This window comes from Centruroides vittatus, unplaced genomic scaffold (genome assembly GCF_030686945.1).
Source record: "Centruroides vittatus isolate TY-2023 unplaced genomic scaffold, ASM3068694v2 contig_377, whole genome shotgun sequence".
NCBI classification, from domain to species: domain Eukaryota; kingdom Metazoa; phylum Arthropoda; class Arachnida; order Scorpiones; family Buthidae; genus Centruroides; species Centruroides vittatus.
The window spans coordinates 2,424,476-2,657,834 of record NW_027122198.1 but is presented as its reverse complement, the minus strand read 5'-3'; the positions used below and the strand labels follow the sequence as shown (position 1 = coordinate 2,657,834).

General features: G+C 37.8%; 8 protein-coding genes across 16 annotated transcripts; 7 read left to right on the top strand and 1 right to left on the bottom strand.

Moving 5' to 3' along the window:
• Positions 1 to 6,492: 6,492 nt before the first annotated feature.
• LOC136975642 (uncharacterized) lies at positions 6,493 to 74,510 on the top strand. 5 transcript variants are annotated; one of them, XM_067270724.1, is made up of 8 exons: positions 6,493 to 6,934; positions 10,560 to 10,753; positions 20,836 to 20,946; positions 44,018 to 46,150; positions 61,462 to 61,614; positions 70,424 to 70,552; positions 73,770 to 74,033; positions 74,098 to 74,510. In XM_067270724.1, exons 1-8 carry the CDS (start codon positions 6,739 to 6,741, stop codon positions 74,269 to 74,271), a joined length of 3,354 nt encoding a protein of 1,117 aa, XP_067126825.1. In that variant the 5' UTR covers positions 6,493 to 6,738; the 3' UTR covers positions 74,272 to 74,510. The 5 variants fall into 5 exon arrangements, with proteins under 5 accessions (XP_067126825.1, XP_067126827.1, XP_067126829.1 ...); XM_067270725.1 differs by lacking the exon at positions 6,493 to 6,934 and adding an exon at positions 8,586 to 9,104; XM_067270726.1 differs by lacking the exon at positions 10,560 to 10,753 and having other exon boundaries at positions 6,819 to 6,934.
• Positions 16,764 to 19,067, top strand: LOC136975680 (uncharacterized). The gene has a single exon (XM_067270784.1). It carries the CDS (start codon positions 16,764 to 16,766, stop codon positions 19,065 to 19,067), a length of 2,304 nt encoding a protein of 767 aa, XP_067126885.1.
• Positions 74,511 to 75,952: 1,442 nt separating the features above from the next.
• On the top strand, positions 75,953 to 87,979 carry LOC136975637 (1-acylglycerol-3-phosphate O-acyltransferase Pnpla3-like). Its single transcript, XM_067270709.1, has 9 exons — positions 75,953 to 76,381; positions 76,461 to 76,693; positions 86,323 to 86,388; positions 86,449 to 86,598; positions 86,666 to 86,783; positions 86,849 to 86,977; positions 87,043 to 87,172; positions 87,232 to 87,345; positions 87,403 to 87,979. The coding sequence occupies exons 1-9, from the start codon at positions 76,174 to 76,176 to the stop codon at positions 87,782 to 87,784; spliced, it is 1,530 nt and encodes a 509-aa protein (XP_067126810.1). The 5' UTR covers positions 75,953 to 76,173; the 3' UTR covers positions 87,785 to 87,979.
• Positions 87,980 to 103,704: 15,725 nt separating this feature from the next.
• LOC136975634 (uncharacterized) lies at positions 103,705 to 105,893 on the top strand. The gene is made up of 2 exons (XM_067270707.1): positions 103,705 to 104,055; positions 104,570 to 105,893. Exons 1-2 carry the CDS (start codon positions 103,836 to 103,838, stop codon positions 105,844 to 105,846), a joined length of 1,497 nt encoding a protein of 498 aa, XP_067126808.1. The 5' UTR covers positions 103,705 to 103,835; the 3' UTR covers positions 105,847 to 105,893.
• LOC136975635 (uncharacterized) lies at positions 105,870 to 107,070 on the bottom strand. Its single transcript, XM_067270708.1, has one exon. It carries the CDS (start codon positions 107,054 to 107,056, stop codon positions 105,902 to 105,904), a length of 1,155 nt encoding a protein of 384 aa, XP_067126809.1. The 5' UTR covers positions 107,057 to 107,070; the 3' UTR covers positions 105,870 to 105,901.
• A 14,633-nt stretch (positions 107,071 to 121,703) lies between these two features.
• Positions 121,704 to 136,110, top strand: LOC136975633 (zinc finger protein 776-like). Of its 3 annotated transcripts, none has more exons than XM_067270704.1 (3): positions 121,704 to 121,831; positions 128,873 to 128,918; positions 130,227 to 136,110. In XM_067270704.1, the coding sequence occupies exon 3, from the start codon at positions 130,248 to 130,250 to the stop codon at positions 131,625 to 131,627; it is 1,380 nt and encodes a 459-aa protein (XP_067126805.1). In that variant the 5' UTR covers positions 121,704 to 121,831; positions 128,873 to 128,918; positions 130,227 to 130,247; the 3' UTR covers positions 131,628 to 136,110. The 3 variants fall into 3 exon arrangements, with proteins under 3 accessions (XP_067126805.1, XP_067126806.1, XP_067126807.1); XM_067270705.1 differs by lacking the exon at positions 121,704 to 121,831 and adding an exon at positions 125,536 to 125,694; XM_067270706.1 differs by lacking the exons at positions 121,704 to 121,831; positions 128,873 to 128,918 and adding an exon at positions 129,402 to 130,094.
• A 14,910-nt stretch (positions 136,111 to 151,020) lies between these two features.
• Positions 151,021 to 220,126, top strand: LOC136975650 (centrosomal protein of 83 kDa-like). Of its 3 annotated transcripts, none has more exons than XM_067270745.1 (12): positions 151,022 to 151,212; positions 160,510 to 160,606; positions 173,201 to 173,351; positions 181,667 to 181,888; positions 189,643 to 189,891; positions 189,962 to 190,208; positions 197,351 to 197,495; positions 200,391 to 200,540; positions 211,268 to 211,457; positions 212,870 to 213,043; positions 214,717 to 214,817; positions 217,555 to 220,126. In XM_067270745.1, exons 3-12 carry the CDS (start codon positions 173,235 to 173,237, stop codon positions 217,691 to 217,693), a joined length of 1,734 nt encoding a protein of 577 aa, XP_067126846.1. In that variant the 5' UTR covers positions 151,022 to 151,212; positions 160,510 to 160,606; positions 173,201 to 173,234; the 3' UTR covers positions 217,694 to 220,126. The 3 variants fall into 3 exon arrangements, with proteins under 3 accessions (XP_067126843.1, XP_067126846.1, XP_067126845.1); XM_067270744.1 differs by having other exon boundaries at positions 160,439 to 160,606; XM_067270742.1 differs by lacking the exon at positions 160,510 to 160,606 and having other exon boundaries at positions 151,021 to 151,212.
• Positions 220,127 to 228,458: 8,332 nt separating this feature from the next.
• LOC136975632 (small ribosomal subunit protein mS27) lies at positions 228,459 to 230,059 on the top strand. Its single transcript, XM_067270703.1, has one exon. The coding sequence runs from the start codon at positions 228,541 to 228,543 to the stop codon at positions 229,849 to 229,851; it is 1,311 nt and encodes a 436-aa protein (XP_067126804.1). The 5' UTR covers positions 228,459 to 228,540; the 3' UTR covers positions 229,852 to 230,059.
• Positions 230,060 to 233,359: the final 3,300 nt, after the last annotated feature.

The following is a 233,359-nucleotide window of genomic DNA, read 5'->3' as shown; positions in this document are numbered from 1 at the left end:
AGAATAAGTAATGAAAAATTCCGTGCTCATTTCAATTGGTCCGAATCGTAGGTGAGACAAAAATATGAAATGAAATGGTTCAAATTTTTACAAGATATTATTATTTATTGTGAAAAAATGCCGCCCCCACTACGCTACGCCACTGGCCATTCCGCCATGTCACTCTGTTTATGCTGACGTGTGACGCACAGCGCAGCCTGCCTGTCGACCTTTTTTTTTCGCTTGTAGGTGTCTTCGCATTGTAAAATGACATTGTGCATGCGTGAGAAATTTCTGTTCGAATAAACCTGACCTGCAGCCCGGGTCAGCGTATTTGTATTTAACATGATTTAATTTTAGTATTTCGTTCGGCCCGTGAAAAAATTTTTCTTTCCAATTCGGCCCGGGGGCAAAAACTGTTGGCCACCCCTGAGCTAAGGTAAGTTCCTTGACTGAGCTCTTATAGACTAAATGACATACCTATGTCATTATGTCCGTTGCCTATGTATGTCGTTTTGTCCATATAACGTTATAAAAATACAAAATTATAAAATAAATACAAAGATGATATTTTTAACGGAAAAAGTTATTTAAGTGCAATAACAAATTCTTGAGGGTTGAAATAAATGCTACACAAATAGATAAAATAGTGAAAAACTTACCTTCTATACAAAAAACATGTTGCGAGGAAAAAAAACTCGTAACGTATCAACGCTTGTCGGCCATGACACCCTGGCGAATGAGAGGCGTGCGTTCACGTTTTGACAGGTTAGTAAAAGCCGCTCGGATAACGTGGTGTCGTGGTCAGTTGCGCGCTTGTGACCACCAAATTCGAATTATGTTACCTATGTCATTTTGTACGTATTTCCCCTACTTACATATAGGGTTTGTGAAGGCACATTTGTACATTTGTGGAAATTCCACAAATGTACAAATGTGCCTTCACAAACTCCGAAGAACACAAATGTTTTGTGACAATTTATTAATTAAAATTTCACCTAATTTACTACTTGAAAAATAATTACAAGTCCAAACAATTATAATTAAATATTTCTTGGTAATGATTGATTTTACTTTTAGTTAAGTATGGATATTCCAAAAGTGACACTCTCTCGTGTCATTATTCCACGATTTTATAGTACTAATTGATGAAAAAACATCGTCCATGTGAAAATAAATGAGGAAATACAAGTTGGTATAAGAAACTATGCAAAAATCCGAAAATTTTCACTCGACTTAACCCTATGATATTCTGTGAATATTTTGGACTACTTTATGAATTAAATAACGATAGAAATATTTCCCGATAGACAATAACAATGGAATATTAATAAAATTACAGATTATAATTATCTTTTATAAAAGCCAGTTTTGCCAATCATCTAAAAAAAAAATTTCAGTTTCTTTAATTTTACTGTAAACGTTTGTCACTTTTATAAAATATTTTCCCACCATGCATGCGGCACGTTTTTCCTCTTTACCTTAGAGAAAATTTAAACTTGTGTAAAAACGATAGAAAAGACTTTCTTTAGGATTTATAGCATTATAATAACAAATAAGGAGGAGTCGACAGACTTTTTTATGGAGACTTTAAAACGTAATGTCTTTAACTCGGAATATTTTTGTCACACGTCGCTCGTTTTTGTCGTTTTAACCGAGTTAAAATTTTTGACGTTACCGCCGATCTTCCAAGCGTCATAGAGCAATACGAAACGTTTGCCTTCAAAGTTCGGTTTAATTCTTATTGGAACACTTATAAAATAAAATAGCTTATTTTACAAAGGGGGACCAAAAATAAAATCTTGCGCCGGCAAGCGAAAAGTAAATTACGATTCTGGCAAATTCGTTTCAAAAGAGGACTCTAGTTGTGAATTTTAGTGGTCAAATCCGAATTATATTATTGCTGGTTAAAATTCTCACTTTTATGTTTAATGTTCGATAAGTTAAGAGCAGAAGACGGGTTAAGAGTCGGATTTTTTTAAGTATCGAAACTTAACTTCCGAGAGAGCATTTTTGGCAGGTGTTACAAGAAAACTTACTTTTTCGCAAGAAAAAAAGCTGCAGATAGTCACCAGAAGCTCGTCGAAACCTACGGAGAGTCTTCTCCCTCAATAAGAACTTGCCAGTGCCGATTTAGTGGTGATTTTGACGTTAATAACAAAAAAAAAAAAAAAAAAAAAAAAACCGCCGGGGACAGCCAAAGGTGATGTAATTTCAGAACTTTCCAAAGCATCGAATGTTGATGGAAGGGTAGTCACCAAACATTTACGTGCCACGGGAAAATTCCGAGGGAAGAAAAATGGATGCCACACGAATAGTCCGAAATTGCTATTGCTCACCCATCGAACATTTGCTTGTCTAGCCGGCCGGACAAAAATGAGTTTTTCTGCATCGGATTCTGACCGGTGACGAAAAATGGAATTATTTAGATAATCCCAAACACAAAAGATCGTGTCACGGTGCGACCCGGTCGACCGTCGACATCGATACCAAAGCGGAATATTCACGGTGGCACTATTTGGTGGAATCGAGGAGTATACTGCAAAGTGTTAAAATCAAATAAAACTGTTAGAGGGACAACGGTTTAAAGCACGCGCCGATGGCGAATAAACGACGCAAAGTCATCATTTTGCACCACCGTGTTGGGCCACGCGTTGCTTCTGCCTCCAAGCAAATATTGTTGGAGTTCGAACGAGAAGTTCTCTCACACACCGCGTATTCCCCGGGCTCGGCTCCATCGGATTGTGGCCTTTTCCGTTGGACGCAACGCGCGCTTGAGGATAAGCGATTTGCCAAATTTGTCCGAGTGCCAAAATTCGCGGACGAACTATTGCTTCTAAAGACTAATCATTTTGTCGTCTTTGCCAGATATTTTGCCAGAAAAATGAAAAAAACATTGCAGAAAGTAAAGGAAAATATTTTGACTAATGTAATTTCTTTTATTTTTTGTAATAAATTCAATTTTTTGCTAAAAAAGTTCCCTGAAAATTAATTCTCACAACTAAATATTTAGTGTATCCGATCGGCTAAGCTGAGTTTTGGCGGATAAATTGTAAACTCGGAGAAAGACATTCATTGACATAAATTATTCGTCACATTTCTGTAGAAAATTCACCGACCACCATTCTAGCTATTTTGGTAAATTTATAATAATTTTAATAGACTATATTTTTTTTTACACCGTTTTTTATTTAAAGGTTGGCATCTATTTTATGCCAATTCACTTCGACACATCGCTCTGTAGACTGCGCGTAACAACGTTTTTAAGAATCGTGTGGTAATGAACGCGGCACCCGAGGGTGACGATTAAACGCCAAATTCGTAGCGGGAAACGGGCTTTAAACGCGTGCAGAAGACCAACGTCCCGCGGCCTAGTAAAAACACTACCCCGGGTCCGAAAATGTCTGGTTTTTTATTACGTAATAGTTAAAGGTCGGCGACGGTTAGAGTCGGTATCGGCCGCCAGGTGCCACGGCTCCGACAAATTACACAATTTAGTCGGATCCTATGCGCCTGGTACAGCGGGTAGGATTAAATCGTATTTCCGGTCACATCTTCGTCCATCGAGTTCGGTCGGAATGTTTAACGTCACCAATATCGGCCTAATCGGGGTTGCGTAATGGCACGAGACAGAAAACGAGAAAATCAAATTTCGTTGCCAAAGCCGGGCAGCGTGTTAGCACCCGGAAACCGCGGGTTGCCGACTACTACACTAAACCATTCCGGTCGTTCTAGAACTTTACGGTTCCCGCGGCGAAAAACTTTTAATGTTATTCGTATTTCCTTTAAAACCTATGTTTGTGCGCGTACACGTACAACAGTTGTTACGTGTTCGATTAGATAAACGAATATCGACACATATAGATAAATTCCACGGCAAAAGTCATTTGGAAAGCGAATATACGCGGTGACAGTTGAGGCGTATGTCGAAAGTTACGCGTTTTTCGGTAAGTATCCAATATTTTACGAGTATTTTCGAGGAAATGTTCCGTTTTCGGGCACGTACAGTACTTTAGTCTAAGAAGACGAGAAGGATTCTCGACGCTGGAAATTTGCCGCCGAGCGAAATTGTTTGGAAAAATACCGGCTTAAAAATTAATGCCGATTCGAAATATAAATCGATTTGGGCGGATCGTCAATTAACGAAATATTTTCGCGGAATTCGAGAAGCGTCCTCACCTACCACACGCGCCGCCATACTTAAATTGCGTTAAGAAGACCGACGATAATTTCTAGAGTTTTGCAAACTTCCTTCCTACGGGCCGTATTCGGAGGATTACTTACGGTGCCGCGGCCGCTCCTTAATACTAAAGCGGTGGGTTTATTACTCTAAAATAAAAAGAAATAAAATAACGCGCGTGGCCGGACTTGGATTAAGTAAAATTAGGCTACTAAGATAATTCTAAGGTAACCGAGTAACGTTCTGCGAACAAACCGCGGAGAACCCAGGTTCCCCATCCGCCTCCGGTAGCATCCCCACTCTCGAAATCCCGGATAGATCACTGTTATATTAGTTTTAAGCATTACGTTCGTATTATAATAAAGCGTGGCCAATGACGATATTAAGATAGAATAGACGAATAAAAGGACGGGCCTGGAGGACGAATCCAATACTTTTCGTTTCGTCCGATAGAGGTCGAAGGCGAGTTAGCAGAAAGATATAACACAACAACTAGGAGGAATAATCACAAAATACTATGATAGCGCTCAACGATAAAGACGGGAAACCCCTATCCTCACCAAAGTAAGTATCGTGAACATGCGACAGAATATGTCAATGGGAACGACAGAATAGTACGATGAGAAAGGATAGAATACAACGAGAGACAGAAAAACACAGATAGAATACAACGGAGGACAGAAAAACAGCGATAAAACACAACGGGGAGGATGAAGAAATACACATTAATACCACAGAACAACACAATAAGACATAAGAATCCTCTTAATACCGATGTGAGTATTGTACACAAAGTGTTAGGGGAGTTCATAGGAGTTTAGACAAGGAAAAGACAAACTGTCACTACTCAAAAAACCTAACGAACATTCTAACATGAGTGAACTTTCGAACTCATCAACATTATCCAGATACAAATAAATTATAAATTAGATAACAATGTCGGAATAATAATATAGCGGCTACGTCCGCATGTATGTATTTAAACCGTTGCAAAGCAAGATGCGAAGCAAGGTCATGAATAAAGTTGGAGTACCAACCTCCTGACGAACTGCCAGGAAGGATGGACTGCTCCATTTAAGTAAGAGGTCGAAGGCGGCTTAAGATCACCCACCATGGTAGACGGAGCAAATACCTTTTCTCCATTCGAAACTTTTTCTCCGGAAGAGAATCTACTCCCGATTACGAAATTCATTCCGTAGTTACGTGACATTATTATAAAATTAGTAGGCGATTCAATCGCATCGCTTCAGTACTACAGATAATCTAATTATTTTCCCATCTACTCTACTTATGATTTTGCAATTATCTGTATTTCTACTTTAATCGATCGGGTCGTATATAGAAAGCATTCTTTCATCGGTCGAGTTAAGGCGCGATTTCGACGCGTTATTCAGGATATGTCGAAAATTAGGCCTACTTTTACTCCAGACAAACCCACGCTCTTCCCTACTGCATAAAGAAAAATATAATTAAAATAGTCCACGTTTACTCACAATATTCCGGCATAGGCACTAATAACTTAAAGCGAAATATTAATTAGAACCAAGTTATTATAGCAGACATATTTTATAAACGCCTACGACGACGTTTCTTTCTCCGACTTAGGACGCCGGGTCAAAGGTAACGTGATAAATCCACCGGTCACTTTGGTTTCAACGTTTGACCGACTCTCCACGACGGTAGGCAAAAACCATTCTCTTTTTGTATCCGAAAGCCGTGGCCGTCCGAAAAGACCGGCGGTCGGTCGTCTTTTTCTTCGTTAAATTTCGCCATTTACCAATTTTTATCGGAACGAGAGTAACGTTTGTTGGGGGATATATAATACGCAGCAATTTCCGTTTTCGACGGAAAATCCCCTTCTCGGCAGGTGTTCGATGTTTCGTTTACTCAAAGTGGCGAAAACGACTCTTCCGTTTAACTACTCCGCCCAGCCTGCCGAATTATTCCACACAGACATTAATCCGTTTAATGTAAATCTAATCATTTTAAAAGTGTTTTTCTGGTAAAACTCAAATAAATTTAAAATAATATAAGCTAGAAATTAACGCTTAGGGTATCGTCGCCGTTTCGAAAAAATAGATTGGCCAGAAACCGCCAAAGGGAAAGACGACCCGGGTTGCGCCTTAAAGCCCAGAAGAAAATTCCACGAAAAGTTTCGTTGGTGGCCAAAAGAAAATTGTAAAGAGACAGACGATATTCCGGATATTTTTTACCGTTCTTTTCGGAATTGGCGCAAGGCGGCCGGCGGACGAAGAACAAAAAGCGCCACCCCACGGAGGGAAGGAGAAGGAAAGGCCGATTTCCGGAAAGAAGGGATTTTCCCAGAGGCGAAAGGCAGGTCGGGAAGGCATCGATCGCGACAAAAGGACGACGGCACCCGAGCGGACGGAACCACGTCGGCCTCCACCTCCGAGCAAGAAGTCAGCTTCTCCGTCCGACGCCCGAGCGGGCGGGAAAGACGACATCCATGGCTGCGGGGCGGAGGGGCCTCCGCTAGGACCGGCGGGCGGGGAGGGCCCGGGCCCCACAGCCATTCCCCTAGGCCCCGGCATGTCCGGCCCGCGGCGGCCGTGCTGAAGATGGCGCCGCCGGTGGGGGGGCTGCGATCCAGCCTCTGCACCTTGGAATTGGCCGTCTACTACGGAAGCCCGCCCTGTCCCCTGTGCGCTCGCTGGGCGGGACCCGAACCCGGAATACCCTTGGTCTGGAGCCGGGGTAACCTGACGGCGGCTCGGCGACTCCTGTCCGACGGCTGTCCCGTCCCGGCCGAAACCGGTGAGTCCTTCCTCCCTCTTTCTCGGCTCCTCCCGCCCCGGGAGGAGTCTCCGTCCGCGCGCGACGTAAACAAACCGGGCGTCGGGCGTTCGATCGACCGTTCGTTCGGTAAAACGTCATCTTCTGACCGGGTCGAAGGTGGAAATTCCCCGCGAAGATTACCGACGTAAGTAAACCCCCAGGTCGTTTACGTCCCTCAAGTCAGCGGGACCCGGGCACGTCCCTCTGCGCGGAGATTTTCCAGACCGGGAGAAAAGCGAGCTTTTCTTTACTCGGACACTCGGGGAAAATCCAGTAAAAAAGGGAAATTGCTCTGGGACCAGCCGGGTTGTCTTAATAGTGGTTACGCCGTGCCGTCGATGGGGAAACGAAAGAAATTGTTGTCGACGGCCGGATCCGAAAGTAAACGGAGAAGACGGTGGAAAATGGAAATGCGGTCTTTTGGCCTCCGGTGCTAAAAGGACGAAAGATTCGAGACGGCCCGTTTCCCTCGGCCTGGACGGAGTAGTCTTTCCGTCGGAAACCGCGGAGAGAAGAGTTCCACCGGCGCCCGGCGCGGCGATCAATACTCGGACGGAGGAAGTCCCGCGGCGCGAGAAAGCGGGGGCGGTCGCCGCGGAGAAATCCGCTTCCTTTTTTGCCCATCGCGGCTTCCCTCGGCCCCGGACGGCGTTCTCCTACCGAAAAAGAGTTCCGCGCTGGGAAGGAGTCACCTTCCCAGCGCGGTCTGCTTCCGAGAAGGACGGGATGGATGCCGTTCGTCCCTTGCCGCTCCGCGCGATAAAACGCTGCGGGCGACGGCGCGGCGCGGGATCTATAGCCCGAAGTCGGGTGGAAAAACCTTTCCGGAAAGAGAGGACATTCCCCTCTCCCTTTCGTGACTGCCGACGATAGAGGCGTTCCGAGAAGGCGGCCGGCTCGGGTCCGAACGGCCGACGGGGAAAGAGCGGCTCTTTTCTATTCGTCCGTTTACATTTGGGCACGGACGGGCCGAAAAGCGTCGGAACGCTGCGGCAGGCGTTACTAACGTAAGCACAAAGCGGAGGCGGGCTTAATTTCCGCGGCTGGAAGCCGATTTTGTCCGCCGTCCGTAAGTAAGGCCGAAGCCCAGAAAAGAGCCCCTTAAAACGGGTGGGAAGACCTTTTCCCGCCGGCGTCCGAGTTTCGGAACCCGCACTTTGCTTAATAAGGAAACGTTAATTACATCTGGACGGGAGGTTTTCTCCCGGGGTCAAACAAACGCAATTAGAAGGCCGTCCGTCGTCCACTCCGGCCCTAGATCCAGTCGCATCCGTAAGACGAACTCCAAGAAAAAATAACATTCGTTGCCCGTACTGGACGCGTGTTTAGCCTCCCTCCGAAACAATAACAGCGCGATAGAAAAGAAAACAACCGGTTTTTTTCGTTACGTTTGGTAGGGCCGATAAACCCGTTAAACCGGCTAATTAATTAATAGGCCAGATTTAACGATAAACACGGCTTTTAGTTTCTTTTAGAAGAACGACACCTTCGTCTATTATCTACAATTCCGCACATAACGGATTTCCTCACTTTACGCATCCGAAAAGTACCACTTTTAGCCCGCGGATAATTTCCGCTTCGCCACTCTTTCCGCGCCGTCGAAACCGGACTATTTTTACACCACGGTACACCCGAAAAGACCACCGGGAGTACGGAGGGAAGGGAACGGACCGGAAGGTCTGAGGTGGATAACCAACGGAAACGTTTATCGACGATTTTTGACGTAGGACTACGTAAGAACACCGAGAGTAAAGAGCCAGGTCCGAAGACGAAAGCGGAACTCCGTCCCGGCCGCCACCAAAACAAAGGAAGAGTTTCCGCGTCGGTCGATAGATGGCGCCGGCGGCGGCCAGCAGATAGGTCCGACCCGGCCCGTCCGGTGGAAAGAGAAAGGCAGGGCGCGGGAAAAGGGGATTTCGCCTTGTTCTACCTTCCTGAATCTTAACCGGGTAGCGGGTGGATGGGTCCCGCACCCTCTCGACGGACGAAAAGACCGGGCGGATGAGGGACGGCCACCGGCCGCGTCACGTGCCGACGGAGGCCGAGGGAAAAATCGGGGTGGAAGTCGAAGGCCGGCCGAAGTGCTCGCGTCTGTTGTCCCTGCTGCCGGCGGCGGTCCCCCTGCTGACCGACGGAAGATCGGGCAAAGGTGAGTCGGACCTTCCTTCTCTCCGCTTCCGGTTTATCCCCCTTATAAACCGGGGTGGGGGACGAAAGTCGAGACGGGCGCTAAGTTTTTACGGCGGAAGACGGCGGTGAACGGGAGAAGACTGAGGTGGAGAAGGGGCAGGGAGTAACCGGCCACTTTCTCCGCCGCCGTAATCCGAAGGCGAAGGTGAAACTTGGGCCGGCCTCGCTCCGACTCTCGGCCCTGGCGTAATAAAGAAGTGTCCGGAGACGGCCGTTAATCGGATGGGGCCAGTCTAGGCCCGGTGTCATCCGACGAAACTTAACCACCGACCGTCCAGTTTACCGGTTAACATTTTACGCTGGGAAGTAATTCGGCCTTTCCCGTTACAACCCGGGCCCCTTTGGGTAGAATCCACCGGATTCTTTAACCCGACCGGCGGAGGGAAAGCGGGTGCCGGACGTTCCCCTCTTCTCCTTTTGCCTTCTTTACCCACGGGGAACTCGGCGTGCCTACTTTTCCGGAGGTTGCGGCCGATTTTTCGTTCCGCTGTCCCGTTAGGAAAAAGTCGAAGGGCGGAAAGGCCGCCTTTCGGCCTATTACGTAGCAAGCGAAAAGTAAACGACTGCCGAGAAGTCGCCCTAAATCCGGTCTGGCCATTAATTACCGAATTTATTATTAATAATAATTCCGGTGCCTGCGGTTTCGGAATCGCTGCCTCCCCGCCTGAGGCGGGACCGGAAAAAAATCTACGCTCGAGTCTGTCTTCCGGATTTTATCCTCGTCCCGAGAATACTTCGTTTCTCGGCTGTTATCGTTTTTTACCGGTAGAAATGAATTTCCAATATTTGCCGCCTTTCTTCCCGGCATTTATAATGGTGCGTGGTCGTTCCGGCCCAGAGTAGACGCGGGTGGGCTTCGGCGGAAGTGGACGGGGAAAGGCGTTAATAAAATTTAAAGAAAAAATTAAAACGATAAAATCGGTTTCGACAGACCGTGCGGAAACGTAAACGAAACGGCGTCGTATCCGGGGCGGATCTACGTAGGGACTAATAGGACTTAAGCCCCGGTCCCCCAGTGTCGTGGGCCCACAAAAATTGAATTATTATAAATTTTTAATAATTTTTCGTTAACAGTGAGCACTTATCGTAAAGTAAAAAATATTTATTTTAATTTATTAAAAATTTTGTTTGTTTATATGTTTTGTTAATGTATTTTCTTTATTTCTTATGTCTTTTTATTTAAGATATAGTTTGTGGTTTGACACCATTTCGTAAACAAATATATTTCGACTCTGATTTTGAAGTTATTAAAATCGAATTTTAAACCCCAATTTAAAGATTCTTAATGTAACAAAAACTGGGGCCCCAGAAAATCTAGACCCGCCTCTTGTCGGATCCCTTCCTCCCATGTGGGCCCTAACTAGTCCGGCTGGAGAGGATAGAATTTTGACTATTTTTTATTACCTATTTGCAGTTCGTGCGGCGGGTATTCTCCTGCTCCTGGGAATCGGCTCCTTCGTCTGCTACAAGTTGTTTCGCCGTCTGAGGCTCGACCTCCGGAAGAAGTGTGACTGCGATTCGGAACTCTTCGAGGCCTTCGGCTCTTCACAGTGGGTGTCCGAAGAACTGCTATCCCGAGACGCTCCCTCTGACGACGAATGCGTGGAGGTGAGTTCTGCCCCGACTGCCGTTCGGAAGCAGCTGGGAGTCCGTTTTTGCCAATGCCGGTTTATGCATGACCTCTCGATGGATGTTTTTGTCGTTCCTCTGCTTGTACATGACAAAAATAATTGTTCCATTTCATTTTCTATTCTACGGTTTTTTTACACAACGAAAGTTATCCTCGGGCGTGGAAAGTTAAGTCTGAAACATTAAGGTGATGGAGAGAAAAAGAATTGACTGCGTATCGTTCTGGCAACTGACAATAGTAATTTCGAACAAGCATTCATATCTGTTTGTTCATAATTCTATTTATCTTCCGGTCGGCAACATAATTCGTTTGGCAAATTTGTGCTGGTCGACCTTCCACTCTCTGGCCATTGTCTTCTATCTGCGACCGAACGGATCGGGAGGCAATCTGTCGTTCCAGACCGCCCGAGATCGAATCTGGGTGGGTTGAAAGAGTAGCCGTCCAGATGCCTCGATGCCCGGCCAAATCTGCGACCGGCCAGATAAAAGAGGTCCACTCAGTGCCTGCGGGGCGGAAATAGTTAAAAAAAATCGGCCTTTTGTATTGCTGTGAGCAACGAACGACTTCCTTCTTACTAGTTTCGCTGGATGGTCAAACAATGCTTAGAACTGCTGATACTTTGTTTGTGATTTTGAAGAACCCTAGAGAAAGACAGAAACGAAAGACACGCGTGGCGGATGTCAGTCGGGACTTTCCTCTGTTTAGCATCCACGGTGCCGAGGAGAGCCCTGCCGGCGGTCCTGGGCATTCCGGTCTCCTAGTTTCTGTTTTTGTAGAATGAAAGCATCTGGTCTATGAAATAAAAATGTTTGAGAATCACCAGTCCGGAGGAATCGGCAGTTCTCGAACTTTTAAGGATGCATTTGATTACTTAAGTTTGCCCGCAGTACTGAAGGAGTTAAAGATATGTAATTGTTCTAAAGATCTATATTATATAATTCTTGATTATTTTGAGAATAGAAAGGATGTATTATTGACTTGTTAAACACTAACTTTATAGTATATTTTGAAGACACGTGGCAAATTTTCATTGGTTATCTTTATTTAGTTGATACCGTACATCATTTTTCTGTACGCGTTTCAGGCTGTCTTTCCCCTCCTCAGCCAACTACAATATTGGGTATACTGGAAAGTTATGTCCATTCCAGTTACAATAAGTTTTAACAAGTATGTGCATATTCATTTGATGCACATTTGGCTCTCTCTTTTTATCACTGAATGTATACATACTGACCTAGCAAATGAACTAAAACGAAGATAATTTATGTTAGTATTAAGTGAAGTGCGATTGTGTACCCACGGGTACTGATAAAGTTCATTTACACCACTGTATTTTGTACGAATTCCAACAAGGAAGAAATGCTACAGAAGCATGTAGAAATTTATTGAAAGTGTTTGGTGAAGGTACACTTTCTGATAGAACATGCAGAAGATGGTTCAAAAAATTTTAAATGGGTGATTTCAACCTTTCTGATAAGCCACGCTCTGGGTGACTGTCTTTGATTGACGACGATACTATCAAGATCATGTTAGAGTAAAATCCGTTTTTGACAACATTGGAGATTGCAGAAAGGCTTGATTCAGCTCAACAAACCATTTCGGACCATATTCGGAAACTAGGATTGGTGTAGAAATATTCGAGATGGGTGCCACATGAGTTAAGTGAGAAGAATTTGAATGATTGAGTCATCATAAACACATCTATCTCTGCTTGCATGGAACAAAATCGAACCCTTCTTGGACCAGATGATAACTGGGGATGAAAAGCAGATTACCTATGAAAACATCGTAAGGAAAAGAGCATATTGTGAATCCGGAAAACCTGCCCTTCCACCTGTAAACTGAAGTTGAACCTGAGTAAGAGAATGTTGTGTATATGATGGGGCATTCGAGGACCAACACATTTTGAGCTGTTGAAACTGAACAAAAAGCTAAATTCAGAGAGGTACTGTCAGCAATTGGATAATTTAAAAACAGCCCTCCAAGAAAAGAGGCCGGCGATGTTCAATAGGAAGGACGTCATACTGCTTCATGGTAATGCCAGGCCATGTACTGCTTTGGGGACTCATCATAAACTCACAGAGCTAGGCTGGGAAATTCTGTCACATCCACCATACTCTCCAGACCTAACACCCTCCAATTATCACTTGTTTCTGTCCTTACAAAATTTTTTCCAGGGCAAAAAATTCAAAAACGAAGATGATATCAGACAAGCACTGGTTCAATTTTTCACCTCTAGGGATAAGGCATTTTTTAAAAATGGGATATACAGTCATCATGCTGGCAAGAAGTCATAAACAATGATGGAAGTTATATTATTCAATAAAGTTTATTCAAGGTATGAAAAATTTATTATTTTGTTTTATTCTAAAAACAGACAGAACTTTCTGGTAGACTTAATATAATGCATACTAAATAAAGTTAACCGATGAAAATTTGCCATGTGTCTTCAAAATACACTATAAAGTTAGTGTTTAAAAAGTCAACAATATGAAAAGGACATGGTTTCACAAAATACAAAGGATGTATTAGTCAAAGGCATTGATAAAGTATATAAGAAAATAACGAGGTGTGCTTTCGGAGTTTGGTCCCAGGATCTTTATTGTGGATTTTGTTTTTCGACAGATGTTTGAGGATATCGAGAAACTTTGGAATCGTTCGTACCGTGTGTGTGGATGAATCGGTACTGTTGACACCTGCTGACAACTGCGGAAAATTGGAGGAAAAGTTGCAATTTGCTATAAAGATTCTTAATGAGCAGTTAGACTGATAAGATGGTTTTGTCTGTGGAGAAAACTAAGTGTACGTTATTGAAAGGGTGTCTTGCAAAATGGCAACTGCCTGTTATCAAATTGGATAATAATAAGATTGGCTATGTTACATTTATAAAATATTTGGGTATATATTATGGAGAATGCCTAAATATTACTCCACATGTTGAATACGTGTGTAATATTTAAAGCTCTTTATTGTTTTTATAAATTGAGAATTATTGCAGGAAAAAAAATGAGGAATGAGTTATAAGATTATTGAAATTATTTATAGAGGATTAATGATATCAATATTGGTATATGGCAGGCCTGGGCAAATGCGGCTCCGAGAGCCTCATGCGGTTCTTTTTGAGTTATGTGCGGCTCTTTGCTGAAAGTGTTAATTTCTGTTTTTTATTAATATTTTTACAGTTTTATTTTTATAATTTTGTGAAAATATGTTTATTAAAAAAATTCAATATTTGTTTTATATTATATTTATATTATATAATAAAATTGCACACCTTACCATACTATCCACCACGACAGTACAGAACTGCGGCTCCCATGCATTTTGCAAAACCTACATTGTGGCTTTCACTGAACTCTTGCTTGCCCACCCCTGGTATCTGGTATAAATGTATGGTGGAACTCTATTAAAAAATATCATATAGATAAGTTTGTGAAGACTCAAAGAGTTGCAATAATAATGATGTCAAAAGGATATAGAAGAATTTCTACTGCTGCTCTCTGAATATTGACTAATTGCTTACCAATTGATGTATAAATGATGAAATGATATTATTTTAGTAAAATAAGGAAAAAACAAAGTTTTGCATTTAAAGGTCTTGAATACAATTTTAGTATTGATGTTGGTATTACAAAGATTAAAACTATTAAATATAATCAGGATTCCTACGCACCTGGAAAGTCAGGGAAAGTCAGGGATTTTCATTAGTTTCGGAAAAAGTCATGGAATGTTAGGGAATTTGTCAAAAATTGTCAAAAAGTCAGGGAATTTATCGAAAATTGTCAAAAAGTCAGGGAATCTGTCTCCTTAGCTGCTTCGTTGATTTCGTTTGCTGAATATGGCTGACCAAGCGTAGACATCTGCAGGTGGCAAGAAGTAATGCTGCAATCTTTAAGAAGAAAATATACCAGAATCTGAAATGGCTTTTTCACCGTTCTGAAGCCATATAATTTTACAGTTGTGGATTAACAACAGGATAAACTACTATTATGTAATAGTTTTTAATTTTAATAATTCAGCGATTATAAAAAGATAAATTTGTTAATTAGAATAAAAATAACTAATTAAAATTAGTTTATAAACTTTTAAAACTTGAAATCGTAATTTATTAGAATATTCACTTCAAAATAGCTAAATAGATCAGTAAAAATCGGTAATTTAATTGTTTTTCGCATTTAAAACATTAGTGTACAACATAAAAAAATTATAAATAGCTACCCGACATTTACAGTAAAACGCTGGCGCTGATTAGTAGTTTTTTACATTTGTTGTTACAATTTTCCTTGAAAGTACTGTACTGCAAGCATATTTTCCCCCCTCTCCCATTAATTTCTGCAACTTCGATACATAGTTTAATAATTAGTTTAACAGAAATGATGTTGGGTAACATAGCCACTGATTTTGGCAAATTTAGGGATCATACCTGTAATAGATATACTGTAGTTATAGTTTTGAAAATCAACTGGATCAGCGTTTCTCAACCTTTTTTTGGCCCGCGGACCGATAAAATTTGTGAAAAAAATTTTGCGGACCGGTGGTGTTTTAACAAAAAACTTTACTATATATTAAAGAATTACTACAGAAGTAAATTGTAAAATTATTATTATCATTTATACATTATAAAATTTTTATTTATTAAATTATCACTATTTTTTTCAATAAGAAAATTTTTAATGCAGAGCGGTAAAAATTCTCTGCGGACCGATCAAGAATCTCCACGGACCGGTGGTTGAGAAACAGTGAACTAGATAATCCAATAGTTTAACCAATGTTAACTTGCTTATAATTAATTATAAATTTAAAAAGCTGGTAAATTTTAAAAAAAATTAATCAAATGTATTTTAATTTTTTAGTATCTTAGTGCGAAACAACACCAAAACTATTTTTATAGTTATGTTGCAAAAGAATGAGATTTTATAGTTACGATTCTATGCACTGAACTTCTATATTTTATTAATGTATAATTGTAATTTCGTTTGATGTTTATTTCTGTATTTATTTTATTTTATTTAAATTCTATAATATTAGTTCATTTAATTAAAATTTGCTATAAAAGTGAGAAAGATGGTTTGTGATATGATTTGCAATAATTATAAGAATTGTAATTAAGGGTTAAAATAAATAAATTTTGTCTGAATTATTAAAAAAATTTTATGAAAAGATGAAATTTAATGCAAAATTAAATAAATAATAAATAAAAATTATTAAAAATAATTATTAAAACTCTGGCTTTACATCGAAACCGAAATCAAAATGGCGGCAATGGAACATTTTTTTTTCTTTTAATGAGTTGCCAATTCAGCTAATTTAGTGGATTTATGAACAATCTAGCTAAAAAAACCAAACAGTTCTAATGGAAACAGTATGATTTGAGTATTTTTATTAAAAAATGTCTAGCTGTAAATTTGAATTTTGAGTTGGTTGGCAACACTACTTTTAATTAATAGAATGTTGTACTTGTTCTTGTTCTTGTTCGTGGGTTTATGTTGGAAGGTGTGGCCGTTGTCGGCTTTTCTTCCGATGCGCCGCCTGGTGGCTAGGCGAAGTGGCCGGTCTTATATATGTACCGCTCAAGGGCTGAGATGTGGTGGCGCAGGTCTAAGCCCGCGTGTGGCCAGTAAAGTTGGCTGAGGTGACGAGTCTGGTGCAGGTCCAAAGAGAGGGCTTGGCCCAACTCCCGACGGGCCTCGTTGTACGCCGGACACACCAGCCAAAAGTGATCGGGGGATTCCTCCTGCCCGCAGTGCTGGCAGTCCGGTGAGCGGCTAAGGTGACGAGAAAAAAGGAAAGATTGAAGAGGCGCCGTATTTGTACATAGCCTCACCAAAAGCGATTCCGCACGGCGCGAGGAGGCCAGATGGTAGGGCCAAGGGATGTTGTACTTAGTATTGTGACAAAACAAGTCTTACACATTGCTATCTGATCTGGTTCATCTGTCTTTTAATAATATTGTTCGAGGTTTGTGTTTTTCTACATTCTTAAATTATAATGGCACGGAAACAAACGAGGTTTAATCTCCAATGGCTAGATCCAGCTATTCATCCAGAATTCAATTCCTGGTTAGGAACTGTAAAAGATGATGATACAAAAGCATTTTGCTGCATTTGTTGTAAAGTTTTCTCGTTAAGTAATATGGGAAAGCGTGCATTAATATCCCATGCAAATAGTTCTAGTCATGTTGAAATAAAAAGATTGAAGTCGGAACAAACTTCGCTGGTAAGGTTTTTAACCCCAACAAATTCAAACTCTTCTAATAGTCAACAAAATGTGTGTGAAACGGCTTCTGTTGTGGAAGAAAAATCTAAGATCATTAATGAACAGTCTCTCATCAAATCAACATTTCTTAGCAGCACATTGACACCTTTTGTGATAAAAGATGATGTAATAAAAGCAGAGATAACTTGGGCATTGGCAGTTGTAAAGAAAAAGATGTCACTCAATTCATGCGCTGATATTAAAAACATTTTCAAAAAAATGTTTCCTGACAGTTCTATAGCCACACAGTTTCAATTGGGTCCAGATAAAGCTTCCTATATAATAAATTATGGCCTAGCCCATTATTTCAGAGAAAAATTGATTGATGGTGTTACAAGTTGTGATAATATTACTATCTCCTTTGACGAATCACTAAACAAAGTTGCTCAAAGAACTCAAATGGATCTTGTGATAAAACACTGGGATGAGAGTAAAGATAAGGTTATGACCAGATATTTAAATAGTGTCTTTCTGGATCATAGTACAGCAGATGATCTTCTCTCTACATTTCTCAATTGCCTTTCAGACACTCATCTTGATCTAGCAAAAATTCTTCATATCTGTATGGATGGACCAAATGTAAACATAAGTTTTCTGAATAAATTAGAAGATCACATGGAGACACAGAATGTTGGTAAATCATTTGTGAGAATGGAAACATGTGGTTTACATGTAGTCCATGGTGCTGTAAAAGCTGGTTTTAAAGTAGTAGATTGGAATTTGTTACCACTGCTACGGAATTTGTACTATTTGCTAAAAGACTCACCCACTCGGCGTGCTGAATACATTGCTATAAGTGGAAGCAGATTGTTTCCCAAAAAGTTTGGTTCAACAAGGTGGTTGGAGAATGGAGAGTGCTTAGAATGTGCAGCAGAAGTTATTGAATCTGTGAAGACATACATAAACAACAGTACAAAGTTGAAAGACAGCAAGGTGGCTACATTCTTGAGACAGGCACTCAATGACCCCTTTATTAAAGTTAAACTTTTATTTTTTCAGTCAATATGTACACAAAGTGAGAGCTTTCTCACCCGATTTCAGAGCAACAAACCTCTTGCACCTTATCTTTATAAAGCAGTTGTTCAATTATTAATGAATCTGATGAGAAAGTTTGTGAAAAATGACAGGGTCACCGACAAGCAGTTTCTAAAAATAGATTTAAATGCTAATGAAAACTTGGTACATCTTAAGAATTTGGATATTGGTTTTGGAGTAAAAAAGGTTTTAAAAGAATTGAAAGTAAGCGATAAAGATATTCTGTGTTTTATAAGAGATTGTCAAAAAGTGCTGAAAGTGATGACACAAAAGATTATTGAGAAGGGACCTGTCAAGTACAAATGTGTGAAGGCTTTGAGCAGCTTAGACCCAGAAATTATTAAAATGCAATCAAATGTTGGAAAATTGTATTTCAATGCTTTACTGGAGATTCTACATGATACAAACAGGATTGATGAAAGATGTGCTGTCAAAGCAAAAGAACAATATAATATACTCTGCAATAAAGTATCCATAAAACCCTATTCTACAAAGTTTGAGGACTTCATATCTGAAAGGAGTGATGATGATGGTCTGGACACATTTTATTGTGAAATTATGAAGGATGATAGGCAACTGCAAGATCTATGGTCTATTATCAAAATTTCTCTTTCTTTCTCACATGGGAATGCAAGTGTTGAGAGTGGTTTTTCAGTTAACAAATCGCTGTTGAGTGAAAATCTTAAGGAAGAAAGTTTAGTTGCTCAATGCTTAGTTTATGATGGGATCCATTTTGCCAGTGGTGTTGATCAAATAAATATAGACCAGAAAATGTTGTTAACAGTCAGAGGATCTAGACAGCTATATATTGCATCTCTGCAACAGAAAAAAGATATTCAGAAGCAGCAGGCATTGAGGGCTGAAGAAAAAAGAAAACTTACACAACAACTTAAGGATTTAAAACAACACAAGAAAATGTTAAGAAAAGATCATGAAAAAAAAGAAAAAGAGATTGAAATGAAAATAAATACACTTGAGGAGAAAAAGTTAAAACTACATTAATAGTTCTTCTATTTTGTGAATTGTAATTAATTTTTTATTTTCTAATTATCTGTATTTTGAAAAAAAGAGAATTAATACTAAGAAGTTTCTCTGTATTTTGATTGTCCATTTTGTAAAAATAAAAAGATTTTACAATAAATTAGATACATTTGTTAGAGAAGCTATACTGTAAACTTATACCTATCCCTCTTTATTTTAAAACTGTGTAAAAATAGATTGTATATAATGTGGTTGACAAAAGAAAACTAATTCTTTTTTTACATGATTAATTTTTTTGAGGGAAAAAATGCTTTATTTGAAAATTTTTAAATTTAACTTTTTGTTAAAATTATGTTGCTGTTTAAAAAAAGTTACTCTTTTTGTTGAAAGATTGGTTTTAAAATTACGTGTTTCTAAGTCAAGAGTTCATTTTAAGCACAGTACAGTACTATTTGTACTGTATATCAAATACCATTTGTTGATTTTATGCTATCTTGTATTTACTAGATTTACATACAAATAATAATGATAAGTAATGATAAAATAAAAAGCTCATGTTTCATTTGTTGCTTATTTTTTCATTACATTAAAGTTTTGGATTCTATCAAACATTTTTCTACAAGATGTACCGGTATGTACTGTATTTTTTTAATGTGGCAGTCTTTGAAACATATCAACTGTGCAAAAAAGAGGGATAGATATACTCAATCAATGTTCATGGTAAATAAAATGCTGTTTCGTTATGTCGATATTCCACACTAAGAAATGTGAGGGTCAGGGAATTTGGACAAAGTTGGTCAGGGAAAATCAGGGAAAGTCAGGGAATTCAAAACAAGAATTTGAGTAGGAACCCTGTATAATATAAATAAAGAATTACTGGCAGAGTAGATGTGATTCTACCCTTTACTTCCATATTCCATCAATGTTTTTTTCCCCTACAGTGGAACAAAGAGTAAGTAAAAATTGGATAGGATTGAATTATTATAATACCCAGTTATAAAGTGGGCATGGAGATTTCTGGCAAAAATTGTATCGGTTTTCATCGATCGAAAGTGACTTATGCAAATGTGGAAAGGTGGATACTTTTTAGTATTTTTTTAATGTGATTATTTAAGAGATAAAACTGATAATATTTTACATATAATGAACATGAATAAAGATGAATTTGGTCTTTTCAAGATAAGTGTTACAAAATGGTGCAAAGTAAAAATAATTTTATTAAAATAACTAAAGTTGTTAATATGTTTGAAATTAGAAATTTGATACATTGTTAATTCTATCTGGTTGATAACTGAATGCTTGTTTGTTTTGATGATGTTTGTTTAGTTCCATTTATAATTTGTTTTACAGGGATTTGTAATCAGCTATTTTAGTATATACAACATTGTTCATATGTTCTTTATTGTTAATTATATATACAGTCCTGCATACAGTCTATTTTATGTTTATTGTGTTTGATGATAATTGATGTTTAAATTGTAAGTTTGTAAAATGCTGTTTTGTAACAATAAGGAGAAGCATCTTGCCTGTAAGCTCGTGGCAGGTATGGTATGGCAAGAGGAGCGTGGTGGGACTTCTGGGAGTCTGGTCCTTCTGGACCGGCTGTTCTCAAACTTTTCCATTTTGGCTCAACGAGTATGCATTCAGTAATAAAATATCTCGTGTTTACAAGACATAAAAGTTATTACTTTTAATTATGTGATCGTATTATTGATAATGTTAAAGTTACGTGCGTGCGTTTCGAAATATTGAGGAATTGACGATTATAAATTTCTGTATTTAATGCTAGGAGAAATACTTTGGACCGGAAAGCTTCGGGGACAGTGACGCACAGTCTCGTATCAGCGATACTTCACAATCTTTGGATACGGATTGCAACAGTGGAAGTTGGGGCGATAGAGTAAGTATGTATGTATGTTACTTTCTAATTAATTTTTCACTTTCTTTTACTTCTCTTGGAATTATGAAAGGTTGCATATTTTATCTGTATCCAATATAAATCCAAAATACTTATGTTAAAATTTTGCATTTTGTTATTTATTATGCTATTCTTTACTTACAACTAGAGTAGAACCAGTTTAATTTTGGATTAGTCTAAGTGGATTAGTTATAATAAATGAAAAAGAATATAACTTTTAATATTAAAAAAACATGTATTATAAGCCATAATGAATTTTATATTCACTTTATCTTTAATAAAATAATTTAAAACATTTACATTAAAATGTATATGGAAGCTGTAATACTTGATTTTTCTTTGGAATTCAATAAATAGCATCATTCTTTCTGCACAAAATAATGACAACGGGTCTCTTATTTTTTTTGTCATAACTTGTATGTAATATTGCATTGAATTAATTTTTATCTTGAAAACAATTACAGTCAAACCTGTTTTTATGCGGTGGATAGGGACCGCATTAAAAAAAACGCATTAAAAAAAATCGCACGAAACTTCACGATTGGCTGTAAAAAATAGTTTTCGCAACACAATTAAAAAAATATTTTTTTATGCGGTCAATAGGGACCGCATAAAAAAAGTCTCACATAGAAAATAACTCAAAACCGTACGAAATAGAATTTATTGACAACAGATGTCAGCACTTGACTGCATCATCTCGTCTATCGTCTGTTTTACATATTTTTGTCCAGGTGGTGTTTTGTTGACTTAAAAAGTAAATTATTTCATTTTTCGCATATTCATGCAATAATATTACTATAATAAGTGCATTTATGCTATAATAAGTTTATTTAGCTATAATAAGTCAACGTGAGACATGACGAATCGCACGAGACTAGTCGCCAACTATACCGCACAAATTAAAAATTTGCATTAAAAAAATCGCACAAATAAAAATCGCACATAAAAAGAGCGCATAAAAACAGGTTTGACTGTATTGTAATAAATGTTAACTTTTGCAATAAAAACAATATATTTTGTGTCAGCTGTCAATTTGTATGATGTACGGTATAATGTCAAATAAAAATGTGTTGCGTGTTATAATTGAAACGTTTCCAAGTGAAATAAAAAAACACCATTAAGTTCTTTTTTTTTTTTTTTTTTTTTTTTTTGTTGTTGTTGTTGTTGTTATATGCAGTTTCCAGCAAACATTAATAAATTTTTTCAATTTGTGAAAATTTCTCCTAATATATATCTTACACAGCATTATTAATATGATTTTGGAGGTTGCAGAACATATTTAAAAAATGAAAAATAATTATATCATTTAATTTCAAGATATTTTGTATATCTTAAAAATAATTAATTCTATCTTGGGAAGCAGTTCACTTTTATCCCGGAATCCTGGGACAAGCAAAAGACTGGGAAATGAGAAATCCTCATAATAACACAGGATTAGTCTTTTGGTATATAATAATTTTATTGTATTAATTTGTTCTTTTTATGAGGTTTTTACTAAAGGTTTTGTTTGTAGTAGCTGTGTGAGGTCATTGTAACACAATCGTTTGGATTTGTGATGTTGCTCAATTTTGTCTTCTTTTTTCTCAACTTTTTTCAGGAAATTCATCTTTTATTTTATTTATATATTTTCCTTTCTCTTACACATGATGAAGTGGTATAATAAGGCAATAGACTATCAGTACTGTACATCCACTTTATTAATTGTCAAGATACATTTTAGGTATAAACCCTCTTCTGTTGGCTAAAAATACAATTGTAAAGACTACAATATTATTAAAATGTTCTTAAAATTTTTTACAACATACCTTAATGTACATTTTTTTTTCTTTTTAGAATCACATTAAAATTAATGTTTACAATCTCTCATATATTTTAATTAATAAGTGAACTATTTTTACAACAGTTTTTACATTTAATATTAGAATTTTGTTGTTTACCTTCATAAGGAGTTTAGTAAATTTTAACAAACACAACTATTACATTTCATTGAATCAACACTTTTACACTACAAATTTTGATCTTTCATTTTTGACATTAGCTTTTATGTTAGCTTTGTATTTTATCATATAATTTACATAATAATTCTTTTATTATTTTACAAATTCTTTAATATGAGTTGTTGTATACATTTGTTATAATTTTATATTTTAAATTACATATTATTTTTACATATATTACATTATTATTTGTTTTATTAATTCATAGTAATTTAATCCAGTTATCATTTATTTTTACACTTAAATTTTTAATAATTTTATTTTTTATTTTTAATATTTCTATACTTTATTTAAATTTCCTATTATTATATGTATTTACTTCTGTATGTAAAACTGTAGTGTTTTCTAATTATATCAACACACCTGAATTTTTTGCTGAGCATAAATTATTTTATTTCTCAAACGTTTTCAACCTACTTAATATAGACCATCTTTAGGTTGTAGTGTTTTCTTCATCTATATTACAATTATTGAATAAATCATGTTCATGAAAAACAGAATTTGCCTTTTATATTTTAAATCTACTGTTTGTTCTTGTAATTTGGATGCAATTTGAAAAAATTGTAGAAGTATAAATTCTCACTGTCATTTGTCTGTCTGTCCATCTATCTGTCTATTTTTTCTTAATCTTAAGAACAGAGAGAGATAGATGAAAGACGAGACCAAATATGGAAAGATTAGGGACAGGAGGTCCCGATTAACTATGTATGAACTTTTTGATGCAAACTGGAAGTCACATTATTTCAATTTAAAACTTCTCCTGAAAGCAGTTAATAGATGACCAACACTATTCTATTGTTAAAGGAAAAATATGATGTAGAGGGCAAGCCACTACTAATAATTGAGGTGGAGAGCATACATTTCAAATTAAATAAATTAAAAATATGATTAAAAATTTCAGCCTGGCACTGTGATGATGTCACAATAAATAATTGCTCATTTCCTTTTAGTTTCACCTATATAGTAATGAGTATTTTCACAAGTGCAATGAATAGAATAAACTATTTTTGCAGCTTCTAACTTGTTATTTTTATTATATCAACTTTATTAGTTGATATTATATTATTATTGATATAATATATAATAATATAGCTGATAGAGTATTCTGTTTTTAATTTTTTTGTAAGTAGGAGCTAGTTTTATATCAAATCTCTTAAACATTGTATTTAATTCTTCAAAAAAGCCCTGTATTTGGAAAGGATATATATGTGGTGCCCATCCCCCATGCTGATATGACTTGGTCGAATCCGATGTGGTGTGCAGGAATCCTGCGCAGGTGGGAAAAAAGACAAACTGTTAGAGTAAGAAAAAGAAGAAGCAACAACATAGCACGAACAATGTGTCTGCTTCAAGACAATATCTGTTTAATAATTAGTATCAAGATGATTTGTTTAGTGTTCTTCATTTTGTAATGTTTTCTGTATCACATTAAAATATATGTCATTATATGTCATAAGAAGCTCTTTATATTCTTTCTTAAACTGTGTTCTGCATATGCTTCTTAACACCCAGCCTAGCCATTTATAGACACCACATATATTTTAACTTTGTAATTTGTGTTCAAGTTTTATTTTGTATTAATTCTTTTTCCCAATTTTCTGTAAGGTTTTTGGGTAACTATTTAACATCATTTTTCTTTTAATATTTTTATATCCCTATTTTTATTTAATAAATTACTTGTTTTAGTGTTTATTTTTTTAATTCCATACTAAATATATTTTCTTTTATATTCAAAGAAATATTTGATCAGAAATCTATTACTTTTCTCTCCTTATTCACTTTTTTATACATTTTAAACTCTAATTTATCTTTTTTCTTTATATTGTAATATCCAAGTAATTGATTTCATTTTTTATTTAATACTGTTAAATTTTTAAATTTTATATTATCATTTATTTGGATTATTTTTATATTTTCATTTCATTAATATCAATAAATTTACTATCACATATTATGGAAACATCTACGTATCTTCTGTAAACTTGTATATCTGTTTATTCTATTCATATTATTATCTTTATCTTCCATTGTAAGTTTCAGCAAATTTTGGCTTTATTATGGACCCCATGCATATTACTGATTCTTGTGTATAAAATTTGTCATCTATATAAAAATAATTACTTTTAAAGTCAAATTCTATTAAATTGATTATATAATCTTTTACTTTTAAATTATTCAATTTATTTTCTATCATTTCTCATTTTATTGAATGGTACACTTCTACAATACCTAAACTAGCCATTCTATAGTGATCATTAATCTGAATTTCTCTTACTTGGTTTAAAAACTCATCAGTATGTTTAATTGAAAAGTCAGATTTATTTTTTTTATAGATTTCTAATGTTTAAAAACTTCTCTAAATTATATTTTTGTACTCATATATACAGGGTGATTCAAAAGTTACAGAAATTTTTAAAAATTAATAACTCAAATTATTTACAGTAAGATGATGTAGTTTTCACAGAAATGCTTAGAAAGAAGTGGGGTTTTTTTATGTGTAATAAAAATTTTAGTACCAAAATAGTTACATTTCTTGCCATAGATGGCACTTGATATGATTACATAATTTCTGTAATTGTTACTACAGCTTACAGTAAGAACATTTTTATTTTTTATTCTTATTTTAACAAATTGCAAATGCCTTCAGTTTCCTACAGTGCCATCTATGGCAAGAAATGTAACTATTTTGGTACTAACATTTTTATTACATATAAAAAAAATCCTGCTTCTTTCTAAGCATTTCTGTGAAAACTGCTGTGGGTGTTAGAAACGATATACAGGCAAATTACCATTTTCACAAATACTCTAAAATACTAATTTATTTTCCTCTTTAACTTACAATGCTCAATATTCTTTAGTTCTTTACTTTACAATATTCTTCTCTTAGATCTCGACAATCAATGACTTGCAAGGCCAGTTTGTGAACAATCCACTTATAGTACTACTTAAAACTAACTTATCATAAATTAACACTATTATTATTCAGAATAGAGAAGGAAAATAAGAAAATTGTGTTAGTAAGGGATCCCCTTTATCCTTTTCGACAAGTTGTGCACTTAAAGTGTCAACCACAGTTAACAAAGAAAAACTTGACCTCAACACGTGGTTCTCCTTAATCGAGATAAGCAATCCGCTCGTAACTTCCTTTTGCTGTCTTTAATCGCAAATTTTGAGCATTTATCTTCTACTTCCCCACCACATAGACTTTCTTCTGCTCCTATTTCCGTGTCGCCACATGACTTAGTCTTCGTTCTTCTCAACCTAGAATGCCGAAAATTGTCCTTCAACATGGTGACGTTTATTGATTCTCCTTTTACTCCAAAACTTGCCAAAAAACAGTTATTTTACAGTCGAAAGGGTTAATTGGGAATGATAGGGTTAATTGGACAGAGAAAGAGAATACGTATAAATTATAAATTCGCCAATTACAACAATAATATATACATTGTGGGACTCACCACACTGCATCATCTTACTGTAAACAGTTTGTGAGTTATTAATTTTTTTAAATTTCTGTGACTTTTGAATCACCCTGTACTTTCCTAGGAAAGTATTTTGTAGACAAATATGCAAAAGCCCAAAAATTTCTTTTAAATGATTATAAAGTTCCTTTTAGCAAATGAATCTGTAACATCACTGCCCAATCTGCCACCAAAAACAACACGAAGCATTTAACTTTATGTTCAGTTACTTCTGTTTCGGAAACAGTGAATTAATAAAACAGTTTAATTATTAAGAATACATGATCTAATAATAATGTACAACTGGCTAAAATTAGCCATGATGATGATACCATTTAATTGATGTCTCTTCACCTAAATACCAGTAATTTAGTTTATCACATCTGACATAAAATCTAATGATTCATGACTATTTTGAAAGTATTTAAAATATGTTATTAATATTATTTCCCATCTATTTTTGATGTTTTTTAAAAAAGTAGTGGTTGCATCATGAAATATATCATTTAAATTGTTTTGTTATAGATTAAAATAAGATCATTGAAGATAAAGGTTAGTGTTTTAATACAGATGTCTCTACTAAGAATTTTCATCATCATTTGAGAGAAATTATTTTAACCTTTGTGAATATATTCACAAAAGTTAAAAAATTTCTGTAAGATATGATGGGGAAAAATATGTGCAAAGATACATAAATAAAACAAAATTTGTTTTATTAAGAGAGGATTAAAAGAAAAACAATGAAATTGATTGATACTGCAATGAAAGTAGCTATTTATTGTATATAGACAATATTCACTGAATTAACAAAAGTGTGTAATTTTCAAACCTGTTCAATCAATGTTTTCTTAAAATAATCTAAGTATCACTGAGTACATCAGCTAAGTTGTAATAATTCTTAAAAAACTATTTAGTAATCTTATTTAAAAAACTTAAAAATTGATGTGCCCCATGTTGTTATAGCATATTATACAAGTAACTTTAATTGCACATGAACTTTATGTAAATTTTTAGTACTGTAATCAAACATTTTTTATCAATCATTTTTTATCAATCAGTCATCCTGTTTTAATCAAACAGTTTTTATTATTATTGGTCGAACCCAAAAAACTAGCAAATTGTTTCTATGAACTGTTAATGTGTACACTCCAATTCAAATTTTAGTCAATGTACAATATCACTTTCTTCAGTACTAGTATTATTTATTTTTATACTATAATTTACTTCTGTTCTTATATACAATGTGTTGTGTTTTAGCCTACTTTATTTTTAATTTATTGAAATTAAATAATTTTGTGGTGTTATTAGTATAAAATTTATAAGCAGTGTCAATTTAGATAAATTGGAGTCTGCCCAAGTAAGAATAATGCCATCAGCTTAAATTGTTGCATTTTTATTTTCTATAAATTGGAAATATCAGGTAAATAAATTTTTAAAAAACACTACACCCAAAACTGATCCCTGAAGTACACCTTTAGAAGTGATAAACAGTTAGGAATAGTTATCACTTACTCTTATTATATAATTTCTCTTAAGTAACTCTCTAATTATGTGTAAGCTTGGCTTTTCATATCAATTTTACTCAATTTTATTAACAATACTAATATATCTAATGTATTAAATGCTTTAGAAAGCAATATAGATACTGATATTTCATACAGTAGAGCATCGATTATCCAAAACAATTCGGGACTGGGGTTGTTTGGATAACCGATTACGTATGAAAAAATATATTAGCCTATCCCATGTTGAAATTCGTTGAAATCCTGGCACATTCTTAAGTATCCTCTCATGGTCATGCCAGTGCTGCCAGCTAAAACACACACACCAACAAAAATAATATTGGAGTAGCCCAAGACAGCCAAATATTGCAGTGCCACAGCACTAGCGGAAATTTAAATTTGCCGACTGGAACACTTTCGGTTAACTGATGTTTTGGTTGATCAATATTTGGATAATCAATGCTCTACTGTAGTTTCATTTATCACAGTCACTGGTCAGACAAGTATGGTAGTGTACTATTGAACCTTAGAACTACAGTAAGACCCTGCTTAACGTGGGGGATGCGTTCCTAGATGACAAAGCGCTAAATAAAACAGTGTTAAGCGAGGTCATTTTAACATAGAGTAAATAGGGATATGGAAACATGCGACCAAAAATAAATAAATTTTACTTTATTTTCAAGTTATTTTTATATTAATTTGTGTAATAATATATGTTAAAGAACACATAAACATATGCACACAGAAATGTAAAGTTCATTTTTTGTGACGAAGGTCCCGACTTTTCTAAAATTCTTGTTTTTTGCAATAAAGTCGTGAAGTTTATTGGAAAAGGAAGAAACATTCTAAATTAAATCATTATGAAACTGCAATCAACTCAAATTAATATGAATCTCTAGAACAATAGTCAGTTTGCTTTATCAAAAATTCATTTTAATGAGTTTGTGTCAAGGTCAAGGTTTTATCATTTAGGGAGTTAAAGCTTAATAAGCAATTGAAATCTCTAAATTATAATATTTTGAAATAATTTACTAAATAAAGTTAAATTAATTCATTTTTGTAAATAAATTTTATGTTCTAATTGATTTTCAAATCAAATGAGGAGGAGACACTATTTGCCATTTAAGTATTTAATCATTCTGATATATTTATTACATTGGTTAAACAAAACAAAGCTAAAAGAAATCCATAATGTTTTTCTGTTGAAGATTATTTGAAAAAATAGAAAATATTTTTGGTGCCAGAAAAATAAAGGAGCAATTTTGGTGCAAAGTAGCCAAACCTGGCATCACTGTATGCACTTTCGAATATGCAAACTTGTAAGTGGCTGTATCCTTTTAAACAGGTGGGCATCCTTAAACATTAATCCCTATTTCCTAAGTATAGCAGAATAGTCCACTATAACCAGATGTTTGAATTACTCATAGCTTAGTAGTGCCCATGTGCAGTATATATAATACAGTATATGCTTTTGTTTTCATTACTATTACTTATTTTTACACTCAAATTATTGCTAATAGGCTTAGTGTTGGCTGAAAAAAATATTCACAATTTTTTCAATTGTAGCCCTTCTGGCTTGGTGATTTATTCCTGGCTACGAGACTGTTTAAAGGTCTGTCAGAAATGATTTATCTGTCAACATTGTGTTTTGTCTGGATTTATATCATTGATTTTGTGAATTTTTATTGTTGTAAAGATATTATTATCACTAAAAGCTAAAATTGTGATTTTCAGTACATAGGTCAAGTAAATCAGTTACGTCATATAACAGATAATGATTAATAGTTTTAAATTAATCATTATCAGTTTGTTATTACTAGTTTATGATAATGTCATGTATCAAATTAGAAATCAGATGTTTATTCAAAGTGATGTCTTGTATAAAAATGCTGTTTTAGGAATTTTAATTGAACGTCAACAGAATCACACGTATTAGTTAATATTTTATAAAAATATTTACTAATATGTGTGCTTCCTAACTTAAATGAACTCATATGCAGGGAAAAGCTGTATAAAAAAACAAATAAATAAAAGTATCAATTGAATAAATTAAAATACTGCAAAAATAAGTAACTTTTTTAAGTGTGACAATAACAGTTCTGGTATATATACTGTATATAATGTACCGACAATGATTGTTTATGCATTATTATTAAATAAATTGAATAAACTGTGGCAGTTTACAAAACTTTGCATTGCTTTGACAACAGGTTAGATCGGGCCATTTTATTAAATTGAATAAATTTTTATTTTTACAGTATTTTTGATTTATCTTATTTGTAGATATTGTAGCAATATTCCATTAAATTAGGGGAATGTTTATTCATATTTAACTAATAAAATTAAGTATAGAACTAACACATTCAGTAAATTTTTTGCTTTTATTGGGCTGCAATTTGAAAAAATTGTAGACCTATAAATTCCCACTGTCATCTGTCCATCTGTCTGTTTTTCCTTAATCTTGAGAACTGAGTTAGAAAGAGGAAATCCAAGATCAGATATGGAAACCTTAGGGGCAGGAGATCCTGATTAACTATATGTGAACTTCCAATGCAAACTGGAAGTCACACTATTTCAATTCAAAAATTTTTTCTCGAAAGGAATTAGATAGATGATTGGCACAATTGTATTGTTAAAGGAAAAGTATGATGTACAGGGCTAGCCACTACTAATTTGAGGTGGAGAGCATATATTTTAAGTTAAATAAATTAAAAATATGATTAAAAATTGCAACCCAGCATTGTGACAATGTCACAATAAATAATTGCACATTTGTACTAAATTTATTTGGCCTTGTATATACCTTTTAGTTCTAATAAAAACAGAAAATTTTCTGAGTTTATTATTTTGTCATTTCAATAGTCATGCAGTGAAATTATGATGTTTTTTGATTTATTGTTTAATTTGATTATATATTCATTTTTGGAGTCTTAACTAGTACTCCATAAAAGCAATTAAATTTAGGCTTCAATTTAGCATTTCTTGATTTTACATTAAACTTTTGATTCTATTTTTATTTATGTATTGTAGTAGACATACATTTGTCCATTACACATTACTGTGTACATTTGTATTAGTATACAGATCACAATATAACAATTTTTAAAATATACACAAATATAATTACATTCTTAAGACATGCAAGAAGAAACAATACAATTTTTGAGGCTCTCCCTCATACACAGAAGTTAGTAATAATATCTTCCCACTGTAGAAATTGAAATATATCATATTCTCTGTAATTATTATATTTGTTATAAAACAAAAAGATATGTTCCCAAGTCTCATTTTGACCTGAATTACAATATGGATCTTTTATTAAGATTAAAACAAATTCTCTTATTAAACAATACTACAGAACTTTGATTAAATCTTAATTGTATTAAACTGCACTTGATAAAATAATTAATATTTGAGTTTAGATACCACTTTATAAAAATAAGTTTTAAAAGAACAATATAATTTACAATGAGCATTCTGTTCTACCTCAGATCAATCTATCTGTATACTTTCCTCACAATATGATTTTATAATTATCGGCAAATGCCTTTTTATCATGTTTGGTTCCTGTAATGTCTAGAGAAAACAAAGAACAGAATTATCCAATATCTTCTTTAATGAGAGTATTCAATTATACTTAATATTAGAACTATTAGATTTTAATTTACACATTCTATTGTAGTGTAACCTGACATAACAATCATCTGAAATTTCCAAAATTCTTACTTAAATCTTAATTTTCAATTTAATAAACAAAACTAAAATTCTGGAAGATCCAATTTCTAATCATAACACATAACTGGAAAGTTTATAAATCTGGCAAAAAATATACAAAAAAACGTACTTCCAACTCTTGGAAGTGTTTCATTTCCCAGAGACAACACAGAATATATTAACAAATGAAATAATTTTTTATAAATATCAACATTGTATACTTTTATTTTTGCACTTCTTGAAAGCTGGAACTTCTCTGTTCTCTGTTCAACCAAGTCAAAGTTCAGTACATAGGTCAAACATAGATATACGATGTATGTACAACTGCTGGAAAAATATGTACGTTGACTTGGTCAAACTTTTAGTTTTGTTAATAAAGGCCATATAGCCCCATTACACTTCTACTTTTTTTTTTAAAAAGTGGTTTTTTGCAAATAAAAACAAACTCAAGGATGAAAGCAGTACTCCTAAATAATATAAAAATCTGGCATGACAAAATAATTATTTTTTTCATACTCCTAAATAAATATTGGGTTGTTTGGAAAGTAATTTCGTTTTTTTATTACTAGAGGAATTAGATGTATTTTTACCAGCCAATTTTATTTTAAACCACATTTTCATTATATATGTCAACAGCTGACAAGGCTTATTTGTAAAAAATTTTGTTTGATTCTGTACAATTGTTTTTTTTCGGTGACCCATCAAATATGGAAAATTGAAAGCATCGTTTTTGGCATATTTTGATTTTTTATAACTAAAAAACCAAAATGCTGTTCAAACAAGAAAAAAATTGTGGTACATGTTTGGAGAAGATGTGTTGAGAGAAAGACAGTGCCAAAACTGGTTTACAAAATTGCATTCTGGCAATTTTAATATCAAAGATACACCACATTCTGGATGGCCATTTGAAGCCAATGAAAACAAAATAAATGTACTGATTGAAGCAACCTGCCATATAACAACACGTGAAATCACTAAGAGATTAAATCTGTTATATTGAACCGTTTATTATTACTTAAAACGAATTGGTTTCGTTTCAAAGCTCGATATATGGGTTCCACATGTTATTAAAGAGAGATGCTCTCTCTTAATAACATGTGGAACCCTGGGATTTTAAAGAAATTTTTTTTTGAGCTTTTACCAGACAATTTAACAATTGATTCAAAAGTGTACTGCCATCGAGTAAACAAATTGAATAATATCATCAAACAGAAAAGGCCAGAATTGATCAACAAACAAAGTGTAGTATTTTACTGTGATAATGCCAAATTTCACACAAGTTTGGCAACTCGTCAGAAACTGTTATAGCTTAGATGGGATGTGTTATCACACCAACCATATTTGCCAGATCGGGCACACTCAGATTATTACTTGTTCCGGTCTATACAAATTTTTTTAACTAAGACATTTACTTGAAATGACGATGTCAAAAATCACTTGGATCAGTTTTTTGTAAACAACAATCAAAATTTTTATGAATGTGAAATCATGCTACTGCCAGAAACAATGACAACAGGTATTTGACCAAAATGGTAAATATATAATTCACTAAAATATTTATTTATTATAAGAATATTGCATTTATTTTTCTATGGAAAAAACAAAATTACCTTCTGAACAACCCAATATATTCTGAAACAATATCTAGTTTATGACCTTTATAATACCATTTATCTTTATGAGACAGACCACTTACCATGTTTTTTGAACACCGTCACTTTTGTTTTAGACAATTTAATTTTTAAATCATAATCCTCACGAAATTCTGCTAAGATAGTTATAATGATCATAAAATTCCCCCCTCTGCTGTCAAAACAGTTCCAGAAGAGTTGCAACAGTGCATATTAGATGCAATACAAAAGAAAAGCTAATAACTGAAGGAGAATAGAAAAGTTGGGTATAAAACAGAAATGTAATTTTTTAAGATATTTATTTTTTCCTGTAGCAAATTTGGAATATCTGCTATAATAACTTTATCATCAGCATACATTAATGTATGTAGCTCTTTATTATCAGAAAGAGATAAATCCAGTAGACCAGACAGTTTGACACAAACCACAAGTTCATTGACATATAAATGAAATAAGATGGTACTTAAAATTGCAATATGCCAGTCTTAATATCAAAAACTTTGTATATTCATTTGTTGGTTTTATCATCGCAGTAACCTTCTTATAAATATCCATTATCAAATTTAAAAAAATCCAGCAATAAATTGCTTAATTTTCCAGGCAACATTTAATATTTTGGTGGTACTATCTGTTATAATATTTTATTTAAAAAAAACTTTTTATATTTTTAATTATAGGTATCCATTGATTATTCCCTCTATGCCACCACATAGATCAAAATCACATTACTCAAACATGGTATCTATGTTAAGTAAAGACAGATGTTAAGTTTTTCTTTTCTCAGGAAATATATTAGCCATAAGTTTCAAAAAGAAAATCACTAAATGCAAAATTTTCAATTTAATTTTTCTTCACCATCGGCCATAGTCAAATAGCATCCCCACTTTTGATTTTAAGAAGTGATACATTTTATTTCTTTGGATCTGTACATGCAAAGGTAATTTTGATTTAATGTTTACAAAATAGAAAATGCAATGATTTTTGAATCTTGAGTTTTTAAATTTTTGCTTCATTTAGGAAAAGAAAATTAGAAAATTTTGCAACCCTCCCTATTTTGTGTGAGTAGAAGCATGCTCACTCTTTCAGGATCTAATTTGCAAACCTCATTTTTTTTTTTTTTTATAATTTCAAGTTAACTGATATTTAAGGTTTCAAAAAAGTGTGCTGATAGAAAAACAAATAGAAATGAGCAATTATTTATTGTGACATTGTCACAATGCCGGGCTGCAATTTTTAATCCTATTTTTAATTTATTTAACTTAAAATATATTCTTTTCACCTCAAATTAGTAGTGGCTTGCCCTGTACATCATACTTTTCCTTTAACAATACAGTTGTGCCAATCGTCTTATCTAATTTCTTTTGAGAGAAAATTTTTGAATTGAAATAGTGTGACTTCCAGTTTGCATTGGAAGTTCACGTATAGTTAATAAGGATTTCCTACCCCTAAAGTTTCCATATCTGATCTTGGATTTCATCTTTCTAACTCTGTTTTTGAGATTAAGGAAAAATGGACAGATGACAGTGGGAATTTATAGGTCTACAATTTTTTCAAATTGCAACCCAATAAAACAAAACAATCAATGTGGACTATATATTTAAAGGAACTAATGATAAAAAAGTTAAATATTGATTGACTGCTTTTTACTATAATATAATGTGAAACTTTTAATTTAATACTGTAATTAATTTTTTCGTATTTGTATTTTTTTAAAAATTGTTTTTACATATTTACTAATTGCAAATGTTACTGAAGAATAAAGGCAGAATTATTAATCTTGTGACTAATGATGATGTAAGATTCAGAAAAAAATATTTATTAAACAAATCAAGGTCATTTTATAATACTGTACAAAATAGTCGTGCACACTGAGAAGCTCTTTTCTTGTTATGGCTGTGAGAAAGAAACTTAAGAAACACAACAGAAGAAAAAGTATTGAATTACAATTTTAAATGTGCAGCATCATGATACATGAAAAATCTGACATATAACTGTAATTAAAATCAATAATTATATAGGTGTACAAATGAGGCATGTCTTGGAAGATTGAAAATGTTTGTCAAGTGAATTATACACTCTTGTGCTGGACTGATTCAAGATTTGGAAGGCATTTATATTTAATTATTTTCCAGTTTTGTAGACAAATTAATTTTGTAGTTGTACAATATTTTAAAGTGTGGGTTTCACCAATCACAAGGCATGCTTCTATATAATAACAAAATCTAACAATTAACAATGACTTAACACAATGCAAGGGGTTAGTAAATAGTAAAAAAGAATTCTAGTTAAGAAAGGTGCAAAAGAGAGCCAATGGGATCTGGTATTCAGATTAGACAAAGGCTTTGCAATTTTATCACAAAGGATGCCTCATTTCACAATCTCTTGCTCATCATGTCTGATCTCTTGGTTTGTTACCTTTCTGGCCAAGTTTAATGACAACAACTGTAATCTTATTCTGAAGCTAGACCAGGAGAGTGATTTTACCCCACACTTTAATTTGAATATCACTCTGAGAGTGGACAGATCACCATGGATATATATTACAAACTAGGTACAATTTATACTTAATTTCTATTTGCTGTTTCTGACAATCGCTATAGATTCAAGTTACCAGTTTTAGGTCTTTAATTAGGACATTTCACCTAATGCACAAATATTGTAGACAGAAAAGGGAGTTAGTGTACTGTTAAGTTTTACAGTAACCTTTGAACTTGCATTAGGGATAGTGACAAAAGAAGCAAACACAAACACCTTTTGATGAACAAAATGATTTTTTAATAAGACAAAACAGTCACTACTAGACTCTGAGGTATCAGCCAATTCAGTAGGTAACAAATTGAACTTGTTTACATCCTGACAGCATAGACTATTATAATTAAATTAACCAAAAATCCTGAAGATCAAATCAAATCAATTACAATAGTATGACTAATAATAACCAAGTTACAATTAGATCTGAAAATTCCTAAACTAACAAGGGAACTGTTGGAGTGTCTTTTAATAAATACAGTAGAACCTTGATTATCTGAATGCCAGTTAACCAAAACGTCAATTAACTGAAAGCGTTCCAGTTGGCAAATTCAAATTTCTACTAGTGCTTTGGCATTGCAATATTTGGCTATGTCTTGGGCTACTCCAATATTATTTTTGTTGGTGTGCATGTTTTAGCTGGCAGCACTGGTGCAACCATGAGAGGGTACTTAAGGAAGAGCCAGCATTTAAATGAGGCTTAATTTTGCGGTGTTGATATCAAAACAAGGCATAATTTTTCCATCAGGAAAATTAAGCCTCGTTTTGATACTAACACCACACAAAACAAGCAAAACTCACCCACGAGGGTGAGTTTTGCTTGTTTTGTGTGGTGTTTGTTATTTGAAAAAATCAGTTATCCAAACAACCCCAGTCCTGAATTGTTTCAGATAATCGATGCTCTACTGTATTAATAAAATTTAGTTAATAATTACATTAAAAGTATGCAAACTCTATATTAAATTTGTAATATTAACTAAAAGTGTTAATCAGGGTTAATAGCAATCAAATGTCATGCTATTTTATATTAGTTTAACACAAATACGCAAATTTTTAGTAGTGTAAGGGTCGCAGAGGAAGACAACAACGATATTAAAAGATACTCTGACAGTTCCCTTGTAAGTATACAAACAATATCTTGCCAGTATGTGCCGAACACTTCAAGTCGCAGCATTGTAGTTCCTTGAGCTTTAGCTGAAGCTCTGTTCATCTTGCAACAATTCCTCTCTCAGCCCAGTGCCATTCTCACTCAAGCTCAAGAACATCTTCCACAGTTTGTCTACCTCAGTTCTCCCAAGTTCTTCTTGCTTTCCATCCTCATCAATGACTTGACCCAAAGTGAGTTCTCTTCTGTTCAAGCTCCTCAGATATTTCCTTCCAGTTGTCCAGACCAGTTCCCCTCAGCAGGGTTCCTAACTTCAACTCCGAACAACAGAGCTAGTTTGACATGATTAAAAAACAATGGTATAATGCCAGACAAAGGGTGGAAAGAGCATATGAAATGGGGTGGGCAGAGAAGATGAGAAAAAAACACAATGAACAACTACAGTATATTGAGGACATATCTTCACAACTTGGGTATCCGTGGAAAGTGATCAAGTTTTGCCATTAGACAAATCTAGGATCACCTAAGGGTGCCATGACAGCCTTACTCACAAACAAAGAAGAGAGAGATTGCTATTCAGTGTCTACAAACATTTAAAAAAATTTTTATTAATTATGATATTAGTTTTGTGTGTGTATGTGTGTGTGTGTGTGTGTGCTTGTGTGAGTATGGTAATATACATGTATATGTATACAGTATAGACAGTGTTTAGGGGCATCAGATACTCTTGCACCAGTCTGAAAGTAAGACAACAGTGAATTCATAGTTTTGCTCACAAAACAAGGGTACATTGTCAATATGTGCTACACATACTTAGGAATACCCCTTTCAGAGTGATCACATACATCAAGACATTCAAATTAATTTACAACAAGATTTCAAGAAGTATGAAGACATGAATTACCTATTGTAGAAACCCCTTTATATACAAACTACTATGTAACAATAAGGATGAAGTTAACAAATCACAGTATAAAATGCTTCTTGTTTGGATGACTGTTAAATTTCTAATTGGCTATTAATATATTTCATAACCAAACTTACCATCATAACCACATAGGCATATTACAGCCAATAGGTTTTGAGGCATATTTATAGCCAATTGAAAATTTAAGAAATTACGTGTTCCAGGAATATATTGCATCCTGGTAGTGATGATGGATTCAAGTTAGATTTGGAATATGTAGGGTCATGAACTGCTCTTTAGCTACCAGATTAAAAGAGCATTCGTGTATGATAGAAAACAATAAACAGTCATGGCTTTAACTGCTATTACTTCTGAACTGAGAGTCAGTCAACATACAAAGTGGCAGAGCTGACATATGCCACTTGCAGATAAGGAGTCTGGAAATACTTGAAATATAAATCGGCAGAGTGACAATTGTATTAATCACAAAGAAGCTACATTCATCTTGTCAAGAACAGGAAGACACTTTACAGCTTCCCATAGCCTCCCTTACATGAGTCCTTCCTTTCCCTCTTGTTAAGTCATGGGCCTTGGCTCATACTATTTGTATGTTTATCTTCATTATTTACTTTTTCATATTTATATTTATATACTTATTCTTTCTTTGACATGTTATTTGATATCATATAATAATATAATTTATTGGCAATAAAAAAGTGTGTAAATACTTGTCAACAAGGATTACATGACTAAGTCTTTTTCAGTAGCAAAAGAAAACAAACAGATTACAAAACATAAAAATAAACAAGAAAGAAAACTGAATCAACATGACTTGATTATGTTTTAATAATTTCTTTTATGTTGTGAATATTTTTAAGTAGCTATTTAATTTCTCTGCCTTTAATTGTTTTAATATTTTCTTAGACCAAGTTCAAAATTTTTATTGAGTTGAATAGCAGAGATTTTCGTCCTATTGTTTGTTATACTTTTGGAGTAGGATGGTTCTGTTTGTCGATTAATTATCTTTTGATGTCTCCTTAATTGCAACAAATATTTATCTAATGGGTAGTCATCTATATTTAGTTGTAGCCTATATTCATATATGGAAATCAGAATTTTTTTACATAAAGCATGTTTATGCTGTTAATTTCTTCTGATTTACTTACAAATAAGGTTTTAAAAAGAGGAGTGAATGAAGGAAGTTGTATTTGTAATTTATGTAATACATATTTTGATGTATTTCTCTACAGTATTATTCCATGTGATATTTTTGGCAGTATTATTATTTTATAAAGTCATTTTGTGATTTATTTGTTTATGTATTTTCGTAGTTCATGTGTTATCCTAGTAAACTTTGCTATTCTAATAGCTAATTTTTCAATTTGAGGAAACCAGTTTAGTTTATCATCAGATTATGTCACCCAGATATTTTATCCTGTTGGTTCTCATTAGCTTTATTTAAACAAGGTAAAGAGAAACATCAAGGTTTTCTTTAGGAGAATTTCTGTTGAGGTATAATATATAATTGCATTTCACTTTATTTATTGATAGTTTGAATTTTTCAATTTATATTAATAAACTGGAAATCTTAAAAAATTATCAACAACACAATGTTTTTTCCAGAAACTATTACTTTTCCAGTTCTGTTATATATAACAGAGAGTAAATATGGCAATCAGTCAAAAAATGACCTTTTGAGAGTTTATAGTTTTGGACTCGGAAGACCTTAAAACTTCGAGAAATGCAAAAAAATTGGGCGTTTTTTCTGTGGGGGTGCACGATTTTGTTCACCCTCTTTGAAACTTAATCCCTGTGCTTTTTGACAAAATTTTCTGAAACTTTGCAGGGAGGTTTGTGTATTGGGGGAATTGATGCTATTAAATTTTGGTGGTTAAAGGTCAATGAGGTGGGGAGATATAAGAGCATAACGTGTCATATCTCAAGTAAGATTGGACTTAATGACAATTTTACTCCTTATTAGCATTTACAATTTTTTATAAAACTCGTCTCTATCCTCAAAATTAAGCATTTTGCCATATTATAATACAGGTATCCTGTGCTTAATGTGGTTTTGCTTAACATGCATTTGGTTCTTGGGATTTGATTAACATGCAACATTAAGTGCAGCAATTTCTTTATATACACAACAGAAGTTTCAATTAATGTGGCTTTAACAACTGTCTTTACTTACCATAGATATGTTTTTTTTAGCAAATAATGTATTGATGAATTTGCTATTTTCATGTTGACATTGATTTCCAATATACACTGCTGGCAATTAAAAATGCTACACCAGGAAGGAAAGCAAATAACAGAATCATATTTATTGTACACATACAATATAATGGGAGGAAGACATGATTAAATTGATAGATAATTTTGAGGTACAGAGCATGCAGAAATCAGTATCCAAAGCAGCCACCCATGGCAACAATAATGGTTGTAATCTGGATGGGCATCGAGTCAAACAGAATTTGGATGGCAGGTACAGGTACAGCAATCCATGTGGCTTCAACTCTATGCAGAGTTCATCTATTGTACTGATTGGTGAGTGGTGGTGTGCCAGTTTCTTGGCAACCAATGACAAGACATTCTCAATTGGTGACAGATCTGGAGAATGTGCTGGCCAAGGCAACAGTCAAACACCCTTTGTATTCAGAAAGATCAGGACAGTATGGGCAACATGTGTTCGTGCATTGTCCTGTTGAAAAGTAGTGACAGATAGGGCACAGCAATGGGCCTTAACTCACCAGAAATGTAATGGCAGCTGTCCAAATTACTGGCTATGCAAACAAGAGGTGATCAGGATGCGTACCCAAAGGCATCTCATACCATCACTCTAGGTACTGGACCCACATGATGATAATGAATGCAAATGAAACTGGCAATGATCATTTCCCTCGGTGCCTCCACACATGGATATAGCGATCATAATACTGTATGCAGGATCAGGCTTTGTCTGAAAAGATGATGTGATGCCACTCTGCATCCATATTTATCATTGAACGTACCATTGTAGGCGTGCCTGTCTCTGCTGCAGCATCAAGGGAAACCACAGCAATGGTTGCAGTGCTGATAATCCAGGTGCTGCGGATGTCATCGCACTGTTTGTGCAGACACTTGTTGTTCTGAAAATGATCCAAGTTCCTGACTCAGGTGTGACATGGCTGCACAATCCCGCAAAGCCATGTGGACAATATGTCTGTCCTCTCAAGTGTTTGTGACCAGGGTTTATTGAGATTCCACATGGTGTTCTGTATGGCCCTCCTGGACCCATCAATTCCACATTCTCAAGACAGTAATAGGATCACAACCAACGCAAGCAGCAATAGCATGGAATGATAAACTGCAGCTTCAGTAGGTTGCAATTCTACTACAATCAAACTCTTACACATGCAGGGAGGTGTTTCTCCTTACATGAAGCATAACAAAACCTTTACACAAGCAACCAACATATGAAAGAGATTTTCATATGAGAAACTTGCTTTACAATCTTTCCTTTTATACAGACTGTAGGTGGTCTTACTTCTATCTGTTTTGTGAGCATGTGTTGAAATGCTAATCATTTGCATATCCCAGCTTATTGTACTTTTCATGAAAATTTTGCATTTGTTGTATGCTACCTTCATGGTGTAGCAATTTTAATGGCCAGCAGTGTAGATATTTAGTTTAATTATAATAGTTGAGAAATTTAAGACATTACCACTAATGTGATATTGTATTCTTTGTTCAGAATTTTACACAAACAAAATGTGAAGTTTTAAAACTTCACATTTTGTTTGGTAAAATCAAATCAAATCAAAATGTCTGCAGAAAAAACATCAGGCATATTAAATAGGCTTTTTAAGTTTTGTAAAGGATATAATGCTATACAAACAGTAACAAATACTCAGTATTTATGGGGAAGAGGCTCCTAAATGTTGGACATGTCAAATGTGGTTTGAAAGTTTTGTTCAGGAAATTTTGAACTAAAGGGTACAAAATGTACAGGATGCCCAAAAGCTGTTTACAAAGAGAAATTTCAAGAAGAAATTGTTAAAAATTGACAAATAACTTGTGAACTTGCAACAAATCATAGTGTGTCACTGATCTGATGATTGTACTCACTATGCATTAAGTGGAGAGGAAAAACTGAATCACATATAATTTTGTCTGGCAAAGGTAGGCAGTTGTAAGGTTTCATCTTATTTTTAAATTAATTACTCATGTTTATCATAGAAAATATTTTATGGATGACAAAATTAAAATATTTGTTAACTGAAATGCGAGTCTAGCAGGTTGTGATTGCTGTTGATTTCAGTTGAGTACCTAGGTACTGTACAGTACATTACCATTGTATTTGATTAAAACAATTTTAATATCCATGGAAACATCAAGGGATTAATTAATTGCATTAATTAAGTGATACCTGTAATTAAAAATATAAGTAGTTTTTAATAAAATATTGTAACGGATGGCACCACCAAAATTTTAAATATTGCTGGAAAAGTTAAGCAACTTCTTGCTGGATTTTATTTAATAGTTATAGACAAACATTTTCAGGCAGATTTACAGCCAAACTTCAGATTAAGCTTTATCACAACATACAAATGCATTCTATTTCAGAACATTATATACTTCTATAATGCACAAACAATATTTAAAATAAAAATAACACTTACATTAAACCTTGTAACCAGAGTGGTTGTGTTATATGATAGCTAACATTTTTGAGCCCCTTTTGGGCTCTTCTTTGGGCTTTTGTATAGGGCTCGTTATGAGGCTCATTTCGTTTTTAAATCAGCTGGAAGGTTTGCACATGTGGTGATTCGAATGGTAAACTCTTCAAAAAAAAAATATTTGATTCTCAATGTGCAGCTTATTATTTATAAAGCCTGAAGAAGAGCCCAGAAGGGGCCTCAAAAACATTAGCTATTATACTATCATATAACACAACCACTCCAATTACAAAGTTTAATGTAAGTGTTATTTTTATCTCATCCTGGTATGTGGAGATGACTAAATATTTAAAATTTTAGAATATAATTCAAATACTGTATATAAAATTAAATAGAATTGTGATATTTGTAAATTAATTATGTCAACAATCAAAAATATCTTATATAAAAATGTGGAGGCCAGTAGTGAAGTAATGTTTGGCCATTACATTGACTTTTTTCTGGGGTTGTTATATGATCTCTCCAAGCAGTTGCTAATTAATCGTAATTTTTGTGGTTGATTCAATTCTCCTATATTGATGTTTTAAAAATAAGAACTTCTAATTATATGATATTCTCTTTGGAAAAGTTCTGTGTATCAATTTTGCTCCCTTTAGTGTAGCTGTAACTCCCAGTTTACTGTTAGTGAAGTGACTTATTTCCTTTTGCAATATAATAATTGTTATTTGACTAATCAAAATTGATCTGTTATTAGGCTCCAATATAGATTAGGTCATGCCCTAAATCTTTTTACTTATTGGGATACAATGTATCCTTGGTGCTCTGGATAAATTTATGCTGCCTTTACCATTTTGTAGCAATTGGTATATTGTGTAATTATGTCTATAAGTGAGTGCAAAATATAGGGGCAAAAATATTTTCTACTTTTGTGAGATTGCATGCTGGAGTAGCTCATCCAATGTAATTGATCCTTTAAGTGATAATTTTAATCTGTAGTTCCAGTTTGTGATTTGGACTCTGCACTCACATTTGCAACTTTTCCTTAAATTGCAGATGTGTTACCAGTTTCACTTCTTATATCTCCATATGATTTTAGCTTCTGGACCATATTTGATAGAGATAGCTATAAATATTACTTCCAACTGGACTCTTGGCTGGCTTAAGATTTTAGAAAACATTTAAAGATTTGACTATTATGAAGTTTGGACATGATTGTTTTTATAAATAAACAAACCATCATAAATGTTTTCTAATACTGTTTTAATAACTTAAATAATTTATTTTTTTATTATTTTTTTGAAACAACAGAAATGCTTTCTAAAAAATTATTCCATAAATTTGATGTTTTCCCATTTCCTTTAATTATGAATTTTTAAATAATAATAAAAATATATTATGTATAGATTATAAATATATAAATATAAATATCTACATTGTAAAAACAAAATATTTATAGTTTTAATAAAGTCATCAGTATAAAGAATAGGCAATTTACTTTCATCTTTTCAGATAATTAAAATTTTTCTAATAGGCTTTTTTCTGTTTTCAGGAATTTACATCAGATAGTCCTCAATTAAGTGACAGTGGAGAAGAAATTATGGGTATCTCTGCCAGTAATCATTGCATTCCTGTGTTCTTTGATAAAACAAATGGTGTATTTTTTAACTATCATCCTAAACCACATCAGTGTGACAGTTCGTTAAAACAAAACTTGGCTAGCCCTCTTTTTGATCCTTGTTCTAGTCTCGAGACTTCATTTCTTCCGAATAAAGTTCAGCGTTCGAAACCAAAGTGTTCCCCAAACAGAAATATTTATTTAGGAAATAAAAATGAAAATGTCTGCAGATATAAATCTAAAATTTCTCAAAATGGAGATAGCTGTAATGATGGAGTATTAGAAGAAAATTTTCAGATGGTGTGCAACAGTGATCTAGAAACTGATACTTCCATGTTATCACATTGGGATCAAGATCAAGATATTCTTTCTACCTGTGATTCTTTCTCATTTGATGAAAGTGTAAAATTTCAAGAAACTAGTTCATTAAGAGCAAATTTTAGTCCGACTTCTCTTCAGGAAAGATATCTAAAAGCAGAGTCTTATTTTTTACACGAAAAAGCTTTAAATAATTTAAAAGTTGGTCAGTTAAGCATTGAAAACAACGAGAAGTCCGGAGTGTTATCGGATTCTCACATTTTGCACATGAAACGAGATGCTTCGTCTGCTGATAGCCTTAGTAATATTTCTGATCAATTATTTATCAATAACAAACAAGTAAAGAGATTGTTTCATCAGGATATTTCTGTAGATAGTGAAACGTCAGATTTTAGTCTTGATATTCAGCCTCAGACGACAGAATTAGGATATCAGACAGTTGGTCAGTTAGAACAGCTTCAGAATCAACTTTGTGAAGTTAAGAAAGCTGTTCAGGAATTAGATAAAGAGTTTGTTGAATTAAAAATTTATGAAATGCCTCCTAAGCATAGTTGGGAACTTTCAGCTATATCGCCTTCAGATGTTGATCAATCTTCCGGGAGTGAGAATGAAAAGAACAGTGCATCTGATGTGACAAGGCAAAATTTCAAAGAAATAGTTTCTAAAATATCAAATAATTCATTATTGCTAGAAAAAACTGATAAACCTATAAAAAATAATAAATCCTTTAATTTGGATTTAAATTCTATGCCTTTAGAACCTGATCAATGTTTAAAAAATGTGCCTGTGCCTTCTTTACATCAACCTAACATTGAATGTCATAGTAGTAATCAAACCAATGTTATCTGCACGTCTTTTGATGGAACTTCAACAATATTAGAATCTGAAGTAAAATCACAGACTAAAAATTTAGATAGTGGAAGCGATTTTGGAAACTCATTAGATTCTGAGTTAGGAGAAACTTATGAAATTAGAAGATCGTGTAGTTTGGAATGGGATCCAATGTGTCTCCCAGAATATGCAAGTACATTAGATTATTGTCAATCATTTCCATCACCTACTGATACACTCGCGTCCTTGTCGGAATTTATTCACGATCAAGAAATAGTTTCTCCATTATCTGAAAGTGAAAGTAAGGATATAAAAGTTTTCCAAGTGGATCATAATAATAGTTTGAAAAAGTGTTGCAGATCACACAGCATTCCTTCTGAAATGTGCACTCAAGAAATTCAAAATTTGGCATTTAAAAAGAATTTACTTAAAAGAAGCATAACTTTACCATATTGTAAGAATATACAAACAGAAAATGATTCTTTTTATCAAAAACAAATAGCTCACTCTAGTATAATGAGTGGAGACTCACTTTCTCTAAAATTTCCATGTGAAAATTCTTTGTACAGTTCAGAAGAGAGTGGTTTTCTAGATACTCAAAGCATAAAAAAGAATGAAACAATTGTAAATGAGACTGATGTTTGTTCTGCTTCGTCGAGTGTTCAATCAGATATTTTTAAAGAAAAGACTAAATATTTGCTGGAAGATGATAATGGTAATACTTGTTTTATTACTGAAAATCAATCTACTAGTACTGTAGATCCAATGAATGCAAGTATAAATAGAGATTCGGCATATTGTGAAGAAAGTTTCGTAGATAATTATTTAATAAAAAATATTGGACATAAGCAAAATTTAGTTGAATATAGTTTTCTTACATGGAAAGGAGAAACTTTGAAAAATAAACAAATTAGAAAGGTTAGAAAATTTAATAATTATTTGACTTAAATGCAACCATTTCTATTTATAGTAAAGTACCTGAAGTTTTACATAGTTTTTATTATTCAGAATTTTTGAATTTGTAGAATAACAGTTTTATCTAAAAACATAGTTTTCAATTGAGAATTAATACAGTCTTAATTTATTTTTATTGTAATCTGTAGTAACATGTTTCTCATGATACAGAACAAAAATTTTCATTCCTATATCAAATTAATGATATGATGTAAAATATTGTATAAATTATAATGTTACAAACTTCAGGCACCTTGCTGTAACTTTAATTATCTTTTACTTTGTCAGAGATATTTTTTTAATATTGGGTCTATTTAAAGATATTATTTTAAAATAATTGTGAAAAGTTTTCAAATTTATATGTTATGTATGTATGTGGAATTAGAGAGTAAAGATGATTATCATCTTATGAAACAAGTATGTGTGCTTTTTTGATTTTTATTGTTAAGGATGGGACAATTATCAAGGTCACCAATTAATGATTATTAATCAGAATTGTACAATAGTTTAATCATTAACTAACAGTGGTCAAGTATTTTTTAAATATCTTATAAAATTTCAATTTTTTTTTTAAATTTTAGTTTTTATACAGTTATTTTTAGTTTTAACTTTTTGTAACAATTGTTTTGCTTAGTGTGTATATAAACATTTATTATTTATTTATGATTTAAACTTGTATGAAAATGTTGAAAAATAAATTACATAAAATTGTCTTAATCAAGTTGTATTAGTATGCCTACTATAAATTTTAGTAGTCAGAGATTCAATTTGCATACAAAGGAGAGAAAAAGTGTTTTGTTGTTTTTTTCCTCTTATTACTATTGATTAGTAAGAAACATCATAATCCCTATTGGTTTATTTTGGTATACTGGCAAGTAAATAACATGATTGCACCTCTGTAATACAAAAGGAATTAGTATGATTTTAGTTTACATAAGAAAAGAAAAGAATTTAATTTACTTAGCATCTTGTCAACATTGTATTGTAATGGAGCTGCTTGATTGGTATCCAAATTAATTTCAATAAGAGTTACTTTGGTCAAGAAAATAGTTCAGATAAAATATTTCTGTGTATGTAAAGTTATTTACAGCAAAGCTGTGTTAATAAAGCCCATAATTAAGCTTTTTTATACAAGTTTTTAGACATTCATTTTGAAAAATGATTATATTACTTTGAATTTTGGCTCAAATTACAGACCAAATCTCTAGTGATTAAGATTTAGATACTTGACATAGTTAGATCATAAAATTATTTAGTGTAATGTCTATCATGAATGAATGGTGGTGTTTCACCAAATATCTACAGATATATTAATGTCTAATGAGATGGGTGTGAATGAATTTTCTAATTTAAAAGGAGAATATTAGTATGTTAATAAAACAGTATATTGTATCAAATAACAGACTGGTATTTATTTTGTACTCATTCATTTCTTCTTAGTCTGTTGTGTTACTCTATACACTTATATTATAAAACTTTAAATTACGTTATGAAGAAATAATGTTAAGAACAGAAGAAAAAAATATGTTATGAACAATGCAAAATTAAGCTAATTTTGTTTTAAAGAAAAAAACTGAAAATTTTTATTTTTGTTGGTGAGTATGCCTGTACAATAAAAGCATCATGGTATCATGGAGCCTAGTATAGTGAACTGCAGACCTACCAAACTGTGAATACTGTATTTTTATATACTACAAGAAATCAAGAATACTCAGGTATTTTCTAAGTAATAAAATAAAAAATATTTAAAAGGTAATAAATTAAATAATAAAATTTATGTATTACACACACACACACACACACACGCTATATTAAAAACTTAATAAAAAATGATAGAGTATTGAATGAATGATTGATTAATGAACACTTAACAATTTACAAATACAATTAGGCTATTAAGAAAACATAGTATAACATTTTTTAACCATTTCATATTAGTGTTTTGCAGTGGCATGTCATTCATGAAGCTGTGGAAACACTGCTTTCCTTGGATTTTCTAAAATATACATATATATTGTGCAATTATTTTCATATTTTAACATACTTTGAATTACTTAAAATTAATATTTTATTATAACTGCATTATGTATGTTATTACAAATTTCTATACACGTGAAAAACAACGATAAGATTACTATTGTATATTTGAATATAAATTCGTATATGCATATTCCCAATGAAAGCACCATATTGTCAAATACAAGATAGCTTCCATGGCAAAAATATTTGAATCGTGTAAAGCAGCCAGATTATACACATTCGCGCATGCGTTTTACAGAGCACCAGCCTCATGCGGTTTAGCTGGTGGATGCTACACACCAAAATATTGTATAACGCTTCCAATAATTCTATCCTGGGCCGGCACAGCTTTCCTATCATCAAATGTCACTGCATGCCACTGGTATTTCGTATGAAGTTTATGAACATTGAACAAACAATCAAGATTGTAGTAGAGAATAGTAGAAAAGTAGTGAAAATGAAATGCATAAAAGGCATTTCTTTTAAATGTTTTAATTATAATAATCACTTTTCACTTGAAGGTTTACATTTAACTTTTACAGTCAAAATTCAAAACAGTATTAACAAAAAATGATAAAATTTAATTTACTAAATAAAAACAAATATATAAAGTTATAATTGGTTTTAAACATCTAGTTTAATATCTTTGCTACTTGCTTAGAGTGCTCAACTATCTGCTTTTTGTCACTTTTTGAGGATACTATCCATATGTCCATTGTCTTTAGCATTTGTTCATTTTTTTGTCGATGATTCAAATTATCAATTTTTTATTTTATACTTTGTTTTAATAATAAAGTTTTTCAAGCAACACTGAGAATGGCTGATGGCTGCCTAAGTTACTTTTCTCAAATTTATGTCTAGCATGGAAGATGATGACACTGGTAATTTTGAAAATTGTTCTCCAAAAGGTGGTAGATTCATAATGGGCAGCAAACGTTTTCCAGATTATGCAAAATAGAAATTGGTATACTAGTTATGCCACTTAGTAATGTTTGAGAGAAGAAAATCCTAAGCATTATAAAGAAAAACAAAACTGATGTCAGAAATTTTTTTCAGAACAATGTGATGACTGATTGTTTGTAAGTTGCAATGGTTTTCAAGCAATACTAAATGCCATGAACTACAGACTGATTCCGATTTTTTCAGGAAAGCAAAGATTGCCACTAGAAGTTACAATGACTACCATTGTAAAAAAAAAATATTTTTTTTAATCCAAAATACACCCGGCATGTTGTATATCTAAACTATACTGTTGTATATATCTATAAATATAATGTACTGTACACACATTGTAACTTTATTCTAGTCAGAATAAAAAGTTGTACAACATTCTATCTAGTGGGTCCCAGACTTTGTTTTTCAACAATCCCTTTTGAACATTAACAAATTTTTATGACTCAACATTAAATCTCTACATAATAAAATTTTTGATAAAAATTTTTTAAATATTTTCCCCTAAAACATAAAAAACAAAAACAACAGCAACTAAAAATATAAAATTAAAAATTTACTTACGAAATTTTATCTTTTTATTTTACTATAAATTCAAAAATTATCATTTTGAATTGTCCTGCATTTTTGAGAACTCTTGCAAAATCCAAAGTCAATTTTTGAGAGGTGCCTCATTTTACTTTAATAAATTTTCTGAGGTGGATGGTTTTCTTTTGACAAATATAATAGCTTTCTCATTTCTCAATGTACAGTATATTTAACAATTTGATTTAAAACCTCAATCTACAAAAAATTTACTACAAATTACACAAAATGATAGATGCTCACTATTAATTGTTTTATACAGAAATTTACATTTTAAAAATTCTGTAACATGTTTCTTTTTTCTTACAATATTGTTTTTGGACAATTTCTTTTTACATACACAAATTCACTAATCTTTTTTTTTTTTGTTGTTTTTATTATTATTTGTCAATATTCTTTGTCATTCGATCCTACTGATCTTTAGAACTAAGCAGACAAACACGAACAGTAACAAAAAACTTTATTAAAAAGGTGAGAACTGTCACCGACATCCTCGGTTAACATCCAGGCAAAAACCCGCGAACTTTCGCGCCTCCTTTTCTTACAAGTTGCCAGCCAACATCTCGTTGGCAAGTGTTGCCAGGCAGTGTTCAAGATCTCTGGCGCTGGCGGCCACAGCTACTCCCCCACCAGTGTCTGCGACACGAAACGAGCGGGAAAGGATACATGTCGGCCAGAGTGTGTGGTAGTTTGTCACGTTGGGGCTGGATTGTCTGTGGTACGTTTAGTTGGCGCTGGTCTTGGCATTGGAGACGTTGGGGGTAACTGGTCCGACTCACTCGCTGCGAGAATAAAAGCCGGTTTCAGTCGATCAATAGAAACGACAGTTTCTTTTCCCTTTATGCATAGAGTGAATGTCTTGCTACCAGGTGACACGACTTCGTAGGGTCCATCGTATGGAGGCTGCAAGGGCTTCCGTACAGCATCATTGCGAAGAAATACGTGGGAACATGACTGCAGTTCTTTGTGGATAAATGGGTTGCGGTAGGACTGGTGCACCACAGGCACTGGTTTTAAGTTTGCCATCATCGTCCTGAGTTTTTCGACGAAAGAACATGGATTGACGTCCTGAGAACCTGGAACGAAAAACTCTCCAGGCAGTCGGAGGCTGGTGCCATAGAGCATCTCAGCCGTGGTAGTATTGGTGTCTTCACGGAGCGCAGTTCGCAATCCTAACAAGACTGTAGGTAGCACTTCCATCCATCTTTCAGTACAGTGACACTTGATGGCAGTTTTAAATCGTTCAACAATGCCATTTGCAATTGGATGGTATGCTGTTGTCCTAACTCTTTGGGTACCAAGAAGTTGAGTGAGGGATTTAAATAAGCCAGATTCGAATTGCTGTCCTTGGTCAGATGTTACTTTGGGCAGGCACTCCAAAGCGAGATATCCAGCCTGAGTACAGGGCTGAAGCTACTGTTTCAGCTTCTATATCTGGCAACGGGATTGCTTCAGGCCAACGAGAAAATCTATTGATGATTGTGAGGCAATATGTTGAGCCGTTGGAAGGTGGCAATGGACCAACAATGTCAATATGAATATTTAAAAATCTAGCGTCTGGAACAGGAAAGGTTCCCAAAGGGCTAGCGACATGTCTCTGGATCTTCGATCGTTGACAAGAAATGCAGGTGCGAGACCATGTCTGGCAGTCTTTACTGATGGATGGCCAAACAAATTTTGCTTTTACCAATCTGGTTGAGCTCCTTACACTTGGATGGGACAGGTTATGGACAGTGTTGAAAGCAGTGCGACGATAACTAGGCGGAATGTATGGACGAATGCGACCTGTCGATACATCACAGTAAATTTCGACATCACTATCAGGAAGTTTAAACTTCTTAAGTACAAGTGATGAGTCACTTGAAGTCAGGAGAGACTGGAGCTCAGGATCTTGCTGTTGGTCTTTTGCAATTTTGCTATAATCTATAGATGGGCTACTAATTGATTCAATACGGGAAAGAGCATCAGCTGGAACATTATCAATGCCTTTTATGTGTATGATGTCTGTTGAGAATTGTCCTATAAAATCAAGATGTCTCAACTGACGGGGTGTACACTTATCGTGTTGTTGCTGGAAGGCAAACGTTAATGGTTTATGGTCTGTGTAAATGGTGAACTGTCGTGCTTCCAGCATAAACCGGAAATGTTTCACAGCCAAATACACATTATTAGACTAAAGATATTAGAGGGCTGTCTGTATCTGTTACAGACTTTGCCTTTTAGAAGTAGGAAAGGAGAGAAAGCATGAGGTGTGAAGTGTGAAAGTAAAGGGAAAAAGGATAGGGTGAAAGAAGGCATGGGGCCCCAGAGCGTCCGCATCGCATTTATTAATTAAATAGAAAGATACAAAAGTACAATAGGTTACAGTATTACAAAAATTGACAAGACATAATTACATATAATTACAAAATGGAAGCGGCGGCTATATAGTGGGCCACGAAAACAGAGTATAAATTTAAAAACAGAACAAATACAATATATTAAGACAGAAAGTAGATATAAAAATATACAATAAAGATGAAGTGCTGGGTTCATCTGGTGAGTTGCGTGTCCGCTGTCTTGAGGCTTTTGGTGTTGCGGCTTGATGGAGGGATGGTAATTGCAGGAAAGGGGGAGGTGCACGAAAACAAAGTTAGGTGAGGCTGGCTGTGTCAATTGCACTAGGAGTGTCCGTGGTAATAGGGTTTTCAACAAGTGCCCCTGTTGTCTTGATAAAGTTGCTTAAGTCGTTCCAGAGATCCTTGTCTTGGAAGATAAGTGTAGGGTTTGGTGGCCAGCTGGGGTGTTTCTTGAGATAGTTTCTCATAAGATGGGTTCGTTGACTGTCATATTTGGTGCAATGGAAGGCAAAGTGCGTTGCATTTCCAATTTCATTGTCATCGCATATGCATTTGTCGTTATCATGTAGGCCAAATCTGTGTAGGTAAGCCGGAAAATTGCCATGATTTAACAGAATTTGTGATGTAGTCTTATTAGGTCTATAGTGTTTAGCCTTTTTCCTGATATTGATGGATGGGATGAAATCATAGCAATGTCTACCGGTGTCTGCAGCATCCCATTCCTGCTGCCAGAGAGTGTGGGTGATGTCAAGTAGATCCTTTTTTAAGACGGTTTGAGGGATGGAGCTGAAAGAGTGTGAGATGGAGGCTTTGCTTCCCAGCTTGGCTAACTTGTCTGCTGTTTCATTGCCTTCGATGTCTTTGTGGGAAGGAACCCACCCAAAGGAAATGTTTCTTCTTTCACTTAGTTTTTCAGCTTTAGCTATTAACTTGGCCGCAAGAATGGTGGGGCGGCTGTTCATGTTTAATGTGTGCAGGGTCGCTCTACTGTCAGTTATAACGAGTATGCTTCCTCTGTACTTTAATATATTAATTTCCACATACTCGAGGGCTTTTAGAATCGCCCACATCTCTGCCTGTGAATTAGTACAATGGTCGGCTAACTTGTAATAAATTTGGTACATTCTATTGTGCTTTGAGTTTTTTATCGTAAAGCCTGCACCAGTACCGTTAGTGTTTCTTGCCCCATCCGTATATATTCTCCATGTTGTCTTCAGGCTGAGTGAGTCCTCTCTTTCCCATAGTATTTTGTAGGCTGGTTCTTTTGTTGGGTGCTGTAAGTACTCGTTTTTACGTAGTCTTCTGTCGATGCCGTAATTATGGATGTCATTGACAATGGTTGGATTATTGCTTAACAAATTTATAGTATTATTGTTACTAATGGTGTTAGGAAGGCTTGGAACAGTACCTTTAGATGTTAGATGCCAATACCAAGTTTGGTAAGTGGCTTGCAGGTGAATGGGAAGGAGGTCAGCCATTATGAGAAGGGCATTTGTTGGGGCAGTGTTATAGGCGCTGCAGATATTGATAGTAAATTTCCTCTGGATCGAGGCAAATTTTCTCTTCATGTGTATGTTGGTGAAAACTTCATGCCAGACTGGAATGGCGTAGAGAATCGCAGGTTCAATGGCAGCTTTATAGAGAATTCTAGTGTTCAGATAACTTAAGCCCCATGTCTTTGCCTTAATCCAGTTTAAAAGGTTTGCTTTTTGATCGATATGCTTACAGATATTATGGGCATGACAGTGCCAGTTAAGCTTGTCGTCGAACCAAATCCCTAAGTATTTGATTTCCTGGTCGATTTTTATTTTCTTGTTGTTAATAAAGATTTTGGGTGGTCTCTGGAGCCGATTTTTTTTGTTTTTTCTGGTGCAGATCATTCCTTTGCACTTGTCTTGATTTACAGGGAGGTTGTTGTCCTGACTCCATTTATGTATTTGCTTTAGGCAGACATTTGTCATTTCTTCAAGTCTGTCAACGTTTTGGTGTGAGACCATTAGCAGTAGGTCGTCTGCAAAGGCTTGTAGTTTTATCATGTTGCTTGGTGGAAATGAGTCAAGAAGTTCGTCGAAAACTAAGTTCCAGAGTCCTGGGCCGCTACGCGAGCCCTGGGGACAGCCTCTGTTGATGTTCTTGTTGATTATAAAAGCCAAATACACAGCCAGAAGTTCTCGGTCATATGCAGAATACTGACGCTGAGAGTTACTCGGTTTGCGGGAAAAGAACGCCAGTGGCTGGAGACCTTGAGCTGTAACTTGAATGAGGGCAGCGCCCACAGCAGAATCGGATGCATCGACGTGAAGTGCAAGGGTAGCACTTGGTGAAGGATGATGTAGTAAGGTGGCATCTGCTAACTGTGACTTACATGACTCAAATGCCTGAATCGAATTGTCAGTCCATTTAATCTCGCGCTGGTCGTTTTTCTTTGCTCCTTTAAGTAGGTCGTGTAAAGGAGCTTGGTGATGGGCCGCATGGGGTAGAAACCTACGATAAAAGTTCAAGATGCCTAAGAACCTTCTCAGTTGTTTGAGGGTCTGTGGTCGCTTCTGTTGAGTTATGGCAGATACACGTTCTGGAAGTGGCATAACGCCGTGGGAAGACACCATATATCCTAAGAATGATACATGTGGGGCAGCAAAAGTACACTTGGATGCATTGATTTGCAGACCGTACTTGTCAAGGCGTTGAAACACTTGCCGCATGTGCATCTTATGTTCCTCCCACGAAGTGCTAGCAATGAGGATGTCATCTAGGTATGAAAAACAAAAGTTTAAGCCTTTCAGAACTTCGTGCATGAATCGTTGGAATGATTGGGCTGCGTTGCAGAGACCAAAAGGAAGGAAAACGAATTCAAATAGCCCAAATGGCGTTGTAATGGCTGTCTTTGGCACATCATCTGGGTTAACTGGTATATGATGGAAGGCTCTAACCAAATCGATCTTGGAAAATATTTGGGCTCCGTGTAGACTTTGACCAAAATCGTGGATGTGTGACACTGGATAGTGATCGGGAACAGTTATCCTATTCAGGGCACGATAGTCTCCAGTAGGTCTCCAATCGTTACGACCCTTCGGCACCATATGGAGGAGAGAAGCCCAGTTGGACTTTGATGGTCTGCATATACCTAACTCCATCATGTGCTGGAATTCTTGCTTTGCTACTTGCAGCTGAGCCGGATGCAATCTACGGGGTTTAGCAAATACGGGTGGACCGTGTGTCTCGATATAATGCATTGTGTTGTGCCTGACTTTATCTGAAAACGGTCGAGGACGAGTGAGATGTGGAAAGTCCTTGAGGATATCCTGCATTGGGGAATTGCTGATTATAGTTTTGACCAAAGTAGGTGGTCCTGTATAATATCTTCCTCGTGTAGTAAGGGAAGTCAGGGGGTCAACCAATAATCTGTTTCTGATGTCGAGAATGAGTTCAAAGTTGGCCAAAAAGTCTGCACCGATTATAGGCTTCTGCACATCAGCTATGGTAAATTCCCATCTGAAAGAACGTCTTAAGTTGAGGTCAAGTTCTAGCACCTTTGTTCCATACGTCGAGATTTTAGAGTCGTTGGCAGCATACAATTCAACCTTTGTAGGCTGATTCTTAGTGCGATTGGGAATGATCGATAAATCTGCTCCAGAATCAATTAAGAAATTTAGGCCAGTTTTGTTGTCATACACAAACAGACGGCTATATTTAGGAGCCAGGCTGGACCCACAGGCCGTTACTGCGGCTGGCTGTGCTCGTTTCCCTGATCAGCAGTTTGGTCGAAGGAACACAGCGAACGACATTTCCTAGCGGCTGATCCAAACTTATCATGGTAGTAACAATATCCCTGACGATTGAGGCTTCTTCCTCGAGGGCGTGAACTAATGCGATACCTCGAATTCGGATCATGTCAGTTTCTCTCTCTACTACGATAACGGGGACGAGCAGTACGCGATACATTAAGTTCTGCAACCTTCGTTGTGAGTTCTAAAATCTGCATTTCGAGATTTTTGATTACGGGATTTCCGGCTTCTAAGTTGATGCTGGCCAGTTGGGTTGGTTCTGTAAGTTCAGCAACCTTGTCAGCAAGGATGGCTAGCTTGTCTAGTTCATCACCGCTAACAGCCAGAACTGTCTGAATATTTTTGGGGAGACATTGGAGCCACAAGTTTCTAAGAAATTCTTCGGTAATCTTGCCCGCTGAAAGCTCCCTCATTTTACGGAGTAAAACGCTGGGTTTCTGATCCCCTAACGCCAGATCTTCAAGCAGAATTTTAGCCTCTTTAGCAGCGGAGTTCTGAAAAATTTCGAGGAGTCGATCTTTGAGTTTAGTAAACGGAGCCTCAACTGGATGGTCAAATACTAAGTCACTGATGTTAGATAGAATATCCGCGTTCAGGGAATTGATTAAATAGTTGTACTTAGTGTTCTCACTTGTAATCCGATTAATGGCAAAAGCTGCGTCTAGCTGCACAAAAAATAATTTGATGTTGGTTTTAGTGAAGATAGGTATTTTTGCCTGTACACGTCCGATTCCCAACTCGTTCTGTTCCGCCATTTCGGGCGCCTAACTATGCGGGTACAAGGAAAGCGGGATAGTCTTTGATTAGGCTTAGCCCGAGTCACGCACTCTTAGTCGTCTTATTGAATTTACGATTCAGAAACTGATCATACCTGCATGTCCTGTTAAAAATGTTCCTTCATAGACACAGAGTTGTTCACTATCCAATTCAGTCGAAAGTCCAGGTAGTTCGTTAATCGCATCACGTTCGGGTCACCACTTTGTCATTCGATCCTACTGATCTTTAGAACTAAGCAGACAAACACGAACAGTAACAAAAAACTTTATTAAAAAGGTGAGAACTGTCACCGACATCCTCGGCCAACATCCAGGCAAAAACCCCGCGAACTTTCGCGCCTCCTTTTCTTACAAGTTGCCAGCCAACATCTCGTTGGCAAGTGTTGCCAGGCAGTGTTCAAGATCTCTGGTGCTGGCGGCCACAATTCATTAACTGAATGTTATCTATATATATATTTTTTTTTGCTGTCAAACAAAGCCAAAGAAGAAATATATACTTTTCAAGATTTTTTAAGCAGAGGAATAATGTTTATGAAAAAATATGCATGCAACTACACAAGAAGAATTGGTGACCAAATATAGAGTTGAGACCCCAAGTGGGTCTCAACCTGTTCTATACTGTACTGTATTAGTAGAGAGGTTGCGGCCGAAGTTCAAATGTTAAACTTTTACGGCAAGCAGAAGTACACATTTGACGTGTTTTATTTGGAGTTTGAACTCCAAATAAAACACGTTGCGCCACACGTTCATGTTGTGCACTGACTCATGGGATATTGTTGAAAAATGGCAGAACACATTTAACAACAAATGTTACTAGCAAAGGTAAATAAACAAATTAAACTATTTTAAAGTATTTATAGGATGTTTAATAACACTAAATAATTATTTTTAATTAGCGTCGTGTCTCCTACCGTATGATAGGATTACCTCATACTTTTGTTGAGGGAAGTAGTGGCTTATGTAAGTCAGAAAGCAGCTTGGGAAATTATTTTTAGAAAATTTACAAATGTATTACACTGTTGATGGTAGAAGATGCTGCAAAAGAACAAACCTACTCCTACAGAATTATGATAAGCTATTATGAAAACAAATATATATAAATTCTTTCACCTAAGTCCTCTGACAGTGGGCTATCCATAAGTACTCCTCTTTTTGGGAGGAACATCTTCCCACCTAATTGTAAGCATGACGTATAACATAGTATATGCGATAGTTCTAGTATTTGTCGTTGGTCTGCTTCGTTTGTCACCTTAGTCATGAGCTAATCTTATAGACCACAGAAACAGGGCTCTAATTTAATTGACGGATATAGTGCTTTAAACTCTAAAATAGTGATCCAGGATTCTTCAGATGGTTTGCAGTTCTGTATGGCTTCAATTACTTGTTTGGAATTAGAAATTGCAAATTGATAGCCTTCTAAGTGTTCAGCTAGGAGCATGTGAATCTTTTGTTCTATTTTTCTGGTGGGCGTGTTGGTTTTGTCCAAGATAGGTCTTAATTCCATCCCTTGTTTGTGTGTTTTGATGTAGGCAAATAGTCTGGGGACTGCTGGTGAGGCTATTGTTGCATTGCTTAGCCCTAACTTCCTTGCCAGTTGAGTGCGTGTAAACTTATGGACTCTTGACTGGAGCTTGTTGATGAAGTCTTGTCTTATCTCCTCGCATTCTGTGTCTTGTATATATTTCTGTAGGATGGTGGTATAGGAGTTGTTCTTCATCAGTACTATAGCTTTGTTCTTATCTGCCCTGAAAAGGGTAATGCTATTTTCTCATAGCCATTTCTCGCTTTTATTCAAAGTTCTCCAATATATTGTTTCTCTGCTGTGTTTGTTACAGTTATATTGTTTCATTTGGAAATATGCTTTCCATCTAAAGTACTCCTTTTGGGTTTCGTTCAGGCTATGTATGAGGTTTTCGATTTCTGGCATGATTGTTTCTGGTGTAAGTTTATAGGCCTTTGGTACAAACATCAGCTCTTTTCGAAGCACCGCTTTAATATATTCCGGAGGGTTAATTCCATCCCAGAAAATTATTGGAGCTTGTTCATTATCTTTACTCTGTGGTTTTTGGAATCTAAAGATCCAACTCAGTTTTTTCTTATATCTAGATTTTAGTTTCTCTGCCAGTCTCTCTTGTATAGTTATAACTTTGCTGTTAGCTTCAATTAAGCTATTATATTCTTTCTGGCAGAGAAACTAAAATCTAGATATAAGAAAAAACTGAGTTGGATCTTTAGATTCCAAAAACCACAGAGTAAAGATAATGAACAAGCTCCAATAATTTTCTGGGATGGAATTAACCCTCCGGAATATATTAAAGTGGTGCTTCGAAAAGAGCTGATGTTTGTACCAAAGGCCTATAAACTTACACCAGAAACAATCATGCCGGAAATCGAAAACCTCATACATAGCCTGAACAAAACCCAAAAGGAGTACTTTAGATGGAAAGCATACTTCCAAATAAAACAACAATACCGTAACAAACACAGCAGAGAAACAAAATATTGGAGAACTTTGAATAAAAGCAAGAAATGGCTATGAGAAAATAACATTATCCTTTTAAGGGCAGATAAGTATGTAAATTCTATAGGCACTTCACTTGCAAAAAAATTGAATAATTAAATAATTTCTGGATTAAAATCATCTGTTTCTTTACAATATTATTCATAAATGCTTAAATAATCATTATTTTTCATAATTTCAACCCCAAACACAAAAAAATGAAGAAGTTTAGGTCAAACTTTTACTTGCCATGCTAGATGTAGCGGATGCCATTATCAACCTTCTAGAATTGCCAGATGTCAGCACTTGACATCCAATGTTCATGTTTTGGGCTGAAAATGTTGGCCGGAACCCCTCTATTATAAGAAATGACGAAATATTCAAAATGGATGTGATAAAATAATTTTATATCATATTTAACCATTTATTTTGCTATTTCTCTATACCTTGCACTAAAGAATTTATCAAAACCACTATATTTCAATTAAAATTTTGACTGTCAGCTTTTTTATCTATGATATCAGCTTTTATCAAAATTACAGGTTGAGAGTTTTGCACTTATTTCTTTAAATATCTAAACACTGCCATTAGCTTGATAGCTTTTTTTGGTTCAAAGTCTATTTCTTTGTTTGAATTAAATGAGCTGAAAGAACAAAAAAAGCCATTCAATTCTGGCTGATGAAAGCTGGGTAACAAGAGTAATGGTTTCTGGATCCAAGCCTTACAACAAAAACCACAGTTCAGCAGTTTGATAGATATAGCAAGGACAAAGAGAGAATTTTTGAAAGACCCTATTTGACAGTTATGCTTGATAGAATATATTGGGCATGGATTAGGAAAAATTACTGGTATATTTTAAGGCCTAATCAATCTGCTTGCTGGATAGTTTTCACCAATAAACTGGATCAAGCAGGTTTGCTACAAAATGAGCATCAGAAATGGCTCATCTTCAACCTTAAAAATTGAGACACATATTTTCACTTTTTTTTCCTTTTCTGACAACTGGGTAGCTTGCAATTGAGAAACTTTTCAAATTTATTTTCCCCAACTTGCTTACACCAGGTTGATGTTATGCTGTTAGCAGTAATCATTATTTAAGTACAGTAGAGATTCGTTTATCCGAATCAATTGGGGACTGGGGTTGTTCGGATAACTGATTTTTCGGATAACCAATTATGTACGAAAGAATGTATTAACCTGTCCGACGTTGAAATTTTTCTCCGTTGCATGTCGCTTTGTGTCGAATTTTCGTCGATTTTAAGTCTAACGAAAATTTTTATAATAATAATCGAGGATATTGTATCGTTAAAAATTATATTTTAGAAGTAAATCTAGTATCAAAAAAGTTTGATTCACACGACACAGTCCGACTGGAAAGTGTTCAGATAACCGGTGTTCGGATAAACGACTCCCTACTGTAATTATTTTTCAGTTTTGTAAAAATCATAAATACAGAATATTAAAAAACAAAAAATCAAAGTTTAAAATGAAAAAGAAACAGTGTCTACTTTTTGTTTTAAACAAAATAAAACATTTTAAAAAATTGAAGACTAAATACAAATAAAAACTTGATGTCTTCACACATCCTCACAACCACAAGAACATAAATAACACAAGAAAAGTCAATCTTTCCTTTGAGGCACTTTCTCTGCTTACAGATATGTAAATTGATTAAAAGTCACTCTGCAGAGAAGAGCCTAAAAGGAAAGGTTGACTCTTGTGTTATTTATGTTCCTGTGATTGTGAAGGATGTGTGAAGACATCAAATTTTTATTTGTTTTTAGTCCAATTTTTCAAAATATATTTCATCCTAAATTTTAAAACTTTTGTAAAAAATAAAACATTATTTTTTTTAAAAGACTGCTTCTTTGTAACCTTGATGCATGGATTAATAATAGCAAGTGTATAGCTCTTAGGCTAAAACTACTGGAGCTGTAAAAAGGTATATGATTCTCAATTCAGGCTGCACTGGCCTTGCTTGTACATTTTCACAGCAAAAAATCAGATTTTCACCTCTTTATCATAATGAGCCTTTCTGGTGACCTTCTACCTCTCTAGTAAATAATGAACCAATACTTTTTCTGCACATCAATGCTGGGTAATGCTTTTCATTCCTCTGATTTTCTTTTCTTGCAACTTTGGTAAGTTTTTGAATTGTATTTTTGCTAGTATGGGGCCCTTTTCTGAATGCAATAGGTTCACCATAACAGTTCAAGCTTCAAGGTATCAAAAATATAGCTTTGCCACTGCATATATGTGATATGATAAGAACAGATTCAAAATAATCAGTATATTGATTAACTTTTTTGCAATATTTTAGGGCTATGAAGAAATAGCGGAAGCTTTTGGTTTCAAATATCTTCGTGTGGTTCGTAAAGATGATTATTGTGCAATTAGAGCGGCCCTCTTTCAAGTTTTATCTCAAGGTCTTCCAGTTTTGAATCATCATAATTCTGCAAAACTAATATATCAGGTATTAATGTTTAGATAAGTAAAACTTTAAAACATTATTTTAATTTTACTGTTACTAATATTTAAAATTTTTAACTCTTACGTTATGGTATAAAAATCAGTTTTTCACTGGTTGATCATACATGCACAAATTATATTTGATATTAGTATATGTATGTAGTGTATATAGCATATGAGAAAATGTTTTTTAAACAAGTGTTTTTAGACATTTTACAAAATTACATAAGTTTTTAAAATTCAATTTAGCAATTAAAAATATTTCAAGACATAATAGAGTTGGCTATTTCTGCCAAAATAATGTATTCATTTTCATAGAGAAAATCAGAAAACAGTGAGACTTTGTAATAAAACAATATGTTAATTAATATAAATAAGTCAAACAAACTGGGTTATTTTTGAGCTGAAAGATTACCAGAAATCTAGAGAATCCTTTTTATCCAGAAAACTTCAGTCTGTCAATGAAAAGAATCGACTTGAGAACAATGTCGTACATGATGTCGCTTCAGTTAAAAGTAAAATGGTCCATCCGCACCAAAACTGAAACCAACACTTTACAAAAAAACAGTGTGTAAGTAGATCATACCTGGGGGGTCTACAATCCTTCACTCAAAAAGACCATCTGTTAACTTTCTCTGTGGACTTGGCATGAACCTGTGAACTATCAAGGCTACCTAGTATTAATTAAAATAAAATATCTTTTTATTTCAAATTAAGTATTCATTTGTTCACAGTGGTGATATTCAAAATATTTAACAAAGGGTTTGCTAGCAAAAAATTTTTCCCCGACAATCACCGACAAACTAAATGGAAGTTTTGGCTAGAAATAAATACAATACCTTTTCTTGTGATATATCTAATAATCAGTGGCGTATTTGGAACGTAATGAGCCCTGGGCGAAGACCAGGTAACAATAGTATATTAGTGCTGTTGACCTTTTTTTTTTTCTTTTTAGGCAGAGAAATTTTTTACCCCGAATCACACTACTCATAGTAGACAGATGTCATCATCTCTCGTAATACAATACCTTTTTATTTCACTGTCCATAGCCCGACACGTCTTCCACAGCCATCTTGTATTATCTCACGCATGTGAGATTGTGGGATCTCTCATATGACTGGATCTAGTTTCAAGAACTCTCTTGAATTGATCACGATTAAACCTCGTTTCGGTTGAGATTGAAACGGTCGAGAGAGATCGCACCAAGACATGATCCCTGACCTTGCTCACAATCTAGATTGAAATGCTTGGTGCGAGCGGGGTATAAGGCTCTAGTTTAGTAGTGTTACAGAGTATAATATGTATATTTTAATATATTTTAAGAAAAAAACAAAACCACTGAGAAATGTTCTGTGTGTTTAACAAAGTTCGGAAAAACTGGAAATTTTAACAACAGGTTCAGGCAAACCTGTGCGAACCCGCTGAATATCACCACTGTTTGTTCATATGTATTGTACAAAAACAGTATCTGTATTTTTCCCAAAACTACACTTTTTATAAATGTTGTAATAAATTTATTTATAAGTTAAAACCATAACATACAAAAGAATTAATTCATGTTTTTAAGTAGATGATATTATATTTACTTATTGTAAATTAAAATATGTATGTTTAAACAGAACCACATAGTGATACACAAACACACATTGACTTTCAGAAGTGGATTTGATACAATAATGAGCAATTACTTATTGTGATATCATCATAGTGCCAGGCTGCAATTTTTTGTCACAACACTTTCAATTTTAGTAGTGTCTTCTCCTGTACATCATACTTTTCTTGTTAACAATGAAGTCATTCTGATCATATATCTAACTCCATTCATTTTTGAATTGAAATAATGTGACTTCTAGTCTAAACTGGAAGTTCGTATATAGTTAATAGTGGCCTCCTGCCCCTCGGCTTTATATCTGGTCTTGACTTTCATCTAACTCTGTTCTTGAGATTAAGGAAGGATAGACAAATAGAGAACAGACAGCAGATGGATGCCAGTTGGAATTTATAGGTCTACAATTTTTGAAAATTGCTGCCCAAAAATGTTTATGACCTTTAAACTTATCTCCATCTACTAGTACATTATGAATTAGTAGGACTTATTATACTGGATTTATGGATGTAGCAATTACTGCATCCATAAATCCAGTATAATAAGTCCTGCTAATTGATAAAGTACTAGTACACAAAGATAAGTTTAAATTAAGTTAAGGACACAAAGGCATATTAATTAAATGTTTATGATCTATTCATGGGTCTTCCTCAGTTAGAATCTACAAAAATGGAACTGATTTAAACGTAATATATCGGAAATATTTAGCCAAATATCAGTCACTGCTAGTTTTAAATTAATTTCCATGTGTCCGTTAGCCAGTTTCTTGTTTTAATTTCTACTAAATTCATTGCGAAAAAACTTTTCACAAATATAAGTTGTAGAAAATAACGTTTGAATTTTTGTCGAATATCTCATTAAGCTGGGAAATTGATATATTTATTCACATTTTATGCCACGTGGGCCGTAAAAAATATTATTGCGGGCCACGGATTGCCCATCCCTGCCCTAGATAGAATGTCCCTATTCCTAAAATCAATGCAAGTTTGTTTTCTATGAGCTTAAATATTTATCATTTCCAATGACTGAAATGGTTAGGATTTCTGTTAGGTCGGAGTATTGCCGCATCCCCATGCAACTCCTTTGTCCTGCTGCCTGGCATAGTTGGCTAAGACTGTGCTATCTGTATTCCTGTCAATCATATATTGATGCAATTGGAATATAAGATGAATTAGATATAATTAAACTCCAACATACAATTAATGCTATTATGAGGCTGCAAATATAAATAACAATTTTAATTTTATTCATGATTTATAATGTTTTACATGAATGTACAAGTATGACAACAAAATTCTAATCCTTAGGAGAATTACAATTTTGTATATTGGTGCTCTTTGAGCCTTGCTTTCAGGTTCTGCATGGTGACTCCCACATACATACACTATCATTGAAAATGGTGATTCTCCAGTGGGATGGATTAGATTCCTGGTGCACTAGAATGATTTTTTTCAGTTCATCATTTCTGAATATACTAAACATTGTAGGATTGTGTTTATAGGCTACTCCTATTATGGTACTCCTGGAAACCACTGTATAAATTTTTTTTTGGGTGTGGGAAAGTAATTTAACATGCACCTCCTTAAAGTATTCTGTTACAAGGATGCATTTGTAGTTTGATTATATGCCAAAATTAGATTATGTATTGTTGTTATTGTATAACTATGCTGTTTTTGCAAGGTTGTTGATGTATTCTAATTTCTTTATGGTGTACATAACACTTGTACAGTTTGTATATGCTCTTCTACTGTATTTGAATATTATTTTTACATTAAAAGTTTATAATGTTTTCATTTAGAACTTTAAAATTTGTAATTTGTATTTTGTTCTCTTAATTTTAAAATGTTAGTTTTGTATTTGATTTGTTAATTTGTTCCATTTCTGCAGATTTTAACTGAGGAAGCCATATAAGTAGGTCAAATGTTTTTATTGTATTAATCTCATTGCTGGAAGTAAATAAAGTGTTTGTGTATCTCAATGTAGAGATAGTATTTTATTTAAACTTATATAATTTATGATATTTTGTAATGATTATTTAAAATTAAAAAAAATAATCTAAAAATTATACATCAGAATAATACTAAAAACTAATGTTTTCTGTCACTAAATTTTTTAAAATTTCCTACCTTATTTGAGACACCACATTTTCCATAACCTAAGTATTTCGACAGGCCTTTCAGCCCATCATCAGAGATAAAAATTATTGAAAAAGTTTGAACTTAAGGGTTTGAAAACCCCTAGAATTCAAATTTATTATCACAAATTTTTTCAATTACTTTTATCAATGATCTGGTCTGTTCAAAGGTCTGTTGAAAGTAACTTGGGTTAAAGAAGATAGTCTGAACATCTCTTCTAATAAACAATAGATAATTAGAATACATCTATATAAATAGAAAACTTATATAATAAATAAAAAAATGCAATATAAAAATGAAAATACTAAAATAATAATTTATTAAATATTAAAACAATACTCCAAGTACTAGTGGATGTAAGTACATCAGTGAAATGCACCGTTTACACACAAATTTGAAATAATATACTTCTGCTTTATTACTTAGTAGTACTGTGAAAGAAGCTTTTGTGTTGTATGACCACAAATGTGATAATGTAATACAGCTGACAATATGGTATTTTAGACAACAATTTATTTTATAATTAATGACAACACAAAAGGTAAAAATACAGATGCCAATTCTAGGGAGTCTACCCAGCTCTGCAAGCAAAAAATAAAACGAAAAGCAAAGGACCCAACAAATAGTCTTATGTGAAAAGACAGCAAAGGGATTTATATACAAATATAAACACGAAACCCGATACACTATAATAAAGCAACAACCACTGCTGTAAACATCGGCTATAATAATTATAAATTACTAGTAAATTTGACCAAAGAGGGAGGAATTAGGCATCATCTCATAATAAATTTAATAATTTTAATTTAATTTAAAAATTTAAACTTTAGATATAACCATCCAATGGTTATCCAAGGCCATATTCAACGCCCACTGGTCTACTCAACATGACGCTCAGATAGCTGACACTTTACTCAGCATGGTATATATATCAACATTTCAATCACCTGATGTATTAACAATCAACCAACTAACAGTTGAAATAATCGGCAGAAATTATCCTACAAATATTATTTTTAGAAATACACAATAAGAACAACTAGAGGTAGATTTAGGAGCCATCTCTTAACTAAAGTAGAAACTATAATTTAATTTTAAATTTAGATTAAACTGGAAGAAAAGAATTGGCCCGGAGCGGGACTTGAACTCACAACTCTCGCTTGCCATGTAGATGCATTGCCAATTACACTACACTAATCTCTGGTCCAATCTCCTCTTCCAGTATATTTAACATTACAGATTTAATTAAAATTATTTAATTAAATTATATTTATTAAATTTATTCATGAGATGGCACCTAATGCCTCCCTTTTTGGTCAAATTCATCAGTAATTTATAATTATTATAGCCGATATTTAGCCCAATGTCATATGGCCGTGGTTGTTGCTTTAACAAACATGGGATTCCCATGTCTTATGATTCTGTTAGCAGGCACAACTAAGAAGTACAAAATCTTTACAACTAACTTAAACTAACTTACAGCTATACAGACAAAATGGAAAATTAAAATAGATGAAGGAAAGGGGGTACCCATATTCTGTTGAATCCTTATTACAGAGATGATTACGTTCAATGATTTTCAATGATTCCTTATTAGTCATTTTTTAAATCTTTTTTCTTTTTTTTTTCTTGGGGAGGTTGATATATCCATTTGGTGGGGATAGAAGGAGTCTCTCTTCACCAATGATTAATTGAAGTCTCAGGATTCTTGTTGTACGAAGCTTTCAAGAACTTCTTCACTCTCTTGCCCACAGCCAGGATCGAACTCCTCTTGCCACTCTCTCCTCCTGTATGCCTGTCTCCCCATTCAAACAAATGTTTCCTATACCCTTTTAGCCCCTCAGGCAATTTTCTTTTCCCTACAGGACAGTTCAGAACAACAATCATCAACCAAATGAAGTGGAAATGAGGATGAGAAGATTCCAGAAGTGGGAAGGACAAAAAGCGAAGACAGAAACTAAAAACTATAATGTTTTATCTTAAAATTATGGTGTACAGCCACAGTTCTCAGAACTATCATTTTCAGAAAATATATTGTTTCACATTCTCTATGTTGCAATACTGTTTTTACTTTCTCAATATGTTAACCATATTACTGAATTTTACCAGATTATTTTATATTGTTTTGTCTACAGGAAAATTTTTATGATTCTATGTAAATACAAATTTGATATTTTCAAATTTATATAATTATAACTTCAAATTAATATCAATGTTAGAAGTATAATATATGAAGAAATCAATAAACACCATGTTTAATGTTAGAAAATTTGAGTGCAATAAAGATTTTTCTTGCATATTTGTGATTTTCTATTATTTTTTATCTTTCTCTTTACTACAGTATTCACTACAATTTTTAATATTTCTATTGTATATTTAAAGAGATCTGTAGATAAATTTAAAAAATAAATTAATCAAATAAAATTTTGTTTGTTGGGTTTTTTTATTTTCACAAAATTAGGCTTTAAATTTTATTTTATTATAAAACAATATTATTATATATGTTTATTGATGAATACCATATGATACTTTAATTTTTATTAAAATTACAAAATGCTATATTACTTTTGAAATCACAGACATATAATAATATATATATATATATGTTACAGTCAAAACCCGTTTTTAGTTAGAACGCGTTTTAACTAGCTGAAACTAGTTTATACTGGATGTTTTTGTTAAAACCTGTTTTGTCTAGTTAAAACTAGTTTTAACTCAAAGTCATTTTTGATTAGCAGTAAATTCTAGTTTTAACTAGACAAAACGGGTTTTAACAAAGACATCCAGTATAAACAAGTTTCAACTAGTTAAAATGCATCCTAACTAAAAACTGATTTTGACTGCAACATATAGAGTGATTCGGGGTAAGATGGTAAGCGGGGGAAGATGCCTACTTTTTGATATTTTCAAATGGTGACGTCAGATATTGTCATGTGTTTGTATGATGAATTGTTGGGCCAATATTGAGTGCGAAAAGCTGTAGTTTGCTACCATTACCTCATTTTCTACATCTGAGAAGAATAAAAGCAAGATAAGAATGAAGTTTTTGATCTGAAATGTTTCTAGAATCATTTTAAAACAAAGTTAAAATAGAATTTATTAAAAATTGCAAAAAACAATTAATGTGTGATGTAGTTAAGGTTTTAAAGTTTCTATTGTGAGCTACCGCTGATCCCAATTAGACATGCTAGAACACGTGACTCCACTAGGCATCTTACCCCGACAAATGGAAAGATGCCTATTTTTTGTTAATTGAATTCCAATATGCCTATTTTTAATAAATTTTTTGTTTTCTCGTTTTATTGCAGGATATGCATAGAAATTATGTAAGGACTTCTCAAGGGTTTTGGACTGAAAAAAAGCTTTCAGCTAGCTATAGAGCATGTTAGAATGTGTGGAAACTTAATAATACTTATACTGTGCTGTTATACTTACTATGAAGTACTTTGTACTACATATGCAATAAATTAAATTTGGTTAAGATCTTCGAAAATTAATTTTATGCAATTATATTTGTTATCTTACCCTAATGGCATTTGACATCTCACCCGGATACTTGGGGTGAGATGCCTAAAATGCCAGACAGTAAAAAAGTCGTCATTGCAAACACAATATACAATTATTTTTCATATACTCCAAAGTTTTATTTGAAAAACATGCTCAAGAATATGATATTTTTGTTAGAGGCCTCCAAAACCCAAATCATCACTATAACTTCCTTCATAAGCAAAATGTTAGGCATCTTCCCCCGAATCACTACACGTAACTTTATTTATTTCCCCCAAACATATTTATGTAGCTAAAATTAGTTTTAACTAATGTTAAAAGTTAAAACTAGTTTTATCTAAAATCAAAACATGTACAGCAGTAAATTAACTAGACAAAACGGGTTTTAACAAAGACATCCAGTATAAACTAGTTTCAACTAGTTAAAACGTGTTCTAACTAAAAATGGGTTTTGACTGTAACATATATAATGTTATGGACAAAGTGATTAATATGGGCATATGAATAATGACCAACAAAATCGGACATTGTAATAAATTTGAATAATTTATCAAATTGACCGGTCATTATGAATACTGCTATCACCTAGTCGGGCAAAGTGATAATACGTTGAGGAGTGATTATCCGACATACACTAGCCAATCAGAACTTACATCTTAGTTGCACATGTGTATTGCATTTAGTACCAAATTTTAAATTTACGTGACCAGTAGTTAATCCTTTTTCTTTGACAAAAGAAACAATCATGGAGGAATCATTAAGTGATATGAATAATCGCTTCAACAACTGATTAAACGAGTTAATAGCAGAAAAAGGTGAGAACAATCAAATTTTTACAAAATCAACATATTTGTTAATGATAGAAAAAGTGAAAGTCAAAAATGAAAGTTACTTCTAAGTTACTGGAAGAATATCAGTTAATAGTACTTTGAAATAATTCACAAAAAATAAATATTTCTAAATGAAATAAGTGAAGTTTTTTTTTAATCAAATTTAAAATTTGGTACTAAACATGATACACACACAACTCAGAGTGCCGATTGGCTAGCATATGTTGGATGATCACTCCTCAACGTATTATTATCACTTTGCCCGACTATGTGATAGCAGTATTCATAATGACCAGTCAGTTTGATAAATTAATCAATATTTATCACACTGCGTGCCCTGTTTGGTCATTATTCATAATGACTGGACATTATTCATAATGTCCAGTCATTATGAATAATGCCTGATTAATCACTTTGTCCATAACATATACACACATAATGGAAATTAATTAATTAATTTCTGTTTTTTGGATTTTGAATGAGTTTGCTGAAAATGGACAGACCACATAATCGAAGGCCATGTCTCAATAGATCACAGTATGGTGGCTGCTATACTAAATACCCAGATGCCCCAATTGGTGCCTGGGTCGTCTGTAGATGATTTGGTGCGTCACAAGGTTTGTTATCAGAAGTGGACTCATTCAAAAAGAAATAAATAAAATAATAATAATTATTAACTATGTTAAAAGTTGATTTTAAATTTATTTCAATAAATGTTTTTTAATTCTTACCCAGAAACTTCAAAGATGGATTGATGGAACTTACCCTTGGTTGACAGAATGGAATTTTGGAGAAAAATTATCATATACTGGAAGTGAATGTATGCAAGGTTTCTATAATTGTCTTCATGTTTTACAAAGTGTGGTAAGGGTAAAATCTTTTGTGTTTTTGTACTTACTACATATACACTACTTATTATTTATGGGTATTTAATGTGAGAATTCGGTACCATGAGCACCAATTAATATTTATAAGAAACTATTCTTATTGAGAATTGAGATTGAAATTTTCATGCATTACATTCAGATAGCTGGTAGATTTTGGCTTGCATTTTCTTAAGGTCTTTTCCAGTGTTTCTGTGATTTTTTGTCTGCATTTTCTTTAAAAAATTACATACTCGTAACCAATATATGGTGTGATAACGTCAAAAAAATTGAATAAACAAACATTTTCAAACCCAGGTTGACACTGGAAATAAAACAATCCAACCCTACCAAAGTTCACTTCCTAGATGTTAATATTAGAGTGGAAAACTCAGGCATCCACACTTTAGTGTATCATAAACAGGATCTATGTCTTCATACATCCCAGTAGGGTCATGTGATCTGGTTTCATATTTAATATTTAATAAATTATTATTTTAAAGTATTATTAAATTGGTAATATTTAGTCCAGGCACCTAGCAGTCACTGAGGTGTCTGGACTTATAAGATCAAACTTGAATTAAATGCTTGGGCTCTGAAATTAAATGCTTGCTAAAACCATCCACTCCTTCCTTGCTCTCGAGTCTAATCCCCTTACATTGCCATACAGTTTTGTGTGCAGCCTGCACTGCACTTAGAGTGCTCTACCATTGAGAGTATTGCTCACACAAAAGTTCACCCGGCGGTCATTAAGTTCACCCTCTCTGGAGATACGACACACGACTCCCCACCTCTTCAACCTTTAACCACAGGTAGAAACTGCACCGTTATGATGTACAAATTGTGTACCATATCTATTGTATTTTTGTTATCCATTGTGTAGGATAACAAAATATGTTAGCACGAATTCGTTACGTCATTTACACAAATGTCTAGAACTACAGTAATTTCATTAAATATCCTACCGGTAAGAATTATTAACGTAGCTTTCTTAAGAAAGAAACTTAAAACTTAGCAGCTTGTGGAAAAAAATCTAGCAACGAGTTGTGTAACTTTTCCGGCTGTTGTGAGATTTTATTTAAAAAATAACCTACATTTTTAATTATTATGGAAAGGCAAAAAACTTAATTTTGAGAGTAGTGATGATTTTATAAACAAATTTTAAATGTTAATAACGAATAAGATGGCGGTCATTAAGTTCACTCTCTCTGGAGATACGACACACGACTCCCCACCTCTTCAACCTTTAACCACAAAAATTTAATAGCATCGATGGTCCTTATACACAAGCTATCGTGCCAAATTTCGTTTGTTACAGACGTCAACACACACATACATGGAATTTTTGTTTTTACTTTTTTGGGTTCGGGAGGTCTGAAAATGTAGAGATTTGCAAAATCTAAAAAAAACTCTGAGGGTCAAATTCGACACGATCCCAATACTTCCGCAATAGTCTACACCACAACCCGGAAAGTAAAATTAAGAATGTTTAGAAATGCGTTTAACTTATGGCCGTAGAATATTTTGTCTGGTTTAGAAGCGTTTAAATAAGGGCTAAAGAAAGAAATGTCTGGTACTTTCGAAATTAAAGACTAAGTAGAGTCATTTTGATTCCCACATCTCAGTCAAGGGTTAAATTAATCGCCTGTCATCCCAGGCTCGGAGAGTAAAGTGCGGAGTGTTTCTGCCGTTGCCACATTTTCCTTTTCGTTTCATTTTTTTCAGTTTTTTCTGCCCTAAATCCAAAGAATCTTAATTTCGAATATGTGGGTGTGACCAAGAGTTTTGAAGGATCCCATCCGAGAGAATTTTAGGGACTTAAGGGAAACTGAATATAGCCGTGTCTGGGGAAATAAAAATAACAAAGAACTGTTTTTATTATTAATGGAGTAACAAATTTAAACTTAAGGCAAGTTACGATTCTTGGGCGCCGACATTTTTGGCCCGTTCCACCTATCAAACTTAGTCACGCAGATTTAAAAAGCTATTTTCTAACCGCGCCCTTTCAGAACGTGCCTAAAAAGTTTCGGGAAATAAAAATCTGGGTTTTACTTTTCGTCTACAATGTCTGCCAGTCCGATTAGTTTTTTATTAAATATTTTCGTGTCTCCGCCAGACTCGGTAGCCGTCTGGAAACTCCCGGGCTATGGCTTTCGAATATTTTTTCCCAGTTTGGATTTCCTCCTCGGCTTTGTTTCCAGTTTACTTGGCTTTTTTATCGCTGGATACGAACGTTTTACTAATTTAATTCCTCGTTTTTCCCAGAATTTGTATTACGGCAAGATGGCAGCGCGAAAAGAACTTTTACCCGGGTTTTCTCTGCGTTGGTAACACGTAAATAGTGGCGGGTTTTCCATAAAAGACCTGCCGGGAGACATCCCCCTCGGGCAGATCGCCCGGGGCGGCTTTGAACGAAACCCGACCCGTCCGGCGGTCCTTACGGAAAAGCAAAGGAATAGAGAAGGGGCGGGGTCCGTCGTCGGATGTTAAACACGCGCAAATCCGAAAAGGAGAAGAGGAAAGAATACTCGGGATAAAGCCGCGGAGACTACCAATTTCTACCGGATTAAACGTAGCCGGACTTTTACTCCGTAAATCGTCGGCCGAAAACAAATCCGCTTTGTTAAAGGAAAACGCAGAGCGGTAAGGAAGTTGGCCGCACGGGGGCGAGTAAATATTTCTACCTGGCGCGGGTGGAGAATCGGGGGTGAAAATAAGAAAGAAGTGACGAGCGATTATAAAACGCAGTTAGCGTCCCGACTCGGGCGGTGGGGCAGAAAAGCCCGACGGAGGCATTTTCTTATCCGATTTGCGAAACATTAAATTTCGTCGACCGGGCGTAAACCTTCGATAAGGAAAACGGCCATTCGGCAATAATTTCGCTGGCGTCGGATCTCGGAACCCGGTCCGTTTACAGGTTCTTTCCACCCTCCCCGACGAAAATTACCCGGGTTTTACGTATTACATTGCGCCCACCCGCCGAGGGCAAAATGGATTCGGACCGCAGACGGAGACCGGATCGGTCATTTTACCTTTCGATAAAGTCGACGGGTGGGTAAAGGGGCGCACGGAAATCCACCTCGACCGCGCTCGTCCGGCACCCGCGCCGGGCGGTTTGATCCATTATCTAACCTTACCGGAAGGTGTATTTATTTTTTAAAATGGCCGTGGTCTGGCGCCACTGTTTCGTGTTAACGAAAACGTTTTATTTTTAACAGGAAGACGAGTTAAAGCGGTGCGCTGGCAGGGAAGATCGCCTGACGGAACTTCTCAACCGCCGTCCCGATGTCGACGCTCACCTGATGCAAGCGGTCAAGATATTGATGACGGTCTCGGCCCTAAAATTTCGCCGCGCTTTCCTCCGGCGCCGGACGGTTCCGGTCTTCGCCGCTCTTCTGTTGGCTCCAGACGATTCCCCCCGTCCGGGGGAATTCCTGGGCCGTCGTCTGAATCGGGCAGGGAACGGAGCCGGAATCGACGAGGTAAGTACGACGCGTAGCCGGCGCCCGTTTCCCCACCTCACACCCACGCTCCGTTTCTTTTCAGGCGGAGATGTGTCTGCTGGGCCACAGTCTGTCCGCCGTCCTCAGAGTGATTCGTCCCCACCGTCGTGGCCGAGAAGACTTCGTGGCCCGCTATCCCGAGGAGGAGTTTTCTTCCGGACCGGAAGTCACCCTGATAGAGGAAAATCCACGGGGCTACCACGTGCCGGTGGGCTGAGTGGCCCCGGCCCGGACTCTACCCCAGAGAGAGAAAAACGGCGAGGGGTGAAGACCCCTCCGGCACCGGTTTTCGGCCACCGACGTATATTTAGAGGGGTCACCTGTTAGAAATGGACGGAGCGGAGGCGTAAAAGGCTTCCCGATTATTATTGTCGGGTGGTGTTCCACGCCGAGAGGAGAGTACTCAGGTGCCATGTAAAAGAATACGAAAATAGTAAAAATAACGTTTTTCGATTTTGTCTGGTTCGTTTTTTCCCATGGCGGAACGACTTATCGCGTCGGCGCTCCAATCTCAGCCTTTTTCTCTTTTATCGTCCGATGCCGAATTTATTTCGATAATTCCCCAGCCAGATTCGGCCTTGGAAATTGCCGGAAGAAAGGGTTTAACGGGCCAAAGACCAAGCCTTCAGGTTTCCGACGCGGCCCTAAAAACGAAACCGACGACATTTTAGCCCGCCGCGGTGATTTTCTATTCGTCCCACGCCGGTCGTGGCGTTTCACGTACAATATCGAGCCGGGCGTAGCGCCGCGCCGCCGTCACGCCCGACGGTTCGGACTAGATTACGGGAAAAATAAAAGCGGTAGAAGTGGAATACCGCGCCGGTCGCGCGCTTACGTCCGTCACCGGGTTGCAGTTTTATCGACAATCGAATGCGTAACCGAACTTCCACTCTCTTACGTTGGGAAAACTCGGCGGCAAACGAAATTAAAATCTTCCGCTTCCCCGCCGGGCCGCGGCCACCGGTAGAATCTGTGGCCCCGGCGCTACGGAGGGCGGTCCGTTACTCGCCCCCGCTCGGTAAGTGAACGGGTAGAGAACTCCGCCGTTTGACTCCGCCTCTCCGATCGAGGACCGCCTCCCGGACACTTCCGGAAGGGTCGAGGTTCGGGCCGTCCTCATCCGTCGGCCTCGGATGGGAAAATCGGAACTGCGGAGGGGCCGTGGTTTCGGCCGGAGGTCGTCTTGGGAGAAAAAGTTGTGGATCCGACAGAGGAAGATTCCTCCCCTTTATTCCACCGAAGAACGGCGGCGACAAGCGCTTTCGCTATCTCAGTCACGCCACTCACTCCCCGGTGGGTAAACAAACCGCTCCGCGGATCGGCCGTCGGGCCGGGCGCCCGAGTCTTCCTGAACGCTTGTAAATTAGGTTCCGGCGGTAGTCGTTAAGGATTAGGGCGGGGACGGCTTAATCTCTCCCCACCCCGGCCCGGGGGCCGTCCCGCGCCGGATCCGCGGGTTTGGAAACGGCAAAAAGACGTACTGTACCGCGACCGCGGCAAAAGGGTAGGGTGGTAATTCGTAAATATTTTGTGGCCGCCGTTACTTTATCGCGCTATAAAAGTCGGTAGGGGGACCCCATATTCCGCCACCGGGGGCCATCGTCCTCCGCGATTTTACCCCTCCTCCGTGACTACTTCCCGGGGACGTCCCGGATTAACGAAGGAAACATTTCTTCTCCCCGTCACCCCGGAAACGAGCGGTCCTTAGTTGGGATGTCGACTCTCTTCTCGGACCGTTTCCTTCCCTTTTATCTGTTTTATCGGCGCGGGTCTTTAACCCCTCCAGTCGTCGACCCGAGTTGGTAAGTTTCCCGCCCCGAAAGAGGGAGGAAAAGCCCGAGAAAATCTATTTTCCTCCCGCTCGCCGTGCTCCGGAGGGAAGGGGAAAGCGAGATCCCGATCGGCCCGCGGACGGAAGAGGAAGGAGGCGGGGGCCGGATTCCGGGAGTCGAGTGGAACCGGCGCGGCGGTCGACGACCCGCCGCCGACGAAAGCGAAAGCGGGGGAGCGACCCTTATCTGGGTCGGTGACGTCATCGCGCGTGACGAGAAGCGATATCGTCGGCGCTATTTAGGTCGACGATCGATTCTCCGGCGCTCAGTCGCTTCCCGAGCCGAGAATGTCGCGCGTCGTTCAGAGGGCCGGGGGTCGTCCGGATCCCTCGCGCGCCCACCCCTGCTTCGCCGGATGCGGATACCTGGGAATGTACCAATTGGGGGCGGCCGCCTGCTTCAGACTCAACGCCCCCTACCTCTTCGGCCGGAAGGCGGCCGGGGCCTCGGTGGGGGCCTTGGTGGCCGCCGCCAACCTGTGCCGAGTCCCCCTGGGTAAGCGCCCTCCGCCCGACGGAGGAAGAGGGGAGGATTTCTCTCCCTTCCCCGGTCATCCAGCAATTTTTCCTTGCAGACGACTGCGCCCGAGGACTGGTGCGTGCGGCCGTCCGGGCCCGAAGAACTCCCCTGGGACCCATCAGCCCCGGATTCAAGATTCTGGACATCATCCGTCGGGGGATGGACGAGGTGCTGCCGCCCGACGCCCACCTGCTGTGCGACGGACGGCTCTTCGTCTCGGTCACCAGAGTGTCGGACGGACGCAACGTTCTTCTCTCTCGCTTCCACACCCGAGACGAGCTGCTTCAGGTGAGTACCGCGTCCACTTCTGTTCGGTCGAGCCACAGTCGTTATTTCCGTCCGCGGAACCGCCGGTCGGGCCCGAGTTAAACGTTTCGTCGGCCGGAGAAGGGGGAGAAAGAGGTTTTTCCTAGTATTTGGCCGTTTAAGTCTGTCTCCGTCGTTCCTTAATATTTACCTTTCCGTCCCGCCGAAGCGCGGGGTCTTGCGGGGCGGGCGTTTTATTTATAAAGGAAACTTTCTTCCGCTCCTGCCGACGGGCCGCGCAAACCTACCGTGACGTAGAAAAACGGTCTTTACGTGATCCGTCGAGGCGCGTTTTCCGTCGTAATCGACCCGTAAAAAACGCCGTTTCCATCGGCTAGAAGGATTGGCGCTGGTCCCAGTAGAACCGAAGATTTTTACTTTCCCGCCTCTGTTGCGTATAACAGAGGGAAACTGTGGCTCTGAGTCAAAAAATTTTACGTTTTGGTCTGGGGGAACCCGGAAACGTCAAGAAATGCAAACAAATTCGGGGATTTTTTTCTATATGTACTGTACAGTACGAATATTAGTGAGGCGCGCGAAATTTTCTTCACCCAATTTCGAGCCGTGCTTTTTGTCGAAAATTTCTAAAATTTAGCCGGGAGGTTGGCGCGTTAGGGGCATCCGTGCCGTTAAATTTTGGCGGTGTCCTATCTGGAGAGGGCACTTGAAGATTCAACTCGTTATTAGCGTTTACTTTTTTATATAACTTTTCTCTACCCTGGCAGTTAAGCGTTTTGCCGTTAACAATTAATAATATAAAATCTTTTTTATGATAAAATCTGGTAACGGATGGCGTCACACACAATCTATTTATTAAGAGTATGAGTAATAAGGTAAAACTTATTTTTAAAATGAAATGTTTCGACGGCAGACAAGTGACGCAATGGTTGCCGATTTTTCTAATTTAAAAAGTATAATACATAGTGGATGTGTCAGTCCGATTTTGAGCGTAACAATGCTCTGTTTCTTAAATAAAATAACTTTACATTTTCTTTTGCAAAGATAGGTCCGGGTGGTCGTGGGTGGCGAGTTGCCGTGCCACAAAATTTGGTATCGGCGAAACTAGTGGTAAAGGAGCGGGGGATAGCCAGTCGAGACGATTCCAGACGGTCGACAGTGCTTAGCTTTCTGCATCGAACAATTATACGGTTGATCGAGAATTTATGGCTTAGGTCGTCCGTCCATCGAAGACGTTTTCTTAACGGAATTAATCCCACTCTATCCAATGCGGAGGGAATCCCGGTTTGGAAGGCCTACCCGTGGCTTATAGCGTAATATTCTCTTCCTGGCCTCGAAGTTATAAACGCAATTGTTATCGATCGTACAGAGATTTCACTGTCCTCGTTTTTTTCAAACGCTTTCGTAATCTCTCGGTTTACGTCGAACTTCGTCTACGCTTCTACCGACGTCACTAACACTACTCGCTTCTTCGCAAATTAATCTCCAACAATTACCTTTTCCGCCAGAAGTAATAGTTGGACCCAGAGCCGTAACTAGGGTATGGCCAACGTAGCCCCCGCCATAGGCGCTGATTTAATAAAGGCGCCAACGAGAAGGTTTCGGAATAATATGTATTCGAAATTAATAACACAAAAAAACTTCTATATTTATATTTATATAGTATTTATGATCTGTAATTTCTATGAACGTATATTTCAAAAATAAATCACCATTTTTATTTTTATTTAATAACAAAAATTAAAAGGGCGCTATTTTTATTCTTGGCTATAGGCGTCCAAAATCCTAGTTACGGCTCTGGTTGGACCTATTCTCCCTTCTATTATTTTCTTTTTTCTACTCCGTCTATCGATGGCCGTATTTCGGAAGAAGTAAGGTACTTTTTCTCTTCCATTTTATCTCCGAAAGCTTCCGTATTATATTCCTATCCGACGAAACGGCATTCAGTTGAAATCAGACGGGTGATATTTTGTGGTAAATGGTAAATCGGGTTACACCGGCTTGGAGAATTGCAGATACCATACGTCGTATTTAACGACGTGGTGAGAATTCTACGTCGTAACTAACGACACTTTCGCCAATCCGGAGCGAAGCGGTCGATCGACGATTTGGCCACATTTTACCCTAACGGACCTTTTTCCAGATTCTTGGGCTATGCTTTTGTTTTCTCGTTTTGTATCGTACGTTCGAACCACCGAAGATTTAAAACGGAAAGTCGTCTGCGGAGTGGCCAACCTTACGGGAGAAAATTGTCGTATCTGCCCTGGAAAATATGGGATTTCGGTTAGAATTATTGTACGGCCGTCTCCATCTATCCGTAGAAATATTAACAAGATTCCTCCGTCGGAAACTTACAATTTTTATGCGCCAGCCCTTGTTACGAGAAAAAATTTATACCCCGTTTTACAATGAAGTTTTCACCACTCCCCTTATACCGCGCAAAACAAATCTGTGAACGGCGCAATCGAAGATTTTCGTTTTTCGTACAATATATGAACGTCTCAAAGCCTAGTATTTAATAATAAGCCAAACCGTTACCGTATCCGATCGGGCTACTTTATACTTTACCGCCGTTATTAATAATTAAATAAGGTGTAATTTGGTACTAGAAGTAGGCCATAGGCGCGGATTACGGTTACTAGATAATACGGTTGGGCGGCTGCTACGGTGGTGGCCCGGGTTTTCCTTCTAGGCAGGGCTTTGGAGTGGAGCTGGAGCGGAAGCATGGAGCGAGTGGAGCAACGGATTTTTACTCGGAGCAGGAGCGAAGCTGAAGCACGGAAATTTGTAGTGCTCCGCCGCTCCGATATATTTAATATTTGAGCCGGTGAGAATGGAAGTGTCATAAATCATAAATTTTAAAAATTGAGTTCAGTCCACGCTTGAAATCCTCCGTCATAGTTCTGTTTTGTTTAGAATGAAAGTGGCTTTAACCATTAGTACAGAAATTCACCACTAGGAGCAGCACTAATATTTATTTCTTACATTTGATTTTTCAATAACAATTTTAACAAACCATTAAATATTTAATTAAATTTCTCCAATTAGCCGTAAAGTGACTTACGCCACTGTCATTCTCACTGGCTCATTTCATAATTTGCATTTCGCATTGCTAAGTTTACAACACTGATGATATTTAACATGTGGCAAACTTGTCAAACGACACATAACTCAATCGCAATTTTTGTGTGCGCTTGGTCGTGAGTGTGACAGTCGGTTTGTTATAATCGTATATGTTTGCAGAGGTAAAATAATTATTATTTGGTTATTTTGTATGCACGAATGTTTATATGTGTTATTTCTCAATTAATAATACTTAAATATTTGATTATTTAAGCCATGGCGTCAAACCAAAATTTAAAACTGTCACCCGTGATAGACAATCGATTTACAGAAGAAGAGCTTAAAGAAATATTCGTATTTGAATACGATAACGGGAAGAAGAAGTGAGTTACGTGCATGATGGAACACATTGTAAATGGCGAATCAATACAATGCAACTTCGAGGCAAGTGGAAGTAGTGTGTCGAAAAAGTTCAATCTTTGGCGGCACGTAAAGCGTGATCATCCCGAAATTTACGAAGGATTAGTTAAAAGGAAGGAGACGTCAAGAAGACGAAGCCGCTGCAAGAAAAAAACGTAATCACGAAAATTTTACCATTGCTCTTTCATGTCATAAGAAATGTAGAACTGATCAACCAAAAATTGATACATATTTTACATCGAAGATTACAATTACTATGGATAGTAATACTTTCCGCGAGGGACTTGTTGAGATGGTTAGTATGAGTACGATACCACTCACTACATTCGCATTAAATAACGAAGGATTCCAAAAGATTGCTGGCAAAATGGCTCAGAAGCTCAGTGTATCGACAGGACACGATGCTGTTCGCCTATTAGTAATAAGCACAGCAGAGTCAGCTCGCATCAAGCTAAGACAAACTTTAAAAGAACATTATGCTTTTTAAGCTAGATGCTGCAACCCGTGGAAATAGAAATTTTCTTGCCATCAATGTACAATTTTGGAATGAAAAAACGAGAAAACTGAAATAAAAATATTGGATATTGTTGATACCGAAGGAAGGCATAACTCTTTTTATGTGAAAAATCAAATTAAAGAAACTTTAAATAAATTTGAAATCAACGAAAAACAAGTACTAAATATTTGTGTAGATAATGCAGCGAACATGACGTGCTGTAAATAAACTTGGCGATTGTGAAAATATTTCCCAGGATAAAAAGATGAAAAAACTGAAGACATCGAAGAAATGAATGTAGACATTTTGCAACAGTGGGTTAAAGATCCTTCCCTAATATTGCCAGCGTGGACTACTGATAATACGAAAATTCAAGTAATGAGGTGTGGAATTCACACTCTTCGACTGGCCATTTGGAATGGATTAAGGAATGAACGAATAATAAAAATATTAGAAAAATTCGACCGATTGTGGTAAAATTACGAATATCAACAATACGTAATGTTTTCAAGGACGACGCCAGCCAATGGGTAAGGGGGGGCAAGATGATGTAAATTGATAGAGAATATGAATTGTATGTAGGTAAAATAGAAACGATTCATGAAGTTTTAATCATTTACTATGTACCGGAAAAGAAATATCTCAAATAAAACATTTTCTTTAACTTACAAGAAGCCTAAGAAGATTATTTTAATTAAAACTTAGCATTTAAATAACTTTTTCGAATTTCTAGGGGAGGGCAACTGTCCCTCTGCCCCTCCTCCTGGCGACGCCCTTGAATGTTTTGCCGAAAATGTATGGTAAAACTCAATCCCTAGATACAGTGACGAGATGGGGTTCTACGTATGCCACGCTCGATCGTCTTCTTTTTTTTTTTTTTGAAAGACTACTGCGACCAAGTAGCTGCTGCCGGAAAAAAGACCTAAAACTTAGCAAAGCAGAATGGGACGAAGTAAAAGATATCAGAGCTGTTTTAGAAAAACCAAAATATTTCGACAATTGCTCTTCAAGCTGCCGATCTTACCCGGGGATGTTTATGAAAGAACAGCGTAAACTAGAAAAATGTATGGAAGAATTTGGACGATATGTTGCATTAGGAATTCTGTCCTCCATGAAAAAGTGGAAAGAAAAGCTTTTTCAAAACACACATTTTCTTGCCGGAGTGTGTATTGATTCTAGATATAGAATCTTATTAAGTGCGGCAGAAAGACTAAACGCGAGAGAGAGTCTTTCGGACGTCCAACGGCGAATCAAAAGGCAAATACGAATTGATTTGGCCGAAGAGCCAGCAATTGGTGAGCCGTCACAGCCAACTTGTAATATAATAAATATAGATTCGGAAGACGATGATTTTGAAAAAGAATTGGATAGAAGAGAGAACAGTCGTCGAATTTCCATTATACATAATAGAGATGACAACGAAATAGACAAACATATTGAGAAAGACCGCAATGCAATAGAGGATGCGGGGAGATTAAAGGCGAATGTATTCGAAGCCATTGACCATTATCAGAAAAGCATGCATAGTCGCTTCGAGCATGCCAAGTGTCGACGGTCTATTTTCCGTATTAAGATTAATTTTAAGCGATAATAGGCAGTCAATGAAGAACGATTTGTTGTCTGCTATTTTATTTATTAAAATCAACGAATAAATTTTAGGTTGTATGTTAATTTTTTTAATAATAAATAAATTAGTTGTAAATAAACAAGTTTTTTTTACGTGTACTTATATATCAAAGAAAAAAATAATGTAATTCCTGTAAGAATATTTTAACCGGAGCCCGGAGCGGAGTTGAAGCAAATACTTTGATGCCGGAGCGGAGCAACTCAAAAAAAATGGTCGTTCCAAAGCCCTGCTTCTAGAGACAACCGCTGCCCATTCCCGTGGTCCGGTAAGCGAAATGGCCAAAGTGGTATTAGCGCGTGTCTATTTTTAAATATATTTTTGAACCGTTTTTAGTTATTTCGGTTTTATTTTTCCAGGTTTTTGTAACGTACGATCGTACTGTTTCTCACTTGGCTGTGTTTTATACGGCGCCAAGTATGTACTATTAATACTACATAGTATGTTATTAATAAAATATCTCAATCTGAATCTGAACGTACGATCGTCGATCGGGCTTTCCACGGTGGGTTTTTAACGAGAGGCGCGCGAATTTAGAATCGGTGGATTTCTAGCAAGTGGAATGTGAAAATGTCGAGAGTCGTACATTTTTATGTGGCTGGCGGACCACACTTTTTTGCAAAGTGGAGAAACGGGATATTTGCTTCGAAACATAACACCAAATAAATCGGAAAGTTGTTCCACTCGTAACTATATAACACTTATTTAACTTTATTTTATTAACTAACATGGAAGCAGTTTGATTTTTAACAAGTCATCTCGCACTTTGATTTCCTATCCGTTTCTAACTTACCAGTTAAAGATATCGTTTTTCTCTTAAAAGATCATTTTCTCCCTTTTGATTTCTTCCTCGTCGATACTGTTTCCCACAACGGACGACTGCTTTATTAAATTTTAGTGTTGTAGAGTAACGCCAAAATTTAATAAGCCAGTGGAATGATGAACGTTTTCCAACGCAATAATATATAGTTGCGTAGGATCTTTTTATTATTGTATTCGACTTCAGTCGTATCGAATATTGAAATGTGGTTAGAAGACACTCGAAATTAAAAAAGACTAATTTTTTAGAAAATGCTGTATGTACTGTACAGTTTACGATATAATTTACAGCTTATGTAAACTGTTTACACGAAAATTTTATTGTTATAAATTATTAACGAATCTATATTATTTTATAATAATTTAAGAAATGTTAATGAGTTTATTGAGAAAATAGATTTTGCAGAAACTTCTTAATTTTTATTTAGAAAATCATTAATGAAATTTTTTTATACTAAAAAACGGGAAAAAATTATTCTCGGAAAGGAGAAAATGCGCGCATTTTTAAAATAATGAAGACTTTGAAAGAGATAAATAATTTTAATGGTTTTAATTAAATTTTCTGTCTAAAAAATAAAAATGAACGGTGCAATTTTAGATCGTATTAAATATAACTTTTTGTCGTTTATCGGGGAACCTGGCTTGGCAATTTTGACGGTTCTTTTTTCTCAATTTAATTATATTCGGAAAGGTCTTAATTTATATTTACTAGTCGAGTTTCGTATTCGGTTTATGTACTGTACGTTTTGTATACAGGGTGCATAGGAAAGTCCCTTTAACCAGAAAATTCTTGCGAACAGAGAGAGCTACAGCTATGCAAGTGAAGTAACGGTATAGTAAAGCTACTATGCCCGACCTAATGCAAACGACAGCAGCGCCCCTAGTGGCGAAATTTGGAAGATAGGCAGTGCAAATCGAAAACGAAAACAGAGGGAGAAAACTTTCCAATTAGAAAGTTTTAGAGCATGAATTAATTAGTACGAAACGGCATGTGGTTCACAAGGATAAGGTAAATTGTCGCCTGTGATACTCAAAAGTGTCCGAAAGCGATGCACGCCATTTTGTGTGACGTTTGAAAGGAATAACCATAGGTATGAAGAAATACGCATAATTTATTGCATAAAATACGTACTTACGTCAATACAGTTTGATAACATCACACAAAAAACAACGGAAAGGCAAACCATCACACAGTGATAACAAGTTAATGTCGTGTATGTTCAAAAACTTATCACTCTGTCTTTAATCTCTTGGAGTTAAGCGCCATCTCTTATTAAATTTAATAATTATAATTAATATTTATTAAATAATTTACAATATTAGTTTCGTTAGGATTTATTAAATGTTCTCGAATTACTCAGAATTTAAATATTAATAGTAGTGGTAAAGTAGCCCGATTCGATACGGCAATGGTTTGGCATATTTTCACCGTATTAAACATTAACAAATACCTAAGGCATTCTTTTCTTTATATACCGTACTGTACTTACTTCACTGGCGTAAACCGTTTTCCAAATTTTTAGTTTGGCCCCGGGGTGGTGACCACCCCTAGTTTAAAGAAACGCCGGTCTGTTTCAAAAAAGCCCGGGTTCTAGAAAAGATGCGCGTTATAATCGATAATATACGGTATTAGCCAATTAAGTACTCTTCCGGAAACGTAACCGACCACTAACGGAGAAAAAAGACACGAAATATCCACGAGAAGGAGATACTATAAAAATGGTCGTGACCGATCGGAGTTTACTTTCCCGGCTGTTACGTATATATAACGAGGGAAAGTATTAGAATTGGAATCGTCACCCTCCGAGTTTCCATACCTTCCGAATTCGACAAAAGTAAAAAGAAAACCCGACAAAAACTTGCGTGGATGCGTGTGTTGGCGTCTATTTCGCTTAATAACTCGCAATGGGATAAAGATTAAGAAACGAAATTTGGCACGGTGACTCGTATGTCGAGGGCATCGGAGCTATTAAATTTTGGTGGGAGATACACCACCACCTCTATCTCGACGGGGCTGGGACTTTTAATGATTTTATTCGTTACCAACATTTGCACTATTTTTTTTATAAAACCCGTTAATTTTTTATAAAATTGTTCTCAAAAATTAAGTTTTTTTCCATATTATAGTAATTAAAAATATAAAAAATTTCATAAGAAAATCTGATAACAGATGGCACAAAACACTTTATTTTTGCTTATTAATATAAAAGATTTTTAAATAAAAACGCGTAAGAGCCAGGAAAGTTATGCGACTGTCGTTGCGGGTCTTTTTCAATAATTAACCGTTATATACAAATATATCGTACAGACGGCAACCTGGATCGTCCGGTAGCGTGGATGGTGGCTTTAGTCAAAGGAAACGCGCCAGGTTCTTTTTAATAAAATATCTAATAATAATAAATATTTTTATTCTATAATTTATATTAACTATTTTTATTTTAGAATTTAAATTTAACCTTATCCGTTTACCGAAATAATTCCCAAGATATTTTTAACGCCTTTTCCGACCCCGTATTATTAATTTTACGTCATTCGAGTGTAGAGAAGTGGCGCGTCGAAAGTTAAGTTTTATTGACGTAACCGTCTTTTCGATTCGTTTTGTCGAACGCAGTAAATGGTAATTAAACCGGGGCCAAGTACTTTCGTTTTCGTTCTCCTAGGCCAGGGTTTTACGGAATCGGCTCTCCTCTTTCCTTTCGACTTAGGTCACTTCCGCTCAAAATACCCTTAACCCCGGGTTCGGCCGGTGTCGGAATTAATTCCGACCGATTTCCGCCACGGTAAAATCTCGGGTTTGGCCGGATGGCCCAGCGGTCGAAGTGGCAGCCTACCGTCTGGTGAACCCGAGATCAAAAAGTCCCCGGGAATTTTTCCGGGGTCGGTTCGTCCGGATACGTCGGGCCTCGTCTCTGGCCACCGGTAGCCCACTGCGGCCCGACCCTACCCCCCACCCGTAACGGGCTGGCTAAAAGAGGCCCTCTTAATGACCGTGGGGCGGAGTTTTAAAAAAATCTTGGGTTTTATGTAAACGCTAAGTAATACGAAAGTTCCGTGGCATTGGCCTAAATTAGAATTTTGTGGATCTCCTCCTTTTTCTGCCTTTCCCCGGCAAATTGTCGTTCCATTTACCAAAAGTCGAACGACTCGGCCGATGGCTGGGTAAAACTTAAGTGTGGAAAACGCGAGGACTTTAATTGCGGCGGTTGGATAAACGAAATGGTGTGTCTGCAGGCGCTGGTGTGCAGCTGCTTCATCCCTCTGTACTGCGGATTCGCCTATCCCCGGTTTCGAGGAGAGGTAAGTAAGACGGCCGCCGGAGACTCCACCTCCGAGCCGCCGCTGACTCCCTAATCGTAGGCCTACTCCGACGGCGGACTCAGCGACAATCAACCCCTGTTGGATGAACACACCTTGACCGTGGCCCCCTTCTACGGAGAGAGCGACGTCTGTCCCACGGACTCTTCTTGCAGCTTGATACAGATCTACCTGGGCGGCACCAGCCTGGCGGTGAGTCTCTTTCTCTTCCTCTTCTACCGCCCTCTCCGACTCTTCTCTCATCTCTTTCTCTCTTCAGATCACTCCCGCCAACCTGCACCGTTTCGGAGGCATTCTCTTCCCCGGGGACGCTCGGACCCTGGGACGATTGTGCCAGCAGGGCTTCGACGACGCCTTTCGTTTTCTGCGCGACAACGGTAAGGATTAGGGCCGAAAGAGAAGAAGAGCGCTGGCCGCTTTCCTCATTCCGCTTCTTTTTCAGATTTCCCTACGGCCTCGGTGGGCCCGGAAAGACCCAAGCACCTGTCTTCTTCCTTTCCTCCCGACTGCTCTTATCTCGCGCCCACTCCGCGCCCAGGAGGTTCCGACATACCGGAAACGGTTCGAAAAGGTAATTCCGCTTCCGCCGGAAGAGATCCGGCGGGACGGAAGGTGACGGGCGCCTCTCTTTCGCAGTTATCGAAGAAGAATCGTCAGAGACCGGCCTCCGGATCTTCTCCCCCTCCTTTCTCTGGCGCGGACCCGGGAAGATGTTGAGACTGCTGCGCTCGGCCTCCCTGCGACTGACCTGCCGCCTCTTGGACGGGTGAGTATTTCGCTCTTCCGCACTCCTCCTCCACCTTTCACCTCCCGCTCCTCTTTCAGGTCCCGTAAATTGTGCCTGGCCGCGGGGTGGCGTCTGATCGACGGGGCGGAGAAGTTGCTGCTGCTACTGATTCGGGCGTTCGAAAAGTTGGAGCCCGACGCCGGTGGCTACGGGTAAGTCGCGTCGCTTCCCTCTTTTGGTCTTTCTCCTCTGACCTTCGACTTTTCCAGGCTCTACTGCCGCTGGGCCGTCCGAGAGTTCCATCCGGGACGTTGTCAGTCCAAAGCGGAGGGTGGAAGCCCCCTTCCCGCGGAGAAACGCCCGGTGGGACGACTGCGCCTGCTGATGGATTCCGACCCGCTACCCGCCCCCACCGCCGACCGAGAGGAGTTGGATCGGGCGGCCCGGGCCTTGGCCGATCGGGCCCTGAGGGCCGCCCGGACGGCTCTAGACGGACTGGAGGGGGGTGGCCGCCCGACGGAACTAGAGGAAGTGCTGAAAATGACGGAAGAGAAAGAGGCGCTGATGTCCTTCTACTACCTGGACGAAAAGCGGAGGGTGAACCGAACTTCCATCTTCTCGGTGGAAGACGAGAAGGGCGCGCTTTCGTAGAGGGGAAGAAGCTTCTTCCCCGGTGGAGCGGAAGCGAAAGGCGACGAATTCCGGTCCCGGTCCCGATCCCGGGAAACGGCGAAAGTGTAATCTCCCGAGAGAGGAGGCCTTCGACGCCGGCCAAAATCCCGGCCCAAGGAGGCGGGGTCCGTGTAAATGACGTTATTTAAGATAAATTTTATATTTTCCCACGTCTTTTTCGCTTACTTTTTGCAGGGAGTGGCTACCGAAGGCGGTGCGCCGCCCAACCCGAAACGGCGAGGTCCGAAATCCGCACGCCCGAAAAAGAGTGGGGTAAGACGGAACGCTCTCTTCCTCCGAAGGAGTCGACTAGGACGAAGGAAAATTCGGTGCCACAAACAAGTTTATTTGTTGTCGGCGATTGTATTTTTCAAACGCGTGGCTTTTTACCCCTCGCCGGGACTCGGACATTACCGAAATGGGAGTTTTACGGTAAACTCTGGCGTAAATATCGTGTCTTTTATGTTTTAATGGACAAATATTGGCGCGACGTAGCGCCCTATTGGAAATGTTTCGGCAATTTTGCATAAATACGAAAGTATACAGTGTTTTGGACGAATAAACGAGTCGCGGCATAAAATATCGACGCTGGCTACGTGCGGACGGCGTTCTTTCTTATTTTCGGTGGTACGAAGAAATTTCCGTCCGGGAGTAATTAGTGCGCCCAACCCAAATCGAAAAAAACCAAGTTTGGCCGCATCGCAAAATACGGGCAGAATATCGGACTCTCTAAACCCCAGATTTTCTTTCTCACGGGTGACGTAAAGGTGCAGATATTCGCCTTCGATTTCTATCAATTCTTCTAGCTCAGTCTTTCTGAAATACTAAAATACTGTATAACGCATCTTCGCCGTTGTCCACGGCAAAACGTTGGCACTGTACTGCATCGGCACGTCTGAGCCATCTCGGATTGTCTTTTTTTTTTTTTTTTCTTTTTTTTTGTGCCGATTCCACCATTAAAACTTAATATAATAATTTGTCGTCCGATAGTGTCAAATCACCTTTCCTCGGGAAAAAATACAAATGGAACGTCGCTCGTATTGGAATACACAAATATTTTTGAAAACATTCTACAATGAATATTTCGAATGTCGCTAGTGGGACCTTCCAAGTTATGAATAAACGAAAATATAAAGATACGCGTGCAAAACTGATAAAAATATGAGAACAAATCATATCCGAGCCTTACCTGCTATGAGTCGGTACGGTGTCGCTCGGCGCGCATTTCTTTAAACACCGCGAGTTACGGCCTGGTCCCGCCGGAGCCGTGTTCGAGTTCCAGGTTTACTTCCAGGAGGAAATTATGAAACCGGAGGGGTGGAAACATTACCGATCTGTAGACCGCTACAATTACCTATTACGGTATCTTCTATTCTTTATAAATTTTAAGTAGTAAGTGATCCGACGGACGGCGGATAGTAATAAATAAAATTGTAGCCCGCTGTGTTACGAAATCTTATTATAAAACTTTTACTTTCCCGCCCGTCGTATGCACGTAACCGGGAAAAGTGTAGGCCGGATGGCCGAGCGATCAAGGTGGCAGCCTACAGCTCTGGGGACCCGGGATCGAATCCGAATGGGTCGAATAATCCCCAGGAATTTTTCGGGGGTGGTCGGTTCGGATATGTCGAGCCCCATCCCTCACCACCCGGTCGCTCCATTGTGGCCTGGCCGAACCCATAATGGGCCTTCTAAAAGAGGCCCTCTTAGTGCTCACAGGGCGGAAAGAGTTAAAAAACCGGGAAAAGTATTGGAATCGTGTCAGATTTGACCCTGCGAGTTTTTGCAGACTCCCCGGAAAAAGTCAAAAAGAAAACGACAAAAAATTCCGTGGACGTTGGCGCCTATTTCGTTATATATGTCCGAATGGGTTAAAAATAAAAACACGAAATTTGGCACGGAGGTTCCGGTCACCGTTGCTAGAATATAAGAGTGGTCACCTCTCCCGAAACCTATTAGAGACGAGCTCTGCCATCTCTAAATGCTATCGGCAACTTACATCTAGACAGCCTGTAATAAGACGGTTAGCTACCGCCGTGTATTTTCCAAACTGCTTATTTAGCCGTAGCCACGTGCTATTGATCGTATTCGTCACGACAGGTGGCAGCACCAGCACCAAAACATCCTGGACCCTTGGTACTTCCGGTTCCTTTTTTTCCTTGCTTGCGCAAGTAAACAACATCTGTTCCGAACTTTTAAACACATTCTGAAAATATTTCAGTTACTATGTAATTGAAATAAAATGATAAGAGTTTTTGCACTGCGTGTTGCCAGAAACCAGGTTAAAATTATTTTTTTTTTGTACAGTACATTATTACCACTGTAACATACAAAAAACACTCCTTGACTTTTGTAATCCCCATCTGTCCTTGTATTTGTGCGTAATATTCATGTTCTTCACGAAGCTGCAAATTTTTGCAAAGTTTTACGTCTAAGAATGCGACCAAGCAGAGACGCATTTAATCTTCCTTTTTGATACTTCCACTACAAATCTTCATTTGCTTGATCTCTAGTTTGAGATTTCACTAACTGAATTTCCTGTTTTTTTCACTTGATTTCGTTGATGAGTTTGTTTTCAAGTTCAGTACGTGATAACGAAACATCCTCGAAACGCACAACTTTATGAATAATTGATGGTTTGGGTGACTGTTCATTTGGTGCCAAGTCAAATTCTGATTCGCTATCTGTTTCTGTTTCATCGCTTTCAGACAAAGTGACTTCTACGATCGATGTTTTTCACCAGTGGCCTGATTCGTGAATGACACATAAATCTATCTTTAGTAACAATCATAACCGATAAAGTAATAAAGACATTAGTTATATTTTGTAAATATGTAATTACCTTCAGAGATTCCAGAAAAAATTTCTGACCAACAGTGTTGAAGTTGGAGAATGTGATAATGTGTCTGTTTTTTGTCTTTTGTTTGGTGGGAATGGATTATTCTGCTTTGATTTTGAAAAACAAATATTTGAGATTTGGCTTGATTCAACCTACATTATGTAAACGAATAATTTGAATAAAAATTACACAATAAAAACAGTTTACATAATGATTCTTAATAATGGTGCCATTATACAACATTATTACCTCTCTGTGAAATTTCTTCCACGAACATGGAAGAAAAGTGCATGGCGTTTCTTCATTAGCTTTCACTGTTGCTTCTATTGTTAAAAGTAATGCACCAAGGTGGCTGCAACTTTTACCAAGACTAAAATTATATATGGGTCAGTAAATACACAGAAATTATCTTTTACCATATTTTTTGTTAAGTAGGCCTAGTTTAATTTAGATCTAGAAGTGATCGCCACTTTAAGTGGAAAGATCTTTACAACGATCTTCGTTGAATATTGCAGAAATATCGTGTTGAAAATTATCTGTAACTCGATGCTTGTTTGACAGAACTTGCATCATCTTTTGAAATTATACAGGCTTTTGAAGGAATTGGGTTTCTTACCGGTGGACCCTTTATATATTTTTTAGGTGGTGCATAACATAATATGGAAGGGATGGCATTACGCTTCAATTTTCTAGTTCCCTCAACACTAGTTTTTTTTCATCGATCATCGGAAAAATGTAGCCGAAAATCAGATTAAATACTTAAAACAACACATTTTGATTTAAACAATTTATGCTATTACTTATTCAATTGCATGGAACTTATTAAATAAGTAGCAGAAGAGCCCGGCGTTATTTAGGGAAAAAATAACAACAGCAAAGGTTAAGATTATTAGATTACTTCAAACTTCTAACCCTTCTACTATATTATATTATAGTATTTGATTTGTATTTATAAAGGTTATCTTACGTAAGAGTTTATCACACCCAGTGACCAAACTAACACATTTAAAAAAAAAATTTAAATTGTATATACTGTATACAATTTAAAGAATTTTTAAAATGTGTTGGATTGGGCACTCGTTGTAATAAACTTTTTTTAAGTTATATAGCCGATCTTACCTGTTTTCATCGGGTGTAAGAATTAGATCCCCCCCCTCTTCCGAGACTAATTAAAGAATTGTTAGATGGGTCTAAAAATTTGTTAGATTTCCCGTAAAATCCGCATCTAAAATAGTACAGTAGAAGCGAGTTTTTCAGCGTAATCAATAATCCTCTCCCTTTCCCGTGCGGGGAGAAATTTCAAAAATCCCTTGTTAGCGTACATTCTTGAGACGTATCCTATGTACCAAATTTCAACTTTCAACGCCTAACCGTTTGGGCTCTGCGCTTATTATAATTATGTTGGGTTTAGTGGGCTTATACTCGGCTGACACCGGTGGCTGTGTGCTATGCCGGACCAGAGTCGAGGCATAGCAACCAAAACAAAACTAAAATTAAATAAGTGTGTCAGTGACAGTGTCTGTAATCAGGAATTTCCTAACAATGTGGCATGTATTCAATATAGTGGCCTTCTGTAGTGTGATGTATGTATTTCTATTCAATTGTAATGTTCTCAGGCTTTTGTGTAGTGTGTGTGGTATCACACCTGTAGAGGAGAGAACAACAGGTACAATAAGCACTTTATCCATCCTCCACAGATGCCTTATTTCCTGCACAAGTTCTGAGTATTTGCTAATTTTTTCAGTGCATGTGTTTTGTATATTATGAGTGTTTGGAATGGATATGTCTATAATGTATGTGATTTTATTGTGTTTGTCAATGAGTGTGATGTCTGGTCTGTTGTGATAAATTGTTTTATCTGTGATTATAGCTCCGTCACAGTACATTTTGTGTGTGTTGTTTTCCAATACTGTCTGTGGAATATACTTGTAGTATGGTTCATGGATGTCTGGTAATTGTGTTTCTTTGCAAGTTCTTGGTGTATTATATTTGCTACTTGATTATGTCTGTGTAAATAATCTGTCTGTGCCAAGAGCTTGCAACCAGAAGTGATGTGTTGTATAGTTTCTGGCATGATGTGACATTTTCTGCATGTGTCATTTGTGAGTGTTGCATCTTTGAGTATGTGTTTTCTGTAGTTTTTAGTATTTATGACCTGATCCTGTATGGCAATCAACCTTCCATCTCCCCAAAGAGGCATCCCCGAGCTAACCAGCTGTTTGACGCAGTTTTGTCAACAAAATCCTGGGCCAGATCATAAGGATGCTTGCCAAGGAGTGCCTGTTAAGCTGATGATTGCTTAACGGTGTCTATGCTTTTTATATGTTGTGTCGTGTCCATATGTTGTGAGTGTAAATTTAATGGTGTGTTCTTCGAGTCTGCCACAGTTACTGCTTTATAAAACTGTGATGTTTTTTGCTTTTTGTAGAAAAACTCTCGCAATGTCTGTGTTTGTAATGAAGGTTAGCTATGTCAATCAGGCCACGTCTGCCATCTTTACGTGGAAGGGTTAATCTTTCTGTGGCAGATTTAGGGTGATGTTGTTTATGCTTAGTAAGTGTTGTTCTTGTTTTCCTTTGGACTTGCTCGAGATCTGTGTGAGTCCAATGTACAGTACAACTCCAAAAGAATATGCGAGTACTGGGATGACATACGTGTTTATATATATCAGGGGTGGGCAAGCAAGAGTTCAGTGGGAGCCGAAAGTTTAGCATGTAGGTTTTGCAACATGCATAGGAACCGCAGTTCTGTACTGTCGTGGCGGATAGTATGGTAAGGCGCGCGATTTTATTATATAATATAAATATAATATAAAACAAATATTGAATTTTTTTAATAAACATATTTTCACAAAATTATAAAAATAAAATTGTAAAAATAATAATAAAAAAACAGAAATTAACACTTTCAGGAAGAGCCGCATGTAACTCAAAAAGAGCCGCATTTGCCCATGCTTGATATATATAGTAGATTTATATAGTAGATTATATATAGTAGATTATAGTAGAGTATATATATATATATATAGTAGATTTATAGAGACATATTTAAAATAAAACAATCATTGATTTACGTGAAATATTTACTCACACGACTACATAATAAAAAACATTAACTTTTTCTGTTATAACAAAAATAAAAACTTTTCTTTGGAAATCATGACGTAATCTAATCATAATCTAAGTATTTTGGCTTCATTTTAATGGCACATAATATAATTATCTGTTAAGGCATAAAAATTAATCTTCTTCAGTTAAAATTTGAAATCGAGAATTCAGGCATTTTTCCCATAAGAATTTTGCATGTTCCATGCAAATAAATCTGGATCATTCTTTACAGACGCCCAGCAGCTGCTTAAACGTTTATCTACTGACACCGTAAACATGTTAAAAATCAAACAAACACAAAAATATTACTTGCAATTTTGCAACGCAGCGAGCCTGGTGGGGTCTGTGACGCCCGGCACTCACGCAAATACGTCTTGTTCGCACGATATCGCGCGATGCATTAATAATTTGGTGGGGATCGCCAGTGCATGAAGAGAACTGAAGCTACTAATAACCTTAAGGCCGCGACTCCACTAGCCGTAAAAGGGCCGTAAAACCCCTCACCGTAAAAGCTTTTAATCACGTGACCATGATATTTTACGCCTGAGCAGGTCGTAAAACCAACGTAAAAGCGAGTTGAACACTGCTCAACTCGCTTTTACGTTGGTTTTACGACCTGCTCAGGCGTAAAAGCTTTTACGGTGAGGGGTTTTACGGCCCTTTTACGGCTAGTGGAGTCGCGGCCTAAGTCGCTAATGCAACTATTAAAATAGTTGTAAACTTTTAAAAATGAGTCGTGTTGCTGAGACCCCACCAGACATACGAGGGTTAACAGTGTGTTTTGCATTGAACTATGTTCTGAGAATAGCATTTAATCTACTTTGATATTTTTTAATTAATCTTTGCTTTATTTGTGTATGTTCTGTTAGTTTGGTCTGATGGAATCCTAAATACTTGTAGAACTCGTCCTCTTCCATGGATTCAATAACATCTCCGTTTCCAAGTGCAAAATCTTCTTTCTTCAGGATTCTTTTTTCTATGTGAAGTGCTTTGCATTTGTCTAGGCCAGTGTTTCTCAAACTTTTTGGACCGCGACCCCCCTTCTGCACTTAAAAATTTCAAAGGACCCCCGAAGAATAAGTATGTGTCGAAAAACATCCCGGAGGGAGGGGGTTAGGCTCGTATTTAAATATTTATATTATTTTTATTATTTATATGTGCAATTTATTTAAGTAAAAATTATTTTATATATTTTTATTTCTATTATTTCTAAACATGAATCCATAGTAAATTTATAAAATATTTGAAAAAATTGATCTGGCATCAACTTTTCAGCGATCCCCAAATATTTTTCACGACCCCCACTTTGAGAATCACTGGTCTAGGCCAAACTCCATTTGTATGTCTTGGTGTATGAATGTGTGATTTGTAGGAGTTGATGAAGTTGTTTTTGTGTGGATGTATACAGTTTTATGTCATCCATGTGCATGAGATACGACAGTGTAAACTGTGTTGTTTTTCATGTCTGATATTGTAGCTATATTGTGTGTTTAACATGTTAGATAATGGGTTCAAGGCTAGGCAGAACCAGAGAGGACTGAAGGACAGAATCTCCTTGAAAAATTCTTCGCCTAATAAATATTTCATTTAACTATAATAGAACACCTTAATTTTGCTGAGAAACATATATTTTAATCACAAACGTTTTCAACCTGATTAACAGGTCATCCTCAGGTCTACAAAACGATAATGGAACATAAACGTTCCATGTATAGAATATAAATATTTAAATCAAAATTTAGAACAAGAATTTAAAAAATATACCATAGAAACGGAATAAAACATAAAATTAAAATATATAAGAGAATAAATAAAAATAAAGATAAAGTAAAAAAATTATAACTAATAGTTTTCCAATAACTAATTCTAGCATGAGTTTTCAGTGAACTTTTTAATCATGTATTTCCACGCCGACGACAGGCTCTCAGCATCCCTCGCATTCAAACATCCTTCCCGTAGTCTACTCTTATATATTTCAATCTTCTCTGCTGTCATTGATAAAGTGGGGGAAGATACTGGTTTTATAATCGTTGCCTCGTCCCATTTTACTACCGAACCTTGGACTTGCGACATTTGTGATAAAACTGTGGTATTGGATCCTTTTTTTACGTTATACCGATGTTCCTTTAGCCTTACCCCTAAGCTCCTGTTGGTGACGCCGATGTAGTCTTTCTTAACATCCAGCTGGATGTTTTCATAAGGAACTTTATAGACACCTGGTTTTTCTTCTGCGTTTATTCTATCTTTATCATTTCTCAATATCTTATATAAACTTGGGGCCCTTTTTAAAATCATTCTTGCTTGTTTCTTACTAGCCACTTCTTTCATAATACTATTCAAATTACTGTTATACGTAAACTTCAAGCGTCTATTGTGAGCTGTATTTAATCCTTGTTTCTCATTCTTCTTTTCATACTTTTTGAGTAATCCAACTATGGTGCTTTTCCTGTAGCCTAGGGCCTGAGCTATTTGCAATATCCTTTCAATTTCTTTATTTCTGTCACCAATTCTATCACAATACAAATAGGCTCTTCTTATCAACGCTTGAAATGCAGCCATTTTATATCGATATGGATCCATGGACTGCGCTGGTATATATAGTGGGGTGTGAGTAGGCTTAATATATACGCTGGTGGACAAATGATCCCCCATGAACTTGATATTAATGTCTAAGAAGTGCACACTCATGGAACTTTTTTGCTCTAACTTTAATCTAAGCCCATCCTTGTTATTATTGATTTTATTCAAAAAATCATGTATCTTGCTATTGTTTCTCCATAATATAAAAATGTCATCCACATATCTGATGAAATGTATGATATCTTCCTTAAAAGTTTGTAGAGCTTCCCTTTCCAATCTTCTAACTACCAATTCGCAAAGAATTCCAGAGAGGGGACTTCCCATCGGAACCCCTCTTTTTTGTCTGTAGATTCGACCACAAAACGTAAAACAAGATTGATAACATACCAGGCTAGCTAGTTCTTCTAGGTCTTGGGTGTGACTACGCAACTGAGGGTTGTTGTTGCACATGAAATCCAACAATGCCTCCACACATGACTCAATTCTTATTGAAGGATACATACTCTCATAATCTAAAATGGTCGCCACTTCTTCTTCCATTAAAGAAATATTTTGTATTTCCTTTACTACGACAAGAGGATCTTTTGCTACCAGTTTATCTTCTTCCATCTGTGTGGATAAGTATTCATGTAGCCTTTTTTCTAAGGTAAAGGTGGGCCCCCTACATTTCTCTACTACTGGTCTTAATTCATTTCCAGCCTTGTGCGTCTTAGCAAACGCAAACAATCTTGGAGCTCCTGTATTTGGGTTGTGACAGTTCTTCAGAAAAGGCAAAACGGCCGCGAGACTTGAGCGTTCTAACTTCTTGACCCTTCTGCCCAGAGATCCAATTATTTTGTCGTCAACCATTTCACATTCTGTCTTCCTGATGTAAGCATGTAATTCCTTGTCATATGTGTGTCTCTTCATGACAACCAAATGTTTAGTTTTGTCCGCTTTGGTCAAAACTAGATCATTCGTTCTTAACCACTCCTTCGTGAGCCATATGTCTCTATTGCTAATGCTAGTTGCTTTTTTCTTTAGGCGGTTACTTATGACAGTCTTCCATCTAAAGAATTCTTTATCTAAAGGATCCATGCCAACAATCCCTCTCTCCATCTCCTGTATGGACGTTTCCCAACTATTCCCCACATCTGGGACAAAGTTAGGGCCTTTTTCAAGTACCTCTTTGATTTTCTTTGGTATTTCTATCTGGTCCCATACTTGGAAGGTGTTAGGGTTCCCTTTATTTAATCTTTTCACTTGTTTACCAATAATCCATTTCAATTTTTTCACATAATGTTTAGTGGAATTCTTCCTGACTGCTTCCGCCAAATCCACGACCCTACTATTGATATGAGTTAGTTCATTCGGATTATCTTTGTACACGGTATCTTCTAAACGAACAAGATCATTTAAGACCCCATACTTCTTGTTCTTTGTTATTCTAATAGATTTTTTGAGGCATGCTAAACGGAAGTTACCTATAAGCGAACGGCATTCCGTAGGGATGTTAATTCGATAGATCGACATGGGATAGACTTTGTTCATTAAACATTCTCTTAAAAATTCTAACTTACAACTTGCTTGAATCAATTTTAACACCAACTTCCTGTATATCCTGTACGTTTTAACCGGTGCCGCCATAACTATATCATTAAAAGAGCTCAGCAATTAAACAACTATAATAGAACACCTTAATTTTGCTGAGAAACATATATTTTAATCACAAACGAATAGTTGGGAAACGTCCATACAGGAGATGGAGAGAGGGATTGTTGGCATGGATCCTTTAGATAAAGAATTCTTTAGATGGAAGACTGTCATAAGTAACCGCCTAAAGAAAAAAGCAACTAGCATTAGCAATAGAGACATATGGCTCACGAAGGAGTGGTTAAGAACGAATGATCTAGTTTTGACCAAAGCGGACAAAACTAAACATTTGGTTGTCATGAAGAGACACACATATGACAAGGAATTACATGCTTACATCAGGAAGACAGAATGTGAAATGGTTGACGACAAAATAATTGGATCTCTGGGCAGAAGGGTCAAGAAGTTAGAACGCTCAAGTCTCGCGGCCGTTTTGCCTTTTCTGAAGAACTGTCACAACCCAAATACAGGAGCTCCAAGATTGTTTGCGTTTGCTAAGACGCACAAGGCTGGAAATGAATTAAGACCAGTAGTAGAGAAATGTAGGGGGCCCACCTTTACCTTAGAAAAAAGGCTACATGAATACTTATCCACACAGATGGAAGAAGATAAACTGGTAGCAAAAGATCCTCTTGTCGTAGTAAAGGAAATACAAAATATTTCTTTAATGGAAGAAGAAGTGGCGACCATTTTAGATTATGAGAGTATGTATCCTTCAATAAGAATTGAGTCATGTGTGGAGGCATTGTTGGATTTCATGTGCAACAACAACCCTCAGTTGCGTAGTCACACCCAAGACCTAGAAGAACTAGCTAGCCTGGTATGTTATCAATCTTGTTTTACGTTTTGTGGTCGAATCTACAGACAAAAAAGAGGGGTTCCGATGGGAAGTCCCCTCTCTGGAATTCTTTGCGAATTGGTAGTTAGAAGATTGGAAAGGGAAGCTCTACAAACTTTTAAGGAAGATATCATACATTTCATCAGATATGTGGATGACATTTTTATATTATGGAGAAACAATAGCAAGATACATGATTTTTTGAATAAAATCAATAATAACAAGGATGGGCTTAGATTAAAGTTAGAGCAAAAAAGTTCCATGAGTGTGCACTTCTTAGACATTAATATCAAGTTCATGGGGGATCATTTGTCCACCAGCGTATATATTAAGCCTACTCACACCCCACTATATATACCAGCGCAGTCCATGGATCCATATCGATATAAAATGGCTGCATTTCAAGCGTTGATAAGAAGAGCCTATTTGTATTGTGATAGAATTGGTGACAGAAATAAAGAAATTGAAAGGATATTGCAAATAGCTCAGGCCCTAGGCTACAGGAAAAGCACCATAGTTGGATTACTCAAAAAGTATGAAAAGAAGAATGAGAAACAAGGATTAAATACAGCTCACAATAGACGCTTGAAGTTTACGTATAACAGTAATTTGAATAGTATTATGAAAGAAGTGGCTAGTAAGAAACAAGCAAGAATGATTTTAAAAAGGGCCCCAAGTTTATATAAGATATTGAGAAATGATAAAGATAGAATAAACGCAGAAGAAAAACCAGGTGTCTATAAAGTTCCTTATGAAAACATCCAGCTGGATGTTAAGAAAGACTACATCGGCGTCACCAACAGGAGCTTAGGGGTAAGGCTAAAGGAACATCGGTATAACGTAAAAAAAGGATCCAATACCACAGTTTTATCACAAATGTCGCAAGTCCAAGGTTCGGTAGTAAAATGGGACGAGGCAACGATTATAAAACCAGTATCTTCCCCCACTTTATCAATGACAGCAGAGAAGATTGAAATATATAAGAGTAGACTACGGGAAGGATGTTTGAATGCGAGGGATGCTGAGAGCCTGTCGTCGGCGTGGAAATACATGATTAAAAAGTTCACTGAAAACTCATGCTAGAATTAGTTATTGGAAAACTATTAGTTATAATTTTTTTACTTTATCTTTATTTTTATTTATTCTCTTATATATTTTAATTTTATGTTTTATTCCGTTTCTATGGTATATTTTTTAAATTCTTGTTCTAAATTTTGATTTAAATATTTATATTCTATACATGGAACGTTTATGTTCCATTATCGTTTTGTAGACCTGAGGATGACCTGTTAATCAGGTTGAAAACGTTTGTGATTAAAATATATGTTTCTCAGCAAAATTAAGGTGTTCTATTATAGTTGTTTAATTGCTGAGCTCTTTTAATGATATAATATTTCGTTTGTTTGTATGGAAGTGTTACTTACTAACCCTGAAATGTAGTGTTGTTCTCCAGTGCTGCATAGTGTTTTGGAAGAATGCAATGAGTGATGATGTATTTTGTACATGTGTAGAATATGTAGTAGCCATCTGTGTGGAACGTTGTCGAATGTTTTTCTGTAGTCTATATATGCCATATGTATGTTTCTGTGTTGTTTGTGTGCTTGCCGTAGAATGACTGAATCTAAGAGTAACTGTTCTTTGCATCCCTGTGATTTCTACGGCAACCTTTTTGTTGTTCCATAAGAATGTCGTGTTCTTCAACATGTTTGTATATTTTGTTCGAGATACAGGATGTCAATAATTTGTAGAGTATTGGGAGACATGTAATTGGTCTGTATTGTGTAGGGTCTGCGGTATTGTTGTTTTTAGGTTTCATGTAGGCAGGGCCGGATTTAGATGAAAAGAGGCCCTAGGCTATGCCACTTATGAGGCCCTTTCACCTCCCATTTTTAAGTTTGTTTATTAGTCATATGCGTAGAATTTCTCCTTATTTTTGGTTCAGTGTTTTAGTGTTCAGTGTTTTTAGAATAGTGTAATTTTAATTTTGCTAACAATTTGAATGTAGGCTCTTGATCTTGAGGCCCTAGGCTTAAGCCTAGTTAGCCTATAGGAAAATCCGGCCCTGCATGTAGGTGATGCTCTGAGTAAGAAAATTTGGCATGTCTTGTGGATTGAAGATGATGTGTGTTATGTGTTAGCTAGTTCCTGGTGCAGTGATGTAAACTTTTTGTACCAGAAATTGTGAATGTTGTCTACACCAGCTGTCTTCCAGTTGTGTGTTCTGTTAACAGTGTATTGGACATCGTGTATGTTTATTTCAGCACAGGGAATAGTTGGTATGTTGTGCAAGTTTTTGTTCTCCTCCATTCCAGCCCGCATCAGCATTGTGTGTGACAGCACTGGACCAAAGAGAAGACCAATAGGTTGTGAGTTCTTCTGTTGGTGTGCCACTGTACTGTGTATCAGTGTTTTGTTACGAATTTGTCTGTAAAAGAGTTTTTTCATTGTAAATAATTTATTTTGTTGTTTTCGTAGTGTACATGTTTTGTGTCGTTTGAGTCTACGTGCTTTGGCTGCGAGTTTTTGTTTTAGTGTATTAATTGTATTCTGTAATGTGTGTGTTGTGATGTTCGTGTTTTGTGTGTGTTTTGATTTTCTTGAAAATGTTTTCGAATTGTTTCTTTACTTTGGGTGTTATGTTGTTTTTAGTGTATTATGTCAGCCTGCCTAATTGTTGTCTAATGTCATTTATTTGTGTTTCTATTCTTCTTTGCCAAGCAGGCTTGTGATAGAATTGTGTTTTGTGTATATCTGGTCTGTATATATTTCAGGAAGAACCGCATGCGCATTTCAGCATGTATTTTCAGTTCATGGTGTGTCACTACTGTAACTGCCCCAGTATAAACTAATGTATGAATGTCTGAAGTGTATATGAGTGTAGAAATTGAAAGAATCTAGTGTTTACATAATTTAGTGATTTTTCTACTTCTTTTGACGTGTTGATTTTTGGTATTCGTGGTCTTTGTGTGGGATCTGAGTGCCTATATTGTAGCTATACGCTATATATTTTTGTTGTAAATATAGATTTAAGTTTAGTTTAGTATCTTTCTTTTTTCTATTCTTTGTCTCATCTTCTAGAACTTTCTTGCTTTGTCTTTCTGGTTCATTACCCCTTGGGTGGGATTACCAATTCCAAGAAAGGTGTACGTAAACAAAGGGTGAGGCAAGGCCCTGGGGCCGATGAACAAAGGGAAGAGACACTTTTGGTCGGAACTCTCAACGAGGACGGACGGAGAGAAGGAAGGCACGAGATAGCTAGCACGACAATTGGAGACCACTAGGTTTCGAAAAAGAGACTTGTACTCGAATTCCGAAGAATAAGGGCGGAATTAGGGTAGCCACCCGATCGAATTTGAGACGATTGAAGGCTACGTTCACCCCAAGGAAGCTAGCGAAAGAAATTGAAAAGAGTGCCGACAGATAACACGAGGAGCAACATTCACCCCAAGAAAAGCATCAAACTAGTATCTCACCCAAGTCTTTGAAAAAAAAGGAAAGTCCCGGGTATTTCTACCTTTTTTTTTTTCTTCTTCTATTTTCTATCTTCTCTTCTTTCCTTAGTTATAATTAGCATAAGTATTAGTTTGTAAGTTTCGGCCCGCGTATAGTTGTCGCGCTCGTTGATCTTTTGTTCATTAGTATAGATTGTAACGTGTGTGTGTGTGTATAGTAATTACTTGTAGTTGTTGGGATCCAAAGAACCTGTTTAGAGCGAAAATAAATTACTTTGTCACGTGAATAAAATCTAGTTATTTATTTGTACTATCTCGCTCGCTGGACTTTGTACTTGTCGCCCTAAACCTTCACAATATATTTATTGAGTGTTTCCTGAAATATAAGTGAGAGCGTATTATCTAAATCTATGTCTATATTATCAGTGGTGGAAGAGGAAGTGTCTGTAGTATCAGTAGTGGTAGTTGGAGCCGGTATCAAACCTAGATCTGGTTACTAACTTGATAAATATCTCCAATGTGGGTATGGTCACTCAGCTTTATTCCTCCCCATAGACTTTACTGGCATGGGTGTCCCTACCAGGAGCTTGTGCTTCAGCCTGCATTGCCCTATGGATCAGTAAAATTACTGGGCTCTCCCATCACGATCAGGTGGTGACCACGGGTGAGTTATTATTATTATTATCAACCCATCTCGATTATATTATAAGATGCAATTGCAAGATCATAACATATATAAGTAAAAATTATCTTATGAGTCTCATAATAGTAATACATGTATGTTATTACAAAGAAATAGATTGATATAAAATCATATAAATACATCTATATGTATAAATGAGGATGATTGTTTGTTCGCTATACACGCCTAGGCCGTTTGACCAATTGCTACGAAACTCGGCAGTTACGTTCAGATACTTTTAACTTAGATCGTGTCGTACATCCGACCTCAAATTATCGATTGGATTCCTATATATCGATTAATTTCTACCAATTTGAGGCAGAAAGCATATATTTTAAATTAAACAAGTAAAACGACAAAGCCGTATTTGGACAGGACTGTCTCGGAGACTCACTACTAAGCGGGATCACTTGGACGGTCACGGTGGATTCTCCAATCTTATTTGGTATCGCTGGTTTTGAGCACGATCGTTCAAACTTCGCCGGCCTCGGCCACCAGGCATTTTCGGCGAAATTAACCTATTTAATGTCGAAATTTGTCTCCATTGCGTGGCAAGATATTCCTATGTTTTTCCAAAATTGCAAAAATACCTGGGGTCTTAACTCTACTGTAATGAGCGCCATTTACAACCAGATGTTCTTACGAATCATCTCGTACGCTTGTGATTTCTGGTCTCATTCCATCAATAAGGTACATCATCAGAGAAAGCTTCTTTCAGCCCAAAGGCGAGTCCTGCTTTATAGAGAGGTTTCATGTCGACATCACGAGTGACGTCATGAGCATGCGCAATTGTCCAGCGCCATCTTTGTGACTGTTTGTGACTTGTTTACGTTTTGTGTGTGTCTCACGTGCGCTTTAACTGGAGTTCTTGTGTTGTTTTTTTTCGTCGCGAATATCACTATGGTGATTTGTTGTGTAATTGGGTGTAATGCTAGTTCACTCAAGAACAAAGGAACATCATTTTTTAAAATTCCCGGCATTATTTGTCATCAAGGATCCCAAACTGAGGAGCTTTCACGACGAAGGCAAACTGCATGGCTCTCGAGAATTAACCGGAAAAATTTCAATACAGATAAAGTGAATATCAATACAAGAGTTTGTCAGAAACATTTCATTTCAGGTAAGCAATAAATCAAATTACTAGTTATCAATAAATTAAATAAACTTTTGCATGAGTATCATAGTGTCTGCTTATAATAAATATGCAGTAGAGTTAACATTAAAGTGTTAAACAAAGATAATCACTTAGCAGATGAAGAATTAGAAGTGCATTTTGAGCCAATTTTCCTCCAGTCTAATTTACATAAATAAGTGTATTTTTAAGATATAAACTAATAATTTCCATTGTTCATTTACAAATAGCTAAGTTGGGTTATTTTGGTGAGCAACATTAACATTTCTTTAAGATGCTACTTTTTACTTGGCATTTTTACATTAGTAACAAATAATTATTACATAGTAATGTTCAACTTGTTCCTGACAAATTCTTATTTATTATTTATATATAACATACCATTATGATAAGTTTTTTTTAATATGTGAAATTAATAACATTATTATTATTAATACACTGTGTTTAATTTAATATTAAATTGTCATAATATATTATTTAAAAAGTTTTTTTCACCCCAAAGGAAAACCTTCTTCATTGTATGATGAGTCATCACCAGACTGGGTGCCAACATTACACATGGGATATGAGAGCAGCCACAACTTAACTGCAAATCAGGAGCGTTATGAAAGAGCACGTAATCGCAAGATACAACGAGCTGCCTTAGAAGCTGAAGCTTGCACCCAACCTTCTACTGTTAAAGACGCAGATATCTCTACAACTGCAGAAATGGAAGAAGCAGAGCCTTTAAAATCTAATGCATGGGTACAAACTACATCTTTACTTGAAACTGTCACTTGCCAGACCGAATTTAAAGTTAAAGATATAGAAAGCTTGCAACTTGAGTGTGCAAACTTGAAAACTGAAGTTTCGTTATTAAAAAAAACATATGTTCTTAATGAAGAGTTTTTTGAGGGTGATGACAACAAGATTCGTTTTTTTACTGGACTCAGCAATTTTAAATTGCTATCATTGGTGCTGAACCTTTGTTGTAAACAAATTGATCATCCAAATTCCAGAAAATTAACTCCTTTTCAAGAGATGATAGTATGTTTGATGAGAATTCGCTTAAATTTAAGTTTGGAAGATTTGGCTTACAGATTTAATATTTCAAAGGCAACAATATGCCGAATCTTTGACAAGTGGCTGCACATTTTATACATCAGGTTAAGTAGATTGATTGTTTGGCCTGAAAGAGATGTGCTGCAAAAAACTATGCCCAAAGAATTTAAAAAAACTATTGGCAGTAAGATTGCAGTAATAATAGACTGTTTTGAGCTTTTTGTTGAACGGCCTTCATCGTTAGATGCTCGCTATTTGACATGGTCCCAGTATAAGCACCATAACACAATAAAGTTTTTAATAGGTGTTACTCCTCAAGGTTCTGTGTCTTTTATATCAGAACCTTGGGGAGGAAGGGTTAGTGACAAACACCTAACCGAACATTCGGGATTGCTTAAATATTTACTGCCTGGGGATTTAGTGCTAGCAGACAGAGGTTTCAACATTACAGATAGTGTTGGAATTACTGGAGCACAGCTAGCAGTTCCTGCATTTACCAGAGGTAAACAACAACTTTCTGCATTGGAAGTAGCAGAAAGCAGAAAGCTATCTCATTTGAGAATCCATGTAGAGCGAGTAATCGGTCGCATTAAAAATAATTTTAAAATTTTAGAATCAACATTGCCAATTGAGCATGTGACACTAAAAGGACATGACAATGTCACGTCAATAGAAAAAATTGTACATGTCAGTTGTTCTTTAATAAATTTATGTAATAGTGTTGTGCCATTTGAATAAAATCAAGTTTACACTGTGTAATGTTTGAAATTGTAAAAAAAAACATTTATTAAATCTATTGTTTTGAATACCAACGTGTTGTCAGTTCCGGTAATATACATAATTTGAAAAAATTTTTTGCTTTTTCAATGATTGTATTCCACAATGTAAAGTCTCTATAAATTCTCTCAATATGCAAACTTTTTTCTGTCCAAACTACAAAGTCACAATATTCGACATTACATACAAATATTTGTGTTTGCATTTGATAGTAATAATTACTGTTTTTGTTAATTGTGAAAATACCATTCTCCTTAACTAAAAAATTAGGCGTGTTTTCATCAATATTTTGTTGTCGCTGACACCAAGGACATTTTACTTCAACCACTCCTTGGCCACAACAGTTGCATTCTACAAGACCATCAGGTGTGGCACCAATAAATGGATGATCTGGTAACACATGAAATCCTGTTTCTTTAATAATGAAATTATGATGTAATTTAGCATGTTTTTCTTCGTATTTTGATCGTGCATGGCTTTCGTGTTCACATCCCCATCTTACAGAGGGGCTTTTGAATCGATGTTCAAATGGGTAACAAATTTTTTTAATCAATGACTTTGCTGGATTTGTTAAACTTGTGTGACATGCTGCTTTCATAATAGATGCAGTTATGCGTCCAGCTCGATACTGAAACCAAAGTTTCTGTTTGTATTGTTTTGTTGTCATGTCACATATGTTTTTTACCTGGTCTTCTGTAAGTTGCAACTCTTGAAATAGTTTGCAACAGTATTCTTCCAGCTCAGGCCACTCCAGATCAACAAGTGATGGATTAAACAGATTTCCAAACATTAAAGGAAAAGGTATATCCTGACTTGGAACAAAATGATCTGAAAATCTTGGTGTAACAGCCAAAATGCAAGCTTGTGGATTACATTTTGCCACATCTGACAAAAATGAATCCAGCTCACTGTCATTCATAGGTGTTACCTTCATGTTTCTCTTTTTGAATGACCTTTGGTTAATATTTAAACTAGTCATGCAGTTATACTTTGAGATTGACGAACTAAAATCTATTTCTTTTAATGGTCGAGGAGCAAGAACTCTTGAATGTGGAGGCAACCACTCATTTGCTCTGTCGGTGGATGTTTTTGACTCCCGGATTCTAACACCCACTTCTAAAGCAAAAAGTACAGCACCAACATGTGAACATGCTGAAGAGCAACCTGCCATGCAATTGCAGTGAGCTGTTACAATTTCTCCAGAAGATTTGCCAAGAATCCACACTTTTAAAGGTGGAACTCTCAAGCTTTGAGAATGACTAACCTGAAAAAATAGACATTATGTGAAAAAAGCATTCTCAAGAATTTAAGAAAATTATGTCAAGAAATGTGCTAGCATTAGAACATTTATATTAACATTTAATTTTAACATTAATAAACACTAATTTATATTTTAAAACCTAAAAGAGTTTACTGATTTGCTTATATTAATTTAGTTAGGTATAGTGCATTTATAAATGAACTAATGTAATTTCAGATTTTAGCTAGTGCAAACTTATAAACATTACATGTTAAAACTAAAAACAAGTAGGCTTATTATATACTCATTTCAACTAGAAAATAAAAGTACTGAACAATTTGAATTAAAAAAATTGCCACAGCTGTTTTTAATAAGACTTTTTTACTTTCAGACAAAAATTCTTAGTTAAGAAATAAGTAAAATCACGAGTTTAAACAAACAAAAGAAAACATACCTTTCCAAGCAATATTACTTTGTTGTTATTCATGACTTTTACTTTGATATCAGGAGAAACCCAGCCACTTGTTAAATAGTTATGGGCCTCTAAAGATTTATACGCTTTCATTTGTGACAGGGTGTAGAAATTTGTTGTCAAAACCAAATAGTTTATAATGTCACCAAATTCTACTTTCGGCCACAACTCTTGATCAACGACGAAGTCTGATAAACTGGCTTCGTATGGATCGCCTCCACATAACGAAATTTTCTCTTCATATAGAGCTATATCTCGTCCTATTAGATTGCTAGAATAGCCCGCAAGAAAAGAATCTTTTTTAACTTTATCCATGATAACAGAACAGCAGTATTTTCGAACGTTTAAACTAAAAAAAAGGCGTCGAACAACAAACCACGTGCGAGCTAAGCGAACGAAAACTACCACAAAAATGGCGAATGGGCGGAGCAAACGTGTGTTTTCTCACGTGACATGCGACCTTGAAACCTCTCTATATTGCCAAGGGTTACAGTCCCAACCACTAGCTTACAAATCATTACCAATAAACCACTTATCAATCTGCACCTGGATCTACTGACTTCCAAAATTCTTTTAAAACGTGGTATTGGTGTAACCACAAACAATGCCTCTCTTCTGGCCAATAATCTTGAAACTTCTGTTAACATTTCAGCAACACCCAATCCTAGTATTTTACTCAGCATCATTAATCGCAACTTTGATAATTCTGATGTTGCCATCTACACTGATGGTAGTAAATCTCTGGACTGCACGGGCTGCAACTTTGCTGCTTACATCAACGCCGTAGAACGCTTCAGGCTCCACCCACAGTGCAGCAATTTTTGCCATTCTGCAAGCTCTTAATTGGTCAAATCTTTACTACAATGACAACAATATCTCCATTCTATCTGATAGAAATTCTGCAATTCAGCTCATCAATAGTCACGCCACTTATCCTATCATCAACAACATCCATAAAATTATCGTCACTTCTAACAATAATTATTCCTTTAGTTGGATTAAAGCCCACAACGGTATTTTTGGAAATAAGTGTGCAGACCTGCTCGCTAGGTGATAACGATGCTGCTGATAGCACCCTCGTTATCACCTACGACAAGCTCCCCTTTGCTGTTTACTTCAGCAAGCTTTGGGAGAACCTAATTAACACCTGGCAGCAATGTTGGAGCAACAACTACAACAAGACTGCCTTCTGCTTTTTCCATTCGTCAAAGACACTCTGCATGCAACCTGGCTCACCCCAAATCACTTCAACACCCAGTTCTTTACCAATCATGGATGTTTTAATAGTTACTTATATCGTTTCTCTCTTGGAGTCTCTGACCTCTGCCATTATGTGACGTTCTTAACGGCAGCCATCATTATATCTTTGACTGCCCCATATTAAGTCACCAACAGCATTTTCTCCGTTGTGCAGTTTTGAACAGTGAACTCAACTGGCCATGTGACTGCCATCATATGATCAACAATAAAGAACTATATTCTCACCTTAACACATCATTCATGTCTACCGCAAGCTCACCTCTGTATCTCATCGTGGTCATCACAGATTCTCTTAATGCACATAAATGTAATGTTCCTACTCTTAATCACTGCATATCATGCATTATTTCTACGTATTGGCAGCATTGTTACTCGTCATGTGTATTGTTGTAGATTGTGCTTTGCCGTTGCTCTGTCTGTTTATATTTATCGCTTTATGTTCTACTGTATTATTCTTTCATTTTGTCTTAATTCTTATATCTTCTGTAATTACATGTTATTGCATTTGTATTAGCAACCTGGTAGTGCTAATGCAGAGCCAGGCTGCATATTTTGCTAATAAGTAATATTAATAATATAATAATAAATAATGTCGCCCGGGTTGAATTTTTATCCATGCCTGACGAAAATTTACCGTTTTTGAAAATAATCGTGGCTGTTGTATAGTCCGAAATTATGTTTTTTATTTTGCACAAACAAAATAAATATATTAATAAATGTAAAAACAAAAAACTTCATATTTCGGAAATATGAAATTATAATGACTAACGCTATCTAGTTCCAAAAACGCGCAATGTTGGCATTTCCAACTTCCCAAGTAGCAACGCATGCACAAATCTCTCACTAGTGTGACGATCTCAATAAACAATTGTTCGTTTCTATGTTAACTTTTATCCGTTTCAGAGTCTAATAGTTATGTTACGGACAAATCGGGAAATTGCTAAAGTCGCTTTAAATTGACTTGCCCATGTCCGATCTTTTCTTGAATTTGGGATTTGGCCGGCCAGTTTGCAAAATGGCATGGGGCGATCGGCCAAAATCGGAAGAAAAAGTCCAGCAGATTTTGGTGGGTCTGTATAATTTCATACGTTATATTGATTATTAATATAAATTATCAAATTCAATTTTGTGTTATGCTTATTAATCTTAGTAAATTATCAATCTCTACCGTCACGGTAGAGATTGATAATTTACTAAGATTAATAAGCATAACATGACAAGACGAACTTTTATGACATTTCGAATTACACATCGTTTGTTATTTTCACATTTGCGGCGATTTGTTGTAACAAGTGTAGCCTTGGCCGCCTGTCAGTGATTGGGGAGGTGGGACAGTTACTAGTAGCTTTTCTTCTGTGCCCACGGATTCCAGTGTAAGCAGTTTCTCGCGCAGGATGAAAAACTCACTTCTGGAATACAGTTGTGTGAAGCTCCGGAAGTGAACCGGAACCATATTCATAAGTAAATTTTGGTTTCTTTTTCTTGGGAGAAAAGGGAAAACTTTTGTATTTTGTAAAACCGATAACAGAAGAAAGATAAAAATTTATGTCCATAAAAGGACGTGTTTAAAAGTAATTCTTAGAAAAGTGAACTTCTCGAATTAAAACAAAAGAATGATGTAAGTCCCAAGATCTTCGATTGGGATCGAATGGACAAGCGACGTTGACTCATCCTGCCATCTGGGTCCCGATCTCGTTACACTAGGTAATGAGTGAAGACCAATTAGAAAGCGGAGATGAGGAGGATCTACCAATCAAAATGATTGATTTGAGATCCAAAAAAGTTTATAAAAATGACTAATTCAAAAACACAGAGAGCTTCTCCATACTGTGTGGCAGCCTCCGAAGTAAAAATATTCTCAGTTTCTCCGACGTTTAAAACGTCGGAGAAACGGAGAATACGAACACTGACACGAATTATTACATGACTGCGTTCATCACATCGTTCCGTTCTCGGACAGAAGATACTGTTTTTGTAAGCATAATTTATACAATAAAACGGGAAAATTATTTCGTAACTGGGGAGAGTTGTCTTTCATCTACACTTCCACATACGCTTGGGAATTGCTCGGATATCCTGCCGTTACGCGCGGTTCGATGACTTCACAGTTGTTTGAGAACACCATCACACCAGAAGTAAAAAATGTGCCGCCTACCGGACATTCTTGCATCAGCACATCAAATTTTGGCCAGAGATTACCTGTTCCTTCGCGAAATAGCCGGCCAAAGTAGCACTTATTCTGGTCATTTCAAGTACATTGGACCTTGGCCACACCTCTAAGCCAAAGTGCGAAATGGCCGGCCAATTTGGAAACTGGCCGAACTTCCGGCTTTGGCCGTAATGAAGTTATATCAACGAGCTAGAATATACTACAGAGAGGCTATAGCGACGCCATGTTTAAAGAAAATAGAATACACGTCCGCCATTTTTCTTTTAGTAAAGGGCGTGTCATTTATGTTGTGTACCGGCAACGAGCTAGAATATTCCGACCCGTTGTGTAAAAGTATGCAAAGGAAAGGAAGAGTTTTACTCCTTGACTGAGACAGTAAAAGTCAAAATGATTCTACTTAGTTTTTTTAAAGTAAATAACAAGACATTTCTTTCTGTAATCCTTTATTTAAACGTTTTTAAACAAAACAAAATATTAAGTAGCAATAAGTTAAATTTATTTCTAAACATTCTTAATTTTACTTTCTCGGACGTATAGATAACAAAGGAAAATACCGGAGTCGTGTCAAATTTGATCATCCGAGTTTTTTTTGCAAATCTCCACGTTTTGAAACCTTCTTAACCCAAAAGAGTAAAAAAAAAAAAAGAAAAAAAACATATTTAGTGTATGTTGGAGTCTTTTAGAAACGAAATTTGGCACGATAGCTTGTGTATAAGAAGCATTAATGCTATTAAATTTTTGTGGTTAAAGTTTGATGAGGGGAGAGTCGAGTGTCATATCTCCAGAGAGGTCAGACTTAACGGAGATCTTATTCGTTTTTTTTTTTTTTTTTTTTTTTTAACTCTTCTCCCTGTGGGCACTAAGAGGGCTTCTTTTAGAAAGCCCATTATGGGTTCGGCCAGGCCCACAATGGGGCGACCGGGTGGTGAGGGACGGGGCCCGACATATCCGAACGGACCACCCCCCCGAAAAATTCCTGGGGATTTTCGACCCGTTCGGATTCGATCCCGGGTCTCCAGAGCGGTAGGCTGCCAACTTGACCGCTCGGCCATCCGGCCTCTAGATCTTATTCGTTATTAACATTTACAATGTTTTTTAATAAAACTCATCATAACTCTCAAAATTAACCTTTTTGCCATTTGATAATAATTAAAAATATACAACAAATTATAAGAAAAGATTCCTTTCAATAGAGAGATTAGTGATATTTATCACGTCTTTGTTAATTATCTACAATTAACAGAGACTTAGATTGAAACAGTTCACTTTATTTTGCCGGTTTAACAATGCATTTCGGATTGGTAATTTTCCATTTTCTCTTCCGGCTCACGGCTTCAGTGTCTCGGGTTGCTGTTTACAATATAACGAACAAAAGTGTTCGTGTTAACGTACTTTTGTTATCCAGAATAACGCATATCGTGCACAATTTGTATTTCTACCTGTCAGCTTCTTGCACTTACTGGCATGTTTTCTTTGTCTATTTTTGATGGTCAAATGCAACGCTTCTCCCATTTCCCACAATTATTTACTCCTTATCATCTCCTAGAAGTATTTTAACTTCAACAATGTGGTTCGTAACGTGACAAAGGTCAAAATGTAGTTTTCCATTTGTAGATATTTCACAAGTTCAAACCAAAATTTTCACAAACAAACTATAACTATAATAAAAACACGAGAAGACTACTTATATTTTACAAAAGAAAAAAAAAACACCGTCCGAAAAAAATCCACAACGTGCCGAGTATGGTATGGATCGGACTGACCCGAGTACACTATAAATAAACGATCGTATGGCTGAGAGTAAAGTCCTCCTAGTCCTGGCTCGTACTTAGATTATAAAAATAATATTATATTGGAGATTAAGTACTACCCTTAACAGTTTCAATGCTGATCTTGTCTTCGTAATAATTAAATAAAATCTAGAAAATAGCTAAATTCGAGACGAAATCGTCTAGATTTATATCACTTATCTAATTGCCTAAAACTGAAATCTAGGGCAAACAAAATCTAGATTTACATGAGAAAAATAGATTCAAATGTGTCATCCTGCCCAACATGTAATATAGACTTCGATGTTTTGACTTAAAGTAAAACGGCGGTCGATAGTGCACGTCGTTGCCACCAAGAACGCTGTTTCTAAGGTCACAGCCACTCTACGTAGTATATTCTACCTTAATTGTTCTAAACTTATGCCCACGGACCCCTTTTCGTAGCAAAAAGCTGACCACGAACCCCCAAGTGAAGTAACTATACACAACAACATAATTGCAAAATTACAAATTTAACTTTGATGCCTCGAATGGTGACGTAAAAATAAAATCTAAATAAAACCTTTTGATATTTAAAGTAATATTTGTTGAAATTACTAGCTGAAGCTTGCCCATTTTTAATAAATTGGTATAATATAGTGAAAACAAAAAAATGTGTAATTTATTTCCAATTGGGTTATAAATTACAGTAAATATATATATATATAATTCATAAGTTTTTAAGTTTATGTATCGAATTTTCATAGAAAAACATATTTTTGATCAAAATGAATTATTTATATATGTTTTAGTCATTAAATAGTTTTTATAATTATGAAAAACAATCGGTAATTATCACTGTTTTGGAAAGAAAAATTAAATAAATGTATAAAATTCTATAAACAAACAAAATAAATTATAAAATGTCATAATGTATGCAATAAATAAAGTACAGCCCATTTCAAAATGGCGCGCTTTAGCTATTATTCCCACCGTGCCATGCTTGTCATTACTTGTATTTAATGTACAGTACTTACATATACTTATATATACTCTGGACGTAAAATGACTACCAACTTATTAATTACTATTTATTTTTAACTTTCATAATAATGAAAATGGGTAACAATCATTTTACTTCTTAGTAAACCTTTCGCGGATTTCCCGACGTTGTCCACGCACCCCCAAATTAATTTTAATTTGCCACAGACCCCCATCGGCGGTTCCACGAAGCCTCGGGGGTCCGTACGAAGAACTTTGGAAAACATTGTTCTAGCTGGTTGATCTAGACCCCGAGTCTATGTTAGTTCTAAATTATGCCAACAGCGCTAACATCCGAAACTGGTATTTTGTGGTATTTTCTGGACATAATTAATTACGAATGCGTTATTCGTAATTAGTTAAAAATGAAAATAAGTTAAATTTTTAGATAGACACCTTACTTGTAAACGAATGATTTCTCGATAAGAAAATACGATAATAGAGAGGTTGAGGCACACGTATTCAGCCCAAAACGTAAACGGCAGACTGACGGACGAGTGCCGCCATCTGGCAATTCTATATGGTCGATAATGGCGTTTGCTACGTCTAGAATGGCGAGTAGACGATCCGCTTAAACTTCATTTTATTGTGTTTGGGGTTAAAATTATGACGTATTTTATTAAAATAATGATTCTTTAAGCATTTGCGAATAATATTGTAAAGAAACAGACGATTTTAATCCAGAAATTATTTAATTATTTAATTTTTTAGCGAGTGATGCGAAGTGCCTACAGAATTTACATATATTTGTCTTCATAATAGCTTATCTTAAGATAGGTTTGTTCTTCCACGGCATCTTCTACCATCAACGGCGTAATACGTTTGTAAATTTTCTAACAATTAATTTTCCGAGCCACTTTCGAATTTACACAAGCCACTACTTCCCTGGACAAAAGTATGAGGTCGTCCGATCGTACGATAGGAGAATTAAAAATAATTGTTGAGTGTTATTAAACATTCTATAAATACTTTTAAACAGTTTAATTTGTTTATTTACCTCCGCTGGTAACCCTGGATGTTAAATGTATCGCCATTTTTTCAATAAATTTCCCGTGAGCCAATGTGCGACGTTCACTGAGTCACGTGTTGTTGTGAACCAGCGCCGCAAGTTCTTTTACTTGGACTTAAAACGTGAAGCGTGTGTTTCTGATTGCCGTACAAGTAGGAACAAAGTAATGTTCTAAGAACTTAGGAGATTTGTTAAAGCCATTTGTAGGGCGAAGTCAGCCCAAGCAGGTACTTAGTTTTAACTTTTGTTATTTTGTTTATTACTTAATGTTTAATTTATTTTTGTTTTGTATTCTGTAAAATTAAAGATGATTGTGTTTTAAAATCCCCGCTATGCCTAGCGGTGCGGGGAGTACTGATTTCTGTATAGGGAAATGATGACCCCCAAATGAAAAAAAAAATGCCGTACAAGTTTAACGTTTGAACTTGCGCCTCAACCTCTCTAATCTTAGAACTGAACTTGTAAGATTATAAGGTAAAATAAAATATAAGGCGACTTAAAAATCGATATTTTGTGGCTGTAAAAATGCTTCCGAAAATCTTTTCCGGCGACCAACTTGTACAATTCCGAAGTTTTATCAGAGCCGTAAACGAGAAATCAAAGTACGGCGAAATTTTCATTTTAACGGACGCCTGTACTTAAAGGGCATTTTTATAATTCCCACATCCTTCAAATTGGACGTCCAATATGTTTACTTGTAAATAGCGGACATTCTACATAACGGACGCCGTCGTCATTACGAGTGTATCGAAGCCTTCAATGGTTTTGAAGAATTAACACAGGTGTGCGATGAAAATATTTCCTGAAAACTAAGCATTATTTCTGATGTATTTTTGGACGCTGATTTCAGAAAAAACAGCCATAAAATTCCATCACGTATAGTTTTTTCACAATATGAAATTTTCGGTTTTCAGTCTTTGTGTTTTTATGAATATACAATTAACATGTAATTTATTTTTGTTCGCCCGCTAAAATTCATTAATATATATATATTATATATATATATATATATATATATCTTGCTTCACGCATATCCTGGATTATCTGCAGCCAAAGTGAAGGAAGGTGTCTTTGTGGGTCCAGATATTCGAAAACTTATGAAAGATAAAAAATTTGAAGCAGGTATGACAAACGTTGAAAAGGAAGCTTGGAGCTCCTTTAAAGAAGTTGTTAATAAATTTCTGGGAAATTATAAGGATCCCAACTTCAAATAAATTGTACAAATTATGCTTGAAAATTTCAAAAAATTAGGATGTTCTGTCAGCTTAAAAGTTCATTTCCTGATGTGTCATCTGGACTATTTTCCTGAAAAATCTTGGTGCCGTTAGTGAGGAACACGGAGAATGATTTCGCCAAGACATTAAGCAGATGGAATGCAGATACCAAGGTAGATGGAACAAGAACATGATAGCAGATTACTGCTGGTCGCTACATAGAGAACAGCCGCAAGTTACACACAGAAGATATGCTTCCACATGGAGTTTTCAACACAAAAGAAAAAGGTACTACAAAGCATTAGAAACTAGACTTTATGCGGCCATTGCTGAATATCCAGAATCATATGCTTTTGTACTAATGACAGTAAACGACTCAGTAATGTAGATTCTAAATATATATGTGAGTATTAAAGTAATTTTTCACACAAAACTTCTTACTTATTACTTTGTTTTACTTCCTAGAAATGTATTTACATGGTATATAAAGCATTATTTTTCTAAATTTTCAAACGCAATTTTCAAAAAACTGTTACGTGATGGACAAAAACGAATGGCATATTTGAAATTAGCATACCAAAAAACATAAAAGTCAATTGCTACCTTGCAAAAAAATATTTGTTCACTGAATATTTGCAGACCTGTGTTACCTACGAAATATTTTAAAACTAAAAGAATCGGTTGAAATATTCTTTGGGAGGACCAAGTTTGACTGTAGGCGTGCAATCGAGACGACGAAAATAGGAACGGGAAAAAAAGACAGTTTGTACAAAGCCAACAATACTCTTTATCTGTTACAAAACACTAATCTGGTTAAGTTATCAATCATCACTTATCGTCATACGTGTTGTTATTAAGATTCTTATTGTTAGACATACATACAGTACCGAGAAATCGGAAACTTTTTCCTGTTATTTATTCACTCGACAAGAACAGTAGTAACGAATAAGAAACTTAAACGCTATCGTCGTAACTGTTTTATGCGGCGAAAGTTCAAAGGTGGTGTTACGAAGGTCATTAGCCGGCCACTTTAAAGCGTGGGAAGATATTCGATATTCTGGCATTTAACACGTCATTTACCATCTTAACAGCTTAGTGGTGGCTTAAGTATAATTTTTTATAAATCATTTGTGGAAAGAACAAAAGTTTTCGAAAAGTTACACCTAGCCTACTCGATAAGTACAAAGCAAACAAATCCTATATCGATTTTTATCAGTGGCTCAGATCATAAACGATATTATACATTTTTTTGAAATTTCGTCGGATGGTAAAATTTTTGTAAAAATAAAAGACATAGTCGTTCTAAAAACTCTTAGGCGATCACCACTTTATTTTCTCCATGTTCTAGAACAAACTTTAGACGGCCAGACCTTCCTTTGTAGGCCGCTTAACCGTCCAGTTAAAACACTCCTTAAAAACAGAAATTATCCAATTAAAATTAAATTCGACAGAACTTCAAAAAATTTTAAAATATTGAAATAATTCATCACCAGAGGGAAGTTGAAGCATACTCTACATTTGCCAGCGCTATTTCTAAGTGGATATAAAGGACCCGAAACCCCCGAATGGAAAAGAATGATAACTTAAGACGTCGTAAAATTCACCATTTCAATTTTTAAAAACAATTTTTTATTTTAATTGGATAATTTCCATGTTTTTAAGGAGCGTTTTAACTGGACGGCTAAGTAGCCTACAAAGGAAGGTCTGGCCGTCTAAAGTTTGTTTTAGAACATGGAGAAAATAAAGTGGTGATCGTCTAAGAATTTTTATAACTTCTATGTCTTAATTTTACAAAAAAAAAAAAAAATATATATATATATACATATATATATATACAAGAATATCTACACACATTTGCCACCCTTGGAAGTGGCTAGCAAATGGCCCGGATAACCGGACATTCCAACTCTGCCTAAACCCACCTTGGTCCACCCTTCCGTTCGTAACAAACAGTTTGGTTTCTCGTTTTCGTTACTTCCGCTCGCGAGGTTTTCGACGAATTAATAATTAATCAATGCACGAGTATTTATGTTTTGTGGTAATTTTCGTTCCAATCGGTTTGCCATTTAGAATCCAATGGAGATTTTTACAGCCAAAAGATAAATAATATACTGTATATGTACCACGTATTTTAATTATATACGCTACGTATACCGTCTCCGATAGAACAATACGTAGGCCAATCGATATTGAAAATATAAATAAACCGTTGTTTTTGTAAACACAACCCGCACTTAAACACTTTAATGTTTTTGTCACTGCCGTGGTCGTCCCGTGGCCTTAATACGCCTATTTAAACTCGGTCTACGTCTATATTTTAAAGCAAACTGGCCTAGTTCCATTTCGTTTAAAATATAACGAGTTGCGCTACCATAAACAATGACCAAGGCGCTAGTTTTATTATTCGGATGGGGCGAAAAGCCCCATCCGAATAATGACGTTGCACCTTGCGCCACGGTACGGAAGAAATTGGCATTAACTAACGCCGACCGGAGTGTAGGACATTGGTCCACTGCCACTGGTTAATTTCGGCCGGAAAAACCAAGAGGGAGTCTTTCCCGTCCCACCGGCGATAAAATAACGGAACCGGAAGGAAATTAAGAATTTTACTAAATTTAAAATGGTTATTTATCATTTATTTTCGGTAAAAAAAATTTCAAAAATATAAAATGCTGTGGACGAGAACCCGTCCACGCTTTTTCCTTTCTTTTTTATTAATTAAGGCCGAGTCCGATTCTACCGCACAAAAATCACCCGCGGACGAAAGATGATCAAAAAAACGGAGAGGAGGGGCGTGGGTCGTAAACTCCGGTGTTTAACTGGGTTTTCCGACACCAGATGGCGCGACCATTCCGTCGGCGCCTTTGGTTATTTTTTGCGTCGGGAACGTCGATAAAAAGCAAGTGTCTTCTTCGGTTCCGCCCCAACGCCTTGGCTAGACGAAAGGCGGTGTTGGTCTCCCCTGCCGCCGGATTACCGAGCGGAGGCGGGCTTCCTAGAAAATTAGAGTTTTCCGGTTCCGGGTTCCGGAACAGGTGGCTTTCTCCGCTGCTTTACTCGGGCCCGGATCGAATGAAGAATTCGGTCTTCTTCCAAAAACAAAAGTAAAGCGACTGAAGAGAGGCGGGGACGTCGGACCAAGGCCGAGAAGAGTGGGAATGACGGTGGGGGAAATCGAAAGTTATCTTCCGTTCGACCGGAACCAGCCATGAATCCTCATTACGTTAGCGTAAGGCAACCTGGCGCGTGCCAATCCTTCCTGGCCACCGGACGGTCACTTCCGCCGCCCGTTTCTTCCGTCCGCGGTCGACCTTATTTAACCCGGGGGCGAGGTGCCCGGAAACTAAAATTCCCGTCCGATCGGGCGCAGCTCTCCCGGCCCCACCCGCGGGCCTCCGTTCCGTAAGAGGGCCGGAGTTTTCCGGGTTTTCTCCGCCTCTTTAACGCCTAAATAGGGGTCGGTTATCCTTAAAAAGACTCCGGAAGGCATTTCTCTCCCGCTCTCGGCCAGGAATTTCCAGCTGAAAGCGGAGGATAAGCGACTAGGTAATAATCCCAATACGGAAGAGAGACAACTTACCGGCGCACGGCCATCTTCTCCCTTCTCTCCCCCTGTGGGAGGCGGCAGAGAGGAGATTACCGTTTCGAAAACCCTTTCGCCCTTTTCTTCTCGGACAGGAATCCCGCCCGATGAGGCGCACCACTAACGACATCGGAGGTAGACTCGTCTCCCTTCGGTCCCGGACAAAATCTAACGATCTCTAGCAGTTTCAGACGGGAAAATAAACCGGACCGAAAGTCGAAAAATCTTGCGCTTTCGTCGTCTCTTATCGGCAAAGGGCGGAAACTTTCCAGAAGAGTCGCCTCCTCCGTAAATCCCAGCCGGTCGGCCCGCACCCCGATTATTAAAAGTGGCCCCGGAAAAACTCCGGGTTCGAAAAGGGGCGCCGCCTCTTTCCGCCCGTCCTCTCTTCCGAGTTTCCGGTTTCGAAAGCCAAAAGACCGCGCGCCTAATTCCCCAATTCGGAAGTAGTTGTAATACCGCATTTAGTGTTTCGGAGTACGTCGGTCGGAGACTGGAAATTCCGGCGAAAACCTAGGGCCTGACGCCCTTTTTCGGGAAGGAACTTGTGCGGTTTCCGTCGACCGTCCACCCGCACCCTCCCGAAAATCTTTCTTCCAAACTCCCGGTATGCTTTTTATTTCGTGCGTCGGCGTTCTCCGGCGGATTTCCGGTCGGCGCGGCCGCCGGAAGCCGTAAGTGCGGGGAGCGACAGAGGCGGTTCCTCTAATTAGCGACGCGAGAAAAAGGTTAAGGTGGCGCGTCACGCGAACGGGCCGGCCGGAAAGAGATCCTTATCGGATGGTCCTCCTCCCGCCCGGCCCGGGTCGGAACCAAAAGGCCCCGGGTGGACGGAGGAGAAGGGCGCGTCCTACCGTCTTTTGGCCCTACGGAAATTGGGAAAAACCCGGCAACTCGGTGGAAAGCCATCCTTTTTTCCTCCATGGTTTTCTCGGGCCGTGGGCACCACCCGGGTCGGGAGGGGCCCTCGTCCCGAGTTTTCCCAGTTTTCCGGTCGGGAGGGGCCTGTCTCCATCCGACCGGAAAACTTTCCGTCGCACCCCCTCCGAAAATCTAACGGGCGGTCGTCTGGCGTCGGGACTTTTCTTCTCCGTTCCTCCCTCTTCTTAGTCTTCCCTAACAATGATGTCGGCGTCTGTCCGCCTTCGAACCCGCCACGCCGAGTAAGAAAAACTTTCGGCAGTGGAGTGGTGAGAGGGAGTAAAAAGAAAGGGCGGGGCCGCTGCCGACTGCACTTGTTCGTACGCTCGGACGGAAAAATGGAACCATCTTCCCGCGCGGAAGTATCGGGCAGACGTCGGTCTACTCGGCACTGAACAGACCCCTTTGGTCGATTTTCTTTTCACTTTTGTTAGTAAAAGCGAATTAAGTTTCAGGGGCGGTAACCGCTAAGGGCCGCAACAAACCCGCGGCCTTCGGGCCGGTCCCTTTTCGCTGCTTCCCCGGCGGTAGAAGAACCTTACGCCGACGACAAAAAAAGAAAAGACCAATCGACAGGCAGATTTGGTTCTGTCTGCGGGTGTCGACCGCCGCCTCTGGCTATCCCTGTTGCGTCAAAGGGTCGGCCGACGTTGCAAAAAACCTTTTCGTCCCCCGGCACAGAACACGTCGAAACGGTGCGTCGGGTGGCCGGCCTTTACTCCGGACGAAAGAGGATTTTCGTCTTCCGCCATCCCCTTCGAATGCGGAAATCGGCGTCCGTCTTTCCCTCCGACGGGGGTGGGACCCAGCCCGACGGAGGCGGGGTGCGTCCCGGTGCCGGCGGCGGTTCACTACGGGGAGGGGTCGGACGTCCTTCCGTGGAATGTTGTTTACTCTTTCGCCACTCGCCCTTCTTCCTTCGCAGGGGTAAGTACCTTCGGTCGCTCTCCCTTCCGCTCGCTATTTTACCGTCTTCTCCGTTTGGGAAACGGAGAAAGAACAACTCGGACAGCCCTTTCCGTCCGTCGTCCCCCCCGCGCCGGTCCGGAAAGAAGACGCCGGACGGAATCGGTCTCGACGCGGCGCGCGCCGTTCGCTCGCCCATGACTCCGTCGGCGGCCGCCAGAGGGCGGCGAGTTTAGAAGGCGAGCGCCGGGAGCCGGTCGCCATTTCTCCGCGGGTTCCGGCCCAGAGCCGGTCGGCTGGCACCCGGTCAGTGGCGGACGGCGGACCACCGCGACAGGACTCCATGTCCCGGGCCTCGGCACCTCCCGGTCGCAGGCAGTCGGTAGGTGGCATCTTTTATTTCTGCGCGCGAGGAGCGGCCGGCGACCGCGCCTCCCGGCCCGACGTCACCCGCGTCGTCTTTCCGCCTTTCCGGGTCGGACCCTCCCGCGAGTATTTTTAGCCCGACCCTGCCGAGAAAGAGGAAGCGACGGACGACCCGCGTCTCAGCTGTTCCCTTCCGTCACCCGTCGCCGCGTTTAAATTTAGACACGACGTTCCCTTCCTTTCTCTTCATTTCCGCCGCCGACTGTCCCGGCCCGGCGGCCCGCCCCCGGCTGGTTGCCGGTTGGATGACCGGGCCCGGCCCACCACCCCGCAGCCAGCTTCGGGCCGCGGACCGGGTAAAAAAACCGCCTCGGTCGTTTCCGGCCAAGAAATCGGAGCCGGGGGCGAGCGGGACCGGGCCAAGCTATGGGGATCTTTTAGGGGCAAAACTGCCGTTGACCGTCTCCCGGGCAACAAAGGACGTACAGGTGAAACGTTACCTAAGGACTCGTCTCCCGGGAGGCGCTCGACCGCCTTTCTCGCGCGCCCGGGCCCGACACGCTTTCCTCCGCGTCGCGCGCGCCGCGTCTTAATTAAGCCTCCCGGACCGGCCACGGCCGGAACCCTTAGACCCGACGGGAAGCACGGGTCGAACTCTTTCGTCCTCCCGGCCCTTACGTCATCCTCCCCTCTCGACTTGTTTACGTCCGGATGGAAGTAGAGCGCGCCCTTTCCCGGGCACGACAATAGCCTTGGACCCTCGACCCGAGGGTAATTCGGTTGTTTACCGAATTCTCCGGTACCACTTTCTCGCCCATAATGGAAGTTAAGGAGCGGGAAGCCGACCTCCCCCGGGGGACGCCACCTCCGACCTTTATCCCGGGTAAATAAGCCCCGGTAAATAAACTCCGGGCCGGTGGGCGGGCCCGCTCCGCCGCTCCCTCCTTCTCCGACCCGCACTCGGATGCCTGGGCCCGGAGATGGAAATCGTTCGGCGGTTTCGACGTCATCGTGGGCCTCCGACGGGGGCATCCGGTCACGTGACGAGGTGGAAAGGGGCAAATTTGGGAACTTCCAAAGGCCGAGCCCAACCGTCGTCCGACGTGTTTGCGTGCGCCTTCCCCACACCGCGTAAGGCACGCGATGTTCTTCCGTATCCGTACCGGTGTGGAACTTCCGGAGGCCTCGTTTCGGGCCCGACCCCCGCCTCTCCCTCTCTGTCCGTCCGCTTCCGGGAGGAGCCGGAGAGCGGCGGGTTGGGCCGCAGGGCCTGGTCGGGCTCCGACCTGCCACAGGCGGAAGTACCATCGACTTCGGGCCGTTTTCGGCCACGCCGTTCGTCAGCGCCGAGAAGTCTGTCGGGGAGGAGCGCGTCCGGGCCCCTCGCAACGAATAAAACCGGTCGTTGCGAGTAATAGCCGCGTCTCCATCTGCCGTCCACCTGTGTCAGGTGCGTCGGATGACACGTTTCGTAGAAACGCCGGTGCCGTTTTCTAACGACCGACGTTGGGTCCCGTCGAAACGTCGCCCGCGCCACGCGTTCCGGATGGTCAGGAGAGAAAGGGAGGCGAGAGACCCCGGAATCTTCCTTCTTCGTTTCTTCCGGGACGGTTTTCCGGAAGTGACCGGGCCTCCCGCACTCACCTGGCCGGCGGCCGGTCCCGTGCCGTCGAGGCGGGCGGAGCTCCTCTCTCCGGCGCCTTACGTAAGACGAGGACCGACCTTCTGGAGGACGCTCCTGGGTGGGGAGGGAGCCGCCCCCTCCCGTAAACGGGGCCGTAAAAATGCTAAAGCGGCCATCGATCTGCCTGGCCGGGTTCGTCGTCCCGGTCGATTTTTCGATCGCGTTTTACGTAACCTCGTCTACCTTTCCGCGGCCGGCCTCCCGGCCCGGAAGGGGCCGGAAGTCGGCGCCAGACCAGGCACGGCCCTCGCGCCCGCTATTTATAGATCGGTCTCGAATTCCACGTCCGAGACGTTTATAGTTAGAAGTCGCTTCCCGGTCGGAAAGAATGCCACCCCCTCCGCTCCGCGCCGCCGTCCGTGGGAAATTACGGCCCGAAGGACGGGCCGGACCCCGCCGTCGGATCCCGGGGGCGGGCCGACCCCTCCCTTCCGGAGGACCCGCGCTGGCGAAAAATCGGAAGGAGAAAGAGGCCGGGCCCGCTCTTTCGTTGGCTTCCACCCCTCGCGCGGACAATGGTACGGCCTGTTTTTTTCCCTCTCGCTCCGCACTTTCCCTCGTCCCTCCTTCGTACTAATCTCTTTCCACCCCTCGGCTGCCTTGTTTTACTTCCACCTCCCTTCCCCCTTTATTAAACTACCAATTTATTTTTAAGTCACGTGCGGGGTATCGATCGCTTGGTTCCGGGATCCCTTTCGGGAGAGTCGTCGAACGCCCACCCTCCCGGGGTCCGGATTTTGGTCTCGCCCCAGCCCGCACCGCAATTTTTTGATCGAAGAAACCGGGAAATTGGATTTGGACCGAGTTCTCTTCCCTCCCAGCGCGGGGAGGGGACGACGGGAGGGAGGGAAACGCTCAGCCCCTCTCTCTTTTTGTCCTCCGGCGGCCACTTCCTCTTTTTTTTTACCGGAATTCTTTGTTTCCTTTCCTGCGCTTTCGCGGGTCTTCGGGTCCCGGTGGCCTTCTCCCGGCGGCCCGCCGTGGCGTTCGAGTGGCGCCCGGAGGTGGCGCCGGGCGGGAGCCAATTTTTCTACGGCCCGCCCGCCGTGGGAACCTCTCTGGCGGGCCCGCCGGCGTGCGACGCCAGACCAGCGGCCCGAAAATTGGTCGTTGTCTAGTTGTAGCGTTCCGGTGTTACGCAATGCCTTGGCTCGGCGCGGCACCCCTCGGATGCGGTAATGGTAGTGGCCCAAGGGAGGAAATTCCAAGAAAGTTAAAAAGCAGGGGAGAGACGGAGAGAGGCAGGAAGAAGAACGATAATAGCGCCACGCTGCCCGCGGGAGGTAAGGCGGATGCGTCGTCCTTAGAATCCGTTTCGTAACTCTTACTCAACTCTTCGAATCTCCCTTTCTGGCCGCTTTTTTCCGTCCCACGCCCGCGCCGGTCAGTGGTCGTCGGCCCGCCCCTTCGGGACGCTCTGGGCGGCGGGCCGGCCGGGCCCGGCTTCCCTGGGGTTACAAAACCGGATTGGGGCCGAAAAGTTTCACTTTCGCGCCGAACCCGGTTAGGCCCGCTGGGCCGGCCCGTCTTTCTACCCTGACAGTCCTCCGACGCCGAGTTTCGTGGGATTGCGGAGTGACTTCCGCTTTAGTAACGATCGGAGGTTTCCCGACCGAGAAGGTTGGGGCCCGGATAGGGATATCTCTTTTTTCTCCCTTCCGCGCCCCGCTCGTTTTTCCCCTACCCGGGGGAGAAGGGGATAAAAAACCCAGAACGACCGGCCGGGGACGGGAGGGGGTTTACGTGCCGGGTGCTTTTTACCGGGCCGGTCTAGCCCCGGGCGCCAGCTTGGGAACGCGTCGGAGAGTAACCCTGAGCTTGACCTTGAAGCCGGCCGCTTGACACAGTTTCCCGGTTCACCGCGGCACGCGAGGTCGTCGTCGTGTGACGCAACGTGTTACGTCCCGACCGCCCCGCCTCCCGACTGCCCATTGGTCGGACGGCTAATCCTTTAAGACTGCCGGCCACCGGCAGTCGATCCGGCGCGGCCATTGGGTCCCCGACCCGTCCTCCGTCCAATGGGAAGAGGGAGAGCCGCGGCGGGCGGCCCTTCCCATCCGGGCCGCGGAGAGGGGGAGGAAACGAGGAAGAGCGCGCGACCGAGTCGGCCACACGCCAAGCGGGCGGCACCCGCGACTGCCGAGCAAAGGATTGGTTCCCGATGCGGCGGAGCGGCCGGAACCGTCGACCTTCAGGTAGGTCGCCCCTTCTTTCCTCCCGCGGGCCCGGCCCGGCGGCGCCGCGGCGTCGTGGCTCCCCTCGGTCGGCCACTCCACCGCGGCGGATCCGTCGCCCGTCTTCCGGAACCGGCGCGGGTTTCGACGGTCGCGCCGGGAAGAGGAAAACGGCCGGAGCGCGTCGGGCCGCGGGCCGCCAGAAGCTGGTCCGGGGCCGGAGATTTCCGTTTTTTGCTTATTTCCGCAGGGTTTGAGAGGGAAGGACGCGGTGGAAACGCCATGTTCCAGCCGAGGATAAAGAGCGGCTTAGTTTTTTCGGGTTTCTAGGCCACAAAGGAGGAGGCTTCCCGTCCGTTTAGCTCGCGCTTCCGGCCTCCCATCACCCGGTGCCGGACGAGGAGGGGTGAGGCCCCTTCCCGTAACGGACTTTTTTTTCTTTGTTTTCTCTGACGTCATTTTACAGCGCGCGTGAGTCACGTGCCCGGGGGAACGACGTCGGGAAAAAGAGTGGAGAAAAAAAAAATGGCGTCTTTTCCCGTCTTTGTTTCCGCCGCCTCCCGACGGACTCGGGATTCTCCGAGCCAGCCGCGGGCCAAAAAATAGTGAAAACCGCCCTCGGCTTCCGCTATTTTTGGCCCGGAACAGGAAAAATTGGGAGAGGGAGGACCCGTTAACTGCTTCTTAATTGGTCAGAGGCAGAATTCGTCCGTTGGCACGATTGGGAGAAAGGAGTTTCAAAGTGGCGACACACCAACCATCCTCTGCCGGCCGAAAATCGCGAGAAAAGAGCAAAGAAATCGCCCGGTTGGGTACGTCGGGGTGGAAAGAAGAGGTGAAACGGGTGGGAAGTGCCGTCGAATTCTCCTCTATCTCCGGACGCGCTTCTTCCTCTTGCGACCAGATTTTTCCCGCGGCACGAAAGTTGCATTCGGTTATCCGGGCCGATTGGCTTTATTTTAGGCGGAAATGTACGGCTTCGGATAGATTTCTCGGCTACATTGGCCCGCATTTTTTCGCTTCTTTCCGGAAGGAGAAAAAACCCGTCATCCGTCTTTCGGCCTGTGTCGACCTTCGATCTCGTCGAATTTGGCTTCGGACGTAGCCGAAAGGAGGCGAATTCCGGGAGCAACGAATTTCTCCTGGGGGAAATTCCTAGGGAAAACGAACGGGGGACCGAAAATCTCGGGTTAAAGGACGAAGGACGATCACCTTCGGAGGATCTTTCCCCTGCAAAACGCCGGTTTTCTCTAGAATGACACTTTCTATGCACTTTCGATTCCTCAGACTGGCGAGAGAAGGGATCCGCTCATTTCTTCCTTTCCGTCCTCTTCCGTTTCCGTTTGTGATTCCGATCGGAAGTAACTGAGGACGGACAGGTTAGTCTTTTCGCGGTTTCTGTTGGCCGGGCGAAAGGCGATTCCTCTCCGAATTTTGCCTTTTTAAGTTCCGATAGGACCCGACCCTGTCTTCCTTTCCTCTCCGAAAACATCGACTTCCTTCTCGATTTCTCTTCGGACGTCTCCCGTTCCGGCTACCGCCGACCGGAAGAGGAATTCCGCGCCCGGGAGACGGAAGCGCGTAAAGGAACCAGTGGGATCGGGCCTGACCGGTACTCAATTCCTCTATTCTTTTTTAGTCCTAAATTCCTCGGGCCCGTCTCCACTTCTGGTGAAAAAAATTGGAAGTGTTTTGGGCAGAACGGGGCGGAACCGTTTCTTGCCTGGGCCAAGACTCCGCTTCCTTTGACTTTCTTCTTTTGGACGGCACCCGAGAATGCTCCGGTCTAGAAATTAGGTCCCAGTCCGAGGGAAACGCGCAAAATATTTGGCGGGATAGAAAGGAGGGTCGGGAAGAAAGAAGCGCTTACAAAATTACAGGCGACGGGTGAGGGCCCTGGCTCGTTTCCTGAAGAAAAGGAGAGGTTTTACTTCTTTATTCCTTCCGGCGGTCCGAAGAGACTGCCGAAAGTCGAGTGGCGACATTTTGTCCGATAAACCTGAGCCACCGGAACCGGAAGAGTAGACGAAGAAAGGGCGCGAATCGCGTTGAGATTTCGGACCCGTGTCTCTTTCCCGCGGGTCGACGCTTGCACCGTTTTAAAATCGGTCCACCTTCGTCTCGAGAACGTTCGGCCACCAACGCTTCACCGGAGACCAATTCTTTTCTCCATTTACGCCTCTCGTCCTCTTATCGGTGGCTTCTTTCCTCTTCCTCGTATCGTTTCTTTCCTCCGTCCCTTTCTAAAGAGAAAAGGTCGTCGCTTCGTCTCCAAATTTTCTCCCAATCTCTATTCTGGCCGTTTCCCGTCCGCCGGTTAATACTTTCTCCTCCTTGATTCGGACCCCGAGTCTGAACAGGAGGTAAAAGGAGAAGCCGACGCCTCCACTCCTCCCGACCGACGGTGACGACGGAAGACGTCGAAAGGAGACGGCGGGCCTCTTTTATCTCCGCCGCCAGAAATGGCGGCGAGAATGGACGGCGGAAGGAGGAAGTTTCGAGTCCTTGTCTCCAAGGGTCCCAAGGACGCTTTCTCCGGTGGAATTTCCGCTTCCGCCCTTTCGTCGGCGCTCCGCTCTCCGTCTGAGTCGGCGGGCGGATTCCCTTTCCGGCCCGACCGCCTCGGGCCCCGGGTTTCGGCAACCACGCCACCTCCTTCCGGGGCCCGCCCTCTCTCGTCTCCGCCGAGAAAGAAACGAGAGACGGGACAGACGCGGCGTCGACCGCGCGGATCGATACGTCGGACGGAGAACGCCGGCGGGTTTTTGGTTTTTTTCTCCGCCGAAAGAGGGCGCGGTCCGGAAGAGGTTCGAATCGGCCGGAGAAAATGAGAATTTCGGGTCCGGTCCTTCCGCCGGGAAGGACCGGCCACCCACCCGGATGCCGGGCGCGGCGGCGGCCATGGCCCGGTCCCCCGAAGGAGCCCCGCGGATGGGCGGCTCCTCCTCCTCGACGGCGCGGCGTATCGATCGCGGTCGACCCGGGTGTACGCGCGCCGCCGGAAAAATCCATATTTTAAACAAATATGGCGGCGGTAGGCGCGCGTCCTCCTCCTGGTCGCGTCCTCCGCTAGACGATCGCCATGATCCCGCGGTACGACCGGGTCGGGCCCGCCGCGGATTCGCAACTCGACGCGCGCAAAGATTCCAGCGGCTTTTCCACCCCCGTCGACTAACGCCCTTTCGTTTGTTTCTCGCAGCAGCCCGGTCCAGGTGTGGATGGTCGAGCTGGAGGCGGAACCCAACGTAAGTATATATTTTTTTCTCTCTTTCTTCTCTTCTCTCGATGGCCGGGAGGAAACCCTCCGCCCACCGGGCTCCCTCCTCGGCCCCGATCCGCAGACGTCCGACGTTCGGAATCCGAAAATTTCCTTCCGCAGGCAGAAATCGCCGGCTTTAATACGCGGGAAGAAGACGGACGCCCGATTATCCGGTCTACTTTTCGGCAGGTGGATAAAAAGGCGCGGTCGAAAAGACGTTGTTGGTCACTGACGACGTCCCCGACGTTCCCAGTCGTTTGCACGCGCCAATTGCCGTCGTCGCCCGATCGGAATTCGGAATCTCGCCGGATTCCGGGCCTAAACTTTCCGGTTGGCCGTTTCTCGGACTCGGCCGGAAAGTTTAGGCCCGGGACGCTGCCGAGGAAGTTTCGTTCCGTGGCGGCAACTTCCCCGTCCCGGACGAAATTTCTGGAATTCTCGCCTATTCTGCGGATCTTCGAAGGGAGAATCGCCCGTTCTTCCGACGGGGCGCCCTCGGTGGCCGGCGGCCGGATCCGATAAGAGAATTCTCTTGTGGAATTCGCCCCCGCCCCCGGTATCGGCCGAGTAAACAATTAAGTCTAATCGTTCCCCGGGTAAACACGTCTGGCGGCCGGTGCCTGGCTTGCCACCCGCTCTCCGCTAGGCCGCCGGCCTCGGGCCCGCCGCACCCGTTTCCTCGGCGGGCCGAAGGAGGAAGGGTGTTTTTCCCTTCCGCCGCCCGCGGCCGGGTTTCCGCTTCCGACCACCGTCTCCCGAGTTGTTTGTCGACCTCGTCCTCGTCAGACTTAGGTCACCTCGGTGGGTTGTTATGTTATCTGATGTTTACCGTCGTCGGGGGGACCCGGCGCGACCCCCGTAACCGCCCCTGGCCTTTGGTACCCGGACCAGGTGCGTGGTGTGTCGACCCGGTGACCCCGAGGCCCATATTTTCTCGCTTGCGGAGACGGAGGCCCGCGCCCCGGAGACCGGGGCACTCTCTCTCTGGACTTCGGTGAGTGCTTTTCTCTCCTTCGATCCCCGCACCTCCGGCGGAGGAATTCGCGCCCCGGGCTCTTATCGCCCGTCCGAAGGTCGACCCCACCGCCGCTCGCCCGGCGATTTCGTCACTTGTTTCTCGCCGCAAACCGCGGAGTCATCCGATTCGTGTCGAAGGCCGGAGGTGAGTCACCGTCACGCGCTCGCTTACTCCGCACGAATTTGGGCGCCAGTGCCGCCCGGGCCTTCCTGCGGAGAAGGGCCGGGGAGCGCGGGCGGCGGTGGCCCTAACGACATGTTTTGTGTGTCTTTGCAGGCTGAGAGCGGCTGTTGACCGATGATGAACGAAGACGATGGACCTGGCAACGGCACGAAGGCGGCGGCCTCTCCGATCACCGACAACGGCGACGCCGCCAACGGCAGCAGCAACGACAGCGCCTCCCCGTCGCACCGGGTGCCGTTGCCGGGTAACAAGCGGGTACAGGTGACGGGTGCAATTCTCGGACCGGAAGCAGTTGCGAGCAAAACCATGACGGGTGAACTACAGACGGGTCTTGCCATCGGCGGCACCTTCGGTCCCCCGGTGTCGGGGAGCGGAGAAACCAATAGTACAAATCTGGACGACGGAGTGAGTACCAGTTCCTGCAACAACGGCAACGGCGGCGAGAGCAAAAGCGAGGCCAAGGCGAAGAAGCAACAGGGTCAACCATCGAGGGACAAGATGTTCGTCTGCAATGTGTGCAATCGGTGTTTCGGGTACAAGCACGTTCTACAAAATCACGAACGTACGCACACGGGCGAGAAGCCTTTCGAATGTCCGGAGTGCCACAAGAGGTTCACGCGCGACCACCACCTCAAGACGCACATGAGACTCCACACGGGCGAGAAACCGTACGTCTGTGGCGCCTGCAAGAGACGCTTCGTCCAGGTGGCTAACTTGCGACGCCACGTCCGAGTCCACACGGGAGAGAAGCCGTACGAGTGCAAGCTGTGTCCGTCCCGCTTCTCCGACAGCAACCAACTCAAAGCTCACATGCTGATCCACAAGGGGGAGAAGCCCTTCGAGTGTTCCAAGTGCCTGGGCAGATTCCGCAGGAGACACCACCTGATGCACCACAAGTGTCCCAGGGACGAGGCCAACATGGGCAAGCCGAGAAGGGGACGTCGACCCAAGGCCTACGACCGTCTGGACCAGCTTTCCTTCGGCGGGGCCGCCACCCCCGGGGCCCGTCAGGCCGCGGCGGCGGAGGAGGAAGAAGAGGACAAGCCGCCCTCGGCCGAGCCGGAAGAGCCCTCGGAACCGGCGGCGCCCGCGGGCAAGAAGTCGCGCAGGAAGCCCAGCCACACCATACGTATCCTGACACCCCAGCAGCGGGAGCTGTTTCTCCGCGACAAGGAGACCATGCAGACGCAGGCCCTGGACATGACCAAGCCCTCCTCCCCCGAGGGCCCTCCGGCGGCGCCCCGAACCTCCCGCTCGTCGTCCACCTTTGTGGACGGGGTCCTCGACCTCTCCAACTCCAGGAGCGACTCGGACGTGCAGGACGACGACTTGGTCCCCCGCAAGCTGTCCAGACTAAAGGCCGCTTCCGGCAACAAGTGGGACGACAGCACCGACGAGTCCGATCCGCCCGAACGTTTCCACGGCAACGGAGACGGACTGGACAGCGACGAGGACGGCCGAGACGGCAACGACAACGGAGCCTACGTTCCTTAGGCGCATCTAGTTCGTTCCTCTATTCAGGGATATACCACTTTGACCTCAGAGTTCGGTTATATAGTTGTAAGCTTATCGAAACTACCTCAGCAATTATTCGGTGATCGATACACTAGCAAGAGAAGTCGCAAGACCGCGGCCTCCTTCGCGGGGGTCGTCGCGCGGGCGCGGATCCGCCGCCTCCCTCCTCCTTTCGCCCGCTCTTCTCTCTCTCTACCTCTCCGTCGCTCCTCGTCCCCCAACGGCGGCGCCGGATCCCCGCCCGCGGCCTGGCCCGCCCCCACCTCGGGCGGGGGCGCCCAGCCACATCGTTCCTGCGATTCGGAGACGCCGGCGCGGCCGCGTCGGCGGGAACGCGAGCGGCGGCGGCGCGGACGCCGGCGGAGCGCCTCCGCCCCCGGCCGCGGCGCCGCCCCGTCCTAAAATCACAGTTCCTGTCCCGCTTGGCGGCCGGCCGGCCTCTCCCGGGTCGAAAGATTACTAAAAACAAAACGTTCCTTTCTTCTCACCCACCGGAAGCAGGCAGGTGCCCTCCTTTTCCGAAACTAATTAGAATATATAAATATAAATATAAATATATATATATATAAATATATAAGAGAGAATTTTTGTTGAACGACCGACGTACCTCCTAACGTTTGCTATTTTTATCAGGACCACCGCTCCGTCACCCGGCCAAAGGTGGCATGTCGCCAGTCGCTCGCAAGAGGCTCGCAGGACCATCAAGTAGTTAGGCGTAGAGTGCATGTGTATGGAGTAGTTCTGTTAGCCGTGGTGTGTCTGTGATCTTTCCAGTCCGTTGGTACCTGTCGTCGTGTCCGTTGCTCGGCCGCGGCCGCAGTTTAGGCTAAGGTGTCCGGTGTTCTTGTCCACGTTGCTTACGTACGTGCGTTTCACGGATGGGTTTCGAGGGAGGAGGAGAAACGGTCTTTGGTCGTTTTGCCGCGCCCTCTCTCGCCGCCGCTCTCCCGACTGGGTGTATTGTTACCGGGCCCGGCGGAGGGCGAGGGCCCGACACTCTCGATATATCAAAAAAGTGCGTCCGAGCGTCGTCCTCGGTGCCAAAAGCAAAAGGTGCGTCGGGGAGTCAGTTCCTCCTCCCGACCGCAAAACAAGGGTGCGACTGCGCCCGACCAAAAGTCAAAGATTACGTCGCATTAATGGAATTTTGTTGATATTTGGAACATGGTTCTCTCGTCAGAGTAATATATTGTATCGTGTACAGGGAGAAGCGAGGAGCATGTTCCAGATGCAGAGAAGCTAAACTACGCATGTACATATTTTGATTTTAAGGGGGTCGGCGTCAGTCCCGGTCCCGTCTCTGTCTGTTTGTATTATAGGAGAATTATATAACCAGCAAAGGGGATGGTTGGTTCAGGGACGGGATGGAGCGACGCCGGCCTTCCTCCGTTGATTAACGTAGTGGATTCGAGGTAATTTATGTATCGTGCCGTTACGAAGTAGAAGCCGGAAGGGGTTCGACTTTTATTTTGGATTTCGAGCACCGACCTCCGCATCCGCCTCTCGACGTCGTCAGGCCCGCTTCCCCCGTCCTACCTGTCCCTCTCCCCTTTTTTTCGCCGTCTCCGAAGCGTCGTGGACTCGTCCCGCATCGATCGCTTCTTCCGGCCCCCATCCTCCCGCCGCGTCACCAATATTCCAACCGAAAAAAGGGACCGAGCGGCGTCCTCCTCGGCGTTCGATATTCGCCGCCGTCGGGGGCCCCGCTCGGAAACGCCAATTAAAAAGCGCTCCGTCGCCCCGGCAACGGATCCTCCCGTCTCCCGCGGGGCCAAAAAAGACAAAGGCGCAGGTCCGGATCGAAGACGGCGGCGTTGTTTACTCCTTCCGTCTTGGAAGCCGGCCGACGGCCTTCGACCTTGACCCAGTGTCCCTCCCGCCGAAAAACACAAACAACTTCTTACCTAATGGCGACTCGTCCCGCCGGCAATGCCCATTGTCCGGCGGCCGGTCGTAAACAACTCCCTCCCTCAGCCAAAACACCCTTTTCGGCCGGAAAACGCCGCTTTTCTCGCGTATCCGCGGATAGAGACGAGTCCTCCGCCTCCCCGCATCTGGCAGCTTGCGCCTATTCTTCTGCCGAATGAAAGAAACGTTAAAAAAAAAAAGAGCCGGTGGGTCTTTCACTCGCTCCAAATATGGCTTTCGATTACGTCATGCACAGGATGTAGTTCTCTTTCAGCTCTCCCCTCTCTTTTTTTCCACCGGGTCCTCCCGGGGCCGCCTCCCCGACCCCGCGCGGGGGGACCGCTTTCGCTCCCCCTCTCCCGACCATCTGCCCGTGGGCCTGCGCTCGTTAGGGATTTTTTTCCGTTCCCTTCCGCCCCCACCCGCTTCCGGGGGATCCCCGGGGCGGGCGGGAACGGTTTTTTCTACCCGTTTCCGACCCGCGTTTCGGGGGACCGGCCGCCTGACCGACGGGCGACGGCGGTCCTCCGCACCTCTCCGCGCACGGCTTCCGGCCCGCCTCCCTCTACCTCGTTCTCAGATGTATTGTTGTTGTTAGTCCCGGGCCGGCGTCGACCGTGGCTTTCGCCGTCGTGGCGCATCGGATTCAACGCACAAAGGAACCCGCGCTTCGACGGCGTGGCCGGACGCGCGTCGTTTCCTCAGTTTCCCTCCGGCGGTGGGCCCCGGCCGGGCCGGAAGCGCGGGGGCCACCCGATTCCCCGTCCCCACCTCGGACGACGTCGGCGGATGCGGAGGTGAGAAATCAACTCAGGCTACCGTAACTCAGGTATTTTCGTCGTTTTTAATTGTTCCTTTATCTGTGTGTGTGTGGTGACGGTAAAGTGGGGTTAGAGGAATCTTGCCGTTGGATTCGTTTCGTTCTTTTCACCGGTTAGCCGGGGACGCGCGCACCGTTCCGCACCGGGCTCCGGCCGCCCGCCCGAGGTCCGCGCCGCCCGCGGTCCGGGCACCACTTCGACCTTTGCTCAAACGCCCGGTTTCGGACGCGGGTCTTCGACTGACATTCCACGGTACGGCGCGGGCGCGCGCCGACCTGGTGGCGCGGGCCGGAGCCTCCGCATATGGCAGTAGCGTCCCTCTTTTAGTCGCCTGGGCCCGTCCGGGCGCGGGCCGCAGGAAAAGCTCGGGCGTCGGTGCGCACATGGTCTTTAGTTGGTTTATTGAGTTCATTATCTACCTCAGACTCGTGTCGATTATAGCCAGCGGTCTCGTAACTATAGTTAATGTAATTGTAACGGTAAATAATTATTATTATTATTATATTATTATTATTATTATTATTATTATTATTAATTATTAATTATTATCGATTGAATTATTGTCTCGTCACGGGTAGGTAACACTTCTCCCTCTGTCTCTCTCTCTCTCTCTCTCTCTCTCGTCTGCGTCTCTTTTTCTTGCGCGTTTCGCTCTTCTCGGACACAAGCGACGCTCCCGTCGTCGCCTTGGCGCGCGACGGGAGGCGCGGCGCCGTCTTAGCTTTCCCGTTTTCTGGCCGCCTTTCGGCGCGCGGCGCCCCCCGGCGGAGGGCCGCCGCATCCGAACAGACGAACGGTATCGACTCGCGGACGAGGAAAAACCGAGTGCCTCAAAGTAAGCCACGAGGAATCTTTTCCCAACGCCTACCCCCTGGCGGTTAGAATTAAAACAGTCAGACCGGCCCGCGGCGGGTCTTCGACCGGCCGCGGGCTGCCCAAGTGCCTCTAGGGCGGGCCGGGGCCCGCCCCCGTCTTTTTTATACGCCGTGAAACCCACCCGCCGACGCCGACGCCCTCTCTCGTCTCCTCACCGCAGAAGCCGCTTTCTAACCGCTACGGGGAGGCTCTAAACCGCCGACGTCGCGTCCGTCGGCTCTAGCTCCCCGTATCGTCGCCCGTCCTCCGGCGGGAGGCGCGGGCCGCCATCCGCAGGGGCGGAGGCCCGCGCGGCCCGGCCGGCGGCGTTCCTATAATCCACACGTTCCTAAAGTAGCGGCGTTCCTCGGGCAGCGGACGGCAGCGGCCGCCGCCCTCCCCGCATCGTGTGCCAACGGTCCGTCGAGGTTTCGCCGACCCTATGCAACCGACGGCCCCGGGCCGTCGCGCTTCAAACTCCCACCACCTCCACCCCGTACGTCCGTCTGTCGGTCGACGTAAAACTTTCGTGTCACGTGACCTCGCTCAGATTCGAACGCCGTTCTTTATATACACTACGGACGGTCGATGTTTGTCGTTTTTTAAAGAGGCTTTTCCTAATCCGGTCGGTTCTCGTTCCGTGTCCTGCGTCGTTCTCTCTCGTCTTAGACGCGTTTCGGTCGATCCGGGAACGACGCGGCTAAAGTATTTCCACACGGGACAATCGCAGCGCAAACGCCTAAGACGACGACGACGTTCTCCATTCTGTCATCTGATTGGATGTAAAGTCAGTTTCTCAACTTTTCACTTTTTCCGATGGAAATTTTTACCGTTGCCAAGGTGTATCGGCTCCATCGATAATAAATCTATGGTAGACACCGGCGTCTGGTCTCTCTTCTTCGCTCCGGACACGCCGGGCACGCCCCTGCTCCCCGGCGGCCGGCGGCGGGAGGGTGGACGCCGACGGACCGGAGCAAAGGGGTGGCCCCGGCTCGAGGAGGAAGCGCGGGTCCGCATTGGTCGACCCGGCTCAAGCTCCTCCCGCCAACTCTTCGGTTCCCATCGATCCGCCTTTCCGGCCGTCACCGACCGCCTCCGCCGAGGGTGGATCCGCCCTCTTCGCTTTCCTTCGCCTTTCTTTCCTTCCATAAGAAAGGGAGTGGAGGGTCGGGCCCCTTTTATCTCCTTCCGGTTAATTCTCGGACCGGAAGGCGGGAGCCCCGGCCGGGCTCTGGCACCGCCGGAAAAAGACACGTGGAAAAGGACGAAAAACCTTTCTACCTTTCCCTTTCGTTAACGCGTCGTTTTTCTAATTTCCGGCAAGGCTTTTGAAATTTTGGAAGGAGAGGACAGAAGAATTCGCCCGCCTCTGATTTTTAAGTCGACTTGGACCGGCCACAAATTTCTTGGCTACGGATACGAAAGTATGGTCGTCATTTCCGTGATGGAAAAATTCCGGCCGAAGAGCGGGAGGATCCCGGGCCCGGATTGGCCAGTCTGTACTGGTCCAATATCGTCCATTTCGTATTGGCAAAACGGAAGAAATCGGTAACCGGAGCGACTTACGACCTCATTTGCCACACCCGTTAGGAAAACAATTATTTAGTCCGCGGTCGGGGGGAAGGTAGCATTTTTGTTTTCTTTAAAATTAAAATGCATGGGAATTATATGTATAATACAGTACAAGATACTTGGGTAACAAAATCTACCCAAATCGATACGGGTAATTATATTAATGGAAATATTGTCTACTCGCACTCTGTTTATAAATACGACTTAGATTATCGATACGTAGCCGGTGGAAACACCGTTATTCTCTAGGAGTATGCGGCCGGCCAGCGAGAAGAGGTGAGGACGTTTTAGGCTCTCCGTTACTCGCTTTCGTCTGTGCAGTGGTAATAAACCAGAGTGAGAAACGTCGCGGCCTCTTTTCGTCGGCTGGCGTCAGCATACTCGTACCCTTAGTCCGGGGACGGGGTACCTATTCTCGTTCGAAGGCCGCGCGACAACTAACATTCTTCCGACAAGGCCACGTTGTAAAAAAGAAACCAAATTTGCTGCAAAATGCAAATACTTCAATACTAATTTTGCTCGTATACAGAATTAACCCTTTCGAGTATCTTACGCTATCGTACGGCAGAGTTATGACAGTTTGGCCCAGAATCGTCTCTTAACGGAAGGGCCGTTATTGTCAAAATTAGTCCGGATACGTTAAACAATGTCATATATATATATATAACGGTAGGGAAACTTGTTTAAAAAGGCCTCGGAAGGCGGCAAGTCGGACTGCTAAAGACCACACGTGGCCTTAAAGCGGTAGATTGGCTCCTCTTAGTCAAAAGTCAAAACAAAATATCTTTATTTTCTGCTAAAAATATTTTGTTTCGACCGGTAAGACTCCCTTTTTGCTAATCGGAAACTACACCGGTCCTAATAAGTCCCATTTATAAAGGAGGTCCACGTAGACAATATAGAAAGGAAAAAGTAAAACATTAAGGAAACAGAGGTAAAAAGAATTACGATATCGAACAAGTTTGAAAGAAATGCGCAAATAATTTTTCGGTTAAAAAACAGGCCGGTGGTGCCATTATTACTCTCCTATTCACACTCAGATTCTTTAACGTTATAAAACTAACACCTTATTACTGAGAAAGTTCATTTATTCGGCTAAACAAACGTTTTCAACCCATTCTATGGGCCATCGTCAGGTTCAACACGTGATGACCCACAGAATGGGTTGAAAACGTTTGTTTAGCCGAATAAATGAACTTTCTCTGTAATAAGGTGTTAGTTTTATAACGTTAAAAAACAATGTTAAATAAACAACTGTAATAAAACCCGGCACTAAAGCCCACGCCGTCGGGCTATATAATGGCTATAATATTAACAAATTAGCAAACAGTAATATCAAATTGTTCGCTAATTTATTAATATCATAGCCGTTATATGGCCTGACGGCGTGGGCTTTTGTGATAACGAATAAGACCTTAAGCACGTTGTACGTAACAGTTTTAATTGCACCGCCAGGAGTTTTTTCGTCCTTAGATAACACCTTAGCAGTTCAGAAGAAACCGTCTATTCGATTATCTACGGATAGAACGAAATACGCCCCCGCCCACCGATACGTCCACTTACCGTGGCTCTGGGATACGGTAGTAGTTACCAAATCGTAGCTTACCACGCGCTTTGCCAATACCGAACTTTTTGCCTCCGGCAACTTAACACCGGGCGTTGGCCAATTCGGGCCGGGTCTTACTCGTCTCTGTCAATTTTCCGTCTTCCGGCGGGTGGCTTTAGTTTCCCACCCACGGGTTGATTTCGTTTCGTCCACGCGGGTTCAGCTCTACCACCGGGTCCGGGAAAAGGGTTCCGGGCTAACCTCCGGGAAAAGTCCCGCGTCGGCAGGGAAGAAAGTATTTTTACAACATTTAACAAATGGCGGGAATTTTCGGAAGAATTCAAACCCAACGGCCGACGTCCGTTTCCCAGTCTTTCCCTCCGGTTTTTCCTAGTTTCCTTTTTTTTTTTTTTTTTTTTTTTTACCGCGGTAAATCGGCCGGTCCTCTCTTATTTTGTCGGTTTAGACGAAAAAGGCGATTTTAAAGCTCGGGATGGACCCGGCCCTTTTCGCTTATTTTTAGGAACAGGCGACCGCACGATTTTCGTTTGGAGGAGAAAACAAATAAACGAAAATTGTACCGGAGGCCGCCCAGGCGTTTATCGCCTCTCCCTAAAAGAATCCGGAAAAAATAAAAACCAAGTACGGTAAATAAATATAGGCAGTTGCCGGTAAGGAGCGCCGAAAGACTTAAAGCCTTCTTGGCCGCGGGTTCTTGAAACGAAAACGCCACTCGGATAAGGAAAGATTAGGTAATGTAACCTGGCGGAAAAGACGCGGGGGCTCCCCTACTCCCTGCCTCCCGGGCGGGTCGCCGGGCTCCGCCCTTTTTCCCACGACCCGGGCCTTTCCGTATTTTTATTTTTAACCCCGTTTCTCCCGGACCAACAATTCCCGGGAGGAAGAGATGGATCTTCCTGGAAGAATCGCTGTTCTCTTTTCGCTCCTCCCGACTCTTCCGGAATTTCTCCATCCGTTTCTTCGGGAGAGGAGAACCTCTCTCTTTCCCAGACTCCTTCGGGTTTTCCGCTCTTCCGCCGCGGTTAATGGTCCCCTGAAAAGCGGAAGCGCCGACTCTTCATCCGGAGAGTCGGCCCCTGGAAAAAGATGAGGATTCCTCCGTCCTAGTTTTTGGCCCGACCGTCGGCGCGGAGGAGCCGGGTCCTTCCGTTCAAACAGTTTTTTTCTTCTCCGTGCCTCCGTTCCGAAAGTGGAGGAGGAAGATGGAGAACATCGGCCTTTTTACCTTTCTTTCCGGCACCGGCTTCGTCCCCTTTCGGAAACATACGTTTATTCCTTCTTCCGTTTAGAAATAAAAGAAATAAAAGCCTCAGACGAACTCCACTCTTCGTTTCCCGCGCCGGGAAGGGACGGATACAAGTCTCGGAACGATTTCGTCTTTCCAGCATGTGGAAAGGCCAAAATAGTTCCGGGGTGGCCAAGGGCGGAGAACCCAAAGAGGCGAAGAAACGGAGGAAATTCTCCTAGTCGTCCGACCCTAGGTAAGTTGAAGGGTGAGAAATTCGGAAAGGAAGGAACCAGGGGTAACCTCTGTAACACCCTGGCAAGCTCCTTCCTCATCTTTCCCGCCGTTCGGAAAGTCCCCTTTGGCGGACGGAAGGAGAAAAAGAAATACTGCGTTTCGGCCGCCGCTACGGATACTTTCGGATTTCCGGAAGACTGGCAGAAAACAAGAAGAATCGGAAGTAGTTAAAATTGGAACCGTATTAAAGAACAGCGGTCGGAAGGGGGGACAGAGCGATTCGGTGGGCGGAGTAGACAGAAATCGATATTTTTCCAGAAAAAATAGTCCCGGAATGCCATCCTTCCGCTGGAATGGCAAAATTTTTCTCATGTCGACGATAACGTACCCCGGGGGGGCACGAGAGAACGGGCCGGCCCGTCCGATTTTGCCGGTAAGAGACCGAATTTTTAAATCGGAATCCCGGAAAACCCGTAAAGCGATGGGCGCTAGGCTTTAAGTCGTTTCCCTAACGGAAGGTCGCCGGCGGGACGGTTCCTCGGAAGTTTTCTACTTATTTCTTCGGGCGGTTAGACCGAGCCAAGTAAAAGTAGCGGGAAAGGTGACTTTACCGCGGCAGTGGGGCCCGGAGTCCTCCGCCGTTCTCTTCCGGCTCCGGGCCCGGGGGCTTTGTTCTCGCGGCCAATTCGACAGAAAAAGTGGGCCATGGGTGGGCAGGAAGGGTACGAGACTCTCCCGGTCTTTCTCCCTTTCTTACGCGGGCCAAAGAAGTAAGCGGGGAAGAACGCCTCCCGGGCCCCTAGTTTAACTTCCGTCGGGACTAATTACTCCCGCGTTAAACGCTTATTTCTGTGTTACATTCCCCGCCCTTTAAGCCGTTTACTCTCTTCTTAAATATGCCGATTTTAGACTAATACCGCCCGTAAAGGCGAAGAGGGAATTTACCGAATCTTCCGTCCCGTTCCGTACTTACGTCGGATTTTACCCGGTGGCGCCACCCGTGGGTAAAACGGTAATTATTTAATCCCGAGGAAAACGACGGCCAGGACCACCGTTGGGGAAACCGGGAGGTGGACGACGATAAAAGATTTTTGTTTTTAGCGAAAGATAAGCTGGGCCTGAGGAACCGTTACCCGTATTACCGTTTTGCACTGGTGGCCGGGAACCCGACAAAAGAACTCTTCGGGAAAGGATTCGAACCCGGTCTAAACGGCGGTAATCTTTTACTCGGCGCAATATTTTTACATTTCAACGGAAACCCTTTCCGTTTGGGTTCCATTGTTTCTCGGTTACCGATGGCGTATCTCGGGCCGACGTAATAACGCCGTCGTGGCTTTAAAATCGTTACAAAAAATTTTAATTGGCGTAAATTTGAGAACTTGTTATTCCGGACGACACTTTGGATAAAAAAATCGTCGGTTGGCGGGCGACTTTACCTCCGTAAGTATAAAACCCAGCCGTAAAAGTAAAATAGGTCGACGGGGAAGTTTGGCCGACATCCCGACGATAAGAAGAAAGACTAAAGTTTAAAGTTCGAGACTTCTACGACCCATAGTTTTTGCCGGACGGCTTTTTTGCCTTTTTTTTCATTTTCGCGGCTTATATTTCGGCAACTCTTTATACGAAATTTTTAACATTGCGCACTCTTTTAACAAAACGATTTTCTTTCCAACGGGATATTCGCAATTATCGTAGGCATTTGGGGGTCGGCCGTTTCCGACCCCGTTCCCGTACGTACGGTGACTTTTTAGTAGGCGGCGCTTTTACCTTTTGGTGGCGATAATTACGGTAACGAGTAAATACGTAAAATATAAAACCCGGACGGTTACGCACTTCCGGCTTTTCTTTCGGTTCGGTCGACTCCACCGCCCTCGGTCGGTGCGGCGCCGCAAAAACGGTCCGGCAAGGAAATTACCTGCGCGTCCCCGACGCCGTAGGATAATTTAGTTTCTATCGGTGATTTATGACCCAGGCGCTTATTACTTACTACCTTTGGCGGAAGAACAGGCCCTAAGTCTTTCCACCTGGCCTGGAATTTCGCCCCCGTTTTTAATAGGAGACGACGATCGGTACTATGGGAATTTCTTCTTTATCCGTCCGTAGTCTTCCCTACTTTCCGGTATTTCGGGACCGTTGTAAACCGGAAAGGGCGTTACCTCGGGCCCGGTTACTTTTTCTATTAAAATGCGGAGCGAAAGAGGCGAAAACCAATATTCCTTCCGTATTGCCACGTTAAAACGTAATTCCGCCGACGATGGAATCTTTCCGGCCTGGGGTGAGTCCAGAGCGAGGCTACCGGAGATCCGGCTTGGAATTTCGTAAATTTGTATTTCACGTTAATAAAACTGTTTGAAAACACCGTCTTTGCTTTCTCTCCGTTTAAACGTTCGGTGCCGGGCTACACCGGCCGATGAAAACCACCCAAATCCATATTTATCAGGAAGAAAAGTTTTCCCCGGCCCGCAGCTCGAGCTGAGGCCGGAAGTCGATAAGATGGGTGGGAACAGGCAGTGCCGTAACTAGCCATTCTTGTGCCCTGTGCAAGAATTTGCATTTAGGCCTTCTTGATTAATTAGGTTTGAGGAAATAATAAAACAAATACATGCATTGTTGGCTCCCCTTCCAAGTGGGCCCTGTGCAAGTGCACCTGTTGCACCTGTTGCACCTGCCTAGTTACGGCACTGGGACACAGGTAACGAAGATTTACCCGGCGCGTGATCTGCGGCCGCACCGACGAAACCGTTAAGACGTCGAGTCCGCCGGTGGGCGTAACTAATGTTACGAAAACTATTTGTTTCCCGTGGCAGAGCCCCCTTCCCACGCCTTAATAACGGGCCATCGAGATCGGCCGCCTCCCTTCCGACAGAAATTTCTGTTTTGCCAATAAGACGAAACCCGGTTAACGCCAATGATGGGGGGGGAACTTCCCACTGGGAGTTAAAAAGTTTACAGAAATTCAATTTTTCTAAAACCCTTCTTGCTCCGCGGGCACTAAGAGGGCCCGGTTTAGCCAACCCGTTACGTGTTCGGTGGTGAAGGACGGCAGATTTTTCCACCCCTCCGGATTCCGTCCCGGGTATCCCGGAGTGGTCTATAAGACGAGTGTAGAGCGCGTTGTCTGCTACGCCTGTGGTATTTGGTGGAAAGATTCTGCCAACGTCAATCAGAGCAGGACGCTGCTCACGATTCAGAGACCCGCTGCCCTGCGGATCATCAGAGCATACAGAACTGTGTCTACGGAGGCGGCCTTGGTCTTGGCCGGGCTGCTCCCGTTGCTGCTGGTTGTCAGCCAAGAGGCGGCCTTCTACAGGACAACTGTGGAGGGCATAGAGGCAAAGCATTGTAATCAGATGTACCCAGCCAGACCAAGACGTTTGGCAGACGTTTTGAAAGTCCATCCGGCCTACAGGATCGGACTAGACTGGGATGTCGGTGAACCGACAGGAATCGGTGTTGAAATATACACCGATGGCTCTAAAGACGGCAGCTTAGTAGGTGCCGCGTTTTGTGTCTATTCCGATGGGGTACATGTGTACTCTCAGTCAGTCAGATTGAATGAGGAGGCGTTCGTGTTTCAGGCGGAACTGGTGGCTCTGGCGGGGGCGTCCCAGTGGATCTTACTACATCCGGGTCCAGAGCCTGTCACGGTTTACTCTGACAGCCAATCGTCGCTTCAGGCATTAAGCGACGGGTACCATAGAGACGAACTGGTACGAGAGATCAGAGGTAGGATACTGAGGGCGAGGCACGAGCGACACGTTGCCCTGAGGTGGGTCCGAGGCCACATCGGGATCCCGAGCAACGAACGTGCCGACCAACTGGCCAAGGCGGGGGCTAGGGGCTCATTTGTAACGAGGACGGTGAAACCCTCGGCAACATACATAAAAGGTACTCTACTGCAGCGATCAATGGTGAGTTGGCAAGAGAGCTGGACTCTAAGTACGATGGGTAGGTCGACCCACGCCTTCGTGCCTGACGTTGGCCTTACCCCAGTGAGTTGTTGTAGGTTGCTTACGCAGATACTGACCGGACACGGGAGGTTTCCCCATTTCAAGTCCATTCTTGGACAAGGAGATGGTTGCTGCTCCTGTGGGTGTCCTCGCGGCGACGCGAGACACTACGTACTTGACTGTCCTCTTACCGAGGATTTCCGCCGAGGGGCTGGCCAAGTCGACTGGTCCAAGCCGCCTGAACAAGTACTTCGAACGCTAGCAGCAAGTAAAGGAAACTTACTGAAACTAAAGGAATTGATGGTTAAAGTCTCAGATCTATTCGATCTATGTGCCCAATGGACGCATTGGGCAGGGTGCCTCCTTCTTGTAGGGAGGGGTACTCTATTTAGTGCTTGGATGTATACCAAACTGGCTGTGCAAACCCATACGTGCGGCGTAGGCCGCATAATTACAAATAATGACAGAGCAAAAAAATTTTCTAAGTGCGGTGCAAACTGCACAAATACAAAAGTTATGCCAAGTTAGTGAGTTGGGGCTAAGAGGGCGGATGGCAGCCCAGGAGATGTCTTCGGCGCCCCAACTAAAAAGAAAAGAGTCAGTGACTACCTTCGGGTAAGAGACCAAGACCCATGATTAAGGCATAGTCTCTAGAACCCTGTAGTGCCTTGTGGCGGAGCAGGGAAAAAGAGTTTTCTTATGAGGCTGGTAGGCCGCCACCTCCGCAGCTCGGCCATCTGGCTTCCGGACAATTCGATTAACCGGTTCGATCGAACACATTAGGCTAGACGTCTGATGAGGGAAAGAAAACGACTGGGTTTTTGGGCCGCGGCTTTCCGCCAAATAAACTTCTACGCCATCTTTCCGCCGCTCCCCGGACTTCATCGATACATTTTGCCCCGTATCGTAACCGGGAAACGTCCCTACTCGAAATTAAAATCGAAAATTGCACCTTCGGCTCTTCTACGGCCGGTAGACGATTTGACCATCGGCGGTATCGTCCAGTCACTTTCTCCCTTTTTTTTTTTTTTTTTTTTTAAACTCTTTCCGCCCTGTGGGCACTAAGAGGGCCTCTTTTAGTAGGCCCATTATGGGTTCGGCCAGGCCCACAATGGGGCGACCGGGTGGTGAGGGACGGGGCCCGACATATCACTTTCTCCCTAAAACTATAATCTTAACTTTATTTTTAAATTTGTTATAATTACTTAAAAAGAAAAAATTCCGTACACGTTGGCGTACTCGGTTCCCGTTAACCTAAAGTGTCCATAATCGCGCCCTCTTTCGCTAAATGACGGAAAGCCTCTTCCGTCGAAACGGTTGCTCCGCAGAGTTGCAAAATTACGTTTAAAGGCCGTTTTGGAGAATTACTTACCTATTAGTAGATAAAATACGGAGTCGGGAGACCGGGGTGCCGTCACCTGTTCTGCATCTTTCGACCGCCCAATCGACCATTTTATCCTTTTTCTGCCTAAGTCCAGACGGCCCGGAATTTTCTTCTCTCCCGTATCGGGAAACCCTTTGCCGTAATTATGCGTTATCTATGTTTTTAACCAGACCGGTAAGATATTACGAGACGTAACAAACTATTATTATTAATGAACTGTACAATACACCAACGAGATAATCGAAAATTAATAATGAATACAAATAATACAATACTATAATTAGACGTGGGTTTTGTGTTTGTACGGCCATCTACGTACCTGAGTGAATTCGTACAATTCTGCACTGGCTATTTATTATTCGTACAATATTCTACACGTACAAACCTCACCTACAGATACGTTTTCGGGAAATAGTTTAGTGTAGACGGCGAATCGCTAGTAGTGTCTCGGTCTGACTGGTCTGAAAATATTTATGAGTCGTATTGTGGTTTTTCGTGTAAATCCAATACTTCTCAAGCCAGCGATTTGCCATTAGTTTCGGTGAAGTGCAAAGAGTAAGGTGATCAGACGTCCTTCTTTTGGCGGGACAGTCCCGATTTTTTACAATTTGTCCCGCGTCCCGCAGCGTTTTAAAAAGTCCCGAGTTTTGCAGCGCGTGTTCACAGGCTGTCCAAACGAACGTTTTGTTCGTCGCACGTTACATGGCGCAGAATACGGTGCAGAATATAAAAATTGTGGAATATGCGCCGTCCTTACCAGGAACTAATGCCGCAACCGAACGCTTTTTTCTACCGTGAATAAAGTGTGGACATCTGATAAATCACAATTAAGTGTTGAAACTTTGAAAGCCATATTATGTGTGAAATATAATTTAATAAATTCTCGCGAAAGATTTCATGACGTGTTAAACAACGACAGCAATCAATTAAAAAAAAATTCACTCAAATGAAAAATATGCGAAAGAATAAAAAATTTTTAAAGATTTATAAGAGTACTATTTACTTATTAATTTGTAAGTTTTACATATGTTGAAATTTTAAAAAAATATAATACAATACAATTTTTGCGTTCTTTGATGATAAAATTTTGTTGCTCTAGAACAGGCCTGGCCAACCCAAATTGTTTCGCGGGCTACTTTGATCACGCGTATTATTATGGTGGGCCACAATTTAGGCAAACATGCTTTTAAAAAAGTAAAACAAATACAAAATTAATAAGATATTATTGTTATACCAAGAGTTCGTACTCGCATTTGCGCATTATAACAATGATATATGCTAATTTTCATTTCTTTAATTGTTTTGGTATACACATAACGGAAAACAAAAGTTTTAATAGATATATAATATCGCTTAGCGGGCCACGCAATTTAACGTGACGGGCCACATGCGGCCCGCGGGCCGCAGGTTGGCTAGGCCTGCTCTAGAACATTTTTTTTTCAACAAGACAACCGCTCTCCCCCGTCAATTTAGTCCCGCTTCACCAATGTGTTAAAATCTGGTCACCTTAGCAAAGAGGCAACGAATTGATCCGAATTTATCGATAACTTGTGCAATTAATAGGTGTTTGCGTCCACTCTGAACGTTCTCCTCGTAAACAATTACTCGGCATGTTTCCGGCCTCCGGAACTTCTTCGGAAAGTTGGTCGATTGGAAGAATTGAAACTACGATTATGTTCTATGTATGAAATAAAATTTTATATACGCTAACTGGCATGGTCTACCGATTATACTCCTTCAGATATAAGTTTCGCGTTTCTTTCGTGTATGCATCAAATTTATTCACATTTATGGTAAAGTCATAAGTTAGACCAGTGATTCTCAATCTTTTTTTTCGTCACGGTACACTTTTAATAATTTAAAAATTTGACGGCACACACTGTTACTTTGGTAAGTACCGCAGGACAATCGGTGACATCATAACAGTGATTTTTAAACGCGGTTGGTTATTTAGGTCACGTTTTCTAAACGCTTTAGTAATTACCGGCAGTTACCGGTAACACCAGTTACAATTTCCAAACGCGCCCCTAGAGGAAGGTAGAACTGATTGAGTCTACCTTGTCTGACGTCGCTTATGTATGGGTATTCGCAGTGGCGGCACAGTGGTTGAGAATCACTAAGTTAGACATTCTAAAAGACAATGGAATCGTTTTATCGGCTCTGCTCAGTGCCGGTAATTTCGGCCGTTGTTTCGGCATTTCGAATAAATTTGCCAGCTGCATTTCCATTATTTGTATTTCCTGATATTTATTTCGGCAAATCCACCAAAATCTGTCCGTAATTCCTAGCAGCTTATCTTGTATTTGCTTTTTCCTTTCTTCGACCTTACGTCTATTAACTTCTCAGACTTGCCACAATTAGATTTCCAGTTTATATGATAATCGGAGTATACATTTTATAAAACGTATCCACAAATGCAAAGAGAATAGTCCTAAAGAAAGTAAATTTACATCAATCTTGTATTTATTTGGTGGTCAATTCGTTCCGCGTGGTGTTAGGCCACACTGGTAACGTGTGGCCTAAGATCACGTGGATAGGTTTGGATAGATTTGCAGGATGATATAGCATTGCAGATCTTTCCATCCATCACGTGGAATATTAATATAGGCTCTACAAATACTTCCTTCATATTTACAAATATTTTAGTAGGACACGGGGCCGATACTCCTGTTTCGTCTTTCTCATTTACAATTATTTCATCGGTTTCTTTCGTAAAACCAAACTTTATAGGTCGACGGCACCTGGAGGAAAAAGGCGCCAGATTTTTCCAAAAATATTTTTACACCCATTACTATAAGAATAAAGTTGAATTGGAACCACGGACGAGCCAAACAAATTCTCATCTATTTGGTATTTTTCAGAAAATTTTTGCTCGTACCTAGTTCGTGTGGATCCGTCGTAACCTCACTTTATTTACGATCATCTCAGATCTGTCTTCGTAATACCACTTCGCTTTTTGCGCACAATCATACAATGTTGTCGATCAGTGACTGCAATTCAAACTCCATCGTAGTTTATGTTATGGCTATTCCGGGCGGGTAGCACAAAGATTTGGATTTAGACGAACATAATAAGATCGTTAGAGGGGTGACGTTAACAAACGAAGGGAGAACCGAAAAAATTGTATAGTCCTATGAATAGCGCGGCATAAATAAATTACGTACGGGCACGGGTGCCATACCCGGAGACCGTTATATGTTTTAGAGGTTTTTCCGTAGCTACGATGCCCTTCGCCCAAGACGGAAGGAATCCCCTAAAGGGTGGGAATCAGTGGCGTAGCGTAGTGGGGGCGGCAGGGGCGGTCCGCCCCTGGCGGCACTTATAGGAGGCGGCAAAATTTCACAATAAATAATAATATCTTGTAAGAATACCTAAATAAGGGGGCGGCGAAATTTTCCTCCGCCCCGGGCGGCTGACACCCACGCTACGCCACTGGTGGGAATAAGGCGAAAAGTCAAAGGCATTATGGTCCGACCGGAAAAACTGCGGTCTTCCTAGTGGCCGTGCACGCCGTGCACGCCGAATACGCGGTACACTCCGAGTCCCGGCTGCAACGATAGATACGTTCGACGGCGCCGAGATCTGAGAATATCGACGTTCCCGTCTATCCGTAAGTTACGAAAATATGAAAAAACACGGCATTTCCTTTAGTAAAGCCGGCAAAATGCGCGGATCGCTTGCTCGAGAGAAATAGGGAAAATCCGGCCTAACCGAACCGATAAACCTGTTTTTTTCCCGCCACGGAAAACCGTTAAGAAATCAACGCCGGCTGAACGGGTCGAGGCTAGATAAATTTATTTACGAAACGATCCGATTCGGCGCCGTTTTCTTCTTTACCCGTCGATCCAGAGCCACTCCGTCGGTCCGAAAAAAACTATACCAAAGAATTGTTTTACTATAAAATTCAAACCAGTGTAGAAAAAATGTCAGAAAAAGCCAGGGGACAAATGTTTACTAAATCCATTGTTTTTTAAGAGCAGGAATTAATTCCGGTTTTAATTGTTGGATGAGGCTATTTATACATACAGTATGTATACGCAATTGGCTATTTATACATACAGTATATCGCGGCGCGATGATCGAGAGTCGCGTCGCTCTCTTCGCTAAGTTCTTTTCGCACGCTCCCGCACTCCTCGTCCTCGTAGGCCCCTCACCCGCCGACACTTTCGCTATTGCTCACGGTCGGCTAGTACTAGTACTAGTACTACTTTTCGGCGTATGTGGAAATAAATATTTTCCCGATTCTTCCTATCGATACGACTTTATAAATATTTTCCCGACATTTGCTTTGCCGCCAATTGTCTTTGTGTTTTACAAATGTCTAGTAATTTTAGGAGAATCTTTCGACCGACGGTTATTAATCTACATAAAACGTTAGCGGGAAAATAAAGTAAGACAACCACCACCATTTAACGTCACATCCGACCGCAGTGCAAATTGGCTACTTCTACAAATCCGAAACAGCCAATTGCTTCCGAAGACCAGCTCCTAGGCGCATGCTCCGGAAATCCTCCCGACTCGCCTATTCGAATTTTTTGATGTTCACCCATCATTTTCTGGTCAAAAAATCATCCGTATCCTGGATAATTACCGTATTTTACGGACTATAAGACGCACTTTTTTATTCGAAAAATTGCCTCCAAAATTCAGGAGCGTCTTATAGTCCATAGCGTCTTATAGGTATTTTTTTTTTTTTTTTAATGCTTAAAAATTAAGGTGTGTCTTATAGTCCCTAGCGTCGTGATAGACGGCCGGATGGCCGAGCGGTAAAGGTGGCAGCCTACCGCTCTGGGGGACCCGGGATCGAATCCGAACGGGTCGAATAATCCCCAGGAAATTTTTCGGGGGGTGGTCCGTTCGGATATGTCGGGCCCCGTCCCTCACCACCCGGTCGCACCATTGTGGGCCTGGCCGAACCCATAATGGGCCTACTAAAAGAGGCCCTCTTAGTGCCCACAGGGCGGTAAGAGTTAAAAAAAAAAAGTCCCTAGCGTCTTATAGTCCGTAAAATACGGTAAATCACGGTTGTACTTGGTTGTTGTTGTTGTTTGGCAAAGCAATACTTGAGCGATGTGCCTAGGGAAACGCCTTTCGGGAGGCCCAGATCAAACTCCCAGTGTTCGGGGTACCAAGACCGTTTGGCCACCGTGGACGGTTGTACTTAGATTCCGATACATCGAATAAAATATTGGCAACGGAGCCGTTCCGCCAAAAAGCAGTTATTTTTTTCTTTGGGCTCTTTCCGTTCCGCGAGCACTAAGAGGATTTTTTTTAACCCACCCGTGGCCGGTAGGGCCGGGCCCACCGGGGGAGGAACTCGACCTCTCCGGACAGACCGTCCTTCAAAACAGGGCGGGATTTTCTACCCTTTTCGGAACCCCGGCCACCTTAAACGCCGGGCCGTCCGGCCGGGATACGAATGGTTACCATAATGGTCATTTTATATCCGGGTGTCCAACGAAAAAGCCGGAACGGCCACCGTTCGGGTAGAAAACGTTAGACGACTTCCATAGTTATTTAAAAGCGTTGAAAGTGTTGCCAGCCATTCAGGCGGGTTTATACCTCCCTACGTTGGAGGGTCGTCTTAACGTTACCGGGGCCGACTCTTCTGGACCGCCGGTCCGGAGACCCGGAACTAAAATAGCCCAAATAACGTCAGTTCGATGGGAAAGCGAAAAAGGCTAATCCGCTTAGTTGGCCAGTTTCCGACCAAGTTCACCGTTAACGATTTTATCGTTGTAAATTACGTAATAGTAGTAATTACCGTACGTCTAAGGTTAAAAACGATAAATCGGTAAACGAAACTTTTTTCTTTTTTCCCCGCCACCGTCTGGCAACACGACTCGAGCGGTCTGTCGCCGTCTTTGCGCGTTTTTACTCGCTCGGAACGCCTTTTTAATCGGCGATTTTCGATTAACGCCGGGGTTTCGAATAATTGGAAATGGATCCCGAGTCGACGGAGGCCTCTGTCCTGCTTGCCGAGGAGAGGAGGCGAAGCGAAAGCCACAAACGCCACTACGGCATCCTCAAGACGGAATATGTCAGGTACGTTTAAAAATCTCGCGCCCGGCTGTCCTTCGTTTGGCGGTTTTCCATTATACAGACGCCAGCGAGCGAGAATATGTGGCGAGACGCGATAAATATCAAACCCTGTCAGTTAAGTGCGAGAAGTAGAAATTCGCTCACGCCAGCGAGATTTCTCGCTTGTGGCTAATAAATTCGCGACTGCGTAGTCGCATCCTTAGTTTTCGAGTTTTCGTCTAAGAATTTTCTTGGCCGTTTCGCGGATTTCAAATATCATTTTTGTTCAAGTTCCCGCGGTGGGATTTCGGTCCCGGACCAGAGGAAGGAGTCTCCGACGTTTTGTTTTTTGGAAATGATTCCCCCGGCGGCCTCGTCGATCGGATCGACTTTACTGGGCAACGTTTTAATATAGCGGCGCCTCGTCTTTCGCCTTTTAATTCCGACGTGAAAAGTTTATTAATATGGCGTCCAGCCCTTTTACTTCGAGCGTAGACGGATAAAAACATTTAAATCCTCGACCGGAAACCGTCTTTTTGGGCGAGGGTAAAAAGAACGAATTACAAAACGAAATAAAAATCGATCAATCGACGTTTTAATGGTTCGTTAGCGTTCCTACCCATAAAATATCCATAAAAATATACATATTTACCAATATATTTCCTATTCGTTCCGGATTACGCGGCGAAAGGAAAATTATTTTCTGTCCCGACCGCGGCGAAAATAAGTTTTAAGTTTTTTTTGTTTTACTCTTTTGGGCCGGGGTGATCCAAAAAGGAGGAGATTGGAAAAAACCCTGGAGATCAAATTTTTCCCATATTTTCCCCGGTTACGTATTCGTAAACGGCCGGGAAAGTAAGACAATAAGATCTTTGCCACCGAATTCTTAATCGGCCGGGTACTTTCCCGGCGCCGCAATCGGAAAAAGTGTTTGGAGCAAACCAACTTTCGCGTAATAAAGGTTACGTCGTCCACGAATATGTCTCAGAGTAATAGTCTTGCCGACCGAGACTTATTAGCGAGGTTGCGGCCGAAGTTGCTTAAATTTTATAAAGCTTTTTAGTTTTAATGAAACATAAACGCAACCTACTTTTTATTTTAAAACCATTCGATTTGTCCTTTATTTTCTTCTATACATACCGCGGCTATTATTAATTTGTATTTAATTAGCTCCCGCCAGAGAACCGGGAATGGACGAAAACGTTAGAAACCAAGTAAAATCTATAATCGTTTATTTTTCTCGTACCGTGACAAATTTTGGGAACTAGCTTAGTTAAATAATAACACCTATTTGTTTCCGAGACGTAGTACTGGTACGTGTAATTTAACCGTAAACCACTATCCACCGGTTTCTTTACGTCCGGCCACCGCGCGGTTGTACTTAGAGGACCATCGATTCTAACGTGTCCTAGTTTATTCTTCTAATTTCTCAAAGTGTACGTTAATTACAAGTATAAAATAGAGCGTATTTTTGCCCGGCCACCCGCGGTGCCGTCAATCGTCCTTTGAGTATAACCGCGTGGTTACCGGATATAGAGAAATATATTTTGGGACGAAAAGCTTGGTTATATAATTACTGATGAGATTTAATTTTCAACGACCAAGCAAGATGTATTTAAAATTACGTAAACTCTGATAAATAATCCCGTACGTTAAATGTAACAAATTAAGAGTCGCGTGTGCCGTCAAAAGCGTGAAATTAAAAACAACTAAATACGAAATGGGAATTAAGATAATTTTATCGTACACCGAGTGTAAAAATATAAACGAAATTTAAAGTTGTCGATACCGTAGCAATAAACGTTTATTTTTGTATTTTGCTAGTTTGTTTGTTACATCTGCAAGTGCTTGTAGCAATTACGCTTCAAAGTGGTCAAGTTGTAAAGCTGTGGTTACTTGTTTGTATGTTAGAGGAAACGAGATCACTTTTTTAATTTCTTGTTTATTGTAATCAATTTAATACGTCTTTGTCATTAAATGACCCATATTTGTTCTAGGGAATAATAAATAAATAATATATATTTGTTGGCGATAAAAGGAAATGTGTGAAATAAAGGTTTATTCTTGTTTGAAATTTGATACATTTTTAAGATTTTATTAAATTACATAAAACCGGCGATAAAATGAATTATTGACTTCTCCGAGTAAAATGTAAAATAATAAAGACTTACTCGTTTGGATGATAATTTTATTTTACGTTAATGTTTATGGCTTTGTAATAAAAACCTAAAACGATAAACAACTGTAAAATCTCCATATAAACAAAAGAAAGAAACAACCGTAAAATCACGAATTTTTCGGTACAATTTGTCTGGCAATTATTTTTTACCACGATGTTTCCAAAATTCATTTTTAATACAGTTTCGATGGGCATAATCTTTTTTTTTTCATGCCTGTAGATTTTTTCATTTTACAATTATCCTTTTTCAATAATTTTAAATTAAATCCATATTTTTACTTGAAATCATTCAAATTAAGATCAACAGAAATTTGTTTTGACTTACTAATTTACTAAAAATAATTATTTAAAACAATATTTCTTGCAACAATAATCATTCTATGCTTCAAATAAAAACTGTAAGGTCTAATTTTTGTTTTGACTTTTTTCTTTGTTTTCGATAGGCTATTTCCAGTTTTGTATTTGTTATTTCTTTGAATAAACCTTGCACTTTTTTTACAACGATCTTGGCACTATTACTTCTATGTTCTTATATTTAAATTTCTGAAATTTTGCAGGAAGGTTTGCTTATAAGGGAGATCGCTGCTATTAAATGTTGCAGGTTAAAGGGAGATAATGGGAGTCGAGTGTATCTCCAGTAGGGTCGGACTTAATGACGATTTTACTTGTTATTAGCATTTAAATTTTTTTATAAAACCTATCCCTACCCTCAAAATTCGGCTTTTTGTTGTTTTATAATAGTTAAAAATATAAAAATTGTTTTTAATAAATTATAATAACAGATGGCCAAAATTTTAAACGTTGCGGGAAAGTTGAGCAACTTGTTGCGGGTTTATTTTTGTTTAATTTTATTATTTGTGATGCATCTGTATAATTCCCAGAGTTGTCTGTAAATACTAATTCTAAGCTCCTAATTTTATCAATTTTTGTTTTAATATGGCAGTCTTTGGTAACTGTTTAGAAATGTGTAGTAAATAAAGTTATCCTATTGAGGATTGACATCCAGCTAATTTTCATATATGTTTACATTTAAAATTGTCACAAATTTTTATTATATAAATTATATAAACTAACCTTTATAAAATTCAGAGTTACCTCTAAGGAAAACTCCCTATTACTTGTTTGTTTTCTGTGTGTTTTGAGTGTTGACTTGCTCCTAAAATGTTGGTGCAGACATCTTATTACATTTGGTACAGATTCAAAATACATCATCAGTTTACTGGTGAATATTGACTCTTAACTCAATAACCAAAAACACCACAAAACAAACACTTGCTTGAAAAGCAAATGTTTTCATTGGTTTTTAAAGACAATCGAGCTGGAGCGGAATGGTATATCATTAAGGAGTATATTTGGAACTGCATGATTTTTGAATGGTTCAGAACTTCTGTCTTGCCACTGCCAATTGGAAGATACGTGATCGCTACTACGTCGTATACATAATCCGGTAGGAATTAATGACGTAAATCTTGCAATTCCTGCAGAATTATGTATATGACTTATTCGTCTATTGGCAGTGGCAATGTAGAAGTTCCAAACCGTTCGGAAATCATGCAATTCCATATTAGAACTCGACCTGGTGATTTACTTTAAAAATGGATGAAAACATTTTTGCTTTTCAAGTGAGTTTTTTTTTTTTTTTTTTTTTTTTTTAGGATTTTAGGAGTTTTATTAATATACTGATTTCGATTAGTTGGTTTATATTGCCTCTAATTTTCCTCAGCTGCAATATAGAGTATGATTTTGTAGATCATAAAACAAAAATTGCACACGTAAAAACTGGAACTGTATTACTCAAAGAAATAACACCTAAACATAATTTCCAACAAACAAGTAAAAAAATTTTTTTTACTGGTCAAAGATTTTTGGCCAGAATTTATCGGCCCTCGTTGGGAACAAATACAAAAAACAGTTTTATCGATTGAATATTGCCGTGTTCTAATTTTTTAAAACTTTCAAAAACATGTTTGAACGAGACTGTGATGCACAATTTACATCATAAATAAAATGAGAAATTTTTTTGCAATGTATAATGTTAAAAATGAAATTATTAATAAAATTAAATTTTATGGCAGTCTAATATTTCCAGGCTTATGGTACTGGAATGCAATCTGTGTTGATGCAATTTCTGTTCTTGTTAGCTCTGTAAATTTCTAAGGCCTCCAATGATCTTATGTCCGTGTCGGTCAGACTTTGTGTACAAGGGTAGCCTCGTCCCAACGGGGAGAAACCTTCAGTTCGGCAGTGTAACGGACCGGAGTAGTATTAACATTTTCCTTTGTTATGTTGTATTTGTGGTCGTGCAACCTGGCTTGAAGAGGTCTGTATTTGGATCAAATATATGTTGGTCTCCTGTGAAACTGTCCATCTTGTAATGGAGTGTGGTAAACACCCGGTGCTCTTGCATAATCTGTGCTGTCTTTAGCATTAGATAGAAGTTATGTGTAAATTTGAATCTGGAAATCTTGTAAATGTGATGTAGGGACGGTTCATGGCTTACAATTATCCGATTACCTTCCACTTTGTTAATACTTATAATGGTGGTGGATGACTTAACTTGATATGTGGAAGCTAGTTTGTTGATTAACGAGTGGCTGTACCCATGTATGGAAGCAATACGTTTAACGTGTTTTAGTTCGTTGTTGGTATTGGACACCTTGGTACAATGTGAGTACGCTCTCGTGACTAGGACGCGGAAAGCGGTTACTTTAAATGACCACGGGTCGGCCGAGTTAGCCGATATAAAGAGGGGAATGTATGTAGGTTTGCGGTAAATTGTGGTGTTTATCTTATTATTAGCAACCCGAATCTTGATCTAAGTAATTAACTTCTGTGTAGCTTTCTTGATCAAATTCTAATGTTAATTTGTAGTTGTTACTGTTAAACACTTTTAACACTTTCCCTATATTGGGTTTAGTTCTCCATATAATCAAAATATCATCCATGTAACAGTAAGGATATTATGTTTGAAGTTTACTAAGGATTGTTCTTCTAACTGTCATAAGACAAGTTCACAAAGATCTTCCAAAATGGGGCTACCCATCGGTATCCCCATTTTTGGATGTATGTGTGTTCATCAAAGTAAAAAAAGGACAAGTAGCACAGTAGGTGCACAAGCTCTAATATCTGGGAATGGAAAGTCTGAGCATTAGGGGTAGTGTTGAGAAAGAAATCTCTTAAAGTGCAAAAACAGGGTTCTAAATGAATGGAGAGAAACATGGATACAAAATCAAACACCATAAGATATTCGTTTCCATTTAAATTTGTATTTGAAAGTTTGGAGAGAAGTGCGTCTGAATTGGAGACCGTATAGGTATGTGTTAAGCTGGTGGTTTAATGAGTGATGATCCATTTTTCTAATAAGAATGTTGGGGATCTGGCTTTATCAATCATTGGGTGTAATTGTTGACCAGGTTTATGTGTTTTAGCAAAAGCAGAAAGGCAGTGGTGTCAGGGGAGCTAACTATTGTATGATGAAGGCCTAATGCCTCTACTAGGCCAGTGTCTGTAAACTTACCAAACTGACTTTGTAATTTCGTTATATAAGAGGCATTGGAGAGCTGACATTGTGTGTCTACTATATATTGCTGTAATAGATCAACATAAGTGATCCTTTTTTGTGATTACAATTGCTTTGCTTTTATCAGCTTTCACATTGGTGAAGGCTGATAAAGCAAAATTTTTTTACTTGTTTGCTGGAAATTGAGTTTAGGTGTTATTTCTTTAATTTTGTGGATTTGATTTAGTTGGATTTTTGCAAGTTTTATCATGTACAAATATTGGTTCTGGTGTAAATTGCTACAGTTTTTAAGGACAGGTTTTAAAATGTCCACTGTGCAAAGGAAGACTGTTTCATTCCTGATGATTGGACATGATGGAAGTGTGAAGACCACTTAGTTTTTTCTAAATTTTTAATTGTGTAAAAATACTGTCAGCCATTTTAATTGAAATTGGAAGTAAATATTTTGTTGTCAAGCACTTTAGTTTATATCATCCATTATTAGCATTGTGTCAATCCTAACAATTTTTAAAGAATCACTTAAATTGTAAGATGATTCTTTAGAAGTTATTTAAAATTATTTTTTATTATTCAAATGGTGATAGTTCTGTGGTTTATATTTAATTTATAATTAAGATTGGATCTGATGATGAGTGTCTCAAAAAATGTTTTATTTAATATTAAATTGATTCCTTGAAAATTATTAGCATCATTTCTTTTTGATGATAAATATGGGTGAGTTTAAAAAGTTTTAAAATAACATCTCAGACCAAAGACAGGGATGTCTAGTGAATTTTGTATTGTACAGGGTACAAGTATAAGAATGACAGGATCCCATCACCCATATAGAAAATTAATTGTATGTTCTATTTGTTGTTTCAGATAAAAACATAAAAATTGGTTGATTCAAATAACTATACCATTGAACAATTGAAGAACTATACCATAATTACTGGTTGTTATGAAAGGGAAAGAATGGCTAGGCATGTGCTAACTATCAGCAGAGATTTAAACAACAGTGTCTATAAAAAACACTTTTCTGGTAGGAACATGAGATTTTTACAACAGATAGCACAAAGAATAATTGAAGAAGCAGCAGATTTTCACCAAAACACAGCAAAGTCAGGGAGTCAGTGCTTAAGATCACCCACGAAATCAATTCGGAAATGTTCTGAAAAACTGGGTATACCTTGAATGACAATGTGTAAGCTTATCCTTTGTGCTGTCTGCTGTAAAAATTCTTATGCACACACCAGAAAAATATTCTTTTTGAGGGAGGCTGTTGTCCAAATCTGCTGGAAGTCTACATGTGCCTCTTCATTGTTTTCTGTTTTTTCCCTTTCATAAATCCAACTAGTGATTACACATTATTCAATTGTGTAGTTACTTGAATCAGCCATTTTTCATGTTTTTTTATCTGAAATAAAAAACAAATTGAACATAGTTAATTTTCTATAGGGATGATGGGTACTTTGTTCTCACCCTGTACCACTAATCTTTGCAGTCAATTGAAGTCAGCCTCTTCCTACTATTTTGTTTAATCTGTCTGCTATGTAAGATAGAGAAAAGAGATGTATGGTTGCTCTGATGATTTTACTGTTATTGTAAAATGTCCAATTTCTACAAACAGCACATGTATGTGAAATTTTGTCTTAAATTAGGGAAAACTTTTACAGAAATGTTTGAATTATTAACCCAGTCATTTGGTAGGGAAAGAATGAGCCAAAGTGAAAAGTGACACAGACATTTTTAAGAGAGATGGACAATTATGTAGTCATTGTGCACCATAAATTTCTTTCTTCTGGCCAGATTATCATTAAGGAGTATATTTGGAAGTGATGAAATGTCTGAAAGAGGTAGTGAGATGAAAATGGTCCAATTTTTGGAAAAAGAAGAAACAGATACTTTATTACTACAATGCATCAACAAATTTGTCATTGTTGGTTCACAAGTTTATCATAATCCAGTAACCTGCCTACTCTCCAGATTTTGTACTAGTGGACTTCCTTTTTTTTTCTCCAAAGTCTAAAACTTCACCAAAACATTGTTTTGAGTCTGTTGATAATATGATAGCTTATAAATACGTCTCACTAACCTTATATAGCTTTGCAGATAAAAAATTCAGAACGTATCACTAATGTTTATGACCCACTTTTTAGTGTCTTCTTCAGATGTTCTATAGATATTTTCTGGTTTTATTCTAATTTTCAAATTTCCAGTTTCTAATGTTTTCTATCTTCAAATTTATTTTTTGAATCTTTTAAAATTTAAATATTCAAAAGATGTGTGCTTGCAGTCCCTATATAAGGAAATTGCAGCTTACACTAATGCAAAAATAGCTTATAGATGTAAGCCAGATATATTCAGCATGTTAAGAAATGAGAAAGATCGAACGGAAGTTGAAAGAATGCCGGGAGTATATAAAATTCTGCTAAAAGATAACAGGTTCAAATAAGGACCTCATATATGTCGGATCTAGAAAACGATCACTCAGACAATGTCTCTGCGAGCACAAAATGGACATTGAAAAACAAATACAATACCACTTTAGCGATATATGCTAATGAAAACAACATTACACCTGATCTACAGAAAGCGGAAATGATCACACAAACCCGGCATATAAACCAACTGCGAAATCTGGAGGTGTTAGAAATTTTTAAAGCAGACTGCAAAGGCATGTCAATCAATTTTAAGGAGGAGAAAGAACTATCGAGAGCGTAGCAGGCGATTTATGACACAACGCTATAACAACTAGCGCAAGCACACATCTTTCGAATATTTAAATTTTAAAAGATTCGAAAAATAAATTCGAAGATAGAAAACATCAGAAACTGGAAATTTGAAAATTAGAATAAAACCAGAAAATATTTATAAAACACCTGAAGAAGACCCTAAAATGTGGGTCGAAAACATTAGTGATATGTTCTGAATTTTTTATCTGCAAAGCTACATAAGGTTAGTGAGACATATTTGTATTATCGCTTTGTTCGTTGGATGGAGTTGAATGATAGCTTATAATAGTATAGTATATGTAGAAAACTGACTAATGTTTTTGATCCTTCTCTTTCTTCAGATCTTCTTCAGGTCCAGTTTTTCTTAGGAAAGTATGAATCTAAAATAAACTTAATTACAAGTTTTAAATGCCAATCTAAAACAAGAAACCTTTCTAGATGGCAATAAAGCACTGTATATTGTGCTACTGGACAACAATGGACAAATTTAACAGGTTTTAACCTTCCTACAAAGCATAAACCTGGATTCAATGCTATAGATTACCATTGTAAATACAGTAGTTAGACTAACTTACTATACCTTGTGTCATGCTATGGTACTCTTCATCTACTAAGACCTTTGTACCAAAAACCCACAAATGTCATTATCATTATTCTCTGCTCGTGTGTTACTGACTTATTTGTTATTTTTATAATACAGTATAAATCTTTACATTAAATATTATCTTGAAACTCTTAATTTTTCTCCTAACTTTTATTAATTAAACAATAATAGAATTAAAAGTTTTTAGATAAGATGAACATTTTCTTTTCTAACTTTATTTATATTACTTTCAGGTAATGAAAATAAAGACAGAACAATTACTTATTGAGTCATGCAGCAATGTATTGTTTTTTGCAAATAACAGTAAAGCAGAGGAATACCAGAAATTAAATTTTGAATTAGCCAGAATGGCCAATATTAGAAGACTGCAAGAAATTTAGGAATTTGTCATCAATAATATGGTAATTCTCTACAAATTATAAAGGGAACATAAAGAACTGTTATTTGATGAAAATATACAAATTTTCATTTGTTTAATACGTAAAATTTATTTAACAATTAAATGAAAACACTTTATAAGAGTTAGTATTCTATTAGATAAAATTTATTGATAATATGTTGATTTTGTGATGATTTAAAGCTTTTAAAAATAAAATAGATTACCATTACAGTAAATATTTACTAATTGAGACTAATAGAGGGTAAAGACTGTCACAGTTTACAAAAGTCTGAGTTACAGGGTGTTTTTTCCAACAATGTGGAAAATGAGAAGATGGCTGTAGAGTAAAATATAGTAATTATTACAATTAGCTCTATAAAGAAATTAATTACATGAGTATTTCTATATATTACACACTTGAAAACCCTTGTTTAATTCCAGTAAGTCATGTATGTAGAAAACTGGCTAATGTTTTTGATCCTTCTCTTTCTTCAGATCTTCTTCAGGTCCAGTTTTACTTAGAAAAGTATGAATCTAAAATGAACTTAATTACGAGTTTTAAATGCCAATTCTTTTTACGGAATATCTAAAAAATTTCAAAATCAAAAATTATCCCAATGTGCACTTTTTTGTAGAATATTTTAAAGTTTGTTTAAAAAACTTTGAATTATACAATGTAAATGGAGATTGAAAGGTTAAATATAATTAAGATCACATCAAGTCTTACATTCATAAGAAAGTTTGTTAGATGGACATTATAGAAAAAATGACTGCCATGCATATGAAATAAGTTTTTCTTCCCTAAAATTTATACATTTCTCCCTTGTTTGTCTTAAAAATTTTTAGTGCTACCCATGCTGTGATGTTACTACATTGTCACCCATCCAATGAGGGTGATGTTCACGAGATCCGCATGCATGTTTTATTTGGATGCATAACACAACAGGACAGTGGTGTATTTTTATTATTAATATCATAGGCATGCTCTTCAGTCCTTTTTATTATGGAGTGGCTGGTGGAACCAATGTACTGTAGGTTACGTTGGAATCTTAGGTCTATTATTGGAACACTATATACTCCCAGTGGATGTAGATGTGATCATCTAGGGCTACCAGGAGTGTATAATAAACATCATGGACACTACTCGTGTGGTGTCCTTGCTGTTTCATTGTAGGCTGTAGATAGTGGGGTTATGTAAGTAAGTTAGTTTTGTGTTTTTTGGCAGGTTATTTCCTTATAACTTATTCACAAAGTGATTATATTCCAGTACAACACGTCTGGTGTTGTTGCTGCAACTGTCATTCGTGTTAGAGGTCTCATTTACAATAGTGTTGGATATCTGATTATTACCATTGATAGGGGCATTTCCTAAATTATAAATAATAAAATCCATCCAATGAACAAAGCAATAATAAATACAAATATGTCACAATAATCTTATATAGCTTTGCAGTTAATTTTTGAAATGTAATAGTAATGTTTTCAGTTCACTCTAGGATCTTCCTTCTTCAGGTGGAGTTCTATAAAAAAAATTTTTCTGGTGCAATTTGAGTTCAATTTAGAAATTGGGGCTTATACTAATGCAAAAATAGCTTACAGACATAAGCCAGATACATTTGATATGCTAAGGAATGAAAAAGATCTGATAGAAATCTAAAGAACACCGGGAGTATATAAAATTCTGCTAAGAGATAACAGATTCAATAGAGAAGACCTCATATATATCAGATGTACAAAAAGATTGCTCAAACAACATCTTCGTGAACACAAAATGGATATTGAAAAGAGAAAAAAACACTACTCCCTTAGCTATATACGAGGCTTGTTTTTAAAGTAAGTACTGTTTTGAAATATAAAAAAAACAAGCAAACATTTTTAACAAAATTTTTATTTATGTGAAAGCCCATATTTTACACTACTTTTCTACATAATTCCCATTAATATTGAGACACTTATCATATTGTGGGACCAGCTTTTGTTTTCCATCCTCAAAGAATGTTGCAGCCTGATGAGACAACCACTGCAGAACAGTCGTTTTGACTTCGTCGTGATTGTTATGGCGCTGCCCTGCCAGATGCTTCTTTAAATGCAGAAACAAATGATAGTCACTCGGTGCTAGGTCGGGACTGTATGGAGGGTGGTCTAATTGTTCTCAGCCAAATGATGTGATTAGGTCTTGAGTTTGATTTGCCGTATGTGGACGAGCATTATTGTGGAGCAAAACGACACCCTTGCTCAGTAAGCCCCGCCTTTTGTTTTGTACTGCACGGCGCAGTTTTTTTAGTCTCACAGTATGCAGCTGAATTGATCGTTTCACCATGAGGCAAAAAATCAACAAGCAACACACTGTATCTGTCCCAAAACACCGTGCACATGATTTTCTGAGCAGAAATTGTTTGCTTGAACTTGACTTTTCTTGGAGATGATGAATGTCGCCATTCCATGGATTGTTGCTTCGATTCCGGTGTAACGTAAGCTACCCACATTTAATTGCCTGTAACAATACGGCTTAAAAAATCATCTCCCTTGTCACTGTAGCGCTCAAGAAAATTCAATGCACTGGCCAAATGTTTGGTTTTGTGCTCCTCCGTCAACATTTTCGGCACCCAATGGGAACACAACTTCCGATAATTTAATTGTCCGGTCACAATTTCATAGAGAACACTTCTTGAAACTGCAGGAAACTCTTTGGATAAAGATGAAATCGTGAATCGTCTGTTCTCTTTCACTCTACAGTCCACTTTTTCAATCAAATCGTCAATAATGACTGAAGGTCGCCCACTTCGTTCCTCATCGTGAATGTTTGTGCGGCCGTTACTAAAGGCCCTAACCCATTTTCGTACCATTCCATCACTCATAATGCTTTCACCATAAACTTCACTGATTTGGTGATGAATTTCAGCCGCTTTCAAGCCTTTAGCACTGAGAAAACAAATAACGGCACGCACTTTGCAGTCGGCGGGATTCTCAATGAGCGGCGGCATTTCAATAACACACAAACAACAGTAAACACAGTCGACTGGCTCCGTAATGGCATTTGTGGCTTCCCAACAGATGTAGCTACACAGCGCACATGCACTAAGTGCCGACTGCAGCGCTCCAGCGGCGTTATATTAAAACGGTACTTACTTTAAAAACACGCCTCATATGCCAATGAAAACAGCATTACACCTGAACTCTACAACAAGCAACAATGATCTGGAAAACTCGTCATATAAACCAACTACGGAATCTGGAGGCATTAGAGATTTTTAAAATGGACTGCCAAGGCCTGTCAATCAATTTTAAGGCTGAAAAACAACTCTTGAGAGCATGGCAGGCTATGTATGACCTAGTGCTACAATGGCCAATGCAGGCATACATTTTTAGAAATTTAAAATTTTTAAAAATAAATTTGAAAATAGAAGCTTTGAAATTAGAATGATTAGCATCGGAAGCTAAATCAAACTTGGATTGCACCAGAAAAATTTTTTATAGAACTCCACTTGAAAAAGGTCCTAGGGTGGACTGAAAACATTAGTGTAATGTTTCAAAAATTAACTGCAAAGCTATATAAGGTTAGTTGGACGTATTTGTAAATAATGTTCCCTCTGTAACCATGTTTGATAGCTATCAATTTCAAGAATTTTAGTTCTTTTCAAGCATTTATCTAGTTTGTGTCTGTGTAATTGGTGCACTGCTTGAACGCCCATTTTGTAAGTTATCTAAAAGTCATGAGTTTGTATGCATAGGAGTCGTGTGACTTTGCCAGTATGAATATTGGTAGATGGCTGGACTTGTGATAAATATTAGTGTGAACCCTACCATCTTTAAACTACAAAAATAGATCTAAAATGTGGGTGTGTGTGTGTTGCTGCTTTGGTTCAATTTGAGATATAAACTATGAGGGTTGTCATTCATGTGCCTAACAAACTTGGTCATGTCAGGCCTATTCTTCTATATAATCAAAATGTTGTCCACATATCTTTTATACAAGTAACAATGAGGAGGGAACTGAAGTAATATTTTATCTTCTAACATATGTCCAACCATTTCACAAACATCTCCTGAAAGGGGGCTGTCCATACCTCACATTGTTGTAAGTAAGTAGTCTTATCAAAATGAAAGGAAAGAGGAATAACATAGCATATGGGTCAGATATAAAATGTGTTGGTAGTGTTAGAGTTTTTTGACCATGTTCAATAGCCAATCCCTTAATGACACACTGTTGTAATCTAATAGACAGGTATAGTGCTATGAAGTCTAAAATTGTCATATAACTATCTTCTCAGATTGTGAGCTTTTTAAGTTTTTCAACTAACTGTTCTGAGCTATGTACTCTCACAACCAACATGATTGCAGTGTGTGACAATCGTCGAGTTGATGTAATTATAGTTCATGGCCCTTATATGCTCTCTTATTCTGATTTTTAACATTCTACCCGTCTTACCTACGTAATAATATTTTGGTTGACAGAAACAAGTGAAAATATAAACTAAATTATTATTTAACAATACATCTATTTTTCTATTAATTGATTTTTAAGAAATTTTTGATTTTGATGTTTGATGTGGGGACTATTATAATATTATATGGTGTTAATATTGTTTGCATGTTTTTAAAAATTATTGGGGTATAATCAAGTTTCCTATAAAGCATTTGTGTTTTAGGCATCAGTTGTTTTAGAATGTGATTATATAGCCATTTGTTAGTAATTTTGTTGGAATAACTGTTTAATTGAAAAATGCGGTATACATCTCAATTTCTATATTTTGGTCTGCTATATCACTTGTATGTAATTTAGATTTGTTTATATACATATTGAATATGTTCTTTTTTTATATACATAGTGTGCTGGAATAGAAATTGATGTCTTTTCCAACATCACATGGTTTAATATATTTTTAAGTGATAAAATTATCATGTCAGTTGTAAATTATAGAAAATAAATCTACTTTTTCCATCAAAAGGAGTGTTCCTGTATAATTTGTTCTCAACAGCAACTTTATGCTAAGTTCCAAAGAACAGACAACAAAATGCAATTGTATTTTGCTATAAATTTAAATGTAATATATGTAGGCACACACCACAACAAATAAAATAGAAGTAAAATATATTTATGATGTTAAAAGATGAAAATTAAGTTCAAAAAACAAAGATATCTATAAATGAAAATTTAGAACATAGTATTATGTTCATAATATGTTGTAAATTTAAAAATTATTTATTCTATACTGTTTCTGCTTTACCTGAAGATGATGATCATTTTATCATCAAAAGTACTTGTAAATATGTTTGAACTCAATTTTCTTTTTTTAACACCATACAGACAATAAGTCACTTTTTTATGCTATAAATTAACCCTTTCTAAGTCTTCTAATTAAAATTCTATAAACATTTGAAGCTGTAAAATCCTTTTCAAATCATCCTATCTTACAAAAAATGAGTATCTATTTTATTCCATTATTGTAATATGAACTGAATGGTAAATAAACACAATTGTATGTAATTTAGGGACTGACAAAATACTTACAATTTTTACATGGAAAGAAACAAAATCATATACAATTAAAATTATGCTAATATAATATTTAAATGTCTTATTTTTTTTAAACGAACATACTTCCATCCTTATTCGTTAGAAAGGATTTTTTTCTTTGGAAATTAGCAATAATTTTATTCTTATAGTAGTATTTAAGAAACTCAAATAATAGTAATGTCATTTCCAAAGTGTATACAAAACTAAAATGGCTTCTCTTAAATATTGCATTTTTAAATTGCAACAATTCTTCTTATACATTGAATAAAATTAACTTTTGAATTATAGAACTTACTCAGTAAATGTACATCATCCAATATGATGTAAAAATTTTATAAAAAATATATTTTAAAAAGTTTTATTCTCAAACTAAGAGAAGATGGCATAAAAAACGATTCTGTGACAAGTTGAATAACTTTTCCAGTGAAAAACACTAAGATACATTAGCATAAAATTAAAACTATCTGTGGTACCATCTGTTATGAGATTTTGTTAAAAAATAACTTTATTATTATTATATTGGGTTAAGTTAGATATACTCGGTTAACACCGGTGGCTGTGTACTATGCCGGACCAGAGTCAAGGCATAGTAACCAAAACAGAAATTAAAGAAGTGTATCAGTGTGTGTGTCTGTATTCAGGAATTTTCTCACAATATGACATGTATTCAATATAGTGGCTTTCTGCAGTGTGATGTATGTGTTTCTATTCAATTCCAATGTGCCCAGGCTTTTGTGTAATATGTGTGGTATGACACCTGTAGAGGAGAGAACAACAGGTACAATAAGCACCCTATCCATCCTCCACAGATGCCTTATTTCCTGGGCGAGTTCTGTGTACTTGCTAATTTTTTCAGTGCTTGCGTTTCATATATTGTGAGTGTTTGGAATGGATATGTCTATAATGTATGTGATTTTATTGTGTTTGTCAATGAGTGTGATGTCTGGTCTGTTGTGGTAAATTGTTTTATCTGTGATTATGGCTCTGTCGTAGTACATTTTGTGCGTGTTGTTTTCCAATACTGTCTGTGGAATGTATTTGTAGTATGGTTTGTGGATGTCTACTAATTTGTGTTTCTTTGCAAGCTCTTGGTGTATTATATTTGCTACTTGATTATGTCTGTGTAAATAATCTGTCTGTGCCAAGAGCTTGCAACCAGAGGTGATATGTTGTATAGTTTCTGGCATGACGTGACATTTTCTGCATGTGTCATTTGTGAGTGTTGCATCTTTGAGTATGTGTTTTCTGTAGTTTTTAGTATTTATGACCTGATCCTGTATGGCAATCATGAATCCTTCCGTCTCCCCAAAGAGGCATCCCCGAGCTAACCAGCTGTTTGACGCAGTTTTGTCAACAAAATCCTGGGCCAGATCATAGGGATGCCTGCCATGGAGAGCCTTTCGAGCCCACGATTGCTTAATGGTGTCTATCCTTTTTATATGTTGTGTTGTGTCCATATGATGTGAGTGTAAGTTTAATGGTGTGTTATTCGAGTCTGCTAGAGTTACTGCTTTATGTAATTGTGATGTTTCTTGTTTTTTGTAGAAAAACTCTCGCAGTGACTGTATTTGTTTGTAGTGAAGGTTAACTATGTCAATCAGGCCACGTCCGCCATCTTTACGTGGAAGGGTTAATCTTTCTGTGGCGGATTTAGGATGATGTTGTTTATGCTTAGTAAGTGTAGTTCTTGTTTTCCTTTGGAGTTGCTCAAGATCTGTGTGAGTCCAATGTATAACTCCAAAAGAATATGTGAGTACTGGGATGACATATGTGTTTATTGCTTTAACTGTGTGTTTTGCATTTAACTCTGTTCTGAGAATAGCATTTAACCTACTTTGGTATTCTTTAATTAATCTTTGCTTTATTTGTGTATGTTCTGTTAGTTTGGCCTGTTGGAATCCTAAATACTTGTAGAACTCGCCCTCTTCCATGGATTCAATAATGTCTCCATTTCCAAGTGCAAAATCTTCTTTCTTCAGGATTCCTTTTTCTATGTGAACTGTTTTGCATTTATCTAGGCCAAATTCCATTTGTATGTCCTCGGTGTATGAATGTGTGATTTGTAGGAGTTGATGAAGTTGTTTTTGTGTGGATGCATAAAGTTTTATGTCATCCATGTACATGAGATGTGACAGTGTAAACTGTGTTGTTTTTTCGTGTCTGATATTGTAACCATATTGCGTGTTGTTTAACATGTTGGATAATGGGTTCAGGGCTAAGCAGAACCAGAGAGGACTCAAGGAATCTCCTTGAAATATTCCTCGCCTAATAAAAATTTGGTTTGTTTGTATGGAAGTGTTACTAACCCTGAGATGTAGTGTTGTTCTCCAGTGCTGCATAGTGTTTTGAAAGAATGCAATGAGTGATGGATGTATTTTGTACATGTGTAGAATATGTAGCAGCCAACTGTGTGGAAGACTGTCGAATGCTTTTCTGTAGTCTATATATGCCATGTGTATGTTTCTGTGTTGTTTGTGTGCTTGCCGTAGAATGACTGAATCTATGAGTAACTGTTCTTTGCATCCCCTGTGGTTTCTACGACAACCTTTTTGCTGTTCTGTTAGAATGTTGTGTTCTTCAACGTGTTTGTATATTTTGTTTGCGATACAGGATGTCAATAATTTGTAGAGTGTTGGAAGACATGTAATTGGTCTGTATTGTGTGGGGTCTGTGGTATTGTTGTTTTTAGGTTTCATGTAGGTGATGCCCTGGGTAAGAAAATTTGGCATGTCTTGTGGATTGATGATGATGTGTGTTAGATGTTTAGCTAGTTCCTGGTGCAGTGATGTAAACTTTTTGTACCAGAAATTGTGAATGTTGTCTACACCAGGTGTCTTCCAGTTGTGTGTTCTGTTAACAGTGTATTGGAAATCATGTATGCTTATTTCAACACAGGGCATAGTTGGTATGTTGTGCAAGTTTCTGTTCTCCTCCTCGATCCAGCCTGCATCAGCATTATGCGTGACAGCACTGGACCAAAGAGAAGACCAATATGTTGTGAGTTCTTCTTCTGTTGGTGTGCCACTGTGCTGTGTAACAGCGTTTGCTTTGTTATTGATTTGTCTGTAAAAGAGTTTTTCATTGTTTGTAAATAATTTATTTTGTTGTTTTCGTAGTGTACATGTTTTGTATCGTTTGAGTCTACGTGCTTTGGCAGCAAGTTTTTGTTTTAGTGTATCAATGTATTCTGTAATGTGTGTGTTGTGATGTTCATGTTTTGTGTGTGTTTTTATTTTCTTGAAAATGTTTTTGAGCTGTTTCCTTAATTTGGGTGTTATGTTGTTTTTAGCGTATTGTGTCAGCTTGCCTAATTGCTGTCTAATGTCATTTATTTGTATTTCTATTCTTCTCTGCCAGGCAGGCTTGTGATAGAATTTTGTTTTCTGTGTGTTTGTCTGTGATTGTACTTTCAGCCCATGGTGTGTCACTACTGTGACTGCTCCAGCATAAACTAATGTATGAATGTCTGCGAGTGTAGAAATTGAATGAATGTAGTGTGGTAGTAAGTGAGTGTTTACGTAATTTAGTGTTTTTCCTACTTCCTTTGACGTGTTGATTTTTGGTATTCGTGGTCGTTGTGTGGGATCTGTGCCTGTATATTTAGTGAGTGTTTCCTGAAATATATGTGAGAGTGTATTAACTAAATCCATGTCTATGTTATCAGTGATGGATGAGGAAATGTCTGTAGTATCATTAGTGGTAATTGTTGTATGTGTGTTATTATCAATGCTTGTTGCTGGATTATCCTGACAGGTTACATGATCTTCATTAATGTTAGATGTTTCTGTCTGTTGATGTATTTGATCAGCAACCTGTTGTTTGATAAGTTCAAGTGTTGTTTGTGGAATAAGGTTGTTGTGTATAATTGTTCTTTTTTGATCAACAACCCTTTGTTCGGTGACAGTGAGGTGAGGATACTGTTGTGTGAATCTATGGTGTAGTTGTTGTCTGTATGCTGTCATGTTTGTTTCGAGTTTTGTGATGGTGTAGTAACTACGGATGATAAACTTGTTCATTTCTACTGTCCATTTCATCCGTTGGCGTGGTTTTCCAGTCTTTGTGGTCTGTGGATGCATTGCCACAGAAACACCAAGGCTGGGTTTGTTCCTCACATCTGTTGAGGGCATTGCAGTAGCCATGCTTGGGCCGGTGCTGCTTTCGCCACCGGTAACCAAGGGAGACTGTGGCCTATTTTTCGAACGTGAGCCTCTGCCTAACCCACGAACGCGGACCTTGTTAACCCGGGCGACGTCCGAGCCGGTATCACACTTTGATCTAGTTATTACCATAATAAATATCTCCACAGAATGTGGGTGTGGTCACTCTTAGCTTCATTTCTCCCCATAGACCTTACTGGCATGGGTGTCCCTACCAGGAGCTTATGCTCCAGCCTGCATTGCCCTATGGATCAGTAAAATTACTGGGCTCTCCCACCACGACCAGGTGGTGACCACGGGATAGTTATTATTATTATTATTATTATTATAAAATGGCAAAAAGCTTAATTTTGAAAGTAGAGTTGAATTTTATAAAAAATTTTAAATGCAAAATCTGAAAATTTACACAATGCCAAATATAGTATATTGTAGAAACTTTACTGTCTTTCATTCTTAAATTTATTTACTTGATGGATTAAATACACAAAAATACTTTTTACATTTCAAAATGTCATCTTCAAGCAAAGAAAGATTATACAAAAATTAAAATAGAAATTTTTAAAAACACTCTATATTAAATGAGCACACACATGAAACTTTTTCCATTATTATATATACATTGTTTGGTTTAGGGGTCTCAAATGTGGAGATTTGCAAAAATCCCAGAGTGACTGTACTTAAAATGCAAATGAAATTTAGATTAGTTTTATGCAAAATATAATATTTCAAATAAGGAATTAACTAGATTGATTTAAAGTTGAAAATGCATTTTACAGTCAAGGCATTGAGCTGTGGAGGTGATGAAATTTACAAGTTTCTCAGATTTGTTAAACATTATTATTATAATATGTAAAAATAAACTTGCTTATTGTTTTGTGTTAAGATAACCATCAAGTAGAATGAATGAAATGTGCAGTAGAATAAACAGTTGGGTGCTTTTGATATAAATACAATTTTTTATCTCTTATATTTTCTAAATATATATTCTAGATAAAAATTTTACAAACTTGTATCCATAATATGTACAGTACATATAATAGATTTTTTCAAATTTGATCTGTATTTATTTTTTTTTCCGGGACCAGCTTTAGGCACTGGTAAAGCAAGCATCTGCTTGGGGAGGCATATTTCAAGATATAATTTTGCAAAAATAATTTTATACTTAATAAAGAAATTTAAAAATTTCAATTGTAATTTAACTTTGAAAAATTGCATTTATATTTAAATAAATAAAATTTTATGTTTCCAAGCCAGTTGAAAACAGGACAGCAAACTACTGTTCATGCTGCCAGATTTTTTGGTCCCCCCAAACAGTAGTCTGTGCAACAAAAAAACAGCCAAATAAAACATATGCCTGTTGGTACCTGACAGACATGTTTTATACTACATAATATGGATGATGTATAATATCAAGGTGTATAAAATCACTTTAATCCATAACAGTTGATTTTCCCATAACAACACCAGTTGGATGACTCAAGATTTTATTTTAACAATTTTAACACAGATTGTATGTACATAAGCATTTTGGGCTGTTGTGACTTTGACAGTCCCTCTTCAGTGATGTTTTAGAGAAAAAAAAAATAATTTACATACTTTAATTTTCCCATAAATAATTTATGGGAAAGCTGAAATGTATAATGGAGTTTTAAATTAGTTTTTCTCTCTAAAACATCACTGAAGAGGGACTGTGAAAGTCACAACAGCATATGTACAATCTGTGTTAAAATTGTTAAAATAAAATCTTGAGTCATCCAACTGGAGTTGTTGTGGGAAAATCAACTGTTATGGATTAAAGTGATTTTATACACAAAAAATAAACCGTAATAAATAAAACATATGTTTATGTTATTTACTAACTTAATTTTTTATTATTGTTTTGTGTTGAATTCAGATTTCTTCCTTACAAATTGGGATTTCATATCATTATTGTTTAAAAGTTTAATATTCAGCTTAAGAAATATTTACTTTTTTTTATTTCTGAAAATGGGAAAAATGAATAAATTTATAAATAAAAAGAAAAATGCAGTGGGTGATCGGTTAACGAACAAATCGGATAACGTACACTTTTGTGAAAGATTTTTTATGTTCGGACAATGAATACCTCACAGAACAAACACAAGAAGTGACGTAAAATAATGAATACCGATTGTCTTCAGGCCACAATTCGAAACTTTTTGGAGCGTGGGAAACGACATCAACGCTCAACTCGGTATATACTAATCGGATAGTATTCCTCTGTACTTTGAAACTCTCTCTTGTAATTCCAGCGTTTCATTTTTCTGACAGAAACAATTCTTTTATAGTGTTCACAAGACTGTCGGGTGGGCACTCATTAAATTTTGCATTGGTTTTTATTTTCGAAGGTGAGAGTATAATAGCAAAGGTAGAGAGTGGGCAGAAAATGTCTGATGTTGCTGGGCAGTATGACTTGAACAGGTCTACAGTAGGCTGCAGTTAAATCTTATCTAAGAAAGATACAATATAATCAAGAAGACTCGAGCAGCTAAAGGAGTAACAAAAATCACATCTGAGAAAGAAAGAACTTTGAAGAGCTCATAATGGAACCTGAAACGGATCTGACGACAGGAGAATGCCAAGAACTCTTGAGTGAAAAACACCAAGAAACTTGGCGAAATATGTTTTCTTCTGAAAAAGAGGATTAATGCCAATATCTGCTATTAAAGATCTTTTGAAGAAGTTTATCCTTTTTTTATATTTAGAAATATTATTTTCAATAAAACAATGTAGAACAAATAAGCGGAGAAATTACCTTTTGGAACATTCTATCTTGAGACATTTTCATTTGTTTTATTGTTAAATGCCTCCAGTTTACTTATTTTTAATTTTTTGGATTATTGAATTGGTTCATTTTGTTGACTATTGTATTTAATAAGATAATTACTAATACAAAATGAATAAGAAAAATTCTATTTAAAAGGTTACAAGATGAATTTTTAAGTCTGCAAAAAGAAATGAAATTGATCCTAGAAGAAAACAAAGCAATTAATAATAAAAGTGTAGAAGCCATTGAAAAAGCTAATAAAATGGTTCAAAAGCAGCAGAAAGAAATTGAAGAATTAAAAATGAAAGTAAGTGATAAATCAACAACTGCCATATTACATTGGGCTAAATAATGGCTATAATAATTATGAATTACTAATACACTTGACCCAAGAGGGAAGTGTTAGGCATCATCTCATAATAAATTTAATAATTATAATTTAATTAAATAATTTTAGATTTGATCCATTATTTAGCTGATGTAATATGGCAGTTGTTGTTGATTTATTGTAATGTATCAGGTTCAGTATGCATGTTTATATTTAAAAGTAAGTGATAATAAAAGAAAAGTGTGAAAGATGTTTTTAAAACTTTTCTATGATATTAAAAGAAATAAATTTAAAAAAATCAAAAAACTTGAGTGAAATTACCCTGTTAAATTATTTTTATGCACTGAAACTGGCATATTTTAGTTTTTTGAATGAAATTAACTGCCATTAATTGTTATAATTATTTTTTATTGCAGTTATTTTTCTGTTGGCAGATTTTCTTATGATAATTATTGGTATTTAATGTACAGTACATATGATGATAATAATAATAATAATAATAATAAATAATTTAAAGACTTTAATAAATAATAAAAGTTAAATTGCTTTTAAAAATGTTTAGTATTTACCTACAATCCTAAACATTTCTTGTAGTAGTAAGGATAGATAGCTTTCTACTATATTCTTATCATTCTTCTCTAAGTGCACTTAACTAATACTCAAACCTCAATACAAAAAACCTTTAAAATGTAGCCTTTTTATTCAATTTTCTAATGTTTTCAGCCAGTCTGAAAGATGAAGGCCATTCAGACTGGCTGAAAATGTTAGAAAATTGAATAAAAAGGCTGCATTTTAAAGGTTTTTGTGTCAAGGTTTGAATATCATTTCTGGAATGTAAACATTGAACAAAAATGGTAAAATTGTTACAAATTTAGCTATGATTTATTCTTTGCTTCTATTCTGTTTCTTTAATCTCAATGTGTAACTGGTTCAAACACCATTATTCTCTAGGAATTATCGCATCCACAAACTCTGTAATTACTAACCAATCAACAACTTTATTTTATCCATAAAGTTGTGGATAAAATAATGTTGTTGATTGGCTAGTAATTACAGAGTATGTGGATGTGATTAATTCTTAGAAAATAACTGTGTTTGAACTGGTTACATATTGAGGAAAAATGTGGTAAAAGATTTTATTATGTAGGTTTCATGACTAGGTTGTTAGAAAAAAGAGTATGAGCATATATTTTCCTTTTAAATCTGCTTACTTAGGGGTTGTCACTTCTCTAGTCTGGTTGGCAAATGACAAGGAAGTAGACATTAAATGGATAAATGGGACAAACTTTTATTAATAGAAGAACTTAGGGAAGAGTCGTCGATCGGGCCGTTAGAGCAATCTTATGTTTATTACATTCAGAAGCTTAGATAAAAGTAGCTTCAAAAGTTAGATATGTTTATTTCCATATCTAAGCTTCTGAATGTAATAAACACAAATGACATAGCAGCCTTCAATAACTGTTCAGAAGATCATATTGAATAAAATTGACATCATTCAGTTAATCAATAGGATAAAGTTACAAATAATTTTATGTTGAATGCATTTTTTAAAAATTATTTGAACATTTGAAAAAAATGTTAAGATTCTAATGGCTACTGATTTGCATCCTGGTAGGTCATTCAATTTCCAATGTATGAAAAAGTTTATTGAAACAGATTTCTTAATGATTTTTGTATAGAAACAATCTTCTCTTTTTATACACAGATCTAAGAAATTGTTACTATTGTAACTGTGTCTGTGAAAGAAAGACTAACTTCTGCAGTGTTAGTATTTATGACTTCTATGAAATCTTGCACTGTTGCTTTGCTCCTTCAGATGATAAAAATGTTATCAACATACATTATTATGAGTTTTATTTTTTTATTAAATTTTAGTTCTACAAAGTTTTAAAATATCAATAGTCTATATACAGTTTGTTTCAAATTTTTACATTATTTATTCTTTTTACATTTGAGATTGAAGTTCCATTTCATATTCTGAAAGTTTTCAAAAGTACAGTTTGAAGTTGACTCAATGGAGTCAACTATTCAAATTGTTCCCTATTAGCTTTACCAGTTTTCAACAAGGTTGATTTTTTTTACAAGCAGTGTAAAGAAGAAAAGTATTAACTATGGTGCCAAGTAGGGTTTCTCTTACGTGATCCTGGCTGTTTTTTAACCCAGGAAATTCTTCTCATCCCAGGAAATCCTACAAATTTCTTAAAAGTTCACTTTTTTCTTATTTTGTGTTAAGGTTGAGGAAATTTTGCAAATAGAAAGTATAATTAACTCATAAACTGTCAGAATAATTTGTATTTATTAATTTTAAGCTCTCTTATTAGTTTTTTTAAATTTTTGCTTGTTATGGCATGTCAGATTGTTAATAATCAATATATAGTCTATTTGTGGGGCAGGATTGAAAATTCTTTACTAGTCAGAACCTGTAATATCTTGAATAATTGTGCGGATGCTGTCTTAATTTTTTACCATGCCCAGTAGCTTCAATAACTGCATTATGCCAAGTTGTGCAAATTGGGCAAGGATACAAATGAGTATAAAGTATGTAATTATGAAGTTTTTTCCATAAACCTGATTTTAAAGCCAAACAAACTGTTGAATTATTGGGCTGTAAGCTCAATGCTACTATTAAAGCAGCCAAGATAGACAAATCAAGAATACTAGATAGCAAAAGAAGTACTGCAATACATTTCGAAAACAAACTAGAAATCTTCCTTTTAGGTATACTAAATACTTAGCTTGGATGTCACACCAACAGTTGTATTAACACAATTAAAAACTTCAGATAAGGAGGCGTTAAATGAAATTAAAAGAAATATTTTATTTCTGCAAGCACTTTCAACGTAATTTACGCACATTGTCCTCAGGCAGTTTGAATGACAGAGAATTCAAACAAAATATTTAAAATTTTACAAACTTAACAACATTAGCAGTTTTGGAACATAACGTTTTAAGAACAAATATAAACGTGTGTACAGGCACGATGAAGTGACGTTTATTTTTTCAACACTAGGCTAGTTGAATCTTTATTTAGTTAGCGGAAGCGAATTTAACGATTAATTAACGATTCGTTAAATTCGCTTCCGCTAACTAAATAAAGATTCAACTAGCCTAGTGTTGAAAAAATAAACGTCACTTCATCGTGCCTGTACACACTAATCAAACACAACACGGTTTCGACAAAATCAACAAATATAAACTTTATATTATAATTAAGCATTTTTTGTAAACTCGTAAAACTGACATGCATGTGCCTTAACATATATAAAGGTAAAAACCAATTGGAAGAGCACCATAAGTGCATGTTACGTTAAAATATAAATATAAAAATATGTAACATAATTGGAAAACACATGTAAAATACATGTAACATATATTAAGATACATTTAAAAGATCGATGCGCATGCATCTTACTCTACAATGGCGGTGCAGGAAATGAAAGTAGAGTTATTGTTAATTTTTTAACCATTTGTATAAATTAGTCCAAACTTCAGGTAATTCAAGGGTAGGGGAGTTGCATGGGGAACAGCTTAGTGAAGAGGGCCTCCCGAATAAACAGCAAGCTCCCCTCCTCACAGCTGAGTATTACCACCTGATTCCAAAGTGCTGTGTGGTGATGCTGTACCACCAATTTGGAAAGTTTGGTATTGCAGTTGCCTAGTGCGACCAAACGTTGGTGTTCAGATATGCAAACGGCCAGCATTCTGGCGGTTGCACCTATATAATAGGTGTATAGTCCCGATATTGGGTTTTGCAGGGGATTATTGACAATATGGCTCCCCATAATACCAGCCACAGCCTTCCAGCCACAGCAATACGTTAATAATGTGGCCATATCTCCCTTAATCAGACGAGCTTTCTTACTACTCTCGACACAACATCTTATCAACACTGAGCTAGAGGCCATCTGCACAGCGATGCATGCTGTGGGATATGGTCCTGCTAAATACAACCATGTCAAAAACAGCGTTAAACAGTCTCTTCCTGCTACCACCTTGCGCAGACCAAGGGATTGGATGACACTCCGTCCCTCCCTCCCTTACTGTGGCTGCCTCACAGCCCAGATTTGCCGGATTTTTAGGCAAAATGGCTTTTGCTTACCCATAGCCTCACGCTCAAGTCTGAGGCAAATCTTATGTAATGATAAGGACGCTCTTTCCACCCTGGAAAAATCTTGTGTCTACTCCATTCCCCTGCAAAACCCAATATTGGGACTATTAAAATGATAATTTTAATTTAAATTGGTACATTGTATCGTAGTCATAATTAAGATTTTAGCTGTTTAAAAAGCAATACCAAATGTCATGATGGTTGAGGGTTGTTACATGAATCCTTAGTTGCTATATGTAGGAATTTCCAGATAAATATCGTTCTTTGGTCTATACGGCATTTTAGTAACAACCCTTCTGACCATACAGGATTAAAGTTTTGTTTCAACGCTTTTTTCTTTGGGGCATCTGTAGTTGAATGTCATTGCAGTGTTCTGCTAAATGGTTAATAAACCTTCTGGTAGTGACTCCTATTAATATAGTTTCAAACCCGTCTGAGAATGTTGCAGTGAAATTATGACTTTTTAAACAGCTAAAATATAATATTCTACTACAACATTCAATTGTACATATGGGTTCAAAACTTGGGAGTGATTTGTAATCTAACATGATACACTTTGATGTCAAACTATGCTGGCAGCACTCTAAACAAAAACTCAGTTGTATACATTCCTTGTGCCAACATTCTCTTGCATTTCTAAATGCAAGGGAATGTTGATCTCCTTGCAGTTTCCGGGAATATCCCCTTGCAGTTTCCATGGAGTATGAAAGAAATTATTTTGTCAAGCCAGATTTTTATCAGATAAAATTTTAAGATGACTGTCTTTCGGAATTAATAAAGTTTTGACGAGTAAAGTGCAAAAATAAACATTATCTCATAACCACTTTTGACATAAATAGAATGCTATTATCTTCAATCACTTTAATCCTTTTTAATTAGGTTGATTTTTCTCACAGGAAACATTATCTGTTCAAAGATGAAAGATAGTGTTTGCTGTGAGAAAAATCAACCTAATTAAAAAAGATTAAAATGATTGAAGATAATAATATTCATACAGCACCCCCAACAAATAAGAATATATAGAATGTCTTCTTCATGCAAAACAAAACAAATTTTAGAATGTTGATATAAATTTTAACATAAATGTTAATGTTCTAATTGGAATGCACATGTTATTATTAAAGGTTTAATGTTAATTTGTACTAATTGGAATTGTGAGAACGGGGAGGTAGGCAGAAGCTGTGTCTCCCTTTTCTTCGTCTCACTTGTCAGGATAGCTGTTACATTGCCGGCGCGTTACACGTTATGTGAGTGGATAGGAGGTGAGATGGGGTCGACGATAAGGCGAAGCGATATTCGAGACACAGAGGAGACCATTTAACAATAAAACAAGATTTATTCAAATTAACAAAAGACACCAATACAAAATCTGACTAAATTTCCTAAGTCGCGTAGGGTTCGAGAGAGAGAGCTTACAGGTTCGGTTCATACCTCATTAGTAGTTCCTTTCTTGTTATCACTTTGATATCCTCTATGTGGAGAGTAGTATCCGAAATTGGCACAGTTTATAAGGTCGCGACTGAGCGCGGAGACGTTGGGACAGTAGGTCTGAGCGGTGACGACGTGCAATGGCATTTGTCCGGCAGATGATATGAGACTCCCCGAGGGGGTGGAAGGAGTGGCTTTTATAAGTTTAGCCTGGGAAATTAGGTCACGTGATCGTAGGTGGATGACGATTTGTGTCATAGGTGTTCCCGGGATTCAAAATATATGACAAATTCAAACGTTAAGTATAAACTTAGGTTGCAAGATGATCCGTTTAAAGCTTAAGAACAAAGGATTGTTGACAGTTAGATGGCCAGGGACGCATATTTTCTCGTCCAGGGCCGTTTTTAGACAGGATGTTTATATTAGGGGAAAACTCCTAAAACGAATTATTACAAGTTAAATTCTGAGGAAATTCCAGATCTCACAGAATGCTTGTGTTAAATTTAAATCGTGTGCTATTAAACTTACACATTTAATTAATGATCAAACTATAATTGAAAATTATTGGCAGCTGAAATTTAATTTTTTTTTAAATTATTAAATAGTGAAACATATTTTAGCTCTAGAGTTTATTATACCACTCCAATTTCTCAATAAGTAATGTTTCTCAGATGAATAAACAGTTGATGTCCTCACATTGTACGAGGATGTAAGATTCATTCCACAGGAGTGAAAGTAATGTTTGAGAACCCTTCTAGATAGTTCTGTGGATATTTCTTTGCATTTCTAAATGCAAAATAATGTTGGCACATGGAACATATAAAATTGAATTTTCTTTTGGAGTGCCACCAGCATGGTTTGACACCAAAGTATATCATGTTAGATTACAAATCACTCCCAAGGTGTATAGAAACATTGATACCAAAAGGTTCTAAACTATATTACATAGGAATAATCACCAGAATGTTTATTAACCATCTAGCAGAATTCCGAGATGATGTTTCAGATAACAGATGTTCTACAAAACTTGCCAAAAAATCTTGTATGGTCAGAAATATTGTTACTAAAACACCATATAGACCAAATAACCTTATTTATCTGGGAATTCCTACATATAGCAACTAAGGACTCCTGTAACAAGCCAACCCTCAAGCATCCTGACCTTTAGTATCTCTTTTTAAACAACTAAAATCTTAATTTGTGGATATGATACTCTGTACCAATTTAAATTATAACAATATTAATTATTGTTTTAATAATGTTTTACAAAGTAAAAGGATTATTGTTTATTTTTTATGTCAGTTATAATTTAGCAAGTGTTCTGTCATATTTAAATATAAACATCTGTAAGCCTGGTAGTTGTATTAAATCCAAATGGTTGCTGGATTAGGTCAGGTTGTATTACTGATACTAATAATAATTAAATGCTAAATAATTTGGCCTGAAAGTAGACATTAGGTTCCATCTCTTATTAAATTTAATAATTAAATTAATAATTATTAATTAATTTAGAAGGTTCTGGAAGAAAAGAATCTGCATAGTGCAGGACTCAAACTCACAACTGTCACTTACCATGCAGATGCATTGCCAGTTATGCTACCTGGACCTTCATCGGATTATCAATTCCAGAACTATTAATTTAGATATAATCATACTGGTTACTCAAAGCATCAACTGGGGACGACTTTATAAACTGTTGGCACGGAGTAACCAGTCAGTATCATGAGTAACCAGTGTTGTTAAATCTAAATTAATAGTTCTGGAAGTGATGGATCAGATGAAGGTCTGTGTTGGAAAAATAAATTTTCTACATTTTCATGATCTGTCCATAGGTGGCAACACCAATCGTTTTGCTGTGAGTTCCCTCTTTTTTTTTCCCGCCTTTCTGTTCTCTCTTCAGATGTGTGAAGTTGTAGTGTTCCTTCTTTTGTGTAAATTAAAGTTTTTTGTTAGTTATAACAGTGTCTGTTGCAGATTTAATCATCCAGTTTCAACAGTCTAAATAGCATAACCGACAAATCATCGTCACAGTAAGTGGCAGTTGTGGGTTCGAGTCCTGCTCTGGACAGATTTTTTTCCAGAACCTTCTAAATTAATAAGAACACTCAACTCAATAATCTAAAAACCAAAAAAATTAAGATATCTTCCAACTTAATGACTGGTGCTAATGACAACCTTTGAAGAATCTTTATGTCTGGTAACAAAAAACCTTTTTTGTTATCTGAAATAAAGGTTCTTCAAGGGTTGCCAACAAAATTGTCACTTGCTTATAAAGCAAAATTGTCCATTAATTAATAAATATTAATTTAATTATAATCATTAATTTTAATAAGAGATAGTGCCTAATAGAAACAATTTCTTGGCAAAATTACTTAGAATTTAATTATTAATAGTAGCTGTAATTTAGTCCAATCTAATGTGACAATCATTTGGCTTTTATGTGATATTTATTAGCAATTTTTGTTCTACATTTATTCAAAACTTTAAAGATCATTAAACGTGTTTTTAAACACGGAATAAATTTATTAATTTATATCCTCTTAATTCATTATCAGTTTGTTGTTGCTTTATGTTCTTGCCTGACAAAGATAACAATACATTGTTGAAAGTACTTGCATGTATCTTTTATGTACATAAAAGCTCAACATAAAAGACAGTTTATTTAATGTATTATCTTTATACTTAAATTAAGTTCTGTAATTTAGGAAAAAATTGAAATTTTAAGACTATCTAAAATAAAATTTTGTTTTATTTACAGTTAGAAGCCCAAACATCAAACAATTTATATAGAAATCTTAAAGAAAAATCCAGAAATAACTTGAAGGAATGGACTAATCAATTGGAATCTGAATTAGATAATTATAGGCAAGAATATACTAGACTCCATTATGAAGCTTCAACTCTTAAATCACAACTTGAGTATAATGAAATAGAACATAAAAGAACAGTTGAAGGATTAAAACTTCAGTATGAATCGGAGGTAAAAAATTTATCTATTTATTTAAATGCAAAATGTTGCTTTCTTCATTCAGGAAGTGAAATGAGAATAAACTAATGCTTCAACAAATATAAGATAACATTGCTTTATTACAAGTCACATTTTACCACAGATGCAGTTACAAATGTCTTTTGACCTGTTTCACAAGTCATCTTCAGTTGCACCATACAATTATTGACCATTTGCATTATGAATAGACCCTAACGTTCTATGCATAATGGTTGATAATACAGTCTGTAAGTTTAGGATATAGCTCTATATCCTAAATTACTGTGATTACAGAAGTAATTAGAAGTTATAAGGAACTAATGGAGGAACAGTGAAAAGAAAGAAAATGTTCTATGTATAACCATTTATAATTATATGATGATTCTGAAGATGACTTGTAACATAAGTTGAAAACCCACTCCAGGCTAGATCTTTTCTTCCAGACTGTTCTAAATTATTTAATAAATTGTTAAAAGTTTTAATTATTAATTCAGATAAGAGATGGCACCTAATGTCTACCTCTGACACCAAAATTACTTAATATCTATTCATTACTAATAGCAAATTTATATTCCTGTTAATTATTGTGATCATTTGGTCGAGTATCTATGAATTGGGCTTTGGGAAGTTTATGATACAATGCATATTTTATGGCCAGCACAGATTTAATATGAGAGTGTGTTTCTTTTTGTAACAGATTCAGCACTCTATATGGTGAAAGATGGAGAGGCATTGAATGTTTTTTTATCCAAAAATGCTTCTACTTATGTGCATAGATCATGCATTAAATCATGTCTGTGAAAAAGTACATGAATATTTTCCAAATATTAATAAATTAATCTTAAATGTGAAAAAGTTCTTATGAAGGTATATTCAAGAAGATGGGAGTTTACAGTAACTATCTGGTATCCCCTTGTCTCCCAATCCTGTGGGGTACTGTACCTGGATAAATACTGCCTGTTGTTATGATAATTACAAAGGCATAAAGAGAATCATTTCAATCTTTATCCTGGATGATGCAGTGAGCATAGAAAATACCCAGAGTTGTTTAAAGAGAGAGCTATTGAACATAAATTAGATTTCATCAAAACAAATTTTGAATTTTTTGAAAATGTAGTAACATTAGAAGAAAAGATGCCATTGTATACTGCTGTCAGTTTGATTGAAAGTGTTGCAGAGAGACTTTGTATGATTCAAGGAGCAGTGACTAAAAAGATACATGAAAAATTTGAATTTGTTCCAAATAAAAATAAAGAATGGAAAGATACGAAGAAATCTTATCTTATTCAAAATCTCAAGAAATGGAAAAGGAAACTTGACTCTTTCCTTTTCACCTGTGGAAATAGCATCATTTGTTTTTGCTCTTGCTACTTTGCGTGATGTTGACAGAAGTTTTTCATGACATGCAGCACTATTACACAGAAACAGAGCAAACTTTACAACTGAGAGCTTGAAGCATTAGTTTGTTATGCATTACAGCCAGAGAAATTTATATTCTACTTGATTGATTTTGTAAATAAACTAATATAAGGGAAAAAATTAATAAAAACATGTTTGAACATATCAGTTTTTATGAGAATATTTTCATGATTTTAGGGAATATTATAAGCATATGTTTTTGATTTTTAAGAGCATAATTATCTGGGCCTGAGTAAGAATACTAGGTATTTTGGCATGCTTATTAATTTTGCTGAATAAGATTATGTCATAGTATTTATTTGACTAGTTCACTGTACATTCTTGCTAAATTTGTTCAATATTCCAGTAGTCTAATGCTGACTTTGATATAATATCTATATGAAGTATGTTAAGTTTTTATTTTTGAGTTCAGAATTTCTAATATAACTTGAACTTTTTAAAGATAGATAATGTTTCATATAAAATAGTTTCTGAGTAAGAACAGGAAAGGAATAAGTTGCAATTTCAATATGTTTAATTAGTTTAATTAAAAATTTGTAAAATGAACTGATAAATTTGTAATATCAAAACCATACTTTTCATACTTTTTCAGCTTGGGTTCATTTCAGTGTATTCATGAACCTGTTTTAGATTTAGCATTATCATTCAAAAAATATGGTGTTCTGAAATTCCACATACAAATGCATTCTATGACATTAATGTTTAAAATATTCAATCCATAAAAATAGGTGTACTTTAAAATACAAAGTGTAAATATTGGGCCCTAATAATTTGATAGTCTGTGGTTGTAACCCACAGCTATTCCCTTCTCCCTACAAGCAAATAGTTAAATATGTATTTGGAAGCCAAACTCTGCTTTTGGAGAAACCCACAGTATACAAGTTATTACATAACAGTAACGATGATATAGACTATTACAACACATCGAGTTTATACTCTATCCCAATAACGGATGAAAGATTGAACTGTCATCCAGTGTACTTAGGTTCTGCAAATATTAATAGATTGCTACAATGTAAGCTGGAGGAACACAAATATGATATTGACAATAATAAACCAACTACTACTATGGCACAGTTTGCAATGGAGTTCAGGTGTGTGCAATACTAAACGAAGCTAAGATTGTTAAACTAGTCTTGGATGAACAACATTTAAGAACATTTGAAACACTGGAGATCTGCAAAGCAACATTAAAAAATTAATGCAATAGTTATAAAGTGATTTTCTTTCCAGTGCCTAGAAGTCTTTCTTCGACAACTGTCTATAAACAAGAGGCAGCTTTATACAGAGAGCAAATGCAAATTATTAGGATCATTACTTGCTTAATTATATTCAATAATAAATTTTGCAATATATTTAAGTTACACTTTGTATTTTAAAGTACAGTCTCTCCTTGACTTACAATGGGATTATGTTCCAAAAAACACATCATAAGTAGAAAATATTAATAAATAAAAATAGGCTATATACAAGGTTATACAGTATGTAACATTGCATATTGTATCATAAACTGTACAGAGAAAAAGAAAAAAATGAACAAGCAATTATTTATTGACAATGCCACAATAAATTGCTCATTCATTAATCATATTAAAAATATTTCTATTTAATATTAAATTAAATTAAATTTAAATTAATAAATTATATTAAATTAATATAATTTATTTAAATATAGACACCCACAACTGCCATAAATAATCAGGCTATATTTTGGAAATAATAATTATGAATTACAAATGAATTTGGCACTAGAGGGAGGCGTTAGGTGCCATCTTGTAATAAAATGAATAATTATAATATTTAATTAATTAGTTTAGATTAAACTGGAAGAAAAGAATCGGCCTGAAGAGGGACTTGAACCTGCACCTCCCACTTATCGTGTGGATGCGTTGCCAGTTACACTACCTGGACCTTCGGTCCAATCTCCTCATCCAGTATGTATAAGTTTAAGATATAACCATAATAGCCATCTATGATTATATCTTAAACTTATACATACTGTATGAGGAGATTGGACCGAAGGTCCAGGTAGTGTAACTGGCAACGCATCCACACGGTAAGTGGGAGGTGCAGGTTCAAGTCCCTCTTCAGGCCGATTCTTTTCTTCCAGTTTAATCTAAACTAATTAATTAAATATTATAATTATTCATTTTATTACAAGATGGCACCTAACGCCTCCCTCTAGTGCCAAATTCATTTGTAATTCATAATTATTATTTCCAAAATATAGCCTGATTATTTACAGCAGTTGTGGGTGTCTATTTGCTAAGCATCAGGATTTTGGTTGGTGTTTATATTTATTTAAATATATTTATTAAAAGTATGTTTAATCATATTTTTAATTTATTTAATTTAATGCAATAGTTATAAAGTGATTTTCTTTCCAGTGCCTAGAAGTCTTTCTTCGACAACTGTCTATAAACAAGAGGCAGCTTTATACAGAGAGCAAATGCAAATTATTAGGATCATTACTTGCTTAATTATATTCAATAATAAATTTATATTCAATAATAACTGATCTCCACCTCAAATTAGCAGTGTCTTACCCCTGTATATCATATTCCTTTAACAATAGAGTCGTGCCAATATCTAACTCCTTTCAAGGGGAAATTTTTGAATCAAAATAATGTGACTTTCTGTTGGCATCGGAAGTTTGTATATAGTTAAATCAGGGTTTCCTGCCCCTAAGATTTCCATATTTGATCTTGTCTTTTATCTATCTAATGCCATTCTTGAGATTAAGAAATGACAGATGGATGGACTACATAAGGAATTTATAGGTCTAAAATTTTTTCAAACTGCAGCCCAATGAAACAAAAGAAAATATATAGAAGTACTGCTTGAATTCAAATGATCACTGTTTTCCAGCATTTCTGCTTTACTCACATCTGCTATCATATGTCAAAAATGTCATAAGTCAAGGAGCATCTGTATGGATTATGTATACTTTTATGGATTGAATATTTTGGATTTAAATATTAACGTCGTAGAATGCATTTAACATTTGTCCGTGGAATTTCAGAACACCATATTTTTCAATGCCAATGCTAAACCCGAAGCAGGTTCATGAATATACCAAAATCAATTGTTTTTTTTTTTTTTTTTTTTTTATGTTAAATAAATTCAAGCTGGAAAAGTATTAAAGGTATGGTTTTGATGTTAGTTGTTCCAGCATTACTTTGAATTAAATTTGTCATATGTTTTTCTAATTTTTTAAAAATTAATAGAAAACTGAAAATATTACTTAGGTGATAGACACTAATTTGAAATAATTAAATTTCTTTGATTGAAATTTCATTACTATTATTTGTAATTTGATGATGATAATAATAATTATATAAAATCTGAATATAAACATTCATTAATCCAATTCTTAATTGAGGTCAATCTTCCATATTTTATTGGCTTTAATATAGCTACTATTTAATAATTAAATGTTAAGTAATTTTGTCTAGGGTAGGTGTTAGGTGCCATTTCTTGATAAATTTAGTAATTATAAATAAATTAGTATTTAATTTTTATTTTAATAATTAAATTTATCAAGAAATATTGTATTTACTCGCATATAAGACAAGGTTTTTATTAGTGATGTAACGAATAGTATATTTGGCCTCAGCCAAATAACGAATATTTGGCTAGGAGCGTGGCCGAATACCGAATATTCGGCCAGGAGTGTGGCTGAATGGCTGAATATTTGGCCAAACTATTCGGCTTGATTAATGCAAGTACGAAAATTGGCGCGTAAACCGCATTATGGCAAGGATCGCGCACTCTGCTCTCTATTGGCCCACTGTCACTACGATTTTTTCTTCCAGTAGGTCTAAATTATTTAAATTAATTAATTAAATTATAATTATTAAAGTTAATATGAGATGGAGCCTAACGTCTACCTCTAGTGCCAAATTGGTTTATAATTTATGTAATAGCCGTAAATAGCCCAATATGATTTGGTAGTTGTTGGTATTTAGATGTAAGTTATAACTTATAAGTTATTTTATTTGCTATCAATCTTTTTAACTCTAAAATTTTGTTTTTACTATGTATTTGTAGACTGAATAGTGCCCTAAGGATATACTTTAGTGGGAACATGTGGTCTAGTTTCTGCCCAGTTGTGGAACAGTTCAAATATATTATTGGGGGTTTTCTATTTGTGAAGTTTTGTGATATTTTGTTGCTATTGTTTTTGTCAATATTTTTAAAATTAACATGATATCAAATGTTATCTTTTGCATATAATGAAAAATGCTCATTCTTTGCTTTATATATAAAATAAATTATATAGTAGTTACTCATCTTCTAGAAATAGATAAATAATTCTTTCATTAAATACGATAAGTTTCAATAAAACGTTTCGTAAATTATTTTAAAATATCGTAAAAAATATTAAAATATACACGAATATGAATATAACATAATTAACTAAACAATAATATTAATGCCCGATACATTCTAACCTACACACCAATTTATCAGGCTAGATAAAGGCTATAATATTATTTAATTATGAAATAATTTAATACTAGAGTTAGATGCTATTTCTTATTAACTTTAATAATTATAGTTTAATTTTCAGCATTAATAAAAGTTACCAAAATGATTAATTTACTGTGTTTTTGTTATTTCTTACTCCTGTTTTTAGGTATTCGGTATTCGGCTGAATAGTGATTTAAATATTCGGTATTTGGCCGAATAGTGAAAAATAGGCCGAATACCGGGTACTAACCGAGTATTCGTTACATCACTAGTTTTTATTCATTTTTTACTGCTTCAAAAACCTAGGTCATCCTAAATGCATGAGTGAAGGATTCTTTTTGTTTTTGCAATAATTTTTGTGAACCATGTATACTTCATGCTGTCATTATAGGTCTACAGTGTATTTATCGTAAGTTTGCACCTACTGTAAACAAATTAAGGCACTTTCCTTTGTTTATTGGTTTAATCCTATGTCCATTAATTAAAACTGCATTGCATCTCATTCATTTGGAGAAAATAGTTTCTAGTTGTTTATAAAATACAGGTCACTTAGCAATGATTATAAATGTAGTTATTTTATATTAGTTAAATTGTTATTTTTAATGAATATTGGCACATTCTGAATCATTAAAAATAAAATTTTTCCGGTCATGCACATTATAATGTTTTGGTTTTGTTTTCTATTTATCACGTACTAAGGCAAATGTGGTTGTTTGCCTTAATATGTGAATTTGATAATATTTTATTTGTGATTAAATGAAATAAAATTAAAATTGTATTAATAAATCTAATTTTCTTCATTTTGATCTCTAAAGTCACACCTCGTCCTATACATGAGATCGTCTTATATCCGAGTAAATACAGTATAACATACCAACAAACCTCAATCAGTCCAACAATGCAAAATCCAAACACTTCCAATGTTCTTGGCCTACCCTAAAGACCTTCAGGAATATCAAAATTCTAAAATGGAATGCTTGACAAAGCATGGAATGTGCACTTTAGAAATTGATTACATTGAATTTGGAATTTAAAACTGATTATGTTGCCAGAAGTAGAAACAATTATTGGATGCTTGTTGCTTTACAGAGAAGCATCTCAACAGGCTTTACCACACAAGAAATGGCTTTTCTTCTTTGTACTTGATACAATTGCCTCTTGGTCCAGTTCTGTGATCGAAGAGTTAATGCCGTTATCATGAGTTACTACCTAATACTTGCCTCTAGTCAAAATTACCGTATATCTCAGCGGATAAGACAACCTTCAGATGAGACGAGGTATAAGTTTTCATCAAAGTTTTATAGTTTTAGCTTATATCTGTCCTATAAGACGACCCCAAACTATCAACAGCCTATGAATTTCGTTTATATCAGCAATCATCATCTGAATACTAATACTGTATAGCGTATATGGAATTATGTCCTATTTGTAATTTTTCAAATGAATAAATTTATTTTTTTGCATCTGGCAGCACTGCCTTGTGATTGTTGCAAGCATTCACACTGATTCAGCATTCGGGTAATGACCTTGACTATTCACAAAAATGTCGTATGGGCTATTCTATTTTGTGTACATATCCTACTCTCTAATTGTAAATAATTACGGTTTGTCCATTTTTCTATAATGGTTTTAATTTATATAAATTTCAATATAATTTTTTGTATCTGTCCTATAAGATGTCCCTGGATTTTTGGGGCCTTTTTTTATGATTCAACTATCGTCTTATCCGCCGAGATATATGGTACTTTACATTTAATTATAAAATAGTAGCCATATCATAGCTCAATATAATCTGGCATATCATTTGGTCTTATATAAAATCTGATATACAATAATTATTATTTTATATTATTTAGATAACAAATTTACAAAACAAAATTGATGATCTGTTAATGGAGAAACATCATGAAAATAAACAGGAAGGACAGCAATTACACATTTTACAGAAAGAAAATGTTCAATTACAGTCAAAAATAAAAGGACTTTCAACAGAACTGGAAGAGTTACGAAAAGTGAAAGAAAAAGTGGGATTACGTACTGATAATGTCGTACGATTACAAACAAAACAGCTGACAGAACATGAAATTAACATTCGAACTCTCGAGGTAATACAGAATATAATTTACATTGTCGTGATTTGTATTGATTTAAAATTACATTTTATATACTTCTCAGTCAGAAATAAAATCATGTGAGTTGCAGAAAGAAGCAACTGAAAAAGAGTTGTCCCTGTGTTATGAAAATAATAAAATTTTAACATCAGAGTTACAGTCTACAAAAAAAGAATTAATTTTAATTAAAAATCAATTGGAAGAAGTTAAACAAAAGTGTCAGATTGAATTAGCAAATATTAAAGTTGAAAATTTGAGGAATAAGGGAAAATTAGAAAGGGACAAAAGCCAACTTAATATAGAACTTTCTAGTAAGTTTTTTTTTAATTTTCTTAATACAGTAATTACATATTAAATTTATTGATATTCATTTTATGTAATTCAATATATACATATATAAACATCTTAAAGACTGATGATTGTATCAAAGTTAAACAATTATTGGATTAAATTGGCCAAAGAGATGGTGCCTAATGCCTACCTCTAGTGCCAAATTACTAATATTTAATAATTATTAGTAGTGGGAACATAGCTTGATATAATCTGGTAATCGTTTTTTATTTTAATGTTATTTATTTTTATTTTAACTAAAAGTTAAGGAATGCAATATTTTAAATGTTAAGTTGACAAAAAAAGTAATGGCTGATGCATTTTTTTATTTAATAGTTTTTTCAGGTTTAGTCAAAATGTGAAACTATGTTCATAACAGAGACTTGTGGAGTCAGCATGCATATTCAATTCCATTTCTTTCAAATTTTAAATGCCAGAGTCCAATTTCTTTAATTACAGGGAAACCCTGGTTATTGTGATTAATGTTGCCAGGAAAAACACTACGATAATCAAACTACAATAGTTGTGAAGAATAACATATGAGAAACAGGAGATGGTTGCCAAGAATTTTCAAAAATTATGCTTAAAATTTTAAATACAAAATATTATGCTAGACATTTTTTATCGAAGTACTTGAAAGGAATGAGATAATATATTAAATCAATTTTTAATTTTGAAACTATTTTTCTGAAAAATAACTTGTATGTTTTTTTTGTTTAATAGTAATGTAGGAGACAAGGAGACATCTTGATTCAAAAAATTTTTTTTTCTTTTCTTGTTATGTGACTCACTAATGTAAATGGTGATTTCTATTTCTCAATATACTTTCATTATATGTTCAATTACATTAGGATTGCCATAAGTTATTTTTTGCTCGAGATTCACAGACATGAAACAAGCTCTTTTAATGTGAATTCCTTTGTTGCTATCTTAATTTTGTCATCTCCATTGCTATTATCCAGAGCTTTGTGCACTCATTCTACATCCAGATTAATAAGTTCTTCATTAGTAAGGTCACTAGTATGGAACTGGAGCAATTCTTGAACATCATCTTTATCTATTTTAGTTAAATTCTGGTAGAATGGTTTGTACTTCATCAACAGGCTGTACATGTGGAATTTCTGGGATGCTTTTACATGTGACATCTAAATAAGGCCTGTCTCCCATAGAAAGTCCTCTTGGGAGGTACCTCCCTTCATATCATCCAAGTGTGGGATTATCTTCTTCCATCAATCTAACCCAGTCAGTGGGCACTAAAATGTCCATTTTTCCATAATGCCTCACTTGGAATATATGATAATGCCACACTTGATATGAAGGGATGATATGAAGGGAGGTACCTCCCAAGAGGACTTTCTATGGCTCACAATGCGGCAGCTAGATTGTGAGGGAAAAGTCCGATATGTTCGAGATAGACTGTGAAAAACTCCTGGAGAGGAGTGTCCCCTGATTCAATCCCAGGTTCCCAGAGCTAGGCCAATGCCTTAACTGTCTTGGTCATTACACTTCCAATACTCAATTCGAGTAGTCTATTTACAGCAAGGCATATGTTGCCTACATTAGCTACAAACATTAGCTAAAATTACAATAAATAAAGACAAAATAAGCGTGATCATTCAATTCAAATTTTGAGTAGTGGGGACATTTGTATACTTTTTGTACAATAAAATATCGTAATCCTGTAACATAGTCCAAAAATATTCGTAATTTTAAGTTGTGCCTGTATTTTATTTCATTTGTATTTTACAGCTATCAAATATTATTACTCAAAAATGTAAAATACACATCTTTTGCTGTGTTATTATGCTTACAAAAACAATTTACTTACTTAAATTATTTTTCTACCATTGAATAAATAAATAAATACTCTTTTAAGAAAATAAGAAAATACTCTTTTTAATAAATAAATAAATAAATATATATATATATTTATTTATTTATTAAAAGTATTTATTATAAAAAAGTTACATTCAAAACATTACAATAGATAGAAGTGCAAAAACATTCAGTTGTTTGTTTTACATAATGTGTTAATAAATCATTAGACATTATACAAAATGTCTGGACATACTGTCATTAGACAGATACTGAAATATATACAACATCTGCAAAAACAAGGTTAACATTTTGAGAAGTGATTGTCTAGTTTTATGAACTAAAAGGAATCTGAAACAAATGTCTATTAGAAGATGTGACAACACTTCCAAACCTAAAATCCAGTGAGTAAAATAAAAACATTTATTGAAGAACAAACGTTTTCAATCTTTACAAAGGCCATCTTCAGGTTCTGCTGGTAAAATGCAAATCAAACATAAAAGGAATTTAAATAACATTCTTTGTGTATGAATGATGCATGCTCAGGAACACAGTAATACATTACAAAATAAAAAATAAAAAGAATATTGTATGTGTTGTTTTCTTTTGTACTTGTTTTTATTTTTATTGTTTATTTTATAGTGTATTACTGTGTTTCTGCACATGCAACATTTGTACACAACAAATATTATTTAAATTCATTTTATATTCAATTTGCATTTTAGCAGTAGAACCTGAAGATGGCCTTTGTAAAGGTTGGAAATGTTCTTAAAAAAATGTTTTTATTTCACTCACTGGATTTTAGGTTTGGAAGTATTGTTGTATTACATACATCCAGTTCAGGATAGGGTTTCTATATTAGAAGATGTGCTAACACTTCAAGAAACAGAAAATTTCAGCAAGTGGGTATGACATATCCATGCATTTATAGCATATGATATATCCTTATATCATCAACTTTATACTGTAAATAACTTAATCTTTCTTTTTAATTCCATTAACTACCCCACATTTAAATAGGAAATGCCATCACAGCCATATCCTATAAGAGAGTCTCCCGACTGCTTTTTTGTTTGATTTTCTTTGTTTTCAAACCGGAATATCAAGGCAGATAGACCTGAAAATGCTTAGATGTTTTATCTTGGGCCTGTTTCTTAGTTATGGTTTGTACATTGTAATGCCTTATACAGATGATTTTCCAGTTTGATTTAAGATGTACTGTACTTATCATTACTGACTAATTTTGTTAATACTCCCGATGAACAAATCAAATTCTGGATTTGAGTACTTGGATTGTTCTATCATTTAAACTGTTGTGCACATCTTGTATTCTCATTGGCTATTTTGGTTTGGTGTACATAATGCTCTTTGCATTAAGAATTGCATAAACTTATCAGTTTCTCTACTGTTATCACTAAGCAGTTTTTTTACTGAATATTTCATGTCTCTCAACATAAACAAGTATGTATTTGGCATGTCTATAACTTATGTCTGTGCTCTCAAGGGAAAGCAGATCAAACTTCTGTGTAAAATGAAGATGACCAAATATCAGCTTTTTTCAAGAGAATTATCAAATGACCCAGAAATAACAGTTGGCATTAATTCATCTGGGTTAGACATTTTTTTGTACTGTCAAATGGAAATCAATATACTTTGTGAATATATTACTTGAAGAACTCTAATTGATTGTTATGTCCAGTTCTTTTCCAAGATTTGTCTTGTTATGATACTTGTTTTTTACATAATACGGCTGCAAGAATGAGCTGTCTGCTACAGTATCATTTATCTTGGTTATTTGCTTTGATAAGATTGTTTCACAGCTATCTTATACAGTATCTCTCAAATATAACAAGCTCTGTATTGCAATATTCCATCATTAATTTTGAGACAGCATTTTGTAGATGATGAAAAATTCAGTTTAAATTTCAATTCTGACCTGACAGATATATTACAAGAAAAAGATTTTAAGTACTTTTTGTCCTAATGAAAAACTTTTAAAAATTTTATATTTATTTATTACATTAATCTGTTTTAGAAATTGTGTAAACATAAATAAATAAAATATAAAAAGTATTTTTAATGAATTATAATATCAACTGTAACATGGAATAATTTTCTTTTGTTATTCTTTATATAAAAGATACGTGGTGATGCTCAGTAAACAAAATAAACCCATCCCCACATTAAAAATGAGAAAAAACTCAAGTAAAAGCTACAAAAATAACAATTATGTTTATATTTTTATTTTTATGTGTAAAAAAAAAAAAGAGATATAAACTATACAACATATAAGGATATTATAAACATTATTATAAATAATAATGATAATGTTTTAAATCTATAAAAGAAAGTCTTTTGTGATATATTAAGTCTAAATTGGGATATGCAGGGTGGGCCAGCGAAAACGAAACGGCAGAGTGTTCGTGTTCGTCCAAGCAAAGCGCTCGGACAGGTTGATTTTACTCTCGAGGGGACATCTTTTGCAATAAAGTTTTTGCGATTCTGAATACAACAGACAACAAAAAATTGTAAAAACTCATTTATTTTGTATTAACTAAACAAGCATTTATTTCAAAAAAAATGTTTGTTTAGTTAATATTCAGAATTGCAAAAACTTTATTGCAAAAGATGTCCCCTCGAGAGTAAAATCGACCTGTCCGAGCGCTTTGCTTGGACGAACACGAACACTCTGCCGTTTCGTTTTCGCTGGCCCACCCTGTATAAAAGCAAGAGTTAGAGACTTATTACAAATAATGAAATTAAATATGTATAAACTAAAATGTGTAGGGAATCCATTAAAATTCTGTCATAATAATAAGTTCTGTCACACATGTTTGGGAAACCTAATCATTTTTTGTTTTGTCTGGTGTCACAACTTGGTGAATTTATAGACACTTAGCAAATTCATCTATTTAATCCATAATCTTTATGGAGACACGTTTCAGGCTTTTGCCCCTCTTCAGTCTGTTATGTAATATACATATGTTGTATCTGGTGGGCATCTGTCCGACACCTTCCGCACTACGTCTTCCCAATTACTTTTCCCTCCCTGCTAACTTGACTGCTTTCCCTGCATGTCTCACAGCGTGTAACTTCTCCTTCCCAGAATTCTGCACACAGCCACACCTACAACTGTATAAATATACTTTTTAAGATATTCTAGTTAATAGTTTTAACCAGCTTTTATGAATTTCTATGCTTAGGTTCTTATTAATATTATTTTTGTCTGTAGTAATTTCGTAGCTTTCTTTAAATTTTCTTCTGTACCAATTTTTTTTCTTTGTGTACTATTTTAACATCAGTTTTATCTATGCTGCAGTTATGAATTGTGCAATGTTCATAAAAAACAGAGTTTATTCTGTTGTATTTTAAATCCACGTTGTGTTCTTTTAATCTTGTTTCCAATTTTTTTTTGTTTCTCCAATGCATGCTTTTGGTGGTTCACATGTGCAAGGTATTTTGTAAACGACATCAGTAGTGTTGTATTTATCTGGTTGTTTATTTACACCAGGTTTTGTCTGCCGGATTCTTTTTTTGTAAGTTTTTATAAGTTGGTGCCAGTTTTATATTTATTTTATCGAAACTTTTATTTATCTATTCAAAGAAGTCACAAATATAGGGGAAGGATATGTATCTTAATTTGCTTTTATCTTTGTTTTGTTTATTTTCCAGTCTTTTATTGTAGATTTTACTTTCCTAATTATTTATTATTCATTGTGGGGATCCATTTAATAGAAATTTAGTTCGTAGTTTGTTAAGATGTTTTTTTTCTTCTTCTGTAGTGAGCTTGTTCTGTTTACAATTTTTTTATACTCCATGTTGAATATGTTTTCTTTTATGTACTGTGGGATGTTTGAATTGTAGCTTATCACCTTCCTGATCTCACATGGCTTAGTATACGGCTCAAATTCAATTTGCTTTGCTTTTCTGGTTAATTTAATGTCTAGATAATTTATTTCTGTGTTTGTCTCCTTCCCAACTTTAAATTCACCAAGTCGTGATACCAAACAAAACAAGAAAAAGAAGACATGGTTTTGACAAAACAAAAAAACTTGACAAGCTGCTAAACTATCCAGCCGAAGATTCAAGAATACCCCACAAAAAAACTTAATCATGTTTGAGCAATTTTGAGAGAATTTATGAAAGGTAGGTTGGTGAGTTTGTTTAACGGCAGATATGCTTCAGAAATTTTGTAATGACTTTGTTTACAAGAGTATTAGAAGCAGTAGCACACAGAAGTAGAAAATAATCAATGGTTGTTTAAAAAGTGGTAAAATAAACGACGTGTAGGGCAGGTTTGGATGACGTGTTTGTGGTTTCTCTACAGTATTCCTCTATGTATTGCCAAACCTTTCATTTTATCAATATGATGTTTATAGGTGAATTTGTCATTGACCATAATATGTAAGTCATTAAATACACTTTAAACAACCTTTAAAGTCCAGTAACCAAATTTTTTTAATGTAAAAAATTTGGTTACTGGACTTTAAAGACTGTTTAAAGTGTGTTTGTGATTCTTTCCAGTATTTGAAGAGAAGGTAATTTTAATCTGTCATTAACTGCATTGACAAAAGTAAGGTTATGGTCATAAATTTTGAATGAAAAAAATCAGGTTGGGATTCTATCTATATCGTGTTTCAGGATGTTCGGATTATTATTTATAATTTTAATATCATTGGCATAAGTTGTTAGAGAAGTAAACTGTTTTATTGTTGATATATACTGTGAAAAGTAACTTGCTTAAGATTGAGCTTTGTTGAATTCATACAGTGGATGAGAAGTCTTAAAAGGAGTAATTACTGGTTCATATTTTATAGGTATGTAATATGTAATAATTATTTAACCATAAAGTTGTTATTGTCTTGAGATCAAAGTTATTAGAAAATAAATGCTTTTCTGAAGAAGTTGAAATTTAAAAATATATATTTTTTTATTATTGTATCTATAATTTAATAGAAATAAAGACGAATCTGCCCAAAAGGAATCACCATTTATTTTCTGTGTTCCGAGACAATACACTTTTCAGCAGCCGACCTTTCTTTCTAGGCTACTTGTCGCCGAAAGTTACTAAAAAGTCCTTGTAAAAACACAAAACACTTCCAATTAAAATTATGAATAATTTGTAAAAAGGAACTGGTGACATTGGGAGCAGGGTTTGGCAGATGCGTCTTTATTTCTGTTAAAAAAATAATTCTTCGTCAGACGAAAATTTCCTGTATTTATAATTTTTAAAATACATAATTTATAATGTAATTTTAAAATATTCAAAACTTCACATAAATAAATAGCTAATTTATTATATTTTTAGATTTGAAACTGGATGTTGAAACTGCTAAAGAAGAATTAGAACAAGAAAGAATTAATTATGTTAAAAGAGAGGAAGAATTACAAAATCAGATTCATATATTGCAATTTCGTATGTGGGAAGAAAAACAGAAAGCAGAAAAAGAAAAGTTAGTTAAATTTTAAATTCAATTTTTATTGTATAAAACATACCAACATTTCAAATTCTAATATCAATAGACAGTACTGTCTATTGATATTAGAATTTGAAACATTCAAAAATAATTATACAGAGTTAGACTGACAATTGAATGTCACATTTCTTGAGATTTCCAGATTTACCAGCTGTCTTAAGAATTACAAGGCAATACATTTAGTCTTTGGTAATATGGAAGATATAGTTTTTATAAGTAGTGTGTTAAGTGAAAATCTATATTCTGTAAGATTACAAGCAATAACTGTTTGCTGCATTTCCAAGTACTGTACCAATTTACAGGGTGGATGGAAAGTAACTAGACATCAAGACATTGCTATAATTTCTATATCTTTAATGCAAAGATGATAAAAATTATGTGACATTTACCTTATTAAAAGGAAATTCTTTAAAATTCAATGCAGGCATTGGCATCTTCCACTAATAGCCTCAAATGACTGAGGATTGTGCTGATGGTGGATGGCCACTTTTCTGTGTTTGAAATCATTATGTGGTCATTAGCTTCAAACGACAATTCTTGATTGTTTCTGGATGGATTGTAGCACAATGTCCCTTTGCAGTATCCCACCATATCTGCACGGTAACCACCAATTTTCACACCTCATAACGTGTAACAGCATGCATTTGCTCCAGGGGCAGATCCAGGTTTTTCTGGGCCTAGGGCTTATTGAAGTTCAATGGAGGCCCCATTTTTTGTTAATATAAATAATACTATAAATTGTCATTATTATTATATTATTAATATTAACTATTTTTTACTATACAATAAGTGCTCATTATTAATGAAAAAGTATTAAAAATTTATGATGATAATTCAATTTTTGTAACCCATAAAACTTGGGGCCCAGGGCTTGGCCCTATTAGTCCCTATGTAAATCCATCCCTGATTTGCTCCCAAATGAACAAGCGGTCTACCCTCTCTTTTGCCATTGTGCATGCGGCCTCTCTCGGTTAATGCCCAGATCACTGATACGGGAATTATAAAATTTATTGATTGATGTACAGTACTGTACATGTACATACAAATTTTATTATGATTGCATTATTATTACAAAAATATCGATTTTTCAATGCCTTCTTACTTTTCATCCATCTTGTATTCATTTGATATTCTTTTGGCATGGCAACTTGCAGACTGTCTTTATACCATCTTGTTTATGTGATGGATAACACTCTTTAGTGCAGTTAAAGTGTGTGCTAATCTTTATGCTGTTGTAAGAAGCTTAAGGTTATGATGAAATACTTGAAAATACTGTACACTGGAACTTTTGATATCATTTTCCTTAACTGATGTCTTCAGTCATATTGAGATTTTCTTTCTCTTTTGTTGTGGTTGAGGAACTGCTTTTCATGAATGTTTTTTCAAATTTTTGTAATCAGTATGTTCTACGTTCCATCAGAAATTCTGTTTAATACCTGATGAAGAACTCGGAGCAGTTCAAAAACGTTTGTGGTGAACTTTTTTCTTTTGTTTTTTTTTGTCACACACTGGATATAGGTTCTCAGGGTGCATTATATATTTATAATTATTAAATTTATCAAGAGATGGTGCCTAATGGTTAACTAATGGTGGCAGTGATGGAACATTTTACTTTTAATATATACATAGATATATAAATATAGATATAGAATACAGAATAGATATAGATAAAAGTGTTCAAAGCACAAGTAAGATTAGAGAATTCTCGTTTCAAACCAACCAAGCATAGGAATAGTCTGGAAAAATTGAAATGGCATGAAACAGTCATAAAAGTCAGATCTGTACAGTTTTATACACAAAGATATGTAAAATTATTTCCAGGGAATTGAAAAAAGTGAGAAGAAATTCCATTGTTTATTAAACAATGGAATTTCTTCAATAAGTTGCTATATTTGATAACCCAACACTGTATCAGTCCCGATGATGCCTGGTTAACAGAATGTCACTGTATTTTAATGTTACAACTATATGAGTAAATAAAAAAAAAAAAAAGAGGAGATGGCAGCTTGTCTACCTCCTGCCAAAGTACTTAGTAATTATTTAGCCTTAACATCCTGATAAAAAAATATGACTATTTATTTGCTATTTGCAACTATACAGTTGCTCTACAGATAGGATACCCAGGCATATTTGGGTTAATGGATCCCTCTGCAATTCTTATTGAAATATTTAGAAAGTGGAATGATTCCCAATGTAATCGATTCAGTTCTACAGAAGTCCTACATTATTCCAATCTGTATCACAAACAACATTTTTTTCCAAGTCCGTAACATCCAACAGTGGGATATCTTGTCTCGAAAAATGTTTAATTTCGAATAAATCTTGGACTTCTTTGGTTAAATTAGCACTGGAATGTTATTCTATTAATATTGTAAAGCTTTCTTCTATCATTTTTATCTCAGCAAATTACAATAGACAAATATTTGACATATTGTTGCATTTATCTTTGTTCAAAATTGTTTGTTATTTTTTTTATTTCAATATCAATACCATGTATTTTATTTTCAACCAAAGGTATATTTGTGAGGGCATATGCTATAATGTTATTGTTAATATATTTTTTTGAATTGGATTTTTTTTAACACAAAAAACTGATTTGCTAAAAATATATTAGTATTCAAGTAAAGTATTAAATATGTGTTGATGCTAATATATCTGGACCAAATGTAAATTTAATGTGAACATATATTGCTAACTAAAACTTAACCAAAAGAACTATTACTTTCTACAAAAATCATTATTGACTGTAGTTTACTTTAAGGGACATTATATTGAATGTCAATGACTCTTTCCTCAATATATATTAAATGAATTAATTACATGTTTTTTAAAAATTTTTTAGTTTTTAATGATATGCATGTTGTATTTCAGAAAAGAGCAAGAGGAATTATTAAGAAAGTCTGAAATATCTGGGAATGAAGCAAAAGAAGAACTTCGTAGCATGATGGAGAAATTGGATAGAAATAATTTAGAATTTAATAAAACCAAGATTATTCTTGAAAATGAAATAATTTTATTGAAGTAAGTGAATCTTTATAATATTTTTTATCTGTTTGATGTAATATCATATTTCCTTTAAAATGTACTTCATATTACTCATTTTTACTAGAAGTGAAGGTGTGTTTTATGTTCATGGTTTAAAATGATAATTGTCATGTGATGCATACTGTAATTGTAGAAATACCAAGAAGTGGACCAATTAAGTTTGATTCACTTTTTAATATTTTCACTTATAAAATTGAAATAAAATGGAAAAATTACTTAACATCTAATTAATAAATAGTAGCATTATTATAGCCCAAAGTAATTTTGCAATCGTTTAGCATTAATCTAAAAAATTAGTTAATGAATGTTTATGTTTGTATAAGATGAAAAAATATTTAAAAACTGATACTAACTAATTTCAATGTATTTATTTTCTACTGTTATAAAATTAAATATATATAATTATTACAAGCATTTTAAATACAATAGAGAGTCGTTAATCCGAATCAATTGGGGACTGGGGTTGTTCGAATTAGTGATTTGTTTGGATAACTGATTATGTACGAAAAAATATATTAACCTGTCCGATGTTCAAATTTTTCTTCGTTGCGTGTCGCTTTGTGTTGAATTTTTCTTCGTTGCGTGTCGCTTTGTGTTGAATTTTCGTCGATTTAGCCTAACGAAAATTTTTATAATAATAATCGAGGCTATTGTATCGTTAAAAATTATTTCTGCATTTTGTACAAACAAAATAAATATATTGAATAATATAAAAACATGAAAATTATACTTTAGAAGTAAATCTAGTATTGAAAATGTTTGATTCAGTACGACACAGTCTGACTGAAAATCATTCAGATAACCGGCAATTCAGATTACCGGGGTTCGGATTAATGACTCTCTACTGTATTGTACTTCAAAAAAATAATAAATCAGACATCATCATTTGATTCAATATACAACCCTGTTTGCAATGAATTTTGTTTACTAAAAAAAACTTAAAATAATTCAGAGTACAATTCACAGATGTTTATTTTTGTAACAAAAAGTAATTTATTAGAAATATAAGTGATCATACAAACATATCAGAAGCTCAGATTTTGAGAAAATAATTTTCTATTAAAATATATAATTTGTAATCTGCAGAGCCTTTACAACACATTTCTTTGGTATGTATTTTGGAGAGTCTAGAACAAATTAATTGGATTTATATTGATTCATATAGAAATAATTACCTCGGTTTTCATTGGTTTTGGATTTCGCCGATTATTTTTAAATGGATTATCAACGAAAACCGAGGTATCACTGTATGTACTTTATCTTAGAAACTACTAACATATTTATGTTTTCAATTTTAGCCAGGTATTTTGTAGACCAATAGATAATTAAGAAAAACTTGGCAAAACAAAGAACTTCTTTCTTTCACATTGAAATATTAATGAGATAAATTAACACTGAGAACACTGTCTTTTTAATATTATCCATATTTAATGACAAAGAGAAAAGACAGTGTTCTCAGTGTTAATTTGTCTACAAGCCAATCAATGCCATATGTTATCAGGCTAGATATCAGCTATAATGCTAATAAATTACAAAACAATTTGGTACTAGAGGGAGACGTTAGGCACCATCTCTTAATAAATTTAATAATTATAAAATTTTATAATTAAGAGATGGCACCTAATGTCTCCCTCTAGTACCAAATTGTTTTGTAATTTATTAGCATTATAGCCAATATCTAGTCCAATAACATACCGTATTGGTTGACTTATAGTTTATAATGTATTGATTGTAATGTTGTTGTTTGTTAATTGATCTCATAAAAAACTTACACCTTTAAAAATCCAGCAACAAAAATCCAGAAATTCAATAACAGTTAAGAATGTTTTCAATCGGATTCACTGATCTTACTCAGTTACAAAACATAATGGAATAGAAGAATACATTTTTTATTTTATTAATTTTACATGTACTGTACTTGTTATTTATTTATTTATTTGTAAAACTTCTTACTTGAAACCAATTAACCGGAGCAAAATTCATTTTTAATGTGCTAACGTTTTTGATGCCCCTCCTGGGCTCTTCTTCAGGCATTCAATCAAAACCGTTGCAAGCTGGTTCTTAAACTTTTGAATTTCTTTCAAAGGCATTTAATTACGTATTCCTAATGCGCATACATTCCAAATCCATCAAAACATCGTGAACCACTGTATGATTCAAAATGCAAACCACTTATAATTCAAATGATTACGTGAATAAATAAATAAAATAAATCTAAATGTTATCCTCCATTAGGAATTGCCACACTGTAGAAAGTGACATTTCTTCCTTATAATTAATACTTGTGGATTTGCACTCCGCCTTAAATATTTCCATTGCTTCTAATATCTTCAGGCGATCTTGATGTGGGGTGGTGAGAGCGATACATGCTCTGTCAAATTCAGCTGTGATGTCAGGGTCTGTTGCATAAGTTGAAAGGGCTGTCATATATTTATTTCATAGTATGTCCGATTTATGTTCTTTCAATCATACCTCTAAAAACCTCTTGGCTGCACCCTCATAAACCATTTCTCTACCAAACCTGCCATCCATTATAGGGACTTTGTAGACGTTTGGACAGTCTTTTCCATTTCTTAGTAGGCTATAAATGGTCCAACATCTCCTGTACGCTATTTTGATCTCCCGTTTCTTGGCAATGGCAGTATATATTGATCTTAGAATCGGGTTATATGTGACAGGGACTATCAACTTGCCATCTTCATTTTCCTTATTATATCTTTCTTCTAGATCAGATATTACCATCCTCTTACGTTTGTAGTTTTCACTTAACTTATGCACAAGGTTTGTGTACCCACACTCCTCTGCTATCATTTCTATGATATTTATTTCCTGCGTTAAAGTCTGTGTTGTGGAAGAATGTGTGTATGCTCTCATGACTAATGCTCTAAAAGCCACTATTTTATAAGAAAAGGGATTGCATGATCCTATTGGAATGTACGTTGTGATTGCTGTTGGTTATCTATACACTGCTGTTTGTATGTTCAATCCTTCAAAAATTATGTCTATATCCAAAAAGTGGACCCTGTTCTGGCTGTGTTGCTCAATCTCGACCATAGGAAGACCATAGGAAGACCATAGGAATTGTTCATTGTGTGTATAAAGTCTTTTAGATCCGGCTTCGTCCTCCAAAAGATTATTATGTCATCGATGTATCTCCTATAGAGGATAATATTTGGAGGAAATTAGGTACGGTTCTGCTCTCCTATTTCTATTTAAAGAAATAGGAGATAGAACAATGCACCAGGATATATTGGAGCTGGCTCACTTGGCATGCTATAATTCGGCATTCCAATTTAAAGGGAAGATGTACGCTCAAGGTAGAGGTGTTCCTATGGGTAGTCCATTATCTGGGGACCTCTGTGAATTGGTGGTGAGAATGTTGGAAAGCAGAACCCTACCTAATTTCTTCTCAAATATTATCCTCTATAGGAGATACGTCGATGCTATAATCATCTTTTGGAGGATGAAGCCGGATCTGAAAGACTTTATACACACAATGAACAACAATCCCTATGGTCTTTTGGTTGAGATTGAGCAACACAGCCAGAACAGTGTCCACTTTTTGGATATAGACATAATTTTTGAAGGATCGAACATATAAACGGCAGTGTATAAAAAACCAACAGCAATCACAATGTACATTCCAATAGGATCATGTGATCCCTTTTCTTATAAAATAGCAGCTTTCAGAGCATTAGTCATGAGAGCATACACACATTTTTCCACAGCACAGGCTTTAATGCAGGAAATAAATAACATAGAAATGATAGCAGAGGAGTGTGGGCTAAAAGTGACTCTCTTTTTTAGCTTTTTTAGCTTTTTTTCATAGCTCCTCTCTTTTTTAGCTTTTTCTGAGAAAAACGCACTTTTTTAGCTTTTTTCACTTCCCATGTGAAATTTTTTTTTTGTAAATGCGCTTAGGAGCGAAATAGCAACCAGACTTCCCCATATGCCTTATGGACCGTGCGCGACATGTTAAGGCACTGTCGTATACACATGTAGTGTACTACATTTATATAGACTAACAAAACGAGGAGCTTTTCAAAGCTTGATACTCTGCACATGCTGTAGGAATTTGCACATGGGTTCTCCTTGCTTGTATCCTTGTGAAATACCGATCTCCGCAGCGCTTCGATATAATCACGCTGCATTAAGACATAAGTACACTTCTAGTTCGGCGTTAAGAGTGATTTTTATACAGCATTATTTTTAGCATTTGTATTTATTTAAGCGCAGTGGACAAAAGAAAGAAATAGATTTTATTTAATACTAACAGTAGAAACTCATGTTTTAGCAACGGAAAATCGTATAGAACCCAATACTTTCTGAAGTAAGTTGCTAAGCAAACTTCTTCCCAACCGCCTGCTATTCTTTAGCTTAAACGATGACATTTACTCGTTTTTGACTACCGTAGAAAAACCGAAAAAATAATTGTTGAGCGATAATAAATTTGATTTCTACTGTTATTATTAAATAAAACGTTGTAGGACACTCGTTTCAAAGCTTGTATCTTTCTAGCACTCTGTAAAATTAAAGATCGAGCGAATCTCGTGCCAGGAAATACAAGATTTTAAACTAATATCCTAAATATTAATAACTTCTGTAGAGACAATCTTTAGACAAAGACAAAAGTTTGGTTTTAAGTGGGTGCTTATATATTTGGCATGCACCATGGTTTTCTGCATTCTAACGGTGTCCTTCATTTTCCATTTCGACAAACTATAAAACTCTTCATGCACGTGCGCATTCGAACAGCTGCGGTCAATCCGGCACCAAATTAAAAAATTAATTTGTAAATATTTAGCGTCGAAAAACTGCTATTTTCACTTTAATCTAGCTTTTCGATATGCTTCTAGTCGAACTCAGTCAAAAAATTAATTTAATTATAATTTATTGAAGATTTTAATATTTTAATATTAGAAAGTAATTAGCATAAATTACATGGTGTCATGTCTCATCTTCGCTCCCGTTCAAGTTTATTGTCCTATACACGCGCCGATGTTTGTTTTTACTTCTGCTGGGGTTTTATTTCAACCTCGACCATTTGGTTACGCAAAGTGGGGAGACGGGCATCATGTGATCGCGTACCTGACTTTTTACAAGTTTCCTTACCTCGAAAGAAACTTATATTTTTTTCTTGATTTTAATTATTATTAATTAACTTTTTTGATGGATTCTTATATCTTTGTATTATCTAAAGTTGCAGATATAAATGCGTAAAACTTTATTTAAAAAAATTGTTTTTCTTATATTTTAAAATTCAAAAATAAATTAAATATCAGAAATGCTAAACTATAAGTACAGTGTGTTTTACATTATCATTGCGAACAGATAAATTAGTTTATAAAATATTGGCTGTATTATTTCAATTTTTATAAATTATTTAATTTGATGCAATGTAATCAATTAATTACTGTGGCGCGTTAACATGGGCGTAGCCAGGAAAGGGCATGGGTCGGCACCCCCCCCCAGTTAACTTGGTGCCCCTCCCCAGAAAATTACAACTTCTACTAGGCCCCCCATAACAACGCGTTAATTAATATGGAGGTGAGACTCGATTCAATTACTTTTTCGTTTCAGACGTTAATTACAGTGTTATTTTAATGTAATTTTATACATTTTGTATAATTTATAACAAAACTTTATCAAATTAGAACTTAAAACAAATAGTCAAAAAACCTATTATATTTTTCAAAAGAAACGCAACAACCATTTCAAAATCGAATCACAATTTAGCAAGCCTTGAATAAACTGCAAGACAATTCAAATGACTGAATTTGTTAACCTTTTAATTTCATTTAATTTATCTTTTATTACTTTTATGTTAGTTATTTTTTGAATAAAAATGTTAAACGAAGCTTATCAAATTTTTTGCATGTAAATTTGTTAATGTTCAGATAGGTCAAAGGAAGAGTCTGGAAACCATCTATCTAAGATTTCCCTAAATATTGAAAAATCAATCACATCTGAAATATGCTTATTTTTAGTAATATACTTCTTGATTATTTTTCACAATGTACACAAAATAACATTTTTACTCTGTTTACAAATGAAAATAGTTATGATCTAAACCAATAATGTCAATAATGCCTATAACTCATGAAGGCTAAATTTAATTAGACATTTTATCATAAAAGTCATTAAAAAAATCAATACAAAATAGATTTACCAGCATGTGCATAGGCATTTATGAATTTTGTCATTCTTCAATGTGATATGAATTTCTTTTTTCTAGAAAGTTTAAAAAATTTTTCCTGAAAAATTCTAAACACATTTAAGAAATTTTATTTTCATTTCATTATAATGAACTATTGAAATTCTGATGTGTATTATGTGTGCATGTTACCAAAATTTCCAATATATTATCAGAACATATTGGGTCAAATGGAAAGATTCTGTGTCTTTGAAAGAAAAATTAAGATAATTTTTGAAAAGAAATTTTTATTTAATCTATAATATTTTCTCAATTATCTTGTCTCAAGTTTATTTATTTCAGCTGCATGGTTTGGATTTAAAAATGACTCTATATCAGATTTCACATCATCAAAACTTTAAAACTTTTATAAAGCTAGAAGCTTCCAAAGATATTGATAGTGAAATGAAACAAACAGAAGTTGCAAATAAGTATGGGTTTGCTCAGTCAATCCTAGCAGCATTTTTAAAGAAATGGAAGGAAATCAAGTGAAGTGTAGCGGATAGAAACTTAAATCCTTCTCAGAAATGTCTGAAGACACCTAATTATGATGATGTTGAAAGTACAACATTCCATTAGTTTACTGAGAGGCAGACACAGAATGTACCAATTACTGGACCAATCTTGTGCCGAAAAGCAACACATTTTGACCTGTGACCTGACGTCTTCTTTTGATTGACTGCACCGGAAACAAAATGCTGCACAGGATATCCAGTGCAGACATAGGACTGTCTTCGTTGTGCCTTCCAACATGAAGTAGTGCCGTAGTCCATCGATAAATTTTCTGGTATCACAGATTCTTACTGTCTCGGGCTCGGGCTCAGGAATGTCCATCTTCGTCACTTTCTTGGTCTTCTGAGATCTTTTGATGTTTTGCCGTGATTTTCCAAGAAAAATACTGTGCCCACAGGGTTACTAAGCAGCATTTCGGGACCAGTAGGTGAATTAAATTATGCTTGCATTATAGGATTTGACTCCGTTCTTGAATGTTTTGTCCTAATATGTGGCATGTCCTACTAACCGACCGGGCTAATAACCGAAATCAACTGTGTATTATTTTCTTCCCAATTATATATCACTGCTACAACTACTAGATATGGGAATAATTCAGAGTTTTAAAATCAAGTACAGATTCCATTTAGTGCAGAAAGCGTTAATAAACATTGAAAGGAAGTTCACAAAGCTCTATAACATAAATATAAAACAAACATGTGAAATGATTGCCAGCTGCTGGTATAATTTGCAACCTGTTACAATCAAAACCTGCTAGAAAGAAGCAAGACTTTGTTTTCATTGAAGAAGATGTGACGTACCAGTTTATCCTGGCATTGAGAATGATGACATTTTGTCAAATGGTGGAGTCTGGTAATATGCCTCTGTTATCACAAAGTGGAACCTCCAGAAACCACTCCAAAAATATACCAGTATTACAGACAATAGCATAGGCATTTTGAAAGAAGAATGTTACTGTTGATGAGGAGTTACATTTATTTACAGACTGCAGAGATGAGATAATTCTGACATAGTTAGGATCTGATGTGGAAGAGGAGGAATCAGTTCTTTGTAAACTCTCCAATGTCCCCTATGGAAACCACAATTCCTGGAATTGGAAACAAATAACTGACTGCTCTTGATGTAATTCATTTTATTATTTGTAAACCATAGATTGCAAAAAATGATTGCAAAGCAAAATAACAGAATTCAGTGATGTGCCGTCATTGGAAGCGATAGAAGCGCCACTTCCCTTGTATTTTCTAAAATATAAATTCATATTGAGCGATTATTTTCATATTTTAACGTACTTTGAATTAATTAAAATTAATATTTTATTATAACCGCATTATGTATCTTATTACAAATTTCTATACTACATGTGAAAAAAAATGACAAGATTGCTATTGTATATTCGAATATCAGTGGTGGAATGAAAGCGCTGTATTGTCGAAACTCAGCTTCCAGGCGAAAATAACTGAATGGTGTGAAGCAGCAGGATTATAGGCATTGGCACATGCACTTTACAGAGCACCAACCTCAACTGGTTTAGCTGGTGGAAGCTACACACCAAAATATCATATAACGCTTCCAACTGGCAGGGAGCTATCTAACTAAGTGAATTGTTTTAAGATTTAAAAAGTAAAGAGTATTCAATGTTATTTTTATGAACGTTTCTTTGCAAAGTTATATTTAATTATAATTTCCTTTTAATTATACTGTAATTATATTGACAGATTTTCAGACATAAAATCTTTAGAATTTTTATCACTTTTTAAATGTTAATAATTTTAATATTATGAAAAACAATTTTCAAAGCATGTTTTAATTCTTTAAATTAAGTAAATTATATGGGAAATTTTTTGATTTATCTAAATTATGTAGTGAATCGCAATATTTATATTTGTGTCCGGACTATATTGACAAGTAACTCTTAGACATAAAACATATTATAATTAATGTCGATCCGAAGAAAGATGTACTAAGAGAATTATATGATTTAATGTCATTAATTTTTATGGTACCATCTACCAGTGCATCTGTTGAGCACAATTTTTCGCCCACGAAGCAAATATATACATTGACCAGGAACATTCACTTAGAGGAAAAATTGTCGTCACTAGCGTTGCTTTCGATAGAAAAAGAGCTTTCAAATACGTTGTTGGAGTCGATGACCAGCGACTTTTATGATAAAGTAATTAACGACTTTGCGGAAAAAATTGCTGAAAAGGGTTAGTTTATAAAAAATTAAAAAAACAAGTTTTTCTATCATGTTGTATCATATCAGTTTGTATTATGTATGTATTATTTGTATTTTAGAACTAAAATACATAAATTGTTTATTTTTGTCATTTCCAGTATTTGTTTAAAACTTTTATGGAAATGTAATGTACTGGACAGGCTCTAACCCCTCACGAAAGACGCAAAAAAACGGTTAATTTAGAGAAAAATTCATTTGTTTAAAAAAAACATAGGTAAAAGTCATTTGTAGTCGGACACCTATTGTTTATTTCAAACTGCAAGGCAGAAACCATAAATCACGGAAGGAAGTCGTCCTATGATCGGTGGAAGATCGAATTTGTCTTCGGATTTTGACTTTTCTTCTGCTCCAGGTAAGAGTTCTCGTTACGTCTAGGGTCGATTACACACAACAGTGCACGTGCCGGCACAGTGACCGTCTTGGTGCATAAACATCGATAAATATCACACATAGCCAATCAGAATTTCATCTACAACACGTGATCTGTATTCTGTCAGTGATATAAGTGTCGTACATGAAATTCTGATTGGCTATGTATGATATTTATCGATACTTATTGCACTGTGCAGGCACGTCACTGTTGTGTGTAAATCGACCCTTAGTAACGCAGGGACCAACCACTCGGGAAGCGTAATTGAGGGAGAACGACCAATCAAAATGGACGAAAAAAGAATGGAGGATTGATATAATCTCCGGCAATCAAGGACACTTCGCACTCAATTAACGTTCCAAATAATCAAAGCGCCGATGTGCAACGTGCAAAAAAAAAAAAAAAAAAAAAAAAATAACAGTTTTTTGTCTATTGTGCTAACCTGTAACTCGTGCCACTTCATACTTAGACCGTGTCCCCGACGCCAACGAACAAAGTCTCTCGTGCCTTATAGACTTCTCAACACCACTGTCCCAGGACCACCTATTGATCGACAATCAAAGAACCACATTGACACATAGGACGCTCCGAACGGCTAATTGTCCTAACGCAAACTATTTTGTACATAGCGTAGGTTATTTTATGTTAAAATAAACGGTTTTTGTCAGATACTTGTCGTCTTTGTCTCTTCTGCCACCACACACATACGAATGGACCTTATACCATCACTGACGCACAATTAACTGATTGCCCCTGGAAGTCGACTTCTTACAGAAACACAGCTTTCCTATCATCAAATGTCACTGCACGCCACTGACAGAATTGTTTTAGAACATCATAAAGTTCAAAACAATATAATACAATTTCCTGGTTAATAAATAATACAGAACCAAACATTAGAACAGAGAACATTATTTAAATTGTAGTGATTAATATTTAAACTAATCTTCACTTTCTTAATGATCTTTTTCTTAAATTTCAAGATCTCACAAAGCATTAACCCTGGCATGGCCCCCATATGGTAGTTATTGACCAACCCCAAGTCTGGGGCCTGGTATGAAGGTGGTCAGCTTGTATTTTTTGCTTTGCTTGGATTTTCTTGTGGAATATTGTTCAATTTAATTGGATTAATTCTTGACATAGTTTAATTAATCTAGGTTAGGTCTCTTGCCTCACATCACTAAAGTTTCGGGGTCACCAATAATCCTGGTCTGGGGGCCACGCTGTAGATGTGGGGGCCATGAACCCTGGTATAACAATACTGTTTTTCTGGTTCCCAAAATATCCGAGGTTCAACTGTATTATCATTATTTTTCTGATGAAATGATTTTAATCTGAATTTTATTAACAAGAACCTTCTGAATTAGAACACTCATTTTTGCTTTTAGAACAAAACTGGAAGATGCCAAACAAGAATTACATAATGCTGAAGAAGTTTCAAATTATGTTGTAGCTTTACAGAAAGAGCTTTCTTCTCTTAAACAAGAAAAACTAGATTCTAAAAAGAAATTAAATGAAATACAAGAACAGCTTCAGAAGCAGATTAAGAATACAAATGATTTAAGGCATGAAATAGAGGTTAGTATTAGAGACATTTTGTTTAATATCTTTACAAAACAATTTTCTGTCATAATTACTGCAGAATCTGTTTAGATTACAAATATCTTTGAGTTCAAGATTTGTCTAAGTTTCTAATGAGCATTTAGTGCAAAACTAACAAATTAATGTATTCTATATCAGTTTTACATTTGAAGTTGATTACGAAACATAATTATTTTTAAGTTAAAATTATTCTGTGTTCAAAAAGTTCTAGGAATATATCAAAAAATTAAAGTACATTGGGATATAAAGAAACACTCGAGGAACCTGTATGTCCGGTAACATTACCGGACATAAAGGTTCTTCCGGTAATGTTATTTCAGTTCCGGTAATTATGTCCGGTAATGTTTAAAATTTGTTTCACAAATTTTAAACATTACTTGACATAAAGGTTTCTCGAGAGTGTTCATTAACACTGGTAATCACGTTGGAAGGTATTGTTATTTATAAAGAAATTTAATATTTTTTTCAAAATAATAACTTAAGCTTCTATGTATTTTCTCCAATGACTTTTCTAATTTAGAAAATATTTAGAAAAAAACTACTTCTTTTGGAGATGACAAGATTTTCTTTGATTCATCTCATATTTTACTTTTCTTGAATTTCTTAAGTCTTTTTTTTTAAATTTGATTAAAGAAAGATTATGATAGGAGCTAGATCAGAGACTGGGTAGTTACTAAAGAATTATAATTACAATTTACATGTGCAGATTTTGTTTTTTGATTTTACTAAAGAATAGCAAACTCAAAAAATTAAATAGAAAATAATTTTAATGTCGCTAATATCCAATGACATAGATTTGCCATTGATCATTCAGTTTTGACTCTTTGACTCATTGATTATTTAACTCCTACTTGCTGTAAAGATGTCTTAAAATTATTCTAGTAAATATTTTTGGTGAATAAAAACATTTGTGACTCAATTGATGGATCTTCAACAGTAATCGAACGTATAGAATTTAAATTAAATAGAACAAATACAGTTTAAATCTTAAAATAAAAATTGTATTTGTTCTATTTAATTTAAATTCTGTATGTTCAATTACTGTTGAAGATCCATCAATTGAGTTACAAATGCTTTTATTCACCAAAAATACTTACTAGAATAATTTTAAGGTGTTAGTTTTAAGTTTAAGTTCTCCTCCAGTTCCTCTATGACTACTTTATAATATACTTTATTCAATAAGTAAGCAAACAATATATTTAAAGGCCTAAAGTAAGATATAAAGGACTTATTATTTAATTTCTGTAAATGTATAGTTTTATATATATATATATATATTATATATATATACATTTATATATATATATATATATATATATATATATATATATACATTTTTAAAATGACATATTTTCTGTTCATATCGTTAACAGTTCGAACTTTTTTAGAATTTAAAACTTTCTTCAAATAAAGAAAAAATGGAGCAGTCACAATTATTCATTCAACAAAAAATGAATATAGAAAACGAAAGGCAGAACTTTGTACTTCGCGTAAACGAACTGGAGAAGCAGTTGTCCGAAATCCACATTAAAAATAACATGGAAATTCAAACTTTAAGAGAGGTTTGTTTTTAAATATAGCTTTGATGTTTTTTGTTTGATTACTTTTAAAAATATTTATATTTTTAGCAGGTTGAATTATAAGAAAAACATTGTATTTTATGTAAACATTAAATTCATAATTTAAATATAATTTTGAATTGAAGAAGTTATAAACTGATTGAAGAAAATACAGTCAAACCTGTTTTTATGCGGGGGATAGGGACCGCATTAAAAAAAACGCATAAAAAAATCTCACGAAACTTCACGAATGGCTGTAAATAATAGTTTTCGCAACACAATTAAAAAATATTTTTTTTATGCGGTCAACAGGGACCGCATAAAAAAAGTCTCACAGAAAATAACTCAAAACCGTACGAAATAGAATTTATTGACAACAGATGTCAGCACTTGACTGCATCGTCTGGTCTATCGTCTGTTTTACATATTTTTGTCCAGGTGGTGTTTTGTTGACTTAAAAAGTAAATTATTTCATTTTTCGCATATTCATGCAATAATATTACTATAATAAGTGCATTTATGCTATAATAAGTTTATTTAGCTATAATAAGTCAACGTAAGACATGACGAATCGCACGAGACTAGTCGCCAACTATACCGCACAAATTAAAAATTCGCATTAAAAAAATCGCACATAAAAAGAGCGCATAAAAACAGGTTTGACTGTATTTTCAAATATTTCATTGAATTAATTTTTGTTCTTGTAGGAATTGATGTCTTGGAGTAAGCACAATATTGACAGCAGTTAATCATTAACATGAACAAATGTAGCTATAATGTTCGAGTATTCAGATTCATATCTTTAAATGCATCGATATGGAAAAATTTCACGAATGGTGTAATATGAGGTTTAAAAAAAATAATTACAGTGTTTCTTTAAATAATAATATTTGCATAGCATTTGTAAGCTGGATGATTACCATTCTAGTGTGGAACAAAATTTATGGTGTTAATAGAAAACAATAATTAGATATTTTTAAATTAATTTTTACAAAAGATAGAAAAGTCTGGAAAGAGAAATGATACCTGCCCGCCCAAACAAACAAAAAATAAATAAAAGAAATCAACAAGTATGCATAAAAATATAAATTACAAAAAGATCCGAAAAATTTTTCACGACAATCAAAACAAAGCAAAATTTGGCATTTGGCTCCTGGGGCCCCTATTACACAGGAAAACCAGCAACTCAACTCTAATCTAGTTATACACTATATAAACCACTACACAAAAATATTTTAGTCCGTTTACGTAAACAGAACAAAAAAATACCTAACGCATCATTCATCAAACGAAAGAAATCGAACTTCTAAACGCAATGTTTTTAACGTAATAAATAAATTCAAAATCCGAAATTTACAGGAAAAATTACTTGTTTTGTTTGGACCTTCCCGATTACCAATACGGAAAAAGCACACTCCTGCCGAAAAATTTTTTTCTGGGGCCCACAAATCTGGTTCCGCACCGGGCCCGGAGAACCCTAGCTACGTCACTGGTACCAAGATAGGGCAAATGGACTTTATACGTATATTCTTCCGGGAAGGTTGGCAGAAAGAGATAGGAAATAAAATATCGTTTTACGAGTATTTACAAATTGTCGCGCATTTATAAATGTGACATCACGTATCGTATATTTTGGGCCGCAATCTGAAAATTTATGAATATCTTTTTATTTTTAGAAAAAACAGCAATACGGAAATTTGATCGCTAAGTTGAGGAAAAAAATTCAGTTACTGGAAGCTAAAGTTTCGGAATTAGAGACAGAAAACCAAGTCTTACAGTAAGTCAATTTTTTTAATAATTTAAATCGTAATATCATTTAATAGCGGAATTTCAGTAAGGAATAAGCTTTCGCTTCTGGAATGCTTTATTCCTTAATATTTCAACCGATATCATTACCGTCGTAACTCCAAAAAGAAACTTTTCTCAAAGTAATTAGAGAATAAATAAATATCTTTTATTATACTTTTGATGTTACAATCAAATTTTTTTCATAATTTTTAATAGAAAATCACATAATCAGCGCAAGTTTCAACAAATTGTAATTATTATCATCTTCATTTTGACGCTTTTAACCGGTAACGATAACCAAACCAAATATTGATTCATATAAAATTTTATGTAAAAAATCCGAAATAGTGTTTTACGGATTTTCTGGAAACATATACAGAAGGTAATTTACGGAACATCTAAATGCGTTTCGAAAAATGTAACGAGATCTATAACAATTTTTTCCTGCATTTGCAATAAAGAGCACCGAAAACTTCATCGAGTAGCCGTTCTAGGCGGTGGGCGAAATCAAAATATTTATTTAATGCGTGACATTACTTTGTTTACCATTTTTTTATACCAGGGTTGTTGGATAAGTAATGCAACACTTTTTTCTAAGCGAGTTAGTTTTATTCTAGTTTTAAATACATTACTTCGTACCCAAATCCCCCGGATACAAAGACGTCATCTTCGTGGGCGTCTACAACCTTATCCTGCCTAGACGCCGGAGCACCGATGCCTCGAAGGTATCGCTACCGGTCCACGTTTCAGCCAACTTGTGGCTCGATCGATAACTTGCCAGTTTCCGCTCCGTCTCTTTCGCAAATTGCGTCTTTGGGAAGACCAAAGAGAGGAAACACCCAGGCGCCATATCTAGTCTGTAGAGGGTGCCAGGTAGGGCCGCGGTCTCCGAGATGCACGGACCGGCCTGACACTGCGCATTATCGTGGAAAAGGAGAATTTTATTTTCGTGTAGGTGACGACAAGCGTGCCGGAATCGTTGGTGCGTCACACTATGGCGGATGCCCCGCCAACCGGATGGATTTTCTTTACCTTCTTCCGACCAGTGGGTTGGTCCGACAACTTAGCGTTTTTATCCGGAAACGTTCTTTAAGAGCTAGAGAATACTTGTCATCGCTTCGTTTTCTACCAAAATAAATTCGATGGCGGCCGTCTTCGAAGCTAACCGGATGGCCGAGCGGTCAAGGTGGCAGCCTACCGCTCTGGGGGACCCGGGATCGAATCCGAACGGGTCGAATAATCCCCAGGAATTTTTCGGGGGGTGGTCCGTTCGGATATGTCGGGCCCCGTCCCTCACCACCCGGTCGCCCCATTGTGGGCCTGGCCGAACCCATAATGGGCCTTCTAAAAGAGGCCCTCTTAGTGCCCACAGGGCGGAAAGAGTTAAAAAAAAAAAAAAAAAAAAAAAAAAACCGTAGTGTGGTGGTATAACGGAGAAAGACGAAATAGTACGAATAATGCCGGTAGGTGGAAGGACGTTGCGCACAAAATTGGCCGAAAAAATGTATGGTATTACTTATCGAACGACTCTCCCCCGACAAATGACAAAAAATAACTAACTTATTCGTTCGGTAACTTTGTAAGCATTTACTATCGATGGTTTTTGCTTCCGAATCGTTATTTCGTCGCACGGTTGCTGAGATTATCTAACCGGCGGCGAGTAAAATTTTTACAAATTTTACCGACCATCTAGGAAAACGGTCCGGGGACGATGCCGATATGGATATACTTATGGAAAAAAGTGGATATACTTATGGAAATACAGCAGAGCATCGATTATCCGACCCCCGATTAACCGACTTATCGGTTAACCGACCGCGTTCTAGTCGGCAAATTCAAATGTCCGCTAGTGATGTGGCGCTACAATATTTGGTTATGTGTTGGCTGCTATAATATTATTTTTGTTAAATTTTTGCATGTTTTAGCTGGCAGCACTGGCTCGACCATGAAAGGGAGGTTAGTATTTAAACCAGGCCTAATACACTATACTAATAATGTATTTTTTCATACTTTTCGATTATCCGACTTTTCAGTTATCCGACCAACGCCAGTCCCCAATTGAATCGGATAATCGATGCTCTACTGTATATGTATATACTTATGGAAAAAAGTTCAATTTAATGAAATTTAAATAATCGTAGGCGCCAAATATTAGAAACATAAATAACGCACGGCACTGTCCGTGGGCATGATAAAAAGAATTTTAATAGGCCAGTACTCCGAGGGCAAATAGTTTATAGAGACGACGACATTTAAATTCTTGTCGTAGAATCCTCACGGGCAGTGGCGTAGCTACATGGGTGACACCCAGGGCGGATATCTTGGTGTCACCCCAAGTCGCACCGTGGGTGTCACCCTTCTTAACTCTTTTATAAAACACTATCGGATTATTGAATCGTAATATGTCCGTACTCGAGCAAACTTGAACGCTATATCGAATAAGCGATGTCAACACATAGGTTTATATTGACTAGCGTGTATCCGATGACCTTTTTGTTTGTTTTTTTTAGGCATTGCTTTTCGAGCCGATCGAACTTTCCATGACTTAATGTTGAAGCGCGTCATCAAGGTTTATTTCGCGACTTATCTTTTCACAGTCGGATGTCACCCCTACATGCATCGGGTGTCACCCCTGAACGGGTGACACCCTCGGCGGACCGCCAACAACGTTCCCCTCCTCGGTACGCCTCTGCTCACGGGAACTAACGACGGTTTTCTCTTTTCAGGAAGAACGTTTCTCCGGAAGCGCACGCGGCGCTGAAGAAGCAGTTTTGTCAGCTGCGCAGAGAACGCGACGCCCTGTTGGCCAGCCAGGAAACCCGCCGCCCGACCGAAGCCGGCGACCGGTCTTCTCCCGACGGATGAACAGCGCCGACGACAAATTTGGAGAGAAGGAAAGTGCCGCCGTTCACTGCCCAACAGACGATCCGGTGGAAATGTGACTTTCTGCCGAGAAATCTCTATGTATTTTACCAAGCGCTCGGTCTGCTACGGACGTTGGGTTTGCAGAACACCCCACCGCCCGACCTAGGCTTATTCCAATTGTAATGTCGAATTTGCCGGAAGAAGGAAACGTTTCTTTGGCCCGCCGGAAACGTGCCATCACTCCTTTAAATCGTCCTCGCTTCTCGGAGAAACTCCACGTTAATTCTCCGCCGAGATCTGCCGCACTAAATTGTTTGGCTACGTTTCTCCCGGAGTGGCGGGGTAAAGAACCGATTAACTGCCTTTTTCCCAAGGTGGCTTTTGTTATAAAGACAACGGGAGTATCGTCAACCGTCGATTAAAGCCCGGTTTAAAAAGTTTAAACATTTTTCTATTTCGAATTTCACAAATAACGAAACAGAACGGTCGATTTTAGTCCGTCCATCTCGGACTAAAATCGACGGTCTTCCGGGTTCTGGCGCCAGAGTTCGGCTGCCGGGTGGCTCCCGTTTTCCTTAAACGTCAGACTGCGAAAAGCGGCTATCCGCTAGATGCAATGCTATATCCCTCCCTCTGCCGTTTCTATTGTATCCACGAATGGCCTCTTTGCCATCGGTGCCCTCAAACGACTCGTAATTTACCACGTAGAAAACATTCGCAATTAGCATTACTTTTTAAACGGTTAAATAACCGTTTAAAAAGTATCGATCGGGGCTTTTCTCCACGGACCAGGTTTTCTCGCCTGGAAAGACGAAATTAGTTCGTTGGCAAATTACTAATATAAAAGCCACGATCTCTTTCACTCCGGACCAAATTTCGGTTATTTGTTTTATGTCCCGACGATAAGTATAGACGACTAATTTTACGCAATTATTAGCTGTACGATAAACGTTTTATACATTTCGGATCGGTGTTTTAGCCGCCTCGTTGCGGGTCGAAATTTTTACCGGTTATAATGTGCGAAGTCTACCTAGTTGCGTTTTTTGATAATTTTTCCACGTAGAAACGTCGATTGGCGCTGTGTTGTTTTTATTTTTCTGCCAGTCGGACAAACCGGAATGGTTTTTTTCGAGTTCTCGACAATCGCCGTTCGCTAGAATCTTACAACTTAAACGGCAACGTCGATGAGATATATTGAAGAGGATCGTCTCGACTATTCGGTTTTGTCCCTGGCAACCGTTAGCGCCCAGAGGAAATTCGTATAAAATATTTGCACCGGACGACTTAACTTTCTAAAAGTGTCAAAATTTGACCCCGTGACGGTTTAAGAAGGTCGTTCGACAATCTTCGCCTTATCTCCGATACATAAAGATACATAAAATGAGCCTTATTTTATCTAACGGGGCCAAAGATTCCAAAGACCATCGTTGTTATTAACTTAACGATTGTAAATACCTGTATTGTATAATTATAGACCGTACTCCCATATCCACCGGATGGAGCCAACGTCTTCGGTTATTCTAGCCAGGTACTGAATAGTTATCAAAAGAATATTTTAGTAAGATTCTTTGCCGAGCGGTCGAGGTAGCAGCCTACCGCTCTGGGGGGACCCGGGATCGAATCGGGACGCTTCGAAAAATCACCGGGAGTTTTTCGGGGGTCCGTCCGGGTATGTTGGTTCCCGTCCCTGGTCATCCGACCGCCCTATTGTGGGGCTGGCTATAAGAGACCCTCTTAGGGTCCACGAGGTGGAGAGTTAAAAATAACCACTGGAGCTGGCTTTACTGAATTAATATGCCTACTGCACGAACTGGAACCATTAGACTTAAAAATTGAAAATATAGTGCGATAATAAGTAAATACGGAAGGGTCCCGCTCCGGTGTACAAAAACGAATTTTAAATCAAAATTCTGGGGCTTTTTTCTACTCCGCCGGTGCCATTCTTTAACCTCGTGGGTGATGCGGCGGCAGCATTTTTTCACCGGTGTTAGAAGTATTTGTGTTTTTTCCAGTTGCACTAAGTGATGAAGTGTTTTAAAAATGCGTAACACACTTAGCCCGAAAAGGTGTAAATGACGGAAGATGGGAAAGTTGCATCGATGTATTGAAAACGAAAGTAAATCGCCAGCGTTTGGTACGAAGTGTTATTTAAATTAACATCAAAATTACTAAAAAGCCGAAATACAGTCTTACGGGAATTTAAAAAAGTGTTAGTTCGTTCTTAGAGGAATATCGTCTCCATGGATTGTAGCAAATGCTCCGCCCTGCAAAGAAATAGTTATGGCCGTGGAAATATCTCCAGATTTGCAGCTCGAACCTCCCACCGGGATTGGGCGTAAAAAGGAACATTATTACGACAATTGTCGACTCCTTTAAAAGCTGAATATTTTTAATTGTATAAATTTCAATTGGAAAATAAAGATATTGAAGAAATTTTTTGGAAAGTTGTCGATACCAATTTTGATACACGACCGTTCAATTTATTTCATCGACTTTTAACTGTTAGAAATATCTTTAAAAAAATGTCGCCACCAAAAGTTAAATTATATCGACAAAAGTAATTTAATCGATAATTTTCCAAATGTTTTAATATTGAGAATTCTAACTCTCCGTGTTCGTTAGTGGAGAACGATTTTTCTTGAAATTAAAATACATTAACAATTATTTACGTTCGACAATGGTGCAAGAAAGGTTGACAACGCTGTATTATCGGCCGAACACCATATTAGAAGTCGATTTACATGATCTAATATATTTTTGAATTGTATTTATGTGAGAACAGTTTTCGCTTTCTGCCTGTAATAAATAATTGCGCATATAATGTGAAAAACTACTTCTATTGACACGTGTATAAAAAAGTGTTATTGCCTTTATCATAATAATAAACCGTAAAAAGTAAAATAAAATTTACTAAAATAAAACGGACGTCCACCGAAATTCGACTCCTTCCCTTTCCCTTGTCCGACTTGTCGTAAACGCCCTCCCTACCTTCCAGTGTGGACGTCGTTTATGGATAGCTTTGTTTAGTTAAGGGCGACGCGACATTTGGACGATCTGCCTAGGGGATCTGTCCTTAAAAAGATCTCCCGGAACTCTTTCCGGGAGATCTTTTTAAGGGAAATTGGCCCCTGTTTAGGCATTACAGACGCACTAAACTTCCACGTGGCCAGCCCGTCCGAGCGAAGCGCGAACTCACAACCGAACTCCCAGTATTCAGACCGCTTGGCCACTGGTGGGCCTTTTATGGATAGTCCCTTACCGGCAACTGCGAAAAAAGGGCGTTCGACCGCGGAATTTCCCTTAAGTTGTAATTTTAAACATTTTGGAAAATGGTATTTTAAACTTCAAAAAAGATAGTCTCGTCATATATTTTTTTTTTTTTTTTTTTTGGTAACTTTTTCCACCCTGTGGGCACTAAGAAAGCCTCTTATAGCAAGCCCACTATGGGTTCGGCCAGGCCCACAATGGGGCGGCCGGGTGGGGAGGGACGGGGACCGACATATCCGGACAGACCAACCCTCGAAAAATTCCTGGGGATTTTTCGATCCCGGGTCCCCTAGGGCGGCAGGTTGCTAACCTTGACCGCTCGGCCATCCGGCCGCTTAGCCTCGTCGTATCACGAGTTAGATAGATGACCGGCACGACTCTATCGCTAACAGGAAAAGTGTGTTGTATGGGGGCAAGACTACTAATTTGAGGTGGAGAACGTATATTTTAAATTAAATAAATTCAATTTTTAATTTATTTAATTTAAAATATACGTTCTGCCCGGAATTGTGACCCTGTCATTGCTGGTTTTAGGTAATTCCTTGATTAGCCGATCAATTGGAAACACCTTACCAGTCAATTGTCTTCGGTAACGTGACAATCTTTTAGTTGACCTCATCTTCCAAGAATCTCTTTGTAATCTGTACGATTACAAAGATAGATTCTTGGTAGCTCGGGTCAAATGTCAAACGGATCCATATGTAATTATTCCGTCGCACGATAGTAACTATACTTTATAGATCGGTGTCAGAAATATCCGGGATCGAGTTTCTCGTTTCCTCCTCGTTTTGGTTTATTATTTTTTTGTTTCCTTCTCTGTTTATACAAAAATTTGTCGGCTCGGGTCGGCCAGTGGCCTTTCTTTTCCCTACTTTGCAGCTGGAATTTAGAGCTCCGTCAAAGGGTATGGAATCCCTCATACGCTTTCTTTAAGAAGAAACGTGTCTACCCGAATGGAGGACCGAACGGCTTTATCTCGGGTCCGGGTAAGCGTAAGCTCTACCCGTAACTCCCGAAATCTTTAACTTTTCTTAACAATAGGTCTGCGCAAAGAAATTTTATGGAAACAGTTTTCCCCAATTTCCCAGCGTCATATCTATTTCAGAAAGTAAATTTTTGATTTCTGGCACGTAATTAGCCGAGAAGATTTCTTCGTACGCAAACTTAATTGGCCGTGGTCGGTTTCGACAACGTAAAGTACGTAGGCTAAGCCCCTGGAAATTGTTGCTTGCGTTAAATTTCTATCGCAAGTTCCCGAAGAGCAAAGGAGGGAAAATGTGCAAGATGGAGAATTCGAAGAATAGTTTTTCTAGTTACGGATCAGAGTGCGGACGTTCGGAAGGAGACGGTTACGTCACTTACCGGGTCAACTACGGAAGGGACATAGTGGCTAAGTGCGCTTCTATAGACGTAGCCAAAGAAGTAGAGAACTGCAAGATTGTCCCATCGAAAGCATAAAAGAAGATAGCCAACCGCGGGACGACCAGAATTCTTCGCATCTTCGTCAACAATTAGAAGCCGTTGGGCTTATTAAGGATCAAGACTCTCAATACAAAATGCTAACGAATAGGGGGATAAATTTTATATTATTTAATGAAAAGTTTTATACAATTAGCAACGAACAATTTTATTATGATTATCTGTTACGATAAAAATGATTTAAAAATTTTTATTGTGAATGGCAGATAGCTTACATTTCAGGACAGAGTTGCATTTTATAAAACAATTACCAGTTGTAATAATAAGTGGAATTTTCATTTAAGGTCGACACCTGGCGAAACACGACCATCTCCCTACATTTGACCTTTAAGCACCAAAATTGAATAGCATCGATACCTGGTAGGTAAACTATCTCGCCAAATTTCGTTTACGAATTGGAGACTATTGATAGTGTGACCAATACCAACCAAGTATTTTCTCGTAACAATTCTGCTTATTGTTTACCGGGTAGGCGAGGGGGAGAAAGTGAACGGTGGCTTAGATGGACTGCCTCCGATCGTTTTCTTACACTCGGGACGAGTGTAAGAAAACAGGCAGAAGGCAGTCCATGGGACTGGGACTGGGACGACCTGGGGGACCGTCGTCCCAGTCCGTTCTAGACAGAAGAAATCCACAGAACGAGGATTTGATGGCCCCAGAGAAAAGAAAACGTAACGTCGAGCTTCGATTTAATTCGTACTGGTGGGAAAATAACACCGTCGCCACCGAAACGGCGGTGTCGAGACGGTCACAGATCGAGTGATTCGTGCGATCGAAACGTAGAGAAAATTACCCCTCCCATTTTTCCTCCAATAAAACGACGGTGTCCGTCACGGACTCGGAAGAAAACGAACGACGTTGGGAAATAGGAAGACTGAAATCGTGATAATAAACCGGAGAAGCTTTTCAGAAACGCTGGATTTTCCACAGAATCTACGAAAATGTCTTGGAACTGCGGTAATCCGCATCCGAAAACCGACGGGTAGAAAACGGTGACCAACGTCCACCGGGTACAGACATTCTATCTTCGTTGTCCGGTTTAGTACGAAACGAGTCCAAAAGTACCGAATGAAATTCCATTAGGAAACTCAGAAAAGGAATGACAAAGGCGGTAGCCGAAAGCGCGCCACTTTCCAACTGGACCGAAAAGAAACTACGTCAGCACTTGCGGGTTCACCGGAAATGGAAGCAAAAGAAGTTCCCGTTTTGACGGAGACAGATAGATTAAACGAAATATCAAATGGCCGTTCAAATTCTGAACGTATAGTCCGACGAGTCGGAAAGGAAGGCGGAAAAATAAAGATTTTACCCCCTTTGAGCTGGTTAGAGAATAAGATAGAAATTTTACAATTAAAGGAAATGCTGGGTCTACAGACAAAACAAAGGTTTGCGCATATCTCCAAAAGTAGGTGGGATTCGCGGACCAAATGCGTACCGGACAAAAACTCGTCCTTCGACGTCACCGCCACGGCTTTGGAAACCAATGCCGCGTTAAGGAGGATGCACACATGCGGCACGGCAAGGAAAAGCGGTGACGCAAACGCGTCTTCGCCGCGCGGCAGCACGACCACACAAGCGGCGATCCGTTTACATTTCGGCGCATGCGTTCAGTATTCAAGATGGCGAACGATATCGACGCTCCGCTATCCACGTGTTTACAAATTTTGTTTAGTACGGCTCGTTTTATTTAGCTAGAAGATTTCGTCGAAGATTCGAATGAATATTTTGGATTAGAGATATCGTATTGGCAAGAATCTTGCTGAGATATTTTGTTGGATCGATAAAGAACTCATGTACAAAATAGGCTTTTTCTTCGATTAAGATCTCTCGATAAAGAATACTATTTCGAGTAAGATTCGGTTGTTTTGTTTTTTGAATTAAATAATATATGATTACTGTATCTGTGTAGAATTTGTGTTAAATTTATTATTCTTTCCTCTTTATTCTGATGTTAGTTATCTCGGTTAACCACGTCGAACTTTCCGCCATTAAAACACCACGTGATTGTATTTTCTCACGTGACTGCCAGACGAAATGTTATTGGCTGATAGAAACGCCTCTTGGAGGCGGCCGCCGCGAAAGATAGAATTCGACCAACTTTCGCGGCATGAGAAAAGCGGCACGAAATTGACGTCACTCTTTCTCGCCGCAGACGTCTATTTCGTGCCGCTTTTCTCATGCCGCGCCGCATGTGTGCATCTTTAAAATAAATTTTTGAATCACTAGCCACGATATAAGAGCTAAAATTAAAATTATCAGAAAAACTTACTTGGTAAAACAAAATGTGTGACGAATATACATGCCTAGTACAAAAAAAATTCTTCAATTGTATGAATATACTTTTAAAGAAACTTATAATTAAATATAACTTTGTGAAGAAACGTACATAAAAATAACAAAATATTCTTTACTTTTTAAATCTTAAAACAATCCACTTAGTGAAATACTGTAGCTCCCTACGAGTGGCTAATGACTGGAATCAGAGACGGTCCAGGTAGGTGTGTGCGTGCCAAATCCCGAGGATGCCGATACCGGTCAATGTCAAATGCCTCTTTTGACGCATCACTAGTATATATCAAAAGACGCGACAGGGTTGTTGTAGATTTTAAACGTTTCTCACCATAGCTGTAAAAATCTAAATATGTCAAACTTAACAGATTGTCCGTCGTTCGTTTTCTAACTAATTCGTTTTAGGACCAAGTGTTCATGGAAATTTCCAAAATTTACAACTTTTCGGTCACTCTCATTGAACTGGAAAAATTTCTGTCTTTATTACATCTAATATTATGAAGAGATCAGACCCCACCGTACTCGGCAAGAGATTGGTTCGGTTAAGCTTCTGTTTAAGTAAAATTTCGGCTCTTTCATCGGGGTTTTATTTATGTTTCTAATTCCTTAATCGCTTAATTATTTAACTACTACTTAAGTAGAAATAAGTCGAAACAGGTTACTTTGTACTTGAATATCTGTAGTCTTGGGAAAGAAGTGGAAAGAAATTTTTATGACAGCCGATACATAAATCGTAAATTTAAGGAAAATAAATTCTAGAGCTTTTTCTGTACCTTCTGCGTCTCATTCATTAAATTTGGTTGTATATGATGCTGCCAAAGTAACAGTTAATTTTTTAACACTACTATAATTGTACATGTTTTTTCTGCATTCCCTTAGAGATGGGACATACTAAATCGTAATATCACCGGTTTAACATTGAAATCCGTAAGTAATATAAGATGGGAGAGCAGAATAAACGCAGAATAAATATCAATGGATTTTTTTAAAATTCCTGTCAACTAGACAGAACTATCATAAAAACATGCCAGTAAATTCCTATCGGTTGACTTAAGTTATAAATCTAGTCTAGGGTGGGCAACCTTTCTCATAACATGGACCAGAATAAATTATACGTTTTTTCCGCAGGCCGTAGTAGTTAATTGACGCCTTCTTGTGACTTGTAATTTTTTTAGTCTGCAAATATGAAATAAATAAATAAAAAGTTAATTACTGCATTTATTTCTCTTATCGTTTTCGAAAATTACAAAGAATTGGAAAAATTCCAATTTAATAATCTATTAAAGATCTCGCGGGCCGGATAGAAACTTTTCGCCAGCCGTAGCTGGCTCGCGGGCCGGGGTTTGTCCGCCGTTGATCTAGTCTGCTCATGATTCACATAATCGGGCGAGGGTGGCCGAATATCTAGCAGGCGGCTAACAGCCCAGAACCGCTCCAGTATATAAAATTGGATGCTTTATGCGTGTCGCTTCTACCAGCTAAACCGGGTGAGGTTGGTGCTCTGTAAGCCGCATGTGCCAATGCCTATATAATATGGCTGATTGGAAACTGACCCGGTTTCGACATTCATTCTGCCACCGAATTATTCGAATATACAATAGCAATCTTATCGTTTTTTTCACATGTAGTATAGAAATTTGTAAAAGATACATAATGCAGTTATAATAAAATATTAATTTTAATTAATTAAAAGTACGTTAAAATTGTAAGTTCGCCGAAATGGGGGGAGTTTTTATTCCCAACCGTCGGGATGGCTAAGGGCTATTCGCATGTGGGTGGCGGTTTTGAGGAGGCAGAAAAACAAGCGTTTCACATAGAAACCGTTTATTTTAGTCGAAAATGCTTACATAAATTTAGCAATGGTCCTTGAGTTCAGAGCTTTAGGTTGTTTTCGGTTTCGGTCTGGTCCTACGCTGGAGGGGCCTCGTAGCAACGTCGAGTTAAAAGTTCGAAATTCTGAAGAGACAGTGCACAAAAGATGAACGGAAACACCACTATTGGAGGTAAAGAACACAACAGGTAGTCTAGAGGAAGCTCTTCTGTCCTTGACATCGGAGGCTTTATAATTTTCTCGGGATCGAATCATTGCTAATTGGTTAACTCTTCTCCTCCTCGCCTCCCAATTGGTTTCCCACTTGTCTCCAGGTGTAAATGGAGCTTCGTTAGGTCGCAGGAAAGGTCGACAAGAGAAGGTTTATCCGACACCGTCTTTTAGACTATGATCGCGTTTAATTGTTGACTACGACACCAACGCTCATTTTGATATATATTTTTTTTCTTTCAGGTTTCGTTTTGCTTTCTAAACTGCGTCTTAATTTTTAAGATTTTTCTTTCTAAATTTTCTTTACCTAAAATTTTGTTTTTCCCGTTACTCTTTATGAGCGTCGACATCAAAGTCCGGTGTCGCTGACTCGACACTTTTTTTTTTTTTTTTTTTTTTTTTTTTTTTAACTCTTTCCACCCTGTGGGCACTAAGAGGGCCTCTTTTAGTAGGCCCATTATGGGTTCGGCCAGGCCCACAATGGGGCGACTGGGTGGTGAGGGACGGGGCCCGACATATCCGAACGGACCACCCCCCGAAAAATTCCTGGGGATTATTCGACCCGTTCGGATTCGATCCCGGGTCCCCCAGAGCGGTAGGCTGCCACCTTTACCGCTCGGCCATCCGGCCGTCAACTCGACACTTATAAAAGTTATCATTTCGCGGTTTGACTTAACAAACTTGTACATATCCCTTTTGGGAGTTTATTTCCGGGCCTCACAAAATATGAAAATTTATATTTTATAAAATACAAGGGAAGGTCATTGAAAGATGGAAGCGGCGCTTCCATCGCTTCCAATGACGGCACGCCACTGGCTACTGGTAACATTAAAATGCTAGAAGAATTGCTCTCTGATAATAGAAGTATCATTTTTATGTTATCAGTATCAATGCGATAAGTCTCTGTTTTCTCTACTATAGTATTTGAGATGTTAGTTTTAACAGTTTCAAACAGATCTCTATTTAAAACCTGGATAAATTAAATCGAAAATAATTTTATTTTGGATTTAATTATCTGTAATTTAATTTTCATTTGTAATTTAAAATTATTGTGTTATTAATTTTTTTATAAACCAAATATGCTTTTTCTTTCTTTATACGTGATATAAAATTTTAAAAATGTAATTACGAATAAGATTTTTTTGACAGAACAGTGGAAAAAAGTTACGAAAATGCTTGAAAACGGGAAAACTACCTACTAACCAAATAGATCGCCTAACAGCGACTCTCACGTCAGCTATCGACAACTTGAGACATTAACTGTTCTTGAGAGCATAGTGCAAAGACCGGTATAGCTATCGACTCTGGTAATAGCATCAGATCACAGGCCAGTTTTACTCTAGATTTACCCTGAATATGAAACAACACTAAACATTACCCCAAGAAGCAGTGGCGTAGCGTGGGTGTCAGCCGCCCGGGGCGGAGGAAAATTTCGCCGCCCCCTTATTTAGGTATTATTATTATTTATTGTGAAATTTTGCCGCCCCCTTAAAGTGTCGCTCGGGGCGAGCCGCCCCCACCACGCTACGCCACTGCCAAGAAGTTGAAATTACCGTAGAAACGGCAGCACTGCTGTTAATACTGTTATGAAAAGAAGAATCTCGTTGCATTTATCAGAAGCGTAATTTATTCGTCGTTTAAGTATTCGAATTTTGCGAATTTTATTTTTTCTTTATTTCTGTAAATAAGACTTCATATTCGGATTTTAAATGTCTTCGCCAGCAAATCGATTTTTATCGACGGAAGTGGCAACATTTTCTCGATAACAAATATGGCGCTGAGTCGAGCGACCGCGATTTTGAAAAGAACGTTTCGCGTAGCCAAACAGGCGAAGAGAAGCGTTTTGTCCGACGCTTACGAGTGTCGGGAAGCGTGGGAAAGTAGACTGTCGAGTCCCGTTCTGAGAGATGTCGACATGGACGAGTTCTTCACTCGACTGGAGAAGAAATTCAATGCCAAGAGACCCGTGGACGGAGTGGACATCGACATTTTTGCCAATTGCGTGGTGGAGGAGGACCAGCTGGACGAATTGGAACATTTCGTCTATAGATTTAGGAGGACTCCGTCCGGAGTGGGAATCTTCGATTCGACGCATCACGCTTTCGTTCGCGCCTTCTTGCGCTTCCATCGAGGCGACGATTTGTTGAAGATACTCTTCGATCGAGTTAATTACGGAATATTCCCCGACTTCTATTGTTATAATATGCTAATGGATTATTTTCTTCGTAGGAAGAATTATCGGGACGCCACCAAAGTGGCTGTTCTCGTCATGTTGCAGGAAGAATTCCTGCATCCCATTACCAATAGACTCGTCTTGTATTCTTGCCACTCGTATCTCCGGGAACCCCTTCCCGAACCCTGGATTCTGCCTCCGGCTCCGGCCGGAAAAGTAGAAACAGACGAGGAGGAGGAAGAAGTCTTCGTCAGGATACCCTTCCTCGTCAATCCCTATTTTGATGACCACTTCGATCTCCGGGAGCCCACGGACTTGGTGGGAAAGACACTGAGTTCCGTCGGCACCGCGCTGGGAGGAGTGGCGGGCCGCACCTACCGACTGGTGGGACTGGGCATGCGACGGAAGTGGGAAGAGGCCAGTGCACTTTTGGATGGCTTTGCCTCCGGCAGAAAGACCGTGGCAGAGGAGGGCCTGGAGAGGTTTCGCCGGGAGGTCGGTGGCTGCCCGGAAAGCACGGATTCTTCCCTCCACGGGGACCCAGAGAGGTTGCTGGCTGCCACAGAACGGGTTCCGGTCTGGGATGGTGACCTGCACGCCTCTGTCCTGCAGGCTCTCGGAGAGGTGTCGGGCCACGAGTCCGACGATGTGGCTGCCCAGCTGCGACTGTTTCAGTCCTGGGAGAAGAGGAGGGAGACGGAACTCGACCTCCAGCTGCGTCGTAGTCTTGACAGAGAGAGGAAGGAAAAGATAGAAGCCAAGAGAGACGAATTGCAGAAGAGAGAAAAATTACTGTTTTTCTTTGAAAACTGGAACAAAATAGAAATGGAACTCGAGGAAGTGAAAAAAATGCCAAGGGCGGCGGAGAAGACCGAAGAGTACATTCCTCCAGACGTGCGAGGTTCTTAGGTCCGTCGTGCTCTTTGTGTAAATTACCGATGGCGGCACGTTAAATAACAAACGGTTTTAAAGGCCAAAGCATTTTCCCCTTCTGATTCTGGTCTTGACCAGCAAAAAATGAGAAGGAAAATAGTTCTGGCCCGGTTTTTTCTATTTATTGTTATCTTGTGTTTCAAATACCTTAGTAATTAAATAGACATATTTAAACATATTAAAAGTGTGATTAAATTTAACTGTACTGAAAAAAACACCATAGCATACATGAAAAATTGTTTTGACATTAATATCTTAAGCTTTTAAGTTTTAAAATTAAATTTTCGAAACAGACTTCAAACGTTAACTTTCAAATTAATGAGAATATATAGGCATTACTTATTTTTCTTTATTGCTCGCTCACCAGTTTTTTAATTGCAATACTAGTAACCCTTATTTTAAAAATTTGCTTTTGACTGCTTTGTTTTTAAGTCGACTTAAATTTGGGAGAGTATAGTAATAGGAAATTTACATTTAAAATGTCGAAGTTCCTTTAGTTTGTGAGAATATTTGTTTTATGTAGAAATGGTTACAGCCATTCCTTGAGAGATTTATATTAGATGAAACTGTATATTACTTGGTTACATTCGTTTAGCAATATTTGTCCTCTGACTGAATTCGAGTGTCTACTTTTTCTAACACTCTTGATAAATACGGTATATACTGTGATCGTAAGCAATGCTAATACTAAATTCAAAAGTGTCACATGCCAAAATATTCTGTGGAAAAATGGAAATTTGCTTTATACTATTTAAAAATAAGCTAAATCTATAAAATAAAATTTAAATAATATTTTACAAATTAGCAAGGAAACTAGAAACATCAAATACATTGGCATTTTGCCAATGGGTTTCTAATGTATTTGATGCTGCTTTTACGATCTGCATAAGTATATAGATACAGAGGGCAGGGAAATGATAATGAGTTTTTTATCTAGATGAAGAAAATTAGTTCAAAAGTTTTATTTAGATAAATATGTGAAATATTTTATCTCAGATGAATTTTACTTACCAATATTAAAGTAACAAATTAATAGTCTTGGTCTTTTAAATTAACTAGATTTATTTTATGGTCTTCGTGAAACTTATACAATATTCGCGTATAACAAATTATTTTGTTATATATTAGCATAAGCACCATTTCAAATAGTGGGATGACAATTCGAAAACCACAGCCAAACATTTGTTTGATGGAACAGAAGAAATGATGATGTATTGTAAAAAAAAACTTTTAAAACAACTTGGAATTTTTTTCACACTTGTAGAGATGCAAGTTTTGATGGCAAAAATTGGAGATGCCAAACCTGCTAATACGATTATTGAAAGTTTGGTTTGTCAAGTCGTCTACATTAGTTTTTTTTTATCGGTCGGTCATTGCATCATTAGTCTGCTGCTGCTTGAGCATAACTGCCAAAGTACAAAACTGTAAAAAACTTATCTGTTCAAAGGATTGCAGCTCTCTGCATTTGTAAGGCTTATAGGACTACACCCACTAGTGCCCTTTTGGTAATGTCAGGGTTGACCCCTATCAACTTAGAAATTAAATGCATTATTTAGCAGGGAAATCTCGTCACCTTACCCTGGTGAGATTATAGTGACTCGGATGTAGACAAAATGATTAGAGTAGGTAAGATTCCCTCCCGGTCTGACCTTGATTGACGATATCAAAAAATTCAGCATTGACAAAACTACTCTTCCGACTTACGATTACTATCCCTCCCACCAGCTTGCCCCTGACATTTACCCTGAAGATCTAAGTGATCATCCCATGTTTAGGATTTACATTGATGGTTCCAAGATGGGTGGCGAAGTGGGTGCCACATTTATAGTTTACTCTGACTTAGGTCGCAAGCTTCACAACACTTGCTTCCTTGTAGGTACACACTGCTCAATAGCACAGGCAGAAACTTTAGCTATTTATATGAGCTTAATTCACATTAGGTGTAGGAAGGACAAAAGACACTACTTACACTATTGCATTTATTCTGACAGTAGGGTAGCTTTACACATGATTGCAAAGTCTGATAGTCACTTAAAACTCGTCCATCCATCCATACACCACATCCTTAGACGACATTAGAATAGATTTCCAATGGGTCCCGGGTTGTGCGGGGATTCTTGGCAATGAGACCGTTGACTGTCTTGCCAAACAAGCTGCAGAGTCTTCAGTCACTAATACTTTCAGTTACATTCCTACCTCGTACATCAACAATCCCATCAAGAAGCAAATCTTCATTCTCTGGCAAGACAGTTGGAACCGTGTCACCACACGTAGGCTCACTTACACTTTCATCCCCAAGGTTGACACTACTGTGACTCTTCGCCACTTTTACCCTAGTTATACCCTCACTCAACTACTTACAGGACACAGCAACTTTAAGCAATACTTGCTTAGATTTAACCTTGGGGACAATCCACAATGCGATTGTGGTATTCAGGAGGACCAAACACCACTTCATTTAGTTTTTCACTGCAAAAGGTACAATCACGTTAGAGATAGTTTAACCTATTCCACATTGAAATTTTTCTCCGTCGCATGTGGCCGCTATGTTGAATTTTTATCGATGTTAAGCCTAATGGAAATTAAAAAAAAAAATAATAATTGTGGTTACTGTATCGTTAAAAGTTATTTTTTTATTTTGCACAAACAAAATAAATATATTGAAAAATATAAAAACAAAAAATTATATTTCAAAAGTTCATTTTAATATAAAAATTATGATGCATAGCGACATCTAGTATCAAAAGCATTCCAATGCAGAAATGAGTATATTCGGGGTCAACGGGTCAAGTCAAATGAGGTCAACACGAAAATACTCAGGAACAACATGGGACAGGTTAATGAGAGCTGCTATTCTTGAAGGGTACAACTGGCCTTGCAACCCGCACCAACTCATTCACACATCTACAATGTTCCATCATCTACTTGCATTCATATCCATTAGTGGGGCTCTTGAGAGCACTCACTCCAGGGACCCAGATGGCAATTAGCTTTTCCTTGCTTTGTTTCAGCTGTCCGTATATAGCTGCCTTTCAACTTTGTATTTTAATTCTTATTTTCCATCTTCTTTTTCGGTCTAAATTCAGTTATGTATTTTCTTAGCACAATGTTGCCATTGAGAACATATCACACAGGAAACACTTTCAGAGGAAAAGGTTGGTTTATTGGTATGAATGGATATGCATTTTGGGCTTAACGCCCCTAATTTCAGTCCTATTATTACATATTTATCAGCAAATTGATTACTGGTTTACAAATTTACAGAATGCATTGAAAAAATTAGGATATGCATACAATGGTTTATACAATAAAACTTAATTACCTGAGACAGTAACAGTTAAACTAACATCATTCGTAAGAAGATATACATGTAGTTGGAAAATGGAGCTAAAAATTCTTTTGGCTCCACACTTATACACATTAGGATAGTATAACATGTGCTAAAATAAGGGGTAAACTTAAATCTAAAATTGAGTATATATTA

What these genes read in the sequence shown, in the direction of transcription:
- LOC136975642 (XM_067270724.1), top strand. Translation starts at nt 6,739, where the DNA reads ATGGCGCCGCCGGTGGGGGGGCTGCGATCCAGCCTCTGCACCTTGGAA. An exon ending in TCCCGTCCCGGCCGAAACCG is followed by an intron (nt 6,935 to 10,559) that starts GTGAGTCCTTCC and finishes ACCTATTTGCAG; the next exon opens with TTCGTGCGGCGGGTATTCTC. An exon ending in AAAATAAACAAATTAGAAAG is followed by an intron (nt 46,151 to 61,461) that starts GTTAGAAAATTT and finishes GCAATATTTTAG; the next exon opens with GGCTATGAAGAAATAGCGGA.
- LOC136975680 (XM_067270784.1), top strand. Translation starts at nt 16,764, where the DNA reads ATGGCACGGAAACAAACGAGGTTTAATCTCCAATGGCTAGATCCAGCT.
- LOC136975637 (XM_067270709.1), top strand. Translation starts at nt 76,174, where the DNA reads ATGTCGCGCGTCGTTCAGAGGGCCGGGGGTCGTCCGGATCCCTCGCGC. An exon ending in ATCCCCGGTTTCGAGGAGAG is followed by an intron (nt 86,389 to 86,448) that starts GTAAGTAAGACG and finishes CCCTAATCGTAG; the next exon opens with GCCTACTCCGACGGCGGACT. An exon ending in CCCGACGCCGGTGGCTACGG is followed by an intron (nt 87,346 to 87,402) that starts GTAAGTCGCGTC and finishes CGACTTTTCCAG; the next exon opens with GCTCTACTGCCGCTGGGCCG.
- LOC136975634 (XM_067270707.1), top strand. Translation starts at nt 103,836, where the DNA reads ATGGTGATTTGTTGTGTAATTGGGTGTAATGCTAGTTCACTCAAGAAC. An exon ending in TCAGAAACATTTCATTTCAG is followed by an intron (nt 104,056 to 104,569) that starts GTAAGCAATAAA and finishes TTCACCCCAAAG; the next exon opens with GAAAACCTTCTTCATTGTAT.
- LOC136975635 (XM_067270708.1), bottom strand. Translation starts at nt 107,056, where the DNA reads ATGGCAGGTTGCTCTTCAGCATGTTCACATGTTGGTGCTGTACTTTTT.
- LOC136975633 (XM_067270704.1), top strand. Translation starts at nt 130,248, where the DNA reads ATGATGAACGAAGACGATGGACCTGGCAACGGCACGAAGGCGGCGGCC.
- LOC136975650 (XM_067270742.1), top strand. Translation starts at nt 151,109, where the DNA reads ATGGATCCCGAGTCGACGGAGGCCTCTGTCCTGCTTGCCGAGGAGAGG. An exon ending in AACTTCAGTATGAATCGGAG is followed by an intron (nt 181,889 to 189,642) that starts GTAAAAAATTTA and finishes TATATTATTTAG; the next exon opens with ATAACAAATTTACAAAACAA. An exon ending in ACAGAAAACCAAGTCTTACA is followed by an intron (nt 214,818 to 217,554) that starts GTAAGTCAATTT and finishes TTCTCTTTTCAG; the next exon opens with GAAGAACGTTTCTCCGGAAG.
- LOC136975632 (XM_067270703.1), top strand. Translation starts at nt 228,541, where the DNA reads ATGGCGCTGAGTCGAGCGACCGCGATTTTGAAAAGAACGTTTCGCGTA.